This window comes from Patiria miniata, unplaced genomic scaffold, assembly GCF_015706575.1.
Source record: "Patiria miniata isolate m_02_andy unplaced genomic scaffold, ASM1570657v1 HiC_scaffold_5, whole genome shotgun sequence".
Classification (NCBI taxonomy): Eukaryota; Metazoa; Echinodermata; class Asteroidea; order Valvatida; family Asterinidae; genus Patiria; species Patiria miniata.
The window spans coordinates 3,877,224-4,165,581 of NW_024037072.1; the positions used below are offsets into that span (position 1 = coordinate 3,877,224).

The 288,358-nt window shown below is 41.5% G+C and overlaps 6 protein-coding genes across 8 annotated transcripts; 4 read left to right on the plus strand and 2 right to left on the minus strand.

The window, feature by feature from the left end:
• The first annotated feature begins 893 nt into the window (after positions 1-893).
• Positions 894-8,892, plus strand: LOC119741471. Its single transcript, XM_038217229.1, has 17 exons — positions 894-1,241; positions 1,385-1,632; positions 2,085-2,281; positions 2,652-2,791; positions 2,989-3,248; positions 3,456-3,658; positions 3,873-3,979; positions 4,122-4,478; positions 4,638-5,003; positions 5,184-5,549; positions 5,731-6,102; positions 6,327-6,576; positions 6,766-6,995; positions 7,159-7,571; positions 7,745-7,850; positions 7,971-8,238; positions 8,438-8,892. Exons 1-17 carry the CDS (start codon positions 1,113-1,115, stop codon positions 8,587-8,589), a joined length of 4,164 nt encoding a protein of 1,387 aa, XP_038073157.1. The 5' UTR covers positions 894-1,112; the 3' UTR covers positions 8,590-8,892.
• A 23,757-nt stretch (positions 8,893-32,649) lies between these two features.
• On the plus strand, positions 32,650-42,082 carry LOC119741592 (E3 ubiquitin-protein ligase MYLIP-like). Its single transcript, XM_038217407.1, has 8 exons — positions 32,650-32,895; positions 35,143-35,333; positions 36,141-36,302; positions 37,030-37,248; positions 38,667-38,850; positions 39,549-39,731; positions 40,379-40,582; positions 41,361-42,082. The coding sequence occupies exons 1-8, from the start codon at positions 32,809-32,811 to the stop codon at positions 41,601-41,603; spliced, it is 1,473 nt and encodes a 490-aa protein (XP_038073335.1). The 5' UTR covers positions 32,650-32,808; the 3' UTR covers positions 41,604-42,082.
• Positions 42,083-48,322: 6,240 nt separating this feature from the next.
• Positions 48,323-239,648, minus strand: LOC119740867. The gene is made up of 157 exons (XM_038216324.1): positions 239,290-239,648; positions 233,012-233,267; positions 231,460-231,738; positions 231,037-231,315; positions 228,691-228,942; positions 227,414-227,671; positions 225,451-225,699; positions 224,296-224,409; positions 223,253-223,426; positions 221,866-222,078; positions 221,386-221,652; positions 220,417-220,671; positions 219,766-220,050; positions 218,790-219,041; positions 217,787-218,071; positions 216,372-216,469; positions 214,916-215,078; positions 213,933-214,229; positions 211,882-212,148; positions 210,828-211,094; positions 210,150-210,413; positions 208,733-209,020; positions 207,270-207,533; positions 205,582-205,682; positions 204,354-204,543; positions 202,663-202,971; positions 201,437-201,715; positions 200,312-200,569; positions 199,216-199,318; positions 197,180-197,364; positions 196,189-196,443; positions 194,986-195,089; positions 193,930-194,104; positions 192,697-192,815; positions 191,076-191,202; positions 190,061-190,357; positions 188,663-188,929; positions 188,033-188,314; positions 186,294-186,542; positions 184,186-184,470; positions 182,545-182,799; positions 181,258-181,539; positions 180,670-180,930; positions 179,670-179,966; positions 178,968-179,258; positions 176,704-176,991; positions 176,135-176,386; positions 174,625-174,924; positions 173,746-174,003; positions 172,736-173,020; positions 171,662-171,898; positions 171,221-171,386; positions 169,477-169,601; positions 168,378-168,650; positions 167,573-167,857; positions 165,519-165,770; positions 164,231-164,515; positions 162,315-162,572; positions 160,920-161,195; positions 159,632-159,880; positions 158,210-158,509; positions 156,603-156,866; positions 155,827-156,108; positions 154,955-155,203; positions 154,460-154,744; positions 154,055-154,300; positions 152,142-152,275; positions 151,231-151,387; positions 150,642-150,917; positions 149,329-149,601; positions 148,720-148,986; positions 147,527-147,693; positions 146,412-146,529; positions 144,716-144,976; positions 143,763-144,038; positions 142,211-142,453; positions 140,173-140,427; positions 139,236-139,496; positions 137,813-138,082; positions 136,966-137,220; positions 136,014-136,148; positions 134,902-135,057; positions 133,419-133,679; positions 132,249-132,518; positions 131,555-131,821; positions 129,378-129,665; positions 128,446-128,703; positions 126,735-127,019; positions 125,338-125,613; positions 123,567-123,833; positions 122,693-122,962; positions 121,022-121,306; positions 119,743-119,879; positions 118,808-118,943; positions 117,616-117,873; positions 115,061-115,177; positions 112,854-113,003; positions 111,899-112,077; positions 110,970-111,072; positions 110,476-110,612; positions 108,349-108,369; positions 106,523-106,652; positions 104,919-105,203; positions 104,198-104,470; positions 102,616-102,746; positions 101,548-101,701; positions 100,129-100,346; positions 98,858-98,918; positions 97,923-98,192; positions 96,565-96,807; positions 96,015-96,317; positions 95,197-95,358; positions 94,338-94,448; positions 93,437-93,715; positions 92,116-92,379; positions 90,838-91,128; positions 88,521-88,781; positions 87,695-87,873; positions 87,116-87,230; positions 85,919-86,194; positions 83,477-83,758; positions 82,510-82,773; positions 79,948-80,244; positions 78,646-78,888; positions 77,759-77,862; positions 77,301-77,478; positions 76,065-76,361; positions 75,074-75,340; positions 74,068-74,346; positions 72,546-72,809; positions 70,429-70,689; positions 70,207-70,294; positions 69,784-69,962; positions 68,640-68,927; positions 67,500-67,781; positions 65,724-65,873; positions 65,007-65,135; positions 64,291-64,443; positions 63,623-63,769; positions 62,642-62,950; positions 61,761-62,030; positions 60,663-60,793; positions 59,451-59,631; positions 57,934-58,086; positions 56,770-57,019; positions 55,942-56,012; positions 55,691-55,784; positions 55,257-55,403; positions 54,471-54,552; positions 53,856-53,946; positions 53,014-53,084; positions 52,043-52,177; positions 51,492-51,614; positions 50,735-50,883; positions 49,982-50,120; positions 49,475-49,547; positions 48,323-48,959 (listed from the first exon to the last, which is right to left on the minus strand). The coding sequence occupies exons 1-157, from the start codon at positions 239,344-239,346 to the stop codon at positions 48,889-48,891; spliced, it is 33,936 nt and encodes an 11,311-aa protein (XP_038072252.1). The 5' UTR covers positions 239,347-239,648; the 3' UTR covers positions 48,323-48,888.
• Positions 239,649-244,771: 5,123 nt separating this feature from the next.
• Positions 244,772-249,098, plus strand: LOC119740242 (zinc finger protein 93-like). Of its 2 annotated transcripts, none has more exons than XM_038215488.1 (2): positions 244,772-245,000; positions 246,846-249,098. In XM_038215488.1, the coding sequence occupies exon 2, from the start codon at positions 246,889-246,891 to the stop codon at positions 248,440-248,442; it is 1,554 nt and encodes a 517-aa protein (XP_038071416.1). In that variant the 5' UTR covers positions 244,772-245,000; positions 246,846-246,888; the 3' UTR covers positions 248,443-249,098. The 2 variants fall into 2 exon arrangements, with proteins under 2 accessions (XP_038071416.1, XP_038071415.1); XM_038215487.1 differs by having other exon boundaries at positions 246,853-249,098.
• Positions 249,099-252,161: 3,063 nt separating this feature from the next.
• LOC119740243 (zinc finger protein 652-like) lies at positions 252,162-261,468 on the plus strand. Its single transcript, XM_038215489.1, has 4 exons — positions 252,162-252,507; positions 255,575-255,786; positions 256,087-256,501; positions 257,210-261,468. The coding sequence occupies exons 2-4, from the start codon at positions 255,596-255,598 to the stop codon at positions 259,514-259,516; spliced, it is 2,913 nt and encodes a 970-aa protein (XP_038071417.1). The 5' UTR covers positions 252,162-252,507; positions 255,575-255,595; the 3' UTR covers positions 259,517-261,468.
• Positions 261,469-273,409: 11,941 nt separating this feature from the next.
• On the minus strand, positions 273,410-284,876 carry LOC119740245 (zinc finger protein 773-like). Of its 2 annotated transcripts, none has more exons than XM_038215490.1 (4): positions 284,777-284,876; positions 281,167-281,314; positions 276,219-276,452; positions 273,410-274,934 (listed from the first exon to the last, which is right to left on the minus strand). In XM_038215490.1, exons 2-4 carry the CDS (start codon positions 281,286-281,288, stop codon positions 273,548-273,550), a joined length of 1,743 nt encoding a protein of 580 aa, XP_038071418.1. In that variant the 5' UTR covers positions 281,289-281,314; positions 284,777-284,876; the 3' UTR covers positions 273,410-273,547. The 2 variants fall into 2 exon arrangements, with proteins under 2 accessions (XP_038071418.1, XP_038071419.1); XM_038215491.1 differs by having other exon boundaries at positions 284,773-284,876.
• Positions 284,877-288,358: the final 3,482 nt, after the last annotated feature.

Below are 288,358 nucleotides of genomic sequence, written 5' to 3' on the forward strand. Positions count from 1 at the left end.
ATAAACAATAATACAGGTTGGACGACATCTTCATTGCATTACGTCAGTCGTAAAGCAATGAAGACGTCGTCCAACCTGGGCTACCCCCTTCCAAATATCTTAAATGTAATTGTTGATAAGCATTGCTAAATCTCAATATATATCCATTGACAGGTTTTTTTTTTACCCTTTTATTCATTTATTCCTTCATTCAAATATTCCTTTACTCGTCTGTTCATTCGTTCATTTCGTCATTTTTTTAACAGTTGTCTTTCTCCTTCATCAATGAAACTCCCGCTCACATTTCATACCCGATATTGCATGATTTACGTCTAGATTCTGCCTAGCCTCACATGCTTTTACCTGCCTAACGCTAGGGGCGCCCATCCCAATAGGCCAATTTGATGACGTCATCGTGTTTTATAGGTCACTGTACAAAAAGATAGCAGTGTCCGATCTTGCCCTCATGTATACGATCATTGATCATGGTATGGTACGTGACTGCACGCGGCTGCAAGGATTTTTGTGAATGGGTGTTTGGTAGTTCCGGGCCCACTTGTCTGGACAGCTTGTGGTTGGCTGCTTGCTGAGTTCTGTCTATGCATTATGCAGCAGACTTCCAGTTCGTCATGGCGTCCAGCTGATACGATTGGTTGTTCGCCCCACAGTCGCGCCAACTTCCGTCGCGTCATCACCTTCCTCGTCTCCCAGTTGGTTCCTCGAAACTAATTCGATATTCATGAGCCCACTCGTCAGTTACTATGGAATGCGGCTGCACGAGACCTAGACAACGAACCAGACGACCAGAAAATTCAAGTGGAAAGAAAAGTGATATGTTTTGTCGGGCTCAAACACCTACGTAAATAATAAACAGTCTTCCGGTGGTTATGATCATAACTTTTACTGGGCAGGTGGTCTGGAGTGGTCACTGGCAAAGGGTATATAAGGCTTCGGTGGTGACAGGTAAGGGCAGAACAAGCGTAGACACCAAACAGTGCAAACTGAAGTGACAGTGAGACTAAAACACTCAAGAATATAAAACACTCTCCATATCGCTGTGACAACTTGACAACGTGCAGCATTTTTTGGAAAGTAAAAAGAATTGTCATTTGCAGCGGTTCAAAGCCACCACCATGAGGCGTGTTTTGCTTCTTGTCGTCTGCTTAGCAAGCTCGTTCATCGAGCCTGCAGTCAGCAGGAATGTTGGACATTACAAAGGAGGCTCCATCACATGGAAAGCAGACGAGGACAACCCGAGCAACGTAAGTAATTCAAATTTTGGTGCACGAAACTGATCAAGTTTGCTGACTTGATGACTACCAGTACCACAGTATAAAGTTTACCCTCGATGATTGAACACGGCAGTACAAATGCTCACTGCGGTATTTTTGTTTTCTCCATCCAGGTGGTCGTATTTTACCGTCTCAACTTCAGACACCATTACGAGAACGGCTACCTCCACACGCAATGCACCGACCAGGCTGTCCAGGACAGGTCGGTGCTGAACACCGAGGGATCGTTCCGAGTTGACGGCCGGTGGATCTCTTGGGCCAAGTACATATGCACGGACTATGACGATGAAATGGACTGGTCGGCTGGATACTTCATCATGCCGTACACGCTGGAGCCGGGTCAAACTAGAGTCGATGTCAAGTAAGAAAAAATCTTTAAGTTTGTCCTGAATTTCATTTGGTCAAAACTTGTATCCGTTGTTTTTCGTCTTCAACACTGATTGCATTCTAGCAGTTGAATTATTTCGTGCTAAGTCATCAGATATAATCAGTGTTGCAGTCGAATCCACCACAAGTCCTCACAAGTCCTCACAAGTCCTCACAAGTACTCCAGTCTAGAGGCAAGTCACAAGCTCTATTCAAATGACTGTGACAAACATATTTCCAAGTTATTGTTCTCCCCGTATTACTTTAATTATATTTAGTGACCCGAATTGTGAAAGGACTTGTGATTTACTTTTGACTGGCCTCGTGATGTGCTCGTCCACCACACTGAGTATAATAGCAGATTTGATTGAAGTTTCAAGAACAAATTTTCAATCTTTGCCAAGATTTCACAAATAAATTATCCCCTTCCCACCAACCTTCCCGTAGCTTCGAGGAATGCTGCTGGCCGACCACAGTGGGCAACAACGGTAACGATCAGGGTAACGGTCGAGGATGGAACATGGTGTCAACGGTGGACATCTCGCGGCGTCCTGACACGGGCTTGCCGAACAGCCCACCCGTAGCCGGTAGCTTCCCGGTCTACAGGCTGTACAGGGGATGCAAGTACACACGCTACATCAGAGGTAATTAGACTGATGTTGAAATGATTTCCATTGTCCGATTCCGAATGTTGGTGGTTTAATCAGAATTCTGTATATGCAGTAAATGGATATTTCATTTCATGTTGGCCTATCAAGAGGACTGTTGCCAAATATCGAATTGTATTTAATTGGTGGACCAACTGATACCTCTTGGTTAAAAATTTTTTTGTATGAGCAGTATTTGCGATGCATCTAGAAATGTATGAAGTGGTAAGCCAATCCCAAAATAGGCCAATCCTGTACAGAATATTATGATTTTACCTGTATGAGATGTTTTCATGAATCCCTGACCGAATCAAGAATATGGGTACCATTTAGTTAAGAGTACTTCTACTTTTGTCCTCAACGGTAGCTTGGGACGCCGATGGTGATGACCTGCGTTGTCGATGGACCGACCCGAACAGAAATGAGTGCAATGCCAACAACGGAGACATCTGTGGAGAACTTTTTGTCAATTCTGAAAGGACAAAGAAAGGCGCCATCTTGGAAGAGGTATGTACAACATCAATTCTTATCCATGTTTCGTTATATATGATTCTTAATGGAATTTCAATTATGGATTTAGTTTAATGTGCGGGTTATTGATGATACAAACAAATGCATGTATTTGCAACTGTGAATACTAACAACAGCATCAGTGGTAGATCAAGTGACTGAATCTTTTTGATAAATTTCCTCCAACTTTGTAGGACACCTGTAAGATTACGTTCAACCGCCGTAACCCAGCCGGCACCTACGCTGTGGCTGTGATGGTCGAGGATTACGCTCCTTCGGACCCCACCACCCCACTGAGCCGAATTCCCGTCCAGTTTCTGATCGAGGTCCATAACAGAGACGGCAAGTGTAGAAAGCCCGAACTACTCGGGGAAGACGGGACTTGTACCACCATCCCCGCCGGCAGGGAGACGCGAATCCCCCTCAGAGCTCGTAGCTCCTCTCCGGACTATGCGTGAGTTTATCCAGTCTTGTTGGCAACTAAAGAATGACTGAGATTTGACCCTGGCTTCTCCAAATATATATCACTTTTTTAATGAAATTTACCTATAAGTCATTGTAGGATCAACTAACCCATGGTTTGGCAAAAGACATGTTTTGGTATTTTTTTTTTTAAACTGTTTCCTCCACTTCTCAACTTTGTGTTTGTTTTCCACTGCAGTATCACTTCCTTCGAAACCATCAAGCCATCCGGCGTACATGCCTCCCCTCTGCGCAGAGTGGACGGGTCTAATGATGAATATACAGTGACCCTATCCTGGATCCCAACCAGGGATCAGATCGGACGTCACGTGATCTGTTACGAGGCCGAGGAAGACCATAAGTTCTCTAGTGACATGTTCTGCATTTATGTCAATGTAGTAGGTGAGAAGAAACACCAATTTTTGTCATTTTATCTGCTTTATTTCTCCATGCACTCCCGGTTCACCTCTAACCATTGAAACAAATGACACTAAATCATATCGGTCTCGAGTCTCTGGAAAACAAAGTAACGATATCCTGTAGAAGACGTATTTCCTTCCTTTTTAAGGTAAACCCTGTTAAAAACTTCCTGTTTTTGCTGAATCCATTTTTCCAGATGCAGCCGACTTTGGTCCGCAGTTGGCAGTTGATCCATATGAGTCTACACCGGCCCCCGGAGCCAGACTAAGAGGGGAAACCGTCACCATTGCATACAGCAGAGAGGTACCAATTATGTTTCCAATTATCATTGTTTCTAAAACTTGAGTTTAAACTTCAAAATGACTATAATAAAAACTGTTGTTTTTTAATGTGACTTTCGGCAACTTTTAGGACTGCATTTTAATGACAAGTTTTTTTTTAACAGATCCGGAAATCCTCAAGATCTGCTTTTATCTCCATCCTTGACGCCAGCAACAATCCCATCTACCAAATCGACTCTTCCTCATCTGAGATCACAGTCAGTGGAAAGACTATGTCTTTCTCCCTACCTTACGATCTTCCACTTCAGAGAGGGGTGGCTTACAAAGTCCGCGTGGATGAAGGGGCTGTGAAGAGTGCTATGGACTGCGAGGCGGCTCCTCAAGGCGACGAGTGGATGTTTGTCTTCGAGTCGTTCTGTGACGGTGACAACTCACCTCTCGATGTCTCTCCTGTCGATTCTGTGCCCGCTCCAGGAACTGAGATGTTTGGAAATGTTGTCAGTATCACATACAACAAAAAGGTAAGATATACCTTCTTTGCATAAGTATCTTCAAGTTAGAGGCTTTTGTCATCATCTTTGATTAAGACGTTGTTTGAGAAGAAGTTTAAGTTAGGTAATATCTTCAGCGGCTTGATAAACACTATATAATTGACCTTTATCTATTAATTATCTCTACAGATCCAAAAACCATCAACTAGCGCTTACATCACTGTCGTCGATCGCAGAAACACACCCATTTTTAGGATCGACACTTCCACAGCTGATGCAACAGTCAGCGGCAGGACCCTGAGTTTTTCGGTTCCCCTGACTCTTCCACTGGAATATCAGGGGTGGTACAGGATCCGGATCGATGAGGGTGCCGTGGTGAGTGCTCGGGCATGTGAGCAAGGCCTGCCGCCTATGGCGGAGTGGGACTTCGTCTTCGTCACGTTCTGTAGCGATGAGGAAGTGTATGAACCCCTGACTGTTTTGCCCAGCCAATCAGTGCCATCTCCAGGAGAGAACTTTGCTGGACAAACAATGATGATCAGATACAATAAAGAGGTACGTCCGAATGTTATGACATATTATTATTATTAGAATTTTTATTGATCATGCTTTTAATTTTTAAATTTTGGATAGTGATATTTACGCCTTTATGATTGATAAAGAGATGACTAAGATATGATTATTTTTATACGTCCATTTTTTTTAAACAATTGATATGCCGTTTTCATAATACAGATTCAAAAAGCAGCTGACTCGGCCTACATCACGATCTTGGACGCCTTCTACCTTCCTATTCTTCAAGTCGACACGTCCACCCAGGACGTCACTGTCAGTGGAAACACTCTGAGCTTCGTCCTGTCCATGGATCTTCCACTGCAGTTCGGAGGGGGTTACACCATCCGCGTGGACGAAGGGGCCGCGCGAAGCGCCCAAGATTGCGACCTCATCCCCCCTCCTTCGGCCGAGTGGGAGTTTGGTTTCGTCACGTTCTGTGCAGATGGTGGAGATTACGAGCCACTTTCAGTCCTGCCCATGGAATCATCTCCTTTCCCAGGAGAAAAGTTTGCTGGAAGAGTGATGAAGATTGGCTACAACAAACAGGTACATTTAACTCAAAATTGAGAATTTCCTTTCTTAGTACCAATCAATAACATTTAAAGTATTTGCCATCAGTTGAAATTGCTATTGTATTCTTTATTTCCATTTTACCAACTTTTTTTTCTTTACAATTTACCAATGTATTTAAGCATAGACTGAAACTTTTATACTTTTCCTTTAACAGATCAAGAAGCCCTTTAGACCAGCCTACATCTCCCTCTTCGACTCCGCCGACTCGCTCCTCTTCCAAATCGACGCCACATCTCCCGCTGTTTCAATCGTCGACGGCACCTCCCTCGGCTTCACCCTTCCCTTGGACCTACCCCTCGCATTCCAGGGAGTCTATAAGCTCCGTGTGGACGGCTGGGCGGCCGTCAGCGTTCTGGGCTGTGACGTCTCAAGACCGGACAGCGCAGAGTGGCGTTTCACCTTTCTGACCTTCTGCGAAGATGGAGGTGATAGCTTTGAGCCGTTGGCTGTCCTGCCCATGGAATCACTCCCGAGGCCCGGTGGAAATATCACTGGATATGAACTCAAGATACAGTACAACAAACCGGTAAGTTCTATTTGCAGTTTCTAACCCGACACTGCCATTTGTTAAAACGCCACTTTGAAATGTCAAGATGACTATTCCATTTAAATATCCTTTTAAAATTCCCGTTTCCTCAAGTACTACTTGTTATTAATTCACCATGGAAATTGTTTGGTATCAATAAAGAATGTATCGTGAAGAATATTTGCTTGACTTGAACTCGTTATCTTATTTGATCACATCAACAGATTCAGAAGCCTACGTCACCTGCCCACGTCAGGATCTTGAACTCAGAGGACTCGGCCGTTTACGAGGTGGATACCACTTCAGATGAAGTCACAATCGAGGGCAGCGCACTGAAGTTCTCACTTCCAGCCGCCGCGGCTGTCTTCTTTGGATCTGACTACAGGGTCATGGTCGACCAGGGTGCGGCAAGAAGCGCCATAGAGTGCGATACTACACTGTCTGACACGGCCGACTGGCGCTTCAAGTGGACTGGTAAGTTGGGGTTAAAATTTAGTCAAATTGGTACAGTTTGGTAAAACTTGATCTCTTGGTATATATGCCGTTAAAGAAACCGCAGTGGTTATGTTTTCATTTGAATTTGATTTTGTATTAGATGCACAATGCGAAACTGTCCTTATTTGTATGATTCTTATTTTTTGTCCTATTTTTTTCTTCGTACAGGTCGTAGATTGCCAGGGGAAATCATTGACAAGCCGGTGGTGAGCACCTCACCGCATGGTAACGCAGATTGCAGGGAAAACTTCATGCAGACCTTCGTGTCCAAACGCTTGGTGGGTGAGATTGATCCAGCATCCATGTACCTGAATGACAAGAGCTGTACTGGGAGACATTACAACAAAACTCACTACGTCATCGGGACGTCATACGATGCCTGTCAAACAGAGCCTGAGGTAATTAATGTTAATAACTTGATTCTGGCAAGAAGAACGATTAGCTGAAGTGGTTGGGAATTCATTTGCAAGCATACAAGATTCATCCGGCTAGAGACTCTATTTACTTTATCCCTTAGTTGAGTTTTAAACAGTTTTCATTGTTTCTTTGTCTTTTTAATAGGTGACAGGGAATGGCAGGAAAATGGCCTTTAGAAATGTCGTCTTCATCCCACCTCAGCCTTACACTCCCGGCAGCGAGATCACGCGAGATCACTTCATCGAGATCCACCTGACCTGTCACGTGCCCACCGACAGGGTCAGCTACTTGTCCTTTGACCCCAACGTCACCACTATCGTGTACTACGAGGAAGGTTACGGCAACTTCAACTTCTCCCTCAAGATGTACGAGGATGAGAGTTACAGACGGGCCTACCGGCCCAGGGAATTCCCCGTAGGGGTCCAGCTCAACCAAGCCATGCTCTTCGAGGGCCGTGTGACTTGCAACGGGGACTGTGACCTCATGATTGACACCTGCTGGGCCACGCCTACATCCAACCCCTTCGATCTCACCCGGTTCCCGTTTATTACCAATGGGTATGTATTAAAGCTTATATCAAAATATAATGTATTGGGCTGGACATTTTAAAACATTACAGCCATTTCAAATTGTATAGTCTTGATGACTTGTTTTTAGAGAAAGGGAATTTTTCTGTCGTAATAGTTTCGACAATGGTATTCATAAATGTCATATTTGTTTTTAACTTCAGATGCCCAATTGACGACACAGTTGTGCTGCTTGATTCCCCCTCAAGTCAAAAGGAACGATTTGCAATTAACTCCTTTGCATTCTTGGGCGACAACATCCACGGAACGGTAAGTAATAAGACTAGTTTAATACAAATCACATATCATTTTTCTGAAAGACCTTCGTGATCAGTGTCTCATTTTATCGAAAACCAAAATTTAACTATACGAAAAATTTTCACATTTCAGGTATACGTGCACTGTGACATGAGGATCTGTGACGTCAATGACCCCAACTCCAGATGCACCATGGGATGTGACTCTGAGGACCAATCACCTACCGAGGCGCCATCTGAAGATAACAATGAGCTCCGCCCAGAGGCACCTAGCCGAGGTGACGTACCGCACGGTGAGCTAGTGTTTGGACGCGGTAAACGTGACGTCAGCAGAGTAGGCTCCTCGTCAGCCGCTTATCCTAGCACCGGTGGCCAGCTGAGATTGGGTGGTGAACAAACTGGTAAGTAGTGGATTTTACAGTGCAGTTAAATATCAAAGTTTTTAAGTGAAAGTGTTGAATTACACACACTTGATGCTTTTCCAAGAAGTAAAATGTCAGTTTCTTGTTTTATTCAATCTTTGCCAAGCTCACTTCACCAAGTAACTCCACCAAGCTATTGGATTGTAACCATTATATTTTTTTGTCTTTTTGCCGACAGATGTCAAGTCAAACCAAAGTTTGGCCGTCAATCCAGACGTTGTGGAGATCGCAATGTTAGGAGCCATTATGTTGCTGTTGCTCGTTCTTGTGGCCATGCAGTGCAGACGGACAACTCGGGCGACAGGAAAAGCGTCTATGTCAGCGGTGTAATCATTACGCCCTATGTGGTCAGTGAAGGCCGGTTGTATCTCCATTTTATTTCAATGTTTCTGATTCAAATATGTATAAAAAGTACATTTGTGAGTATTAATCAGAAATGTTGCGTTCAGTACCTGCAATATAATTTGTTCCAAATGTCTTGCATCGTTACCAAAACAGTATTTTGTAATAATATTTTTGTAATCTTACTCTGTGCACGTATACGGCAATGTTGAAACTCGATACAATTCTTTCATATTTTCCTGTGCATTTTTATCGTGTCAGGGGCCGGTGGCAGTATCGACAACAATTTGGGGAAATGCAATTGTAATTTTCAGACTCCACATCTTCTGGTTTAAGGTTTTACGCATGCTAGATTCAGTGAGATTTTAATGTCAATGTTGCAATATTTAAGTTTTTTTTCTTTTCATGCTTCAGGAATTTTATAAATTGTTCAGACGTTATAAATTTAGAGTTATAAAATGTATAGTTCTTTCAACTGTTTTCACCGTTACTTCATTGTGATTTCAACGGGGTAAAGATATCAGTATTATGCTACAGCAGAAGTATTATGCTATCAAACTTAATGCAACAAATTTAACCTGTCTTTTGATTGCTATTTCGGCGGGAATATCTGTCAAATTTGTTAATTTTTTGTGAAGAAAACAATCGTTCAAAGACAAACTGAGCTTCTTGGAAAAGCAATAACAATAATTTGATACTGATTTAAAATAATTTGCTCCACATAAATTGTTTTGTCAAGTCGATCGGTGTTATGGCGATACGGTTTAGAAAATGACGTGCGACAATATTAATATCCATTGGCAGAAGTAAGATCGTTTGTTACCGAAAAGCTTTGATGTACTTTCAACTGCTGAAAAAACCAAAGCGAAAATTAACATTTTAAGCTAGATATGTAAATATTGGAATGTCGACAATTGTGGTGCAAGCATTATTGTACTTTGTGTAATCGTTGAGACCAAAGTTTAATTGAGTTCGGTGTAAGATAGCATCGAGCGATCATTTAGTATTTCACACCTTGACCAATGCTGCACTTAATATAATGACACTTAATTTGTGCAACTTTCAAGGTTTTTTTCTGTATAGTTGAAGTATAATACCAAATATTAGCATTAATGGTGATTTATTTTAATGATAATATAAGCAGTGCCAAACAATGCAATTAGTATTTGTTCAAGATTTGTACATACAAAAATGTGTATTCTCGCTATTCTGTGTATTATATAAAAAAAAACTTGCCGTTTGTACAGCTGATTACATAATTATTGAGCTTTTTCATCTTAAATAAAAATGAATGGAAAAAAAGAATGTACAACTATGAAAACTGTTTTTTTGTTTTAGCGTCTAAATGTGGCAATATCGTTGGAACTAAATATTAATAAATATATGATTGATTGCCTTTTAAGGGAACAAACCTGAAAAAAGTACGAACATTTCACATTCACATTCCAAACTAAAACCACTACACTGCGCCGTGAAAATCGGCATATATTTCCCAAAATACATGATAATGGTCAACTTTGAAGAGCGCCCCGTTTGGAAGATGAGTACCCCACCCCCGCTTTTTGATTTAACGGAGGCCAAGTGTCCGGAGAAAAAAAAAATCATGTTCCACACAAGCTCGGCGGTAATGATTTTTCTATGCATCGGGAGCCCAAAATAATAGGGTCGAACGCCAATGAGAACCAAAGAAATAAAAGGGATGCCTATCTGTTTAATCCTAATCAACGGATTTAATTAACAATAGCTTAAATATGCGCGAACTAGTTCTCGCACGTTTAACCCCTAAAACAAATATGCGTATATAGGTTTGTCCGTTAAACTTGAATAGCGCCCTCAATTAACATAATTACAAAATTGTAATATTATTTTGCAATATTTGCAGGTTGATTTTCCTTAGGGGTCTGAATTTTCAGGCTATGGACTATTTTGAAAATAATGAAGCCATTTTGTGGTAAGATGTAGTTGATATACATTATGTCTTTACTGACCAAGCAGCTCAGCATAATAGTCACGACACACAAGTAAAGGTGGTATGAGAGGCAACATGCTCTGATGTATTTGGCCGGATAAACATCTGGTGGGCCCTGTGCCTTTTAATAGCTTTTCAAAAATGAGTTCAAGTTCCTCATAGTTACTCAAAATGCAAATTCTGACGGTAAACATAAGATTTCATTCTTGATTTCGTTGTAGCTTCCAATGGCATTAAATGGACAGCTACAAAAAAAAAAACCTTTAAGTAAAACGTGCATAACTTCTAATAGCATGGATCAATTTCAGTATTATTTTGTTTAGATTAGTCGAAGTACATGCTATTTGCGGTTTAAGAAATGCTTCATTTGGTTTTCAAGTTTGAATACTTTTTAAGAAAAAAAAACATACATTAATATGGGTCACGTTCTTTTGACTCACACATACATCGGGAAACGGAGTTAATATATCCTGTTAACTGTTAAGACTGTTCTTTAAAAGTAGTCACGTTTTTGAAAATAATGAGGATGACGCTGCTAATGCTTGTGTATATATACACTTATAAAGCATTAAGTTTTGGCGGCATAGGCCTTTGGTTTCGGTTTTGACGTGATGGTACCTAATGGTTAAAAAAAACATAAAAGAATTAAAGCTTGGGCATTTGAAATTCGACAAAAACTTGATGTTGTGTTTGTTTATCCATGAAAGCCTTCTTGAGTTCCCTCCTCTTCCTCAGATCCAATTTGTTTGACCTTCTTTCTATACTGCACCACACAGCAGATAAGAGTGAACAAAAGTAAGAGCAGCAGGCCCCCTCCAAGCCCACAACCGATGTACAGCCATAACAGGTTCACTGCTAGTTGGCAGTTGACACCGATGTGCATAAACTCTGCGTTCTGAGGGCAGCTATAAAGTATATAAAAAAAATAATATTAAAAACAAAATACTTGTTTTAACATGCGAAGAGTTTGTTTCCAAAACACGATTTATCCATTTAAAACATAATGAAAAAAAGTTGTAAAGATATCAAAACTTATAGAACATGACAGTTTTGCGGCTGAATTCTTAAGTTGTGTTAAACTTATTATACTAGCTGATGTCAAAACTGACTTTGGGCCGGGATTCTAAAAGGTGTAACAAAATGCCGTTTATCGAATTTTGGAAACAAACGGAAAAATTGCTTAAATAACCACGATATTAATATAGTCATCAACTGCTTTTTTCTCATAGCTTAATGAAGATATGAAATAAGCTAACTTGTTTTATGCTACAATACCATTGCGAAATTTGGGGTCTTCAACTTCATTCCAAATGCTTATTTAGAATAACCAATAAATTTCCGCACACAAAAATCTCATGACCAAAAAATTGAAAACGACATTTGAATTAGTGTATATTTTGAACGTTATTTGTTTAAACGTATTGTATTTGATACAAGTTACAATAGGAAAATCACAACACATATGTTTTCCTTTCCCAATTTTGATAGACCTTCACATTTATTGTGAATATGTTAATATTGCAAGCCGAGTCACTCCTCTCTCTTCAAAAAACAAACTTCTCCTTTTACTTGTGATTTATTGTTTGCAACAAAACGTCTGTGTTCCTATGCATTAACAATGCACTGCCATTCACTTCCGCCACAATTATGAACCATGCGCATGCGTGCATAAATTAGATGGTGTTATACAAAAAAAATGTTATTCGTTTTATATTAATGTACCTGCAAGACATAATTCCATCAGAATCTTGAGTGCACGTGCCGCCGTTGCAGTAATCTGCTTCGACTTTGCAACTTGCTCGGCAAACAAAATAGCAGGAGTTGCCCTCTCCCACTTCATCTATTACTAATCCCGTTCCACATGTTGGTGGCTCCGTGTCACACATGTTGGTTTCATCTGCAAAAATATTGTTAATCATTGCTTGGTGATTATTGCTGGACTTCAAGGGCTAGAGAATGTCCGATGATCGACCGACCGATCAATTGAGTCACTGAGCATACCGGTGTAGCGTGAATATCCGTGAAATAGGGATTCATTTGTAGTATTGCACATGCGTAAGTACGATAATATGCTGGTTTTAGGATCATATGGAAGAGTGATCTGTCGCGTGCGGGGGATTAACCAATAATAGGGAAAAGGGGTCCGATTTTCATAGGAGTCGGATTTTCATGTGACACCGGTAATGTCTTAATTGGCTCTTTGGGGATACCGCTCCACTAGGGGAAAAGCCTAGACCCGTTTGTCTACAAACAAATTCAGAGAAAGGGTGCAAAGGTTATCATCGGCTTCGGCCTTTACTTTTTTTGGGGGGGGGGGGAGGACACAATACAAACAACTTTGAAGATGTACTGTCAGAGCGTGCTCTTCCACAAATTGTTTTTTTCATTCTCCTTACGGAAATTCAAATTGTATGTTTTGTTTTTCCACATTCAGGGGCGGAGTTATATCAGGAAACGGGGGAGGGGATGAACGGGGTTTAAGTGAAAGCGTGCCGATGGCCCGCTTGGCGATGTTGCGATGCATTCTCCTGCATTCTAAGGCAATCTGAGAATAAACTTAGCATTCCAATATTTTTGGACTCATTTTCATCATTAGTCAGCGTCTGAACGGCAGGGTTGCAGTCCCCCCCCCCCCTCCCCCGATCCGCCACTATCTACACTAAGCTGTTGACTGGTTCTCGATCCCTACATTACCAAAGCTGATAGTGTGGCGGAAACCAATGTACCCCTTCGAGAACCGAATGATTATCGGGCCGAATTTTTAAGGAAATTTTATAAAGTGACCACTGTCTTAACTTACCGAGAGCCCTTTTTTACGGTTTTTGCTTGGCTCTTCTATTTCCCTTTTTTTTGAGGGGGGGGTCGAAAACTGAAACAGCACGTACACAGTACATGAACTTTTTAAGACATATTATATTTGGTGAGTGGTCCCGATGTATTCTCTGACCTTGAGGTGCTTGACATGTACTGCACTCCGGCGCTACAGGGAGACCTCCCAGTTGCCCCGCCTCCACAGCCTGCGCAACAGTCGCACGATACAGATCCAAAGCCGATATTCCGCGCTGAGAGGGCGACATTTTTGCATAGTCGTAGATTGCTTGGTGCTGAAAGATGACACTTCCATTTCTGTTAAGAATTAAAATTGAAACGAAATTGTTTTTGAAGTTGGGATTTGATTGGTCGAAGTTTTGTAATTTATCATTTCTTCCTGCCACGCCCACATAGCCCTTAACCAATGAATCTGGTTTTGTGGTCAGTACGAACTCGTCCATAAGTTCTTCTGACACAGTATTTTTGGAAATGACGCGTTTGTATGAATTAAAAATCATTGCAACTATACAGATGTTCCGTATAATCACCAAACATTACTTCGAATCGACGAATAGAACCTCGGGAAACCAATTTACGAAGTCTCAAATCTGTCACACACACAATAGTTTATAGGATTGTACAACTCACCTCAGATCTGTAACCTCGACCTTCTTAAAACCTGCCAAACGTTTGTACTCCATTTCGACCTGTAATACAAAAGTAGAAGCTCTAAAATAAGATACAGACAGTGGCGTAGCCACGGGGGGCGTGGGGGCGACATGAAACCTTGTCGCCCCCAGTCGTCCCCCCCCCCCACTGAGATTTTGAGCCTCTAAAAAAATTATCATTGATCTACATGACGCCCCCCTATGAAATGTCCCCCCCCCCCCCAGCGCCCCCCCCCCCCCCCCCCCCCTGAAAAATTCCTGGCTACGCCACTGGATACAGATAACGGGAATCAATATTAATGCGATCTTAAACAGTTTGAAAAACAATTGAAAGTTGAACAAAGAAAAAGGCTTGAGCGGTGTTTAAACCTGCGACCTCGGGGTTACCGTTCCAGCGCTCTACCAACTGAGCTGTCCTAAGTTTTCCATTTGTCAATGTCAGGGGCGCTATAGTCAGAAGACACTTTGTAAAATCAACGCGACACTATACTGTTATGACATGCTTGATTTTACAAAATACACAAATTTTCGCCTCATATAAGGTTTGATGAAAAAAGGAGATATACTGGTGAGTTCCTCTGATTCATTGTCTTGACATGAAATAAGGCAACCATAATGTTTTAAAATGTTCTTAAATTTAGGAAATGTTCTAATGTTTTTTTTTCAGTGCCATGCTTACTCCAGCTATGAATATTTTCCGAAGCTCTACACAAGCCGTTGACTCTTTATCCACAGCGGGTTCACATTTTTGTCCGTCAATTTCATCCGTAATGACTTCTATTTCGATTGATACTTTCTTCTCAAAATCTAGGAACAACAAATATAGGTTTGTATTGTTTCGGTTCGCGGTAGCACCATGTGTTAATATACTGTCGCTCAGTAGTTACTTGTCTTTGCTCTCAACGTTTCGACTAGCCTGCTCTAGTCATCGTCAGGAGACTGATCAGAACTACAACTACTCAGCGAAAGTTGATAGTATGCAAGACAAGTTCTTTTCAAAACTATATAAATATCTATATAGGCCTACTGAGCGACAGTATAGTTGGGTGTAATTACCACAAACCGAAACGATATTGATACTCCACCATGCAAAGCCAACCCCAAAAACAGTCTATCAGATCGGCAAAATGGGATAGGAATTTACAAATCGTGTTTTTTAGAAAGGCTACAAGACCATGCAGCCGTGTTTTGGGATTACAAAGAGATATTTCCATATCTTGATTATTACTTTGATTATTGGGCAAATTTAAATGTAAACTTTACCAGGATTCAGCCTTACCGATATGCTGCGATGCAGAGTGTTATTTAAACATATTCTTTATTTCCAGTGCATATGGGGGGGGGGGGGGGGGCAATGGTTGTACCCCTTCCTTTGACTTACCATTGAGCAAGGACCCTTTTGGAGGAGCTGGGTATTCGTCGTCGGGTAGAGTGGGAACGGGCTCTGAAAAGAACATAGAACGGAGAGCAGAAAAGTTAGCAACAAAAAAGGTCAGCAGGCATAACTGATATCAATGTAGTATACAGCAATCTTAGTTCAGGAAATGGGAAGAAACTGCCACGCCCGCAAATAACGTGACATTGTTACAGCGCAAACTTCGTCGGTAGTAGGCCTATTCGCTGAGCTGAAATGCGCATGACCTTTGTATGGCCCGTCTTCAGATTTCATCAAAAAGATTGATATGAGAAAGCTATTTTGGCATATATAGTCAATATCTTATATTTTGAGGTTTGCACAAGATTTGATTTAAAGGCATTATAGGATCATTTGCTTTACGTGCCAAGTTGTGTTCATTTGCACTAATAACATCACTCAAAATCAAATCCAAAGGATAACGCTCTCAACCTAACCGAAGTTTAAGCTCAGTGGATATTACATACTTCGAGAGAACATTGAACAAAAAAAAACACATGCACGCCTTCGGACCACAGAACACAATTTCGTCAATAGCACCCTTCATTTCTAAAATTAGTTCATTGGCTGATCTTTAGAAATCACCTTGATTTCTTGTAAATGACAGTAAGTATAGATTAGGGTATTGATTAAATGGAATTACATTTATTGAAATGGAAAATGAATTACAGTTCACTATATGTAATTCCATTCGATAATAACACCCTGTTCTGTGTTTCCTTTTATTTATTTCATTGTCCAGAGGCCCATTGTTAATATAAAGCACTGTGTTTGTAGTGTTTTTGGGTAGTCACAAAAAAGGCCTGTTACTTTCTCATGAATGGCTGAATGTCAGTGAAATTTGTACTAAATGTGGTCAATACCCAGACCAAATGTTGGCCGAAGAGAAAAAAAAATCTGGTTACTTTTGTTACAAACGGTTATACAACTAAAAATGTAGTAACCTACTGATAACGTATTACCAACCGATAATGTCACACAAATTGACCGATATTGTATCACTAACCGTAACAAAAATTGACTGATACTCAGAAGTGGGTTGTAAATGTTATTACACTATCGGTCAAATTTGGTTACATAATCGGTTAGGACGGATAAGGTAACATTAGGGACTGATAAAGTACATTTTACTTCACCATCAGTCAATTTTGTTGCATTATCAGTTAGTGATACAGTATTATGTTTTGTGACATTATCGGTGTCTGATATAGGCCTACGTTATCAGTTGGTTACTTTTATCAGTTGTAACAACCTTTAATTCCCGTTGTTGTGGGACACAAGAATATATTAAGGTGACATATTTTTACTCACCGTGAAGGACTGACTAGCTATTTTTATAAAGCAAAGTAATATTCATTTTCCAAATAAAAATACATTCATTGACCAGACATTCCTTTGTGTATTTGACCATCTGGGGTTTTACAGTTTCCAAGTTCATACCTCCGCAGTTTATTCCCGTCCACTCATCAGTGCATTTACAAGAGCAGGCATTCCTGTCCATTTTGCCCCCATTCTCGCACGGATCACCGCTGGGACAAACTGTATCACGAAAAATACAAAGTATAGGTTTTTATATTTCATATACATATTTACATCTATAATTTAGGTGAACATTGACGAGGAAGTCAGCTGTAAAATCGCCAAAGCCAGTGGCGCGTTTGGACGGCTACGATCCAACGTATGTGAACGAAGGGGCATCAACCTAAGCACTAAGGTCTACAGCAGTGTCTACAGCAGACATGCGGGATGGCTTAACCACTCCTACACAGTCTGCCTCCGCAAACTGATGAGGATGAGATGGCAGGACAAGATTCCTGACACAGAGGTTCTCTCTCACGCCGGCATGCCCAATATCCACACCCTCCTATGACACGTTTAGGCATGTGGATGACCAGAGGCTCCCACAGCTATATGGGGAACTGGCAGAGGGCAGCCGTGCCGTCAAACGACCCACGTTCCGCTTCAAGGACAATCTGAAAACCGCCTTGAAGAGCCTTGAAATAGCCGTCGAAACTTGGGAAAACCTGGCAGCATGCAGACCGGCCATCTTGGCGCAGCCTGACAAAGAGAGGAGCAGAGCTCGCCGAGCAGGGTCGCAGAGCTGTAGCTGAAAACAAGCGCGCAGCAAGAAAAGCCAGAGCAGCCAGCTCGTCAGCCCATCCATCCGCTGCGGCACAATAACGCAAGATGTGGCAGAGACTTTCGCACCCGGACACACTCTAGCAACAGTTGAAGTTGTGGTCATGCATCATCATGGACGAACATCAACATCATATATTTTATTTATATCTAATATATCCCATTCTGTAGAATCACGAACGCATCGGTTTTGAAACTCTGGTTCCACGCCTGTGGCATAGCTGTAAATACGACCATATCACGTTGGACCTACTTTTCATGGGCAACATTTTGGTTTGGAAAGAAGTTTTGAAGTTCATTTCACACATCATGTTCGCCGAGAGGTATTTGTGTTGTTAAAGATACTTCCCGCTGTTGTCGATCTCCTAATAGTGGAATCCGGCGGCCATGGCTTTACTGCAGTGGTGTCACGTTCACGCGCAAACTGCACGTGTATAAAGACAGGCGAGAGTGCATTGTGGTGTTGCCTTATTCACGAGTCGCGTTGGTCATGTTGAATTGAAAGTGAGGTAAAATCTTCATTTTTGGAACTTGGGCAGAGAAATGAAAGCAAGAACATTACTAAATAATTCAAGTCTGCTTAAAATGAATAATTAAATTTGTTTAATTAAACATTCCCTAATGGTTTAAGCCAGATTTTAAAAAAAAATTGAAAGTAAAATAAGGCTGCACAAATAGTCTGGCGCCATCCCATTCAACAAATAACAATTGATGAAATACATTCAGGGAACACGACCAAAATGGCACGACCCATTGGTAGGAGCGCGGATCTGTGTGTGTGCCGGATTTGTCTATATGTCCCACAGAGCCAATTTCAGGAAAACTGTTTCTTCAACCCTGACTAAAATGAACTGATTACCACAGAAATCATTTAAAAATACTTTTTGAGGCTTGATATTTAAATTTTAAGTTTTCTCTCATTACACATTATTGTTAAGACAAACACCAAACTGCATGGCCAGTGCCTTAAATTTAGTTGCAGCGAGGTAAGGATTACAACACCCAGAAGGCAGAAGTACGCACCTGTGCAAAGAAGACCAGTATACAGGTTAAGGCATTCGCAGCCACACGTTGCCTCGTTTTGATACTGTCCTCCATTCTGACATTCCATACAATCTGGCAAGGTAAAAGTAAAAACAAAGTCAGTAAATTCAGCAATTTCCTATTAAAAATGTTGCTTACATAAATCACATTGAATAAAAACATCATCGCGATTTCACATCCATGTCAGCTGTTCGGGGCCACACATGAAGTATTTCTCTCTTGTTTTCACAGATTTTATTCAGGTAAAGGCACACGATGCTTCTTTTGTATTTAAACAGGCATCGGAAATGATAAAAAGAAATATACTCACGCATTATACAACCCAAGGAAACGGAATCCTCGAAACATTAAAGCAACTGTGTTTATTTTTAGGTTTGAAATCATTACACCTGCAGCTGGTATATGAATGGTAAATATACCCACTCTATAATTATACACGTGAAGGTGTGATAGAGGTACATTGAAGAATACATCTCATCTAACCAAACTCATCTCTCCAGATTCAGTTTCTTTCCACTCATTACGCTCTAACGATAAAGGCCTATACAGCAAACTGTGAACGACATGCCAGGGTTCTGGACAGGGTTTGCAGCATTCCATGCAAGGCAAGCACACAAGCAGGTATTGTGAAAAAGTTTGCTTCGTTCAGGATGATCTTTAGAATCAAATGCGTCAAAAATGCGCAACATTTATGTAGGCTACCTGCACAAAAAGGTGGAAGGAATCCCTCTAAGCAAACACAGGCACAAGTCTGTGTGTTTTGATCCGTCTCTTCATTAAAGCCCAAGTCCATCATTTACAGCTATTCAACTTAAAGTAACTGGCGTAATTATTGTTGAAAAACATACTTGGTTGGAAGATAGTAAGGGGACTAAACTCCCTGTGAAATTATTCTTTCTAGCAAGCTGTCTTTTTGCTGAAATCAACGAAAGAAGGCCTTTCCAACGGTGCGTCTTAAGAAGCACCGTTAAAAATTTCTGTTTAGTAGTTCGTTTTTTATTCGGCGAAGCGCGCGCAAGCGTTACGTTGGCACGATGTACTGTATTTCGTCGGATCAGTGCGCGACATCGCGTAGCTGCAATCGGCTAGTGAGAACGTGTCTCAGACGCTGAATTCAGGCCCAATTCAAAACAAGATTCAGCAATATTTGATTTGAAATCAAGATCCTAGAATGTTGTTTTTTCTCGAAATAAACAGCTGAAGCTGAGCTGAAACTTCATCAGGTTAGTTGTTCAGCACCCTGCTTTAGATTTTGAGCACTTTTGTTGCTTCAAACGAACAAAATGCACAAATTACAAATGATGGCCTATATCTTTAAGACAGGGCAAGCAATCTGACGAGAGATTATAAAGATACAACACTGTTGACGAAGTCAAATGAAAAAAAAAGAAACCGCCAAGTGCCACCTGCCTATATTTTGTTATGTCACCCGTACCACCATTCGGCAGTCAGTGGCTGCCATCCAAAGCTTGTAGAAAATTCCGTTGCTTTTTACCAACCCCTTAATCACACAATTTTGAATGTGGTGAGTTATATACTGTCTCAAAACGACACAAAACGAATACCTTTTTCAGGGAGTTGCAAACGTCCAAAGTCTTACAAGTATCTATTATTCCTTTGATGTAAAACATAAAAATGGAACTTTCCTGAGGAGGAGAAAATATTTTGTAAAACACACGGGTTTACAGCTTCAATCATTGCATGGTATTACCACGTGAATTTTACCTGAGCAGGTCGGTCCAGTGAACGGACTCGGGCACTCGCAGGTGCAAGTAGCCTCGTCCAATGTTCCACCGTTTTCACATCTTGCTCGACAAACTAAAAAAAAACAGAACACTAATTCACTTAGTAATAACAAAATTTATCAGTCTCCTGATGACGAACAGAGCACACTGTCGAAACGTCGAGTTAAACAGCTCGTTCTTCTCAGAACCATAAAAGTCAATAGAGATATTTTTCACGTGGTATTAAAGAAAACCTACCATTCTTTGTTCATGTCCATCATGCAAACCTATTCAAGTTCCATTTAAAAGTGATCAAGATTTGCCCTTTTAAAACCTGTAATTACTAAAAACCACAATTACAGATATGAAGTGGCGCACACGTAAGAGGACTTGGGAAAACAAGCACCATTGACAACGAACATGTTCAAACTTCATAAGGAAATGAAAACCACACTCCAAGAGAGAGAGAGATCTCAATTCAAACTATACAAATGTGAAATCAAAACAGGATATCAGACTCTTTAAACAAAAAAAACTTCATTGGGCCTAAACTACTTCACACCGAAACTTACTGCTTCTGATGCTCTTCACAATAGTTTCAAGTCGTTTTCAATCGTATTAAAAAAAACCTAAACCCGCTGGTTTGTTCCAAAAAATATCACTGGTGCAGCTACAACTCATCGGCGCAGCCAAGGGATAGGCGAGGGCTTTTTACCAACCCCTTAATCACACAATTTTGAAAGTGGTGAGTTATATACTGTCTCAAAACGACACAAAACGAATACCTTTTTCAGGGAGTTGCAAACGTCCAAAGTCTTACAAGTATCTATTATTCCTTTGATGTAAAACATAAAAATTGAACTTTCCTGAGGAGGAAAAAATATATTTTGTAAAACACACGGGTTTACAGCTTCAATCATTGCATGGTATTACCACGTGGATTTTACCTGAACAGGTCGGTCCAGTGAAAGGACTGGGGCACTCGCAGGTGCAAGTAGCCTCGTCCAATGTTCCACCGTTTTCACAGCTTGCTTGACAAACTAAAAAAAAAAAACAGAACATCAATTCACTTAGTAATAACAAAATTTATCAGTCTCCTGATGACGAACAGAGCACACTGTCCGAAATGTCGAGTTAAACAACTCGTTCTTCTCAGAACCATAAAAGTCAATAGAGATATTATTCACAGGGTATTAAAGAAAACCTACCATTCTTTGTTCATGTCCATCATGCAAACCTATTCAAGTTCCATTTAAAACTGATCAAGATTTGCCTTTTTAAAACCTGTAATTACTAAAAACACACATTTACAGATATGAAGTGGCGCACACGTAAGAGGACTCGGGAAAACAAGCACCATTGACAACGAACATGTTCAAACTTCATAAGGAAATGAAAACCACACTCCAAGAGAGAGAGAGAGAGAGAGATCTCAATTCAAACTATACAAATGTGAAATCAAAACAGGATATCAGACTCTTTAAACAACAAAAACTTCATTGGGCCTAAACTACTTCACACCGAAACTTACTGCTTCTGATGCTCTTCACAATAGTTTCAAGTCGTTTTCAATCGTATTAAAAAAAATCTAAACCCGCTGGTTTGTTCCAAAAAATATCACTGGTGCAGCTACAACTCATCGGCGCAGCCAAGGGATAGGCGTGGGCCATAAAAATATCATTACCCCCCCCCCCCCCAACCTGGTTGCCTTCCCCCTCTGGAAATTTGTAAGTCGTATAAGTGACCACGATTAATGTTTAACAGAAATTGGGCGCCCCCACTTTAACATTCAGTCCCTCCCCCACTCGCCTTCCCCCTATTGTGTGAGCTACAACTTGTCCATTTTGTTTGGCATTTAATTTACTTTCCTTACCTTCACAGAGGTCTCCTTCGAATAAGCCTGGACACTCGCAGATACAGTCTTCATTCTGATTGCCACCATTCACACATTCCTGGCAACCTGTGAGGATCATTAATGAAACAATACACCATTGGTTCCGTGCATAGGGGGACGTAACAGTCTTTAGAAACAGTTTCCTCTTCAGCAGTCAAGAAATTTCAATCAGTCACTCATTTTTTTTTCTTAAAAAAACTGATTTTGTTCGTATGTTTTCCTAAACAATTTACTTAGATTTTGTGTTTTTTTTGTGCAGCCTAATTTGAAAATCCAGAATAAATTTGTAAATAAGGAATAATAAAAAAAAGATCCAAGATAAAAACTCTCGTTAATGAAACTCGTTACTCTATAAACCACAAGGATGCTTGAGTTAAAAACAAAATAAAATAAAAATGTATCATGTAAACACTTGTTGAGTGTACATCCATCAAAATATTGTCACAATAATATGCATATCATCGTGTGCTTAGACGGAAAGTCTTACTAATTCCCTGACTGTATGTACCCAGTGAGAGCTTAAAGGAATTACAGCCTCACCAGAGCGCCACAATGGCTTGGAGGAAGAGCGAAACGAAAGCCAGCAAACACATACTCACCAGAGCAGATAGGAGGTTCGAAGCCTTCACTTGGACATTCACATCGGCAGTTTTCAATGTCTTGGAAAGATCCTCCATTCATACAACCCTTGCAATCTGTATTTTGATAATCGTAAATTAATAATTGGTACCATTGTATTCAGTCTGACACTGAGTCAAAACGGGTTCACTGAGGAGCAACGATGTTTGTCTAGAATTTCAATCAAATTATGTTGGATATATTTTGAAGGTTTGAATGGTCAAGATGTAGCAACACGATTAACTCTTATACCGCCCCCGCATTCTATGGTTTTATTGTTTCATGAAGAAGTAAAATAATATACAATGTAGGCCTAATACATTTTAATACAAATGCAAAGGGTTTAAGTTTGCACCACCTAAAAAAATCTTTTGTAAGTTTGTGAGGTTCTGAAAAGAACCGAGGAAACTCAACGTTTCGGAAAGTATGCTCTGTCCGTTGTCAGAATTATATTGGTAAAATACAGATTAAAATTGCATACCCATTTTAACACCATTATCGACCCAAATTTGTTACGTTTTTCCTGCGTCGTTTCGAACAAACCCATCATTGCATCATTAAATCTTGAATAAAATCACACAAGATATTTGCAGAGTTGCTGTGAATTCGCTCCTGAAAATGAAAACATCAATAAACCTAGTAGTTTAATGTTTGTGTTATCTAGCCGCATATATTATTCAGCATTTGGTTGTTACGTATTTAAATACAATGGAAAACAACTCGGGTTAGCCTTACCGTTACAAACTGCTCCTTTGAAACCAAGATTACATTTACACGGGTACGCTGTGCAATCACAGTTAGGGCCTGGTGAATATGGAACGCACTCATCCCCATCAACAGCTACAAATTAATACATAAAAACATAATTGATATACAAGGTGACCCACAAAAATGAAGGGATACTATGAACAAACTATAAACTTAATGGCCATAATTATGGTTTTGTCATAAACTAGGGGCTGTTAGATTTCCATTGATATCTTGCACACATACGTAAGGCATGCACCACAGTTTCCGTATTGTGCTAAACTTGGGCGACGAGTTGCATGACGTGGGGAAGTTGAACAAGTTGTTCACAAAACGTCAATGTCAAAACTTTCTTACAGATAAATTTGGGGGTTTCCTCCACAACGTTCTTTTTATGTGGGATGCCTATAGCACTAATTATATTCTATGTTTCAGCAGACAGCAGAAGTCCTAAATCGATACTTGTAGGCATCACCCAAACAGTTAGGTCCACTTCGACCCTCCGTACAAACACAGTCCTGTTTGTTCTCGTCACAGTTGCACGAAGCGACAGGGTTTCCTGGACAACTCTCTCCATCAACTATTGGGAGCAGAAAAAAATATTTAAGCAAATTAAAGATATCAACAATGGACAAAAGCGTCAAGTGGGATATTCAAACGAGATGACACTGACCAAAAAAATCTACAGAAAAAAAACGGAAAGAAGAGTGCGTTAAAGACTTCATGTACTCCCCCCCCCCCCCACCCCTTTTTGGTTAGAATATGTTGGGGTGGGGTGGGTGTAATGGGCTGGGTTGCGTGGGGTTTGTACGGGGTGATTGGGTTGGGTTGCGTTTGTTTCTGCATTCATCGGGGGACGTTGAACACAGAGGGTCCACAATTCCCGAAAGTTCACAACTGACGATCGAGTACAAAACATTTGGAAGGTCTTTCTAAAAAGTTAAACGTACAACAAAAAGAGGTAAAATAGGGGGTCCACGATTGAAGGTAAATACACAGTTGGGTTGGGTATAATTGTAGCTTGGCTTGGCTTGGCTTGGCTTGGCTTGGCCTGGCCTGGCCTGGCCTGGGCTGGCATGACTTGGGTTGGTTTAATTTGGGTTGTTTTTTTGGTTGGCTTTTGGTGCATGATTCTTTCGAAACCTCTTCTCAAGACAGTGCAAAAGTTGCATGATAATACTGACCTGTTACAGTGATGGTGAAATCGCACGACTCACTGTTACCGGCTTTATCAGTTGCCGTGCAAGTCACCGTAGCAGTATTTGCGAATTCCGATCCCTGCTGGGGTTCACATAATGTGTTTAGTGTTCCATCGACGGCATCATTTGCCGTTGAAACCCAGGTTACACTGGCTGTGGGTTTGCCCTCGGCCACATTCACACTTCGGTCGCTCGGACAAGTGATCATTGGGGCTTCATTATCTAGATGTAAAAAAAAGTTAGCAAATTCAGCAGTTTCCTATTACATGTACATGTACAACTTTTGCTTACTATAAATAACATTTGATAGAAAACAAGATTTCACATTCATGCCGGCTGTTCGTGTAGTATTTCACATTTTTTTCACACATATTACTCAGTTAGGCCTAAGTTACACGACGCTTCTTTTGTATTCAAACAGGCACGGAATGAAGGTTGGTATTGAGAAAAACAATACTCACGCTGCTCCTATAAAACACAAGGAAACGGAATCATTGAAACATTAAAGCAAGTGTGATCATTAAGATGTTTGAAGTTATTACACCTGCAGCAGGATATAAATGGTAAATATACTCACTCTATAATTATACACGTGAAGGTGTGATAAATATTAAAGTATACACCTCGTCTAACCAAAATCATCTCTCTTGATTGATTTTCTTTTCTACTCATTGCGACATAGTCCTATACAGCAAACTGTGAACGACATGTCAGGGTTCTGGACAGGGTCTGCATGGGTAGTTCCTTGCAAGGCAAGCTGGTATTGTGAACAACAAAAGTTTGCTTCGTTAGAGATGATCTTGAGAATCAAATAATGCGTAAACAAATCGTAGTACTAGGCCTATACTCTGTACCTTCACACAATGGTGGGAGGAATCCTTCCAAGCAAACACAGGCACAAGTCTGTGCGTTTTGATCTGTTCCTTCGTTAAGACAGGGCAAGCAATCTGACGAGAGATTATAAAGATTCAACTGCTGACGAAGTCAAATGAATTTTGTTTTCATGAAACCGCAAAGTGCCAACTGCATATATTTTTTGATGTCGCCGTACCACCATTCAGCGGTCAGTGGCTGCCATCTAAAGCTTGTGTAAAATTCCATTGTAAAATTCCATTTCCTCGATGGCAAATACCAATGGAGTCAAACTATTTTTTGTTACGAGTGCCATTTGATGACTTAATTATTAGGTAACTCAAATCGACCATGGGGCCCGGAAAAGGAGAAAGGTGTGGAGCAAGGGCGTCAATCGCTTCTCAAAAGTGTGGGAGGGGGTACATACCTTGATCAGAACTAATGCAAGCGCGAAGCGCAGCCCTAACGGTGTGGTTAATTCGGGTCCCCAAAAGAGTTGGTTCCAAAAATTACGGCGTGGGGTTCGGGGCCCCCAGGCCTTAAGGGTCCCGAAAATTGTTTGGTTTCTAGATGCTCTGTGGTGCGATCTGAGGTAATTTCTGACCACTTTAACCAAATCTTTTTCAGGAAAAGATGGTAGCGTACGCAGTGCCTGCCTTTATTTCGAGGTCACTTTAAAAAAAAAAAATTTTTTTTTTTTTTTTTTTTAATAATATAATTGTTTTGGTTCGACCTGACACAATACCAGTTTAAAACGAGATTACAGTGTTACATTGACATTCAGGATTACGAATGCATAGTGTCGTACAGTACATGATATACGTGCATAATTCTGGGTATATGCTTTTGTCCAGCCCAGTATTAGTGTAGGGCAATTTAACTACTCGATCTTCATTCATCAAATAGGCTATATTTAAGTATTATTGTCCGAACTTTTTGTTGACATATCCACTCGAATGTAGGATGTACCCCGTGCTATTTTAGATTATTTGTTTCCATAAGCTTTTATCTAGAATTAATAGAAATATCAAAGTGATTAAAACATCGAACGAAAACAAGAAGTCCGTCTTTATTTTAGTCATTAGTTATTTAAATTATTACTTTACAATAGTCGAATTGCTTTCCGGCCGACGGGAATTGGAGAGTGGATTTAGTGGGTTTTTATGTCTTAGAAACGACGCAAAACGAAAACCTGTCTCCAAAGGTTTTCAGACGCCCGAAATCAAAAAGTAGTTTTCACTCCCTTGATACAAGACAAAAAAATTGAAATTATCTGAGGAGGAAATGTTTTTGTGAAATACACACATTTACAGTTTCAAATCTTGCACGGTATTTTCAAGTTGAATTTACCTTTACAGATCCTTCCTGTGAACGGAATTGGGCATTTGCAGCTGCAAGTACATTCGTCAAATGCTCCATCATTTTCACATCTTGTTTCCGAATCTTCCGGACACTCTACAGAAAACACCAAATTCACTTGGTAATAACAAACTTGACAACGATTTGCCATTTCGAAACCTGTAATCGTTTCGTTAAACACCCACATTTAAAAAAGAATATGAAGTGGCGCACACACGTTAAGATGACTCAGCAAAAACAAGAAAACTGTCAAACTTCTGAAGGAAATGAAAACCTTGCACACTCCCATAGAGAGACAACATAAGTCAAATTGCTAATTGTAATAAACGAAAACGGGGTATCAAAAAAGGTCATCGATTAACTGACCGTGATGCTGATGCTCATTATAATAGTTTTAAGTCGTTTTCAATAATATTTATAAAAAAAACCCTCATGTCTTTGCTAAAACTTTCATCCACGTATCTACACCTGGCGGCCTAATCAAGGGGGAAAGCGTGTGCCATAAAAAAAATAGTCAATTCCTCCATCCCCCATCCTGCCGGATCGCCTCCCCATACCCTGAAAATTTGACAATCGTATATGAGTGACCATGATTAAATAGTTTAACAGAAGTTAGGTGCCCCAACCTCAAGAAACCGCCCTTAATTTTGAGAACCCTGGCTACACCGCTGTTTCACTTGTCCATACAGTAATGCATTGATTGAACCTTCCTTACCATCACAGTGGTCTCCGAAGTATAAACCTCGACACTCGCACTTACAGTTGTCCTCATCTTGAATTTCACCATTCACACATTCCTGGCAATCTGTGAGGATCATTAATGAAACAATGCAGTGTCGGTTAAGTGCAATTGGGACGCGACAGTCTTGACAGCTGCCTTTAGCAGGCAAGACATTTCCGGCGAACACTCTAAGGTCAAAATTTTCAGATTGAAATTAGGGCCCAATAAACTTCTTTAAGGGGCTCGCCTTGCAGGTAGACGCAATAGCAAAAATACTTTTTTTCCCCGGGTTTAAAGCTGATTTCTTGTCTGCTCTTGTCTTCATGACCCGTTGAGACACCTTGAGATGGTCTTGTGCCACAGAACATACTTTGGACAGCCTCTTCTTGAAGTTCGACACACAGTCGAGCAGATTGGTCTCATCCTCCTCAGTGCCAAAAACCTCTCATTGATGAGTTTCAAAGGCCCCCTCCCCTCACCTCACCTCATGACCGTAGACCAACCCCAACTAAAACCAGTTGATTTGTTCGTTGAATCCCAATTAGCAAACAACAGAAAGGGGAATTTTTTGGTACCAATCTTCTTGGAAATCCTCGCAGTACGCATTAATCATATTCCTGAATCCCGAGAGCTCCTTGACACTCCGGGTGTGACATGCAAGTTAGACCCCTGATAGTCTCCACTTCTTTGTGTAAACTTTTTCTGTTGGAAAGTCTAGAAAGTTGGAAGTCTGCAACCAGTAGAGTGTCCTAACAGATAGGTTTGACTATTTTCCAGAAATTGTTGTACTCAATGTTTCCGTAAACTTCTTACAGTTACGCAAGGCCGCAATTAGCTACCAAAAATGAACCTACAGATATACTTATAGGAAAGCCCCCGCCTGTTATAGGGTCACTTGACACACGTAAGGGAACAAAATATGTGTGGGCGATGTCCAACACAATTTTGTAATACATTTTGTAATTCTTGTACATATTTTGTAAGGGGTGTACATGTGTACATAACAACAGAAAATCTAATTGGCATAAGAATATCTGAAACATTTACCACTCTTCATGTAATTTCATTATGTGAGAGGCCATTCCAGTGCTGGTTAAACTTTGCATGCCCTCCTTGAATCGCGCCTTTTGATCATTCTGATTTGGATACGTACCTCGTGCTATTACAACACACGTCATTGCGATGAAGCCCAACAAAACGAGGAACCCCTTTGGTAAAGTCATGTTTCACAATGTAGACCAAGCAAAAGCCTCCTTCAGAAAAAAAGAGAAAATATTTGTACTTAGTTAAAGTTTGGCTTGAAAAGCAATCGTTCAGCCTGCAAGAAGCACATTCGCAGACAAGAGAAAATTACACAGAACTTAGCTGAAATGTGATTTCGTTTTGTTTGATCGTTGACCTCAAAAAACAAAAAGATGAAACTTGTTGCTCCACTCAAATAGGAAACAGAGTTATTCGAACAGCTGTCAATCTAAAACCGGAGACGCACCACTCAAAAAGCCAACAAAACACGGACAAACTAACGTAGGAACAATATGACAATGGTGAAAAACGTCGGCACCATGTATCAATGCGTCGTCGCCTATCGCAAAGATTCAAAGTACAAATTGGCATTAGCTAACGGTGGTTGGAAAATTGCAATATGGCTGAAGATTGGTTTTACATACAGTATTACTGCACTTGACCTTTTGTTTTCACATCAGCAACACACATACTGGAATTTGTATCCATATGGAGTTATTTCTTTGTTCTCGTGATCTGATACAGGGTACACTGTGGTGTATAGGGAACAAAAGATTGTACATATACGTCTCCACAGGGTAATTTCTATAGTTGAATACCTCCACAAGGTTATCACGAAATAGATATAATTATGGATTTTACTAAAAAAAACTAGGAATTTCCAAGGTGTGTTGATGTGTCGCAAATTGAAGTGTTTTATGTAAGGTTAAAATACAAGCATTTTGAAACTAGATTTTCTAACTCAAAATTTGAGTAGGCCTACACACCCTCTCATCGCACATGGCCATGGGCAACCTCGTTCTAAGGTGTCGAGGAGTACGCTCACTACCTGCTCACTCAATCTGGTAATGGATCACAAGTTTGCTTATCCAAAACGTTTGGATACTTGCAAAAAAGGTATAGTCTAGTTCCTAACTGTGTTTTACATCGATTTTTTTGTTTGTTTGAATGTGTGTCTGGGGTAGAAACAGAATAAATTGATCTTTTAAAGTTAAAATATTATAATCATATCCATCCTAGCCAATAATGTAGTATCTCATTTCATATTAATATGAGCGAATTGGAAAAGAAAGAATATTTTTTGAAAAGGTGTGGACGTAATAGTAACAATGAATTTGAAAACACGTAAAATACAGTGTGAGTAAAAAAAACCCCGGGAACCGGGACTATTGTGTAAGTGAAGTTTTGCGTGTAGTTCTTTCAAAATGTAGGATATGAAAGCCCAATTCATAAGCTCTCTTTTAGGCCAAAAAAAAAGCTCGCGCGTCGATTTTAACCATGCACGTCAATCGTTTTTTTCTTCCAAAATGTTCCGCGGTAGCTCCAACAGCGCCCTCTATTGCCGCACCTCCTCAATTCTTTTACCAAAGAGCACCAAGGAATGGGATATTGCACCATGGCAAATGATCGAGAGCACCAAGGCAAATTATGGAGGACACCAATGTACATGAGGACACCAAAAAAGCATAATAGTACCCCACCTTGTCTGTACAATCCAAGCTTGAAGAAGAAGAAAAAAAGCCGCGTTGCCGCGTCAATTCCGGAACTGTGGTCTGACCAGAGACCGAATATTTTTTTTTTTTTGGCCTAGTACAAGAATCATTCAAATCACTCATGTACTTTTCAAGTTACTGAATTTTAAACTGTTTTGAAGTTCTGTCCACGGATCACCAAAAGGTAAGTGCATGTTCTTTTAGCAAAACGAACACAATTCACATACGGATACATGTGTGTGAATTGTTTTATTTATGCGCACACTCGTAACAATTTGTGAAGTTGTTCATGAAAAAAATGTAAATGGAGGCAAGATTTGTGCAGTAATGTTATAGTCACGTGGTATAGGCTATACAGCGCGCTATAATACTGTGCGAAAAAAAAACACTTCATGGGAGACTTAAGGGGCTTATTAAAGCAGAAAAAATGCATTGTCAGAAAACTTCCAATCTGCTTTTCTGCTTTTCGGATAGCCAGCAAAAGCAGGAACATCAGAAAAGCAGAAAAAAGGCGAAAAAATGTTTTTTTTTTACAAAAATGTTTAATCGGCTTTTCAATTTTGGCAGAAAAGTAGAAAAGTAAATAAAAACTCGTTGTACCAAACGTAAAATCTGCTTTTCTGCTAAATGACAACATTTGGTCCTCCTAGTGTGTACGCTGCATTATTAGCAAAGGCCAAAAAAAAAGTCTCCGGTTTCTGGTATGGAGCTTGCCCCAAAAGTGGTGCGGTGACGCGGCTTTTTTTTTGGGGGGGGGGGTTGGTTACTTTTTTTTCCCATCAAATGTCGGCTGATGACTGCAAAATTAATGGTGCCAGACTAAATTTAGTGCAAAATATATGGGAGTCCAGAGATGCCACATAAAGCTTATACTCGATCGTAACCCCCTCTAAAAACACGTTAAAATTGTGCAGCAGCAGGATTCCAGTCAAACCAGTGAGTTTGGCGGTTTTGAGACATCATCTTACATTGAAAGAAAAAACTTTTTCATTTCACCGACGCGCATGGCTACGGCGACGCGCACGCTTACCAGAAACCGGAGACTTTTTTTGGGCCAAAGATAACACTTTGTTTTAGACACGGCTTGAATATGGGTGTGCCCATTCTTGTTGCCAGGTTGTTGAGCAGCTCGCGCCCACCACTATACCTGCTTACTAGTCTATTGGAAATAAAGTAGGCATCGAGGACGAGGTTGGGGCATGTAAATAACTGGATTCGTCTTTTTGGGAACGCGAGTACACTATATACTTTTTTCCTTTCATCAACACCTTTGAAACAACTTAAGTAAATAATCAAAGTATGACATTTTCGGGGACTAGATCGAACGAAAAAAATCGCTCATTCAAAGTTGGAATCATTGGAGCCGTCAGGACGGTTGGCACAAATTAATGCAACCTGAAAGGCCAAAGTGAAGAAAAAATTCAAAAGAGTGTTAGCTATGCCCAAAATGGAAATTGTAGGTGTTTTTTATTGCAATAAGTGGTTAAACATACAAAATGAAAATGTCTCAAAACAAAACAATCGGAAGGGGCTGATTATTCATACTAATAGAAAGAAACCGCATGACAAAGATGCCCATAATGAGTTATAAATGACTTCACGTATCAGCCGAGACGGCAAAATATCAAGCTAAACTCGTTACCCACTCTTGGGCGCCGCGAGGGGGGGGGGGGGGGCAAGGGGGGCACTTACCCCCTCTGGAAAAAAGGAGGAGAGAAAAAAACGGGGGAAAAGGAAAGAAAAAGAGGCGCGGAGTCATATTGCTATTAATTTTATGGGTTGTGGGGAAGGTAAATGTTCCCCCCCCCCCTTCCGAAAAATTATCAATGGAGAAAATACGCTGGAAAAGTACGGGGATTCCGGGGGAAATGTGCTTTGCCCCGCGAAAAAAATCCTGGCGACGCCCATGGACCCACTTCGAGATCCCGGCAAGAAAACAGCCTGTCTTATCAACTCCAGTCTTCACTCTTTTAGTTATGCAACAACAAAAATGAACAACTCGAAATGTCTTTGGCCTTGACAAACTGCTTCGCGCATAATGCTCGCTATTGTGTTGGTTGTTACGAGCGGCTATCCCCTGGGAACAAGGACACGGAGGAATTTATGGGCAGTATCGGGCATGTCCCCTGACTGCAATCATTAAGTTCGCACGCTTTACTAATATAGGATCTGACTAAGATTAGATATGATGTACAAAAAGGTACAAATGAGGACTGTGGAAAACTCGTAAAACAACGGCAGTTCCAGCTGTTTCCTGATAACAAATGACATTTTATTAGTCGTCTGCATTGTTGGGTATAGCGATGAGTAACCATGTGGTGTTTCATAAGCGAGTCTCCGTACATTGTCAGGGAGTATCACCTACCGAAACATTCTCATGGACAAATTTTGATGGACAAGGTAAAAACATTTGTAACGTGCAGCTGATGCATGAACTAAACTTTGCAATGTTGCAACTGAGATTGTAGGCCTATTTCTTTCATGTTTGTTATTATACACACGGTCTACATGGTCTATGGAGTATCATGAAAATAAAGAATGTTAGATAAATGTAAAGTATTTCGGTAATCCTTACTTTTAGGACACCTCTATTTATGTTTTTGTTTTTGCTCATAAAAAAAGTCCTGTTTGGAAAAAAATTGTAACCTGACGCCACTTTCATCTCAATGAAGGTCAGTCATTGCGAAAATGATGATAAGAAATGAATCTGGGACTGAGAAACATTTCCAATTTTGTTACGAAATACTTCAAAAATTTCTTGACTCTCCATAGACTTTGTACACAACCGCTGAAGTGGCGTCAGGTTGCAACATTTTTTCCAACTGTTGCATCCCGAGGCCACTTTTTTCATCATGTAGGCCTATTGTCTCAATGAACGTCAGTCATTGCAAAAATTAGCCTTTAGTCAAGGCGCGCGTGACTCCCCTGATGCAAGACGCCCCAGATTCTGGCACAAAAAAAGACCAGTGCGAAAGGCGAAGCCACGAGCGCCTTTACCATCTCGTGGAGCCATAGCCCCATAAATGTGGCCTATTTACTGGACTGCCTCCGTAAACATAGGCCACACATCCACTAGCCCCATAAATGTGGCCTATTTACTGGACTGCCTCCGTAAACATAGGCCACACATCCACATGTACAAAAATCGTGTCGACGGAGCCAAATTTTGATTTTCACATTTAGGCTTACTTTTTACGTTTTTTTTGCTTTAGAAGCATTCTCACCCTCTATATAGGCTAATCAGAAAGTGCTGCCTTTTTCAGATGTCCATTTTTCGTGAAATTTCCAGATACATTTGCACACGTTTGCGTATCAAAATTTCAACATGAAATTTCACAAAAATTAAACATCTGAAAAAGGTAGCACTTTCTGATTAGCCTATATAGAGGGTGAGAATGCTTCTAAAGCAAAAAAAATCTAAAAAGTAAGCCTAAATGTGAAAATCAAAATTTGGCAAAGTGCGACACGTTTTTTGTACATGTGGATGTGTGGCCTATGTTTACGGAGGCAGTCCAGTAAATAGGCCACATTTATGGGGCTAGTGGAGGGGAGCTAATCATTATTCATTTTTTCAAGTAATATGAATCATGCATACATGCATGATTCATATTACTTGAATGCGGATATATATGAACCAATCACCACGAACAAGCCATTTTTGAGGTAATGACACGTACGCACGCCCTCAAACGTGCGCACCACACGCGTTCTAAAATAACAAGACGTGCACGCATTCACAACATGTCATGCATTATGCATGAAAATGTGTCTACCAAATCGGTAGAGAAATATAAAGAAAAACATAAGCACTCTAAACGAGATGGTAAAGGCCCTCGCGGCTTCGCCACTCGTGCTAGTCTTTTTACATACCAGCATCCGGGGTGCGCCACATGTCCGGGTAAGCGTGTGGGACTTGACTAAAGGCTATGCAAACATGTGAATGATCTAGGACTGAGAAAGTTTTCCGATTTTGTTAGGAAAGACCTTTGAAAATGCACTTGACTCTCCATGGACTTTGTTTGTACACAACCAAAGAAGTGGCGACTGGATACTACATTGTTTCCTGTTAAAAGTAACGTGTTTATTTATCATGGAGTATCGTTCACTGTGTAGCAGAGAGGATGCTGTTTCTATATCAGTGTTCTGATCTTGCTTGTAAAATCTCCATCCCGTTGTAATCTGCCACTCTGCACCCCCTGACTTGGCCACTGGGTGGGACTGTCTGGGAGGGGCATGCTATTGGTTTTGAACGATGTAAAATTGTCTCAATGGCTCAAATTTTAAAAAGGGGGCTGGGGGGAGGGGAGGGGTGTACAAGAGAAGAGGGGGCGCAACTGGATGATTAAGTCGAGCACCAATGTTCAGTCAATATCCCAAGATTCCAAATTCTATAATACACAGTCTTCCAGTGAGCAATGTCGTTATTATTTGTGAAACAAATCAACATGCTTTTTATTATTTTGTATAGCAAAAGCACATTTTGGTATCGAAATACATGACATTTTATAGATCAAAAAAGATTAATCCGCCTTGTGTGAGTTGTGTTACAATTCAATTCAAAGGTAATCGCTGACATCCCCCAACTCCATCCTCCCCCCCCCCCAAAAAAAAAATTAGATAATGGACTCATTTCTACTGACCCCACAGGTATGTGATGATGTGGGGTTGATTGAGAGGGAGTATTTCGGTCTTCGTTACCGTTCTAAGAATGGTGAGTTACTCTGGCTGAACCTGCGCAATCCTCTCAACCTACAGCTCAATACTAAGCCACCGCATCGACTCAGTCTTCAGGTCAAGTTCTTTGTCTCGCCTCAGGAGCTCCAACAGACAATCAGCAGGTACACATTGCCAATAAATTGGGATTCAAAGTCTAGTTTTCTTCAGGGAATATAATATAAATGCTTGGCTGGTTTTAAACAAGTTCGTTTAAAACTGGCTCACGGCCGTTATCCACGTCCAGGCCCTGAGCCGGTTTTCAACATACTTGTTTAATCCGCTCCATTCACAAGTACCCCCTCACCGGCAAAGAAAGTACAGGTTGGGGTGACCGACCGACGCCATCTTGCCTGACTGCAATTTTTCGGCAACGCGCGGCCGCACCACTGCGTGTACATGGTACAAATCCACTGCATCACACAAGCTGAACGGTGCGCGTCAACCAGCTAAATGTCCCACCCATGGGATGCCGTTGCTAGGTAAAAGGGCACCCTCTTTCGTTGGCGCACGGAGCCCATACCGGCCAGGCATACATTTATTCCTACTCATAAATACCTTTCGGTCAAAAATTCAAAACAAGCCAAAAATTCAAACATTTTCGAAGATTTTGTCCAACAATTTGACTTTGTGTTTTGTGAAACACCCCTCTGGCCATGTCTATGGTATGTGCCTCGTGTGGGTAGTGCTAAAAAAATCTCTTTATATGGTCATTCATGCGAGCGTGGCATGTACTGCTGAAAGCATTATGGCTCAATTGGACTCAAAAGTATCAGCAAAAGTGTCAAGAAATTGGAAGAATCCACATAGATAATCCGCCATGTTGGGGAAAAAAAGGGCCTCGTTTTCCCTTTTTTCAAAAATCCCGGATGAGAAACTACATGTATTTGTTTCTTTACTCGGTCTAATAATTCTGACCTTTCTGGTTTCAGGCATGTGTACTATATGACACTGAAGAATCGACTGCTACAGAGTCATTACAAAGTAGATGATTCTGAGAGGCTTGAGCTGTGTGTCCTAATGGCACAGGCAGAGTTAGGCAACGATGACGTCATCATGGATTCACAGTATCAGTGCATCTTGCCTGAACTGAGGTGAGATCAATAAATTAAAAAATTGATCATGATGGATTATTGAGAATTAGGCCAAAAATACGACGTCTTCACAGATTCACAGTATCATCGCATATTACCTAAGGATGCGACTTTGCGTTTTATATTGTAAACGTTTAGCAAATGTTTTAAAAACCGTTTAAATGTTGAAACGTTGAGCCATATTTAAAGCCTACCCATTATGTCTGCAGACCGACGTGATTGACATGATTATATGATTACGTGAACTGATGTGAGCTTCGGATGTACACGTTTTCAATTTTGGGTTTTATCTGTCACCGGCATCATTTCATAGGTGATGCCTTCTGGCAAAATGAGAAGGAACTCGGCACAGGCCGTAACAGAAAATGAAAAAAAAAAAGTGGGTTTTTTTCCCCAACAATTTTCAGATTTATTGATATTTGTAATCTTTGATATGTCTACTAAACATGTTTTAAAGAAATAGTATGAAAATCATGGAGCGAGAGTGTTTTTCAGGATAATCATTGAGAGTAAAGACTAGTTTGTAGGCAACAAGAATGTTTTGCATTGCAGATATTGATGTTTCTTGCATTGATTAAGTAACAGCCAGTCTGGCAGCTATGAACCTTTTGGTGATAGAGAGATTGTTTTGGACAATTGAATTAATTCCCCAAGTTACAATTTTGGTGACTTCAGTTGTTAAAACCTTTGTTTCATTACCATGACCATTGACCTCCCCCGATCACAGCGAGCACAAACTCCTCCAAGTCAAGGAGACCCACAAGAATGCTGAGACGGAGCTGACCAAGTCGCAATCGGAGATTCAGTTCATCAATAAGATCAGCAAGTTGCCAGGGTACGGCGTGGAGTACTTTGCCGCCGAGACCATGGACCGGACCAAGGTGGTGATTGGGGTTCACAGCGGAGGGCTGCAGATACTCAGCCAAGAGAGAGAAATCATCAACAAGTAAAGCCTTGTCTTATTTTTTACTCTTTCCTTTTGTGAGATATTTTCATGTGGTTTTCACTCTTAAATCAGTGTAAGTCTGTCTCTGGCAATTCTGGTATTTTTGTGTAGGCAATATTTTCCCTTGTGATACAAGGGCGGACCCAGGGGGGGCCAAAGGGGGCCATGGCCCCCCCCCCAAAACGAAACCAATTTTTTTTTTTTTTTATGTGACATCGCAATAAAGGCAGGCAATGAGTACACCACCATCTTTTCCTCAAAAAACATTGGTTAAAGTGATCAGAAATTGCCTCAGATCGCACCACAGAGCATCTAGAATCCAAAAAAATTTCGGGGCCCTTAAGCGGGCCCCGAACCCCACGCCGTAATTTTGTGGACCCACTTTTTTGGGGGACCAAATTTTTTTTTGCCCCCCCCCCAAATTGTGTTCTGGATCCGCCCTTGTTGTGATATTGCTTATGTTGCAAAATCTTGTGGAGGGGGATTTAAGAACCCCAAAAAGTAACTTCAATATTCTGTTTTGCCCTTTCACCGATGTGTTTTTATTAAACTGTATAGTCAGTGTTGTCCCAAGTGATTGTGAGAAAAAAAATTACTATTGAATTTAAATCACTGCCGACGCAAAAATCCATCATATGAATAGTTTGGTTGCAGTACTTTATTACCGAAGTAAAGTCACACCAGCATCAACAACGCTTTGCAAACAGCGGCTTCAACTGATTAAACACGCAACCAGGTACGTCGTGCCACTCTCATTGCTCTTGGACAAAAAGAATCAACCTACAGAACTGTACCGTAGAGGTGCCGCACTTATGCAAACCTACCAACAACAACTTACTGATGCTCTGAGGATGGCTGGTATTGGCTGAACCAGCTACACCAAACCACTCAAAATGCCGAACAATGGAAAAGAACAATTAACGCGTTATTATTGTAGTCACTGAGCAACGCCCTTGCGCTGCACGCGCACAGACGTCACCATGATGATGACCCGCAGCTATATCAGTTTCCAACCAGCCAGCAAGCTCGGTGGTCAAGTGGTAAGACGTCTGCACTAGTAAGCAGGAGGTTGTTGGTTTGAGTCCCACCCGAGTGATTTTTCTCACAATCACTCGGGACAACACTGAGTATACAGTGTTAATAAAAATACGTTGGTGAAGGGCAAAACCCAAAATTGAATTTAAATCACCCCGACACATATAGTATTATAAAGTGATTAGTGAAACTCTTGTTATGTTTGTTTTGGTACGTCTGTACAAATTAAATATTGAGAAATTAAAATGTCTGTTGTCTTTTGCTTTGCCAAGCTTGCGCTTACTTTTGAAAGAAATTCTTTTAAAGAGCTGCACCGTGAAGGAACATTTGTGAAATGCATCTCTCATCAGTGTTATCTGTTTTGTGTTTTCATTTTCCTCTAGTATCAAGTTTGAGGATATCAGCAAAGTCTCCTATCATCAGAACCGTTTCTCCGTTCACTTCTACTCTCCCTCAGAGGAGGTGAATGAGGATGACGTTGTGTCCATCCACAAGTTCCGTCTGACTTCCAGGAAGAGCGCCCAGGCCCTCTTCAGAGCCTTCACAGAGTCTCATACATTTTTCCGAGTGAGTCTGAGAAGTTTTCTCCTCTTTAAACTCCACATTCTGTGGTTAATAGTAACCCTAATACCAAACCATGTTGCCAGCAATCGCCCCAAATCCAGCAAAATCCACCGTAGGAAACCAATTTACTGTTGTTGAACAAAGTTCCAAGGAACACTGAGCCCTGTATTATTCACCTAATGTACGTTTGTGAGTGCAATAGTAAGAATAATTTCATGAGGTGACCGATGGAAGTTTTCTTTCCATGAGGTGAAGCAAATACATTATATCTCCAGAAGTTTAGGGGCTATGGAGCTCTATTAATTATATACCAAATGAAAGCTTACATTGTGGGCTTTCCAGCCATGTATATAACTCAACTTCACTGTTTTGCGACATAATACCCTTTTTTTGTGGAACCGGTCACATATTACGTTGAATGAATACATTGGCAGAAGTTAGATTTGAACCTAGGACCTCTCGTACACTCTGTCTCAGTGCCCCACCAACTGAGCTATCGACCCTTAAATTGTGCCAAAGTATCTTATGATTTCCTTTATAGAATGGGACAGTGGGTGCATTTATCTCATTCTTCTGCAGTTCATTAGTCAATATAAGATTGAACAATGAAATTGACTGCTGCAGAACTTGCGACCTCCAAAACAGTACTGACTCGGTGTTCAGTAGTAAGATGGTCTATACGTTCTTGTTCTGTTTGACAGTGTGAGAACGTTGAGCGTGTGGTACGTCAGCAACATTCCCACACTGGTTGGGGCTCACTCCTAGCTCTCTTCCGACCTCACACCAATTATGGCAAGATCTATCGGTTTGACATCACCAAGACACGCCGACAGACGTACGACAACGCCTGGCACTACCTCCATCATGATAGCAGTCCACCGCCGGTAGGTCCAAATGCAAACAGATTTCTTTCTCTATGATTAATTAGAATGTTTTTCAATACTATCTTTCGTCTTTGTCACTTGATCCCATTGGTCATCTTTGAAATCTCGAATGACCACTGAAGATTGAATGTGCTTTTATCTCCAAACCAATGAAAATGGGGTTTGCCTATCATTGACACAATGTAGAAGCATTGTTCAATCTGTGAAGTTCAACCAAAAAGGGACGTAAGCTTTTGGATGCAAGAATTTAGTATTTGATTACTCGGAACTGCGTTCCACCGAATGTTCGATTATTCAAAACACTCTGATCACGTTTTACACAGAAAATCATTTGTAGCTAGCAATGACACTTTTAATGCATTTGATAAAGAACCCTATTGTGATGATACTACATATATTTTAGCTAGAATGCTCTCAAGAACGTCATTGTTTCAGTTGTTCATACCAGATTTGTGGCATAGTCAGTTTGATATACAACTGTAATTGGATTTATGATGTGAATACTTTATTGGCAGTAACAAAATCCGGAATTCCTGGTATGAGTATGCACGCAACCAGAAGCCAAAGTGTTATTAAATGTGTCAGTTTTTATTCTTAAAGTATTGTGAGGAACCTTCAATTTTCATGAGAGATTTGATTTCTCACAGCAACGCTTCTCAGTGGAGCTGGATACTCATCTTGCCAACCACCAGCCTTACTCCACCCAGACCCTGCGCAGTACCCACTCTCAGGAGATCATGCTGAGCCGCCAACCCTCAAGAGCCAGCGAGCTCAGATTGCTGCCGATCAAATCCCACAGGGAGGTGAACCATTCAAACGATACAACACCAGAGGGGACACTCAGAAGAAAGGTAGGTCCTCGTTTATATTCCCTGATTTTGAGACCAATCAATGCATCTCCCCTTCCTCTACAATCTCTGCTCTGTTTCCCTCATTTTTCTTATCTGTTTGTTCTTATCTGCTTGTTCTTTTCTTTTTGTTTGTTCTCAGTGGCGTAGCCAGGAATTTTTCAGTGGGGGGGCGCTGGGGGGGGGGGGGGGCGCTGGGGGGGGGGGGGGGCTGGAACATTTCATGGGGGGCATCATGTAGATCAATGATAATTGTTTTAGAAACTCAAAATCTCAGTGGGGGGGGGAACTGGGGGGGGGGGGGGCGACAAGGTTTCATGGGGGGCTGTCGCTCAAACCCCCCCCCCCCCCCCTCCTAATTTTGTCAGCTGAATTTTTTTTAGATCTGGGTGTTATGAAATTTCCATTTTGTTTAATACGTGCACTTCACAGCGCATCTGAATGCCAAAGTCTTTTCCTTTCGTACAAGAACATGGGGATTTTTATTTTTTCTTCTTTGCGTGATTAAAGCAGGAATTCATAAGGTGAATAGGTCTGGGATCAAAGAATTAATGAGGTTTGTGTTGGTATGGCCTGAAACATCAAAATGAAACATTAATTCTGTGATTTGTGAATTCAAGAATCTGAGATTCATAGTTATATCAGAGTTGAATTCAGGTCATCTTAAGTCAGTCAGTCTTAAGACTTGTGATTGAAGTGTGATTTGACTGGCGATGGCTTTGCTACATGATCAGTAGTTTATTTATTATATCTATATTTTTATGACCCTCCTTTTCTGCAGGGAAGTAACGATGGTCCCAGCCGACCTGATACCACTGAGGCTGAGCTGGTCAACTCACTCCAGGATGAACTCGCCAACATTCGCGACTCCCACATGTGCCAGGTCTGTCTGGAACGTGACATGGCCACTGTCTTCTGCCCGTGTGGTCACATGATCTGCTGCGAGCGTTGTTCCCCCGAATGCTTCCGCTGTCCGGTCTGTCGCGCCGACGTGGCTTACGTACAAAGAGTCTTCTTTTCCTAAGTCTCCAATTTTTGTATCCTTTTATTTTTCCCTGCCATTTTTGTTTCAGGGCCGCATTGTGTTACGTGAGTTGGTATGCAACGTGAATCTATGCAAACTGTAGAGCAGTGTTTTAGGAAATAAAGATTGTAGTATATATTTGATGCAGAGCATTCAGAGAGTCGGCCTATACTGCTTCTGTAATGAGTCATTAAAGTCAATGTATTTCTACACCACCTGAAAAGATTTTGGATCCAAATTGCATCCAGTGAATTTGGTTATTATTTTCTTGTGAGGGCAAATTATTTGAGTGTGTTGGTCAAAATTGCAAGCCATGTATTTCTGAGAATGTATATTTCATTTTTTTTTGTAAAGTTGCTATTTGCAGAATGATCAAATTTCATGAAATGTCATGGGGAATTTTGATATGAAAATTGTTCGAAATTCTTTGAAATTTCATGAAACTAATTCCAACACTCATTACATTCATGGCACTCTTATTAATAAAACCCACTGAGGGTGAGTATTTTTCAAATTTTAGCTTCAGCTAATTTGAGAAGTACTCTTGTTCAAACCAATTTTCTTTGAGAGATCGCACCTCTCTTCACCCAAAAACTAGGTTTGAGATACCCAAAATTTTTCCATTAATAAAAAAAAAATGTATTTGATAAAAAATATTTCCAGTTATATTTCCACAAAAAAAGTCATGATGCTAAGACCAAATATGATATCCGGTAAATCGGTTTATTATAATAGTAAGATTTGTAAATTTAATTGTAATTTAATACTTGCAGCATTTGCATACAGTATCCAAGTCTGTCGACAGTTGCTGATGTTTTGCAGTTAATCTTTGTGAAGTAAATCTGCTCCGCTATTTAATAATAAGTAAATTAAATTTATGTTGATATTTACATTCATACTTCATTATTTGTTTATTTTCCTCTAATAGAGTGCCGAAGTGTGACGTCAGCTATCATTGTTCTGGTTCACTCTAAAGGGTGAGTAAAAAAAATGAAACCCAAATGTTGGGACCATTATTTTAGGGAAGTTCTGCATGTAGCATTATCAAAATGTAGGATATGAAAGCCCAATTCTTAAGCTTTCTTTTAGTACAAGAATCATTCAAATCACTCATGTACTTTTCAAGTTACAGAATTTTAAACACAACCACCGTTTTAAGGTTCTGTCCAGGAATCACAAAAAAGATCAGTGTTCTTTCAACAAAACGAAGAGAAATCGCATAGCGATGTGTGTGTGAATTGTTTTCGTTTTGCTGAAAGAACACACACCTTTTTTGGTGATCCGTGGACAGAACCTTCAAACGGTGGTTGTGTTTAAAATTCCGTAACTTGAAAAGTACATAAGTGATTTGGATGATTTTTGTACTAAAAGAAAGCTGATGAATTGGGCTTTTATATCCTTGATTTTGAAAGTGCTACATGCAGAACTTCAATAAAACAGTAGTCCCGACATTTGGGTTTCGTTTTTTTTTTACTCACCCTGTAGTTCACGCAATTATGTCTTAACACACTTAAGCTGTGCGCGCGAAACAGAATACGCCGCGCACTTCGGTACTCTATTGTCTCACGAATATTTACCATTTTATGCTTAGATGAGTTAGAAGTACCTGAAATTCCAGGTACTCTTTATTACGTATTAAAATTGTACTTAATTTGTGTACATTTGTTTTGCACCAATACACCAAGCCAGTCACCAAGTGTGCCATGTTATATCATGGGGTCTGCAAAGATGCTAACAATATGTGGCCAGGCGTTGTGATAATGGCAGAAAACAAAGCATTTCACAACCGCTTTGTTTACAAAAATGTGGTCTTCGGCATTTCGAATAACCGTCACATCCCCTCAAACTTCCTTGGCCATTTCTACCTTCTTTTTTTTTTTTTAATATATATTACCACGAAGTATTGCAAGTGATTAAGCAAACGTTTCTTTTATTGGACCTTATTCATTTTTAATAAAGAGGCTGAAATGAATATTCATAAGATGTATTTATCTTTTTTTTTTTGCATGAGAATCAAAATGTATATATTGTTTATCAGATGTCCTGATTGGTTTGTACCTGAAGAAAATTTTCCTTAAAAAAAAGGAGGGAAAAGAAAAAATGGAAGTGAGTGAAGTTGAATTTAAACAGGTGAATTGTGAAATACAGAATAGTTCTTCTGCCATTAGTATCCCCGAATAAGTGTGATATTAGGTTCAAAACTCTGTTTAGACATTTGTAGGGAACTGAACATTGCATGTTTGATGAAATTTCAATATACGTCTTTAGAAAGAAAAGTTGTTTACGGAGGTTTATAAGTAAGTCAGGAATTATCAATTTTTTTTTAAAGCTAGCCGCTATAATTGAATTTTTTTACAGCTTTAACTATTCACAGTGAATTTCACTGATATTGTGCATGCTTACTTTTAATAATAATACAGTATTCTTATTTCACTATACTACTTTATTCATTCGTTTTTATATTTGTCATATGTCATATTTTAAGGTACAAGTCGAGTTTTGGTTTTATTCATTTAATCGAATTCTTTTGTTACATTTTGTCAACATAATTCATGTCAAGCAATGTACATAAAGTGTATTGCATGCCTCTGTATTTGTATGGATGTTATGTGATTAGTTCTACACCATCAAACCCGATTGGTGTCTGTGTGCATAAATTATGTAAATTAAGTGGAATTAAGACATTGGTTAACGAATAGGAAGGTGGCATTTGTAATGAATTATTCATCACTAAGTGTTCTTTAAATCTTTGTGCATTTGGCCCAGTTAAAGTGGATGTGTCCACTGTAGTGCGAAAAATGTCATCTTTGAGCAAGTTTGGGCGAGGACAGTTAGTCGACTTGTGGTTTATTTGGGATCTAACTTACGCCTGCGCACTAATATCAACATGTCAACGTCTCTAGTCAAACGCTGGCCAAAATGTCAGCAGAAAAGTTGTGGGTCCTGGCTCCCTGCTGTGCATTATGATGCATGCAGCTATTGGTAACCAGTGGTGCAACCATATCCTGTGCTCTGGTTCCCAATAGTTGACTAGCGTAGTCCTACCATACTGTTCTGTGTTCAAGCAAAGTTAATCAAACTAAACTATGGTTGACCATAATTCTCGCTCGAACTTGCTCATTGCTGAACAGTCAGAAGTGCAAAGCATCATGGGATTGCAAAGAACAGGGGCCAATTTCACGGCGCTGCTAAGCACAAACATTTGCTTAGCACAGAAAAAGTCTAGCTTATAAATGCAGGTTATCAGCCAAAACTCCATGTGATGTATATTGCTCGTGATTAGTATTCAGCTGTTGTTTGCTTAGCATGAAAATCACATGAAGTTTTGGCTGGTAACCTGCTTTTATAAGCCAAGTTTTTTTTGTGCTAAGCAAAGTTTTGTGCTTAGTAGCGCCATGAAATTGGGCCCTGGACATAAGACAATGTTGCATGTTCACATTACTAGAGACTCCAAAATGTGTTCATTGAGTGTGTTCATGTAAATACCACAACGCTTTGCACTACCATGATTCAGTGTACATGTATAAGCTTGTAGCATTCAGCATGTTGAATTTGGACACTCAGTAGTGTCATGGTGTACCATATAGACTTAGCACAGTTGCCTACGGAAGCCATTTTGTCTCCAGTTTTGGGGATCCTTTTGGGGGATTTCCAGTGGCATGAGATCATGGAAAGATTTATTCACGGAACGATTTTGGGGTATAAATGCACATCGATTACACTAGCTTTGCCAAATTGACTATCACTCTGCACAGGTATCGTATTTAAGCAGCATAGTTTGGTAGTTTCTAGTTTGTAATATTTTTGTAACTATTATACATGTATATTATTGTGCATAACAAAGGTTTTAGACTCAATATCATTATTTATATATTTTTATGTGCATGAACTGGTATTCATGAATATCATAATCAGCATTTGATTAGGGAAAACAATATGGCACAATGTGCTCCATGTTATATTTACTTTTGTAATGGTTTGAGTATTCATTAATATTTTTACAGTACATGTAGTTTCAGATGACAAATAAGTACACCATTACTGCCTGGTAAGTCGAATATTAAAACAATGTGTTTGATTTAGAGAAATGATACATCATCCCCAACACACAAACAGCTATCTTAAGCATGGATTAAAATGATTTGCAGATGCAAGTTTTATGTACATATACAGTTTTGAAATCTCGACCTTGGGTATTTTCAGGAGAAATTCCTTTTACTAAGTCAAATCTTGGTTAAAAATCTTGTCAAACCGTGTTGGACATAGATGCAGCTTGCACAATTTTGGAAAGGGTTACAAGACATCCGGGGGGGGGGGGGGGGGAATGCATATCTTAGATTTATTTTCAGGAATCAAAGGTGGTGTTTAAAATCAGGGTTAATTCTCTAAGAATGTAAAACTAAAGTAAAATGTTGATCTGAATTGCCATGGTTTACCTCGTAAATGCCCTGTGTATAACTGCACCAAAAATGTGAAAGTTAAAAAAGTATCTTTAAACGAAAACAAAATCGTCAGTTTTTGCAGTTGAGATATTTGATGTTGTGACTAGTACTGGTAGACAAACAGTGACTGCTAGCATTGAGTGGTGTCATAAAAATAAAGCCTCCCAAGTATACAGCGGCGGCAGAACGGTTTTTAAACTGGGAAGGGGGATCACTAAAAAGCAGAGCTGTAATGACTCGAGTTAATGACTCAACTCGAGTCCGACTCGACTGGAGTCCCCAAGGGCAAATGACTCGATTCGACTCGACTCGAGTCACTGCGAGCAAACGACTCGATTCGACTCGACTCCCTCATCAGAATGACTCGACTCGACTTGAGGAAGGCTAATAAGACTCGAGTCCCAAAAATAAAAGCAAAACTTTGCGAAAAATATTTGCAATGACTTACGTCTGTGCTGGTTTTTGTTCACGTCACGTTAGGCGATCAGCTGGCATCCCCTTTTTATTTTCATAAAGAGTCAAATGTGGTGTCACCACATGTAGTAGCCCGAATGTAAAAAAAAAGACTTTCTCTCTTTTGTACATTTATTGTATAGTGTTCAAAAATTTGTGGCTCGAATTGACTCGATCTAACTACTTGACTCGACTTGACTCGACTCGACTCGACTACACACTGTGACTCGATTCGACCTTCCAAACCTAATGACTCGACTCAACTCGAGTAACTTCTTTAAAATGTTTAAAACGTCGTCCTGCAAGAATAGGTTTAATCTTAACCGTGTCAAAAAAATTGCAAGGGATAAACCTTGTACTTTCGTGAAGTCGAGTCAGAAAAGTGTGTGTTTAAATTAAAAAAATAGAAATTGGCCAAAAGAAGTTACAAACTGTCAGGAGTAAACACAATAAGGGCAAAATAATGCAAACACAACACGTAAATAAATACACAAACCTCATCTGGTTATGTTTACTAATAACAATATTTATTTCCGATTACATAGTTAAAGTAATATAAATATGCGACCCCACCCAACAAAATGAATCTTTAAGGTGCCAGAAGTACGTTCGAGTCGTAAGCCCTTTCACAAATCACACTTAGTGGAAAGGAAATCAATCATGCTTTTCATTGTTTTAACTCTTAATATCCAAATCTATCAGGATATCTAGTGATTTATAAAAAGAAATCGAAGATCTTCATATGCTTTTTATCCCCCTGGCTTTTGAAGCCAAGAAAGGGGGATCTTGCGACAGTGTATTCCTTCTGTGTGTCCGTGTGTTCCGTTTTGGTTAGGTTAATTGTTTAGTGCTGTCATATGAAAATTCGGACTTCTGCGCTCAACCAAACTTGGTGACAATAATCTTTGGGCAGGGGGACAAAAGATAACTTGAGACATTTGAGGTCAAATGTCATCTAGGGGTCAAATGAGGTCATTGTTGATTTTGGTTAGGTCCACTGAAAAGTGTGCTTCCTAACTGACTGTATAAATACTGCCAGCATGCCAGGGGGATGGCGCAAGTTTTACTTGCAGTGTTTTTCTAATATGAAAAACTAGTGGACAAAAATGTCCACAAGACTCATTTTGTCAGGTCTGGTCACATTTTGCATTTTTATATATAAAAGTAATCCTTAATATAACAAAAGGTTGCATATATTTTTAAAACCCACTTCCAACTTGTAAATAAGAAAACTGAATATTTTTTTTATAATAGCCAGGCAGACTTCAAAGACAAAATGGAATACGGGCAGGATTTTCAATTTTCAAAAATATGATGGGAATAGGTCAAATGCTTATATACCAGAAAAATTGAAAACAGAAATGTCACGGCATCCCCTATCTGTGTCTTGACATGTTTCATATGGCGTAGTCCATAAAGTTCGATTAACAAGAATGGAGTTAACCCCAAAACCTCCCCGTGAAATATAGCTTAATATTTTAAATGATATTCTACAAACATAAGCAGCTTTTAGATATAACAACTAGATTCCACTAATAACATTTTAATTACAATGTATATTTGAAAATATAAGTTCAAAATGTTGCCTTTATGTTTACATATTACAGCTACAGATGTTAATGGAAATTAAAACAATGCATCATTGAGTATTATTTCCCAACATAATCAGGCATATTACATGCAAAGATGTTAAAATCAGTCTTGCTGAAGCAGTATTCCCAAAACCTAGCTAAATATATTGTATACACCATAAACATTTACTTAAACTTAATATTTCAAGATGAAACAGTTACAAAAGCCACTTAAAAAGTAGTTGTCGACATTTTTTCTAAAGCAATAACTGCATTTATTTCAGAGACATTTGTCATTTTGATGACGTTGAAGAGTTGCTTCGTAGATCAATACAAACATATAAAAATATACTTCCATGTAAAAGTAATACAAAAGTTTAAAAGTTATAAAAAGTAGAATCTATACTATAGATTATGTATCATGAGTTGAAAAAGAAAATTTCAGTTTTTACGAGTTGTTCACTTTTTCATTTTATGCCACAATTCTTTCTTTTTTTTAACATATTGTAGATAATAATTCTAATTCTTTACAAATTTCAGTATTTCCTTTGCATTATATATTTCTAAATAACTGATGGCTTACTCTCTTAAGTTGTTTTCAGGAATCATTCTACTATACTATTTAGCATTTTTTTCTTAATTTCAACGTGTAACAAACTTAAAGGCCATTTATAATTCTGAGTTTCTTATCAAACACCAAATATAAAAAAAACATGTTAAAATACAAATGTATTCTCAAAACTAGTCTACTAAGTGGTATAGGTTCTGGCAGTTATATTGCCTGATTGGGTTGTTGTTGCCAGGGCAACCTGTCGCTGTCTAGTAGTCAAAGTCCTCATCGTTGACCATCATGTCATCATCGTCGTCACGGCGACCGTTCCTCTTCATCACTGCACAAATATTGAAAGTGAATAAAAAATACAATTATAGGTTAACCTTTTTGTTTCAAAGTAGGGCTTAAAATTAAAAGTTAAATGTATTTGTAAAAAAGCCGGGAAATAAATTCACATGCTGTCTTGGAAGTAAAGGGACAGGGCAATTTCACCTGTCCGTTAATACATCTTTTCAGTTGTACCTAAACTGTCCCTCCCCCCTCCCCCCCCCCCCCCAAAAAAAATTGTGGGGGAGTAACCCACGACGGTGGCAGTGAAGATGAAGGGTGGAGCCCACTCATTCTCTGGGGGCGATGACTGAAGATAAAAAATCGTGCTTGTTTCTGATTGAACATGGCGACGATTTTGTCAATTTTAAAAAAGGTCTTCATAAAAAATGGATGAAACATCTGATAGACACATTTTCTTTTACACCGAAAATGTCTTTCTCTTAGGTTCAAAAATGTTGATTCAGCCTAAAGTCTGAACTTGAAAATCTAACGCCTGTTGAACAAGAAATCCTCTGTACTCACTGGAGTTGGAGGCATGCTGGTTGGGGTTCTGTATCGCCTTCAGCAGAACCTTATGGATGAAGATGTACTGATCCTATGCACAAGAAAAACAAGAAGAATACAAAGACTTTGTTTTATGTGACATTTGTATTGGTGTTTTTGCCTGCCAGCGATTAACTTGAGTCAACAGAGGGCGCTTGGAATAGTTTCAAACTATTTACTTTGATTCTTGCTCTCTTTCTAATCTCTTTTCTAATCAAAGATGCAAATTCCTTATTTTTTTATAAATACTGCATACTCCGTTTTGTCTGAGTGCTTGTCAGAAAAAATATTCATCAACTACTCGGGTTGGATTCGAACCCATGAAGTGCAGACGTCTAACCACGTGACCACCCAGCTGTTTGTAAGATGGAATTCGTGTCGGAGGTCATTTGCGAAGGGCGAAACTCAAGATAAAAAGTTCTTGCATCTCCCCGACACAAATTCCATCTTACATACAGTTCTTTTTTTGGTGTAGATGGAGCCTACCTCAGTCTGAACCATGTTGCATCGGTTCTCCCTCATGTTAGCCACGGTGCCGTACACGTCCAAGAACTGATCGCCTTGGTCCAGACTACGCAGCAAGATGTCAAGGGTCGAGAAGGTGCCTGAGCGACCCACACCGGCGCTGAGGAAGACAGAAAGAAAGAAAGGGGAACTTTATACAGGTTGCTTGGTCATCAACTGAGTTGTCTGTACAGGCTCCAAGCACAAGTACTCTCAATGGTTTTAAAGAAAGGAAGAGTTTGAGGTGACCACTGGAAGAGACACTTAAACTGACGATGCCCGACACTTATCCAAGGAATCAAATTAGTTGTGCGTATTTCAAACCAGTAATACAAGCGGTGCGTCACGTCTACTTGCTCGGTCGTAGCTCATCTTTCAGTTACAGATTCATATTTATAGTGGATATCTTGGAAATCACAAAGAAATTTGCAAAATCATTGCCGAGCGTTCAGGAAGAATCATGTCTGGGATAAGATTTTGAGTTCTTACGGAGTAGACTTCCAACTGTACGAAAATACTTTTGGTGTCCGCAGATTTATCAGCGAAGTAGCTTCTGTTTGCCCTATCAAAGAGTCCATTAACTTGTTTGCGTTGGTCGATATAAAACAGGTGCTACACTTCCAGACTGCTCTTTTGCCACCTCATTTGGGAGCGGTGGCGAACTTTAGGTGCCGTATGCATCAATTGAATTGTCACAAGATGGTCTCGTTGCCGATACTTGACAGAGTATCTTACCTGCAATGGACCACCACAGGGCCGTTGGATGTCGCCTGCATCTCCTGGAAGGTACGGACAAAGAACAGCATGGGATCCGGAGTGGAGGGAATGCCGTGATCGCCCCAGGAGCGGAAGTGGTAATGATGCAGCACTCGAGTCTCGCCATTCTGCAAAGAACGATACATTATATAGTAATGATTTGGCAGTAAAAACGGTAAAGATAAGCAGTTACTTGTAAGGTTGTGTTTATCTTGAGAGGATGACTACTAGTGCCCAAACTGCGTGGGTGGGTTAGGGCAGGATGATCAGGTTGGGTTGGGGTGGAGTAGCGGAGGGAGGAAAGGGTGATAATGCAGGGTGGATGAGAGGTGGGGTGGGAGGTGAGGTGCAGTGGGGTTGGGTGTGGTGGGGTGCGGTGGGGTAGGATGGGGTGGGGTGGGGTGCGGTGGGGTGGGGTGGGGTGGGATGGGTTGGGTGCCGTGGGATGGGGTGGGGTGCGGTGGGGTAGGATGGGGTGGGGTGGGGGAGGGGGAGGAAGGGCAGGGCAGTGCAGCGTGATAATGTAGGATAAAGAGGGCAGGGTGGGGTTGTGGGAGGGGTGGAGTGAGGAGGAGTGGGGTTGGTTGAGGTAGGGTAGGGATAAAATGGCAGGATAGGTTTGTAATGCAGGGCATGGGAGGGCAGAATGGGCTAAGGAGGGTTGAGGTAGGGGAGCTGGGGTAGGGGTATAAGAGTTAAGGGCAGTGCAGAGGGGCGTTAGATTACTTAAACCAACCTTCTCAATTTCCAGTGTGCGGATAGTCCAGGATGGTTTAGTGACGGTTGCGATGTGAGTGACTGTCACATTGTTGAAAGTCAGTTGGTTGTCATCCTCTGGCCAGTACTGCTCCGACTTCACCTGAATAATGAAGAGAGTATCAGGTCAAACAAAGAAGTTCATACGAATATACTCCTTCAGAACTATACTAAATGAACTATCAAACTGTAATACATATTTGTGAACTCTGAACGGTCATATGATCTTTACTCATACAGGTTCCAGATAAAACCATAACTGACAACTGACTTTTCCCGATTACAATTTTTTTCAAACACTACTCTCTTGTTCATTTCCATTAGGCATTTGTTACTACCTTTCTTGCAATGTGTTCTTTCATTCACTACAGTTTGGTAGAACCTCTTTTTGCTCGTTCAGTTTTGTCTACATGTTGTTCACAGATTTTTGTTCATTGTTTAAGTTTTGTTCACATTTTTTTTTATTGTAAACAGTATTGTTCACTACTTTTGTTGTTGTTACATTTAAAAAAAATTTTCTCGATGTCTTACCCTGGCGTTCTCCACCAGATTGGTTACCATGACGACAGCCGTGGTCTTCTGTTCCCACACCATCAGCCAGAAGTCGTTGACGGTGTTAGGCAGCGGGCCCTGAGTGGCGATGTACTCCTTGTCTTTGTTCAATCCCTGCAACAAGCAATGTAGAACATAATGAAAAGTTTGGGGCCCAAACGCGCAAAAGATCAATGTGTGTGAGACAGCTCCACAGCTTGCCCAAGTGACCTTGCGATTTGCATAGCACATGCAACACGCTGGCCACGTGCACTCACACAAGTGACCCCTGCAAGAAATCCAGTCATTGGGGGAAACCTTGACGAAAAAATGATCAGTGGTTTCTTAACCAATGAAATCGAGTCTTATATGAATGGAAAGAGAACTTCATCCTCTTTACAAAACCGCTACCCCCAGTGAGCTCTTACATTGGGTTCTTCAGATATGTTGAGATAAACAACCAAAGGTCTGTCACAAATGGTCATTTTTTGTTCCGCTCCATAGGCAATTGCCTCATACCCCACATTTTCAATACATTTTCATAATTTTCATAATCTGCAACCTCCAGGTTTGTGTGACCGTCCGTTCTGAAGATACAAGGAATTTAGTGTAAAAATCTTTGTGGTCATTTCCCCACGTTAAAGCTTGCGTGGACATTTCTGATTGAGCAGATGTGCGCTACTTTTCATTTTGTATAGACAATTGTTATCAAAGCAAAGGTCAGGGGTCATCGCTCTTTGTCATCGAAGGGCACTTATGCATGCAGTACACACTGAGTCTCTTCGAATGGACGAGGAACAAGGAAGTCTTTTTGTCAATTCTAAACTTTCATTTTTCAAGTATTTGAGACTACCCAAAGCTAACGTATCAAGAATATTTGAAGACTTTATCTCCAAAACGTGATATGAATGGAAAAAAGCGAAAATGTACTTGGGTCTTTAGGGGTAAACTTCCGAAACTAATGAACTTACACTCAGGAAGCTGGCATTGATGTAGTCGGAACCATCCATGGAATCCATCAGAACAACGCGAGCTTTGTCATCTGAAAAAAAAATGGCAATTTAGTCAATATTTAGTCATCTGCTACTTCAGCATGAGTTGCATTCTTGTAGACATCCACCATAAAGCTTGCAGGTTGCATAGTTCCCCAAAACATGATAGTAAGCCTACTCTAAGTGAGGCAGTGTTTGGGTAGCAACTTTTCTTTTTTAATATCCACAATCTCTCGTTGTGTCCAAGAAGAGACAACATTACATTCCTCTCTTGATGAAAACAGTAATGACTTGTTTGTCTGAACTGACACCCTCTAATTAGACTGACTTCATACTTAGTTCGAAAACAAATGTACAAGGTGTCTGATTGAGCTAAATTTAAGCATAAATTGATGGATTTGAGCAGTGGCGTCGCCAAGGGGGGGCCAGGGGGGGCACGTGCCCCCCCTGGAAAACCTAGTGCCCCCCCGAGTGCCCCCCCCCCATCAAATGCTGGTGCCCCCCTATCCTCTGCAAAATTCTGCGCGTTGTTAAAATCATTACCTCAAAAATAGCAATTTCTTGAGATATCTTCAGATCGAATTTAGCATCAAATGTAGCACCATTTTGCATCTAGCCCCTCCTCCGTATGCGAAAATTTTCCAAAGGGGAGGGGGGCAACCCCTCCCCTTAGACCCCTCCCCCAGGACGGCGATCCGTATCCACCTAAGTGCCCCCCATCAAATGCTGGTGCCCCCCCTGTGCCCCCCCCCCCCCCAGACTGAAAAGTCTGGTGACGCCACTGGATTTGAGGCCCACTTTGCCAAGACATTGTTACATACTTGGCAGGATGTTGCGGTAGCGGTTCTTGGCCATGTTCTCGGGGAACTTGGATATCTTGCGGCTCTCGTTGGCTCCCTTGTTCTGCAGAGACTGTGGAAGAAAATAGGGCAAGTAGAGGAATATTAGAGATCAGAGAAAGAAGCAAAGTAGACAATAAATGATAATCAGTCCAGCCAAATTACAATCTCCATAAAGACAACCATTTCTTAACTTAGTTTTAACAAACCAAAACACGTGCCTTGAATACCACTTAAGAAAGAGGACAAACCCTTACCCAAAGCAAATGGTAGATAACAATTTCTTTTCTGTTGACCAAGACCAACCTATGCTTACCAATGTGGCAAATATATAAAATATATATATAATAAATATATGAAAATATCTAAACAACCTAACCCAATACCGATAAAGCATCATAAATTCAAAACAAAATCTTTCAGCTGAAAGGATTCATGAACAGCAGAAATATGCCCCTACAAAAAGTGAAGTCAGTTTATGACATCTATTCTGATTAAAATTGTCCCTAAAAACAAAAGATACAATTAGTTGTCTACAATATCCACTCAGTAAATTATTGAACTGCAAAGCATTGGAAACACTTCAATAAAACTTACCTCGTACTCCTGACTGAACAGTTTGTTGTTGTTGGCCGACAAGTGGGCAACATGCTGAGCAAAGCGGTTCACTGGAATAGGCCTGCCATTTATTAAAAAAAGGAGAACACAATTTTCATAAATTACGTTAATTTTACAGGATTCAAACTTTTCAACTTGGGAGGAGAATTTGAAAATGCATGAAAGAAACTAGAGTGTCCTGCTATAGAGGATACTGGATAATTCTGGTGTGCTGGATCGAAAACCTACATTCGTTGGTTCGAATCCAGTCCGAGGATCATGTGGTTTTCTGTCCCTAATAGCTGGACACTTTGGTGCAATTTGCTTCTCTCTTCCATATGATGGTTCGATCCCAGCCAGGGGATACATTCAGCTCGTGTCCCTTAGATAGATCCTTTGCCACAACTACTTCTCTTCACCATTTGCAAGGTTCGAACCCAGGCGGTGGTTTATGGCACTTCTGTCTCGAATCTGAACACATTGCTGTAATTGTTTCTCTACATGATATGTATGCTCAAAAGCAAGTCAGGGGTTCATGTCCCTCAGCATTCAGACTTTGCTGCAATGACATCTCTCTCCTATATGTGGGTTCCAATCCCCACAATGTCACTATTATTTTTGTTCACTTCAAATACAGAGAGCACAAAATGATTTCCATTCTACATACAGTTCCCATTTAGGGTCATCTACCATCAGATCCCCTTCCATTTCAAAGACGACAGACTCCGCCCCTAGTTTTTCCCCCTCCTACAGTGCATGGGTTTTTGGCTTTCTCCGCCTACTAACCTGCTAGTAGTACTCTGCATGACAATACTTGACTCGTATGGATTCTCCTTAGCTGCCGGGGGTGGTCTGGGTGGTCTCGGTGGCTGATGCACGGGTACAAGGACATCCTTGTCTTCATACATGGAACTGTGCGAAGGATCGCCACAGCTGGAAAAAGACAGAAAATGAACAAAATTGGGAAATTTGGACAGAGATCGTGGTAAAAAAAATTTCTGTGCCTTATGATCAAATATTTTTGCTAATATATCAAGGAAACTGTGCTTACCCCATAAGCGCAGAATTAGTTAAAGTATTTAGTTGTACTGCATAGAAATAGAATCAGTAGAATTCTGTCAATAGATCAAATCACATAATTTTCATATTTCAGATGATAAATTTTTGTTAAAAAAAAGAAAAAAATATCTAAATACAAAAACACAATAAGAGTTATTTACCATCCTCTCCACACGCAGCAGAAGATGATGAGGACGAGAATGATGATGATTACCACGGCAACCAGGGGGTAGATAAACCACATCACATCAAAGCCTGCAATCAGACAAAAGAGATCGTACATTTTAAGTTTTTTCCCAATGAAATACCCCAGTTAACATTTCTCTCAATGCCTCTAGATACTCTTGCACTCTGCCAGTTGTCTGAAAAGGTCAGGCTAACATTAGTATTTGTTTTTCATTATAAAACGTACCGGTAGATATTGGATCAGACCACAGGGTATCGGTGTAAGTCCCGTCAGCACCGTAGGCACGCACAGCAAACCTGCCAAAAAAAAAGACCAATAGTTGGGGAATATATGAGTTTCTTTTTCACAAATGCCACGAGAAATGTTGCTGTAACAATAGTTGAAGCAATTTCAAAACTTAACGAAACTCTTGATCATACTTTTAAAGACTTTGCAAAAGGGAACAGCAAACTTGTAAGGAACGGTAAAAATATATTGCATAATACATTATGTTTGTTGTGGAATATGCGGAAGTGGGCTTTTCATGCATAAAACAAGACTCAAGAGAGTTTGTCTTTTGACATGTTTACTTTTGCGCAGAGAAAATTAACTTGGACTTGTATTTGCAGGACTTTCCACAATGCAACCAAGTTGGAAAACTATTTCTTCACTTGGCACTCTTTGATTTTTGTGGGTTTTGTTTTTTGTTTATTTTGTTTGAAGCAACAAAATTGCTCAAAATCTTAAGAGTGCATAACAGCTAACTTGTTGAAGTTTCAGCTCAGTGGATACCAAACATTTTTAGAAAACAGAGAAAACGTATGCACAATTTTGGGGATCTTGTAACTGGATTCCGTTGCTAACTCACAAAAACTGTACACTTTCTTAAACAATCTTGAATTATTGTTTTCGTCCGAATGATAAACATTTCAGGCGGAATAATTTCACAGGGTATTTGCTATTTGGTACCAGTCCTATATTCTACTTTGAGCGAGGATTTTCTCGTTCAATTGGTACATTTATGGGTAATTAAAAAATGTTTCTAAGTGTGTTTAACAAGTCTGTTATTCTTACGCATATGTAGAGTATGGTTTGAGGGGTCCATTGCAGTAGACGTTCGCTGAGGCATCACAGTTCCCGTCATTACCCACGATAAAGTCCATGAATACGGCAGTGGCCTGTCGTCGCTTACGGCCGGACACATTGATGAAGGGATTGTAGGACTCTTGGGATGCCCGGTAGGGTAGCCAGCGGGTCAGGCTCTGGACCGAGGCCCAGGTACGCTCTGGAGGTTGAGTGTCCGTGATGGTGCCCGTAACGCTGGCTACAAGTGAAATCAAAGATCATTGTCAGTATTTTCTACAAAGTGCTCCACACTTTCCACGTTGTGATCCTTAATGTGGAAATTAGTCTTTATTAGATGTGTGAGTGTGAAAAAAGAAACAATTCAATTCGGGACAAAAATGAAGTGACGGTACAAGTTCTTTGTGTAGTTCTAAAATTGATGATGTATGAACCCACAAAACAAAGAAATTGAACGGAACAGCATTTGAACCTGCAATACCCGGAACACAGAGCCGGTGCTCTACCAACTGAGCTATCCAGCCACATGTTGGGGGTTTCCACAGTTGTCAATGTCTTCAAATCCAATCCTGGCCAGCTTGGATTGGATTGTTTTTGTTAAGTTTTGTTTACTTTTGTGGATTGCTTGTTGTACCTTGTAATTTGGCCGAATAAATAATACTAATAATAATAAATCAATGTGAATCACCAGTCAAATAACATGTGCTATGTTTATGAGATTTTGGTGGCGGTTTTGACAATGTTGAGATCCTTTGGTGTTTATTTTGTCCTCAAAATAATTCAGTTATTTGCAAACATCATTCATTTTGTTATGATTTCAATGATTCTAAAATATTCAGTCTTGACTTCTGGCAGCCCCCTTGGATTTCTTGACAATGAACCAATTTCTTTCATTTATTAGAACACTAATTTTTTTTTGAAAGCGGCACCCATCCCTACATTTGTGTGTAATAGTTCTTTGCTTTACCCCTTAGGCTCCAGCATTCTCCTATTTCTAGGGCACTTTTGGGGGTTCAGCCGACGGCCTATCACGGCTCAAGTACTGCAAGATGACCAATGACCAAGGCATGCCTTTGTCACCGTTAACTTGAACAGCTTGAGATTTGACTTAAACAGCTTGGAACTTCAATAACCAAAGGATCCGAGTTTCCATACCTCCACTGGTTAGTTCAGCTACCAGGACGGCGTACTCTAAGATGGGCCCGTACTCCTGACTGAACATCTGGTTGGATAGTGAGATGCTGACGGTTCGGCCGGTTGCCGAGCCATTGCCTGAGATGCCAATCTTGTGCTCTGTTGCTGGGGGCGCTGTATTTCAACAAAGAAACAAAAGGTTCCAATGTCGTTTCCGGTAGTAACAAATCATTTTGTAAAATGCAAAATCAACTTTTGAAAGTCAAACAGTCATTGAAGAGGTCTGTTTTAATTGCTCCCAAAACATCTCTTGCATCAACTACTTAGAGTGTTTGGTTTAGTTGAACTAGATTGTGACATTATTAAAACTTGCCAATGGACCAAGAAAGTTATTTAGACATTTTTCACTGGGGGTTTCTGAGGAAAAACAATTGAGAATCTAAAAATTGTGGAAGGGAGAATGGACCTATCTGGCACTAAGTGGAGCTTTTCACAGTAACACGATTTTGCCGTCCTTTCAGTGAATTACTGATGGACCACAAGAGGCAGTGAGAAGCCTACAAAACGATTGTCCAGACATTTTCTTGATATGGTAAATTTGAAAAGATAGAAAAGAAGATAGAGACTAATTCAGCGACCTAAATGAGAAGCCATTTTTGCTGGGCAACCAGACTCGCACTTATATACTACACATGCATTCCAGGCTCCTCAGGCAAAAAAAGTCTTCGGTTTTTGGTCTGCGCACCCATCGCCCTGGCCATGTGTGTCGGCAAAATAAAAAAAGAAATTTCAATGTAAGATGGTGTCTCATAACCTCCAAACTCACCGGTTTCACTAATATCCTGCTGCCGCACAATTTTTACGTGTTTTTAGATGGGGTTATGAGCGAGTATAAGCTTTGTGTGGCCTCTCTGGGCTGCCAGACTGAGGGAGCGATGGTCATGTATCAGGAACCTGTAAACTTTTTTGAATCAGCGCAATATGTAAGGGAGCAGACTAATGACCAGCCTGGCATCTTATGCACGATGTTGATGTCGCCGTATGGTCTAACATTGCTACCGTTTTCTCTGATTTTTTTCTCTTGACTATCTAAATTTCCTGAAGAATGTTCGTGTCAGTCGAGATTGTAAGTGGCTGCAGAATTCTCAAGCATTATGGCCTTAATACTGAGGTCAAGGGGATTGAAGCAACATTAGTCAACATTTGAGGAAAAACAAAGTGGGGGGGGGGGGAACCAAAAAGCCCGCGTCGCCAAACCACTTTTGGGGCAAGCTCCGTAACAGAAACTGGAGACTTTTTTTTTTTTAGCCTCAGACCAATAGGGCTACCAAGATGTGTGAGGGCCTTGTCTTTAAGAATGCATTCGGCACAAGCATGGTTCAACCTAAAAAAACGGCTCCTAATTTTGGTCGCCGAATTAGTCTACCAAAAAATCAGTCACTACGTGGCACTGTTCAGTCTCTTTGCTGACGGTAACACAACTTTGGTGAGAAGAAAAAAGGGAGACGTCACACTTTCCAGCTCTGATATCGACTTACCAGTTTCAGGGAAGTCCAAGGTCTCTTGGTACACTACCACCTCGCTGGTCCCGACGTTGTTGTTGACGGCGATGCTGAACGTATACCTGTAGCCGACATTCAGTCCAGTCAGATTGTAGGCCTGAAGCTCGTTCAGGTCGCTAGAGGCGGACAGGATGATGCTACGGGATGAACTACCACTCTGAAACACGACCGGAATCACAAGGGTTAAACATTTCAATTTTTATACCGCTCTCTGGCGCTTCTGGACCTCTGATTTATTTTAGAATGTGAGATACATGTGAGATCAAATTTTGGTGCATTTTTTTATTAAATTGCTATTTTTCTAGCTTTAGAACGAGAAATTCAACCAAAAAAAAGCAAAACCATGTTTAAAAAGGGAAACATAAATTTATATATGTTGACTGATTCACAGATTTACAGAAAATAATTCAGTGGGTATTTTTGTGAACTGCACAAAAACAACCCACCAAAAAGCTTGTTTTTGGTGGTTGCAGAAGTCCAATATTTAAAACAAAAAGTGTTTTTCCCCCAACGGCCGTATCCTCTCTGAGTGATCCCCGTTTGCTATTTCCCAGGTTTGCAGCATGACTAATGTTGCTAGCATCGTGACTTTGGGCAGGATCCCTGGCTGCATGGCATGAATAAGTTTATAGCTTCTGACTAGCGCCCCTTGAACAAAGACATTGACAAAATGTGAAACCACTAACAAAGGGCTAGGTAGCTTAGTTGGTAGAGCACCGGAACGGCAATCTGGAGGTCGCGGGTTCAAACCCCGTTCCAGTCAATTTCTTTGTTTCAATTTAAAATTGATATAAAAAAAAAGCAGGAGAAAAAATGTGATTTTTTTTTTACAGAGCACACGGAGGGCAACATTACCCATTAGCACTTGTATGGAGTACTGAATTGTGACGTCATTTAGAACCAGAAAGTGTAGTGCAAACGACTGGAGTACGCACATGTGTTGGCGCACGCTGCATCGCGCACGCTGATGTCTTTCACGCATTTGTGCGCGTGACGTATTCACTTCGATACTCCATTACATTGTACTACACTGTATTCCTTCGTGAATCCACAGAACCATAGCGTGCCGGGGAGGTTTTGGGCAGTATAAGGAGTAGCAGGCAAGGGGGTTAGCGGACGGAGCAGGCAATACTAGGCTACTCCACAGACAGAGAAAGGAATCAATCAATTCAACGTAACCGGACTTACGTTCGACATGCCAGTGACGGTCAGATTATACGAGACCAGAATGCCGTGAGGGAAGGTCGGCGGATACCAGGTAGCGTAACCCGTCCTTGGACTGGTCTTGAAGACGGCAAAGTCTCGCGGTGGACCAGGATCTGTGTGAGAGGACAATTAATGGATGGTTACTTGCCTGATGTTAGTGTGTACAGGGGTCAACTCCAGCTACGCTATCCATGCATGCCTTATCATTGGAAATAAGTCTGGTCACTTATTACTTGACAGCAGTTTTAGAACTGCAGGTAGGCAGGGAACCAAGCTTGCCAGCGTTTGTTTTTGTTACTCACAGGAGCTAATGAGAGGGAAGTTTTCATACTTACAAAATTACAGATAATAATTATAATAATAACAATCATAATAGGCCGATATATGTTATAGGTACTCAAAGTTGATCCTGTACAAATGTGAGTACAAGTGGGTAGGCCTACACCGCGTTATAAGGGTTTTTATCGGCAAATTAGGGCTGAGTTATGGGGACTTTCTCCAGTCCCCACAGCGTTTTCAGTCCCCACAAATACCTCGTACAGACAAGTGTATGTCCCCACATTACTACGGAAGAAGAATTTGTGTGTGTGCAAAAAGATTAGGCAGTTATGACGAACCAAAGTTGTGAGATTTGCAACCGCTTGTTTTTTGTTTTTCTTAACCAAGAAGCTTTTGCCAAGAAGCTTTCAGGCGAAATAAATATTTTGGAAACCTTGGCTTTACTCCAGCTTTGGCACTGTCTCTGGTTTCTGGATAATTTGAGAACCTTTAATACAAAAACAAAATGGAAATACTCAAAACTCTTGCCATATGTCATTGGACTTAGTTTTGCTGAAGCAGAAGATGGACCAATATCGAGCCGGAATCTCCAAGTTAGAAGTCTCAAAATCTCCAGAAGCCAAGGCTGGCAACACAGCCGAAGTTTCAAAAACGTCAATACTTTATGCATAGCCGCGTCCAAATAACTTGGCTACGGCTTGTAATTACACATGCATTTATGGCTAGTGGCTGCAGCCGCTTCCCATAGACTCATGTGTTACTGAAAGCCATGTAGTTAATGTAAATTAAACCATGTCTTACCAGTGGCTAAGGTTCTGAACCGCCGGCTGACTGGGACACTGTCCTGCCCATCTCTGACCGTGGTGACAGATACCTCATAATTCTCGTAGGGTATGAGGTTGCTGAGCGTGTGCGTGGGTGCCGTCACAACGAACGTGGCCACCTGGGAGGAGCCAGGCAGCTGCCAGACTACTCGGAAGGTGTCATCATCGACGGAACCGGCGTCCCATTGGATGGTGAGGGAATTCGGTGTTGTGTCACTCTCACGCAGGTTGCTTGGGGGAGTCGGCCCTGAAATGAGATAGTCACTGGTTAGACACATGGGCTCGGCATACAAGGACCCCCCCCCCCCAATGGTTTCACAACATTGTTGGTTTTGCTTAAGCAAGCTTGATGCCAGTGTTGTAGTTGAGTCCATCACATGTCCGTCATGAGTAAATCACAAGGCAATTAACAAGTCTGGTCACCGTATCAGAAGATGAACAATAACCAAAGAACCCTGTTTTTCAGTTCGTTCAAATAGCTTGTGGCTTGTCTGTGGACCATGGGGGAGTGTGGCCTAGAGGTTAGGGTTCGTAACTCATGATCACAGGGTCAGGGGCTGGCCATATATTGTGTCCTTGAGCAAGCCCCTTCACCCCCACTTGCCTCTCTCCACCCGGGAGTGTAAAAGTAGGTACAGGCATTGGCTAGGGAGTAACCTGGGATGGACTGGGGAATAGAAAATTCTCAGTCATTTCATGCCAAGGAAACCGGAGATAAACGCCGGGCCTGATGGGCCATATCAGCTCCTGACAAACTTTACTACTTTATGTGTCTTCGGACTGGAAGACTTTTGACTGATTTGTGAGAGGACTGCGCATGACTTGCTAGCGGACTTGAAACAAACAAACAAGACCTACGTGTCCGATAGGTGCTGGTGGTCAAAGTGCTTTCTCTCTCGGACAGCTCCGGCCCAGTCTGCGTGTTGATGACCTTGCGACTAATGGCCTTGATGGTGAACGTGTAGTCGGTGTTGGGGCTTAGTCCTGTGATTGGCAGCCGAGGGGCGGCGTCACGGGCGATGTTCAAGGGCGGGATAGCCACTGGGTTGCTGGGTACCGGCGTGTAGTCGATGACATACATGGTGACCTCACCAGGCGGTTTGGACCAGACGAGGGTGACGGAATTCGCTCCGATGTCAGGTGGCAAGAAGGACGGCGCTGACGGGTCTGAGAGATGAAAGAAAAAAGACATCAAGTAAAAGTTATGACGAAGAGTTCAGACAGAAGAACAAATTAAGACGTTAATGATCTTAGACTGCATCCCTCATCACCTAATCATTTGAAATTTTAAAAATTTGTATTGGTACCCAGAAATAAATTATAATTAAAATAGGATGGACAAGAAAGACACAATGGTTAAGCGGTTCGGAGAGACAAGCAAAGATGTAAAATGTTGACACCAAGTTGAACAATTGGCTTATACAATTCTGAACACCGTAAAATTATGAACTGTATACAAAACCCCGGTTCCACATAATATTCATAGAGTCAAAACTGTAGATCCCAGCTACCAATATCATATCCAGGCCTTGATCTACAATGTGTCACTTCACGACTGCAGAGTTTTAGGCGGATTGAGGAAAGTTTCATGTTAAAAAAAAATTCTTGGGGTTCAGGTTAACATCACTAACGAGGCTTTGCCTTTTTCTCAGTATTTTACCTTTTAACATGTCGATAAATGTGACCTTTAAACAGCAACTACTTCTCAATGGAACGTCGGATCGAAGTGCACCAAACAGTATTGTAGGGAGAATTTTATTCTCTTTCCTAAAACCCACAAACCCATTTTGACCTCTGCCCAGTTCAAATCTGATCAGTTCTGTCTCTTTGTGTACATACTTGTGACAAACATGGTCTCTGATGGCGCACTGAGGGATTCATCAGGGACCTGCGATGGATTAACAAGGGTCCACACCCTGACGGTGTAGACACGTCCCTGCACCAGGCCTGGCCCTAGGCTCACTGTGGAACTGATGGCCGGGTAGTCTGAGAAAAACAAAAACAAGGTGAAATGTACGATGGAAATTTACCGGTAACACAAAGTCATGCAAAGTTTTAAAAACTCACAAAAAAAACTTTGTTTTGGAAAAGGGATGGCACTATCGCACTCAGTGACACTTCTTCTCTGGTGACTTGTATGGCTTAGTATGGGTTGTAAGCATGACTGAGTCTTTGCCGGTTATGTCCGAGTGAAATGTAGAGTGGGCGGACATAAGAGATTAAGTGACTATGATAGGTTGGGTAATCAAATGTGATTAAAGGTGCGAGCAGAGGATTATGTTTGCAAATCCTCTTGTTAGCAACTTTTGGGGGTAGGGGTTAATGTTTAAATACAGAAAACGATATACTACTCTTTCACTGAAATTTCCTCCCCCCCCAAAAAAAATTTCAAAAACAGAAAACATCATTTTTTAAGAAAAGTAAATTTCATTATTTAAAACACACTTTGTTGCCAAAACAAAGATAAAGCAACTACATTTTACAATGTAGCAAGGTCTGGTTCTCACCTCTAGGGAAGAGCCGCGAGTCGTCGGGGATGAGGTCAACACGGTAGCCTGTGATTGGTTGATTGATGATGGCAGGTGCTTGCCATGTGACCCGAGCGTTGGTCGTACCGACGCCGATCAGAGTGACCTGGACATTGCGCGGTGACAGAGGGCCTGCAGTATGGACCAATCATATTAGTGATTGAAAAAACTGATTACTTACAGACCAATCAGAGAAGTGATTGAAAATGTATTATCAATGGACCAATCATAGTACAGATTAAAAAAATTGATTATCCATGAACCAATCAGAGAAGTGATAAAAACAAAATTGATTATAAATGGACCAATAACAGGAGTGACTGAAAAAAACTGATCATCAATTGACCAATTAGATAAGTCATTGGAAAAAAAGAAGAGAACAGATTTTCAATGGACAAATCAAAGAAGTCGTTAAATAAAACTGATTGTCAATGGATTAATCAGAGTAGTCACTGAATAAAACTGATTATCAAAAAAAGTGATTATTTATAAAGAAAAAAAAATTACAACACAATATGTGTAGATAACATCAGTCAAAGATTCTCAATGCAATAATCTTCAGACACATTTGAGACAGAGAAATAGAAAATCTAACAACATCAATTTATGTTTCAAATGTTATTTCAGAGACATATGAAAACTTTTGGGAGGGAAATATCCGAAAGATCCCAATCTAGCACATTGCAGACTCTTACGTGTAACAACATATAGACTCTCTGGTGCACTGCTTTCCTGATCACTTCTTGTGACGACATCAATAGTGTACAGCTCACCAGGCTCCAGGCCAGAAAACGTTGTCGCTTGCAGAGCCCCACTGCCTGCAGCTGTACAAGATAAAAACAAACACAAATCCAGAAATTGAGTACGTGTTCTACATAACCCCCGAGGACCGACACACAAAGGGAGAACAACAGATTCTTTTAGTCCTCGGGCGTTGGGTCTTTTGTTGGAAACGGTCCTCTGTGGTAGGTTTGTCTATGGGAGAGTGTTATATTACAGAACAAAGAGAAACACAAAGCATTGTCCTCGGGAGTATAGTAAAACATGACTATGTGTCTCTACTCAAGGCACAAAAGTTGTTCTTTGTAAGTGAATAGAAAAATAGCACATGCCAAGCCTAGCAGAGCTGGTCCCTGAGTACACAATTCTATTCAATGGATTCCGAATGGACTCCGCATGTGACATACACAATGGGCTGAAATTAGTGTTACGGGTAGTCCTATACGACAGCACTGCCCGGCTTACAGGTGACAATAAGTCAGTGAGTATTACACTATTTTGTGACAAGAAATCTCTTTGGTGAGGTTGTGGGGTTGTGGAAAGAAACGGGGGCGGGGGGGGGGGGGGGGGGGGGTGGTGGTTGCTGGCAACGTTACTATGTTCAGGGGGTTGCATTTGGCCTTCACACTTACTGACTCTTTGCTGTATGGGCGGGCCATTACTACTCCCTGGGGTCAGGGTCACGTCATAGCCATCCTTGATACCGACCGGGCTGCTCCAAAACAGAGTCACTGAGGTGGAGGTGGTGTTGAATATATTGACAACAGATACCTTGCTGGGCACTGACAATGAAAAAGAGTACATAACTAGCAATGAGAGTTGATATCCTTTCATATATATTAATTATAATTGCATTGTGACTTATAGTTCTGACACAGACTCCCCCCCCCCAATTTTTTTTTTGATATGGCCAACTTTTGTTAAAAAATATGTGGCTTTGAAGAGAATCCGGCAAAGGTCCTGACTTGATGTTTGTGTCTGTGTGCTCTGACTGTCATCCACAGTCCGCAACGCACTTCAACCATGAAATGGCTGAAAGAGCAGTTTGACTTGAAACTTCAACGAATTCCTCAAGGTGCGATACCAACCCTGATGTTCCAACCCAGAAAGACCAAATTGCACGCAGCTGCATAAGCAGAAAAATGTGTTTATGCTAAGCACAGACACTAGTAGTCCATGAAATATCCGCTTGCACACAAGCGTCTACAATAATTGCGCAGATTCGACAATTCATTATGCAAAACAAGACTGCGTCTTGACCTCCAGATTCTGACCATTCAGCGGGCGCCTTTTAATAGGTCTCCACTAACCTGTTGTTGTATTACAAACAACATGGCAGCCAAATTGACCAATCAACAGCCTAGTCCACATTTCTGATTGAAAGGACCTCACTAAAGCAGAGATGCCACAGGGTCTACTTGAAAAAAACGGAACTGGGTCTGCTTGAAAAAAAACCGGAACAGCTGCTTGAAAAAAATGGACCTTTTTTATGTGTGAAAAAGCCACTCCGTGTCCTACACAAAGTCCTCGTTGTCATCTTTTTCTTGTAGCCAAGCCAAGTTCTGTTTATTTTTCAATTTTGCTTCTATGGCCTTTAAGCTGTTAATTCGTTCAATCACTTTGACTTTTTCCATATTCCTAATATTTATTCTGCCTACCCGAATTTCCAACGTAATATTCAACACGAAACATGCACGATTCCACAACACTGCTGTCGGTGTACAAGATCCTTGCATACGCGATGCGCTCAATGATAACACATGGTTGGTACCCGCATTTTTTGTATTCACATATATCACTGTGATCGGCAACCACCGATAGCTGAAATGATAGACTTGATTTCCAGGCTGAATGCTACGTGTGCTTAGCACACAACACGCCCGCACGCGGTGAAGCACGCGCGAGGCGCCGTTGTACATGTATACTGCATGCAAGTACGTTGGCCGCTTGTATCGCATGCAGGCTCGGCAACAACATACACAAAGACTGTTTTTTAAGACTACTTCAATGAACAACGTTGTGCCATGCATGCGCCTAAATGTACTAAATCGAGGTAAAAATCAACGCATTTCCACAGTTTTTCTTCTCCTTTTCTGGTTAATTTGACGGCCAGAAAAACCGGAATTTTGTGAGATTTTTTGTAAAAACTGGAATTCCGGTTAAAACCGGAAAAGTGGCATCTCTGCTAAAGTCGACTCCGATTGGCTGGCGCGCAGGGGTTGCATATAAATGTGCATGCTGGGATACATCGGACGTTCGTATAGTGTGGCTCTGCACACGTGAATACCTGATTCTCAGACTAAGAAACTGTTTGCTTAATAAAAACAGGTTACCAACCAAAATGTCATACAATGTACACTGCATGTGACTGGTACCCGGCTGAGTTTCTGCTCAGTGGTAAAACTTACACAGTCGTCGCACCGTGACGCTGATGGCATCCGAGGTGATCACACCTCTCAGGGTGGTGCGCAGCGTGATGGTATACTCCTGACCCGGGTCCAGCCCGTACAACGTCAGGGATCGGGTGTAATCTCTGGGGATACTGCGAGGCGACACGATGGTCCCCGGTCGCTGGGTGTAAGGGGTGTAACTGATCTGGTAGTGGTCAAAGCTGCCGCCGGTGAGAGCTTCCCATTGGAGGACCATTTGGGTCTCGGTGTAGGAGGTCACTTGTAGGGTCAGTGGGGTCACTAGGGTTCAAAGGTCATAGAAACATTTACTGTTACATTTTATCCTTTATGTTAACTAGTAACTGAAACGAAGTACTGGACTGCCCAGTTGGTACAGCACCAGTACGGTAATCTAGAGGTCGTGGGTTCAAAGCCCTGCCCTCCAGTATTGTAATTACAAAATGCACCTAGTCAGTTTCTGGCTGCCATACACTAGACACCCGTGCTGTTGGTTTCTGCACAATTACACGAGAATAAGTTACGCATACGATGCACCATAAATATGGGGGAGTGCATGCACGTACGTGTTCCGTACGTGGAATTCCTGTGACTGATCGCGCACAAGGGCATCAATCATTTCTCAAAAGTGGGGGGGGGGGGGGGGGGTCGACATACCTTGATCAGAATAAATGCGAGCACGGAACGCCAAGCCCTATAAATGGCATGGGGTTCAGGGCCCGCTTAAGAGCCCTGAAAAATGTTGGAATCTAGATGTTCTGTGGGGCGATCCAAGGCAATTTCTGACTACTTTAACCAATTTTTTTGGGAGCAAAAGATCACCATGTAAACATCACTTTTCGAGTTTGGAGTAATTGAATCAGCTATTCTGAGCTATAGAATCATATATAGGCTACAATATTTATTCTGGTACGGAAAAAGTGGGGGGAGGGGGGGGGGACAAACGATATGACGCCCATAGCCGCACAGCACTAAGAGCATTGAGCCTATATTATTTTTTAATGATTCTAAAGCATACACCAAAGCATGCACAAGATCTAGGTGAGCTATTGACACATGTATATGCAAAAATTAGTTTAATTATTACTTTTATTATTATGCTTGAGGGCTTATAGCCAAAGCAACTCAGTTCATACTCACCGTTCCTGAGAGTTGTAGGCGCGCTTGTTGTCTGCGTCTGACCGACACTGATCCCCGCGATGGCTACCAGCATGAACGTGTACTGCGTATTGGAACGCAGGTTGGTAATGGTTCGTCGCAGCGGCCGCTCGGAGGCCACTATCTCAATGGGCGTGGCTGGCGTGCCGATGGCAGGGTCATAGGTCAACCGATACAGGTGTGCCACGCTAGAGGGCGCCGCTGCCCACTCAACTGTGATGGAGTCCTGCCGAGCGTTGCTGACGCTGAAATCGAGGGGTGTCGTGGGACCTGAAGTAACAAAACGGGAAAACAGAGTTGCAAAACAGTGGCAATGATAATTTGTCATTCTATACATTTATGGTCCCTAGTGTGACATTTTTCTTGTCCCTGTTACTTTTGGACTTTGCAAGATGCCATTCAAGTACATTAAGAATGACTTCAAATGAAATTGTATTTCTTGGGTAGGTAGTTTGCTATTCAAAATCACTCTTGGAGGATGACTGCATTAAGGAGTGCTTCAGAATTATAAAGTCATAGATGTCAGATGTAACAGGGACAGGGAATAAAACGTGGACCCCAAATTTATAAAATATGGCCCGCTTACTGTAGATTGTAACTTGTGATTAATTTCTTCTGTGAATGGGTTTGATTTGATATTTCTATCAAATGAGGCTCTACTTGAAACACATTTGATTTTTTTCTTTACAGATCTGAGCCTCGTGCCCTGCACAAAGTAAACTAGTGACTAAATGTGATTTCAAGAGCCAGATTAGAATTAGAGTGTTAAACAGAAACACTTTTTAAAACATTTCAACAATTAGCAACAATTTCAACAATTAAAAGTGAAAAATTCCATGTGCAAACAGAGACAACAGATTGAAGACACAGATCGTTCGCTGTGAAGTTTGCAGGAATCGATTTTTGCAAATTTCGCAGTATTGCTTGTTCTGACATTGGTTCTCATTCATGCAAAGTATGAATGAGCCTTAACACTGTATTTTAATATTTTCATTTTCATTTTATTTTACCAGGGTATCCCCATCAGCTGAAAAAATTTGAAAAAAAAGAGATGCTTAGATTTTTTTTGCAATGAAGACACCGGTAACATGGTTCCCATCAGATCACATGGCACAACAAAACTTACGTGTTCGCTGGTTCCTAGATTGTTCCCCGTATTCCGTTCCGTCGGGATCCACAGAGAAGATGTACTCCTCCCCAGGGATCAGATTTTGGAATGTGAACACCGGGTTGGGAGTGGTGATGTCGAACATTGGAAAAACTTGCTCGTCTGAGCCGTCCAATCGGGTGCGTCGCAGTTGGTACCTGCAATCAGGCGAAAAAGGTTGGAATGAAAACAGTGCTGTGTTTTCTACACTATGGTACAGTTTTGTTTTGAGTTTGCACTTGTATTGCATTGTATTTATTCCCTGAAGAATGCATGAAACCATACAGTTGTGATGGAATAATTACAACATCTGTGTCGATAAAAGAAACAATTTCACACTCATTTTTTTCTTCCAGGGATAGTTGCATTTTAGTGAGATTTGGAGCGATTCGTTTTACTCACGTGGTAATTGTACTGATTGTGAACCAGTTGATAGTGACGCTCGTTTCATCAAATGACTCGATCCGGAGGTCACCTGGGTCTGCATCAGCTGTCAGGGTAAAGGTCAAAGGGCAAAGGTTACCGGGTTGAAATCTAAGTTGAAATCCATACACTGTAAGTCAATTTCAGCAATGATGAGATATAAAAGGATAACATGCAACACATTATTCCGATGTTGCCTACCGGTATTTCGCTGCAGGTAGACTGGCAGGCTCTCCAACTCGCCAACGTAGGAGTAGAGCTTGATGTAGTAGGTGGTGGCGGCCTCCAGTCCGGTCAATCGCACCTGTCTGGCTATGCCGGTGTCATGGGGGGTAGCCAGGGCACCCTGGGGGACATGACACAGCCGGAATCCTTCAAAGCTCCCGCTGAGCTCATTCCAGGATAAGGTCATGGCGTTTTTGGTCACCTCGGAGGCGATCAGGCCCGTTGGAGTATTGGGTCCTGTGATTTGATTTTTTCAAAAAAAATGTGATGGTCCACTTGCTGAGTACAATTTCAATTACTGGGAATTTATTTTTTGCAGCAGATTGTGCAAGTACACCAGGAGCTAATTCCTTTTATAGTACGGCAGATAGGTGATGGGAATGTTCATTTGATGATAAAAGCATGGCATTTAGCACACATAGTATCTAATGAAAAAAATATTTGGCAATAGGGCCATCGCAGATTTGTCCTTTGCAAAAAATATAGGTAGAATAACAAGCAATGGCAGCCATTTTGACAATTTTGAAAATTGCTTGTTATTCTACCTATAGTTTTTGCAAAGGACAAATCTGCGATGGCCCTATAGCCAAATTTATTTTCTTAAGACATACTCTGACTGTGTGCCAAATGCCATGCTTGTATCATCAAAGTGAATAATCCCCCCCCCCCAAATATTTCCCCTATCTGCCCCACTACATGTGCTAAGAGTAGAGACTAGCTGAATCTTGGCTGGCAACAGATTTTGCCATTAATGGCGTCATATTCCCTAAGTATTTAAGCAAAGGTATTTAATTAGGTTTTGGTAGTGGTCTAAAAACGAATAAGCTTTTGTAACAGTTGAGTAGCATTTTTATTTAAAAAAATACCATTGTGTATTTCCTTAACCAAACACTGGTCGGTGGAAGAAGTAACAGCTGTAACGTTGGAAAAGAAAGGTTTAGTCTTAAAGGGAATATACAACTATAATTTGCTTTTGCTGTTATTTTCAGAAATTGATGGATGTGGGGGGATTTGTAGCAAATATTGTTACAATTAGCTGTTTAAAGTTTTGTCTTCATAGACGATGGACAAACCAAGAAAAAAAAATCATGTTCTTGTAGACTGGTTCCCTGGGAACCAGTCTAGCTGGCTTGTACCTGTTCACAGATGTGCATCAATTGTAGACAAAATGTGGACTAACTAAACTGGAGGCAGTATTTGAAAAAAGCCAGTTTTTCCAACGATGGTCGGCTGACCATCATTTGAAATTGATACCAAAATTCCACCTTTCTTGAAAATGTCAGCACACCTGGTGCCATGATTTCACAAGATGCTTTAAACTGTCATTCACTAACAGCCCAGTAAGGTATTCAATGATGATTTGGTAGTTTTGTTTTTGGACGTTTGCATATGTTGTAAATTGCCTTTAATGTGAGATTTTTTTTTAAAGTAGGGCTCGATCGGAAGAGATAGGTTTGGGTTAGGATCATAGTTGGGAGTAGTCTTGATCCAAGATTGGACTTGGAATTATGTTCCCCGGATCCAGACAGTTTAAATCCTGGTGAGATGCTGGTGAGTTATACGGGTGCAACTGCAAGTCTTCTTGATAATTATAATAAAAACAACAATTTGGGAGGCTTATCCTCCTCTCAGCTGAGCTGAGAAACTGAATTGCGAAGGACGCGGCTACAACGTGGTCCAGCCGCTGGCATGTAAAGGTGTCTCTGGCAGCCAGCCACATCGACCCATATATGACCACAGAGCACAGCCTCAGATCGAAAGTGTTTGATTTTTCTGGAGGGAGGAAAACCGGAGGGCCCGGAGAAAAACCCTTGTGGCACAGGAGAGAACCAACGCACAACTCTACTCACTTTTGGCAAGTATGGTCCGCGGCCGGGATTCGAACCAGGGCAACAGTAGTGAGAGGCGAGCACTTCATGTACAAGCCACCCGTGCCAAACATTTGTATTTTCTTGGACCGACCGTCCCCACTTCAAAGCCAACATGGGGACCATAGAAATAAAAAGGGACGCCCTTAGGGGAACAAACTCCAGACCCAGACTTGAACCAGGACTAAGTCGGAAGGTGTGTGATCAATGTTAGGCTGCATTTACTTGTGGTCTTGAGGAAAACCCTCTGCATTGGATCCGAGCCGCCCTGCTGGGCTAATGTAACCGTGTGCATGGTCCCCGGCTGAAGACCTGTCAATCTGATCCTCCGTGGGTCCGTCTTGGCTATCAGCGTCGTTCCCGGTGTGGTACCCAAGGGTTCGTAGGTCAGGAGGTAGTTGGTAAAGTCACCCGTTCCTGGCTGCCAGGAGATCTCTACCGCGTCGGATAGGAGGTCGATGATGCCCACACCAAGAGGCGTCGGGTCCGCTGTGCAAAGAAAGATAATAAAGTTCACAAACTCTGGTCATGATTTCTTTAATTATTTTCCCACACATAAACCAAACTGGAAGACAATTTGTAATGAAAATTGACGACCCTTTTCTGTGTTCCATAACCTTGTTTTGAAAAAAAAAGGTGATTAGCATCATGAAATGGAGACTGAGAGAAAAGCTAATCTTAAAGAATGTAAGTAAGGTACCTTTGCAAAATAAGTGCATATCACATATGACCACCGAGGAAACACCAGCAAGTCAATGATTAGACATTTTTTGCAAGATGAGGCTTTCTGATAAACTGATGGCTGATATTCCTTTCTCTCCATAGATGCAAGATATCAATAATCTTCTGTCACATTAACAAAAGCATCAGGACGGAAGCAGATGTTCATTTCAAGTCGGAGCAGGAACCTAACCCTCAGCAGTTAACAAAATTTCAAAACGTTCTTGTTATTGACTCACTGATCAAGCCTTTTGACGCCATTACCGCTGCATGCTTATGCTCAGGTGAGTTGCTCCAATGCTATTAAAGATTTAACTGCTTACAGGTAAGGAAAATTGCTTGCAAACACACATGGTACTGTTGTAGTCGAGTGCTCACAAGTCAAGTTCTTACAAACCGAGCGCTCACAAGCCAAGTCCTAACAAATCAAGTCCTCACAAGTCGAGTCATCACAAGTCGAGTTCCAACAAATCAAGTCCTCACAAATCAAGTCCTCACAAGTAAAGTGCTCACAAATCATGCCCCAACAAATCAAGTCCTCACAAGTCAAGTCCTCACAAATCAAGTCCTCACAAGTCAAGTCCTCACAAATCAAGTCCTCACAAATCAAGTCCTCACAAGTAAAGTCCTCACAAATCAAGCCCCAACAAATCAAGCCCCAACAAATCAGCCCCAACAAATCAAGTCCTCACAAATCAAGTCCTCCCAAATTAAGTCCTCACAAGTCAAGTCCTCACAAGTCACAAGTCTGCGCAATTCAAGTCACAAGCCATTCAAAAGCCTCCCTGTGTTATTGTTCACCCCCTGTTTCTTGTGACTGGACTTGTGAAAGGACTAATTGAGGGACTTGTGATGGACGTGTGGTGAACTGACTACAACACTTCTCCGAACGCTCATGAAACTGTGTGCTAATGAAATGTCTTCTCTCGGCTCTCATGAACAAGCCATGCAGCACTTGTTACAGTTTCTGCATAGATTCCATATCTAAATCAATGCAGTACAGTTAGCAAGACACTGAAACACTAACCTGATTGGAACTGAGTGACTGCTTCTGCTGTCATTACTCCGTCAGCATTAGTATGCACCAGGACCACTTCGTACGCCGTACTCGGTTGAAGTTCACGCAGAGGGTACCTGGCGCAGCCGTCGCGGCCACCGCACGTTCTGTCAGTGACCGGTACACCGCCGCCATTCACCGAAGGCTCGCGGATCCAGAGACAGAAATCGCCGTCGTAGGGAGCGAACGAGGCAACCACAGACGTAGCTTTGATGTTGGTTAGAGTTGGACTGAGTGGAGGCGGTAAACCTAGAATTAAACAATTAAAACAAAACATTTAAACAGACTGATGTGGGTTGGTAGGTGGATCAAACTCAAAATCCGGTAGTTAAATTTAGCGGTAAGTCAAGTTTAGCCGGAGTGTGTGTGGGTTTGTTTTTGCATTCAATAGAGGACGTGGAACTATATGGTCCACAATTCCCGAAGGTCCACCACTGACAATTGAAAAGCAATGCCTTGTCCTCGGATATAATGATAAGATACCACCCATGTGTTCTTGACAACGATACTGTGGTCACATCTGAATCTCTTGTCAAGAGCTTTCTTCTTAGTCCGTGACAATAACAACATTGAAATTTGCTGACAATAGACATTGCGATAGCTCTTGAATCCCATTAATTATTCTCCCAAACGAGGAGTCAAATGGGTACCAGTAAGGGCAGACAGGGTACTGTGTTTAATTTGATTTTGTTTTGCCAAAAATGGCAGCAATGACCTGTATACTCCCTAGGGAACTGAGACGTGCTATGAGATGGCCTTCTGAGCCTGACAAACAGAGGTGATACAATGGAGGACGACTGCATTAAGGAGTGCATCAGAATGATCAAATCACAGATATCAGATGTAACTGGACTGAGAAACAAGTGGACCCCAAATTTATACAATGACCCACATGAAAAAAAAACAGGAATAATCTAAAAATCCCAAACTGACTCAAACTTCATACTTAAAAAATCTAACTTCATTTTGTACTTACGAGTGTGGACAGTTGCAACATCTTCAGCCAGTGTCTGGTCCCCTGACTTTGCCCTGATGGTTATGGTGTAATCTGTATCGGGCGTCAGACCCGTGAGGATCAGGAATGGGTCTGAGGTGGTGGACTGGATGGTCGGGTTGGCTGTGTTACCTTCCTGAGGGGTGTACGACACCTCAACGGAGATTGTACCCGGTGGTCGCTCACCCCACGTCAGCTCTATGACGGTGTCTGTCACTGAGCCAGTCAGTAGCTCAAAACCAGCTACGACTGAGGGGAAGTAGAAAATTTAAAAAAAAATTATAAATGTTGTAGTGGGAACTGTGATGTGCTAAGTGTCCATTGTTATAGTAAAGTTCATCAAAGTCTTTACAAGTCATCTGAAGTCAATTACGGGTCAATCACACGTCAATCACAAGTCAAATCACAGGTCAATCTCAAGTCCATCACAAGTCCATCACAAGTCCATCACAAGTCCATCACAAGTCCATCACAAGTCAATCACAAGTTCATCACAAGTCCATCACAAGTCCATCACAAATCAATCACAAGTCAATCACAAGTCAATCACAAGTCAATCACAACTCAATCACCAAATCAATCACAAGTCAATCACAACATCAATCACAAGTCAATCGCAAAGTCAATCAAAAGACAAGTTGACAAATGCATTATTTTGTTATCGTTCATCCGCTGTTACTTGTAACGGATCTGTGATTAACTTACAACCGACTTGTAAAAGACTGGAATCCAACATCATAAGTTTCCCAAATCCAAAATCTCCGTCAGTATATTAGATATATAGCCCAAAAAAACAAAACAAGGCCAAACTAAAAGGACACTCTCTAGCTCTGACGACCTCTGACAAAATGGTAATGATGAAGGTACCATTTCAGTGGAAAAATTGAAATCTTATCAAAAACTGCTGCTTGTCTTAAATACTTAAAAGAAGAAAAAAATTAACATCAGTATTTTGTTTAAATTAAAAACTAACCAGTTGTTTGCATATGAGTCACACTGGCTCCATATTCTCGGGCCTGCGATGGGCCCCGCACGGTCCGCAGGGTGAAGACGTAGCTGGTTCCGGGCATGAGTTCGGTCAAGTCAATGTTGGCAAAATTCTTGGGGATGTGAACCGGTGAAGACGGACTACCGATGGAGTTGGGCGTGTAGGTCAACTCGTAGGCGTCAAAGTTGTCCCTGTCCGGTAGATCCCAGTGAAGTCGCATGGATTGTTGGGTGACGTCGGTCGCTCGGAGGTTGGAGGGATTAGGAATGCTGACATCCATGTCTGTTTGCAAAAAAAAAAAAAAAAAATGAAAAAAAAAATGATTACAGAATCAAAGTAAATTGTCACCAAAAAAATGCATAAGTAATGCAATTTGAGTCACTAATAATGTAGGAGGTATTTTTTCAACACTTTTGCTGAGTTAAAATGTCTATGTGTGTTTATCTTTTTTTGCAAAATGCTTTTTTTCAGGGTAACATCGCTTTTCTGGAGCTGTATTAAGAGTGGAATTTAACATAACAAAACATTGGTGCGAAATTACCTAGAATTCAAATGAGACTGGAAATAATTGAGAATTTGCAAGGAGAACATTTGCTACGACGTCACAAATTCAATAACAGGTTCATCCTGAATGTAAACTGGCCCTACATCATATAGAAAAAAAACAGCTTCGTTCTAACAAAAAGAGTTGCATATTTTTGCTCTTCGGAAATTGGTAGGTTCAAAATTGTATTTCATGTTTAAGTTACAACTTCATTCTAATTTTTTTGTGGAGGGCACGTCACAGTTATAAATTGATCTTGGCTCAATCTTATTGAGATGCTAAGCAAAAATAAACCTCAAGACTCAATCCTCAATTTCAAGACTCAAACTTCGAGATTCACACCTCACGTTTGCAACTACAATTCTCAAGACTCAAACCTCACCACTCAAACACCAAGATTCAAACTACAAACCTCACAACTCAAACCTCACAACTCAAACCTCACTGAGACTCAAACTCCCAACCTTACACCTCAAACCTCAAGGCTCAAAGCTCAAACCTCACCACTCAAACCTCAAACCTCACGACTCAAACCTCAAGACTCAAACTCAACCTCAAGACTGAAACTTCCAACCTTACACCTCAAACCTCAAGGCTCAAAGCTCAAACCTCGAACCTCAAACCTCACCACTCAAACCTCAAACCTCACGACTCAAACCTCAAGACTCAAACCTCACCGGTTCTGACAGTAATTGTCTCCTTCTCACTGATGATTCTATTGTCCCCGGTGCCGGCCACTGTAGCCACACTGATGATGTATGGAGTATCAGGCGTGAGACCGGTGAGACTGTGGGATTGGACACTACCACCAAGAGTAACTGTCCCTGCTTGGCCGTTGGAGTTTGTGTAGCATAACTAATTGGGAGAAATAGGAAAAAAATGTAACCAACTTATTCTTTACCAAATGAAATCAAAGTTAAGTAAGAGTTTTGCATTCAGTTTTTTTATCGACACGTGGTATCTTTGTGGAACTTGGAGGATTCTTCAAAACAGATGTCTCAAAAATAACAAGTGGCATAAGACTTTGGTCAACTAGTTCCTAATCTTGAGTTCATTTATCTGACAGGTATGCATCACGAATAGACCAATTCGGCATGGACCCTGGAAAAAACCGCTTTCTTGCATGTCAGCCTACCTCATAACCAGTGACTTCTGGCAGTTGTACGGGCTCCCATGTGACAGTGATTTGCCTGTCCGTTTTGGTGGCGACAGACGGTGGGGTGGCCAACTTCAATGGTCCTGCAGAAAAAAAGTAACAATCATATCATTCATGTGGGAATTTCAAGTTTATTTTACTCTGTAGCACAGATGTGACTTCTGATTATCCACAAATTGTATGAGTTTTTTTTTGTTTTAAGGCTCAAATTTTAGTTGCTGTTTTTGCAAAGAGACAAATTACAATGTAGGTGTCATGTGAAATGACATTTGTCTCTCTGTAAAAACTGTGACAATCATGACGTTCATGAAAATCCTCAGCATTTATTGACATCCTGAACAAGTTGTTGGTGGTGAAAACGCAGTGCATACTGTATTGCATGTAACGAAGTATGAGTTCTCACTTCTAGGTTGGTTCGAACCCTCCCTCCCCCCTTAAATTTCTGGACTATAAAATGGACGGACTGGGAAGAAAAAACGTCTCTGCTCTTACTTTCAAACAAAATGTCTACCTCCATTGTGTACATTTTTGGATGCGAACGGATAATTGAATGGCATCCATCAACCAGCATGCGAGAACCAGGGAAATACTGGTTCCCTTTGCTTGCCCTTGTTGCTAGGCAACAGGACGCTCTCTTCAGTTTGCACACCAATGACAGACCATAGATTCTGCTTTTTTCCCCTGCTCTTAGAAAGCATGTTGCTATGGAGCGGCTGAATCCATTTTCTATAGACCCATTTGTTACTGCTAGCCGTAGCCGGCTGAGTCTTATTTAGCATACCCTGAAACAGGCATTTTGTCAAGGGCTACGGCTATTCACACTAGTAAAATGAAATCATAGCCACAAAAACCTGATACCATCTTACTTGTTCTTTGTTGTTTCTGGTCGGTGCGACTCAGATAGTGCAGCGTGACGGTGTACAGCATGCCTGGGCTCAGTCCCGTTATGGTGTAGTCGCGGGTACCAGTCGTCTGTGGCACTACTGCCGAGCCGCTTCCTGGCGACCATTCCACAGTGTAAGCGGCGGTCCCAGAATCTTGTTCCCAGAACAGGACAATCTGGGATGTTGTGATGTCACCAAATGAAATGACGCCGGGCGAAGTTAGATCTACGGAACAAATTAAAACAACGTTTTTAAACCTATCGTGGGAATAATATTTTTTTCCCCTTTTATTTGAAAAAAAAAAGAAAAAAAGCAATGGCAGCAAAATCACATTCAGAAATTAGCGCCACAAGACCATCTATATTTTGATGGCCAGCTGCCAAATACATTGTTACCATTTTAAATACATCACAGAAAGCACAAAGGATAAGGTTGAACAAAGACACTGACAGAAGTGAGATCTGAACTGATAACCACTGAAGCACCTGACCCTTGCTCTACCAACTGAGCTATCCTGCCCTGTGTTGGCAGTATGTCTTTGCTTATGGGGCACTTTTCAGAAGCCATCAACTTATATGTACCCTGTGTCCAGGTATCACACCAGCAACATTAGCAATGTTGCAGTCATACTTGTGATGAGTCAGTTTATTTTGGCTCAACCTTTTAAAGGGAATATACAACATTTGCAAACATCGAAAAAAAAAAAACTACCAAGTTTTTGCGAAATACCTTAATAGGATGTTGGTAAATGACAGCCTGAAGCATCCTGTAAAATTATGGCACCTGGTATACTGTCATTTTCAAGAAAAGTGGTATTTTTGTATCAATTTCCAACGCTGATCGGCCGATCAGCGTTGGAAACAACTGGCTTTTTTTCAAATACTGGCCCCAATTGACCATTGCCCTTGTTTGCAATCGATTACAAACCTATGAACGGGTACGAGCCAGCTAGACTGGTTCCCTGACCTTACAATTCCCCAATGTATGTAAACTGCTCTGTTTCTTCTTATATGGAGTCAGGGAACCAGACTACAGGAAAATGATCGTTTTTCTTGGTTTTTATAGCATTTTCGAACCCAAAACCTCCAAAAAGTCAGTGCAACTATATTTGCTTTATATTTCCAACCCCCCAATTCCATCCATTTCTGAAAATTACAGCAAAAGCAAATGATGTATATTCCCTTTAAGCACATTCTTTTAACACAGGGAGACCATTCCTAAAGTTTGACTTTGGATTTTTACTCCAATTTTTTTTAGATTCTTGATTTTCAGCTTTGAACTCACTTGTCGTGAAGGGGAACGTAATCCCGCTGCTCGACTGGTCCCCGCTACCCGTGCGTAGTGTGACCATGTATGTGGTACCTGGCATCAATCCGGTGAGGCTGATTACCGGGCAAGCGTCCATAGGCACTTCAATCTCCACCTGAAGCGGGGTACCGGCTCCCGCGCCGCTGGCCGCGTTATTCACGACCGCGAAGAACTTGTCAATCAGGCCTCTGAAGTTGCTAAGATTGATGCCGAAGTCTGCACCGTGTGGTTTTGGAACAACCGTTACAGCATTCCGATCAATGTTAACCGGTTCTGAAAGGTAATACAAACACCAGTGTAATATTAGTCATCTTGTACAACAGTTGAATATGGATTGTATTCCACAAAGACCAGGAATTTCCAATTTCAATTTTGCAACCAAAGCAACGTGAGTTACGGTGAGCAATGTGTATAAGGCTATAATCATACAACCTTTACTTTTATAAGCAATAAAGTTTGGACAAACTGATTCTTCAAGTATAGAAAATACCAGAAGCCACAATTTAAAGAAAACACCATAAATTCTGAACAAAACTCACAAAGAAAGAAATTATTTATTTATCTATTAATAGAAGTAGTAGTAGTAGTACATGTAGTAGTGGGGGTAGTTGAAGTACAATGTATATATTAATTTGTTTATTCATTTAATTTACCTAGTACAAGTGTAATTGATTTTTATTTTTTGATTTGTTTGTCTAATAATTATCTAATTTACCAACTTTGTTCTTGACTTAATGTAACTTTATTTAACTTTTTTTTGTGTATAGTTAAAACTTCTTTTTATATTTATTGCTTGTTGTTTTCACGTATGCCATTCAGTTTGGAGAACCCCTAGACAGAAACAACGTTTCTTTTGGGCAATCCTTCGGGAGCTGAATGGTATTTTGTTTTTGTTTGTTTGTTTATGTATCTAAAGCTTTTGTTGTTTTGTGTTGTAACTTTAGTCATTTGTTTACATGTATTTGTTGATATTTTCCCGAGAAATAAAATAGTATAGTATAGTATAGTAAATTAACATGATATAAGCAACAACGTACATTGCTACCCCGTGAAAACCAGATTGCAGTCACAATCTCAAAAGTCCATCATAAGTCAATCATAAGTTATCCAGATGTCAAGTCACAAAATATTCCTTTGCCACTGTTCATCACTTCCTACCTGTGACCTATTCTTGACTAGATTTCCCTGTGACTGGACTTGTGATTAACTTAATTACTACAGCGGCTGATTTCCCGAAACCTTACGCAATGGCGCAACTACCTTTGCGCCATACGTCACAATTTATTGCTTATAAAACTGCACAACATTTCACACTTCGCAACATTTCACTTATGACAATTTCATGAAAGTCTGAAAGTGCATAAGTCCGGGACTTGGAGTAAAGGGTGGCGTAGCAACTGAAAATGACCTATTTCACCAGCAAATCGTGATCGTCGCGGAGCCTGTTGTTGCACAACTTATCAAGATCGATACAAGACACCCACAGCTTTGTGTTTGAAGTGAACAAATTGCTATTTTACTGGTGACGTGGTTTTTAGAGCTTGCTGCACGATTCTGAAGAAAGTCCGACAAATAATTTTTGAAATGACGGGCTGAGGAAATCTAATGACTGTTTCGTGAACGAACAAATTAATACACAAACAGCCGCCGTAAATGCTGTTATCATCCTCGTCCAAGATGTTTCAATTATTTAACACGTGGCGCAGCTACGCCAAGTTTTGTGAAATCGATCGTAAGTTTATTGCGCAGCTGCGCAACAAATTTATTGCGTAAGTCTTACGCATGTCGCAAACTCCGCACTCTTTTTTTATGAAATCGGCTGCAGAACTGTAGCTAAGTCAATCGCAAGTCTCACAAGTCCGCCACAAGATGTCCAGTTGCAACTCAAGTCACAAGCCATGTAAAATGAAACGTAAAGTTACTTGTCACTGGACTGGTGAATGGACTTGAGATTTACTTGTGACCGGACTTGTGATGGCCTCCACTACAAACACTGCATCACAAATATACTGAAAAGCTTGAGTGAAGAACATAATTTATATTATTTTCTAATTGATATTATTTTTCAAAAAATGTGAAAACATTATTAGTGGGGTGCTGTGGTTCAATGGTTACAGTGTTCGACTCGTGTGCAGTGGTACATGGGTTCGAATCCTGACCGTGGGAACATGGTGCTTGTGCTCCATCCTTCGAATGGGATGTAAAGCCGTAGGTCCCGTGTGTTGTGTAATGCACGTTAAAGAACCCAGTAACACTTGTCGCTAAGAGAAGGGGTTTGCCCCGGTGTTTCTGGCAGTGGTTGCAATATGCGCCGCAGCACCCTGTAAACCCATATACGGTGCTACATAATGGGTCTCATATTTCTCATAAACTTTATTTACCTTCAAATATACATAATTTCCAGCAACTTGAGTACCTAATTGTTGGTAGATATGTGTGCTATATAAGACTCCGATATTATTATTATTATTATTGAAGAAATTACCTAAGAGGTTCCCCCATAATTTCGACCCAGATCTCATAAGAATTGCTACATACTTAGACGGTAGGAGGTGCGTCCATATGGCGTGATGACACCAGCTGCGTCTACCGTGTTGACAATCAGTCGGTAATTCTGTCCGGGCGTCAGGCCGTCCAGACGTTTGCTTGGGCTATCACTCACAGGCACAAAGGTGGAGGAGTCTTGCACCCCGTCGTCGGGGTTGTAGATGAACTGGTACTGCATGATGGGATTGGTGGTCGCTACCCAGCGGACAGTGATGGTGGTGTCTGGAACCAACTCGACGGTGATCACAACCGAATCTGTGTTGGGATTGGAGAGAGTTTGTAATAAGTCACAGACTATCGCAGATTGTAACAAATTAGAACCGACTATTTCGAACCATAATAACATACAATTTCAGCCCAATAGGTGCTAATAACTGAAAATATTTTATTTCACAGAGAAGGTTTCGAACAAAAGCAGCAAAGATTAAGTTGATTAGGATTGCTAAGTTGTTCAAAAAGTACGGGAAAAAATCTTCACAAGATTTTTCACATGTATTTTTTTTATGTGAGGATATTCACTTTCAGTTAACACAATTTTGGGGGCAAAAGTGGGATTGAATTTGTTTAAAAACCACTGAACAGCACCACTGTTTTGGGTCGTGTATGCAATCAAATTGCTGTGTTTTGAATGACCAGAAATTGTATGTCCTCTACTCCTGGCGTATCGCCATGGCAACTGATTGGGACTCCTCTTTCCTTGCACTTTTTCTTACTACTATAAAATATTTGAGAATGTTGCACCCATGATATTGTCCATCTATCAAATGTTGACCCGTACAAACCCACACCACCCTGCCCGTGTGTTACTTCCTATGCCGCCCCAAACCGCCCCAAACTGCCCAGTCATTGCATAGTTTTGTGATTTCATCAGCTAGGGAATAATATTACAATTCATTAAACATGCTTCTGGGTTCATTACTACAAATCATTCATTCATTTTAAGAATCAATGAGCCAACCTGTAGTTTCAGACACAGACATCGGTGCGCTTATGGTCTGATCTTGGCCCAGTCCAGCCAGGGTACGGATAGTGATGACGTAGTTCGTCGCTGGTGTGAGATTCTCCAGCGTTGCGGACAGGACGGTGGGTGGCTGAGGGACCGGCTGGCCAACCGGCTGACCGTTGGCCGTGGTCAGTGTGACCTGATAGCCGCTGACGTAGCCGACGGCTTCCTCCCAGAAGACCGTGATGATGGACTGGCTGGCCTCGGCGATGCGGAGGTTCCTTGGAGGTGCGGCCACTGATATACAAGACACGCATAAAGTCAAGATGATGATCATGAAGTACGAAAAAGAAACAAAGGGGAAACACACAGGACACTAGTCTAGGACGACCTGCGTATTAACCAACATTGGCACAGTATTCTGAAAGAAAACTATAGTTTTCTAAAAAAAAAAGAGTCCCTTTTTTTCAGTAAGGTAATCTTATCCTTCTGTGTCCTTTTCTTCTATTTTTAGACGTAGTGGCTTTCCGCGTACACACTATAATGCACTTTAGATCATTAGCATGCAAAAGGCACATTATAAATTTTTTAATTATTAGTATTATTAAGTCACAAAAATTAAGCGTTCACATCAGAAAACGGCTTTGTATTTCCGTTCACCTACATGGGTCACATCTCAACACATTGACAAATTACATGACACCAACAGTTGAGTCCATCACAAGTCCATCAAAAGTCCAGTCACAAGTAACAGGCGATGAAAAATAACAACGGAATGCCTTTCTCACAGATAGTATACAAATAATGAATGTTTGTGAGTGCAATGGTAAGAATAATTTCATGAGGTGACAGATGAAATGTTCCATTCCACTCGGCTTCGCCTCGTGGAATGGAACATTTCATCTGTCACCTCATGAAATTATTCTTTCCATTGCACGAACGTGAAACATTCATTATTTGTTTTATAAAACACCTGAATAAATCCTTGTCATCTGATTGGTTGACTTTTAATAGCCAATTTATTCAGGTTAAAAAACTGTTTAAAAGTTTGGCACGTTCATCATATTTTATTAATGCAAACTGTTCAACAGGTTGAGAACAATCATATTCAATTTATCTCGATTTAAAACAGTGCCACTACCAGCAGCAGTGACACCGTGCAATGGAAGTTCTATTAACCGTGCAACAGAATTTCCATTGAACTGTGCGCTGCGCGCCACGCGCACGCTGGTACGAATAAATTCAATGGCATGTGATCAATGATCCACCAATCAGATCACGGGGATTCATTCAGGTGTTGTATAATATTAAATAGCTCCTAACTTGATAACTTGATGGACTTCTGGTAGCCTTGACTACAACACAATCCCTCCCCTCTACAGGCAATACCAAACTTAATTCACTACTTTCACATAAACACTCAACCAAAAAAGAAAGTCCCCCCTTCCAATACTTTTTTGTCTAACTCAAAAACTACTGGGCACAAATTACGTCTTATCAGAACAGAAATTCCTCAGCAATCCAGCCATACTCTTGATTTAGCCCAAAACGGTAATAAATGTGTACGAATTTATGCAATTTATGACAAATGATACCGAAAACAGTTGCACTTTTGTATACGTGCATGTTGTGGTTCACACTCACCTTGCAAGTGTACAAAGGTGCAACTTTTTTTTGGTACCACTTGTCATAAATTGCATCATTTTGTACACATTATCACTGTTTTCGGCCAAACAAAGTGTGTGGCTGGAATGCTGAGGAACTTCTGCAGTGATCAGTCGTAATTTGAGCAAGATGTGCCCAGTTGTTTTTGAGTTAGACAAAAAGTATTAAGGGGGGGAATTTCTTTTTTGGTTGAGTGTATTACAGATCACGCTTACAAGTGTTCATGCATGTATAAACATACAATCCATAGCTCAATCTTCAAGCAAATGCTCCTTTCAATATAACATGGTCTTCTGTGTGTCTTTAGCAAATCGAAAACCGAAGAAACATGTTACAGTTCTAGTGGCTCCAGAAAAGGTGAACTCCGAAAAAAAACTAGAAATGGGACCCTGGCATTAAGAAAAAGTTTGTTTTGTTTCCATAAATAGAAGATAAGACAAGGGCGGATCCAGAACACAATTTTTTTTGGGGGGGGGCCAAAAAAATTTTGGTCCCCCAAAACAGTGGGTCCAAAAAATTACGGCGTAGGGTTTGGGGCCCTTAAGCGGGCCCCGAAAAAAAATTTGGATTCTAGATGCTCTGTGGTGCGATCTGAGGCAATTTCTGACCACTTAAACCAATGTTTTTTTGAGGAAAAGATGGTGGTGTACTCATTGCCTGCCTTTATTGTGATGTCACATAAAAAAAAAAAATTGGTTTCGTTTTGGGGGGGGGGGGGGGGGGGCGCCATGGCCCCCTTTGGCCCCCCCTGGATCCGCCCTTGAGATAAGACAGCACCGGTTTCTGGCTTACCAGTCCTGAAGGCCCGACTTCGACTTTCCAAACCACCCACGTTGGTCACTTCCACGTACAGCACATAGCTGGTCCCCGGCTGCAAGGCGTTGAACGTGTGTTGTAGGTTGCTATTACTGATGGGGAAAAAGGCATTCTGTAGCCGTGACGTACTACCGGGCAGACCGATGCTTAACTGGTAGGCTGTCGCAGACGAGTACCGAGTCCTGCCCCACTCAAAGGTTACCGATTGCTCTGTGTTGTCTATGATGAGGATTTCTGCAGCGTCAAAGTCGTCTGTTAAGTGAAGAGTAAATGAAAAGGTTTTGAAAATCTTCTTACACTGCCTCAAATGTCATAAACGTTAAACTGGACAAAATTTAAGCCAATACGTTTGCTGATTGACTGTAGTGGACATCATGTTAAGCCATACATCGGCTCACCGTATGCTGGATATTTTTTCTTAATAAAATGGCACAAACTCCTAATCAGACGAAATGTAAAAGAAAAACAGCATTGCACCAAGCACACTTTTTCTAGAACAATTTGTGCTGAATCCATTAATATAAGACAAGAGTCAGAACAACAATACCTGAAGCAACTACAGTGAAATACTTGGTTACTTGGTTGGTTCTTCTCCTGAGGACTTCCACAAGGGAGTATAACTAGGAGGCCAGAAACACCGGGGCAAACCCCTTCTCTTAGCGATAAGTGTTACTGGGTTCTTTTACGTTCGTAAACACACGGGACCTCCGGCTTAATGTCCCATCCGAAAAACGAAGCAATAATGGTTAAGTGCCTTGCTTAAGGGCACAAGTGTCCGGGCCCGGGCTCGAACCCACGCCACTGTTGCCTCTGAAACACCAGAGCATGAGTCCGGTGCTCTTGTAACCGCTTGGCCATGACACTTGATAAATCTTGATAAGTCAAACCTCAAGGGACGAGGTTCAAAATTTGACTTAAACAGAGTTTTGAGTTTATGAGCAGGGTTGTATATCATTGTTATACTACTGAAGGCAATGGATTCTTTGTTTGACTAAACAGTTGTTTTGAGTTATCATCAGAGTTTGACTAATCAAAATTTCACTGTATCACCCAAATGAAGGAGGCACACATTTTCTGACAGAAATATGATTTTGTGGGGGGCAATCTTTTCTGACAAAATAGACTTCACGCAGACGTAACTTTCTTTCAGTGGTAACTAGCGATGCCACTAACCTGTTGTCGCCATAACAGTTGTCGGCGAACTTCTTTCCTCCGAATCGTCCTCTCCCACAAAGGTGACGATGTGGAAAGTGTATTCAGTGTTCGGCTGCAGCCCGGTGATGGTTGCCTGTTGGATATAAAATATACATACAAGATAGCGTACAGCGCCCTCTGTTGAAATCTGGTTAATAATGACAGTCCAAAAATGAATCATCTCTGTCTACTAACTCTTTGCGTTGAAATGCAATGATGTATGACATCGGCAAACAAACTTTAAATTTGGCATTCGTGGTCACCCTAACAATTACCGGTTTACGGCTTCTGACTAGCACCCCTTGAACAGAGACACTGATAATGACAAATGGGGAACCGCCAACATAGGGCTGGATAGCTCAGTTGGCAGAGCACCGGAACGGAAATCCGGCGGGTTCAAACCCAGTACCAGCCAATTTCTTTGATATTATTATTAAGCATCTAATAAGTAATAAATAGAAAAATAAAAATGTATACTTGTGGGAGGGGCCCTGCCCCCCCCCCTCCCCAAATAGGCATCTTCCCCACCCCCGGATCCACTGACCGGTGTGTACTTACCATTGGCTCAGTGACGACCACTGGTTCCTGGATGCTGTCCCTTGGCTCATAGGTTACGAGGTATCCATCAGCCACGCTTGGGTAGGAAGCGTTGCCTGGTAGGACTGGGTCCCAGCTCAGATTGACGGACTCGATGGTGGTGGATGACTGCACGGAGCTTGGGTCCACCGCCTCGGGCTCTGTGGATAAAAAAACGGAGGATGTCAAGCTCAAAATGCAATACCAAGGTGTTGTCTTAAAAATCACAACATTCCCGCTCTTTCTGTAATTAGGCAATTAGGCCATGCCAAATTAGGCCATAGCCAAATTATTCGGACAGGGCCTTATAGACTTTGATCATGAAGGACAGGAGAAGGTGGCCTGGGCACCAGTTTAGAATAAGAGCATTTTATCTTCACCGGTATGCGTGCTCGTCTATCACTATGCATGCTCTATTGTCACAAAAACTGAATATGCAGTGTTTATGAATTACATCGGTGACGAGCAAACCCTGACATTGAATCTACATCGCAGTTGGATCAAACTCATATCCATGCTAGCCCACCATATTTGGACTAGTCTGGTCGACTATATACAGGACAGGCCTACAATGTTTGGTCGCATCACTGGTTACCCATAGCCTTGGTACATCATACTGCACAACAGGGAGCCAGGACCACGTTTCGTTATGACATTTTCACCACTGTTTGACTGGAGGCATCCGCAGGTAGCAATTGGTGGACAAGCGTAAGTTACGTCACACTGACCACTAGTTTCACACTCGGCTCTTGAAGTTCTTCAACCCAAATCTTTCCAGCCACTCCAATAACCCCAAATCTTGACTTACTGGTATATTGCTTGATGGATGTGCTGACCACCGGACTTATTCCCATGGCAGTCAGGGTAAATGTGTACTCCACTCCGGGCGTCAGGTTCATCTGTGTGACAGGTGTTGGGTTTGAGCTCAGGGGAATGGTGGCTATCGCTGAATTCAGCGAGTCCACAATCACCAAAGTGTAACCCGTGGCCCCGGCTGCTTGTGTTATGCTCACGGTGATGCGTCGAGTTTCAACCAATGTGACAAACAAGGTGCCAGGATCAGCCGCGCCTGTGGACAGATTGAGAGCACAAATAGGTGTCAGTTATATTACTTCACTGAAAATCACATTTGATTTCAAACCATATTTATACAAGTCAGGTGTGTTTACAAACACAAATGCCCCGCAACCGTGACTGTTTCCATGACATAACACCACTCTTTTAACATCAACTTACATGTACCTTGGTCACATGGAATGTTCATTGACAGCATTAGTGTCTTCTGTAGGTTTTATATGAATTAATCCCTAATCCGTATGATCTCAGAATAAATACTAGATTTCTATTGTTTTAGTCACTGTGACCTTGACCCTTGACATTTTGGCCCCAAATGCAAAAGGCTTCTTAGGATTGCCAAGGACAATCCACAAACCAAATTTGAAGTTCATATGTAAAGTATTTCTCAAGTTATCGTGCTGACAAATTTCTATTGTTTCAGCCACTGTGACCTTGACCCTTGGCCTTTCGGCCCCAAATGCAAAAGGCTTCTTAGGATTACCAAGGACAATCCACAAACCAAATTTGAAGTTCATATGTTAAGTATTTCTCAAGTTATCGCGCTGACAAGATTTGTCCGGACACACACACCCACCCACCCACCCACCCACCCACCCACGGAAGGACAAGGCGGAAACAGTATGCCCCTTCGGCTTTGCTGCGGGGCATAAAAAAGAGGTTAAAAACAAACAACAGGAGAGGCAAGAAACAAGGGCACTGAGGTATTGGTTTAGAAATGTAAGGCGCAGCTTTCTCGACACCCATCGTTTTCATCTGTGCTCACGATGCCATGAACCAATACAATTCAAGTTCAGGTTTACTGGCTGAGCTAAGAATGTATCTGCTTAGCAAAAAAACAAGATAACAGCTAAAAATTCATGTGATGCACATTTGCTTGTTCACTGGTCCTCCGCTTATTTTGGCTCAAAGAAATTTAAAAAGTAGTAATTCTATTCAGCAGCTCCATAAATGGGGATGAGAACATGAAACACAACTTTGTGAGTTTGTTCCTCCATTTAATAGGGAACGTTGAACAATAGAGGACAATAGGGTCCCAAATTCCCGAAGGTCCCCAATTTGGATTCGTGTACAAAACATATGGGAGGTCTTCCTAAAAAGTTAGTACAAACAAAAGAGGGACAATAGGGGGTCCCAGATTGCAGGCAAATACACACTTGTATGTGCGTGTTTATGGTGTAAATCGAGGATACACACGTGCAACATCATCGATGAATCGAGGACAGAAACCAAATCGAGGACTCCTCGGTTGGAAAACGTGTACAAAACCAATGAGAGCTGTTGCGAAAAAAGTTCAAGTTCAAACAAAGGAAAAGGGAAGAGGAACAAAACAAAATACCATAAACAAACGTGCGTGATCTGATACACCGTGTCCTCTGGAGACATGCACACAATAGGGAACAAAAGATTGTATATGTCTCCACAGGGCAATTTCTATAGATGAATATGTCTCCACAAGGTTTTCACGAAATAGATGTGTGGATTTTACTCAAAAAACTAGGAATTTCCAAGCTATGTTGATGGATGTTGAAAAGGGATATTAAGTTCGAATTTCAGCTAAGGAAATTAATTCTGGTTAAAATAAGAGCATTTTGAAACTACACTTTCAAACTCGAAAAACTTCAGTACAAGAGAACAAAGAAATTTCACCTAAATAGTGGCTGTATGCTGGATTTGTCACTACAAGTACCTATTGTCATTTTTATCTTCAAGCAAACTTGAATCCTCGATCCTGTTTGGTCGATCCATGGCAACAACAGTATACTATTATCCAATATGCCTGGATCCATACTGCAGTATTGCGCTATTCTAAGATGCGTCTGCCATTCATGCTGCATGCATGAGTGTTAGCATGACCACTGAAAAGTTCATGTTTAGCATGTGTGTTCCATCCTTACTGTGCATCAAGTTTGCTGGAGGATAAATTCATTGCGTCTTTTGGGATATGGGACACAGACGTACAACATTATGCTGCGTTCCACTCGTGCTCGAGGGATAACTAACAGAATCACAATTGACAACAGACTAGCTCAAGTACGGGAGTAGCCTACCAGTCATGAAGGTCCTTGAAACAACCTCACTCTCTTGGGTCAAGTCATCGTACTGACTGAACGAAGTGATGCTGACATCGTAGTTTGTATTAGGAATCAGGCCGCGGAGCACCAGCTCTCTCGGGTCATTGCGAGAGACGGTGGTCGGGCTTGGCGTGCGTCCACCTTCCCCGGACTGACCGGCGTAGCGAATGTAATAGCCGTTGTAGTTACCGGCAGCTGGTGGGTCCCAGTTCAGGGTGATGGTAGAGAAGGTCTGGTTGGGAGAGTCTAAAATAGGAGGCTCGGGATCTGAGGAGAAACAGTCGCATCAGTTAAGCTATGGTATCATAACCAGTTAAAATCCATCATGAACTGTGAAAATTCAGAGTAAAAATCTTTTTTTGGCTCTTTACTTAGCTCTAAGCGATGCTCAATTTGATCTAGATCCGGTTTTCTAAAAATTATGTGGCATGTTTGGCAAGAACAGCCGCTAGGATTTCTTTCTGCCTACTTCCAGTCGACCCTGCTGATGGAGGAAACCTCGGAGAGACATTCCAGGGAAAACCCCTGGAAAAAAAGATGAGCACTGAACAAAATTGCAAATCTCAATTTTATCTTGTTGGTATTTATGCAGTGTATGTGTTTCATGGCATCAGATTTGCTGTTCTCCTGCTTTTAGTATGAGCTATGATTTAGTATGAAAAAAGGGAGAGTTGGAAGAGATCACCGGGAAAGACAATCGAAAGCATTGTCGATGAAACCCGACGCTAACGAGAAGATGTTTTGGCTTTGTGCGCGTGCAGAATGAAAGTGCGCGCACCCAGTGACACAAGTAAAATCACAAGTCAATTAACAAGTCCCGTTGTAAGAAAATAGGGTATAAACAAAAGCAAATGAATGCCTTCGTGACAGGTTCATTTGAATGGCTTGCGAATTGACTTGGGACCTGACGACTTGTGATCGACTTACGACAGACTTGGGATTGAGTCATGAAGGTTGAAAGACATCATAAATGATGATTTCAGGGGTAAGACTGGTGGAAAATGAAAAATTCCATGAAATAATCGGTGGAGGCTTTGAGGGTCGCTGCGACCCCAAAGCAAAGTAGGGTCTACAATATATGTCTGTATTTGCCTAAAGGGCACCCCTTAAAATACCCATTTCGCAGTTTCGATATAAACTTTTATAGGGAAAAAACACCTTTACGGTAAATCCTTAGGATTTCTACATTCAAAAGGGATTGTTGAAAAAAAATCCTGACACGACATATCTCACCCCTGTGATTTTTAAACTTACATGTCACAACTTTGGTTTCGTCGGACAGCACAGCGATATTGGACGCAGTCAGGGTGTGTAGAGCCAGTGAGTACAGTGAACCGGGAGTCAGGGAGGTCAGAGCAGTTTGTTGGACCCCGCCCCGGGCAAAGGTCAGGGGTGACTGCTGGTCACCGTCGGCCGGCGTGTAGGACAGCTGGTATTGGTCAAAGGTCCCTTCTTCAGACGTCCACTGGACGTTGATGGTTGTGGTGGTGTGGGACTGGACGGTCAGTCGCGCAGCCCCTGGGGATGGCGTTTAAAACAACGATATTAAAAACAATTTTTATGACGATTTTATGAACCTTCTCTAGTTCTGAATGCTCTCTGTGGGACTGACAATTAACCTAGCGTGGTAGAATCGCGTCAACGCAGCTTGTGAATGATTTTCCAATTACCCGGACGCGGAACGCAAATGGCGATAGGTCAATTCAGGCCATGCAACTGCATTCTTATTCACTGTACTGTCCACAATGTGGGGTAAAGTGATGTTCCTTTGCTGGCAACATAATTACTTTTGGTTTAGTGGGGGGGGGGAGTAAAATTGAACGAACCAAATCCTACTGGTTTTTTCAAGGCAAGCTATGAAGAAAGAATCATGTGCATACTTCTGTGCACACAGGATCATTTGCATTTTTCCCAAAAGTAACCTAGCGAATTATTATTAAAAAAAAAACGTACTTGGATTAAAGATCTTACTGGTACTAAACACCCCCTGAAAATCTTCTGTCTGGCTTGCCCTCATTTACAAGAAATCAAGAAATGTAAGTGATTTTCAACAATCAGTCAAGTGTCTGATTTTCTAGAAATAAAGAGTTTATATAGACAAAATCGTGGTTTGTGATATAAAAGGTTGTGCATGTTTTTTTTTTTTCACTGTTTTTTTTTTGGACAGGTGTAGTATCCACTGAGCTGAAACTTCAACAGGTCAGGTTTTGAACATTCTTCTTTGGATTTTGAGTGGTGTTATTATTGGAAACAAACAAAATGCATGAAAAGCAAATGATCCCATATGCCTTTAAGAGTTCTATTTCAGTGAAAATGAGCCCACCAATCCATTCAAAAAGCTCACACAAATTTCCAATTGATCCCATGGAGGTAAGCTTCATCATCCGTGTCAAAACGTGAATAAAATTCCATTTTTTTTACAAAAATTTGGTCACAAACATCATTCCCCAATTGCAATACCTCACTCACACTTTTGTACGCAGAATTTTCTTTGCTGAGCACAAAATTTTCAAGTTTTACAAACAACAAGCAACCACTTCACTTTTTTTCAGTATGACGTCTCATTTGAACTTACTGGTAGTGAAGGTCCTTCGCAGCTCGGTGCTCGATTCGGTAGCAGCCATGCCGCCAACTTTACTCCTCAAGACCACCGTGTGCTCTGTATCGGGCGTGAGGTCGTCTAAGGTGACGCTGGTAAGGTCAGCCCTGACAGAGGTCATGAACTCTGTCGGCGACCCCTCAGCCGTGTACGAGATGCTGTAGTCGTCCACGTTACCCTGGGCGGAAAGCCAGGTGAGGGTTGCCGTGGTGGCCGTCACGCTGTTCACCATCAGGTTGAATGGAGCTAGAGGTTCTGATGTAAAAATCAAAATATCAGATTGATAATTAATTTTGAGAAAAAAAATTAGGCGTCGGCCTAATTTACAATAATGCTACAGTGGTGTACTCGCGATACATCACAAGTACATTGCGAATAAATCAGAAGTCAATAAACGAGACCATCGAGGGAAATCGCAAGTCAATTAAAAAAAAAGCCTCGGTCACAGTTCGACAGGGAATGAAGTATGACGAAGGAATGCCTTTGTTGCAGTATATTTGATTAGCTTGTGAGCTGACTTGGGACCAGATGACATTTGATAGATTTGTGATGACTTGTACAACACTGCATTTCTATGCATGGCAGCACAATTTAGTGGCATAAGGGTGGGGAAACAGGGGTGGGGAAACGGGTACATGAATAACAAATAACATATAAATTTCAAAGAAGAAAACCCAAGAGAAGGAAATGGGAAGTACAGGGTACACCATGTGGTCGGGCTGTTACCGCGTCATGGGGAAGTTTTTCCTTGTTAGGGTAATTAGGACTGAGTTGTGGGGACTTTCTGCTGTCCCCACAGCGTCTTCGGTCCCCATGGTGCCATGGGACATCTCGTGTGTAGTCCCCACAACTATGGAGTAAGGATGTGTGTACTTACTTGTGTATTGCGGCTTTACCGCAGACTCATTTGCGGCACCACTCAGGCGAACTTGAAGGTTGTACAATGTGCCAGAGTTTAGACCCTCAAATCTAGCCGCAGTCGGGTTACCTGATATTTAAGAAAAAAGTATCGTTCAATTACCCGAAGCCTGTCTCGCTGTAAGAATTATAAACTTAAAGATTTGAGTCATGAAGAATATTTTTTTGTAATTTGTCGATGACTTGTATCTTTTCTAAAAAGACAACCCCGTCACAATCAAATGTTTGTAGCTCGACAGCACTTCAAAACTCAGAACGCTTTAAAAATGTTCAGTGCCTTGCTGTTGAACTCCTTGCCAGATTCAACTTTCCCCTAAACTTTTTTTTTTTACCTGGTCCACCTACAATGTTGCCAGATTCATTTTTTAACAGCATATTTCTTTTTTCCTGAAGCCCCCCCCCCCAAGTGCCTTTGAGCATTGTACATGATAATTTTCAATAAAAAAAAACCTCTGTTCTATCTAGATAACCAGCCGTTCTAATTGAGAACACAGTTCCCACTGTGTCTTTCCAAAGCAATCTCCAGGCAAGTTCATATCTTGGGCAAATGAAAGTGAAGCAAATTCAACGCCTTGAAGCATTCAACGCCTTGAAGCATTCACAGCGCAACTCGCCAGTTGAAATAAATTGAACAGTTGCCCATTTGTAACCCCAAAAAATGCCATGACGTCACAACTTTGATTTTGCGTTCTTGCAAGGGCAAACCAGACTTCACAAAGCACGTGCTGTATGCACAACTGGGAATGTTACCTTTTGAAGGTATCAAGTTTACAAAGAAGTGCCATGAAACGAAACTGAGTTTGGAGAAACCTCCTCACCTATTGGGATGTTGAAGCTCCGGATGAGAATATCAGTCTCCGTGTGGATAGTAGCCACATAACCAGTGACCCCGTCAGGCACGTCAACTAGCGGTCCCCAGACCATACTGATGGAGGAGATCGTCACCTCGGTGACTTCTAGTGTCAATTCTGGTAAGGTTTCTATAACAACAGAAGAAAAAAACAGCATTTAACAACGAAATGAAGCAAGCAGCAACAAATCAAACAGAACAAGCTGCATCGTAATCAAGTTATTAAATGTTGTCGGCAATCCATCCCAAGTCATCTAGTCTTAAGTGACAAATGTACTTCTTTGCAATTGTTCATAAACATTGAGTTTATTAAGGGAATAAATGTGTGCTCGGCCAGTTTTAAACAAGTCCATTTAAGGCCGGCTGGGGGAACAGACGCTGATAACAGCCCGAGCCGAAGGTTACCATATGCGACCAGGCCCCCTGACAGTCTTAAACGGACTTGTATAATACCAACCAGGCAAATATTTATTCCCATTCATAAATACCTTCTTCGGTCAAAGAGCAAAACAAGTAAAAAAGAATAGAACTTTCCAACGATTTAGTCCAACCGTTTTACTTCATGTTTTTTAAACACCCCTCTAAAAACTTTGTCTATCTAAATTGAGTACAGTGTAGTTACAATATATTTTGAGACCCATCACTGCCTAAGGGGCATTATATAATCCACGGCTCATGTTCAGTTTCAGGTTATGCTGCATGATTTTAGTCCTCTGAGTTTACAGCCGCAGCTGCAGACTAACCCAAGATTTTTTAAAACGTGCCCAGAATTGGTCAAAGCCTCACCTGTGGTTTCAGTAATGGTGCGTGGTTGGCTCTCTGTCTCGTAAGCTGTAGCCCGGCCACTGAGCGCCCTGACGCTGATGTTGTAGGTCTGACCCACGGCCAGTCCCATCACCACATAGTTGTCCACCTCTCCAAATACCCTGGCTACCTCCGTCACGGTGCCGTCTGGTGACGTGTAGGAGATCAGGAACCCGTCGTAGACACCCACAGTGACGGGCGGAGTCCATTGGATGGGGATGCTGGTGGCTGTGGTGGATAGGTCAACAGTGTCCACGACGGATAAGGCTGGGATGCGATCAGGCTCTATGGGATGAAAGGAGAAAATATGTAGAACTTATTTCCATAGTAAGTTTTTCAATTATTCAATTGTTAACTTTAATTGTGAGCAAAGTGGAGATAATTTCGGTTAAAATGGATACTAACTGTGCGGTGGTGAGCAGAAATCTTGAGGGCAATCATGTCTCTAGGCACCTCGCGTGAGCATTTGGCCAAATTTTGTCAAGATGGATTTTTGGGCCAAAAATTTGTTTTGATAGTGTCAAATCCTTACCAGTGCGTGCCAGGACGGTGCCTTCCTCCGCTGGTGTACTGACAGTCTTGACCGTCAGGGTGTACAGGGTACCAGGCCGAAGCCCGTCGACTGTGCCGTCCTCGTCACTGAAGTAGTTGTCCACCTGCCCATCCACCAGGACCTGGTAGAGGACGTTGCTGGGGTTGTTGGTGGCACCCCAGATGAGGTCTAGTGACGTCGTGGTCCTGTCCTCGACTAGGACCTGCAGTGGCGTCAGGGAATCTGTGGATTGATAAAGTGATAATGATAAGAATCTATTAATTACTGATAATAAGAATCAATACAATACAAAATCAATGATCAATAATAAAACATGAAATAAAAAAAGAGACTAACTACTTGATGACTGGATTACACAAATCAAACAAAATTAGACGGCCTTCCGTTTCGATCCTAGCAGAATCCAAAACATTCTGCCGTCTAGTTTTTTTTAATTTTAATCAAACAATCTGAATCTATCAATATTGATGATTTGACTGTATCATCAAATTAGGTTTTGCCCTTCACCAACGTATAAACACTGTATACTCAGTGTGTTACCTCCGGAGTGAAAGTCAGAAAAAAATCACTCGGGTGGGACTCAAACCCACGACCTCCTGCTTTCTAGTGCAGATGTCTTACCACTCGACCACCGAGCTAACGGGATCGGTTGGCTGGTTCGAATCTGATGTACATAGGTGCGGTACCACAACTATTCATGGAATTTTGGAAGATGGAATTTTTACGTCGGGGTGGTGTAAATCAAATTAGGTTTTGCCCTTCAACAATGTATCAATTATCAATTATAATTAATTATAATAGGAAAGTCATTATAGTAAGGGAATAAATATGTGCTTGGCTGGTATAAAACACGTACAGTCGAGCGCCACTGACGAACATGATGTGGGTCCATAAAAAAGTTGTCTTTATTGGTTGTTTGTTATATTGGTTGGTCGTTATAGTGATCATGCATTACAATAGAATAGAATATTCTGGGAGTAAAGGGGGATGTTCGTTATAGCGGTGTTCATTATAGCAACGGTTTAAGTATGTTTTGAAACTGGCATTGGGCCTGGATTCGGATAACGGCCCAAGCCAAAGGCGAGGGTCATTCATAAATACCATTCGGGGTCAAAATGTCAAAACAATTAGTCAAAATTCACACGTTTCCAACGATTTGGTTAAACAATTTTACTTCACGTTTTGTGAAACAACCCTCTGGCCATGTCTACGGTATGTGCCTTGCGGGCGTAGTGCTAAAAATCTCCTCATATTGGAATTGGCACGCGTGTGCATACTGCGGCGGTGTTTTACCAAGGAGCGCCCCCTACTGGCCCTGCGCATTGCCCAATACCCACCTGTCGACGCGGTTGATGTTGCGGCCACACTGCGGAGTTGCTCCGCCCCGACCGTCGCAAACACCTCCACGGTGTACTCCGTAGCAGGGACCAGGTTGTCTATGACCACCATGTTGGCATCGGGTGGGAGGGTGACTGTGACGGGGTTGATCACAGGAGGGGAGACTACGACGAGGTAGTTGTCGTGGTTGGAGGTGGGGCCCACCCAGGTGGCCCTCAGGCTAGTCAGGGTCGCGTCCGTCAGGCTCAGCATTTGAGGGGCCTCAGGACCTGTGGCGATACAAGAAGCAATTCAACTAAATCAATGGAAACATTTACTATTCAATAATTAAAGATTACAGAATTTGTAATTAAAAGCCGTATCCTCTCTGAGTGATCCCTGTTTGTTATTTCCCAGGCTTGCAGCTTTGCTAATGTTGCTAGCATCGTGACTTTGGGCATGATCCCTGGCTACATTAAATATATGGGTAAATGGCTTCTGATTAGAGTTCCCGGAACAAAGATATCGGCCAAATGGGGAGCCGCCAACATAGGGCTGGATAGCTCAGTTGGTAGAGCACCGGAACGGCAATCCAAAAGTTGCAGTTTCCAACCCTGCTCCAGTCAATTGTTCAAATTGTAATATGATAAAACAGAAGCACGACCAAGATCAATGACAATTTGCTACCTGTTTACTTCACTAAATTTAACAGTTGAAAGCTCTGATGAATTCAATATAAAAAAAAAGGATTCTTTTCACCTGCGTACATTTAGTTCATGTTTAATTTTAAAAAATAATAATGCAAAGCTGAATAATACGATCCAAGTTTTCGAGTCACAAACAAAGAAACTAGTAAAACATAAGTTGGCAAAAATTAAAAACAAAGTTAAAATTGCAGAATATGTTCTTCCTCAAAATGACGCCATTAACGGAACAAATTTTGTTCATAACTTACGGGTTGTTTGGGAGTCCCTGCCCGTTATCAATGGATCTGTGCCGACGACAGTCAGATCGATCTACAGACAAAACAGAAACCAGTCATAATAAAATGAAAAACGGAAAGTAGGGACGTACAGAAATCATGCTCTGTGCATGCTATCGTCCACTAAAAACCACAGACAAAATATGTTGCGCTGTTGTAATTTCTGTGCTTTCAGAATATGTAAGCCTGGTTCGAATCCCGCCTGGGCCAACATGTGCATTGGATTTTCAGTCCCTGCCTGATTTTGTTGGTTTTCCTTAGAATATTTATCTAAGGTTGTTTTCCCCCACCTCTAAAACCGAAAGTTTTTTTTTAGTGTCTTATCACCATAGGGTTCTGCAGTGCATTAGGCCCTTTGAGAAATCGTTGGTTTTATAACTAAAAAAATGGAAAATAAAAATTAACCAAAACGACAAATGCGGTCCATGCATAAACTGAAAATGAGTAGAAAACTGTGTAGCTTCTTTGTATTCGAACAAAATCTCAATTGAATGTTTAGAATCAGTACAAATGGGATCCCTATCAAGGGTGGATCCAGAACACAATTTTTTTTGGGGGGGAGGGAATAGATATTTGGTCCCAACAAAGTGGGTCCAAAAATTTACGGCGTGGGGTTCGGGAACCTTATGGGCCCTGGAATTGTTTTGGATTCTAGCTGCTCTGTGGTGCAATCCGAGGCCATTTCTGACCACTTTAACCAATTTTTTTTTTAGGAAAAGATGGTGGTGTATGCAGTGGCTGTTTTTTTGTGACACCACTTTAAGAAAAACAAAAATTGGGTTCGTTTTTTTTTTGGAGGGGGAGGGGCTTGGCTCCCCCCCAGATCTGCCATTGATCCCCATAATGTAGTGGCTTTGCTCTTTGAATGATTACAGACGTTGATGTTCATAGACCATATCCGTTAATCCCGCCCATAATGGTTTGCCCAATCACAGCAATGAACCACACAGCCAACGTGTCCGACAACGATCCAACTTGCATGCACTTATGCATGACGTGCGCAGCTCAAAATACAGTGTTGCATTGGGAAAGTGCACGCACTCAAATTTCATGTGCACACTGGACAAAGCTTGTGGTGAAATTGATTCTTTAACAGCTGATTCTTTAACCATGGAAATAAATGTAGTTAATGCAACCAAATTTAAATATGCAAATATTGTCAGGTCAAAAACTCATTGCACTTGAACTGTACACAGAGATGGATAGACAGTTGGACAGACTAACCAACAGGCAATGCCACTCACCCAGTACTCGGTTCCAGGGAGGAGACTTCGAAAGGTGTGCCTGGGTGGTGCAACAGGTGGGTAGAGGGCAGGGATGGGCGTTCCCACTTGCCCGTCAATGATTGGCTTGGCTAGGAGACGGTACTGCTGGACCGCTGGGTCCATGACCACGCCCCAGGCGACGGATATGGTGGTGGAGGTGAAGTCATAGACGGTCACGTTGCCTTGCGGGAGGGTCACTAGTGGGTAAACAGACGGGTAAAGAGTCAAAGGCTATGAAACTGGAAACCAACTGGACATTAAACATTTATGTTTAACTGAACTCGTCGTGCTGGACCCAAAAGCCCGGCTCAGTTTAGGACACTAGGGAGGTTTTGCAAGCGAACGGATACGCTTACACTTACGTTTAGGCCAAAAGTCTCCAGTTTCTGGTATGCTCGCGCGTCACCGTAGCCATGCGCGTCGGCAAAATGAAAAAGTTTTTTCTTCAATGAAAGATGATGTCTCAAAAACGCCAAACTCACTGGTTTGACTGGAATCCTGCTGCTGCACAATTTTAGCGTGTTTTTAGATGGGGTTATCGTCGAGAATAAGCTTTATGTGGCCTCTCTGGACTCCCATATGTTTGCACTAAGTTTAATCGAGGACCATTTGCAGTTATCAGCCGACATTTGAAGCAAAAAAATCAGGTAAAAAAAAAAAAAAGCCGCGTCGCCGCACCACTTTTTGGGCAAGCTCCATACCAGAAACCGGAGACTTTTTTTTTTTGGCCTTAGCTATCCGTATCCGTTTTTTACTTACGTGTAGCGAGCAAGATATGCATGTCATCTGCACGTATGACGTCATACGCCACTCACTATCCGCTAAACGTGCAGACGACACGCATATCTCGCTCGCTACACGTAAGTAAAAAACGGATACGGATAGCTAAGCGTAAGTGTAAGCGTATCCGTTCGCTTGCGAAACCTCCCTAGTATTTATACTATGTGACTTAGTCAGTCAGTCAGTCTGACATTAGTCAGTCGGGGAGTCGGGGAACCAGTCAATCAGTCAGTCAGCCACCAAGTCGGTCAGATGACAATTGTTTGGCTCTTTGAGTCCAGCCAAAATATACCTTTCTTTCAGAAAGTTAGACAGCAAAAAAAGTATTTAAGGTAATAATATTTAAGAAATAGACTAATACATGATTTGGAAAAATGGTTTATCTTGATTGCCTGCTTTTTGTAACAGTTTTAAATGTAAAATCACTGAGGTTATACAAACAAATGATCTAACAAATGCTTACAATTTCTGCAAAGAAATTAAGCAACGTGCATACTTTCCTTAATCTAAGTACCGAATCATTTTTACTGGCTTGACCACTAAAACAATTATAAATCAGGAAATTGTTGATCACTTTAGCCATAATAAATGTGGCAATTCTTAGAGCCAGACACTTACATGTTGTTGCCTGTACTTCTTCAGGGACACTTCTGAGCTGACTGGCGCTGTTCGGATCAATGACGGTCACTATTCCTATTGTGTATGTGGTTGCGGGATCCAGACCGTCTACTGTCAGCTGATTGGCTGCATCCTTTGGCACTGTGCCAAAGATCTATGAGCAGAAAATGTGACACAAACACGTCTCATACAGTTAGTCATTTTCAGCAAGGCAGACTAGTAATTTTCAAAAAGAATTCATGGTACAACTTTAAACATTGTCACTCTCCGAAATGACTTCCAAAGTAAACATTTATTATTAAGCCAATGAAAGTCGTTTTTTAAACAGCTGTTTGTGTGTGAATTTGTTCGTTCACGAAACAGTCGTTGGATCACCTCAGCCTGCCATTTTGAAAAATTAGTTTGTACGACTTTCTTCAAAAATGTTATGAGTAAAATAGAAATTCATTTATACTTCAAACATAAAGTTGTGAGTGTCTTGCATCAACCTTGACAAGTTGTGCAGTAACAGGCTCCACGACAGTCCCGATTTGCTGGTAAAATATTTCATTTTCAGTCGCTACGCCACAACTTACGCCACCTAAAATGATTGCACAAGTTACGGCAAGTCGGAAGTCGCAGACTTACGCACTGATTTTCGTAAAATGTGTCATTAGTGAAATGTTGCGCAGCGTGAAATGTCGTGCAACTTACGCAATAAATTGTGGCGCAAGCGGAGTTGCGCCATTGCGTAAGGTTTCGTGAAATCGGCTGAAGGTCCTAGTTTCAGAAATGAGGACACAGTGATTCTAAAAAAAAAAGCAGCATTGGGGAAAACAAGTGGAATCAAAGAGGCTAACTGGGAAAGAATAGAACAACAATCACTCAACAAAAAAAAGAGGGCTACGCTTCAATCTTTCTCACACATGGGGCCAGGCCATTAAGGATACTCCTAGCCGTCTATCGCGTGACCAGTCTACTGGGTCATCAGTTGCCTTGTTACGAAACCTAGCAATTTGTCTGTTCACGTAAGTCCAGTACTTAGATTTATTTCGTTATTTTACCAGCTTGTGTTGTTTTTTGGCATACCTGTGTAGCCCCATCTTGAGTCTTGTAGTAAACCACAAACTCGTCAAAGACACCTGTAGGAGAGGACCACGAGATATCCACCGAGATGGCTTTCCTGTTGAGTGCTACCAAAGACGTCGGCGGCTCAGGTCCTGCAAACAGAGAGTGATCAATTGGTTTTATTTTAATTTAGTACATTGGAGGACAAGACCTAGTAAAATCTTATACGGCTCCATCACTGAGCTCACGTGACGGCCTACATCCGGGTACTGGAGAGTCAGTGTCGCCATTGCAGTAGGCAAAGATCGTACAGTGATGGATGGCAAAAGCTTTGATGGACAGCAACAAAGTAGAGCCAACAACAAGTGCTCCAAGTCCGCACTATTATGAAAACCGTTCACGGCACATTATGCCCATTTGATATGCATGTATGCTGTACAAGATACAGTCCAATCTGCTTTATCCACTGTATGTTTATGTCCCTGAGCTGTATGTGCCGGCAAGAAATACTTGGCTTGCATCGTCTCTGCATCCGCTTACTCTGCAGCCGATGAGATGTCGCACCAGCCAGTTCCAGCATGGTTTCTTGCCCAGTGTCGTACAGCTATGAAATAAGCCTCTGTAGTGATGACGTCACACTTTGTTTACGTGTGTCTGCTTTCCTATGGTGCTCAGTGGACCATGGGCCCCCACTGGTAAACATGTAAACAAAGTGTGACATCATCAGTACAGAGGCTTATTGGTGACATATGTGCAGCAGGCAGTGTGCATACTTTTAAGTCAATGGCCAGCAAGTACCTTACGTCCCCTTAATTTTTTTCTAGTGTTGCTCGTTATTGTCCAGTTTTTTGTCAATCACACGTGCTCATGTTTTCTCGGTTTTAAATTTTTTTTTTATTGTTGTCTTTTGATTTTGTTTTCTTCGTCGACACTTCAGGTGTGTGGGGGTTGCTGTAAAGCAACTTCCACTGCTTGCAATTTTTCCACTCTACCTGGTTCGTTTTGTTCAATAATAATAAAAATAAGAGTTCGCGGTTATTTTACGTAAAAATAAGTCAAGTTAACAACGCAAGCTGTGGTTGCTAACCAAACGCTTGCCTACTGTAATGGTAACCGATCACAGAGAAACCAAATAGACGGTGGTACTTTGACGTCATACGATTGGCTCCTATCTGATGCCCTGATTATAGACAAAAATGTGATGGGATCCAATGAAAATAATCTTTAGATCCTGTTTTCAATTTTTATTTTTTCCAAGTGGATAGTGTGACCTAGTGATTAGGGTATGTTGCTCGTGATCAGAAGCTCAGGGCTTTGAATCCTGCTAATGGCCATTATTTGTGTCCTTGGGCAAGCCAGTTTACCCCCTCTTGCCTCCGTCCCAAAAGATGATAAATGGGTACCGACAGTAGCTGGGGAGCAACCCGTGATGGACTAGCATTCCATGCAGGGGGAAATAGAAAGACTCTCAGTTGTTTCATGCAAAGGAAATCGAAGAGAAATGTTTGCCTAATGAGCAGTGGGTGAAAGTTTCAATATTTTTTTACTAAAATTAAACGTGGATTCCAGGCTTAGTGACAGACCACAGAAGATGACAACTTACTTGTTTTCTGAGTGATAGAAGACATCTCCTGTGTTTGGCTTGCCGAGAAGATGGTCGACAGCTGTAGGGTGTACTCGGTGGCCGGCAGGAGATTGGACACAGTCGCTGTGGTTTCCTGAGCACCCAGCAGGATTGGGTTACTGCCTGTCACAGGGGCTGGGGTGATGCGCAACGAGTACAGCACCACCCCGGGGGTGGTGGACAGACCCCAGATCACAGAGATGCTGGTGGTAGTGACTGCTGATACCTCAATGGCCAATGGTGCAATGCTCCCTGGAAGGAAAGGAATTGAGTTTAAGACTGACTATCGATACCACAAACTGTGAGTGTGGAATGCTCTCTGAAGTTCCAAACGGGAACCTATAAAGATTAACACTATCGATACCTCAAAATCTCTCACAATCTGAGTATCGGATTCTGCTGAAGAACAAATTGAGATAAACATTACTGTTAACTGCAACATTTGAGGTTGGTATGCTCTTTGGGTTCCAGAGAAGAACTGATTAAGACTGAAGTTGCAAAATTTTCTTGGCAATTGCGAGGCATAATGTGGGTTTGTTACTACCCAGATGTTTGAAATATAGTCAATGAACAATCAAAAGCTATTTATCTCGGCAATCTTTGGACTTATCGTTAAATTCTCACGGTTTGTTTGTAAATATTTAGAAAAAAAGAGAGGTACGAATTTCTTGGAACAAAATATACGACTTGAACGTCTTACTTGTCGTGACAGATGCCGTGACGGCATCACTCTTTGTGGCCGAGTCACCGGTACCCGAGCGGGCTACCAGTTCCAAGTCGTACGTGGTGTCCGGCATAAGGCCTTCCAGCTTGTGACTTCTGACAGATTTATCTAGGATCACTTCCGACCGAGGGTCAATGCTACCCTGCTCGGCGAAGCTCAGGATGTAGTCGTCGTAATCGCCAAAGTTCGGGGCTCCCCAGGTAACCGTGACGTCAAGCGTGTTGACGGTCTCGGCTGCAAAGAACCTTGGCGACAGTGGAACTAGTAATGAAATAAAATGAGATCAAGACACATGAGTGTAAACATCAATGACCTTACGTTGCCTCGGAGGATATTTTTTTGGTGATTTTAAATTACTTCCAATGAATCCACAAAAGGTTTACTCGAGCCTATCTCAGTCAGATACAAAACCTTGGCCCTCTAACTCCGCCTCAGTCCGTCATTGAGGAAAAGCCTGCTCTGAAGGCACGTCACCAGAAAGTGACGGTGAAGGATTTGCAACCATTTTTCCTTTTGGTGACTTCCGAAGTTTCCAAATCATTCTTTGCAGAGATGTATTACTAAAGAACTACAATCCTGGCCAAATCTCGCTGGGCCCCCAACCCCCCGGCCCCCAGTCAATGTTGTCTCTCAATGCGCGGTTGTGCTCCATCAGCTGGAGAGAACAACATTGACCGGGGGGAGCGGGGGAGTGGGTGACCGTGGCAGGCTCAGGAAGTGTCCCAACCATTTTGGCCGGGATTGTAGCTTGACACAAGCAACACAGCAGGGTACTTATTACCATCTCTTTCATCCATGAAATTCTAATAATTTTTGGAATTTGGCGGATTCTTTTTCTTTCTTTTTTAGTTTTTTTTTGTTTTTTTGGTGAGGAAAGGAGGAGGGGGGTTTGCAAACCTGACATAAGTAAGATTTGAGGCTTTGCATGGTGGAAATACTAAATAATGAAAGGTTTGCGGAAACACCATTTGTGAATAATTTCTCAACTAAGAGAATGGTTCTGAAAAGAACCATAGGTATAAACTCAACGTTCCGGTCAGTATGTTCTGACCGTCTTCAGGAGAGTGTCAGAGCATACTGACCGGAACGTCGAGTTTATACCTCTGGTTCTTTTCAGAACCATTCCCTTAGTTGAGAAATTATTCGCACATGGTGTTTCCGCAAACCTTTCATTATTTAAATCTGACATAATGGTGCAAAACAGAGAGGCAAACCAGTAAAGACAAGGATTGAAAACATCAAAGACTGGACTGGACTGAGTTTCAATTGTGCACTTAGAACGAATGAGGATAGAGAGCTATAGACTAATTCGGCAACAGACATTTTTTGCGGTGGCCCCAGGATCGCGTGAGTCATGCTAAGGTAGTACGCACGCACTCCGTGCTCCTTCGAGCGATATGGTTTCCAAGATACAGGCACGCCCAGTCTTTTAGAACGTGTGCAGCATGCTATGAGCGTGATACTACCGCAAAAATGGCTCCTGATTTTGTTCGGCGAATCCTAGAAAACCAAAAACATGCTTCACAAATTACCCTGAAGCTGTGACACTAATTAACACCAAAAAAAACTGAAGATATTACCTGTCCGTTCAGTGATGGAGTTCAGAAGAATGAAGGATTGGTTTTGATACTGCACGTTGAGTTCGATCAGGTACTCTTTGCCTGGGACCAATCCGCCGACAGTGTGAGTTGTGTCAGTTACTGGAATTGTCTAAATTGAGGAAAAAGAACCACGCAAATGATTCATCGCATGAACAAATATGCTAGCTGAGGAAAAGACTAAGAATGCAGAAGGCAAAGGAGAACAGATGAGCAAGTTTAAAAACTCGTCATTGGGTAGAAATAATCAGTCTGTGCAACAAACATGAAAAGATGCCGCTTTTGAAGATAACAAACTTTGTATTGAAGATAAAAAAACTTCAAAATGTTTGTATGAAGTGCACTATGACGTCCAACATTTCCCTTTTAAGCATAAATAAAAGGAAACAATGTTAAAGGTTGCCGAGTAAGACTGCGCAGAAACAATTCCAGTCACAAAGGCAAGGGCTGCAACTGCCATGATTTGCAGAAGCCAAAATGTTTGATTTCTTTTATTCAGGCAATGATGAATGAAGCTTGCAAAAACGCTGGCTTTTCTATACTCAACGACAAATGTGCAACAACACAAGGGACTAACCCATAACCAACCTAGGGGGAAAAAGTGACCAATCAAAGCCAAAATCAACAAATGGTTTGAAAAACTACCCCAAAAAAGAAAGGGGAAAAAAAAGAAATAATCCCATACAAAGTATAATTCATCTGCATAAAGAAAGAGATAAATAATTTTCCCCATGATGAAAAAAAAAGACTAAATACAATGACAAAAAGACAAATAAACAAGAGAAATTTACAAAAAAAAATCACATTCAGTACCAAAAAAACAAAACAAGGTGACAATGATTTGAAAAGCTACAAACAAATTACTTCCCAGCAACAAACAATCCATCCCTACTAAGAAAAGACTTTCCGAATCAACAACAAAAACCACCACAATAAGGCAAAAAAAACCCGGAGCCCCTCAGAGTCGAGAAAAATTGTCAGAGAGAAAAGACAACTAAAGGATTTGAAGACCAATAAGCCTCTGTACTGATGATGTCAAGCTTTGCTTACATGTGTTCTTTCTTATGGGGGCCTTGTGGCGATAGCGATGAAGTAAATAAAGCGTGACATCATCAGTACAGAGGTTTATTCTAAACACAAAACTATGCTACCAAAGCAAGAAAATGACAACAAATATTTTTTCCCAATTGCGAAAAAACAACTGCACCAAACTGACACGGATTCATTTAGAAGCAAAACATGGTGGATCAGCTCCCTGAAGCAAGATCAAACCGATTCGAAAGGGATCCTCAGAAATGAAAGAAACATAAACCTCACCCCTCACACACTCTTGTTTTACTATACTCCCGAGGACAATGATTTGTGTTTTCCTTTGTCCCTGTAATATAACACTCTCCCATAGACTAAGCACACAAACCTACTACAGAGGACCGTTTTGAACAAAAGACCCAACTCCCGAGGACTGAAATGATCTGTTGTTCTCCCTTTGTGTGTCTGTCCTCGGGGGTTATGTAGAACAAGTACACCCCCGTTTGGAGAGCCGAATAAAGCAACTGCACATCAAAATACAGCAAATTGACTCAATACAGTAATAAGACAAGTGCATGAGATGTGCCATTGAAAAGCTCAACATAGCAAAGATACATGCTGAAAGATGGTGTGCAAGTTGACCCTATGAAACAAGCAGGATTTTGCAAGAGTGGGGTTTCCCTGGGTACAACATGGCCAAAAAAAAGGGTCCAAGGCATGAACTTTCCGAAGCCACATTTGACCATCACCATGGTAACACTGAGATTATATAGTCTTACTATGTTTGCTGGTCCGTCGCCCTGTTGAACAGAAACAAGTTAAAACAAAAAACATTTTATGCTACAACCACAAAACTCTGACTACACTGGCATAGCTTGGCAACCAAATGCAGCACTAGCTAAAATTTCTCAGAAAGCATGCAAGGTTCAAGAATTCATTATTAATCTAAAAGTCGTTTTATATAGGGTGAACCTATAACAAGGAACCCAAATGGTGCTCCCTATTTTTTAAAGAAGTTCTGCATGTAGCACTTTCCAGATCTAGGATATGAAAGGCGAATTACTAAGCTTTCTCAGTGAAAGAATCATTCAAATTGCTCCTGTACTTTTCAGTTATGGAATTTTGAACACAAACACCGTTTTTTAACCTTGTCATCCGATCACAATATAGGTAAGTGAAATTTCAGCAAAATGAAAACTATTCACATATCAAAAAGCACATCAGAACGCTCTCATAACCATGATAACTGGCACTTATCATAACATTTATTTAAAAACCTGATGCTTCCAATGTTAAAATAACATGCTGTATAATGTCAAGAGTTTATAATCTTACCCTGCCTTCTACTTGGCTACCCCGGAGACTTAGGGGATTATTCTGATATTATTTTCAGGATACGAGTGGTTTCATTTTCACTGAAATATCATCTTAAATGTGATCCGTGGACAAGGCTTTGTGTTCAAAATTCCAAAAGCACATGAGCGATCTGAATGATTCTTTCACTAAAACAAAGCTTCTTAATTGGGCTTTCATATCCTAGATTTGGAAAGCGCTACATGCAGAACTTCTTTGCAAAATAGGGGGCACCATTAATAGGTTTCCTTTTTTATTAGGCTCACCCTGTATTCATTCATTCATTTTTTATTTTACCAATTGATAAAAACAACACGAAATATAACAACAGAGAAAAAACACAGTACACTAAAAATGCAAAAAAAAAAAAAAAAACAACTTGGAAGGAACACAGGTAATACAAGAAAGACAAAATAACAGGACAAATTCAACCTAAGCCTGCATGGGCAAGGGCTGACAAAAGCAAAGAAAATCACTGTAGTCCTTAGACTTGCCAGCCCTCATGCTGGCAAAGGACACATAAAACATTAATATTAAACAAAAATATATCTATATATATATAATACGTACATTGGATATAAAACATTAAATTAGAGAGGACACAAAAGGATATATTGCACAACATAAATTATAATACCCCCAAAAATGAAACACGGCACAGCCATATTACCAGTACAACCAATTAGAAATTATTAGACGCAATTTTTTTATATTAAAAAAATATATATATAGACAGAACAGAACATGTCCAAAATAACAAGACCGTATTAACCCAGAGCAATCAGACCCACTAGCAGCATGAACAAATGAATAACTTGAACACCCCCCCCCAAAAAAAAGGACTCAAAAGCTAAACTACATTTTGTGGTATCAAATTTGGCAGAAAATAATGGTTTGAAAAAAAATATTGGAATTTAAGTGAATGCCTACTTGAAACCTCAAGAATTAAATCTCCCGCTGAGGCTGAAAACCTTTCAAGAAAAAAAAGTTTTCACTGAAGAAATTATAGGCTTTCAAGCAGACCCAGGTGAACAAAAGTAGGAGAACAGTAGATTTGTAACAATAACAAAAAAAAATCAGGACAAAATAGGATTTTGGAGGACTAAATCAGGAGTAGTTTTCGTTGATACTCATCCATGTCCACAGCATCATAAGCCTCATTTGGCATGTTCTGTACTCACCACACTTGTGCTCCATCCTGAACTAAGCTCTTGGAAGTACAGTTGCAGTACTCCTGCGCCCAAGCCCTTCATTGTGTGATTAACATATAACAGTGTGTAACACCGTTGTGGAAAATATTCAATGAGATTTTATTTTTTCCGGAGTTGTGGGTCAAAAAAGTAAACAGAATTAGGAAAAAGTAGGAATTTCAAGAAAAATGTTGGAAAAGTAGGAGCAAGGTAAAAACAAAAACTCAAAAAAGGAACAGTAGCAATACTTGAAAGCCTGAACTTATCTCAAGAATTAACTACTGTGATGTCTAAACTATCAACTGCACTACACAGAGCAAGAAACAAATTTAGATAAAAAGAAAAAAAACTCAGATTTCTTACGGAAGGAGCAGAGCTGCCGTCGATGGGGTTGAGCTCCAGGATGTAGGTTCTGACCGACCCAGGAGCAGGGCCCCATAGCAGGGTCAGGCTGGTTGTCGTCTTGTCTCGGACAAGGATTTCAGATCCCGGGATTGTAGCTGTTTTAAATACATTTAAAAAAAACAAGGACAAACTGTATTTCCACAAAATCATAACTAGCTGGCACAATTTTAAGCTCACATTATTCCAATGGAATTGTTTTAATGAAGACAGCTTAAATATTACAAAATTCTTTCTACAAGCTCCACTTATGTTTCTAAGTACGGATTATTTTTGGAGGCAATTTGATATTTTTTTTTCAATGTTAGAGTTGGTTTCTTTTCTGGATTGATATATTGATTATTTTATTTAATTTCATATCATTTATATTTATTTTGTTTTGGTTTTGGGAAGAGGCTGGAATAGATAACTGTCACCACATGTTTCAAAAAATTACTGGGAAATAAAATATTTACCTGTGGTGGCCGATGTTGTACAAGCTGCCCCATACTCTCGACCGTCCCCTTGCCCGGTGATTGTCTCCAGGGTGATGCTGTATTCAGTGACTGGGTTAAGATTCTGGGAAGGAGGTTGAAAGAGCAACAAGCCGTTTATTATTTTCCTTTTGTCAACTTTTTGAGTGTAGCATTAATTGTGCAAAAAAAGAGGGCCCTCTTTGACCAACTTCGTCATCCCAGGGGACTGGACACACCGCGAGACCATGACTTTCAAGCCGACATTTTGTCATCCCTAGAGGGCGCCTTTTTACAAAAGATATCAAGATAAAGCGCAAACAGTTGCGACAGATATTAATTCAGATATGCCTTTCCCCCCTGCAAAAAATGGATATATAATTTGCACTGCTGCTTTTATCGAGATGTGTGCTTTTGTTACTAAAGGAATATAATAATAATGTGGCGTTTATATAGCACTTTATACCAAAGATCTCAAAGCACTTCACAATTATTACCCCTGATCATCAGGCCATGAGACCAGTTTTTGCAGCAGCTCGAGATCAGTGCATTCTAGTCTGTACCTTCACAGGTACCCATTTATACTCCTGGGTGGAGAGAGGCAATTGCGGTAAAGTGTCTTGCTCAAGAACACAAGCATCATAATCACCGTCAGGGTTCGAACCATGGCACCCGAGTCCAACACCGTAACCGCAGGCCCACGGCGCTACCCATATGCATAGATAGACCTCTTGAGCAATCACTGTTACTGATTACAATGTTACTGTTACGAAAAACCAACAAAAACACCTCAACATTGGTTGCTGAATGCAAAAGGCTGTATTGTATTTCCAAAACTTTCGTCTTTCAATTTCTTTTAATGCGGCTGCCATGTCAACTCCCAGTCTGATACTGTAACAGTTGACGTCAGAACACAGGATTTATATTCGTACCTCTAGTCTGTAGGTTCTCAACGTCGGTCCCAGTTCCACGGATACCAGCTCAATTCCCTCCGTGGCGTAGGAGAGCCGGAAACCAGAAAACTGGCCGCCGTTGGGCATGGCCCAGGTGACGACTACGTGCAATGGCCCGACCTCTGTGAGAGCTTCTATGATGCATGACTGTTCAGGCACTGGAAGAAATTTGAATTAAATTATGTTTTAAAAATATTTGTCTCATAGTATATGTGACCTGCTCTGCAAAAATGAGCCTGTTGTAGCAAACCTGATCTGCAAAAAAAACCAGAAAAACACTAAAAATCGTAATTTCGTCAGTCTTATTCAAACAATATTTAAATTTCTTTGCAAGACATTTAAGCTTAAACTATCAAACAACCAAAATTAAACAAACCAAAAATATCCAAAATTTGATTAAATTGTCACTGTGTGCATTTCAAAATGGTAAAAGCTTGAATTCAAATTATGCGATATGAGGCTCATTATTGCAGAGCGGGTAACATATACAGGGTGAGTCAAAAAGAATGTGACCTGGATTCATGATTTTATTTTTTTAAAGCAATTAAATTTGATACACCAATGAAGTATGTCTTAAAAGAGCATGTTCTTCAAGTCATTTGAAGAAAAAAAAAAGAATTGCTGAAAGTCGAATATTTGTCAAAACGTCACAAATTTGCTTTTCTAATGACAGGCGTGAGTAAACAAAGCCTCATCAATTTCCACAACAGCGAAATCTTCAGGTGAAGAGTCCATTACTTTACAATTTGTGAATTATAAATCGCTCATACGGTTTTGTGATTATACCTTGGTAGAATTTTATAATATTGTAGTCACTCATTGGCCAGGGTTGGCCATGTTTCATCATAAAGAAACTTAACTATAAACCTAAACAATAAACAAGTTGTTTTGACTTGGGTTTTCTTTGTTCTGACTCAAGAACAATAATACTTACATGTTCTCTGGATGAGGGTCTCTTTGTTCAAACTGTCATCGTTGACATTACTGAATAGGGGACGCACATCGATGGTGTACTCTTCGCCGGGTACCAGTCCCTCAAACCTATGGTTAGTCACTGAAGTGGTCCCGGAACCAACTCCGCTGGCTGAATACGGAAGCAAAAGATGGTTTACCCTAACTAAATGAAGACATAATGTGACAAAAGTGAATCTAATTCAATCTACTTCTTGATATCTGTAGAAAAGCACATCCACGATTAGTTACCATGATTAGCTAGAAGAATATCAAGTCCCTTTTTTCCGCGATATTGTGTGTATGTTTTTACCAAAACTCTCTTTATTTTTGCGAGCGGTTGTTTATCGTAACGTCCCTTGGAAAGTGAATAGCAGTAGTTATTGTCTTATGTAGCCATGATATATGTTTTGAACAGCGCCCCCATTGGAAGATCCCCCCCCCCCCACTATTTGAGGGTGGGTATCCCGTGAAAAAAACCTGTCTACCTTTCAGCAAGGATGAAATTTGTGAGCGCCCCTCCATTGTAACCTCAAGCCCCTCCCACACACACCCCAGGATAAGAACCCTGGCTACGCCCCTGTATTGATCTAAAAAGCGGCAGGCAAGATATAAATGGCATCGTACTGTTGAATTCTGTACCTTGCCCCCACATGGTGAATTTACACTCACGGGTGGCTCAAATTGACCAATGATTTACCATGAGTAAAATGACCTTCAAGAACCCTCTGTTGATATTGATTTAGAGCATGGCAGGCAAAATATGAACGGCATTACACTATTGGATTTATGGACCTCGTCCCAACCCTTGAATAAATCACATAAAGACAAATATGCATTCGTCTTTTTAAGGCGGCTGATATGGGCTTGAGTGTGAATGGAGGTGCCGGAGGGTGCTCTAACCTTACATACTCTCTGTGGACCTGTGAACAAAAGAGGTCCACAGGATGCAGGAATTGTGAACGTTTTGTGGACTTGCACATGTCCACACTAGGTTCCCCCCTCTCTGAAAAACAGGATTGGAGGTATTTGGGGGTGGGGGTTATTCGTCGCAAAATGAAGGGCAACACTCAGGTAGGATGGAACGCCGTATTATCGCGGTACTTATCACGTTTCTCGTTCGGAATAGAGTTTGCCCACTAACCTTCCAGAATTGCCCTGTCTTATGTGTGGTATAACTCTTCCTTTTTAAATTAATATAAACAAATCTGACGGGTAGTGTGGTTTATTCCGTGTACGATGCCTGTGAAAATAGACATGCGCGGCGTGTGCGAACGGAGGTGGACTCCCTATTATCGCGGTATGCGGGAAGTGGTTTTTATAATGATCCCAACTTTTTTGTTCATAGTTTATGTTTGACCAAAACACCCCCTGAATAAAGTCTGATATTTTCCCTGTAACGTTCAAGTTGATTAAAGACAAAATGTCTGCAGGATGATGTTTTAAGACCCTGCCCTTCCCCCGAAAGGAGAACACCAATCCCTGAGGCAAGTCTACTCGGCGATTGAGGGCGCCATTCACTTTACACGGTGTGCCGTTTTATTTTCGCTAACGCGCGGTGCTTATTTTGATCCCGTAAAAGTTGTTACGATTTCGCGCTGCAAATATCGTCGTTCGACTTCATTTTACATTTGCAGCTGAAGAATGGGAACCAGACAATGGATTTTTCATGGACAGAGCGCAATTAAAGATTTATGTTAAAATATAAACGGTACCTTTTAGCAGACACGGTGAGGGAAAATTTTGCAAGTTTTGGAAAACGTTAATATTTATTAAAATCGTTAAAAGTCCCGAAAGACACAACATTTTTTAATCGTCCTTTTTATACAACTCGGTAGAAAATCCTTGATGACTGGTGAACTGGATAAAAATCGCCACTTGAAGGAGTTTTGACACTGTAAAAAGAGAAATTTCCCATGCCGCGATAATAGGGATGCCGCGATAATAGGGAGTCCGACTATACATCATGGTAACAAATTTGGGTTCAAAGAGTGTTCACAGTGCGAGTTAAATGAGTTTCTTTCTTAACTACATAAAAACAAAGGAATGTCCACAGTAGGTATGGAAGGTAGGTATGTGTGCGGTTGGGTGAGTTCGGTTTGGTTGGATGGGGTGGGTTGGGTGGGGTTGGGTAGGGGAAGGGTGAGGGATTGGGTTGTTGGGGTTTTAATCTTGTCGTGAGTTTGTTACCTGGGATTGGGCTGATAGTCCACAGATAAGAAACAGCACCGGGAACTGCAGACCATACTACCTCAATGTGGGTTGTGCTGAGAGTCAGTACCACAATGTCTAACTGCCCAACAGCATCTGTGTCAAAGAAAGGAGGGAATAAAAGGTATGGAGTCTCTTTAAAATGTAATCTCTTTAAAATATCTCATCCTCCATTGAGAGCGACTGTTCTTATGACTGAACTTGTGATTGACATGTGAATGACTTGTGATCGACTTGCAATTGACTGGTTGTCGACTTGTGAGTGAGTTGTGAATGAATTGTGATTTACTTGCGCTTAGGCTTCAGTCAAGCACACGTGTCTAGCCGGACGCGTGGCGCCCCAGTTTCTGGCACGAAAAAAAAAACAGTTTCGTGGAGCTCATCATTATTCATTTTTTCAAGTAATATGAATCATACATGTATGCGGATATATATGAACCAATCACCACAAGCCATTTTTTAGGTGATGACACGTGCGCGCCCTCAAGCGCCCGCACCCTACGCGTTCTAAAAAAAACAAGACGCGCACACATTCACAACATGCCATGCATTATGCATGAAAACTTGTCTACCAAATCAGTGGACAAAAATAATGAAAAACATAGGCGCTCTCCACGAGATGGTAAAGGCTCGTGCTAGTCTTTTTACATGCCGGCATCCGGGGGTGCGTCACGTGTCCGGATAAGAGCGTGGGACTTGACTAAAGGCTAACTTGCGATTGACTCATGATCAACTTGAGATTGACTAATGAGCAACTTGAGATCAACTTGTGGTCAACTGCAGATTGACAAGTGATTAGACGAGTGATCAACTTGTGATTGACTAATGAACAATTGAGATCAACTTGTGGTCAACTGCAGATTGACAAGTGATTAGACGAGTGATCAACTTGAGATTGACTAATGAATAACTTGAGATCAACTTGTGGTCAACTGCAGATTGACAAGTGATTAGACGAGTGATCAACTTGTGATTGACTTGTGGTCAACTGCAGATTGACAAGTGATTAGACGAGTGATCAACTTGTGATTGACTTGTGGTCAACTGCAGATTGACAAGTGATTAGACGAGTGATCAACTTGTGATTGACTAATGAACAATTGAGATCAACTTGTGGTCAACTGCAGATTGACAAGTGATTAGACGAGTGATCAACTTGTTATCAACTTGTGGTCAACTGCAGATTGACAAGTGATTAGACGAGTGATCAACTTGTGATTGACTAATGAACAATTGAGATCAACTTGTGGTCAACTGCAGATTGACAAGTGATTAGACGAGTGATCAACTTGAGATTGACTAATGAACAACTTGAGATCAACTTGTGGTCAACTGCAGATTGACAAGTGATTAGACGAGTGATCAACTTGTGATTGACTAATGAACAATTGAGATCAACTTGTGGTCAACTGCAGATTGACAAGTGATTAGACGAGTGATCAACTTGTGATTGACTTGTGGTCAACTGCAGATTGACAAGTGATTAGACGAGTGATCAACTTGTGATTGACTAATGAACAATTGAGATCAACTTGTGGTCAACTGCAGATTGACAAGTGATTAGACGAGTGATCAACTTGTTATCAACTTGTGGTCAACTGCAGATTGACAAGTGATTAGACGAGTGATCAACTTGTGATTGACTTGTGGTCAACTGCAGATTGACAAGTGATTAGACGAGTGATCAACTTGTGATTGACTTGTGGTCAACTGCAGATTGACAAGTGATTAGACGAGTGATCAACTTGTGATTGACTAATGAACAATTGAGATCAACTTGTGGTCAACTGCAGATTGACAAGTGATTAGACGAGTGATCAACTTGAGATTGACTAATGAACAACTTGAGATCAACTTGTGGTCAACTGCAGATTGACAAGTGATTAGACGAGTGATCAACTTGTGATTGACTAATGAACAATTGAGATCAACTTGTGGTCAACTGCAGATTGACAAGTGATTAGACGAGTGATCAACTTGTGATTGACTTGTGGTCAACTGCAGATTGACAAGTGATTAGACGAGTGATCAACTTGTGATTGACTAATGAACAATTGAGATCAACTTGTGGTCAACTGCAGATTGACAAGTGATTAGACGAGTGATCAACTTGTTATCAACTTGTGGTCAACTGCAGATTGACAAGTGATTAGACGAGTGATCAACTTGTGATTGACTTGTGGTCAACTGCAGATTGACAAGTGATTAGACGAGTGATCAACTTGTGATTGACTAATGAACAATTGAGATCAACTTGTGGTCAACTGCAGATTGACAAGTGATTAAATGAGTGATCAACTTGTGATTGACTTGTGGTCAACTGCAGATTGACAAGTGATTAGACGAGTGATCAACTTGTGATTGACTTGTGGTCAACTGCAGATTGACAAGTGATTAGACGAGTGATCAACTTGTGATTGGCTTGTGGTGTGACCTGTGATCAATGTTAACCCAAAATTGTGACAGATTTGTTACCTGACTTGTGACTGACTTGTGATCAACTTTATGACTTCTTATTTTCAATAAGTTCTTACCAGTGTTGAAATCGCCAGTGCTAGGATCGCTCTCTACCCCGCCGGACAGTGTGACCAGCTCGAAGTGGTAGACAGTGCTGGGGTACAGGAACTTGACCTCATATTGCAGACTACTACTGGGCAGTTCCCGAACAATCAGCTGTCCGTTCTGCTCATACGACAGCCTGTAACCGTCGTAGTTACCAGCAGGTGCAGTCCATAAGACCTTGATGCTGGTTGGGTAAGGCCTGTTGAACAAGACTCCAGGTGGGTTGGGCTCTGGAGTGAAAAAAAGAACAGAGCGTGAAAATTTACCTCAAAAACCTGCGAGAGCAAAAAGAAACGCTCATTTATTGATTGTGCATTTTGGTTTTGGGCGCATCTGCTTCGATTACGCACCTGAATAGAATACAAACGCAGATATGCAAATAGCCGTACAAAAGCCGTACCAAATGTCGCGTTTTCCATAGGCTTGTGCACAAGCATGGATGCGCCCAGCAGGCATCACCTTGTACATTGTGTACGCGAGTGGAAATTGCTGCGTGACAATGTTACACTGCCCAAAACGAATGGCAGGGAATATCGTTGGCACAGTGCTTGTAAGCATGGGAGCACGTGAAATTGAATTACCTGCGCTTTGTTCGGGCTCTGTGCAGTCAATAGGGGCCAATTACAGGCATGTGTGTTTGCGCTCAGCAAATCCTCCTCGCGTAATCTTTCAATTGGCAACTTTTCAAACTGCATCATTTTTCGTAAACCGTTGTCAATTTTGGACGATTTACAGTCTTTGGTGGCAAACGGGGTATCAAAATGCAGCTGACAAAATTCACCAAAGGTCTACATAAATGACGTAACCATAAGGCGATCAGATTCAAAATTATGACCCCTCCAATGAGTGTGGACTTTCTTTTTTGTGACATAACCGTAGTTCCGGACAATTTGTTTTGGACGTGGCCTTTGTGGTAAATTGTCAACCAAAGGCCTACTGACTCCGTATCGGAAGAGCAGATGGCACTATAGAAAATCACACAAATATGAAGTTGTGCGACACTCAATATTGAATATGGGTCATAGTCTGCTATTCATTCTCTCTTGGAGGATGACTGCATGAAGGAGTGCATAAGAATTATACAATCATAGATGTCAGATGCAACAGGGACAGGAAAAAAAGTGGACCCCAAGTTTATAAAATGACCCATATATATCAACCTACTTGTTCTGAAGTTGCTTTCTGTGGTCCGGTCATCGCCCCCAGTGATTGTAACTCGGAGGGTGACGTTGTACAGAGTACCAGGGATGAGGTTGGTAAACAGCAACACCGGCTCCTCGTCGACCAGTTTGGTAGCAGCCTGCAAATCGCACCGCATTCCAAGAAACATAAATATTTGACAACTGTCCATAAAGTTGTGACGAATGTCTAATTGTGACAATTGTCCATAAAGTTGTGACAACGGTTCCAGAAGTTCAGATAATTGAAATTGTGATAATTGGCCCCAAGGTAGCGAAGACCTTCCATTAGATCAACTGGGATTCAAATGAAATAAACAAGTTGTGGCAACAGTCAACAAAGTTGCAAAAACATATTCGTAAAATTGTGTCAACTCAAAAGGGAATATACAAAATTTGCAAACATCAAAAAACAAAACTAACAAATTATTACGAAATACCTTATTGGACTGTTAGTGAATGACAGTCTAAAGCATCCTGTAAAATAATGGCACCAGTGTTGGAAAAAAAACTGGTTTTTTTTCATATACTGCCCCCAATTTACTAAATTTAGTTAGTCTGCATTTTGTTTACAATCGATTACGAACCTATCAACGGGTACAAGCCAGCTAGACTGGTTCCCTGACCTTACAATTCCCCGACGTCTATAAATTGCTCTGTTTCATCTTACGTGGGGTCAGGCACCCAGACTACAGGAACACGATTGTTTTTCTTGGTTTTTCCAGCATCTACGAACACTAACCCCCCAAATCCATCCATTTCTGAAAATTGCAGCAAAAGCAAAAGTTGCATATTCCCTTTAGGCAAACTGGCACGATATGTCAACGTAATATGCAACTGTTCCTTATTTTAAACAACAACTCGAAAACACTGCTCTAACACTGTGATGAGTTATTTTCACCAGAATACTTGCAAACTCACCCTCATATTGTTGGTATCTCCAGGATCCAGGGTGACCAAGTAACTCACAGCGTTAGGGTGCCCAGTCTCACCCCACAAGACCTCCACAGACGTCTCCTCAATGTTGCGGAACGACAACTGCTCTGGAGCCAGTGCAGCTAAAAAAAAATACTAATGTCAGACACTTGGAGCAAAGTGGTCATAAAGTATAGTTTGAGATTGATCTATTTGAACCTAGGCTAGCTGAACTAGTCTGCCTTGAGTTCAGCCTACCGAGGTCGGTCACATCGCTGGTTATAATAACCATGCACATTAAAATGCACAGCAGGGATTAAAGAATATGAACTTTCATGTGACGCTTTGAACACTGGTTGACTAGAGAGGTTCGCATGTTGCCATTCGTGCTAAGCACAGATATTTTCCCAGCTGACAGAAATGCTTTCTCAGAAAAGAGGTCACCAGCCTTAACTCCAAACCTGATGTATAGACTAATACGGTGAACAAAACCTGAAGCCATAATTTGACGTGGAACCATGTTCATGCTCAGCTTGGGTTACCACATTGTGTGCACGCCTCATCTTTAAGAATGCATGAGAATTGCGCGTGAAAGTGGTTTACCTGAAAAATGGCTTCTAATTTTGTTTGCCGAAATAGTCTACATTAATATTAATTGCCTGTGACAGGTTCTCTGCTGATTTTTACTTGAGACTCACAGTGAGTGACTCAAGGCACAGGACTCACAGTCAGTGACTCAGGATGCAGGACTCAGCATGAGTGATGCAATACTCAGGACTCAAAGTGAGCGACTCAAGACCCAGGACTCAAAGTGAGCGACTCAAGACCCAGGACTCAAAGCGAACAACTCAAGACCCAGGACTCAAAGTGAGTGACTCAAGACTCAGGACTAAAAATGAGCGACTCGGGACTCAAAGTGAGTGACTCATGGGTCAGGACTTAAAGTGAGTGACTCAAGACTCAGGACCCAAAATAAGTGACTCAAGACTCATGGACTCAAATGATATGACCTAAGACTTAGGAGTCTAAGTTAGTGACTCAAGCCTCAGGAGTTAATTTGAGTGACTCAAGACTCGTATGAGTGGTTCAAGACTCAGAAATAAAAGTGTGACTCAAGACTCAAAAAAAAAGTGTGTGACTCAAGACTCAGAATTAAAAGAGTGTTACTACCATGCCCAGATATAACAGTGAGTGACTCAAGACTTAGAACCGAAAGTGAGTGACTCAAGACGCAAGACTCAAAGTGAGTCAATGAATACCCTAATTTTTTGGCAGCGTCACTTACTCGTGGTTCCCGTTCCCTGGACGGGCTCGCTCTTCTCTGTGATACCGTCGATACTAACAACGGCAACAACATCAATGAAATATTGGGTGCCTGGGTTGAGGCCAGAGACCGTGAATGCCAACGGACTACTCGGCAAGACCCTCCCATGGTAGACGCTAGGAGCATCAGCACCCCTCTTGGAGTAGATCTCGTAGTAGGTGACGTCGCTTCCTGATCTACTCCACATGACACCCAGTGATAGTGTCGTCGGGCTGAGGACATTCACGCTGTTGGCTGGGTATGGGCCTATAAATGAGTGGGAAAAAACATGAGTCTTAACATTTGCTATGGATGCTGTGCATGAACAGTACAGATGGTGCTTCGAGAGACCTAACTCCCTCTCTGCAACTGTTACAAAATAACAAAGAGGGACTGAATCCTCTTAAAACCTTTGGACCAGTCTGTCAGATATGCCAATCCTGCACTGGAGGATGCCAAAGCTGTTAGGAAAAGACACCAACATAGATCGATATTTTAAGGCTGAACAAAGAAATTGACTGGAGTGGGGTTTGAACCTAGACCTCCAGACTGTCGTTCCAGCGCTCTACCAACTGAGCTGTCCAGCCCTTTGTTGGCGGCTCCCCATTTCGTCAATGTCTTTGTTCAAGGGGCGCTAGTCAGTAGCCATATAAGCCTGTATATGCCATGTAGCCAGGGATCACGCCCTAAGTCACGATGCTGGCAAGTAGCAACATAAGCATTGTTGCTGCGTACCTGGGAAAGTTGCAAACAAGGATCACTCAGAGAGGATTAATGGCCCTAGTCAGTTTCCCTTTGCGGATTCTTTGAAAATAAAATCACAATAGGTCTCTCTCCAATGACGTCATTTCCTACAGACCAGCCACGTGCATCGGCATTTTGAGCGTCAACTTGCTTAATGAACATTTTCCACACTGCGCAATGCGTTCTATTCAAGAAAACATTTATTTCCACACTATTAGTCAGTTACATTGAATAGTATACACATACTGAGTGGCTCAGAGTGGAATGGGAGGAATATTATCGCAAGGTAAAATCTGGACTTTCTTCGCCTTGTGAAATGAAAAGTCCAGATTTTACCAAGTGATAATAGTCCTCCAATTTCACAATTTAAACCACTCAATATTTGTTTTATATAACTGACATATAGATCCTTGTCATTTGATTAACAGTTAAAATGAATTTCTATTTCAATACAAAATTGGTGGGAAAATGCATTTCTCCCTTCCAAACCACCTCTTCACAAAATGTTTGAACCCAACTATGTAGCTACTGGCTCTTGGGCACAATACGTGCTACGCAAAAGGCTCAACGCGCACACCAGCATGCATTTGCACACAAATACCGTGACATGGCACAACGATGATCCTGACTGTTGAATAGCAAATCCCATTCACCATGGACGAATGGGACTTTTTGAGCCACAGCATAAATCCCTGTACTGCCCCAAACCACCCTGCCTGCTACTCCCTGTACTGTCTAAAACTGCCCAAGCACTGCATGGTTTTATGGATGCATTAGGGAATGAATACAATGTAATACAACGTAATACAATGTAATACAATGTAATACAATGTAATACAATGTAATACAATGTAATACAATGTATTACAGGTGCTAATGAGTTAAATGTGTGTGGGATATGAAGCTTACTGGTCAGATGCCTAGTCGATCGTTGTATTTCAGATCCAACCAACAGGACGCCGACGTCATACAGGGTGGCTGATTGCAGACCGGTCAGTTCCACGCGCAGGTCCGGGTCGGTAGGGAAGATGGACGCTTGGGCTGCTTCCACACCGTCCTGATCCGTAGCGGTCACTTGGTAGGAGGTGAAGGCCGTGTTGTCGTTGGCACGGCCAACGGTCAGTGTGATGGACGTCGGTGTGGAGTCGAGGATGATGATCTCTCCGATGGTAGCTTGGGCTGTGGTCAAGGGAAAATAGCCATTCAGGACTTAAGCAAATATTCAATAGAAAACCTTTTTACTGGTCGGTTTCAATTCGTGAAAACGAAAATGTATGGAGTGTGCGTGCATGCAGTGCTGGGTGTCAGTTCGTGAAAACAAAAATAGCGCGGTTCTGGAAAGTACGTGCACGTGCCGGGTACTCACACATATATGAGTGTCAGTTCGTGGTGTCGGTGACAACATTTGCGAAGAATAATTTTCTGCCTAGCAGCTCCATGCAATTTAGCTCCTGTGGCCCCCCCCCCCCTCCCAGAATTGGCAAAGAAAATCTGTGTAGTATATTTAACCCTACTGAGTAAAAGGAGAGCCTCTAGCCACTAGTGCCTCCTGAAAACTAGACCCTGTCATGCCACTGTCAATAACAGGGGAATCTCTCCACAGAGAGACCTACTTTTCATCCACTGAGCATATAAGGGTCCGCTGTCTGCACTAGTACGCAGGAGGTCGTGGGTTCGAGTTCCACCCTAGTACTCTGTAAATTTTGACTCATAATCACTCGGGACAACACAGAGTATACAGTGTTTTTTAAAACAAAAATCCAATATTGAATGGACTACAAACCTGTTCTTGCAGTCACTTGGACCGGCTCACTCTCCCCGGCAGCGATAGAGTTTGACGTCAGCAGGAAGGTGTACTCAGTGTATGGGTTCAGTTCCGTCACCGTGTAGGACGTGCTGTCTGGATCCAGGATGATCGGTAGAGAGACGATGGATGGATCGTAGGATAGGAAGAAGGCTTCTGGGTCTCCGAGGAGTGGTAGGATCCACTGAAGCTCAATGGAGGATGTCGTGATCACGCCGGATTGAAGTTGGAATGGAGGGTATAACTCTGAGGGAAAAAAATATGCATTAAGGTCAAAAGTTAGTGTGGTAAATCGTGCTTCATGCATAAATGACGAATCAGCTTGAAATAATGTTGTGCATCGGGTTTGGTTGGGTTGACCAGGCCATAACAACTCAAAATATCATAGATATAAACCGAATCTGAACCGAAACCAAACCAAAATCAATCTGAATGTCCAAAATCCGTCCCGACCCGACCCGACAAAAAACTGACCCAACACAAAAAAACCTGAACATGTGGATTGGGCAAATCGTCCCATAATTATTTCACAAACACTCCTGTCCGCTTTTAGGCCTTTTCACAAATCTCACACTATAAAATTCGACAAAAATTGTCAACTTTTTTGTGCCCACATAATTATCTGCAAGCATCAAGTGCTAAAATCAAACTCACAAGCAGAGTTTTCTAGTTCTTCTGCAACTTAAAACATTATTCATAAATACCTCAGACAGTTTAGCTATTCCTATTGGTCGAGAGCCCGTCACGTGGCCGGTATTAAACGGATGATAAAGACATGGCTAGCTGGTCTTAAACACTTTTCCAGTGTCACAATAAAATGTGGACTCCTAAAAATCCAGTGCCTCTTACCGTTTCATTGGTTGAACGTTCACAATCCTCACGTAGGCATGCGCAACACTACAAGCGAGTCAGAATTTTATAGTTCTAAATTCAAAACGCAACGCCCCAGGTGCGTTCTGCGTGACATCGCGCAGAACATGTTACGCGCGCGTCAATCTCCATAAAAGGGTTGTTTACATCTTACTCGCCAGCTGAACACTCCATTATTTTGCTAGAGGGATGTTTCAAAAAGCATGAAGTGAACTTGTTGAACAAAATCGGGATTTTTTGAACGAATTATTTGAATTTTTTTTACGGATAAGGTATTTATGAATGGGAATAAATATGTGCTCGGTCGGTATTTATCACTCGTTTAATACCGCTTAGAGTCTGGGTGCTGATAATTACCCTCGCCTCCGGCTCGGGTAATTATCAGCACCCAGACTCTAAGCGGTATTAAACGAGTGATAAAAACCTCCGGAGCACACATTTATTCCCTTATTATCGTGAACAAAATATGCCCTAAAGATGCATGTCATTGGATCTAGTCACATTTGCCCTGCTGTTCATCTCTGCTAGACAGGATTCTAATCCAACCAACCTGATATGTGGTTTACAGTTCCACCCTTATTGCGTGGGTTTCCCCAAGAATATTACCCAGCAAGTTTTCCTTCCACTTCTTGAAAATGAACTGAGCTCAGTTTCTTGACTGTACTTACTGTGATTAAAGAATCGTCACTAAGTATAGCAGAAAATTGTGTGCTGATGAATGGCTGATTTCAAGGTAGCAAAGGGTTTTTCTAATAACAACACTTATGTTATGTCTTTGCCAGCACTTTATCAGAACACTGACTGTAAGTGCAGAGTTTCAAGGTTAACAGACCCTGGGTGATCTCAAACTGTAACTTTCGGATAAAACAACAAATCGTACTTGTGGTTTTTGTCGCGGTATCCAGCTCCATGTTCGTATTGTCTGTCAGTCTGAGGGAGAGCGTGAAGGTGTACGTCGTTCCGGGAGAGAGGTTGGTGATAGTGACGGTCTCGTTGGCTCTGGGTACAAACTGCACATCCTGCTGAGGGGGTCCAGGTGCCGGACTGGTCGAAATGATATACCCACTGAAGTCGTCCCTCGGAGGCTGGGACCAGACTAACGTCACTTCGGTCGCCCGGCAGGATTGAACTTGCAGCATTCCTGCTCCTAAGAAACCTGAGAGAAAGAAAAAAATTCAAAAAAAAAAATAGTTTAAGAACCTCATTCTGACACAGGTACCCATTTTACTCACAGATGGGGAGAAATTAAGGTATGTCCTGCTAAGAAACATAAGCAACGAGATCGCTTAGTTAGAGTTACTAGTGCAACAGTTGTAAAATTAGTGTGTCTGAGTAAAGGCATAAATTACTGGCCATACATACAACAACTGATCATGTTGGAACACATACTGACTATTCTCAGACACGGCCAACTTGTAACGTTTTGTGTTGAACTTTCACAATGCTGGCTTAACTTTTTTTTTGATTTGGGGTTCACTTTTTTTAAAGTTTAGGTTGGTGTTTTCATTTGTCATAAACCATGATTAATCAGTTTGCGTCAGAGGACGTGATAAAATGCACTGGCTGTTTTTATACACAGGCACGGCTGACAGGTTAAGACGTCAAGACTGCCTAGACTCGCCTCCAGGTGACGTCTAAACACGCTAATCCCTTGTGCCTTGTGTACAAACACACAAAGTTCGTGAAGGAGGTGGACCGTGTGTTGATCTTGATTGGCCGTTGTGCACAGCCCATTGTTTGACAATTTACACTCCAGTGCAAACCCCCTGGAGTATTGAAACATATGAGATTTCGGCAGGAAATATCATACAAATACTGTTGAAATTACTCTTTGAATCAGTATTTGTGACGTTCGGCTGTACATCAGAAGTTGGCTGAAAGATGTTGCCATTTGCGAAAATTGAAACACGAAGTGGTTAAATCAACATACAGTGGTTCTGGTTATAAGAAACCAAATTTTATAAGTCCATGACTTCTTATTCACGTGCAGTAATTTTAGCACCACCACCCAAAAAAACTGCAGAACTTTTGTTGACGTTTGTGACAAAGTAGCGTTCACCACGGAAATGCTGTAAAACAATTTCGAGGTTGAGATGGTGTGATTTTGTTTTGCTCAAGTTGGAAAAGGATTTTTGCAGATATGGTAAGATAAAACTCTCTTAAAATGGGCCACTTGCTAGCATTGGCTAGATGCTTTACATTTTACTCTCCAAACTGTGTTTTGAAAAAACCTCTTTATTCATAAACAAATACATATGAAAGTTTCCCAATAACTACCTGTGGGCACAGTCCGTTCTGTCGGTTCACCGGTAACCGCAGACTGCCCGGTCCCTGCAGTGTTAGTCACGCTGACTACGTACTGCGTCGCCGGTAGCAGATCCGGGATGGTGAACTGACGGATACCAGCAGTGACTGGACCTGGGAACAGATGCTGGACCAGCGTGGGGGACGCGTCACCGGGTCTGGCTAGGTAAATGTCTGATGACAGGTGGGGCTTGGAAGTCCAGGTCAAGCCCAGAGATGTGGGACTTTGACTGATCATCAGAGTTGGTGCGGTTGGAACTTTGGACGAAACAGAAACAGATCATTTCTAAAGGGTCCATATAGTGAATTTTTCTGAAGAACTTGTTTTGTAGAACTTTGTACATGTAAGTCCTTTTAATTGTATGGAAACTGTGACATCCCTTTTTGATTAATTGTATTGTACTGAAAAAGTGCGCATCTTTAAACATTTTAAATTGTTCATGCTTTTCCAGATAAATGGGGCGCTGTTGCTGTGATGTCATTTCAGGAAGACACTGCTCAATTTGGGGGGTTTTCTGTTCAAATTGTGAACCTAAACATTTGCTCATTGAAAACATCGGTGAGAAACTTTCCTCTGAGACTTACTGCCATGTACTGAAACAACAAAGAATCACCAAAGAACAAAAAATTGACGACAGCAAAACTATGCAAAATTCTGGCAACTTTTGGTGCTGAAATAACTGCAACGTTGAAGCTTATCACTGAAATGACATCACAGTTTTGCTCATGAATATGGAAATTCACATTAGCATAACAATCAAAAAGGTATCGAAACACCTTTGAAAAATGGCAAGATAATAATTAAAATATGGTTAAAATGGGACACAAAGGTGCATTTTCAAGAACTGCATTAAAAATTACATTGCATGGCTATTTATACAACGCTTTTAACAAAGTTCAAAGCACTTGACATTTTTTGTTACCCGTGAAGATTGGGCCCATATAACATTCTTATACAATCTCAGCCCCATTGGGAGTATATAGTGCAATGCAGCCACTTTTTTTCTCCAGGCAAAAAGAGTTACTTCAACCACAATAACCACCTCTGCCTACACAGCTAACCATTTTACTCCTGGGTAAAAACAAGAAAATAGTGATAAAGTGTCTTGCCCAAGGACACAAGTACCACAACCTCAGGCTGGACTTGAACCCACAACCTGCATACTGCAGGAGTACCCACAGATCTTAAACTAATAGCTCCGCATTACGAGGCCACAGCATTTTACACACCAAACGTTATAACTGTCATATCTCCGAACTGCTTGACATTTTGATCACACAAAGTTTTCTCACAGAGAATACTGAACTCAGCATCTTGATTAAAAAATAGTGTCTCCATTCAACTTCAAGCTGCAGAATGGATCATCCGAAAGAAATTCTTGATTTTGCTTTAACTTAAAACAACTTTTTGGCACTTTTTTTGATCACACAAAGTTTTCTCACAGAGAATACTGAACTCAGCATCTTGATTAAAAAATAGTGTCTCTATTCAAAATCAAGCTGCAGAATGGATCATCCGAAAGAAATTCTTGAATTTGCTTTAACTTCAAACAATTTTTTGGCACTTTTTGCTTAAAGATTTTCTTAGAATAATGGCTCACTTCTGTCTCCTGGTAACAAAACAATACCAAATATAAACGGAGATATAAACTGATATCCATGCCTCGAAAACCTGAATCCTTACCTGTGTAGGCGGTTGTCGTGCTGACTGGCTCCCCATTATTTACAATGCGCAACAAGGCGGTGTACTTCGTAGCCGGCGTCAGGCCAGAGAAGGTGTGTTCGCGAGGTGATGTACTGAGGAATGCCATCTGACTGAAACCGACCGGACGCGGGGTAATGTCTAGGTAATACAACGAAGCGCCCTGACAGATGCCCCATTCCACTGAGAGGGTTACCGTGGTGACTGATACGATGAGGATGTCGCATTCTCCGATATCACCTGGTGAAAATTGAAAAGACACCAAAATCATCTTACAATCAGTAACCAGTTGGAATAAAGACCCTTTACTTTTATTAAAAGCCTCATTCAAGTTTTTGCCAGATTTCGGTATTTTTTGTTCTTACCTGTTGCTGTCATCCTAAATCCGAAGTTTGACCCCAAAAATAGACAGTTGCAAACTGCTCACTTATCAACAAACCCCCCCACAACGTCAATATATAAAGTACAGTATGAGATTTGTATGTTTATAAAATAAGCTTTTTTTGCCATCTGGACGCAAATGCAGTTGAGAAGCGTAAGCAGTGAGACAAATGGGTAATGGGAATGTGTGTTCTGAAGAATTCAGGAATGTTCGGTATAATTGTGCAATGCAATTTTACATAAAATTAGGGATTTTTTCACAGTTTGCCCCCCCCCCCCCAAAAAAAAATCAGAATTTTAAATATGCTGTTCATTCTGCATTTCTTTATGTGCAATTTTTTGTAACTGCTGCAGTTTGAAAATAAAATGCACTGAATACAGTAAATATAAAATCGCAAAATACAACCTCCACAAGTGTAAATTGTGCTCATTGATAATATTTTTGACTTGAAGAAAAATGAGCTTTGAAATTTGAACTCTATTGCATAAATAAACCACCTTTTTTTTGGTGACAGGCTAGAAACTGTACTTACTTGTGGCCGATAGGAGTTCTCGTGGCTCACTCTCCGACAGACTCCCGACCATACCACTCTCTGTAGTCACACCGATTGTGTAACTGGTAGCCGGCTGTAAGTCCTCTACAGTGAACTGGGTCTGGGTGCGGGGAACCGAGCCGGCTAGCTTTCGTGTGGCTCCTGGGGTGTCTTCGTCCTTGACATAGATACGGTAGACGTTGAATTCGCCAGACGCCGGCTGCCAGACTACTTGGATCGAGAGGGAGTCGATGTTGATGGGGGTGACTGTGCCAGGCTGGTTAGGCTCTGTAAATAAGGGGAAACAACAGGGTTGTAATCTACTGGGAATTTGGAGGGGAAAAAAATGAGGAAATACCTAACCCCACAAGACTTTGTACAGTGTCTTTCAATTTGTAATGCCATTCATGCAGGGGTGCGAGTAACCACTGATAAGAATAGCTGAAAACAGCTGAGAAAGGTGTAGAAAAGGCTGAACTTTAGAAATCTCCTATGCTTTTGTACACAGCAAGTGAAGGAAAAAAGCTGACATCCAAAACAAAAAAAAAGCTGAAACCAACTTTAAAGCTGAGATTTCACACCCCTGTTCATGAGAAGCAGAAAAACAAGGAAATCAGCGGATCCCAGGAAAAGTTGCGTGCATGGTTAATCTGAAGTCAATTACAAATAGGGGGTGTGCATTTATGGGTAGTATGGGACTCCGGTACCCGATTGAGAAAAAACACTGGTACCCGGCTACCGGTTAAAGAAACCAACCAAAAATTTTAAATCTCAGAAATTGCTGTACAGATTTTATAATAATTGTGCTTACATAGCGCTTTCCATCATATCAACAATCTCAAAGCACTTTACAATTAATTCCTGTTCATCAGGCCATGGGACCACGCGGCAGCCGATATCAGCGCTCAATCGGTCCTCGACCCTCACAGGTACCCATTTATACTCCTGGGTGGAGAGGAGCAATTGTAGTTAAGTGTCTTGCCCAAGGGCACAAACACCATGTTCCTGGTAAGGTTCGAACCCAAGCACCTTCGTACATGAGTCAAACACCATAACCACTGGACCATGGCGTTCTCTTTATTTTCCATAAAAGTCTGCAAGATAATACTACCACATTGGTGAGTCGATACAGCACGATACAAGTGTGTACAGTGAGATCAATGGGCCTGCATGTAGCTCCAAGTTGCATTTTTCGCAAGTGTTACAAACGATATGGAAACCTTTCTTTTTCATTGTCTGAGAAGTTATTGAGTAACATGTCAAGTTGGTTACGGGTACCCGATCCCATAATCTGGAACCGGTTCCTGGGGTTCACCCTAATCACAAATCAATCACAAGTCAAATCGCAAGTCAACAGGTCAATCATAAGTAAATCACAAGTCAATTTCAAGTCAAATCTTAGGTCAAATCACAAGTCAACTCAAGTCACAAGTCTTCACAACAAGGTTATGAACAATGATAAGGAATGGCTTTGTGACAGATAATTTGAAGTCAACAAGTCAAATCACAAGTCAACTCACAAGTCAACTCACAATGACAGAGAGTGGCTTTGTGGTGGATTTTTTCAATAGGTTGTCACTTTACTGGAAGTAACTGGTAAAATCTTGTGACATTTGGAAGCATTTTGAAATGTATTATTTGGAAGTTGTTTTTTTAACAAATTATCTGAAAGTTTCATTTTACTGGGGAAACAAGGTGTATGCTACGTGTGTGACATCAGGCTCATTTTCCATTGAATGGCCCTCCAACAAAGTTTGCACAATGAAAATTGTCTGAGAAAAGTTTCGCCAATGAAGACATTGTCCTAAGCCGTTTGTTCTTAGGTTGTGCAAAATGGCAACAACTGACCTCAGGATGCTGATGGGATATCAGGAAATTGTTAAAGGCCTGATGATTAGCCGTAAAATGATGTACACCCTTCACTTAACAGAATAAAGGCTTTATGGATCAAACTGTGATTATTCACGTATGCAACTGCTCATTAAAAAAAAATGGAACATTTTAAGCTTTAACAGACTATATACAGTGTTTTTTAATTTTTAATGGCATAAGTGTGAAGTGAAAAAATGAGGTAATCCGCTGATCCAAGGAAAAGTTGCGTGTCTCAATATTACTGCTGTTCATCTACAGACAAGGAAACAACATCTGTGCTAAGAACTCTAGACAACAAATCTTACTTGTTCGCTGTGTCACAGATCTGATGACCAACGGGTTCGTCCCGGTGAAGAACACATTGACCTGGTACTCCACGCCGGGATTCAAGCTCTGGAAGTTGTACTCGAATGGTCCGTCAGCGCCAACGAAATAAGACTGCAGGGGGCTTGATGCGGACGGCTGTTTGATCTCGACGCGGTAGGTTACCGGCAAGTTCGACATGGTCCAACTGACTGAGATACTCGTGGTCGTCACGTCGGTGACGTTGATATCTCCTGGCAGGCCGTCATCTGGGTGCAATGAAATAAATATAGGGCTGAATGTATATGCTGAGGAGTCAGTTTGGCTTCTTAACTTTCTTAAACTTCCATCTCTGTGGACCGGGTTCGACTCCGAACCAAGCCGATATGTAAATTGCGATTTTTCAGTCCCTACCTGATGCCAATGGTTTTCCCTTAATTATTTTTGGGGGGATTTCCTCCAACATCTACAACTGAACATTTCTTCATCGTTTCTTCTCCTTCTAGGTTTCTTCAGGATTCTTAATTAAACTGCTCTTTTCACTTTGAAGAATGCTTCGTATTCATTACCAGCAAATCAAAAAAAAAATTGAAAAAGGAACTGTTATGATGAAGATATTGACAATGACAATAATGACACAAAGATAATGACAACGACGACAATGATAGTGGGAGTGGTTACAGCCTAACATCTTACCCAAGCGCAGGTAACGTGTGACCTTCCCGCTCTGTACCAAACTAGCACCAGCTCCAGCATAGGAGGAGACGCTGATAGTGTACTCCACAGACGGATCCAGAGACATCAGTTCCTGAGAGTTGTCTCCGTCGACTGCAGTAGCGGGTAGACCGTTGGGTAAGTAGCAGACCAGATACTGGTGTGGTGGGTCCACCTCGCCCCAGCCTAGTGTCACGCTGGTACCGTTGGTTCCGCGGCCCAAGAAGTAGAGTCCGTTGGGTTGCGGAGGTTCTGTATGGGGAATTGAAATTTTAAAAATTGTTTACGGATGCTTTCAAAAAAACTAAGGCAGCCTCTGGTGGCATTGGATAATAGATTCACAAGTGGGGAAAAAATTGTAGTTTCCACGTTTTGGAGTTTTTGTCATGTCATATTATAAAATCTGTTTTTGAACTGTGGAAATAAGTAATGGCTACAGATGAAGGTCGAGATGGACTGAATTTTGTGAGCTGTAAATTTGTGCGCTAACCATGAATCAGATGGGAACCAGTCGCAGGCTATGCATATTGCATGACAGTTTGGCTGGTAGGCTGTGTTTTTTTCGCTAAGCAAATAATTTCAGAGCTCAGCATATTTCCACTACAAAATGCCTGAGAAATGTGGGCCATGTGTGTTCTATCCCATCACAGCAATAGTTCAATGCAGAATTCGTAACGGCCCATGTGCTCCAAGCTGCTTATCAGAAAAAAACGCTTAGTAAACCTAAGGTGCTCGGAATCAAATCAACTGGCACCAGCCATAATCATTGTACAACAAGTGGTTTTGTCTGGTTTGTGGCCCATTATTTGCTAAGCGAGGAATTTATTCTGTGATTACCTCAAAAAAAATTCTAAGCAAATTTAGGTTCTCAGTCAAAACTCAGCTTAAAAAACAAAAACAATCTACGTACATCACATGTCATTTCAGATGAGTGAAACTTTTGCCATGCCCAGCAAATTTATAAGCCAACTCAGTCAGGCACGCTGTCAATTCTGTGCTGGAGGCCCCTTCAATGGCGAAAAGCATTATGCCAGCTGTTGTTGGGATAATCCGCTACGGGGCATTAGCTTTGCACAATGCTTTCGCCATTAAAGGCGGACTGTGCATGCAAGTGTAACAGTGATTACGTGTTCGGATTCTTCTAATACTTACTAGTGTACTGGGTCAAGGTGGTGCCGGTGAGACCTACAGGTCGCACTGTGATCTCGTACTCGGTGGCCGGAACCAGACTGTTCCCGATCACGATGGAATTGGTGGTCTTTGGAACATTCTGGTTAAACACCGGAACGCTGGACTGGGCAAGGCTGGCCAAAATGAAGTAATTGAGGAAATCGCCAGTGAACTCTCCCCACAGGATACGGATGGAGTTTTCGGTCACCTCGTCCACGTAGACTTGACCCGGATCAAGTGGAACTGAGAGGAAAGACAAGTACAGTGGGTTTAGCTTTTGCTGGTCCCAGAGGGCTAGCGTAAGGTTCTAGTTGACTGACTGACTCACTGATTGTCACTTCTGATGTCAAAGAATACAACAAATTTGAAAAGAAATTTCACCGAGTATGAACTATGGTTGACATTGCTTAAATCTTCATCGAACTCAAACTATTTAGGACCAGGGCCCAATTTCTTGGCTCTGCTTACAGTTAGCGACAAAATACCTGCTTACTATAGTAGACAATTCTGTGCTTACAGTAAGCGTATTTCACATGTTAGAAAGGAATTTTGGCTTCTGCGCATGCGTGCATCCCGTAACTAAGGATTCTGTGCTTACAGGGTTAGCACATAATTTTTCTGCTAGCGCGGTTAGCACAAAATGGTGATCGTAAGCGTGGAATTCTGTGGTTAGCAGAGCCATGATATTGGGCCCACGGCGCTGCTTAACAGTTAGCAGAAAAGTTGTGTTTAGCATAGCAGAAAAATGTGCTAACCTTAAGCACTATTTCACGGCGTGTGTGTGCTAAGGGTCACGCGTGCATGGAGATTTCTATTGTTACGTCACTAAGTTAAGCAAATTTGTCCTCTGAAGTAAGCGTGCCTTTTGCTGTGCTTATGCTTACGGTCTCCATGAAATAGACGGAGGCTCTGTTAGAAGAAAATCGTGTGCTTACCAGCGCCGTGAAATTGGGCCCATGGGTCTTATCGTTATTTATCAATAGCGGCACATTTTACAGCATGCAGTTCAACAAGGGATCGCTCACATTTTATTATTTCTTGGGTTGGCATAAGAAGGGTCAAGAATTAACCAAGCTTTTGTCACTGGTCCTGGCTCAAACTTGCTCAACCATTTCCATGATTCATACCAAATTACTACAGAATATGGGCAAGTTCGCGCAAGGACTATAGTTAACCATTGGTCGACTAACGCTCGCCCAAACTCTGTCTAGTCGACGATGGTTAACTACGCTAGTCGACTATTTGGAACCAACCTACTGGGGTTGGTTGCTTGGCTGGTAACCATAGCCGCGCGCATTCATAACGTACAGCAGGGAGCCAGGATCCAGGCGTTTTGCAATGACATTTTGACCAGCATTTGACTAGAGACGTTCGCACTTTGCTATTAGTGCGCAGGCGTAAGGTACGTCACAAATCAACCACTAGTCGACTAATGGTCCTTGCCCGAACTTGGCCCAAGACTCACGAGTCGTGATGGTCCGGGTGACCGCCTGGGAGGTAGTCAGGCGCCCTGACAGCAGAACAATGGAAATTACGTAGGTGCAGCCGGGCTCAAGACCGGTGATGACCACTTGCGGGCAGGCGTCAGGCTGCAGTGTGATTTCTACAGGCTGTGCATTTCCTAAAGGGAAAGAAAAAAGAAGGAAACAAAAAATGTGTCGGTTGTTTCTGTCAATGCTTTAAGTGGACTACATGTATACAGGGTGGTGCAAAAAGAAGGAAACCCCCTTTTGACAGCAATTTCCACCTACTTGTTGAGCATATTTCAAAAATTCAATTTAATGGTATTGAAATATTGATCTTTAAACACAAGTGACAAAAAAATGATCGCTAATGCATATTTTGTCTCTGAGATATGGTAGTTTACAAATTTCATGTGCCAAACCTTTTTGTCCACGGAAGACTTTATTCCATTTGCTTGACTGAGCTCCGGAGCTTGATTTGAAGACAAAACGCACTACACTAGACTTACATGCGGACAACAGTGATTTTGGTGACTTGTATTGAAATTAGCATAATAACACTATTCTTGTGATTTTTTTGAAAGATTTTGTTCACCACGTATGGTTGAAGAGCTATACTTCACTACATTATACAAAAACAGTTCAAATAAGTTAAGAAAGTAGGTTAAAATTCCTGTCAAAAGTGGGTTTCCTTCTTTTGCACCACCCTGTATATAAAGTAAATCAACATCGGTTACATAAACTATCAAATTGAGCAAGATCTCCCTTTCTGTCTGGTTTAAAATATATTTAAAGAAAACAAAATTGTGTTACCTTTTCAGAAATACCCCCATCAAAACACACCACTGACTCAGTGGAAAGAATACAGAAATTCTGGTTTTCTATAGTTTTTTGGGTCAAAAATCCTTAAGTTAACAACTACCAGAGATTGGCAAAATATAGGGAAACGGCAGAAGATTAAAGATCAAAGACATGGCAAAATGGGCTGGGTTTAAAACGGCTGTTTAGAGCTACGGCTGTGCAATTTGTCAGCAATTTTCCCACGTAGTTTTAATTATCAAAGACCTAGTCAAAGCCCCAGACGTGAGTTTTCGGACGCAGCCACAGTTTTTACCTGCACCGGCTCCGGATGTAGAAGGTGTGACTGTGGCTACGAGGTTGTTGAAGGTTCCCGGAGAGAATGGCGTCAAGTTGATAACGACTCCACTCGGAGTCACAATCGGTGTCTGTATAGTTGGAGCCACAGGAGCTGGAGAAAGAATGGAAGGAGAATATCGCTAAGCACAGAAACTTACTAAGCTAAAAAAAACTCTTGCCTAACAAAGACACATCACTAGCCAAAAAACATACTATTCATATTGCTTGTAACTGACTCCCGCTGATTTTTTTGCTAAAGACATAAATTTGCTAAGCACCATTTTCTGCCTGGCAGCTCTACAAAATTGGGCTCAGCAGCCAATTTCAGAAATCTTTACGCAATGTCGTAGCTCCGCTTGCGCTGCAATTTATTGTGTTCTTTGCGCAACACTTTGTGCTGCACAACATTTCAGTCATGACACATTTCACGAAAGTTTCAAAATGCATAAGTCAACGACTTACGTCACAAACTATGGCGCAACTTGTGCAATCATTTTACCTATTTTACCAGCAGATCGTGATCATTGTGGAGTCTGTCACTGCACAACATATGAAGGTTGATACAAGACACCCACAGCTATGTGTTTGCAGTAAATGAATTGCTATTTCAGTGGCCCCTACGATTCCGAAGAAAGCCGGACAAAACCTTTTTCTTAACGGCGGGCTGAGGTGATTCAACGACTGTTTTGTGATTGAACAAAATCACACACGAACAGCCCTCATAAAAGCTGTTCAAGATGTTTAGATTATTTCAAGCGTTGGGCAGCTAGGCAAAATTTCGTGAAATCGAAAAATATTCACTGCGCAGCTGCACGACAGATTTGTTGAGCAAGTCCTACGCATGGCGTAAGTTACGCACTGTTTCGTTAAATCCCCTGCAGGTGCTTCATGAGACATTACATTGACAGATTCCGGGGCTAGATACTTACGCAATATGTACGTGGCAGTAGCGATGAGCTGCCTGTTGACATCGTTGTTCAAAACCTGGTACAATCGGACCACATACTTCTGTCCTGGAGTAAGGTTTAACAGTTGAATACTCTTGGCTACGATCGACCCTAGGGTGCCATCAGGCGGAGTGTAAGTCACTTCGTAGTGGTCAAAATCAGCGCCGGTGTTGTGGGCATTCCAGGTGACCCGGACGGTGCGATCGTTCAACTTGGAGAACTGGAGTATGTCATCATCTGCAAATGAAACAAGGCGAACGCAGATTATTACCCGAGAAGAGAATTAGCATCAAGTGGAAATTTCAATCATTTTTAGTAGTCATCAGTGGTGTATCCAAAGGAAGGGTGGCGGGGAGGGGGCAAGGGGACACCCCCCCCCCCCCCCCCCAGTTTGCCAACTTTTTGTTTGTTCGTTTTTGCTTGTTCGTATTTTTTTAAGGAAAGCGCCAGCATCTCACAGTTGCTACAAGTGTAAACCAGGCCCGTCGCTGAGGGGGGGGGGGGGGGGGGACCCCCAGCGGCAAAAACCAAAGCATAAAAATTACTTTTACGCTTATGGTTTTGCTCCAGGTAGCGGGGCCAGGTACCATGGAGACACTGGACGGCAACATCCTAAGTAAGTCAACCCAGGGCTGGAGTTTAGGGGCATATCACAATATCAAACAAAGGGAGTGCCTATTCCGAGAGATTTCTCTTTTGCGGCTCAACAAATTTTTTGGTCAAGCTACAAACAATGTCGGGTATCTGGAGTTGCTTTGTTTATACTTGATGCATAATTTGAGAATCTTTTGCATGTGAAATTCTGAAACAATTGTAACGAGCACCATACTTGTTCTGATGATCTTTTCGGCAGGTTGGCTTCTGACTCCGTCTCCTACAATCGTGTAGACGCGGACGGTGTAGTCGGTGTCCGGGTTCAGTTCGTCGATCATGGACCGGATGTCCGTCCTCGGCAAGGTCTCGTGCAGCTCCTCGGGCTGGGAACCGGTGAAGAAGTACACCTTGTACTCGTCAAAGGCACCGGTTGCCGAGCCCCACTCGAAGGCGATCATGGTCTGGGTGGTGCTGACTTCGGTGATGCTCGGTGGAGCGTTGGGCTCTGTTGATGAGAAAGAGGAGGAGATGCGTTGAATTGGTCATTAGTGGATGTTGTGGATATGGAAAGATTGTGAACTCTTGGAAATGTTTTGAATGGCTTGTGAAGACTGTAGTTGATATGGTCGTGGTTGATGTGTGTGGATTGGGTGCTGTGGATGAGAAGAAATGGTTGAATTTCATTAGAGGCTATTGGTGATGCACTGAATTGGTCCTTTGTGGATGTTATGGTTGCGGTTGATGTGTGTGGATTGGGCTTTGTTGGTAAAAAGAAATGGTTGAATTGGTTGTGTTTGTGGAGGAAAGTGGCTTCAATGATATGACAAGAACACAGTGAAACAACTTGTGGATAATGCAGATCCCTTAGTGGATGCTGTTGAGAATCCACAGGGTACCAATGTCATGATAGGATGCCAAATACAAAAATTAACTCGGTTAGCACATAAAATATATGCTCAGCAAAAATGGGTAACCGGCCGAAACGTCGTATGATTGCAGTTGCCTGTGACTGGTTCTCAGCCGACTTTGGCTTATCACATAAATTTACTAAGCAATATTTTGGCTCATTAGCTTCATAAAATAGTTATGAGGGAGCTGTATAGACGTCATGTTGGGAGTTAATGTGTATCTAAGGTTAAGCCCGTCGCATATCTTTCCAATTTTAACGGTTCACCGGATCTTCGGGCCATTGGACGTACAGATTGGAGAGATGTGCGCTAAAAAATCAGACCACTCTGACCGTACACTGGCCAGCACTCCGATTTCACCGTTCCGATATTTATGTTAACATATCAAATTTATGATGCAAGTCACATGATTTAAAATTGACAGCTGCCATTTTGTTATCGTGCGACTGGTCATCGTGTGACTGATCATCAAGTGACCGATTATAGAACAAAAATCGGGCACGTGTGTGGGTGACATTGCAGTCCCTGAAACAGTGGGAAAAAACAGGAACCGATACAATCGGAAAGGTGTGCGGCAGGGTTTACCGACATAAGTTTGTCGCTACAATTCAACAATTACTGTTTTTACAAATTTAATTTTTAGATTGAAGTGAAGGCACTAAAGCTGCTTTACCGAATAGGATATTTCTATTGATTGTACCAGAACGTGATGTTGCACAGCTCAAAATTATGGGCAAGATATTAACTTACTGGTATACTGTTGGACCTCGGTGATCGGTAAGTTACTGCCGATGATTTGAAGCGTAATCCTGTACAACGTTCCCGGGGTCAGGTTCATGATGACGGTCGTGGTGGCGCCCCCTACGGGTATCTGCTGAACTTGTAGCTGTCCGCCATTCACTGGGACCGCGCTGACGTAGTAGATGCTTCCCGTGGGGCTGGCTCCCCACGTGATGGTGATATTGGTGGTTGTGCAGTCGTCAATGGTGATTTCGCCTGGCGGTGCAGTGGCTATGATAGACAATAATAATAATAATAATAACGGCAATTTATAACGCGCCGGTATCCGCCATAAATGACGCTCATGGTGCAATACAAAAATCAAATCAAATCAGAAATAACAAAGCAATTAAATTTAACTCAACAAGAATATTCTGAGTGATCTGAAACAAATAGGTCTTCAGGGCCACTTTAAATTCAGAAAGCGATGAGATATTGCGAATGGCGCGGGGGTAGTTTGTTTCATAGATGAGGACCTGCGTAAGAAAATGATCGATCACCCCAAGGAAATAATTGTCCTGTTTTCAAGACAATATTTGGCAAGGATTTAGTTGGATTGGGTTCAGGAGATAACACAGAAGGTATACACAGATGCGCCAGAAGATGGGATTCGTCCCACAAATGAAAGGATTCCTCCATGGTTACAGAAACTTTCTCGAGAGAATAAACTCTAAACTTTTTGGTGGAACTACAAAATTCCAATTTGCCAATTTATCTCGGGTTATGATATTCCCACAATCTTTTTCACAATTCATAGAGTAAAAAAATTGGAGAAAAACAACCCAGGAAACTGCAAGTTGTGTTTTAAAAATAATACAGGAAAGTTGTTGGCTGTAAGGGGAAAAAAAAGTCCAAAACGAAGCAGCGATTTGAGAACAGGCATCATAAAAGCCTGATCTAACCGTACCTGTGAATGCTGACAGCGTCCGCGGTTCGCTCTTCCGAATTCCGCTCACTGTGACCACAGATATAGTATACTCCGTGGCTGGATCCAGACCGGTCAGACTGGCATCGTATTGTGTGGCCTGAGTCAGGGTACCATCCAGGGGACTGTAGGTGACTTCGATGTTGTCATATATCGTCCCCTCCGGCGGGCACCATGAGAAGTCCAACTGATGGGCAGTGCTCAGGTCCAACATGATGTCGCAGGTTGGTAAGGGTACTAAGACAAAGAGCCCCCAGTAAAAAAAATCAACATTATCAGGAACGGCAGAGACATCATAGACAGATCCGGTAAGCTCTGTAGGGGAACTGCAACTGTGTTTTTTTACGCAATCAAGCACGCATTAAGTAGTGTTGAAAATGTTCCAAGCAAGCGTGCTTGTTGCTCGAACTGTGTTTGAAATAGGACGCAGCCGACGCGCGTTATGCAAGTTGATGCTCAAAATGCCGATGCACGTGGCTGGTCTGTAGGAAATGACGTCATTTGAGAGAGACCTATGAGGTCTGAGCAACCACCAACGAAGTCAAGGCACTTGTGGTAAAACACAAGTCCATCACAGGTAAATTTCAAGTCAGATCAGGGTTGAAGGTTTGCATGGTGACGGTAGCAATAAGATTTAAGATTTACGGTAGCACCATGTGACAAATCTCTTTTATCGAGTTTGTGAGGTTCTGAATAGTACGGGGGGGGGGGGGGAACTCAACCGTTTTGGACAGCATGCTCTGCTTTTCGTCAGGAGAATGAACTGACAAGTAATCGTATTAGTCATCCAGTCCCAAGTCAACTCACAAGCTATCCAAATGGACAGTGACAAAGCACTGTGAGTGCTCATCCACTGTCACTGTCATGCATTGACTCATGATAATTTACTTCTGATCAAACAAGTACATGTTTCAGATTGGAGGCTTTGCACGGTGGAGTATCTCCATACGTTAATAACTTCCGCTTAGAAGATATTTAGTTCTGAAAAGAACTTGTCTTTGGTCTCAACGTTTCGACTAGCCTGCTCTAGTCATCGTCAGGATAACTGGAGCAGGCTAGTCGAAACGTTGAGACCCAAGACACGTTCTTTTAGAACTTAAAGCAGGACTGTTCTTATCAGAACAAAAAGTACTTAGCGAAAGTTAATAATAAGCAGGACAAGTTCTTTTCAGAACTAAATATCTTCTAAGCAGTAGTTATTACCACATGGTGTTACCGCAAACCGAAACGATACCGATACTCCACCATGCAAAGCCTCGAATCTTCAACATGTACTTGCTGTCATCCATCACAACTTGACAAGTACCCCACTGCCAAACACGTCTGTGACTGTGCAATTGAATGTCAAACACAACACTTGGACATGCGTGCACTTCGCTTCCCGATGCACTGTAGCATACACGAGTCCTGTTTATTACGTCACGATTTACTGTGTTTTGTTTGCTGCCCGCAACGACGACTTTTACACAGTTGCACGTTCGGGTCGAAACTGGACCTGAAAAACAGCTCTCAAAGGTACCCTTTGTACGCATTTCATGACAGAAACAATAGTCGTTTTTATTTCATCACACCTTAGGCTACATATACCCGAAAAATGACGGAAATGTCTTCGAGCATTCCACAACCTCTTTAATAATGTGAGAAAATGTGCAATTCTTTTGTCCACAATGGAAGTCCACAAGACTGTATCTAGTGGGGCACTTTCCTTGAGCATGTTGAGAGTTCAGATAAGAAAGGCACCGAATCAGGGATGACATTTTCAATTTTAACAAGGTCAAAAAACTGGACAAAAGGTCTGAAAGATTTAATTCTATATTCAGAAAGATTAACAGTCTGAATAACTATAACGCCTGTCAATGAAAGAGTTTTAAGAGAGGCTACAGCTTGACCGGTTTTCAAGGTGCAAATCGTTTTAAATACTCTCTTTCACAGAGTTAGATAAAAGGGAACATTTCAATCTATTAATACTTGATTTATTTTTTTACTAAGAAGAGATTACTTTTTTGGGGCTATTATTCACCTGTGTTGGTAGTGAGGGTCGACACTTGAGGCCCACTGTACCACAGGCTGATCGTGATTTCAGCTCCAGGCATGAGATCAGTGACTCTTCCAGAGTCAAGTCCGTTGGTGGGCATTGTACCTGGAGTGGGGGTTGCGGTCAAGGAGTAAGAGGAAGTCATGGCGCCAGGTCTAGCAACCCAGGCCACGTCCACCGACGTGGTGTCAACGTTGGTCACATACAGCACATTCTGTCCAGTTGCCTCTGTTGGTTCAAGAGGCGACAACAATAATATTCACTGAGTTGTAAACAGGAGACGGCAAGCTTGAATGCTACTCTAAGGCAATGATAGTTGTTCAACTAAAATGGATAGGTAACCAGTACGAGGTCAATAAAAAAAGGAAAATGAAACAAACAAAAAACGAAAAGAGCTTGAAAATGAAAGAGACCGTAAATTTTAATATAATTGGAGAAAGAGAATTTGAAACCAAAAACACAGCATGAAAAATGTGACGCTGCACAAAATGATTGCAATACACCGTAAATACTAGCATCCTGGCACCACAAAAGAGTATGTCAACACCGAACGTACAATAAATTCTTGTACCGCGCAAAACTAGCATGGCGATCACGATGGTGCAGCGCATGCACAGTGACCCTAGACTCGCACGCCAGTAATTGTAACCAATTTGCTTTTAAACTATCGTTCGCTGTACACATGTGAATGTTGTGGGTCCATGCAGAAAAATTTAATCAAACGCACTTTATAGGAGTCTAGCACGCTGACAACACATAGCACGTAACAAATTTTCTAAGCAGCTCAAGGGCGACAATCAAACAATGAATGTGGATTTTTTTATTGGCTGAGCAATACCATGCAGGCTGTAGCCCCCTCCCCTCCCTCTTTTTTAAATAATATTTCTTTTTGCCTCCAAACATACAATGCAGTGGAACACTGCTATAACGAACATCGCAGGATCCACAGAAATTGTTCATAATAGCAATCATTCGATATAGCAAGTTTAAGCTGCCAGTGCTCCGGTACTCATTTTTCAATAAATAGCGCCCTTCAGAACTTCACCCTGCATGCCCTGGTACTTCTAGTTACTGAAAGATGACTTTGAACATATGCCGACTATTGGATAATGTCATTACACAGATTGTGAGCTTACTACCGGTACCTACAGCAATGGGTGGCTTTCCCCTTCTATTCCTTGGGGAAATAATAGCCACTTTACGCTCTTCTGTTGACATTTTTCAACAGCAATATTCGGTACATTTTGTACACAAAAATCAAGAGCCAAGGAAGATGTTCGGTATAGCCGAATGTTCGGTATAGCGGTGTTCGGTATGGCGACGTTCCACTGTACAAGGATTTATTATTCTGGCCTTCGAAGGGACAGAATGCCAAGTTTTGTTTGTTTTCAAAAACATAAAAAGAGAGAAATTCCAGCTAAAGCAGGAAAACTAGCAGCCAAGCCTACTGTAAATTTTACTTTCTACAAATGTTGCCACGAACATTTAGCGAGGTCAAATCGCTGAACATTTGCACGAAGTACGAGGCAATCTTTACCTGTAGTCGTGGTCAGCTGCGTGCTGACACTCCTCGTCTCGTCGTAAACGGCCCACAGTCTGACTCGGTAGGCGGTACCGGACGTCAGGCCTGTCACCACGTATTCCCTGGTCAGCCAGTGTAGATTCACCTCGTTTAGGCTGATGTAAGGGTTAACGTCCAGACCAAAGCTCAGCTCAAAGCCGTTGTACAGTCCGGTGGCCGGCGGATCCCAGGTGACTTTGAAGGTGGTGTTGCTCTCCTCCGTAACCGCAGCATTCTGAACTGTCGCAGGATCTGGGTGTTACAAGAAAAATACCAACAAAAACGCTACAAAATTATCATCGCTGAGTTAAAGATAAATTTTTGATTGACTTCTTTTTTTTTTTTCCAAATCTATACAACACAAGAGCTTAATTAAGTCAGATGTTTGATACATTGTTAAAAGGCATATATCATACCCAGAAACATCTTATGAAGAAAATTAACCTATGCACAAATATTACATATTGAAATCTGTGGAGACAATTTACTGGCAGACGAAAAGATTGCCTTGTTGTGACTGCCTTGTGATTGCCTTGTGATGGCCTTGTGACTGCATTGAGATTGCCTTGTGATTGCCTTGTGATTGCCTTGTGATTAACTTGTGATTGCCTTGTGATGCCTTGTGATTAAACTTGTGATGCCTTGTGATGCCTTGTTACTGCCTTGTGATTGCCTTGTGGTTGACTTGTGATTGCCTTGTGATTGCCTTGTGATGGCCTTGTGATTGCCTTGTGTCTGCCTTGAGATTGCCTTGTGATTGCCTTGTGAATGTCATGTGATTGCCTTGTGATTAACCTGTGATTGCCTTGTGATGCCTTGTGACTGCCTTGTGATTGCCTTGTCATTGCCTTGTGACTGCCTTGTTATTGACTTGTATTGGTCTTGTGATTGCATACAACTCTGAAATTCAAATTCTTCAGAGGACTTACTGGTTCGTCTGATGACAGAATCCAGGAAGGTCTCTGTGCTGCCTTGGACTTGGTACAGCTTGATACGATACAAGGTACCGGGCACTAAACCAGCAATCGTATGCGTCCGATCGTTTTGCACGGGTACCACTTGCATCCCTGTCATGGTCTGTCCCTCTGGGGCCCAGGTCAGACGGTATCCAGTAATGCTGCCAGTAACCGGATACCAGCTAACGTAGATGTACTCTGAGTCGGCGATCACGTTATCAAATCTTGCAGTTGCTGGAATATAAATTTAATAAAGAAAAGCATGAGAGAAAAAGTAAACTAGAATGTGTACAACGGCTTTAATGTAAAGAGATTTTTAGCATTAGTGGTCATTAATTCTCACTGAAATTGAAATTGCGCTCTGTGTGCACTTCAACAAATTCTATTTTTTTTTATCCCTGTTAATAAATTTTCAACTTCCTTGTTTAATTCCAACCACAAAACCTCATCTTCCCCTTTTTTGGACATCTGCAAACCTCTGAAATGAAGATGGTTTTGTTTTCGGACACAAACAGATCCGCTTTGCGAGCAGACTGGCTCCGGTCCGTACATTATCGCTACTGACTGCAGGGCAGGAACCAGCATACCCCGCGAGAATGGAATGACTGTCTGGCAACCAATAACTCAAAATTGCAAAGTAACAATTGAATAACTAAACCAGGGGGCCATTTTTTTTTTCAGAGAAGGTCTCACTCAAATGTGAAGAACTTTTGTATAGCTAGAAAAATAGACCTTATACATAGCAGCCATCGTGGAGGGCCTCTTTTGATATGTTAATTTGGTAACAATGAACGCACAAAAGGTTCACTCCCGCAAATCCCAACAAAACAAAGGCATTGCCCTCTTAGTAATAATTCATTAACTAAACAAGGGTTAATTTTTTGGGTCAATGTCTCATTCAAAAGTGAGTAACTTTTGCTAGAAAAATAGCGATTTTGGAAAAGGAATCTAGTTTGACTTATTGACAGATTAACAGGCTGATCCGCTCCCTAAGATCTAGTGGCAAACATCTTCTGAAACTGGCCACAACATCAACATCATATGGTGATGGAGCATTCTCTGCAGCTGCTTCCAAACTTTGGAATGAGCTTGCATTGTCTATTAGATGTGCCTTAGATGATTTTAAGAAATTATTTAAGACTCATCTTTTTAACTGTAATTGGACACAAGTCTGCCTTTTATTCATGTTTTAGTTTTCATTTTAAGTGCTACATGTATTTTTTTTTTGTCCATGCATTTACTGTAAATAACAGTGATTGGGGATTTTAACGTAAAACTGAAGTTTTTACAGTATTTTAATGGTATTTCATCGATGTGCGATACTGCCATATTTTAAAAGATTACAGTAATTTACAGTTTGTTTTAATGATACATTATTCTGACAACAGCTGGCCCGGCCTAACTTTTCAACCAAGTTGGGTGAAAATTGGGATTAATTTTTGTTTCTTGTTCTATTGTTAAGCACTTTGAGGAATCTTCCATTCATACTGCGATATATTCACGCTGTTTTATTATTATTATTATTAGGCTAATTATTTTTCGGCATAAAAGTCCAAAATGGCAGAAGTTTTTTTTTTTTTTTTCCCTTAAACCTCCGACTAAGAAAGTCTAGTATTCTCTATTCACTTCAATTTTCCATTTTCCAACTTTCGTTTGATCAACATCTTACTTGTATTCCCAGAGACAGTAGATGGGTCGCTGACCGTTGCTGTGGGGCCTGTTCCACTCACAGATCGGACGGACACAGTGTATGCCGTGTTTGCCGACAAACCGTCCACAATAAAATCCTGACAAGACACAAAAAATCAGACAAAATGAACAAGAACACACATTGGAGTTTTGACTGAATCATAAAGAACGGGAAAAAAAAAAAAAGTTTCCGGTTTTTTTTCGCAAGTATATTTTGGACATGGACATCACAACCCTACACAACAAAGACTTTATCTAACTTTCTTTTACAAGCAAACCTCTCATTTCTTTTATTCATAAAATGAGAGTAAATTGCCAGATATCGTTTCTTAATTACTTTACAAGAGAAAATGTCCTTGATTACTGAGAACATCTCAACTAAACTAAGGCCAAAAAAAAAAGTCTTCGGTTTCTGGTATGGAGCTTGCCCAAAAAGTGGTGCGGCGACGCGTTTTTTTTTTTTTTTTTTTACCTGTTTTTTTTTTGGCTTCAAATGTCGGCTGATGACTGCAAATGGTGCCCGACTAAACTTAGTGCAAATATATGGGAATCCAGAGAGGCCACATAAAGCTTATTCTCGATCATAACCCCAGCTAAAAATACGTTAAAACTGTGCAGCAGTGGGATTCCAGTCAAACCAGTGAGTTTGGCGGTTTGAGACATCATCTTTTATTGAAAAAAAAAACGTTTTCATTTTGCCGACGCGCATGGCTACGGCGACGCGCGCGCATACCAGAAACGGGAGACTTTTTGGGGGGGCCTAACAGATAAAAACCCAAAATCTGTAAATTATCCTCATAACGTGCAACTTGGTGTCATGAAGCACGGTTCATAACATATTTCTTTTGTTTTATTCTAGGACTTTTCATGGACTCAATATACAGGAGAATTATTGCATACAGAACATAAACATTGCCTTGCAAATGGACTGATGACTTGAAGGGTGGGGATAAAAAAAAAAAGGCACACGGACGGATTTTTATTTTTTAGATTTTTCAAGGGCTTTGTATGCAAAAAGGAAAATGCAAGCACTTTCAAATAATTTTTGTTCACAGTCTGTAAAAATGCCAGGATTTCCAGTGAGGGTTTGCTTACCTGCACATTAGCTGGTACTGTTCCTTTATCGGTTTCCACGCCATTGGGAGCAGTGACGCTAACCCTGTAGGACTGCAGTTCAAACGGAGCAGGCTGCCATGTGACATGGAGACTGGCTTGGGTGGTGTCGCTGGACACGATCGTAACTGGGCCTGGCAACTCCGGTTCTAGAAAGTAGACAAGGGCAGATGTGTCAACATTGCCTACTTCTAGCATTCAAAGTCATTAAATGTTATCCATAAATACTTCAGACGGTTAACCCATTCCTATTGGTCGAGAGCCCGTCACATGGCTGGTTTAAAATGGTTGATAAAAACCATCTGGCTGGTCTTAGACACTTTTCCAGTGTCGCATGAAATTTGGACGCCTCCGGTAGACGAAATTCGGTGCCTTTTAGTTACTGTTTTGTTGGTTGAATGTTCACAATGCTCACGTCGACATCCGCAATTCTATCAGTGAGTCAGTATTTCACAGTCCTAAATTTACACTAGTTACACAGGCACAGCTGCATTTTACACCACATCGCGCAGTACGCGCGACGGGTGCGCCAATCTCCATATAAGGAGTTGTTTACGACACGGAAATGCCATAATATAATTAGAAGTAAAATGGTTGAACAAAATTGTTGGAAATTTATAATTTGTGACTTGTTTTGACTTTTGGACTGAAAAGTTTTGATTTTTTTTTTTACCGAAAAGGTATTTATGAATGGGAATAAATATGGGCTTGTCCGGTATTAAACACTATGTTTAAGACTGGTTGGAGTCTGGATGCTGATCCAGACTGCAACCGGTCTTAAACAGAGTGTTTAAAACCGGCCAAGCACATATTCATTCCCTTACTAAGTCACCTTTCAATGAATAACTTTTGTCCATTTTTTGTGTGTCCATTTCTTAGGTAAGCCTATCATGATGTAACAGCTACATTACGCAACAGACACAAGGTGGACAGAAAATGTGCTTCTTCAAGAATGTAGTTCACAATGTCAAAATATTATTGGATTTTTAAAATCTTTTTTTATAATGATAAATTTTAAGAAAAAAAAAAGGTTTTCACGTCGGAAAGCGCCTGATTTTAGCATGGGCTTTCACAAATGTGCTACAGGCTAAAAGAAACCCCAGGAGTACAACATCCTCGGATACGGACATAGAATTGCAATTTGCTTTAGATGAACGGCCATTATAAGAACTTACTTGTTCGTTGCACGACACGTCGTTCCTCCGGTCCCGGTTCCGTGTCCACCACAATACTGTACTGCCTTCCAGGAACCAGACTGGTTAGTCTGACTCGGACGGAGGTAGAAACCCCAGCGGGTACCGAGGTAGCAAAGACCTTGTCGCCGTTAGAGTTGACGGTAGAGACTCGGAAGCTCACGTCTTGGCCCGGAGTTGCATCCCAAAGGAGCTCCAGGGATGTGGTCTGGACATCGCTGACCAGGATGTCACTTGAAGGAATGGGATCTGGGAAAATGAGACCAATCAAATACACTGTGTCTTGGGTTCCAATCAACTTCAAGCAAGCTGGAACGTCAAGGAACTTGACATTATGACACATCTGGACATCTTGTAACATCTTATGACATATTGTGAGGTCTTATGACATCTTGCGACATCTTATGACATCTTGTAACGTCTTATGGCATCTTGTGACGTCTTATGACATCTTGCGACGTCTTATGACATCTTGTAACGTCTTATGACATCTTGTGACGTCTTATGATATCATGCGACGTCTTATGCCATCTTGTGATGTCTTATGACATCTTGCGACGTCTTATCATATTAATTTCAATCTCTTCTTACCAGTTGTGACTGTTATCTGATCAGGGTCACTGACTAGTCTGTCTGCTCCTGTGCCAACGATGGTCGCCAGCTCCACCACATAGTCCGAGTCAGGATCCAGACCCGTGATCTTGTAGTTATTGACCGTACCGACCTCTTCAACAAAGGTGCGGACATTGTCAGAGTCTCGGTAAGCTATCTCAAATCTGTCATAGCCGCCGTTTGGTGGCTGGCCGCTGATGACAACTGACAGGGTGTTGTTCATGATAGAGATAACTTGAGGACTCTCAGGCCCTGCACAATGGAGAAAAACAATCATACAGTTTAACAGTTTTTGTCGGTGTTCTGTAAAGTTTTGAAACATTCTTTGGAAATTTGGAAATAATTATGAAAGGGAAAGAAACAGATAAGAATAGATTTCTAATTAATTGTACACAAGGATAAACGACTTCCCTAAATTTTTGGTTAGATGCGTGATACGGCACTTGCACATCGTGCGTGCCTGCACGAGACTCGGCGCGCGACAACAGTCCTTTAGTGGTCAAATTTCTGTCAGGATGCCAGCTGTCGGCGATCGTGGCGCACGCGCATTGTTCTACATGTTCTATGCGTTGTTTTATGCGCAGACGCGGCATATCACGCATGTCTTTACATTTTGTACACAAGCTCAGATGAGTCGTTCATCCTCGTGCAGGGGATCCGTGGTTGTATCCCTTGAGCTTAAAAAATGCATTCTGGAGCAATGTAAATCCTACACTGTGCAGCATCTTAACAGCACATTCTATGCACCTTAAAAAGAACTGGAACTAAATAACTATCAAAGCAGTCAAACGCTGAATCTTTGAAATAATGTAAAAAAAAAAAACAGGCATGGAGTTTTGGAGGATTTAGAGTACTCAGTGTTACAGAATACACAAAAACAACCAGTTAGGTTTGTTTCCATAAATTTTGACTAACTCTCTGGTGTTTTTCTAATCACTCCAAAATCTTAAAATTCCGTCCCCGTCTCTCCTCAGTTGGGGACCTGAGAGAGAATTGCACTGAAGCACTGATCAAATTAACCGATCAAAATACAGAAACAAAACAAGGACAGGCTTATAACTAAAAAGTTTTCCAGAATTATCATGATCACTTTAACCCTAACTCCCTAGGGGGTGTGCGAAATCGTATTGAAATTGGAGGATTCAGGACTGTTAGGGAATCGCCATTTCTTCCTTGTCTTATGGTCAAAGCTGGGATCTGATGCAAGTGCTAAATCACTGTTCTAGACACCGAAGAAAATGTAAAATGTACAACGAATGTTAACATTATCCATGTCTGACAACGAGACTTACTTGTGAACTGCAAGATGGCATTCCTGGCCCCGCCTCCACCAGTCAGTATGGCCTGCTTGGAGACCTCATACTGTGTTCCGGATGTCAGGCCAGTGAACGTGTGCTCTAGTTTGTCATCTGGACTGTACTGCATCGGTCCCAGACTGCCGGATACGTCGGGCAGTTTGATATCGACGAGGTAGGATAGGAGATCAGGATGGACGGTCTGACCCCAGCGGATCTTGATGGTGGTCTCAGTGACTTCCACGATGTAGATCTGGTCTTCGCCAATCTGGACTGTTTTTCGAGGAAAGAGGTTTGGAAGGTTACATGATATATGATTTTGTAGGTACTGAGACCCTATCACATCTGGGAGAAAGGATTAAATGATAAAACCCTGACAACCCAATTGGGAGATTAACACTCCTGTTGAAAAGCTTTCTGTGGTGTCGATTCCTCCCCAAAATGACGTCACAAGCACTTTGTGCAAAAGCAACATCTGCAACTTCGTCTGAGTTTCGTGGGAGCAGTTCTCCAATTGTTCTCGCATCATTCCCACGAAGCTTATTGGTCGGAAAGTGATGTCATTTTACTCAGTCTAGTACCGTACCTGTCGTTCCCGTTCCGCTGGCTGGTGCACCCAGGACTGTGTTAGACCCAGTCCCCACGGTAGACGTCACGATGAAGTCATAGGTGACTCCCGAGTCTAGACCGGTCACCTTCAACTCCCGAGTGTTACTGTCTGTGGATCCAGCAGAACTCTCAACCTGGTTAGACAGAGGCAATGAACATCACAATGAGCTGTTTAGAAATTCACTGTTGTGTACTAGTGTGTACTACTAAGCATAAGGGCCAATTTTCAATTCAGTTGGACAACAAGTTAATCACCAGTCCAGTCATAAGCCAATCACAAGTCCAGTCATAAGCCAATCACAAGCCAATCACAAGTCCAATCGCAAGTTCAGTCACAAGTCCAATCACAAGTTCAGTCACAAGTCCACTCACAAGCCAATCACAAGTTCAGTCACAAGTCCAGTCACAAGCCAATCACAAGTCCAGTCACAAGCCAATCACAAGTCCAGTCACAAGCCAAATCACAAGTCCAGGCACAAGCCAATTACAAGTCTAGTCACAAGCCAATCACAAGTCCAGTCACAAGCCAATCACAAGTCCAGTCACAAGCCAATCACAAGTCCAGTCACAAGCCCATCACAAGTTCAGTCACAAGCCCATCACAAGTCCAGTCACAAGCCAATCACAAGTCCAGTCACAAGCCAATCACAAGTCCAATCGCAAGTCCATCACAAGTCCAGTCACAACTCCAGTCACAAGCCAATCACAAGTCCAGTCACAAGCCGATCGCAAGCCAATCACAAACCAGTCACAAGTCCAGTCACAAGCCCATCCCAAGTCAATTCCTACCCAATCATAAGTCTAGTCGCAAGTCCACCACAAATCAATCAACAAGTCCAGATTCATCTATACTCTCAGATTTGTTTTTGAATTCTGTGAAATGTGTACCTGTCTTCCTTGAACTCTGTAGGACACATCATAGCCGCTGACCAATCCGATGGCAGGTTGCCACTCGATGATCAAGGAGACTGGAGTGACTTCACTGTTGGGTTTGACTCTCACATTGCTGGCTGAGTTAGGTCCTAGAGGGGTGGACGGGAAAATATGATCCCATGCGTTAGATCTAAAGGCTCGAACAGAAAGTTTTTGTGATGACAACAAGGAATATGTAGGCTCACAATTAGTTCTTGGACAATAGTCTCCTCGTGAGCATGCTGACTGAAATACTGAGTTCACACAGGCTCTTCTCAGAACTCTTAAAGGAAGAATAGATCATTTGTCATTTGTGCATTTGTTTCGTTTGAAGCCACAAAAGTGCTCGAAATCTAAACAACTAACCTGATGAAGACTTAGCTCTGTGAATGCTGTATATTCCGAGAAAACAATATTCTTGGAACTTGATTTCAATTCAAAAGTTGCCGAGTCATGTTTTGAATATCCCCAAATCAGCATCCTGAACACGTTCTCATTCAGCCGATTGCAGCTTCAAGATGTCACACACTGAACCGACGGATAACAGCAAACATGCTCACGTGTGTGTTGTGTCAACGCTTGCGCACGCACACCCATTTACAGATAAGCATATAACAAGTCAACTACTAACGGAAATTTCCAGAAATGCATCACTTTACTCATCTTTGGAATTTTTTTTTTGCTTTCTTCAAAATGACAGCTTGCCACAAGGATTTATTTCGCAGGGAGTTTAATGCCATTACTATCTCTAAATCAAGTAAGCTTTTTATCAAAATTTTGGTCAGTTACTTTTTGGATAGCTGGAGATAGTCTACTCTACCTTTAAAAGAATTTTGTTGTCAAGCGGTGTTACCACAAACTTCCTGTTCTTGTTGACCATGTATCATTGAAGTTGGGCAATTTTGACCATATTAAAAAATTTGGATTGATGGCTAAATAATCTACTGCACCTAATCTAAAATGTGACCGGCTCCACAAAAAAAGGGTATTATGTCGCAAAAAAAGTGAAACTGAGTTATATACATGGTTGGAAAGCCCATAATTTAAGCTTTCATTAGGTATAATGGAGATATGACGTATTTGCATATTAATTACTTCCTTGGAGTTCAAATTACACAACTGAGAAAACAGGCTTTGAAATAGCTGGCTCTGTGGTAGAACAACAGAACGATGCACACAAAATGGTTGTTTTCCCACTTTGATCATAAACATCAACATTTCTGTGAATAGAACCTGAAACTGTAGGTATTAATGATGTCATTCATGACCCAAAATGAAAATCACTTTTGACGAAATTTTCACCTTCTCAATGTTGAGCGGGCCATCACACAATACTGCTCAGCGCGACTTAATACCCTTTTTGTGGAGCTGGTCACAAATGTACATTATTTCACTTACGAATTGACAGGATTCTTAAGAAGTTTATATTAAATTAAAGAACAAGCTCCAAAAACCTCAACTGAAATATTCTTCACCACTAGATGCATCTCTACTTAAAAATTTAATTGAACATATTTCTCCCTTTTCTCCAATACTGACAATGGGAAATCAAAACTGGAATTTTGAATGGGGGGAAAATATACTAAATTCTGCACTCTTTTCGGTCTTTTAAAATATTGCTTTCATTATGTAAAATGCAACAACTGACAAACATTGAGGACGTTTGTGCAAGGATAAACAAGATCCTAAATCATAAATTTGAAACTTATTTTATCTGCCACTGATCAGCATTTCTTTATTGAAAATATTAACAAATTAGCAAATTCACATTGATAATTTTTTTTTTTTCAGATTGTCACAAACAAAAAGAATAGACCCAACTTTTTTTTTAACTTAAATTACTTCACAAAGAGTTAACTGTTTTGAAATGAAACAGCATCTGTACTCACGTGTTCGCTGGGATATGGATGAAGTCGTGCTGCCACCCACCACAAACACAATGATGGTGTATTCTGTGCCGGCTGTCAGGCCCGTCACCAAAGCGGTACGCTGGCTCTGACTGACACTGTCTACCACGCCTTGGGGCGAGACGGACGCACCGTAGATGACATCAGGGCCTGCCACGGCACCCCAGGCTATGCTGATGGTGGTGGTCGTGAAGTCCAGAACGCCAATTTCCAGCGGGGCAAATGCAACTGCGAAGGATAAAGGCAATCACGGAAATGGGTAACAAGGCGGTACTCCAATTTGTTCATTTGTTATGGGAATGTCTAAAAACTAGGAACACTCCTATCCTTTAAGAGCCAAAGCCATGGAAATAGCAACGTCTGTAAATTCCCCAATGACATGCATACCAGTGCTTGCTGGAGTCGTAGCCGCTTCACTCTTGATAGCAGTAGCGCCTCTCCCTGCTACCGTGGTCACAAACACGTTGTACGTCGTGCCGGGCAGGAGACTCTCCAACGTGTACGCAGTGACGTCGCTTTCGACGAACTCCACGTTGGTCCTGGGGCCGCTGTCCCGGCTGTACTCAATCTCAAAGAGATCTGATACGCCAGAAGGACGCTCCCAGGTTACGGTGACCGACGTGGGCGTGGCTAAGGGGTCATTGACGGCCAGGTTGGCTGGGGGTAGGGGCTCTGTGGAGTGGGGGAGACAAGAAAAGTGGGAAGAAAAACCAAAAAAATAAATTTCATGTCCCTTTGACCACTAGTGTTTTCAAATACATGTGCTCCTCAAACTAAGAACACCTACAAAATGTGCAACACCTCATTAATGGCAATCACCAGATTGGTTAGTAAAATATTCAGACAGAGTCTCTTAAATTATTAAATTGAAAAAACACTTACTTGTTCTCTTAACCAGGGAACTCTGCTCAGCTTGGTCCACTATCAGGGTGATGGTATACTCGGTGCCGGGACTGAGGTTGTTGAAGGTCGTCAAGCGATCCGCACCCCTCGGCACGACCTGATCGACGAAGGAACCGGGGCGGATCCGCAGGACGTAATTCAGGAAGGAGCCGCTGACTTCACCCCAGCTGACAGTCAGGGAGGTGTTGTCAAATGCCAGGCAGATGATGTCGCCCGCGGTCAGCGTCGCTGGGGGGTAAAGTTACGAGTTGTATTTTGTTACATTTCTTTTGGGTTTTTGAAGGCGGTCCTTAGCTTGAATTTCTGGAGGTCCTTAGATTTCTGCTGTGCAACCAAACTGGGAGACGCAAAGTACGTGCAAATCTCACTTTAGAGCCAGTATACATAGTGCAGTGGAAATGCCACATTGCTGCAACTTAGCATAATTTGAACACATTTCAACATCATACATGTTGCTGCCAAAGACGTCGAATTCCCTTTGCATTCGCCTACACATGAAGCATAAACATAAGATGTCACATCAGACATCGCAACCTCAAATATCGACCAAATCTATGGTACTCCAAACAAAAAGATAAAGGTTTTCAAATTTGAGTGACACTCTTAATGGCAACCTAGCTATGTTCCTCCTTTAAGTCAATGAAATTGCTGAGGTTTATTTTGAAGGAAACAGATAGGTTCAAGTTCTCCCTCATCTTTTACGGAAATCTCTTACTGCCTTTTTGTCCGGGAATAGACACAGCTGCCAGAGACAATTTTTGTTGGTAAGTTTCTTTGTTCATTCAAACGGAGCCCCTTGCCTAACAAGCAACCCTCGTGAAAATAATTTAGTTTTCAAAAAAAAATCTAACCTGTGGAGAAAGCGCGAGTCAAAGGTTCACTCTCAGTGACCAAAGTATCCTGGCCGGAGATACTCTTAACCGAGAACGAGTACTGAGTACTTGGCAGGAGGTTCTCCACGCGGACCTCGCGGGGCGACGTGGCCTCGATGACGATGGGCGGCTGTGGGGTTCCGTCGGCCGGGGAGTACGTCACCTCATAGAGGGACACCTCGCTGGCACTGGCTTGCCATACGACGCTGATGCTGGTGGCCGTGGTCTGGGTGGCTGCTAGGGCTTGTGGTGCAGCGGGTACTGTGCCAAGGGAAAAATGGTTGGTAAACTGAAACTTTGGGGAAATATTTTATGTCTCGCATGTACTTTGGAGCTTGTTACTTTTATAATTTGAAATTAAAGAATGTTGACATATACCTACTTGATATTGTATTCTCATTTTTGTGACTTTAATTTGTAAATATTTTTGGTCCTTTTTCTGTAGGGTTGCTGTTCTGAGCAGGCGAAATGAATGCTGGGTCCCAGGTTATACAATGGAAAAATGCGTTGATTCCAAATTGGGTTTTTAAGTACTGATTACAAATTGGGTCTTAAGTTTAATTCCAAATTGGGTCTTAAGTAATGATGCCACATTAGCTCTTATGCGTTGGTTCCAAATCGGGTCTTAAGTATTAATTTTAAAATCTAATCTTATGTATTGATTCCAAAATGGGTCTTAAGTAATGATTACACATTAGCTCTTATGTGTTGATTCCAAATCGGGTCTTAAGTATTGATTCCAAAATGGGTCTTACGTGTTCGTCCTGACTTCTCAAAGTTGGCCACCAAGTTGTCGGGCTGGACTTGAACTGTGAACATGTATGCTCGTCCAGGGAACAGGTTGTTGAGTACCAGTGAAGCGGTGTTACCACCAGACGTTGCGACCACCCTAGGATTGGAGCCGACAGGAGGGGTAACGAAGACAGAGTAGGCTGTGGCACTGGGGACTTCATTCCAGAGGAGGGTGATGGAGTTGGTAGAGACGTCCCGACAGATGATCATGTTGTCTTCAATTTGAGCTGAAAATAAGGTAAAACAGAATTGCCATCACGAGCCCTAAAACAACTCCAGGTGCTCTGTAGGAATAGTACTTAACAGTTTGGGGAGCTAATCATCCTTACTCGCAGCTGAGAAGCTGAATATGGCTACAACATGGTTGAGCTGAAGGGATATAAAAGGCACCTTAGGCCACGGAGCACAGCCATAGATCAAAAGTGTTGGTTTTTTTTTTGCAGATGGAGGAAAACCAGAGAACCCAGAGAAAAACCATCGTGGCACTGGAGAGAATCAACAAACCACCTTACTCACAAATGTTCCGAGCTGGGAATCGGGCCCAGTCCACATTGGTAGTAAGTGAGCGATTTACCCACCAGCCACCAATGCCACCAAAATATAATGCTGAATCCAACAGAATCGAAGAATGTTAAAGAACACACTTCTCGAATCCAACAGCTTAAAAAACAACAAGTCTTTTGCTCCTTCTCTTATTGGATTTTGTTCACATTCTTATTCAATATGATATGGTTATTGTAAATTTGAGTGGATCATAAGCCCTGCCCTCCATTGGTTTGTGTATATTTTTTTTTTCAGTGCCTGTGACCAAGTTTGACAGAGCTACTTCGGTCACCCGACTAAAAGTCATGATCTAATGGCCAATGTACACTATGTCATTTATAGAAAGGAAAGGTCCATTTGTCTTGCCTTCTATCTCTGTGACAAAATGTGATCTTTAGGCATGTTTCAAATTCCACCAACCAGGACCATCTTGTGGATTAGGATTTCAGCTCCGACCACAATCTGCAGCTTTCTTAAGATTCCTTTTCAGGCTTTTCTTCAGAATTTCTTGTTTATTAATTTAATATTATTGCAACAGACAGTTTGTATAGCACTTCTGTTGTTTTGCTCACTAGCCGCTGCCAGAGGGCTCTGACGGCCTTTGTTTGCAGAGCGCTGACCTAGTTCCTTTGTTACAAGAAGCGCGCGCTCCAGAGAGGAGTTCTATAAATAGAATACTAAAAGGTTTGGCCACTCCAGGGAGGGCTAAAGTTGCTACAATGTAATAAGTTTTGTCTAGCTGCGCTTCTCTATGCTGGTTGTTGCTCTGAATAGCGGTGCGGTGAGTTGACCTCAGAGTTCTTTTTGCTGAATAAATTTGAGTTTCTTCTGGACTTCGAAATCACGTGTATGTGTCCCTTTTTTCTGCGTTCTGCTAGACTTGGAGTACAAGAGCCCTACAATTCAGACTACATCAGTGATCAATGTTATGTCATGATCCTAAATAGTGATAAAATATTGCATAAATAATTAAAAAAAAATTCTAAAATGTATCCAAAGTCCGTGGAACAGATGGTAAAACACTCACCAGTGGTGTATGTTTCTCTCTGCACGGTACTTCCCTCCTGCTCCTCAAAGTTCTGGGTGCTATCCGACAGCAGGACGGTACCGACCGCCACTGTGTAGGCAGTCTCTGGATCCAAACCGCTGAAGGCCAGCTGGGTAGGCTCAGAGGGGAACACAGGGTCGGCCTGGACCACGTTACCCGTGGGGTCCGTGATGGACACGCGGTAGAAGTCGAAGGAGTCGGCAAAGGCCGGCACCCAGGAGATGGTGAGAGAGGTCGGGGTCGACACGACGAGGCTGATAGCGCCGGGGGAACTTGGGTCTGGAAAGAAATGAAGGGAAAGATGATCAATAAATGTTGAACATGATTGAAGGGGCTTATGTCGACTTTTTGATGACGAATTTGATGAAGTAAAATGGCATTCAGTTCACACACAAAAATGAAGGAACTCAATCACATTGTCAAAATGTTTAGATATGTTTAGCTCCTTATCCTTCTTATTGAAGCTAATGCTTAGATTAAATGGGTGAAGTAAAAATTTAGTTGTGACCCTCCAGCACAATATCAGTCACAAATACAGCCTATAATACAACCTATACAATAACCTATAATTCACAGAATATTGATGAAAATTGGGAACCGACAATACCTACGACTCCGCAACATTCTGTCCGACTCCCAAATTCTATACATCATTGGAAAGCTCACGAGTCCGAAAATCTCAGTTTTTAAAAATTCGTTTCAAGTGACTGGCTTTGTGCTAACGAGTCACATTTGTCTTCTTCTTGGGCTGCAGTTTCCTTCTTTTGGCATGGAGTGTCAAATTTCATGGGTCGATGCAGCTTAGCATAGAAATATGCCGAGTACAGATTTTTGTCTTTAGAAGCAAAACGAAGGTGACCAGCAGAAATATTGTGTGGATCTGCTTGTCACTGGTTCTGAGTTTATTTTGCTCAAGCATTTCATTTGCTCAGCAATATTCTCTGCCAAGAATCTCCATGTAATTGCGCTCTGGGGTTCTGGACAAATTGTTGTTAATTCTAAAAACAAAATCTAAAAATCTGACAGAAGACATTCATAAATTGAGAGACGAAAGGCTAGATAGCTCAGTTAATAATGTTTTTTCCCATGTTTTAATCTATTCTTAATTCAAAATAAGAATAAACACTGCAGTGGAATGTGAACCTGGAACCACCAATTCATCATACCTCTCTTTGGCTTATATATGGATATCCCTTTAACCATTAGCATTTGTAATACATTGTATTACATTGTGTTTATTCACTGAAAAATCAATAAAGCCATAAAGCGCTAGGATGGTTTTGAGCGCTACAGGAACAAATAATATTTTAAGACCTATGACTGTACAGGACTACTAAGTAAAAGCTCCTTTTTTTTAATCTAAACAAATTCCAGGAACTACAAGCAATTTATTTTACGTACTTGTTCGAACGGTCGTTTCAAATTGTTGCCCTGCGATAAAGTTGATGAGGGGCACGATGACGATGTTGTAGCGCGTGGCGGGTTGCAGTGGAGTGAATTCCTTTTCCAGTATGTTGTCATTGACGGTGGGGAACCCTGGGGCGTCGATGGTGATTGTGTAGAGTTGGGCGCCGGAAATGGCGCCCCATATGACGACGACGGAGTACGCGGTGACGCTCTTGACAAAAATCTCCCTCTCCATCAGAGAATCTGGGAAGGATAAAAAAAGTGGTCAAAATTACACATGTTGGAGAACTTATACATGTATTCAGGCTTGTGTGTATACAGAAAATTTGAACAAAATATCACTGTACAGTCATATTCACCATAGTAATAAAGGAAGCATTGTGATAGGAGCAGTAGATAAAATACCACCATGCCTCGGCCAATTATTGGGTCTATACAGGGTGAGTCAAAACAAACGAAACCCAAATGTCGGGACCATTGTTTTGGTGAAGTTCTGCATGTAGCACTTTCAAAATCTAGTATGTAAACACTCAAATCACAGGCTTTCTTTTAGTACAAGAATCGTTCAAATCACTCATGCACTTTTCAAGTCACGGAATTTTAAACACAACCACCGTTTTAAAGTTCTGTCCACAAATCACAAAAAAAGTGCGTGTTCTATCAGCAAAACGAAAACAATTCACACACATCCTTATGTGATTTGTGGATAGAACATTAAAAAAGTGTTTGCGTTTAAAATTCAGTAACTTGGAAAGTACATAGTTGATTTGAATGATTCTTGCACTAAAAGAAAGCTTATGAATTGAGCTTTCATATCCTAAATTTTGAAAGTGCTACATACAGAACTTCACTAAAACAATGGCCCCGACAGTTGTTTTTTTTTTTTTTACTCACCCTGTATTATAAATTCTTCTGGGCTTACACTCTGTCTTGCACTGAGAAGAAATGTACTCAACTGTAATGACTTGTCACTATAACTCACCGTTGAATACATTTTTTCAAACAACATGCTCTCAAGTTATGCAAGGATGTATCGGGTAATGTTTCCTATTGAATTTCTAATAATGTATGAACGATCTGGAGGAAAAAAGCTTGTCTCTTCCATTTTTTAACGAAGTTCAGATGGCAAAACGCACCAATGAATAACTACTTGTTGATTACTGACAAGAACATCTGTTATTTGGGTGGTTTGTTTGGGAAGTTGCTTGTTGAGTAAATGTGACATGAGAAGAAAAAATTCTTCTTAAGAATCACTGAAAAGTGGACGGTAATAGTTTGGTACCTGTAATCCCCGACACGGAAATCGGTGGACTCCTCTCGCCTCCTGCCACCACCACCAGTCTAAATGTGTAGTTTCGGCCCGAGTCCAGCCCAGTGATGGTGTGGGTCGTGGCACCGGAGGCCAGACTAATGGTAGGTAGATCGACTGGTGGTCCGGCGTCGAACGAGGTCACGGTGAGGTCATACGAGGTCAAGACACCACCGCCCGAGGCCCATCGGAGGGAGACAGACGCTGGCGATGTCATTGTTACAAACAGGTTGGTGGCTGGGAGTGGTACTGACATTGAACAGGGAAAATTATAAAATACAATTTATTCTCCATATTTACTAATAAATACGAATCTGAAAAAAGGGGGAAAAAAGCTTGAATTTGTTGAAATGCGGTTGACCGTCTGTTCCTGGTTTCCTGCCGGCCATTTTGACTCATATTGTTTTTATTCGTCAGCATGAGTACATTCATTATCGTATTTAAAGTATAGAGAATATTTTTTAGCGAAGTTTTACATCAATTTTACAAGAAGTTTCTAATTGTTTATAATTTTATAAATTTGACTTGTAATTACTTATATAAGATTTGATTTTGTAATTACTTATAGCGTTTTTTCATAGAGAGCTGTCCAACCATATGTAATTGCCATTTTAAGTATGAAGTATTTTGAACTTAATTGAATTGAATTGTAACCAATGAAGCCATGAGTAAACTAGTTCCAAATCAGTTGTTTGTTTTTAAGGAAAAGAAGTCAGGAATTTCAGACGAAATTGCTGGCCTGGATTTCCTAATGGAGGCTTTTGAAAATTATTACACAGTTGGAGAAGATTGGGGAAACGGGAAGGAAATTCGGCACGCGGTTCAAACAACATAAAACCGAAATAGAAAAGCTAACATCTGGAACCATGACGAGGGCTAGAAACACATCAACAGAAGGGAAAGAGACAAAAGCGGCCATAACAGAACACGCTAGAGACAACAATGATGTGATGAATTAGGCAGACAGTGAAATCTTGCACAGTGAGGGCGACAAATTTAGACGTTGGTTACGGGAAAGTCTATGGATAAGGAGACGACGATCAACTCTAAACAGAGATGAGGGAGGGTACGAACTGTCACACATATGGCACCCCCTCATACCCCAAGTACCACCCTGGGGAGGACACAAGCAGCCAGACCACCATCTAGTGGCCGCAACAGGCAACAGCGCCACCAGCCGACTGGTGGTGCTTCGTTCTGAGGACGACTAGTGAAACTAGTCGAAACGTAAACGAAACTACGTAAGTAATTGGCTGTGTTTATAGACAATTTATTTATAAAGTTGAAATTTCACCAGCCTGATGAACTTCTTTCATAATAATATCTACCATTCATTCACAGCCCTTTTGTAATAAATGTTTCACTTACTTGTTCTCTGTACGGCAGAGTTCATCTGATTCGTATCAGCAATCAACGTAACAGTGATGGTGTACTCCTCTCCTGACGTCAGACCACCGTAGGAAGCCCTACGTCCGACCGTGTCAACGATGGGCTGGGTAGAAGGCACGGGTTGTATGTCCAGGGAGGTACTCCGATACCCTGGTAAGTGATCGCCGCCGCCCCACGTGATCTCAATGGAGGTGCGAGAATACGACAGGATGATGACTTCGGCCGGGTTGGCGATACCTGAAAACATTGCCATGGTAATTCGGAGGTTTTAAAGAGTGTCTCAAAAAGTTGACAGTGGTTGGCATCGATGGTGGTTGTCGGTGCTCAAAACATGCAAATCTGATTTAAGCTTTCTGAGAAATCCCCTGAAGAATTCATGCGACACTTCTAATGTGGTATGCTCGGTGCTTCTGTGTAGGAACCTCCGGTTAGGCAGGTTCATACAAACTTGGAACAGTTAGTGTGGGGCATGCTGGATACACAACTAGATTTTCTCAGAAAAAACTGCTCACATTCGGCAATTGAAAAGAAAAAAGTTGAAATTGCAATAAAACAGTCATTTTCTGACGATTTTCAACATTTGTCCAAACAAAACATGGCTTTGCTCAGTAAAATTGTGTACTGATGGTGCACTCTATGTTACTGGAGGAATTTATCACTCTGAATGTGATAGCTCAAAATAGACGGTGTAAGCTCACTTTGTAAGAGCAGTTTTTGTGTCTTATTTCACACTCTGAGAAAGGAGCAGGACAGTTCGATCAAGGACCAATGGTTAACTAGTGGCTGGTTTGTGACATACCTAGCGCATGCGCGCTGAAGTTGAAGTGCGAATGACTCTAGTCAAACTACTGTCATCAGACCATGTGAGAATGGCGGTCGCACATTTGCTAAAGAATTTTTCAAGACTTGATGTTTCTGTTTATTTACACAAATAATACTGTTTGTGTAGTGTAGGCCACCTTACATAATCAACAATCGTAAAGTAGCACGGAAAACTATGCAATGAAAATTATATTTAGTACTCACACTTTCATTTATTTTTTCATCATTTTTGTTGACAGCTGGTCCCCTCTGCACTATGCTGGATTGCTGTGACAAATTGCTACTGAAAACCAGCAATAAATTGTGGCACATCCACCCGTGGTAGGCTAGTCCTTAACAGTTGGCAATCCTAGTCAAACCATCCTGGACCAGCGTGTGCTCGATCAGAGTTAGTCGAACTACGGTTAACTGTGGTCCTTGGTAGAACTTGCCTAATATTGTAAGTTGTATCTACTGTGAGCCTATGCAACTGATCAGAATGCCCCTCCGGCACAAAACCGGTCACTTGGACCAATTTCTGAAAACTGGGATTTGGGGCTCATTGGACAGGACATCGAATAAGCTTTCCAATGACGTAGGCCTATAGAATATGGGAAGTAGGACAGAATCTGACTTATAGGTATTTTCATTTACCAATTGCTTGGCCTCAGAAAGTTTACAACAAAAACAAGAAATCAATAAATTTGTCGTTAAAGTTTCCCAAATGAACTCCGTATATTTACAAATTAACGTCACTAAAAGTGAAACATTTTCATTATTCTAGCATCCAATGCCTAAATCTGAATATCGATAATTTTCGCCTGTACAACATATTGTAGGCTGTATTTCAAAATACGGCCGTGTGACTTTCAACCGGTTTTGTGCTGAAGGGTCACATTTTATGTAGGACAAAAGAGACTAATGAGAGAAAACCTTGATGACCATCAAGTCTTTTTATCAAAATATCAATCTGAAGCATGATCAATTCTAACGCTAATGACAAACAGGGATATTTGTCCATGTTTTATTTTGAAGAATCTTGTCGTAACTAACAAAGTGGACCGAGTTTAATGAAAAACAAGTTTTCTTCTCACCAGTTGAGGCCATAGTCTCGGTGAAATCACTCGTCTCCTCGCAGCCGTCACCCGCAGACACAGTCTCAACAGAGATCCGATACGTGGTGTTGGGGAAGAGTCCCTCGATCGTGGCACTGCTTGCTAATAAACCGATCTCCGTGGCTAGGATTCTGGGACCATCGTCGAGACTGTACCAGATCCTGAAGCCGGAAAACTCGGGCGCGCCGCTAGGTTCGCCGACGTTGACAGTGATGCTGGTGGCTGTGTCGCCGATTTTGGAGACGAAGCTGGGTTTGAGAGGCTCTGTACAATTTTGGAGAAAACTACCAAACCTCAACAATTGTTTCCTTGATATAACACACGTTACTGGTATGAAATGTAGTATTTGTTTTGATTTGATGTGATTTTGATATGATCTATTTCCAAATATAACAATCTTAATTTACAACGACGATTTTAGTGGAATATAAAAAAATCCAGTGATAAACGGTGAGGGTGTCCGCAAGCTGAAACTTGGTATGAACACGTACATTTTGTCAACTTCTCAAGTTCCTTTAAGGTTGGCACAAAGGCTTCTCAAGAGCAGAAAAAAATGTGGTAACTTTCAGCATATTTCTCAGCCTAAAGATCCGGTACATACTTGGTGCGAAAGAGAACGTGAACGCAAAGACATCGTAAGAAGTACGCAACAGACACATTTCAACTTGGATGAATTTTGGGCAAATTTCGCCTTGAATGTTTCATGGCGTCCTGTTCACTATATCTTTGCATTCTCATCCATGTAAATGATGAGCCGGTTTTAACTCATTAAACACTTGTACTACATTTTAGAACACTGTATTTATTTGCTGATGAATCCATAAAATCATTTAGCGGTTTGGGGCGGTACAGAGAGTAACAGGCAGAGCAGGTTTGGGGGCAGTACAGAGAACAACGGGTCAAGCTAAAGCCCGGTTCATACTTCAGGCGAATGCGAATGCGAATGCGAATGCGAATCGAATTTGACATCATAAAACATTCGCCTGCAAACTTCACCCAAATCAAAATATGTTCAACTTTTACGAATTCACAGCGCAAATACTTGCCATGACGTCACAAGTTCACGTTCTCTTTCGCTGTCGCGCCAAGTATGAACCGGGCTGTATGAATGCTTGCACCTGTGCGGAGATTTTCTCCCCTGCAGCGCTAGTTTAAACAAATTTGTATGTCTAATTAATATTCATTGCAATGGTTACTACCTACAGTCACCATGACACAAACAGTGGTTGTGCTGTGACTTCATTCTAGCCCTAATCAAGAATCTTACTTGTTCTGAGTGACGTCGTTCCCATCAATCCAGCCACCGAGACGGACACGGTGTACTTCCGTCCAGGGAAGAGATTGCTGAAGTCCTGCAGTCTGGGCTGATCCTGTGGCACGGACCGAGAAATCGGGGAACCAGTACTCGGGGTCAGGACTACGATGTAAGGGTCAGTGGTACCGCCCACCTCACCCCAGGTGACCTGGAGACTCGTGGTTGTCACGCTTCTAACGATGACCTCGGCTGGTACAGCAGGTACTGCAAAGTTTCCACACATAAAAAAGAGTCATAAATGTTTATTTATCTATCATCCATTCCACCGGGAAATGATGGATAATAGTCGTACATGCACTTTGTACACTGATACATCAGGTCGTGGCGCGGCAACTTTACAAGATTTGTGACTCAGTGGAGCAACCGAGGATAGGTACAACCTTCCTTCGACTTGACCTAAGTGAACCGAAAGTGACTTCGTCTGACACAGTGAGTCTGAGCCCCCACATACAATTTCAAGTTAGGCCAAAAAAAAAAAATATTCGGTCTCTGGTCAGACCAAAGTTCCGGAATAGACGCGGCCACACAGCTTCTTTTTTTTTTTTTTTTTCAAGCTTGGATTGTACAGACAAGGTGGGGTACTATTTTGCTTTTTTGGTGTCCTCATGTACATTGGTGTCCTCCATAATTTGCCATGGTGCTTTCCATCATTTGCCTTGGTGCAATTTCCCATTCCTTGGTGCTCTTTGGTAAAAAAAAATTGAGGAGGTGCGGAAATAGAGGGCGCTGTTGGAGCTACCGCGGAACATTTTGGAAAAAAAAAAGATCGACGCGCATGGTTAAAATCAACGCGCGCGCTGACCAGAGACCGACTTATTTTTTTTTTTGGCCTTAAAGACCCATGATAAAACTACTTTTACAAAGCAATGAAATTGGAATTTTTTTCCCTTATTGTTGATCTACATATCATTTCGATTCTCAGGCTGTAAGCAGAACAACACATCAAAATGTAGTTTTATTCTATTTTCCATCTCATTCAGACTAAAAACAAATTTCCTTAACTCTTATTCAGTTACTTATGTGTCACTTTACTTAAAAAAGAAAAAGAGTAGATTAGGCCAAAAAAAAAAAGTCTCCGGTTTCTGGTATGCGCGCGCGTCGCCGTAGCCATGCGCGTCGGCAAAATGAAAAAGTTTTTTTCAATGAAAGATGATGTCTCAAAACCGCCAAACTCACTGGTTTGACCGGAATCCTGCTGCTGCACAATTTTAACGTGTTTTTAGATTGGGTTATGGTCGAGAATAAGCTTTATGTGGCCTCTCTGGACTCCCATATATTTGCACTAAGTTTAGTCGGGCACCATTTGCAGTCATCAGCCGACATCTGAAGCAAAAATATCAGGTAAAAAAAAAAAAAAAGCCGCGTCGCCGCACCACTTTTTGGGCGAGCTCCATACCAGACACCGGAGACTTTTTTTTTTTGGCCTTATGGCTATGCCCGAATCTCTCATCCAGAGCTATTGTCCAGTTCTCCAACAATTATGCACCTATCAATTGTTTCCAATGCCCATCCCAATCGTCCAAAATTAACAACGGTTTATGAAAATGATGCAGATCGTAAAGTTGCAAATTTAAAGATTACAAGAAGAGAAATTGCCAAGAACAAACACACATGCCAATAATTGGCCCCTATCAACTACACAGTGCCCTAACAAATTAAAGTGAGGGTAATTCAATTTCGCGTGCTCCAATGCAAACAAGAACTGTGCGATCGATATTTCCTGCCATTCATTTCAGGCAGTGTAACATTGTCACGCAGCAATTTCCATTTGTGTACTCTTTAAATTTGCAACTTTTCAAATTACATCATATTTAATAAACCGTTGTCAATGTTGGACGATTTACAGTCTTTGGTAGCAAATGGGGTATCAAAATGTAGCCAACAACATTCCCCTAAGGTCTATAAAACATGACGTTACAATAAGACAATCAGATTCAAAATAATGACCCCTCCAATGAGTGTGGACTTTCTTTTTTGGGGGGGGTGTTTAGATAAATGTCACTTACTGGTGGTGAATATCGCCCTCTCTCTGGTGCTCTCTGTCCTGAGCGGTGTATCGGTTACGCTGACCACCCTGAAGGCATAGGCCGTCTCAGGAAGCAGGTTGGAGATGGTGACGTCACGCGCATCCAGCCGACCGCTTGAGAACGGGGAGGCGGGCGTGCCGTCGTCAGGAAGGTAGAAGATTTCGTAGTGGGTGAAATCACCGCCGGTGGGCTCGGCCCAGGTCAGGCGCAGAGTTGTGGACGTGGGGGACGACAACAGGGCTAGGCTGCTTGGCGGTAGTGGATCTATGGTCATATTGGATACCAGAAATTTGTTAAGTCCCTGTTGTGTGTAAGAAAAATGAACTGTATCTCTCAAGACAAATTAGCTTGGAATGTTCCTGAATCTGTCAAAATCTTTCACTCTGTAGGATTCCAATGACATAATTCTATCCTTAAACTGTAAAGAGCATTTTGCTCATAACTTTCTGAATCTTCCCATCATACACCGATGCACAGACACCCCGTCAAGCCCAGTGTGTAAAATAATAACTGCGGTTGCCCGTACCATAGGTATCCCTTCAAGATCCCAAAAAACATCCAGATGGATTTTGAAAGATCCGGCATGGTTTGGGTCAAAATTCAGAAATCGGTATAAAATTTGGTTGCTCTTTTAGATTTGATTATGTGATATTGAAAAACAGTGAAAAAGAAAAGAAAACTTCAACACGTATCAAATATTGGCAAAGGTCCGGTATAAATGTTTCATTTTAATCGCAAGTAATTCTACTGACGCATCAGAGATTTCCTAAGCACTCCGACTCACTTGTTCGCTGTTGCTTGCTGAGGTATTCCGTTCCGTAGCCGACATCGACGGTGTACAGCCGGCCCGGTTCCAGATTTGGGAACGTGAAGAAGAACAGATCGTCGCGTGTTTTGCTAGCCACGGGTACGATTTGAGTCGCAGTGGAGGGTCTGGCTTCGCCATCCAGGTAGACGTAGAGAAGGTAGAAGTTGTTTCCAGTAATGTGCTTCCAGACAATCGCAATGGAGTCCGTCGTGTAATCTTGAATGATGACTTCGTTGTCTGGCACTGGAGCTGTTGCAGAAACATATTGCAATCATATTTATAGTCGATGAGGAGGGTCATCGTGAGATGTGGTGAGACAAACTGTGCTAGTAAGAGAGTAGTTTGGGTGTCCAAATGCATTCTTGAGCCAAAACTAGCATCGTTAACGTCAAAACTATCACCTAAGAGAGTGTCTACATTTCTCCATGCACCTATTAAAATCAGCCAGACATACTGTACAAGAATGCTCTTAAGAATGCTCTTGAAGGCTTCTGAAGCAAGTTTTGAACCTTTTAGTGCCAAATGGTCTTGAGAAATTTCAGCAAAATTTGGTTGGTTACCAATCACGGGCTGGATCGGGTGTTTTGCCAATACTTGGTGTTTTCCACAGCTTACCAAAAACCCAACTAAACAAAGTTGTTGTTTCCACTGAGCCAAATAGGGCTCGCTCAATGACGGCCATCTCTGTAGGAGAACTGCAACGGCGTATTTTACGCAATCAAGCACACATTGTGGAGTGTTGAAAATGCTCCAAACACGCACGCTTGTTGCTCGAAATACGATGCAGCCGATGCGCGTTATGCAAGTTGACGCTCAAAATGACAATGCACGTGAATGATCTGTAGGAAATGACCAAATGAGACCAAATGACTCAAATCGCTCAAATGACGTCATTTCTTACTGACCAGCCACATGCATCGGCAATTTGAGCGTCAACTTGCGTAACGTGCATCGGCTGTGTCGTATTTCGAACACATTTCGAGCAACAAGCCCGCATGTTTGGAACATTTTCAACGCTGCGCAATGCAGTAAAATCTTTGAGAGAAACCTGTATAATCTCCTACACCTTTCTTACTTGTTTGGGTGGTTTGTATGCATGGGTTGTCGCTAGCACAGAACCCATCTCCTGCAAGGTTGTGGGCCAGGGCTTGTATACTGACAACGTAACAAGTGTCAGGCGTAAGGCCATCGATAGTGAACCTGTGGTCAGATTGAAACGAGAATTACTGGTTGTAATCAGGGAGGCTGTTTAAAGTCACGGTTACATACGTAATGCTCCACCTTCAGTCCCCAGAACTAATTTTGACGCCCGTTTACAGTTCTAAAACCAAATGCAAAAACTGACTGTGATGGAGTCAGGGCCCGAATTTCATGAAAAAAAGCACTAGACAGCAGGTCTAGTAACTGAAGAATCTTACTGGACCTGAACTATTTTGACAAGAACTAGTTTACAACATTTTGCACTATGTGACAGGAATACAACAAAATGCTATTTACGAGTCACCCATTGTGTGTGTGCACTTGGCTAGTTCCCCCAGAAAATTTGTCTAATTCTCAATTAGCAAACACTGTCTTTTGCTTCGTAAAAGTCTGGGAACTAGACCGTACTAATTCCCATGCAGTACAGGGATTCTGCTTATCTGCCCGCAGTGAGCCTGGATGTTTAATAGGGAGAAACAGCAGTAATATAAATACAACGTATTGCTGCCAATCTAAGTTGTGGTGGCGCGACACCGCGACATCGTACCAACGGAGCATCAACGTACATGTACTGTATGCACGTATGTATGTCTGCAACTGGCATGACTGGCACGTTGGCCAGGCAGCTTCCTTTTGTTTCGGCGCGGCACAGGAAGTTTTGGGGTCGGTAATTTTAATCAATCAAGTAATGAACTCAAAGCACGCTATTAATCAGACCTCAACCTCAACTGCTAGTATAAATGGGTGTCATTTTGTTTATATAGTGCAAGAAAAAAAACACTAGACAGCCGGACTAGTGCAGTCACACACAGCACTAGACCGATGCTGAAATCACTAGACACGGTCCACGGTCCAGTGGATATTTCGAGCTCTGTGGAGTGCAGAATAGGTACAACACATGAACTAGGGTTAAGAGCACAAGACGGGGGTTGTCCACAAAAACAGGCCGTATGGGTCTGTGCCCTTTCGGTTGAAAATTAGTCGTGTGTACTTTGCACCACATGGCCGTGAAGCGGTTATTTCGTTTGGTCTTTTGGGGTACCTGGAACAAAGAGCAATGGGCAGGCCTCAACCTTACGGGAAAAAAGTGGCAGCCCACTTTGGCTTTAGTGTACATGTGAACGTACATGTGTCGTGATAAAATAGGCATGTTGGCCGACTGGGCCACGAAAAGTGTATATTTTGAAGGGGCCAACACAGCAGGACATACGGCCAATGGCCGCGGCGGCCGTGGTTAATGCCTGAGTAGGGACACTGAGGCCCTGCAAATCAGTTGCAGAAAACTCAGTACCTAACCAGTGAAACTGAGAGTATGACACTTCAAAAGAAAAAAAGGAGAACAACTGTAAGTAAGTGAAGGTCTACGATACTAAAATCAAATTACAGGTTCTGTCTAACACAACAGAGTGGGTTCGAGTCCCACCCGAGTGATTTTTTTTTTTCCAACTTTCACTCGGGAGGTAACACACTGAGCATACAGTGTTTAAACGTCGGTGCAGGGCAAAACCTAATCTGATTTATATCACCCCGACGCAAAAATTCAATCTTCTAATTCTTTGGAATGGTCACACATTTACTGTTTATGCACGGATGCCGTAGGTCTGACCAAAATCACTCACTGAGTTTCTGTATAGTCGAGCAGAGGGCTGGCTACAAACTCCCGTCCCGTGGGATCGTAGTATCGGACTCGGTAGAAGTTGAGACTGCCGACGGCTGGATTCCAGCTGAGACTGACGGTGGTTGGGCCTGGGGTCAGACTGATGATGGTTCCTGGATTCGGCGGATCTGCAGCAGATAGATAGAAAGAACTTCCAATATTGTGTATTGGGGGGGGGTGACCAAGTGGTAAGGGTTTGCAGCTCATGATTAGAGGGTCAGGGTGTTCGAATCCAGCAGCCGGCCATATGTCGTGTCCTTGGGCAAGTCACTTCACCCTCACTTACTTATTAGCAAGTTGTGATCGTTACAATCATATAAATCTGCCACGAGGGATTGAAATGATTCAACATCACAGCGCCAAAACTGTCTAAAAGAATTCAAGCTATATTTTTAAGCCTTACTCGTTTTGGCCGATCCGTTGAAGCTGATCCCCCCGGCCCCAGTCACAGTAATGGTGTAAACCGTAGTGGGAGTCAGGTTCTCATACAGGTGAGTGGAAGCGTCGCCGATGAACTGTTGGGAGGTACCATCCGCACTGGCAATGTTGAGGACGGTCGAGTCGGAGTCGCTGAGCCACAGTATCTTGAGTGTTGTCGAGGTGACTTCCTGAAAGTATAGGACTCTTGGCTGGGCTGGACCTAAGGGACAAGAGAGATCCAGATCTTAACCTGTTAACACCGGTACTACATTGTATTACATTGTACTACATTGTATTACATTGTATTACATTTTATTACATTGTATTACATATTATTCCCTGATGAATCCGTAAAACCATTAAAGGCAAAAGGATCATTTGCTTCCCGTTGCAAACAGTCTAGATCGATTCCTCATTGTCCAAAACATATGTATACCGAAATTCGTGGAGGCAGGATAAGATAAACTTGGATTAGGTGACATTTTAGGTTTGTGCACAAGTCTGTGGGAATGTCGCCCTATTAGAGCATTCAGCGACATTATAATTCTCACTAATATTATGGGGGAAAAAGTAGGAACATGGGAATTGTTACTGATCATGTGTTGTTAAACTTATTCAGAGACCTAAGCAACCTTTTTAAGGTTGGGTGCTTGTCATTTGAAGCAAAATACCAATGGGCCAAGAACTACTCCAGAGCAACGACACTCCAGGTTTTTGGGGGCTATTAACCAGGGACACATTTCATGGAACGGAAATTAGCAGAATATTTTCCTTAGCAAATTCGCATGCTAAGCAGGAATGAGTAGAGGACCAGTCCATCAAATCGTATTTAGCAAATCCTTTTCTGTTCTTAGCTAAATTCTGTACTTAGCAGTCATAAGTCCATCACAAGTCCTCCAGTCCCAATGCAACTCACAAGCTATTCAAATAAGCTTTGACAAAGGCAGTTCTTTTGTCATTATTCACCCAGTATTTGGACTTGTGATGGACGCGCCTACATCAATACTTTTTCCTCTTAATAGATGTCTAACTATTTACTCCGTTATAAGAAACGTACTGGTGGTGTGCTGAATGCTCCCGGGTTCACTGGTAACCCGACAGTCCTTGGAGCCCGACACAGTCTCCACCTCAAACAGGTACTGGGTACTCGGTTGTAGGCCCGTCAACGTCGCAACGCCGGTGTTCTGGTTGATTGTCGCCCCCAGTTGGCGAATCTGCCGGCCGACCTCGGTGTAATAGATGTCAAACGCGCCGAAGACGCCCGTTGGTCGGACGAAGAACAGTCTCACCAATGTCGGTGTGGAAAGGGAGGAGATGAACGGGTTGCCGGGGCGGACGGGAACTTTAAAACAAACAAAATTCAGGAATGACAACAAGAAATAGGGCGTGTCGTTAGTCTTTAGGTTTTTTCGTTGCAACGTTCGTTTGGGCTACTGCTACACGTCTAGAGCTCTCAAGCTGAATATACAGCTATGCATGTGCATGGCGTGCACGCACAAATTAACCCTCCGTCTCGTCTGTGTCACACGGTCCGCCATGATTGGGACGATGCGAGAGGATCGACCCACACGTCCATATTCCTTTAAGGTAACCTTCTGTGGCGTATGGATAACACTTCAAATCCCTGCACAATTATATTGTGTTTGGCAAGCTCAGGGCAAGCAGGTGGATTTGGTCACGCTTCACTGCTCTCCACAGTGCTGTTTTTTTGTGTGCAGTGACTCTCTGTGTGACACAGTTACTTTGACACTTCATATCCCTTCACCTAAAACTGACCTGCAGGGTTTTGAAGGGTTTTACATATTGCTGTGAATATTGACTTCCCACTAGGAGCATTAAACATTACGTTATTAACGTTACTTTTTCTGTCACTTTTCCAGTCCAAGTTCATGCGCTAGATACAAACAGCCATCATATTTGTTTTGTGTAATATATGCAATAATTACCTGATGCCGGGAAGGTGACTTTAACTTTAGTGTATATTAGAGTTCTTAACTTTCCTCAGACTTCACTCTGAGTTAATTGAAATACAATTTTTTTGAAAGCTAATTTTTGGACAATACTTACTTGTCCGTTGACATTTGGTCATTTCAATGTCTTGTGTGGCGTCAACACGCACTGTGATGTCATACTGTTGCCCGGGTTCCAGTCCGCTGAACACTGCAGTCCGTGCATTACCGTCAATCACATCTGGGAGGGTACCGGTTGGATAGATGGACGGCGCGTAGCCAATGAAGCCAGGCTCACTGCTTCCGTCTCCCCATGTGATCTTGATGGACATCTGGGTTACCTCGAGACAGACAATTTCACCCGCGGCCGGCGACACTGACGAAATAAATGACAAAACGTCAATTCATTTTTGGGTTTTGCCATTCGCTGGCCTACTTACATGTGCACCGTACACTCAGTGCTGTCCAAGAACATGCGATAACAAAGTTTCAAACCTACTTGGGTGGGACTCGAACCAATAACCTCCTGCTTACTAGTGCAGATGTCTTACCACTCCACCACAGAGCCTGCCATGATCATTTGGTCGACTAAATGTAGCAGTAGGGACCCCAATCAATCAATAGAGAGGTCAATTTATACATTTTACTATGGAATCGAGTACCACAGCACGTACTGGAAGCTTCACATTCACGTTCCAGTTCTCAGAAATGAATTTAAGTAAGTTTTATTTCACAGAATCCATGTAGGTGAACTTCTTTGAAACATTGAAAAATAGTTGTGTTATGGAGTTTATTGATTATGTGACCTCTTATAAAGACTTCTCAATGAATCTTTAACATCTTTAAGTACATGAGAAAAGAAAAGGTTTTTCCTCCCTTTTCTTATAATCACTTGTTTTGGTATTGGGTACTGCAAGCCAGCAATTGTACATGTACATGAGTCGCCGACAACTCAAGAAACAATGCTTTTAACTTCTTAATGAAACAATTCTCCTACCTGTTCTGGCCACTCGGGTGCAGTCATCGCTAGTCTGTGAGATTTCACCGGTTCCAGACACCACGGCTACCGAGAGCGTATACATAGTATCTGGCAACAGGTTGCGGAAGGTGTACGTGGTGTCGGTCGGGGGTAGGAAGACTGGTTCGGAAGGGAGTCCACCGTCCTCGGTAATCGTCAACTTGAAGAGATCGAAGACGACCGGTCGACCCTGGTGATCAGGCGGGGATACGAAGACGAACTCGATGGTGGTCAGCGCCGGAGTAACGGTGGTGACACACAATGATGTGTAGGATGGTTCTGGAGGCAAAAACAAAAAGGAAATTCACAGCAGGATAATTGTTCTGTTTGATGTGGAGTCCCAAAAAAAAAAGATATTCGTAACTTTCTCCTTTTTACTTTTCATTAGTGAATAATTCATCATAATTAAACCATTTTCAGACCGACATTCCAAAGTTACGGCAAAACACACTCCGGTTTCCGACAAGCTTATACATTCCATTGTATGGACTCTTCGAGTCATTCAGTCAATGTTTCGACATTGTCGCTCCTAACTGTTTCAAAAATCAAACTTATCATGTACTTAATTTGTATCTTTCAATCGTTTAGTGCAGCATGATTCTGGAATGTCAGTCTGTATCGGGTCCAAATCTAAGGGGTGATTAGATCAATTTTCTCCCCTCCAAAACCTAAAAATAACAACAAATGCTTGGTTGTTTTTTTTTAGTTCTTTCCAAGTTTTCCCATTGTTTTGGCTGATCGTTAGGTACTTTTCCATAACATTGTAATGAGTACAAATTGGTGCCTCCTATATCTATTTCCAAAAACCAATAAACCCAATCTCTCCAAAGCAGCTGTGAAACAAAGGCTGCAACATTTTGGTCATGAGGGAGACAAGCTGGACAAACTGATTATGTTTGGTAAAGTGGAGGGGAAGGCAGAAACTCCGATGGACAGATGGAATTGCTACTTTTCTTACAAAGAAGTCAATATACAGCTCCTACACCAAAGCTCAAATCGCCACGAATGGAGAAACTTCATCAAGGGTGTCATGAATACTCAATTATGAGTAGAACGACGGTGATTAATTATTTCTAATTGGAGCAATACCTTGGACTTTACCATGTGTGGGCACGTGTGGTCTAGCGGTAGAGCACAGGCCCATGATCGTTGGATTGTGGGTTCGAGCCCCGCCGTGACCATGCGTGTTGTGCCCTTGAGTAAGGCGCTTTACCTCAATTACTCCTCTCAACCCATGTGCTAAATGGCTACCGGCATTATCCAATGCTGGGAAGGTAACAGACTCGCTGTGGAGGAGGTGTGGCGATCCCCCCACAGCAGCAGCATTACATTGAGTCTGGCCCAATCGCTTTCGAAAGAGAGTTGGCACTCCGTTCCTGTGAACACAGGTTTGGCCCCCTTGGACGCGGCCTTAGTTTTGTTGAAATAAGTAGTTCAATGTCAACATTTGTTCCTTGTTTTGTTTTGTAATAAACAGAGAGCAACTCACTTGTTCTGACCACCTTACTGCCAGTCGGCAAGTTATCGTTGCTGGTCGACACCATGATGGTGTACTCCTTGCCCGGCACCAGGCCAGCGAAGGTCTGTACGCTAGGTCTGCCGGAAGCAGCTACCTGAGAGGGGGCGTCGTCGCTAATTTGTAGGTTGTACCGGGCGTATTCGCCGGCCACCTCCCCCCAGGTGAACTCGATGTCGGTCTCCGTCACGCTGCGGATGATGACCTCGGCTGGACCGGCGCTGGCTGTGATTGGATTGGGAAGAGGTAAAGGGAGTGGCAAATGTGGTAAATGTGGCAAAAGATGTGGCAAAAGTCAGAAAGGTAGGTAGAAAACATACTGTAATATTTATTTGTTGACATAAATATTAAGATAAATTTGCAAGATTTTGGCAAATGTGACTCAAGTCAATGAACCTCACAAAATGAATCTGCAGGAGTTTTTTTCACTTGTGAGTTTTTCATATGAAAAAAAAATACTTCGTGTTTAATTCTGATATTTCCCCTATTTGGAAAAGCCGTCTAAGTGGGTATTTGGAGTCGTATTTGTAAACAGCTCTTACCTGTGGTGAAAGTATTAGAGACATCGGTGCTCGTTTCGCTGTTGTCCGCACTGCCGGATATCGCCTTGATCGTCACCACATACTCGCTGTCCGGCAGTAGGTTCTCAAACTTGACCTGCAGGGGGCTGCCAACTCGGACGACGAGAGGCGATGGCGTGGTCCCCTCGTGGGGGAAGTGAGCGACTAGGAAGAGATCCACGTCTTCGACACCAGAGCCCTCGTTCCAGGCCACGTCCAGGGACGTGGAGGAGCGGTCGACCAATCGGAGATTGACAGGAGGGTTGGGACCTGGCAATTGACCCATCACAAAATGTATGAGAAAGAACGAAAATGATTACTACAAGTAAAGTAAGTAAAGTCTGTCCCGAGCCAATGTGGCTCATCAGGCCGGTGTTTATCTCCGGTTTCCTTGGCATGAAACGACTGAGAATATTTCTACTCCCCCTGAATGGGATGCCAGTCCATCGCAGGTTACTCCCCAGCTAATGCCGGTACCCATTTATACTCCTGAGTGGAGAGGGGCAAGTGGGGGTGAAGTGCCTTGCCCAAGGACACAATATATGGCCAGCGGCTGGATTCGAACCCCGGACCCTCTGATCATGAGTCACGAATCCTAACCACTAGGCCACACACTCCCCCCTACTACAAAGAGCTACAAAGAGCACTATAAAAGTTGACTGAAATATTGTTCATTGTTAAATTATGATGTATGAGAAAGAACGAAAATTATTACAACAAAGAGCACTATAAAAGTTGACTGAAATATTGTTCATTGTTAAAATATGATGTATGAGAAAGAACGAAAATTATTACAACAAAGAGCACTATAAAAGTTGACTGAAATATTGTTCATTATTAAAATATGATGTATGAGAAAGAACGAAAATTATTACAACAAAGAGCACTATAAAAGTTGACTGAAATATTGTTCATTGTTAAAATATGATGTATGAGAAAGAACAAAAATGATTACTACAAAGAGCACTATAAAAGTTGACTGAAATATTGCTCATTGTCAAAATATGATGTGCGTGTTGATCAGGCATGAAACTTGGAAGATACACTTAATGGCATAAAGAGGGAAGCATGTGCGTCGTGAGGGGGGGCAAGGGGGTACTTGCCCCCCCCCCCCCAGAAAAGTAAAAAAAAAAAAAATATGAGGAAAAAAAGAAAAGAAAAAGAGGCGCAAAGTCATATTGCTGTTAATCTTATGGGTGGGGGGATGGCAAATGTGCCTGCCCACCCTCAAAAAATGATAAATCGAGAATATGATGGAAAAGTACAGGGATTTGGGGGGGGGGGATGGGAGGGAATGTACTTTGCCCCCTTTAGAAAAAATCCTGGCGACGCCCATGGGGGGAAGTTTAAAATAAGGATATCAGATGATCCGATAAACTTGAATGCCTTCAGGATGATACACTAATGTTTTCGTTGAAGATGCCTTATTTCAAATTAAAATTTAACTTTTATTTTTTCCATCATTCACTCCTTCTTCTGTGTATTTACGAGGCAAAGTATCTGTTGTTGGTGCTCCAGACACAACATCATCTTTACCCCCTACTTATTGCATTCATAAAATGCTCCCAAGTCCACATTAGCTTCCTTGAGAGAATACAACAATCTTCAGCATTACAAGGATCAAGACATGACAATGTTCTTGCTTTTCATGAACTATTACCATAAGGCCCCCCCAAAAAAGTCTCCGGTTTCTGGTGTTGCCGTAGCCATGCACGTCGGCAAAATAAAAACTTTTTTTTTTCAATGTAAGATGATGTCTTAAAACCGCCAAACTCACTGGTTTGACTAGAATCCTGCTGCTACACAATTTAACGTGTTTTTAGATGGGGTTACGATCATTATAAGCTTTATGTAGCCTCTCTGGGCTCCAATACATTTTGCACTTAATAGTCGGGGACCATTTGCAGTCATCAGCCGACATTTGAAGGAAAAAAAAGTAAAAAAAAAAAAAAAAACCACGTCGCCGCACCGCTTTTGGGGCAAGCTCCATACCAGAAACCGAAGATTTTCTTTCTTTAAGGAAGTTAATTTTGTGGGCAGTTGTAATAGAGTCACATTTGACAACAGTTCAATCACAAGTCATCCAGTCTCAAGTGACGAGACAAGCTTTCTAATTTACCTCTTACAAAGGCATTCTGTGATCACTGTACATCCCCTGTTACTTTTAAACTGACTTGTGATTTGACTTTAAGATTGACGTGAGATTGACTGAATGACAACACTGATTATGTACGAGGCAAACTCACGAGTGCGTTGCTGTCCGGTCAGAATACTCGGGTCAACGATACTGCCTGGTGTGATCTCAATGCGGATATCATACAACCTGCCGGGTACCAGATTAAGGGCCGAGTACGAGGCAGTGGACTGCGTAGCGCCTCGTGGAATGAAGATGTTGGTAAACATCGGCCGAGTTTCGCTGGCCGGCCAGACGAAGACGAAGTAGCCGCTTACACTGTCATTTGGAATCTCGGCCCAGAGGATGGTCATGGCGGTGGTGCTGACATTCTGGACGATGATTTGACCGCTTGGTACTTGAGCTGGAGTTTTAAAAAAATGACATTACTGACACATTTGAGGACAAATTAATAGCAGTTTTTAGATGAAATGCAAACATTGCACTGTGATTTTTAGTAGACGTACCAGCTTGCCATCTCCAGCTTTTGAGAAAGTTATGCTGGTTTGTTGTATGCAAAGAGTTAAAGACACAGTCTCTGCCGCCCTAAAATGGGCCAACTTTCGTGGAGCTATTAAGCAGAAATTATTTCAAAGCAAACTTTGGTGCTTAAAAGCAGTTATAAGCCGAGAACTAATAAGCAGTTAAGAGATTTTCCTCGGCAAATATATTCTATGCCTGGCAATTTTTTGTGTTCTTAATCAGCCTTTCTAATAAATTTTTGCAAAAGTGTCCCCAAAAACTTTGTTTAGGCGACACAAAACCGACTACTAACCGGTGTGGAAAGATCGAGAGACTCTGTCATCATTCCGCTGTTGGTCAAACATCGGATCAGCGCTGGACTGGAGAACAGCAACCACTTCGATCTCGTAGTCCGAGTCGGGGTTCAGCATCTCGAAGCGATAACGCCTGTCCTCGTCGCGATTGACGCGACCGGCCAGCGATTCCTCTCCTTGTTCGTTAGTGATGAAGACCTCGTAGTAGCTGAAATCGCCCACGGGCGCATTCCAGGAGACTTCGATGGAGGTGGTGGTCGCGGGGATAGAGTTGATGCCGGAGGGGTTGGCTGGGTCTAAATATATATTTAAATAAAAAGGCACAAGTTAAACTTGTGCGATCACCCGGGCATGCTGGCAGTATTTATACAGTAAATTTGGCAGCACACTTTTCAGTTGACCTTACCAATATCAACAATGACCTCATTTGACCCCTAGATGAGCTTTGACCTCAAATGTATCAAGTCATCTGAAGTCCCACTACCAAAAAATCATTGTCACCAAGTTTGGTCGAGATTGAAGTCTGACTGTTCATTTGACAGCACTGAACAGTTAACCTATTAACCAAAATGGAACACATGTACACACACACACAGAACTGAATTTCTACATACGCCCGAGGACAATGCTTTGTCCCTGTAAAAATATATCACACTCTCCCATAGACTTAGCACATAACTTTACGATCGAGGACCATTTTCAACAAAAGACCCAATGCTCAAGGACTGAAAGGATCTTTTGTTCTCCCTTTGTGTGTCCCCCTCAATCGTAAAGCCACCCATGAACACGTTACAACACAAAGACGGACGGACTTTGTGTGTGTGTGCGAAAGGCACAAAGGATTAGCACGTTTAGACCCGGAGGCGAGTCGAGGCAATCTTGACGTCTTAACCCGTCAGCCGTGCCTGTGTATAAAAACAGCCAGTGCGTGTTATCACGGCCTCTGACGCAAACTGGTTAAAGGTACCAACAAATAATTTGTTAAAGAGAGGGACCTACTTGTTCGAATATGACGGATGTGTGTTGGTTGGGAAGTGCCTGTATAGGTTAGCTCCACCCGGTATTCCGTGGCCGGTGCTAAGGAGCCAAACTCGGCCGAAGCGATCTCTAGACTCGGGTGGGAGTTGATCAGGGCTCCGGTGCTGGTCTGGAACAGGTTCAGCTGATAGTCTGGTGCCATGCCGGGGATCCCACCCCATACCAAGGAGACACTGTTGGAGGTCTGGGATCGGACCAAGATGGTTCCCACATCCACAGTCACTAAAAGATTGAATGAAGTCTTTGCAATTCAATGAAAAAGAAACTTGACATTTGGAGGCATTTTGCATTAGAAAATGTTAACTTTAATATTTTTCTGAGTTTCGGCACTTGAGATTGTGAGTAAAGTTATAAGCTTGCTTGGGTGTTTTTCTTTCTCAAAACCTCAGACATTATTGAATAAACAATGAAGAAATTCAGTCAACAAAGAAATTCAGTCATTGAAAGAACAATTCTAAAATATTTGCTAGAACTCTTTTTTTTATTATTCTTTGACCATAAATAGAATAACGATTTGTTCAAGAATTCGAAACCACTTTTTTCACAAACCTGTTGATGCATTGACATTAGCTGGTGCGCTGATCTCTTGCAAGGCACCGGTTCCCGACACCATCACCACATAGAACTCATAGGGGGTGGCGGGCAGGAGACCGGTCACCCTCAGCTGTGTGACCATTTTAGGGGTGGAACCAGCTGGGGTGGATACCAGGGATCCGACCTCCTTGTAAGATACTTGGTAGCCACTGAAAACGCCGGTACCAGCGGTCCACGTGAGTGTTACCGACACAGCGTCAGAGGATTGAGCGGAGAGTAAGGCTGGTGCGTTGGGAACTGAAAAAGGTCAAGAAACGAGCCATCGTGAAAAACAATTCTGAATTTTTACGTTTTTTGATATTTGTTTTAAGTAAGATTTGAGGCTTTGCATGGTGGAGATACTAAATAATGAAAGGTTTGCGGAAACACCATGTGCGAATAGTTTCTCAACTAAGAGAATGGTTCTGAAAAGAACCAGAGGTATAAACTCGACGTTCCGGTCAGTATGCTCTGACCGTCTTCAGGAGAGTGTTTAAATATTTGTTTTAATAGTTTCTTGCACTATTACTTGACCTAATATACTCTTTGATCTGATATAAAAAGGTCATGCTTGGTGTACTCAAAACTATGCACACTTGACATAAAACCAAAGGCACCCTTTTGAGATGAGAATGAAAAAAAAAATATGCACAAAATTTTGGTAGGATAAATTCATGCAGAAACTTTTACACAAATAAGAAACACTTTTACTATTTGAATAAATCTACAAACTGATCTCTTGAGAAGAAGCTGTGAGTGTCTTATATCCATAAGCTGTGCAATAACATGCTCCACGACGATCACGAGTTGGTGGTAAAATATGTCATTTTCAGTTGCTACGCCACAACTTACGCCACCTAAAATGAATGCGCAAGTTACGCCATAATTAAATGCGCGAGTCGCAGACTTACGCACTATGAGACTTTTGGGAAATGGGTCATATAAAGTGAAATGTTGCACGGCATAAAATGTTGCGCAGCTTACGCATTAAATTGTGGTGCAAGCGGAGTTGCGTGCGCCATTGCGTAAAGTTTTGCGAAATCGTCTGCTGTGTGCATGACAGTAAGTGTGCATGACAGTAAGTGACTGCAATAGGCAACCAGTTCAATTCACAAGAAGACTGTAAGCAGGTACCCTCTGAGACCTACAAAACAGAGATGTCTTACTTAAACCTCAATCTAGTAAACAAAATTAAATTCACAAGTTGAAGGGCTAATGAAAACACATCTCTATCATCTCAAATCTATTTTCCTTTCTGCGTACTTGTCCTCTGCAGCATCGAAGTCATAATGCCGGTGTCGGTCAGCACGACTAAGCTGATGTTGTACAGCTCCCCAGGAACAAGGTTCGAGAAAGTAGCCAATCGCTGATTGGGATCTATGGCCATGCCTGCACTGGGTTCATCGATGCTGACTGCGTAGTTGGTGAAACCGGGGACACTGTCGGCCGCGCCCCAGGAGGCCCTGATGGAGGTCGTGTCGACTGACAGGATCACGATGACTCCTGGATCTGGGGCAGCTGTTCAGAAGAAAGTGCAGATGCAGAGAAACTGATTATTAAAGTCCCATGTTTAATATAGCGTTTGTAGGATGTTCCAGCAGTAACTGCTTCAAATCCAGCTCCCGCCAATTTTTAGGGTCACTGATTTTCTGTTTCTAAAATGCTCATTTTCCACTCTAATAGAATTTATACAAATTTGGTGTCTACTTTTTTCCTGTTTCTGTTGCATCTGACATCTATTTTTTCTTAATAAAATTGATGCACTCCTTCGTGCAGTCGTCCTCCAAGAGTGATTATGAATTGAGAACTACCTTCCCAACAAATTTTTTAAAAAATAGTTTGAAGTCATTCTCAACGATACTTGTGTGGCAAATTACGTCCCAGGTGACGGGGACAGAAAAAAATGTCACACTTTGGATCTTAACTTCATATAATGACCCTCTGCATACCTATGCAGCACTAAAACTGAACAAGGTGATCTGTGTCCTACTTAATTGTTGTGTGTAATGGAGGTTCAACTGGTAAACGTAAGTTGCCAATGGCTGTTCACGATGCTTGAAATTGAGAAAGTTTCAGAAAATCGTTTAAGTTCCATCGTTTGTATCTCTCGCAGGGTTTGCCCAAACAGCTGAAAATTTTGAAATGATTTGATTTAAAAAAAGAAAATTATGAACGGGAATAAATGTGTGCTTGGCCCGTTTTAAACAAGTTAACCGGCTAGGAACATGGACGCAGATAAAGGCCGGAGCCGAAAGTGATGGCCATTATCGGTGACCAGGCCCCTAGCCAGATTTAAACGTACTTGTTTAATACCGGCCAAGCACAGATTTATTCCCATTCATAAATACCTTTCAGTCAAAAAGTCAAAACAAGTCAAGAATGACAAATTTCCAATGATTTTGTTCAAACAAGTTTAATTTGTGAAACACCTCCTACAGCAATGTTTATGGCATGTGCCTCGCATGCGAGTAGCACTAAAAATCCCCTTATATGGAGATTGCGCAATGTGGCGCAGAACACAGCAGTGTGGGTGTAGTGTGAATTAAGAACCCTATGAAATACGGACTCATTGGTTAGTATTGCAGATGCCTTTAGTGAAGATAATTAGGAGAGCGACTGTAGAATACTGTGCAAACTCCTTGAAAGGATGTCCCGCACAGGTCAGGTGTGAGGGTTCAAGCAATAGAATGGTAACAGAGACCAGATTTCATTGGAGTCCAAATTTCATGTGACACCAGAAAAAAAGTGTTTAAAACCAGTCTTTTTTTAATCAAAACTTCCAACATGACGGGCTCTCAACCAATAGGAAAGGGTAAACTGTCTTAGGTGTTTATGAATAGTGAATTACTAAAAACGAAAACAAATAAAACTGGAGTATGCTAAAGATCAAGCCCTTGCACTTACTGGTGCTAGTTGTAAGGGTGGCCGGTACGCTGATTGTTCTCAACAGGCCAGTTCCGGAGCTTGCGAATACATCAATATTGTACTCAACAGCCGGGAGCAGATTTTCTAGGGTAAAGCTGTCCACCTCCCTGGTGACGTAGATTTCATTCAGGACGGGACCGTCGCCGATGTTGTACGTGATCTTGTAGGAGTCAAACTCTGAGTCTACTGCTGGCTCGTTCCACGTGAATGTGATGGAGGTTGTCGTCTCAACAACTCTAAAGACGCCTGCTGGTGGGGCTGGCACTACAAAAATAAAAAAAAAATAAACAATGTAACATTGAAAATATTCGCTAACACTATCTGCCAGACATTTCTAAGGGTCAAGACACACGAGACAATTTCCGCAGGCAACTTGGAGGCAACCAAATGCGCTGCAAGTTGAAGGAACCCTCATAAGATGGACATAAGATGGAATTTGCGTCGGGGTGATGTATATTCAATATTGGGTTTTGTCCTTCACCGACACATTTTCTTTTATAAACACTGTATACTCAGTGTTGTTCCAAGTGATTGTGAGAAAGCAAATCACTTGGGACAACACCGAGTATACAGTGTTTATAAAAAAAAGTGTCGATGAAGGGCAAAAACCGAAAATTGAATTTATATCACCCCGAAGCAATTTCCATTTCATGAATAGTTTGGTTGCAGTACCTGCTGCTATATCAGATTCCAACCAACCAGCCGACCCCAGCAAGCTGGGTGGTCGAGTGGTAAGACGTCTGCACTAGTCAGCAGGAGGTCGTGGGTTCGAGTCCCACCTGAGTAGATTTTCTTCTCGCGATCACTCCGGACAACACGGAGTATATAGTTTTTATTTTTTCAAATGAGTCAGTGAAGGGCATAACCCAATATTGTTGAATAAAGTCCATTTTTTTTCCAACAGTTTATGGAAAATACCTCGGAACAATCTTTGAGATTGTGTGGAACAAGTTGTCAGTAGACTGTCTCGTGTGAAACGGCCCTTATAGTGGGGGAGGTTTTAAAATATAGGGGGAATCAGGGGACAACTTTTTGGGCACTTATTCAATAGTTGAATCCAGGCATGTGATCACTGTGCGCGTAATTTTTATTCCTAGGAGGGTTAGGGGCAATGTCATGAATAATTCATGTTTATCCATGAGAACGGACAATGACGTCAACAGCATTGTTGTTAGTTACTCAACTAGTTACAATACATTAAAGCATTTTAAAGAACGGTTGTCGTCGAGCTACCACACAGTAGCCTAGTGGATAGCGAGATGAGCTATGGATACAAAGATCCCTGGTTCGAATCCACGTCGTCGCTGCTCATTTTCATCAGCTATTTTTCTTCTCCAAAATTATCACTGAGATAATTTTAAATTAAGGGGAAAATAGAACGAGAACCTAAGTCTTGCAATGATTCAAAGGAAAAACTGAATTATTCATGACATTGCCCCTAACCCTCCTAGGAAAAAAAAATACGCTCACTGTGCACTCACGAGGCCCCCTTCAATGGAGAAAACCATCTGAACAATAGCTAGCGCAATGCTTTCGCCATTGAAGGGGGCCTTCGTTATAGAACAGACAGCGTGTCCGGATTGGCCTATACGGACAGGACTGGACACGATCTGATACTAGGTGACATTACTTGGGAGGGTGCTTTTGTGGTATAGGGGAAGGGATTATGGGGAGATACTTCAGCTAAGTTGCAAAGGGAGAAATACAATTTAAAAAAAAAATCAAAAATGCCCGATTCCTCTGCCAAAGATATCTAAAAGTGTGGGGGAGATTTCCAAAAAAAAAACTTGTGGTGGACACGACTGGCCACTTTTTGACATCGGGTGACACAAGGCCGGGGGATGCTAGTTGTGGCATAGGGGAGGGGGGTGGCCAAGGGAGGGGTGGGGAGGGGTGGGGAGGGAGGGGAGTAGTTTCACTAAGGCTTGGGGGCCCTCAGCCACCTCAGTTACCCTCTCCCCATGATACACCATTGAAAATCAATCTTATTGGAAATTTGAAAATTGAAAATCAAAATCTTATTCCTAGAAGAGCATGATTTAAACAAACAGTCATAAAATGTACTAAATCCTTGGTGAAAGACTTACAGGTCCGGACGCTGCCCGTATTTGACAGACTGCCAGCCGAGACAGTGACGTTGTAGAGACTTCCCGGCCTTAGACCAGTGAAGCTGCCGATGCGTACAGCGTTGGGACCCACCACGCCCACGTTGGCACCGGCGGAAGGCACGATTTGATAGACGTAGTTCTGAGTGTTGCCGGTCACCTCTCCCCAGGTGAACTCAATGGAGGTCGTCGTGACCTCACGGAAGATGACCTCGACTGGAGCAGCGACAGCTGTAACATTGGTTTCAAATGCAAGATTTCAACGATTTATCAATTTATTCATTTCCTATTATTCTAACTAGGGAAACCCCGTCAGTTTTTAATGAACTGTACTCTCTCTGGAAACCCTTGATATGAACGTGGGAAAAGTCACCAAACTGGAACAGTTTCAAAACTTTAGAAAATAAAAATATGTGGCAAACTCAAATATTTGAATATCGTTTTCTTATGAAGTTAGCTATGTTTCACACCTTATAATTCAAAACTCAATTTTAAAGTCCTAACTGTTTTAAAGAAAACTTTTATTTCAAATATTTACATGATAAGCTTCAAACCATACAACCAACACTCACAAAAAAATTTAATGTGACCAAAAATACAGAGTAAAATTTTACAATAACAAATTGTACCTTGGGCTGTTTGTTCCACTGAAATTAGCAGTGTTTCGCTTTATTTTCAGTGTTTCAAGTATTTTCAGTGCAAATTTATAATGTCATGCCCAATCAAGCTCCAGGTTGTCATGATCGCAGCAGTGTGCTTTTGGGTTTTTATTTTGCTTTGGATAGAAATGAATGTTATGGAAGCTCAATCAAAACTGAACTAAGAATAATGAAATAACAACTGATGTGAATATTTCTATACCAAAGGTCTCAAAGTGCTTCACAATTATTACCCCTGTTCATCAGGCTATGAGACCATTTATTTCGGCAGCAGCTCGAGATCAGCGCAATCTGGATTCTACCTTCACAGGTACCCATTTATACTCCTGGGTGGAGAGAGGCGATTGTGGTAAAGTGTCTTGCCCAAGAACACAAGCACCATGGTCCCAGTCAGGGTTTGAACCGACATGAGTTGGACACTGCAACCACTGGACCAGGTGCTCCATATTGACCCGTTAGCACTTGTAAATGCGTTGTACTACACTGTATTGACTTTTTGCTGAAGCCATAAAACTATAAGATCTTGGGTCGGTTTGGGGGCTAGGGCTATGCACTGGAACCGGGTACCCGAGTACCCGACCGTTAATGTCAGGAACCGGTTCCAGATTATGGAATCGGCCACCCGTAACCAACTTCGCAAATTACTTCGTAACTTCTCAGTCAATGAAAAAAGAAAGGTTTCGAATGTCAGTGGGAACATTTTCAAAATGAAAAAAACAGGATACATTTCACATTTTATGATGCTTGCAAAAGTTGCAGTTTTCGCCACATAGCTAAAAAGCTCACTGTATACACTCTATCTAGGCGTATTGCTGCACCGATGTGTCAGTATTATCGTGCGGACCTTTATGAACAATCGGAACAGCAACATCTCAAATTTGAATTTCTGGCGTGGGTTTCTTTCACAGGTACCCGGGTACCCGTATTTTTTTTCAGTAGGGTACCCCGTTCCTGTACTACCCGTAAATGCACACCCCTATTGGGGGCGGTGTAAGGCGTGTCAACAGCCAGTGCACTTTGGGGTAGTAGGGAGTAATGCATTTAATAAAAAAGCCACATTACCTGTGGACACGGAGGCTGAGCTGGGCACGCTGGTGGTTCTATCTAACGCTTCCCCGGCCACAGCCCTGACTGACACGGTGTAGACCGATCCAGGCAGAAGCTTTCGCAGGGTAAATCTGGGCGTCTGGCCGGCCCCAACGGTGACCGGGTTAGTGGAGCTACCGTCCTGCGGCAGGTAGTCCAGGAGGTAGAAATCCACCACACCGCTGGACGGCTGCCAGCCGACGGTGAGAGTAGTCGAGGTGGTTGCTAACCTGAACGGGATGCCCGGCTGGGCGGCACCTGAGGGTGGGGCATTGTGGGAATGTGTTTATGCGGTGTATGCATTGCTCATCGAGGGCACTACAGGGAGCCCCAAAACAAGAAAAAGTTGTGCAAGCAGATATCCTTTAATTTCTCAAAACCTACTTAACATGAGGTTTCTATATGTATGTAAGGCGGTGTGAACACACAGTGGTCTCCCCTACTGGAGCTGTCGCAAGAAGTGACAAAGCACCATGTAACCTTCATGCAGAGAGTTTGTTTCATTTTTATATTATAAAATTGTTGTGAAAACTGAAACGTGGAAAAATCCGAGAAAATTTAAAGTTTTCTTGTAAATAAAACAAACTGAGTTTCGAGCCGACTTACGGGTGCGTTGGTTTACAGACAGAGTCAGCGTGGGAGTGACCACTACCTCGATGGTGTACAACTCTCCGGGGGTCAAGCCCGGGAGGTTTCTGGTTGCAAACACTCTGTTGGCGTCGACGCTCTGTACTTGTAGGGCACCCCGGCCGGAGCTGGTCGGATAGACGTAGACCTGGTAGATGGAGCCGGCGGCCAGGTTCTCACGCCAGACGACGGTGATCTCGCTGGTGGTGTAGCTGCTGACAAAGATCTCGTCCAAGTTGATGTCAGCTACATGGAGGAGAAATTAAATATCATTTTGCTACAGAAATGTAAGGTAAATACTGGTAAATATTTTATGACTGCCGAGGGTTGTAGTTTGCAGTCAAGACATCACAAGTGAATCACAGTCAAGTCATTCACTTCGTAGGTCATCACAAGTCAATCAGAGGTCATCAAAAGTCAATCGCAGGTCATCACAAGTCAATCTGAGGTCATCACAAGTCAATCAGAGGTCATAACAAGTTATTCGCAGGTCATCACAAGTCATTCGCAGGTCATCACAAGTCAATCTGAGGTCATTACAAGTCATGCGCAGGTCATCACCAGTCATTTGCAAGTCATCACAAGTCAATCAGAGGTCATCACAAGTCAATCACAAGTCAATCAGAGGTCATCACAAGTCATGCCCAGGTCGTCACAAGTCAATCAGAGGTCATAACAAGTAAATCACAAGTCAATCAGAGGTCATCACAAGTCATTCGCAGGTCATAACATGTCATTCGCAGGTCATCACTAGTCAATCACATGTCATTACATGGCATCACAAATCACTCGCAGGTCATCACAAGTCATTTGCAGGTCATCATGTCAATCAGAGGTCATCAAAAGTCATTTGCAGGTCATCACAGGTCATCACGGTCAATTATGGGTAGTCAGAAGTCAATCACAAGTAAATTGCAACTCAATCACCGGTCATCGCAAGTCGTCACCGCTTACTGCTTGTGCACAAGTCGATCACAGGTCATCACAAAAAAAATCACATACCAGTTCTAAGTCATATACTAATCAAATGAACTATCATTTTGTCATTGATTATATGTGATTTTACTTGTGATTGATGGGCGAATGAAGTGTGATTCAATTTGTGATGGACCAGACTGACACATCTCTGTATTTTCGAGTAAATGTATTTTCAGAACAGAAACCTTTTAAAAAAAAAGCCACATCCCTTTTCCAGACCCCCAAATGTATTTTTGATGAAGATGTTTTTGCCCTTTTTAGGGAACGTCTTTAATTATAAACCTTGAAACATGAAGCTTGCCTTGTTTTTCTTTTTATTCTCCACTTGCCTTTAAAATCTCATGACACTCCCATTTGTTTTTCCTTTCGAAAACGGCCTGTTTAAGGATGACTTTGTACCTGTTTGGATGATCTTTTCAGAGGCCGTGTCCCCATACTGAGGTGGGAAGGAACTGACTCCGCTGTTGACAGAGTCTAGCCTGGACCTGACCAGGACCCGGTACTCTGCCAGGGGCATCAGCTGCGAGAAGTCGATGGAGGTGGTGTTGGGACTGACTTCCTGCCGAAACGTCGGGTTGCCTGGACCGAAGATATCGACAGTGTATCCGTCGAGGGGGGTGTCAGCCGGCTGCCATTGGACGGTGAATGAGGTCGGGGTGACGTCACTGGCAGTGATGACACCGGGCGAGTCGGGATCTGGAACGTTGCCAAAAAAACAAATATGGTGATGTATTAGGACAAATAATATCGTTTCGGTTTGCGGTAACACCATGTGGTAATAACTACTGCTTAGAAGATATTAGTTCTGAAAAGAACTTGTCCTGCTTGTTATCAACTTTGCTAAGTAGTTTTTTTTTGTTCTGTTAAGAACAGTCCTGCTGTAAGTTCTAAACGAACTTGTCTTTGGTCTCAACGTTTCAACTAGCCTGCTCTAGTCATCGTCAGGAGACTGAAGATAGTTGGAGATGCTACTCCTTAAGTAGGATTCGTTAGGATTGGGAGTGCTTGCTGGGCATGCCCTGCTCGCTCGGGTGTGTCAGTTGGTTGTGAGCCATGGGCATTGTGTTGAGGGATGCCCGCTGAGCGTCCTGCTCGCTCGACTGTGTCAGTTGGCTGTTGTCATCTAAAGTTTTTCCAAAGACCAAAATTTCAATTTTCGACTCGTAAGCCGAAACGAACCACACTTATCATGACATTCAAGAACAAGACAAGCAATTAAAATAAATTGTAATTAAAATAACAGTAATAATAATGGAAAGTCAAAACATTTGCCTCATCGCTCCGGACATAAAAATCAGTGAATAATGACACAATTGTGGTCACAGTAAAACACAACAGATTAATTCTGGCAAACAATAATATACCGAAGGGCCAAGCCACCAATCAATTTGTCCATGGTAAACTAAACTCTTACTTGTGCGGATATGTCTGGTGAACGATGCGAATGGAGTAATTGCGTTTATAGTAATTTGATATATCTCAGACGGCTGGAGCTCTGTAAACTCAAACTGGGTTGGTTCCTCACTGCCGCGTCCAAATACCTAGCAAATACAGGGACAGGAAAGAAAGTTTGGAGTCAGTGTGGATTCTGTCGCCTTGTGACCCTGTGGTGGCCGTAAAAAAGGGGGGAAATTGTGCAACAAACACAGCAAATTACTGCTAACTCTCCCCCCCCCCCCACCCCTTGGCAGCTAAACCCCACCTTGATCAAAACCTGAATTCACCCCTTTGACCCATAAACATTTTAAAAAGAGAGAGAATGACACACACGTGAACGCCATTTAACAACTGTTGACTGCTGTGATGTGGGATATGACGTTTTCGCCTCGGGTGCTATGCACCATGAGGGTGTTCAAAACATCATATCCCACATCAAAGCAGTCAACAATAGTTTGGTTATACCTCTGTCTTGGATTCTTTGGATTTTGATGTAAGAATCACGAAAATCAACAGCAGTAAACACAACAATCATGACAAATGAACGTCAACTCACATGCATGTCGCGTGCTCAAAACAGCTGCTAGTTCACTGCTCCCACACGTGAAAACATGGTGAAAATAGCTCGGGTACCAATGATACAAGCGTTTCACACCATACGTACCCTACCGTACATGATATCCCACAAAGAGTGTGCCATGACTTTTTATAAACTTAACACGTGATCGTTTTGGCCCAATGAAAACACAGTATTCAAGACAGAGGTATAACAATGCTACTTTGTGCTATGACCCTGCACAACAGGTGTTTACACGTTTAAATGAAAATACGTTACATGTACTTTGTGCCAGTTGGGATCAAACCAGTGTGCGTGCAAAGTGTGGCCTATGCACTACATAGTGTTTTAGGAGGCAAAGATCCATCAACCGTTCCTGAACAAAGTCCATAATGTTTAACAGTTCAAAAATGGGATATCCATGCATGCAACTGGGAAATTAGAAAGAAAAAACTCCAAACCGCACAAAACTTTGTGCAGTATGTTTTAATTTGTAATGGCATTCATGAGAAGTGAAAAACGAGGAAATATGAAGATCAGAAATGTAACAAAAGCAGAAACTCTAACTAAACTTCAGTTTTAAAGAGGCAAGAGCTATCATTTTAGAAACATTCTCTGAACAGGAACAAAAACACTGTGATTTGTGATTTTTGAGTCAAGAATTTTAAATACTATAAATTAAATAAAATTCTGCCTAATTAAGCTCATCAGCTAATCGATTCACTGCCCGATGATTATATGTCAAATACGACAAATATTCACTTAAGGTTGAACTACAGACAAAAAATTGACTTTAGAGCGCTAATTGAACCTCTGACCTCCGCGCCGCCATATTTAACCTGCAACCTCTGGTAGGCATTGTGGAGGTCGCAGGTGCGAATCCCCCTCAAGTCAATTTTTGTTTCTTAAACTTCACACTGATATAAAGTGCACCTACTCCATGTTCCCTTTAAATTGGTAGATTTGACACGTCGCAAATGTCTCTTTTTAAAAGGATTTCAAAGGAATGAGGGCATCAAGGAAAATGTACCCTGACTCTTACCTCAGTGTCAAAGCCTGTGATTGAGCCTGTGTATTCCGATGCGCCGACAGGGGCCCAGACTACACTCACAGATGTTGAGGTTAATCTACGCACCAAAAGTTGACCAGACGGTACAGTTGCTGAAATGACAAAAGCAATTGTTTAATTTTCATTCACAAATAGACAGTTTGCCCATTCCTATTGGTTGAGAGCCCATCACGTGGCCGGTTTTAAATAAGGGGTTAAATGTGGGCTTGGGAGGTGTTAAATACAATGTTTAAGACTGGCTGGATTCTGTGATTGAATTGTGACAGGATGACTTGTGATTGAATTGTGACAGGATGACTTGTGATTGAATTGTGACAGAACGACTTGCAATTGAATTGTGACAGGATGACTTGTGATTGAATTGTGACAGGATGACTTGTGATTGAATTGTGACAGAACGACTTGCAATTGAATTGTGACAGGATGACTTGTGATTGAATTGTGACAGGATGACTTGTGATTGAATTGTGACAGGACGACTTGCAATTGAATTGTGACAGGATGTCTTGTGATTGAATTGTGACTGGATGACTAGTGATTGAATTGTGACAGAACGACTTGCAATTGAATTGTGACAGGATGAGTTGTGATTGAATTGTGACAGGATGACTTGTGATTGAATTGTGACAGGGTGACTTGTGATTGAATTGTGACAGGATGACTTGTGATTGAATTGTGACAGGATGACTTGTGATTGAATTGTGACAGAATGACTTGCAATTGAATTGTGACAGGATGACTTGCAATTGAATTGCGACAGGATGACTTGTGATTGAATTGCGACAGGATGACTTGTGATTGAATTGTGACAGAATGACTTGCAATTGAATTGTGACAGAATGACTTGCAATTGAATTGCGACAGGATGACTTGTGATTGAATTGTGACAGGATGACTTGCAATTGAATTGTGACAGAACGACTTGCAATTGAATTGTGACAGGATGACTTGTGATTGAATTGTGACAGGATGACTTGTGATTGAATTGTGACAGAACGACTTGCAATTGAATTGTGACAGGATGACTTGTGATTGAATTGTGACAGGATGACTTGTGATTGAATTGTGACAGGATGACTTGTGATTGAATTGTGACAGGATGACTTGTGATTGAATTGTGACAGGATGACTTGTGATTGAATTGTGACTGATTTATGACGTCTAGTGATGGCTTGGTTTGCGATTTATACTGCCACTTCTCCTTACATGTTGACTGGGTGTAAGAAGCCGGTTCGCTGATGCGCTCTGAGTTGCCGACCCCACTCACTGTGACGACCTCAATGGTGTAGGCCGTGTTGGAAAACAACTGGGTCAGGTCAAAGTTCGTCTGGCTGATGATATCGGATGTGACCTTCAAGGTGCCCTCGGCAAAGTAGGAGACCTGATGAATGATAAAAAAAAAAAAAAAAAAAAATTTTAAAAACGATTCTATTTTGACAAGTTTGTGTCAATTCATTATTAAGCCTCTTCCTATAAAGATAGAGTATATCATTTGCAGCTTTCCAAAAAGTAACTGATAAATTATTGTTGAAAAGCATACTTGGTTTAGAGATAGTTATGGCACTCTAACTCCCTGTGAAATTATGCTGTCATTTTGAATAAAAAAAATAAAAGGAAGTCATTTCCAAAGATGTGTCTAAAGACGCATATACGGAATTTTCCATTTGTAGTTCGTTTTTAATTCGGGGAAGCGGTGAATGGGTGCGCGCTGGCGTAGACACGCCGCACATGCCGCGCTGGCTATTTTTTGTCGGTTCAGTGTGCGGCATCGCGCAGCTGCAATTGGCTGAGAGAGAACGTGTCCCGGACACCGATTTCGGGCTCAATTCAAAACATGACTCGGCAACTTTTGAATTGAAATCAAGATCCTAGAATATTTTTTCTCGGAATATACAGCATTCACTGAGCGAAAACTTCATCAGGCTAGTTGTAAAGCACCCTTCTTTAGATTTTGAGCCCTTGTGTTGCTTCAAACGAAAACAAAATTGCACAAATGATAAACTCCAACCTGTAAATCGATAAAAATCCACTCTAAGGTTTTGATGGATTTTGCTGGACTGAGGAGGGTAACGCACAGCCAATATTATTGAGCATGATACCTAATGCCTCTTGTGTATAAATATAACACAATTTGCATTTCCTACACATTACAAAACGCATACAAAGTGAGACTTCCTAAGGGAAACACTAAAAAAAAACTGACCCTGATTTATTTCTTGTTGCTATGGAGGGTTACCATGACAACCAACATTGAGGGCTTACCCTATATCCAGTGACATCACCATTAGGTCGGGTCCAGCGTACGGAGAGAGAGACAGGCATGGCAGAACCCAAGGGAGTGTTTGGATTCACCGGTGGATTTGGGACTGAAAAAGGCAAAAATGTAACAAATTAACAGCAGAGATGAAGCTGGCATATGAGAGAACAAAATCGAACAATAGATGGAACAAAAATGTGTGTCCAAAATGTGAGCCACGCTGCAGTTACACATGTACATGTACTCACATAATGTACAATAATGCCCAATTTTTAGACACCGCCTCTTGTAAATTTTACGACGAGAAAAATGTTCAGTGTTTTCGTAAAAATGAAAGAGCTTGAATTACGGTTAGAGTAACAACCTCATCAACAAAGAAGTTCACTTCTTACTTGAGAAAGTCGGCGAAAAAGTTTGAAAGACAAGGGCACCATTCATGACACCGTACCATTCAATCAGGTCCATGATTCATAAACTAACTCTACTAATGCATGTGGGAAAAATCTGGCATCATCGTCTTTTTCTTCCAACAACTGCTAGTGAAATGTATCACTTAGGCCTATGCTCTCTTCACCATCTTCAAGGTAATTATTGTGATCTTTAAAGCATTGCATTTTGTACAACTAAATCTTAAACCTCTGAAAATCGTACAAAATGTTGGATTTGATCCATTGCATCGTTCATGTGGCTACCCGTAACCGGCCGGCTATGTGCTATCAGGCGGCGCGGTGTATGGTGGTACCGTTGCATATCATTGTGTGCTGTGCACGCACACACCACACACTGTATTACCGCGGGACGCAGTGATTTTTCCCTGCCACAGGTCAATGTTTAACCTTTTATCCAGCCGGAAAAGGGTTCTGATCAGTGTTTGCCTAGGTGTTTCTAACGTAGAAACACACCATTTACGACTAAAGAGAATAAAACTACGTCTATAAATTGCTTTGTTTCGTCTGAATTAGGGTCAGGGAACCAGGCAACAAGTACCAGAAAACTTTAAACAGGTCAGTGTAGCAATATTTGCTATAAAATACTAACCCCGAAATCCATCCACTTCTGAAAATTACAGCAAAAGCAAATGTTGTATATCACCTTTAAACACTTAAACAGACTGGTAACCAAACAGCTTCTGTAGGATCATGCAAAATAACTACAGGACTATAGACTAAGACTTCTATAAAATCAAATCAATTAATTCTGTGACTTACAGGTTCGATCTGTGACTTCCCCAGACACGTCAGGCACCCCGACTGCCACTACACGGATGGTGTACTCTCTCCCCGGTGTCAGACCAGAGAAGACAGCCAATCTGTTTTCCAAGTTGATGGAAGGAATTCCTTCGTTAGGTGTGATGCTGACAGTGTGTTGTTGGAAGCCGCCGAGGCCGGACGCGTCGCCCCAGAAGACCGTGATGGTGGTGGTGGTTGTATCTTGGACGGCGAGCTGTGCAGCAGCTAGTTGACCTGTTGATAAATTCACATTAATTTATTAGTCTGTGTGCCGGGCCAAAACTGCCCTGCTTGTTTTTTTTTCTTCGTAACGTCTAAACTCCATGTACACTCTATGGTTTAGGGATTCCTCAGCAGTTAAACACAATGTGATACAATGTAGTAACCGCTAGGCCATGGAGTGTCATGGCCTAGCGGTTAAGAACACCGGACTCAAGCTCTGGTGTTTCAGAGGCCACAGTGGCGTGGGTTCGAGACCGCCGGGTGGGCACTTGTGCCCTTGAGCAAGGCACTTAACCATTATTGCTTCGTCCTTCGGATGGGACGTAAAGCCGTAGGACCTGTGTGTTGTGTAATCCAATGCACACTTAATGTTAAGAGAAGGGGTTTGCCCCGGTGTTTCTGGCCTCCTGTATAAACTCCCACACGGAGTATTTAGGAGATGAACCAACCAAGAACCAAATACAGAGCTATCTCCTAAGGCGGTAAAACGCAAGACACTTTTTTAAAAGAAACGCCGACAGTTATTTTTGAGATCATCTGTCGGGCAGAGTTGTCATCAAGTTATCACAAGTCAATCTCAAATGAAGTGACGAGCTATGCAAGGCCCTGCCTGTGTTATCGTTTGTCCCCCCCCCCCCCCCCCCCTTTACTTCTGACCTGACTTGTGATTTGACTTGTAAGTTGACATTTTGATTGGCTCGATTACAAGTCTGCAGCAGCATTATTATTGTTTTTTCCTGCCCGATACCTGTTTCTGCGGTAGCAGTTGTCGGACTGCTGTACGTCTCCTCGCCCTCGGGTCCACTCACGGTCACCACAGTGAAGTTGTAAGTGGTCTGCGGTTCGAGTCTCTTCACGGTAAACTGACGGGGCTGGTCCTTCTCTACAAACCCTGATATGACTTCAGGGCCTCCTGCAGCAGTGTACGATATCCTGGTGTGTGTGTGTAAAGGGGGAGGCGGAGATAATGAGCAATGAGTGAACAAACAGTGTGATCTGAACCCAGAACCAATAGATTGCAATTCCATAGTTCCGAGGTATCAAAAAACTCTTCAAGTTTAATATGATCTTTTTTCTTTCTGCATTGGTGAATCTCTTCTTTTCCTTTTATTTTTAGTCCTCAACACCTCGTTTCGTAGTCGTTTACTTAAAGTGAGGCCAAGTCCCAATCTTTTGTCTAGAACTATATATGGGAACAAGCTGACAAGCTGGTGTAGGATGAGCAATGAGTGAACAAATGGTGTGGATCTGAACCCAGAACCAGTCAACTGCAATTCCAAAGGTCCGAGGTAAAAAAAAAAATCTTCAAGTTTAATATAATTTATAGAACTATATATGGGAACAAGCCGACAAGCTGGTGTAGTAAGTTTGCAAACCCGTTTTTGGACACGGCTTTCATTTTCAGCCTTGTGAGGGACGACTTCCGTTCCAAAAAAAAATAAAATTTGTATAAAACTGACTCCATGGGCCTAGCTTGTTCATCCTCTGCATGAATGCTGTTAACTCGAACATGAATTTGAAAACATTTCAAATCTGCAACTTTTGCAGTCAGGATTTCGCGGTTGTTTGTGTGTGATTTTGCTTGGTCACAAAACAGGCATTGAATATTGAATTATAAGATGGGATGAATCTTGAATTGAATTTTGAAAACAGTTTTGCCCGACTTTTATTCGGAATAGTGCGGCAACTCCAAAAATTCTGTCACAAGTAAAATCGCACTTCATTTACCTCAAACACACGGCTATGAGTGTCTTGTATCAACCTTGATAAGTTGTGCAATGGCAAGCTCCACAACGATTACGATTTGCTGGTACAATAGTTCATTTGGAGTCGCTTCGGTAATACGCCACCTAAAATGATTGTGCAAGTTACGCCATTATTTGTGGCGCAAGTCGTGGACTTAATACGCACTATGAAACTTTTGTGAAATGTGTCATAATTGAAACGTTGCGCACTGTGAAATGTTTCGCAACTTACCCAATAAATTTATGGCGCAAAGGGAGTCATGCCATTGCGTAAAGTTTCATGAAATCGGCTGCTGCACCTAACATTCACATTCAGGTATGAACTGGCCTTACGGTGGATTTATCGGAATCTGTCAACAAGTGACGAATCACTGCATACTCCAGCCCTACATTCACATTGATGCTTGGTATTTTTACTACGAAGGGAACACTTGTGCATGGAACAATTTCATTTTTACATAGTCAAGTTGCACACTTAAAGATATAGTCCATCATTTGTAATTTGTGCATTTTGTTCGTTTGAAGCAACAAAAGTGCTCAAAATCTAAAGTAGGGTAATAACAACTAACCTGATGAAGTTTCAGCTCAGCTTCAGCTGTATATTCCGAGAAAAACAGCATTCTAGGATCTCAATTTCAAATCAAAAGTTGCTGAATCATGTTTTGAATTGGGCCTGAATTCAACGTCTGAAACACGTTCTCACTGAGTCAGTTGCAGCTACGCGATGTCGAGCACCGATCCGACAAATTATAGCAACCACGTGTGCGTTGTGCCAACGCTTGCGCGCGCTTCGCCGAAATAAAAAACAAACTACTAACGGAAATTTCAAACGGTGCTTCTTAAGACGCACCGTTGGAAAGGCCTTCTTTCGTTGATTTCTTCAAAATGACAGCTTGCCAGAAAGAATAATTTCACAGGGAGTTTAGTCCCCTTACTATCTTTCAACCAAGTATGTTTTTTAACAATAATTACGCCAATTAGTTTTTGGATAGCTGCAAATGATGGACTCTGGCTTTAAATGTGTAAATTAGGGCTTTACCTGTATCTGTCAAAGATAGGATCGTTCTGGAAACCATCCCAAACAATGTCTGCTGTCAGAGCTGTTGTACTGTCCACTGAGACCGAGGGGACTGCTTCGGGTACTGTGTGACAATAGTACAATAGAACAGTTATAAACGTGTGCCGTAAAACTGGAAAGGGCCAAGTCGAATGATGATGGTCCGAGCCAGAGTTGACAAACTTCAAATGTTGCTGTTCGTCCATTTTACATTATAAACCAATTCAGGCCATCTCTATGGGGAATGCAACGCGCAGTGATTAAACGGCGGTTTTAAAACCATTGTTCGTCCATTTTACATTATAAACCAATTCAGGCCATCTCTATGGGGAATGCAACGCGCAGTGATTAAACGGCGGTTTTAAAACCATCCACCTGACAGGCTCTCGACCAAAGTACCAAAGTGCGACGTCATTTTGAACGGGAAGTGTAGTGTAAACGAATGGAGTACGCACGTGTGTTGGTTGACAGGCTGAATGTCTTTTACACACATAATTGTGCGCATGATGTATTCACTTCGGTACTCTATACAGGGTGAGTAAAAAAACACGAAACCCAAATGTTGGGACCATTGCTTTAGTGAAGTTCTGCAGGTAGCACTTTTAAAAATCTAGGATATGAAAGCTCAATGCATCAGCTTTCTGTTAGTACAAGAATCATTAAAATCACTCATGTACTTTTCAAGTTACGGAATTTTAAACACAACCACCGTTTTAGAGTTCTGTCCACGGATCACAAAACAGGTGTGCGTTCTTTCAGCAAAATGAAAACAATTCTCACACATACCTATGTGATTTGCTTTCGTCTTGCTGAAAGAACACTTTCATTTTGTGATCCGTGGACAGAACTTTAAAACCGTTGTTGTGTTTAAAATATCGTAACTTGAAAACTACATGAGTGATTTGAATGATTCTTGTACTAAAAGAAAGCTCACGAATACAGCTTTTATATGTTAGATTTTGAAAGTGCTACATGCAGAACTTCACTAAAACAGTGGTTCCGACATTTGGGTTTCATTTTCTTTTACTCACCCTGTAGAATGGTAAAATGAATATTCATAAGTTAAGTCCTATCTTACGTGTTCTCTGGGCAATGCTAGTCTGCTGACTCTGGCTGCCACCCTCCAAGAAGTAGATGAGTAGTATGGTGTATTTCCGCCCAGGAGTCAGGTTAGTGAAGGTGTAGAAGGGGTCGTCATTGTTGACGTTCCTGTCGAATACCGGCTCAGTGTCAATACGAAGGAGGTAGGGCAGCACCACGCCGGACAAGAGCCCCCAGGTGACTCGGATCTCATTCGTGTTTACTTCCTTGACGACCAGGACACCAGGGGAGGTGGCTGGATGTAAATTTAAAAAAATAAAAAAATTGTTTGTTTTTTAAATGACAAATATTCAAGGGTGCCTAGAAATATTAATTTTGATAATGGTAAAATAGTGTGAAGTGTTCTTAAGAAAGCTGATGGAACTGGGCAGGCGATGAATATATAACAGTTACAGATTTTTAAAAAAGTGATATCTTCTCTTTTCTATTTCTTGTTTTTTATTTTATCGCAATTGGAGAGTTTAATAAGTTTACAACTAAAGTTTCTAATTGAGGGGGTCGTTTTTGGTGATGCCATTAATGTGATCATATATGTAATACCAAGAAAAAGGGCCGTTTTTCAGATAAAAGATTTTGTCTTTTTGTTTGTCACATTGTGAAGATACTAGAGATGGGAAATTTGAGGACAATATAACCCCTCAACAAGCTTTTTTTTTAACCTCATTTTTACCTTTGGATATGTTCTATGCCTATTTCTGTTGGATTTGGCAAGCTGATTTCGGCCATTAAACATGTGGCCTTGGGATTTTAAAAGCATTACCGAGACTGTATAGGTCTCTCTCAAATGACGTCATTTCCTACACACCAGCCACGTGCATCGGCATTTTGAGCGTCAACTTGCATAATGCGCATATTTCAAGCACATTTCGACTAACAAGAGCATGTGTTTGGAACATTTTCAACACTGCGCAATGCATGCTTGATCGCGTAAAATACGCATCTGCAGTTCTCTTACAGAGACGCCGTCATTGAGAGACCTATTCTAACTCTGAAGGGAGAAAATCTGAGATTTTGTGTTACACGAGTCAATGAGAACTCATTCTTTAAAATGTAAGGTTCAATTTATTTCAGATGACATTGATCTAGATGACAATCAACCCACTTGTTCGTGCACACAAGTCCTCCGGTGCACTGGACAAACGGTATAAATTGGTCGACACCGTGGTCACGGTAAACTTGTAGAGAGTGTCGGGCGTCAGACCCTCTACGGTTGCCGTGGTGACCCCCTTTGCAACCTGGAACGTTGCTGGCTGTTGTCCGTCGGCAGGATAATAGTCGACCTCGTAGTACTCAAAATTTTGGTTCACGGGAGGGTTCCAACCAAACGTTACCGCGCTTACATCTCTGGATAAGGTTTGGAGATTCCGCACTGGCTCAGAACCTGAAACACAAGACATTTATCAACGATAATGTGCTGCTCCTACTGACAGTTTCCCAGCTAACCAAATTCCCCGACTTTTTTTCCCCCGACGTTTCCCTTTCCAAAAATAACCTTAGACCTTTCACTTTTAACGAGTTTGCTGGGAAGTCGAGAGGTCGTTAGAGGTGCATGTAGCTCAGACTCTTGTTATTGTATTTCACTAATTGATTATTCAGCAATTTCAATTTTACAAATCTACATTTCTAACTGAGACCAGCAATGCGCCAACATGCAACTCCAGCCCCCTTCACCAGAGATAAAACTCAGACTAAAACTAGAACGACTGAATATTTTTCAGTAACAATATCATTCACATTAAAAACAATTTCACCTGAGCAAAAAAAATTAAAAATCCAAAAACTTAATAAACAGTGACAAGATTATTAAATGAGATTATTTTTCGGTTATGATACCATCCCCGCCCCCCCTACAAAAACAAAAATTTCAATCTTATTCAAAAACAATATTTTTTTTAAAGATTAGTAATTTCCCACAAACTTGAAGTCCTTAGAAATTTGTTTAGGCCAGCCAGCACAAAATCGGTTGAAAGTCACACTGTTTTGTACAGACACAAATTGTCAATAATTATTCAGATTTAGGCATTAGAAGTTTGAATATATTTAAATAATTTAATATATTTCACTTCCAAGTCAGTAAATCTGTAAATTTCCTGAGGAACTCATTTGGGAAACCTTGAACAACAAATTTCTTGTTTCTATTTTGAAGTTTTTGAGACCTAACAAATTGGGATTGAAAGCAGCTTTCAGATTTTGTCTGATTCCCATATTTTACACACCGTTGGAAAGATGATATCAAAGGCATTTCCAATCAGTCAAGAATTTCCAAAATTTTCCCAAAAAAATTGATCCAAGTGAACCATGAACCATGGCGTAGGTCATCCAACGTACTTGTTTTGTATCGCCCATCAAAGTCTCCACCTGGCACTTGGTTGAAGGAAACTCGGATGTAGTAAGCCTGGCCGGGACTGAGCGGAACGTCCTGTTGTTGGACCTCGACTGAGTCGAAAGTGTTATAGAAGACCGGCGTGTTCTGATCGTCCATGATGATCTGGTCGTAGTTGGAACGTGGCGGTTGCTCCCATATGTAGGTCAGATACACCTTGAATTCAATGTTTTCAAAGTTAGCGGGGAGCCAGGCAAATCCGAGGGTTGTTGGTGTGTGCTTGTAACGGTAGAGGGTCAGACCCTGCATGGAACCTGCAAACAAACATAAGAACAAAGAAAGTGACTGTTTTGGGAAACAATTTTAATAGAATCAATTTTTTTAAGGCAACCTCCAAAAATGAACAAACAGTATTTTTTTTTTTATAGTTGAACAAAGAAATTGACTGGCACAGGGTTTGAACCTGCGAACTCCAGCAGGTTCAAACCCTGCTCCATTCATTTTTTTTTGGGGGGGGGGGTTTAACTTCGAAATATATTATGATGCAAGTCAGTTTCCCTTTTGGTTGACTTATTATCAAACTCCAAAGGTTTTTTAAAAGGACGGTACTGATCGTAAGACTTTTGACAAAGAACTACCTGAGTGAGAATTGAAAAAAAAATTCTGACCAAAAAAAACCTTATCATTTTACTCAAGTTCCTTTATGCTTCCCCATAAAATTTTCTGTTATATGGGGCGTGATAGATGTATTTTGAGTTTACACTAATGACAATTCTTCCACTCTTGTAGTCATTGGTTCTGATTTTGGATGCTGGGACTGGTACTGCCTTATGGAACTAGCATTCACCAGGAGAAATTCCTGGACAAAATATGACAAATTTACCGAAATAGACCTGATTTGTATATCAAGGCCTAGCTGCGTGAGGTCGCTGTTCTCGCTTCGTGTACATGTGAGTGTATAGCGTGAACGCGTCGTAAGTTCCTTGTCAACAGTTTAAAAAATTTTAAGCCATAAAAATGAATTAAATGAGACTATAATACCGAGACAATGTGTGTGAAGTTATAAATGGAATACGCATGGATTAGATATTAATTAGCCTGGAGTACTGCAGCTGAAATGTTGAAGTAGGTAACAGTCCACAGCGAGCTTGTTCTCCTTTCAAACTGCATCATACGTCCGCCATTTTGTTTTGTTTTACAAACTTTTCAAGAGGAGAACCGACAACTCTTTGCTGAAAATCAGATGACCATTTACTGTATGTTGAATAAATACACATAACAGTCGCCGTATTTTGCTATAAAACACCTATGCGTCACACTGACGACCCGTTTTGTGAAATGAACTGCAGGACGTGTCGCAGCTGCGATGCATCGTAAGGAAACAGCGCGTCACAGCGTTGCGATGCATCATAAGTTACGATGAGTTTCATGAAATCGGGTGTAGAGCTCACAATTAATTGGTCCATGCAAAGGGCTTGTACGTGCCATGTGCCAAACTGGCATGCATGAGAACTTTAATAAACGTCATCTCTAAAGACAGAATCTCATTTCTACGCATGTGCCAATGTTGTCCAATCAAAAGCTATACATGCAAGATAGCTACCAGTCCCATATTTCACAGGAGCGGAAACCAGTCCATTGCGATATTATTTCTCATACCACCTTGCCTTTGCCAAGCGAGGGCGGTCTAACTCACCGGTGTTTTCAGTTGCACTCGTGGGTAGACTCGTCTGCTTGGGGAAAGTACCGCTTGCATCAATCACCGCTTTGACGGAGATGTCAACATCGATCATTGCCGGTAGATCGTTCAACCAGAGTTTGTTGGCGGGTCCGGGTGGGAGTTTCCCAGCAAAGATGCTCACGCCATCTGTGTTCACATACCACACCTATGACAAAACACACACAAAAAGTTGCATCAGTTATTCCTAATAAACATTCTGATAGGTTAAGAGCCCGTCATGTGGGTGGTAAGCCAAGTTCAAAACCGCCCACGAGACGCTGCACTCTGTTCCACTTGCACAGCGTGGTGCTTGAGACCACTGATATGATCTCCCTATAATGAGACATTGATCAAACCACATGCGCAACACACCATGGAAGTGGACTGAACATGAAATTATCAGAATTTTTTGTCCGTTTTATTTTTTAACTGGTTAAACTTTGATTTACCCCAAAAGACATTGAGATGGGGACTTTTTTTACTGAGGTAGTGAAATAGTCTGTAATTAATAGGAACTGACCAAATAATTATCACGACTGCCACGATCATCGTGTGAGACTTGTCACAGAATCAGCATCATCAACTAAGAGATCCTAAGACATGCAGCAAAATGTTTCTTTAAAATTCCCAAAGCCGTTCAAAACCTTTGGACAAAAGTCCCATTCCAAATTTTTTTTTCAAGAAAAAAAAATGCCGTAGTTTCTTTCAGTCTCAAATTATGGCAATTCTCAACTTTACAATAACTACGTGTAATCTCAACAAAGGAGACAGACCCAGTACAAGCTTCGACTTATTTTCATCTCCCATACTACTTCTTCTAAGTTTTATTGTATTTTGCACTGGCTTTCTAATAATAATAATAACAGGCATTTATATATCGCTTTTAAACGTCAAAGCGCTTTACATTCATTATCCCCCTGTTCAATGGGCAAACACTCCTGAAACCTTCACAACTCCCTGGGGAGCAAACACAGGCGTTAGACAGCCATTTCGGCACTCTTGGCTGTAATCAACCTCTCACAGTAACCAACACTGCCCTCACAGGTACCCATCTACTACTGGGTGGAGAGAAGCAATGCGCGACAAAGCGCCTTGCTCAAGGGCACAGGCACCGTAACGTATTTATATATAACAAGCACCATATAATAGTATGAAAAAAAATTGAAACTTGAAATGTGGAATGAGGGGTAAAAACAACAATTACCTCGAAGTAATCAAATTCTCCATCTGGGTTGCTCCACTCCACAAGAATCTTGAAAGGGTCACCATCATCTCCGAAAGAAATCGCAGGAACAGGAGCAGGATCTGTGAATTTGGAAATGGGGAAATTTTTCTATGTGTTTTTATTCATAAGATGGAATTTGTGTTGAGGCGTTGTAAATTCAATATATTTGGTTTTTCCCCTTCACCGACGTGTGTGGATTAGTCAATTTGGATGCCATGTTTTTGTAAAACAACAACGGGCACGGGCATCTAATAAAACCTAGACATGACAGTGGCTCTCAAACTTGTTAGCAAAACACTCATTATGGGAGCGACGTGAACGCGCAAGAAGGCGTTCGCATTACGCGCTTTATTTAAATGTGATGATCATTCGAAGCCACAGGACATTCATGGATCACGTAAAATTTTGTTACGAGTTGTTACCGGCCATGGGACACAGCCTATTTTAGCTAACACAATTCACAACGTAAAAGAACAATAGGTGGCGTGTCTTGGGTTTATTAGATGTCTATGGCAACCAGTTACCGAAGATCTGATATAGAAGCTGCACACTGAACAGTTTGAATTGAGGTCAAGACACAGTCTTGTTTTGCTTAACCCTAAAGGGGCCGGGGGGGGGGGGGGCGGAATCCGCCCCCCCGCCTCCTCAACATTTTCCGCGATAGCTTCTAAAAAAAAAAAATTCGCGACCCGAGCTGTTATGACTTTTTAGCCTCGAGCTTTGCGCATCTTTTGATACCAAAAACATATCGGACCACGGGTTGGCACGTAGCGAAAAATTTTCCGGCGCTACGAGCCGTGAAAACTGAATTTTCGCATATACGTCGTGTACACCGAGCAGAATTGCCATTCATACATATGAATAATTAATTAGCCATAATTCCAAAACCCTTTGACCTATAGTCATGAAATTTCTTGGGCATGTTTAAGAAGAGTTGCTCTATGCATGTGCTGAGTTTCAAAATTTTTCGTCACTCGATGGCCGAGATCTTAGGGGGGGAATCCGCCCCCCCCCCCCCGGCTGAGAGATGGTAAAAATAACCCGGCCCCTTTAGGGTTAATAAATTGCCAAACCTGCTCGCATATCACAGACCCTTGCTGTGCAAGGGGGTATTCCATAGACTAGGGCATGCCAGGCAATGTACTCAAAGTAAGTAGAGTCTCTGAGTGCGTTCGATTACTTCCCCCGCACTTACTCGTGCAAGCGCGACAGCGTTCGATTTACCTCTCACGTTACTTTTCACGCTTACTCGAGCCTGGCCCAAGTAACCGACTCGCCGAGCCGGTTAGCTGGGTAAGTATCCCATAAGGCCATGCAATAAACATGGCTGCCAACGTGACGTCCGGCGGGCGCCTCAGGCCGTGTGCTTCCAGAGCTACAGCTACGTCTATTATCAGCCCGTCCCCGCGTATTTTCAATGGGCGCGGACCTAGACCTAGCTCTAGACAGTTGATTGGGATGCAGCCTCAGTGTCATGTCAAAGTTCAACTTTCCAGCTCTTTCATGAAACCGTTCGTTTCTTTAGCTCCACTGCGCATGTCTGTCATCACGCAAGGAGCAGGCGCGTAAGCTGATGGAAGTAATCGAACGCACTCAACATGTGAATTATATTCAACCATAACGGAATGTTGTCACAGTAAATTTAGTACAAAACAATTGACATTCACCTGTTCGGATCTGAGTGCTAAATGGCACAAGACTATCTCCCGCACCGGTCAGTGGAGTGATGGTGATTTGGTACACCGTGGCCGGTTCCAGATTTTCCAGCGTGAATTCCTGATTGGGCGTTTCTTCGACGAGTTGCTCGGCACCCGCGGAGACTAGAGTCTTGACGATGCGGTACCTGGCCGCGCCGTTATTGCGCAACCAGATGAAGGTCGCGTTGCGGTAGGATAGCGTGCGAATCAGGATGGTGTTGGGAGGGATGGCAGCTGTACAACAAATATACAAAACAAAATCAATAATAATAATAATGTTGGGTATTTATAAAGCGCACGTATGTGCTCACGGCGCTACATCATTATTACCCCTGCTCACTGGGCCCATGAAACATTCCAAATACCATCTCAGCTCCCTGGGGAGTATACAGCTCGGTGCTGCCTGTTAGGCACAAGGAAGCTAATTCAATCACAATAACCATCTCTGCCCTCACACGTACCTATTTACTACTGGGTGGAGAGAAGCAATGAGTGACAAAGTGTCTTGCCCAAGGGCACACACACTATGACCCCGGGCTGGACTCGAACCCACACCCTGCAGCTTTACCCACAGACCACGAATCCAGTGCCCTAACCACGAGGCCACAGCACTCCACAATTAGGCATTAGGCCAAGGGGAAAAAAATAAAGCACTCTTCTCACCCCTGCCTGTTTCCTATTTTCCTATCCGCTTCCTCTTTTGTTTTTTTATAAATCATACATTTGCAATATATTTTGTCTTTTATGTGTTTCCAGCAAACGTGTTCTCTCCTGAAGACAGTCAGAGCATACTGACCGGAACGTCGAGTTCATACCTCTGGTTCTTTTCAGAACCATTCTCTTAGTTGAGAAATTATTCGCAAATGGTGTTTCTGCAAACCTTTCATTATTTAGCAAACTTTAAATTATGTTTGTACATTGAAAGTTTAGAATTTTGAAAAAAGGGTGACAGCTCCTTTGGACACAAAAGTATCTCGGGAGAGTAACAAAAAGGGGTCCCGCCTCCTATGTTTTCCAATAGCCCAGAAAAGAAACATCTTTTCATCAAATTGGCCTTACTGTGTCTTTTATCTCAGCAATTACAGATAATCCTTATTCATAAAAATGAGGTTTCTCCAAATTGTGATTGTGGAGGTGGGAGTTAGAATATTTTGGTAGTGTTTTTTTTCTTCGTCCTATTTTTTTTAGACATATTAGAGGGAAATATTATCACACTCTCCTTGACTTTCAAGATAAAACACCATTGACGGCTCCTTTGAGAAGTGTATTATTTTAATGCTGATAACAGGGGTTAACAAAGCCCCACAAGATGCCAAAATTTGGTAAAAAAAACAACTAAACAGGAACTGACTTGGAAGAAATACGTGCACCAATAACCAATTGTCCCCATTATGAAACATTCTCAACTGTAATTCCATCTTCAGGATACCTACCTGTAGTTCCCGTTACAGACGCAGGTTCGCTGTACTCCAGATTGCTACCTGACCCAGCGGACGCAAACACACGGATGTCGTAGGTGGTGATTGGGTCCAGACCGGTGATGAGGAACGACCGGGCGTCGGGGTTGACCCTGCCGGCTTGCTCCTCGACTCTGGAGCCTTGTCGCTCGTAGGTGATGACGAAGGAGGAAGTAGAATCGGCTTCTTGCCACGTGATGGGGAGAGCCACTGGACTGACGTCTGAGAAGGGACTGATAGCGAGACTAAGTGGAGGGTTGGGCTCTGAAGGAGGAATGATTAAGTTTCAAGTTAGTTTGGTTTTATCCACTCAACTTCACAGTAAATTTTCAAAATAATTAAAGACATTTGGGATGTTGTAAGAGAGGGCTTGAAGCGACGGCCCTAAGTGGGTACCAACAGTAGAGTGGACACATTTGTCAATTAAAGTTTCAAAGTAACCCAAGGGAGTAACTAAATCAGAAGAATATGTAAAGGAGGTTGAGAACAATTTGAAATTTTGAAATTGTTTAAACTATTAATACAAGGCATTTCTGACTATTGGTGTTTACCAAAAGGTTTCGTTTAGAATAATTACAAACACAACTGACACAGAAGGACTAACACAGACGTGGACACCGGACATCAATAACAAACTGCAGCTTTGCTTAGACTAATCTGCCCCCCAAAAACAGCTGACTTTAGCAAAATATCATTTGATAACGAAGTAATAGGGCGCCTGAAGACAGCAAGTATAGACCTCAAGAAAAACAGACAGAAATATTTTGAAACACAACGATCACCTTAAGTATTGGCCAAGGAGAGGATGCTTTAAAACGTTAAAATATTGGAAGATAAGAAAAGGCTGTAATATTTGAAGGAAGGTTGTTACAGATTTTTGGTCTCTGGAACAAAACGTTGAGCAAAAGAAGTCGGAAGCTAGGGAATCTGAATTTTATTTGTAACATTGTAACTCGATGTTCTTCAATGCGATTGGTTTGTCACTTCCCGAGAAGTAACAAAAAACCCATGCCTCATCATTTTTCTTCCACGGACTTAGCACAATGAAGGAATCACTGATTACTGCCTAACAATGATTAGAAACGGAAGGCACGCGCAATGCGCATAAATAATGCAACTCTGGCATTGCGAAGGCATGACGAGACGAATGAAGTTTACAAATGGAAGAATTTCTTTATCATTTTATTGGGTTATATTTCTCAAGATTTGAGTGTTAATCGACTAAATTGTGGAAAAAAAAGATTGCCGGTTGTAAAGCTGGGGGTAAAATTGCATTGCATTCCACCTACATGGCAAGTTTGGACGAATTCACAACACTAAGTTTTGAGATATGTTGCCGCAATTTTTTTCTCCACAGGGGCTTTGACAATAATAATCACTGAGGCAGACTCACTGGTTCTCTGCTCAGCAGTGTACACGACATCAGTGTCTCCGTCCACGGTAACCTCGATCTCGTACAGCTGGCCGGGCCGCAGGTTGGAGAACGTCGCATGGCGTGCGGTGGCATCCACCGTCTTGGACTCGCCACTGGTAGACGGACTGATGGCGACAGCATAACCCTGGAAGTTGGTTACCAGTGACGAGCCGTCGCCCCAGTAGATCTGGATCTCAGCGTTGGAGTAGCTTCGGACTACAATCTCCTGCGAGCCAGCTTGCACTGTGTGTCAATTTAAATATGGGACATTCTGTAAATTTTAGTGTTAATGTCAAAATTACCACCTGGCAATTTGGCCTATTTATATTATCTCAAATATCACATTTAGGATAAACAAAGCAAGAACACTGACAAAATGAGAGACTGTTAGTCAGTTGGTAGAGCATGGAAATGGCGGTCTGGATGTCAGACGTGCAGATAGTGCTCCAGTAGAAAAAAAGTTAAACTATTTGACAAAAAGACAAGTGGACAAATGCGCCTGATCATTTGTGAATAAAAAAGAACAAGGAAGTTGGCAATAGGAATGGATGTAGGACAGGATAGCTCAGTCGGTAGAACACAGGTGCAGTATTCCGAAGGTGGCAGGTTCAAATCCCGCGCAGGTTGCAGGTTGAAAAGGGCATCCTAATCACTTACATGTGGTGACTGAGACTTCGGCCGGCTCTGATTCCTGTCCACCGATGAACGAGCTGACTTTAATGGAGTACGCCTTGCCGGGCTGCAGAGCGTAGATCCTGTGCTGCGTAGGCTGTCCCGCCAGGATGGTCGACAGCGACTGCGGTATGCCGTCCGGCGGGGAGTAGGTGACTGTGAACCGATCGAAGTTCCCTTCTGGCTCCGCCCAGGAAATGTTCACGGCGGTCTGTGTTACCTCGTCGATCACGACGGCCGGTCTGCTGGGAGCTGCGAGAAGGATAACCATGGAAACAATGACATTATCGCACCCTAAAATATTCCTCAATCCTGCTATTGCTGACACAGTACAGGGATCAAATGCAACCTTCTTGGCATACTGGTTCTTGGTACTTTTATGGAGCATCGAACCCCATATAAATTTTTCTGGCTTGCCTCTAGGCCCTATACCTTCTTCCAACCTCGCACATCTTCCAAGAACTGGATTTTAAAGGACCTGGGAGTGTAAGACGCTAATGATTTGCCTTAGAGTTGGTGAACTTGGGAATGTTTTGTGTCATGCCTTGAGCCTTTGCACTGATATAACAGTGCAAATGAGATCTGGTTGATTTAATAATGTCATAGATCTCCACAAAAGATCTGGGTATTTACATCTAGCCATTGATAGCCAATGATATTTCTGGATGTTCAAGAAGTATACTCCTATCATTGTTGTTTAGCAGATGCTCAATTGAAGTCTGAAGTATGGCTAACCACGTTTCTTGACAAAACTGCTTGATACTTTTGAAGAATGAGAAATTATGATAAAAACTCAGTGGCATAAGGAACAAACAAAAAAGTCTCCGGTTTCTGGTATGGAGTGTGCCTCAAAAGTGGTGCTGCGACATGTTTGTTTTTTTTCTTCAAAATGTCAGCTGGGGATATTACAGATGACGCTTCGATGCCCTTAAACCTCTCAAAAATATCCTTCAGGGCTTTGAGCAGAGGGAGTGTTTCCAAACCCCCTGCCTCCACCCTTGTCGATGTTTCTTGTTACCATTCTCTCTGATCTAAGTACCTGTCACGAAGGAGAGGAAACGTTGCTGGCCGGGCAGATCTGTTGACTCTAATACCAGGTTATAGGCCGTTCCGGGTGTCAGTCCGTCGATTCTGCGTCGCCCGACCGCATCCCCGTCGATCGTGATGAGTCTCTCCGCGCTGTTCTGTGTCTGGGTGAGCCGGAGCTGGTACCTGTTGACCTGCGTGCTGGTCACTTTGCCAAATTCGACGTCGATGAAGGTGTCGGCCAGTTGGGTGTAGATAAACTGTAGCGGAGTCAGGGGTGCTGTAGCAACAATTTATACCATGCCAAAAATTAAAACAATTCAGTTGAGAAGGTGGGATATTAAACCTTATAGAGCTTATCTGAGTCCTTTGTGACAATTAAGGCTTGTCTTGTGTGAATGCGTGGGTAGGCATTACATTCACTGCGTGGACTTCCAAACAAAAGAGGTCCACATAAAACAGGTAGAGGCGACGTTGTGTGGACTTGGGCAAGTCCACACAGTGTTTCCCCATTTCTGGAAAACAGGTGTAGAGGCATTTTTGGGTTAGGTTTATCCATGACAAAATGAAGAGAAACATGAAAGGGGATCATAGAAACAAAAATGGGTTGAAAGAGTTTTCACAGTTTGAGAAAAATGATTTTTTTTTTCACTGGTTTTTCTTTACTACACGAAACCAAGGGAATGTCCACACTTGGTATGTAATGTAAACATGCGTGTGTGTGTGAGCGCAAATTTGTATCCTTTTGGAGACATTTCCACAAACAAAAGATTGTATAGGTCTCCACAGGGCAATTTCTATAGATGAATAGGTCTCCACAAGGTTTTCACGAAAAAGATATATGGATTTTACTCAAAAACTAGGAATTTCCAAGGTAGGTTGATCTGTCGCAAATGGAAGAGTTTTAGAAAAGGGATATTTAGTCCAAATTTCAGCCCAGGAAATTAATTCTGGTTAAAATCAGAGCATTTTGAAACTTCACTTTCAAACTCGAAAACTTTACTACACGAGAACAAAGAAATGTCTCCACAAAGATACAAATTTGAGAATGTGTGTGTTCACGAGTTGTTAACGAGTTGTTCAGGCTAAAGCCAGCGAGGTAAGGCCTCGTTATCTTTACTCAGTGACTCTGTCCGTCCGTCCGTCAGTCAGTCAAAACATTTTGGCCCGAAATGCGTAAAAGATAAATGTGTGCCAAAGAACTCCAGTGCTTGCACACCCAACCTTAGAATGTGCATACCACAACACACACTGCCCGCAACCCACATGTGCAACATGGGCTTAGGTTACGTGACCCATACTGAGTGACCTCTACAAGAAATCCAGTTATTGGACGAAAACTTTGACGAAAAGTTATCACTGGTTTTGTAACCATTCAAAACGAGCCTTATATGAATGGAAAGGAAATTTCATCCTCTTTACAAAACTGATACCACCACTGAGCTTCAACCTTGGGTTTTCGAGATATGTTGAGATAAACAACCAGTGGTCGCTCAAAAAAGGTCATTTTTTTGTTCCCCTGCATAGACAATTATCATGAAGCCCATGTCCTTAATCTGCAACCCCCAGATCTGTGCGATGTTCTGTTCAGAAAATACAGGGGTTTTAGTGACAAAAAAATGGGCTCTGTTTCGAGCTGTTTTCCTGGTTGAAGCTTGTGTGGATATTTTAGTCGAGCAGATGAGCGCTACTTTTCATTATGCAATCAGTCAGTCGGTCGGTCAGAGAGCAAAAGATTGTCCCTTTGGGTTCAGTAAAAAAAAAAGCCTTAAATTTGCATTAAATAATCATAATGAATTTACACAAATGTCTGTATAATTTTACACAAGCAGGGTCATCAGAAAAATCTCAGTGTTACAACAAAAAAGACCAAAACTAGACTTTAAAATCAAACTGTTTAGATACACCATTATTAAACTGATGAAGCTGACAAGTTATCTTTAGTATGAATAACCTATGCAAAAACCTATAAATATAGTTTAGTTTGGATTCAGTGTTGAAACTAGAAATTGATCCATTGAATCTGTCGACAGATATTTGTTCGATAAGAAGGGACGATTTTACCTGTTTTTTCCAGGAGCAAGACTTTCTCGCTTCTGGATTCGAAGTTGTTAGCGTCCCCAGACACGGTCTGCAGCGATACTTCATAGAATGTGTCGGGCTCGAGGTTGGTGATGAAATAATTCATGACGGTGGGTCCGCTGGGAACGGTCACCGGCGGTCGACTCACACGGTGACTTGCCGGGAACCAGTTGATCAGGTAGGACTGGAATGAGGAGGTGTCGGCAGGCAGAGTCCAGGCGATGACGATGGAGGTTGAGCTGACCGCCTGGGCGGTGATGAAAGCTGGACTCAGTGGAGCTAAAACATCAAAATCAGAGTCATTGATTTTTTTTTTTCTTCAAATGCAAAATTCAAAAACAAACAGGGAGGTTTTCAAGTTTCTAACCTTGATACGAAATACTTGTGTTCCTTTTTGTGGCCTATTATCAAAATGAGCATAAGCAGTCACAAAGTGTGATTTTTCAACCAAGTGGGAAAAAGCTGAACCTCTATCCTTGAGTACCCTTCTTCCTTCTCCAAGTTTGTTAGTTACGATCCGCAATATCTTAACTAAATTTTTTTTTTAAATTGACCTTAAGCTCATTTTGTGGTGACACGTAACTTAAATCTGTTTTGCACATTAAAGGATACAGTTAAAGGAAGAATGAAATACGTAATAAAATTGTGCAGTGTCTGTGGTTGGTGTGCAATACTGCTTTAAATCACTAGCCTCCAGATGTGATAGACTTCTTTACATTCAATACACCACCTAGCTGGGGAGGTTTGTTTCACTGGAGAAAGTCAACATTTCTACACTATTTTGTTACTTAGTAACACCTGTGTAATGTAGCTAACAGATGCTATCGACCTGACAAATTCACCAAAATGAAAGCATTTGTCAACTGAAAACAGAGACACAGCCAAAAATTCATGCAAGATCAAGCCGTTGGTTCGCATGACCGGCCAATGATTGCGGCAAGAGACAGGATACCAGACCAACTTACCTGTTCTAACCATGGCAGTCTGGGGCGCTTGATTGCCCACACCTGCCACACTAAGTGTGATTGTGTAGGGAACGCCAGGCTGGAGACCAGTGAAGGTGTATTCATCCATACCAGTCACAACCGCTTGGCGTTGGCTCGCTGGCGTACCGTCTGTCAACGTTAGCTGTTTTGGGGGAAAAGACATTGCTCAAATAATAATGTGGCAGACAATTTGTGATTACCAAGTGCTTACATTTATAGAAATAGGAAAAAAAAGTTGGTGAACGACAGCTTCACAGGCGCTGCTACTTGGCCATGAACTCCGTGCATAAATTACCCCCTAAACGTTTACAAATAGAGAGTTAGGCAGGACTGTGAAAAGGTAACAGACACCATTCGCAAACATTAAAAAATGGAACTGTCAAAAGTATCATGAAGTATCTTACTTTATTGTAATAATTATGGATCCTGTGAAATCATTCTGATTGGTATGCTGTCATTTTTGAGAAAAGAGGAACCCTATGCTTTGTGTCAATAAAAAACTGAAGATATGATGCATTTTCACAGTTTCCCCAAAAGTATACCCACTGAGCTGAAATTTCTACATATTAGTTACTTAACCAGTTCACGCCGGGGATTATTTTGACAAGAACAAAACGAGGCGCTGGATTACTTTTCACCCGACTACATGCCAGGCGGGTTGAAGCCATCACCCTCGGGCAGCACACTCATATTTCCGGCCTCGCTCGCTGCGAGCGAGTCGCTGACAGATATTTCCGGCCTCGCTCTGTGTGTGGTTATCCGTTCCGAACTGATTAATAACCTTCGTCGGATTTGTTGTATTGTTGACAATGTATGTGAACATGTCATGGAATATGCATCAAAGTAAATACAAATTAACCTTGAACATTCAAATTCTGAAGTAGCTAACAGTCCACCACAAGCTTAGGCCGTGTCCGAAACGGGCTTCCAGATCTACGGCTATGTCTATTGTCAGCGCGTCCCTGCGCAGTTTCAATGGGCACAGACCTAGCCCTAGCTCTAGACAGCTGATTCGGATGCAGCCTTATCGTCCTTTATTTTCCTTTAAAACAAAATCACACGGCTGCCATTTTGTTCTACATTTTAAACACTTTTTGAGAGAAGATCCAGTGACTGTTTGCCCATATCAGATGACTGTGTACTGTGCATGCATTAAATACATAAAAGTCACCGTACTGTGCTATAAATATACCTACAACTGAAATGGGTCAGGGCTGTGATACTCTGCAGTGATATGATACGTTGCAGTGCTGCGTTGCATCGTTAGTTAAGACGATTTTTATGAAATCGGGCGCTGGTCTTACTGGTAGCAAGGCTACTAGAACAACCACACATTGGTTTTGCCTTACAACACTCTAGGCTCCAAATACTGCAAAACGGTACTCAAACAATATCATGAATAAATAAAAAAAAAATGACTAAATGGATAACATACTGTGTATGCTGTTGCTGAGTCGTTAGTTGGAGTCCAGTAAATAGTTACAGTGGTAGTGGTGGACCCGTGGTTGATGATTTCACCAGCAAAACTTTCCTCTAGAAAAGTGAAGAAAGAAAAAAAAAAATCGAAATTAAAACAGTCAAGCATCTGAATATTATGGAGTTCTGCACATTTCCAAATAACTGATATATTTAAAGTATGACGCTTGAAGTGACCTAATGAGCAAACAATATTTTTAAAAATATGTGGCTTGCTAAAAAAAAATACCATAGGGATAAAGTTCATATTATTGACTAGTATCTGTGAAAATGGCACAAAATTTGCACGACATATTTTCACAAGTTATGTCTCATTTTAATACAAACAACACAAAATTCGACTGTCCACCAAAGATCATTTACCGTTCAAACAATGAAACAAGGGCGTTTTCCTGCCTACGCACGAGTAAACAAAATAAAATTGTGCACAGGAAAACAGATAGAAATCACCACTGTTGTTTCAGAAAAACAAATTCTTCATATTCAAACCACAAAATCTGACGGTAAAAATAATGTTTCATGTTTCAGTCTTGACCAAAAATTATGAACAATCTTATTTGAATATGAGTGCCTGTGTGTAATCTTTGGTTCTCGCTCAGCTCAATAGCTTCAAATGGCATTCCATGGACAGCTGTAAAAATGGATTCTTTTAGTACAATATGCATAACGTCTCCTAGCATGGATCAATTTCTGTAATTTGTTTTTATTTCTCTAAATGAGTGGAAGAACCTGCTCGTTTAATATATGCTTTGTTGGTGTGTCAAGTTTAATTGCTTTTTAAGGGGGAAAAAATCATTAATCCAGGTCATACTTTCTTTTTGGAGTAAAAAAAAAAACCAAATGGCAGAACGAAGTTTTGAATAATGTTTTGCCTGTTGCACTTCCAAAATGTTGGATATGAAAGCCTAGTCATTAAGCTTTCTTGTAGTACAAGAATCATTCATATCGCTCGTGTACTTTTCAAGATACGGAATTTTGAAAACAAACACCGTTTTTAAAGTTCTGTCCACAGATCAAAAAAATGTTAAGTGCTCTTTCAGCAATACGAAAACAATTCTCATAGGGATGCATGTGAATTGTTTTCTTTTTGCTGAAAGAACACTGACCTTTTTTGTGATCCGTGGACAGAAATTTAAAACGGTATTTGTTGAAAAGTACATGAGTGATTTGAATGATTCTTGTACTAAAAGAAAGCTCATTGATTGGGCTTTCATATCCTAGATTTTGGAAGTGCTACATGCAAACCTTCATTCAAAAATTGGTCCTGCAATTTGGCTTTCGTGTTTTTTACTCACCCTGTAAATCTCTTCAAATGTTAAATTCAATGCAGAGATGGCATGGTTTCTAAAGTTCTGACCAAAAAAGATACTCTACCTGTGGTGGTTGTGGTGGCTACGGGATCACTCAGGAAAACCTGCACAGCCGTGCCGGTGGTCGTGTACACAGAGAGCTCGTAGGTGGTTTGCGCCGAGATGTAAAACGTCGCCCGTCTCTCCTCGTACCGGCCTTTGCGTATCATCTGAAACTCCGAGCCGCCCTCGGAGACAGCGGTGACGCGGTAGCCTTGGTAATCACCGGGCTCGGTTGGAGCTTCCCAGGTCACGATGATGTGGACGCTGATGACGTCAACTACTGTAATGGAAGCTGGTGGTGGTGGAACTATAGTGGTAAAAAAAATCCAATCAATAGAAACTTCAAAATTGGGTTTTCCCCCTTCCTGACATATTTTTACTAACACTGTATATGTTCTCCTGTGTGATTGTGAGAAAAATTCACATTTGGGTTTCCTTTTTTTGTTACTCACCCTGTATTAAAGAGCCTGAACACCATTTCTTGAAAGGTCATAATAATTTGCGAGTAACCTATACCCTTAGGGGTTTACATTTGAAAAGCATCTGGTACGCTGACTTGCTCAAAATGCTTTGCACATTTTAAATTTGAATTCTCCTGAGTAAAGACGCTGTTGCTAATCACATGATTAGGGGCAAGCTCTTGCATAGTTACGTAAGAGACGCTCAGCACCAATACATTGTGTCACAATGGGTGAGAATGGCACAAAGACATTAGACCATGCCGGAGCTGGGGGTTGCTAGTGTAAGGGTTGCCCCGAATCACGTGATATAGTAACAGTCTCTTTGGTCGGGAGAATGCAAACTCGGGAGAAGTGCTTATTCAAAGCATCACAGTTATAAAAAAAAACTTGAGTGCCACTTTGCACACTCATGTGACCACGTAGAAAATTGTCTCCTAACTGGCTTTCAATAATCAGTTATACATCTCAACCTAGAGTCCCAACAGAGAGTTCATATTAAAAAAAGCTTTATTAGAGAGACTAATATCGTAGCAAGAGACATTTTTCCCCAAAAAATAATATTACCAGTCCAAGCAGCGAGAGATCCAATCGGTGTGGCAGTCCCTGAGATTAAAGCCTGCACGCTGATGTCGTACCGGAACCCAGATCTCAGATTTTCCAAGGCGAGGGACGTCGATCCGAGCACGGCGCTGGGAGATTGCTGGTTGCCATCCTCCGGTGAGAAGATGACGCTGTAGGTATCGGCTCCCACTTGGGCATCCCACTGTATCGTCAAGACGTTTTGAGTCCTGGAGAGCAAGCGCACTGCTGAGGACACTGTGAAGAGGACACACAAACGTTTGTGATAATTGTTATAAAAGAAAGTCTCATCAATCAATTAGATTTTTTTTTTTCAGTAGGGCAAATGCTACGAATACATGAACTGCTCATTAGAGCCCAGCATAGATTTTTGGTCAAGTTCTCAGAATTTGATCGAAGGTTGATCGCAAGTTAGTCACGTGTCAATCACAAGTCAAGCACCAGTCAATCTTAAGTCTGTCAGTCTCAAGACAAGTCACAAGCTATTCTAATGAATTGCTTGTTTAAATATAACTGTATTGCACTTACATTATCCAACTTTGTATTGGTTTATTGGAGAGTGCTAAATATACGTCAACTGAATCGAATTGAATGAACTACAACAAATGTATATTGTGAACTCCAACAAAGGCATTCTTTGGTTATTGCTCCTCCTGGTCGTTTCTTGAGACTGTACTTGACTGGTCATATTTTTCTTGTAAAGGACTTGTAATTTGATATATATGTCCTGGATTGGAATAGTGATGCAGTTGTGATGGACTTGCGATGGACTCGTCAACGCGTCTGCCACCAGTTCACAAGAGTCAAAACTCTAAAAATTGGACGAATGGACTTTGAAATACATGTTTAAAGGACTCGATGAATGTATATTGTGAACTATTCTAAAATGCTCACAGGTGAGTAATACAGCTATGGCCTTGATTCAGTTCTCCTACATGGTCACAAATCTTGTTCAACTTACGAGTTCGCACTGTCCGGGTCGCCGAATCACTGCTTCGGAACACACCGTCCAGTTCCTTGACAACCGACGCGACTGATACGATGTAGTCCGTCTCCGGCTCCAGATGTTCGAAGGTGAATGTTTTCTCGTCATCGGCCGCGACCGTGCCCGCTAACACTGGCGTGGTTTCACTGGTTTTCCGAATGCTGAGCTCATAGAGGGTGACAAAGCCAGCAGCAGGCGACCATGTCACAGTGATAGAGCGTGACACTGGCGTCACAGTCAGTAATGCTGGGACATCCACCACTAGTTGATGAAACAGAAATTCAAAAAACTTTTCTCAGTGTGAATGTTAAATGCTGTAGGTCCAGAGCCTTTCCTTAATAACGAGGCAAATTCTACAACTTTGACTTTTCAAGCGGACAGGTCCAACAAAAAACATGAAAAACCTGTTCTTGAAGCTAAAATATCAACGGTTCAAATCAGCCTAACGATAATAACAAAATTAATCTTTTGAGTGATTCCATTTTCCTCTGTGTGGAACAATAATCGTAAAAGAAATTTGGGGTAGATTTTTGCTATAAACTGATAAAATTTGTCCATCAACAATACCTCAACAAAAAATGAAAAAAATTTCAAAGGCGGGTTTTCATAATGAATGCCACATCTTACGAGTTCGTATCTGTGCCGTCGTTGTGACTGGCGGATTGCGCCCCACCGTCGTGAGGGTGATATCGTAGAGAGTGCCGGGCAACAAGCCAGTGAACTCATGGTAACGCTCCAGGGCCGTCAAGGGAACCTGCTGGACCTCAGAGTCCAGTCTCAGGGTCAGGGTGTAACCCGAGGAGCCGGACACGGCGCCGAATTTGAGGGCTATAGATGTGGTTGTCACGAGGTGTGGGTAGATGCGGCCTCGATCACCCGCAACTGAGGAGAATTAAAAAACAGGAAAGTTAATTAGGCAAAGAAATGTGTTGTGTTTCCTATTACACTGACAACAAAATTGGACAGGTGAGTTGGTACGAAAAAATTGTAAATTATATATAGCCAGACAAAAATTGGATGGGATGACAGTTGATTAATATTTTTGTGTTGTTTCGTTTTGGCTTGTTTTGTTTTTGCATGCATGCATGCGTAACAGTCAACATATGAATTATCTGTTCATTCTGCATTTAGGCTGTAAGGCATGGAGAGGGCCACACTGCCGACCAACTTGCAAAAAAAATTCAGATGAAAAAATTGAAATGCAAGACGATGTCCGCAAAAAAGGAAGGAGGGTGCCACAAAAGTTTTTGTTTCATTTTATTTGAAAAAGAACTTTAGGTTCCGAATGATTTTCTAGGTTTCGTGGGGTAACTGGAAATACAGGTTCTATTTTTTTTTCTTAGCCTAAAAGGAATGTTGGAAAATCAAATTGTTAAAAGATTTTTTTATTTGAGTACCTTTTACCTCTAGATTAAATACCTGTCGGTAACTCTAAAGTCTATAATATCTATTATTAATACATTTGTACACGTCAAGTTGAGAGGTGAATTTCACATGAAAGTGTGTTATGAATAATATATTACTATGACTATAGGTTGAATAAGTTGAATATTGAAGTTGTTCTGTGAATCGGACAAAAAAAATAAAGAAACTAACGTGTGCTTCCTTGTCCAACTGTGGTTCCGCTTCGAAGATCTCCGCTGATGGTCGTCGCTTCGATACTGTAGCTCAGGCCGGGGGTCAAACCATCAAGGACAAAGGTCAAGTCGTTCTGGATGACCGGCGAGGGCTTGTAACCATCGTTCGGAGAGTAGACCAGTTCCACGTTGTCGTAATCACTACCCTCGTTGTCGACGACTACAACGAGTGTGGTCTCTGGCGGGAAACCACTGGTGACGCTGACAATAGTGGGCCTGGCGGGAACTGAAATAAACAGTCAGTGAAATTGCAAATTAGAGTAAACTTCTCAGTCCCCGATTCATGTTGTTTCAACATTTTTGCAATGATGAAAGAAGTGGCATCACCATGCAACATTCGTTCCGAGTTCTGGATCCTCTGCGGTTTGGAGACTGCTTTCGGTTCCAGTTCCAGTTCCCAAACTGAACAGCCCTAATGACTACAGCTGAATGAACTTACGTGTCTGTTGTTTGATTTGATCAAGCACAGTTGCACCGTTCAAGAGTTGAATCGTATACACGACTCCAGGAGTCAGCCCAGAAATCACTTCGTTAGTTGTGTCAGTAACGATGGGCGTTCCCCCAGGTGAGTAGTTCAGAGTCTGCCCAACGACAAACCCGGTGACTGTGATCAGGTTTTCCGTAAAACTCACAATCTGGAGTTGGGTGAGTACTGTGGACAAAAAGAACATCCTGAACATTAAAATATAATGCTCAGAAAAACACAATTGAACTTGGATTGATTGAATTCATATTCAGGTGAAAATAACATCTTTCTTTTTTTAATTTTGTTTTGGTTCACACTTCTCCAATTACATTTAAAAAAGCACAAATTCTTTTACAAATGCATACTTATATGATATATTTCATCATTTAATATATTTTATCAATCTACATCTTTTAAATCTAAAATTTGGATTGATGTTTAGGGTCAGAAACTGAATTACCAGAGTTCACTACTTGAAATAGATTTTTTTTTTTCAATGCTATAAACATTAGAAATGAAATAATTTCTGTACAGATTTTGGATTGGTTTTTTTTTTTATTCAAATGCTGTAGCACTTTTTTTCCTGTCCCTGTTGCATCTGACATCTATGATTGTATAATTCTGGGTGCACTCCTTAACGCAGTCATCCTCCAAGAGTGATTACGAATAGCAGACTACCTACCCAACAACTTAAACAAACGTTTGATGTCATTCTTAATTATTCTTGAATGGCAAATTACAAAGTTTAGAGGTGAACAGGGCTAGACAGGAAAAAAATGCCACACTTTGGACACTAAATGCATAGATCGCCCACATCGCGAAGCAGGAAGCACGTTTGTCCAACACAGTTTTATGGTTAGACTGGAATATGCAATGTCCTGCAATGGAAAATGGACACTTTTGAAATGAAAAATCAGTGAACCTAGATGTTTCAATCCACTCCATCTAACATTTTTGTCTGGTTATTTTGGTGTTTTTTTGTTGATTTTTTACTTCAGAATAAGCCACACTTTCTCTCTTCTCTGGAAATTGCTGCCAATAAGCTAGTTCGGTATTTCAGCGATGTTATCCCGAATGACCTCGGGTCATTGAAATACCGAACTTGCTTATTGTACATGGGCCCGGGGCCAATTCTATGGAGCTGCTAAGCACCTAAGTTTGCTAAGCATGGAAATTATATGCTAAGCAATATCGGGTTACCAGCCAAACTGTCCTGCAATACCTATTGCTTCTGACTAGTCCTCTGCCCATTCATGCTTAGCACATCAATAGGCTATAAGCCAAAAAAATCAGCTTAGCGGTTCCACGAAATTGGGCCCTGAACAACAAAGAGAAAATCGCGAATGAAGAATGGACATACCTGTGGTGTACTGTGTAGAAACAGGCTGGCTCTGTACAGTCACACACTCATCGCTAGCACTCGACAGGAGTGCCCTGACCTCAACCGTGTACTGGGTTTCAGGAGTCAGGCCGGATATCTCATACTGGGTGGTTGAGCTGGGGACTTGAACTGACACGGCACCGTCACTATTCCCTGCGTAAAACGTAAAGGGTGGGTGAAAGTAAAAAGTCAAATAACTTGAATCAAACGGCACCAAATTCTGCAGGGTAGACAGAACTGATGCAGATTTTGCAAAAGTCTGACTAATGCGGTATTAATTCACCTTTAAGTTGCACTTAGCTTTTGGGATTGTGATAACTATTCATGATAAGGACTAATCTGTACTCAAGATAAGGACTAATCTGTTTGAGATTAGGACTAATCTGTTCAAGATTAGGATTAATCTGCTGAAGATTAGGACTAATCCGTTCAAGATTAGGACTTATCCGTTCAAGATTAGGACTAATCTGTTCAAGATAACGACTAGCCTGTTTCAAGGACTAATTTGTTCAAGATAAGGACTAATCTGTTCAAGATTAGGACTAATCCGTTCAAGATTAGGACTTATCTGTTCAAGATAAGGACTCATCTGTTCAAGATTAGCAATCTGTTCAAGTTTGGGACTTAAGATTAGGACTTTGGATCAGGCTGACCTGTCTTGTAGGTGGTGATGAAATAATCAGGACCTAAGGTTTGAGACTCATGATTTAGGACAAAGGGCATTTTAGGACTCAAGATTTTAACTTTGATGTAGCACCTGTTTAACAAAGTAGGTGATAATGTAATCAAGGCATATGTTTTAGGACTCAAGATTTCAACTTTGAGTTAGCACCAGTTTGTAATAGTAGGTGATTACAACTTTGAAGTAGTACCTAATTTGCACATGAAACCGTAATTAAGACCTATGTTTTAGGACTCAAGTACGCAACGTTGAGGTAGAGCTTGTTTGAAATAGCAGGTGATAACGTAAACAAGACCCATGCTTAGGACTCAGGATTTAGGACTTTTGAACTAAGACTTACCTGTTGGGTAGTAGGTGATAACATAATCAGATGCTCCTGATGAAGCACCCCATGAGAAGGAGATGTCCTTAGAAGTTACATAATTGGGGGTTATAGTTCCTGGTGTAATGGGGGCTGAAATACAAACATAAAATGCATACCTCGTGACATTTTGACAAAGCAATAGAATGAGAAGTATAAGAAACCATCAGGGAGGTATGTGCTTAAAAAATCGACTCTTTTTCTAGAATTTCTGGAAAGTGCAAGTTGCACTGCATTATGGATAAGTCTGTGCATTGCGGAACATAAAACCCACATTCAAATGGTGCAAACTGCCAAGAAAGTGCAACATACAATGACATATTGCTTCACATATTGCTAAGGTGCTATATTATTATTATTATCCCTTCTCATCGGGCCTTTAAATAAATTTCTCCTCATCAGTCCCATTTAGGGAGATTCTTCAGAAATTAAAACTTCATAATTTTAGGGGGGGGGCAAAACGTTTTTATGTGATGTATTACAAATGACTATTGTTCACTAAAGAGTTGCTAGTACATGTAAGTAAAGACACAAATTTCCTAAGATGTTTCCTAAGTTGGTCTTTCTGTGCATAAATTAGCATAAATTTGATTACAAAGAGTCACAAATGTGACCAATCAAAATGCCACACACATGACCACAGAACAATTCCCATATTGTAAGACTAAAGCAGAGGGTGTACATTGTTTATGCATTCTGTAAATCACAATAGACTAGTCTTACTCCAAAATTAGTATGGGCGTGTGTGTCCTAAGAACTTTGGAGAAGAAAGATAATTTCCGATATTGGCCCAATAAAACTTTTACGTCTGATGTCACACAGGTGACCAAAATTTGATGAGCCCTCCTAAATATTTTGACACAAATTGTGAAAGTAGAAACTATACTCTGAGGTAGGGAGTGAAAAGTACTATAAACCTGATGAAGCTTCAAAAATCAGGCGAGTCAAATTTTATGTCACACAGTGACCAAAGAATGGCCCTTTAGAGAACACGGCTTAAACAGTTTGCCGTTTGCACAAACTAAAATGTCATGTCTGACTCTTTCCTTTCAAATGAAACAACTGCCGAACGGAGGGGCAGAATAAAGACAGAATGAAAGAGGGTTTTGGAAAGGCTTTCAATCAAAAACTCACGTGACGTAAATGTTTTCATGGTTGTTACACTCGGTGTCGACGCCGCTACCACCCTGATTGTGTATGACCGAACGCCGCTCTGAATTGGCAATGTTAGGGATCGTGCCGTCACAGTCCTCACATCCTGTGTCTGACCGTTCAGTAACAAGGTGACAGTGTAGGACGTAGCACCATCTACGGGGTTCCATGTGAAGGTGACAGAAGTGGATCCAATGGCTTTGATGTTGACTAAGCCCGGAGTACCAGCATCTGAAAGACAGATTGTGACTCAATATTCAATCTTTCTGAATGACTTTTTTTTATAAAGATCGGGGCGAAAATAACCGATGAATAAATAGGGCAAACTTCTTACCCACAATCAAAAAATTTTTAAATTTTTTTTAAAAATGTTCTGACTTGCTCACTTACAGGTTCATTTGCATTCATCCCAAAAGTCAGCTGGTGAATTATTATCAAAAAGCTTTTTAGGATTAAAGATGTGGCTGGTACTAAACAGCCAGCTGGCTTGCTGTCATTTAAGAAATCAAGAAATGTAGAATTGTCCTATAAAGAGTCTTATTGATGAAACCGTATACTTAATGAGGTTGCAGACCAGTATTAGACCTCAGTGATAATTACATGCACTTCCAAAATTTGTTAAAAATACTCATAACTCTCCAAGGTGTTTGAGACACACATCAAACTAAGGCTTATTTCGTCATCTTTCATTTTCCGTTCCATTTTTGGGGGTTGACTTTTGGGAGAAAATTCCATCCAAAGATGATCTCCCCTAAGAGCAGGCCTGGAGGGCATCGCCATTTTGAAAACGGACGCCTACACTCCATTGTCATCCACATTTCACACTAATACAAGCTTGCAGTCCTCTGCATGGCTTCCACCCTTCTGTTTTAACAAATCCTCAAGTTCACGGCCCTCAAAAATGGAGGAGAATTTACTGCAGAATTTGAGGGCAAACAAATCATGATTTGGCCAGCGTAGGCAATTTCAGGCCTATTTACTAGGGTGTGCATGGTTTATCACTGTTTTTCCGAAAAGTGTATCATCCACTGAGCCGGAACTTCAGTTTAGGTTGGTGTTGTGGTGATGCTATTATTGGAAAAGAACAAAATGCATAACAAGAGAAAGATCCTACATGCCTTTAACTGTAATTAAGCATTTGGTGCTTGCGTGGTTAGCACAGAATTTTGTGCTGGCTCTGTAAAGCCGTATCCCAATGACTTGGCTACGGCTTGAAATAACACACATGTCTATGGGAAGTAGCTGCAGCCACTATCGTAGGTGCGCCTATGGTAGCGCATCCCAATGACTTGGCTACGGCTTGAAATAACACACATGTCTATGCGAAGTAGCTGCAGCCACTATCGTTGGTGCGCCTATGGTAGCGCATCCCAATGACTTGGCTACGGCTTGAAATAGCACACATGTCTATGGGAAGTGGCTGCAGCCACTATCGTAGGTGCGCCTATGGTAGCGCATCCCAATGACTTGGCTACGGCTTGAAATAGCACACATGTCTATGGGAAGTGGCTGCAGCCACTATCGTAGGTGCGCCTATGGTAGCGCATCCCAATGACTTGGCTACGGCTTGAAATAGCACACATGTCTATGGGAAGTGGCTGCAGCCACTATCGTAGGTGCGCCTATGGTAGCACATCCCAATGACTTGGCTACGGCTTGAAATAACACACATGTCTATGGGAAGTAGCTGCAGCCACTATCGTAGGTGTGCCTATGGTAGCGCATCCCAATGACTTGGCTACGGTTTGAAATAGCACACATGTCTATGTGAAGTGGCTGTAGCCGCTACCATAGGCGCGCGTGTAATTTCAAGTCGTAGCCAAGTAACCGGGACACGGCCTTGGCACAGAATGGAGACTGCCAGCGCAGATTTCTGTGGTTAGCAGAGCCAAGGAATGGGCCCTGGTCCAGCAAGAACCAGGAGGATAGAAACTGCCCAACTCACTTGTTGTAGCCGTTTGGACATTGGTGTCGCCATCCAAGTTGAAGAAGGCACCTCGCTTGCTTCTGACAGTGATCTGGTAGGTTGTGCCTGGCTCCAGGCACATGAGGGTGTACTGAGTATCGGTGACAGTGACGTCCTCGGTACCTCCAGGGGTGTAGGAGATAGCGTAAGAGTCGACTTGACCCCCAGGTTTTTGCCATGAGATGTCTATGGTGGTCTCCGTCATGGTAATTTCAAAGAATTCCACATCATCAGGCACTGGATTGTATTTGGATGTGAAAGAAAAAAGACGCTGCCATTTTTGGAGTTGGTAAGAGAAAGATTTTGGTTTCCGAAAAACAGGGGTATTCTTCTTTTTTCTTTTTTTTTTGCAGAGTGTTAGTTTAACACTTAAATTACTAAATTTCCTCAGTCCCTAATGTGCTAACATGCTTAAACATAACATTTAAAAAATGGAATATATATCACAACACTTGCTTTCGAGGTGTAAATTTAAATCATAACTGCATGATGAAAACGCATAAATTTAATGCACACTCCAAAACGGATATTTTCTTTTCAAAATTGTTTTATATGGGAGAGGTATATATTCTTATATGCCACTAATGCCAGGTGCAATTACTGCGTAAGTTTGAGGTCGCAAACAAAATAAGGGTTAGGCAAAAAAAACAAAAAAAAACAGTTCTGCTTCCGATTATATGGCATTTAAAAATAAGGTAGGTAGGTAGGGAATATATTTTTGGGGGGCAAATTTTTGTGTGTATGGAGGCGTCTGCGTGTAATAAAGGGTAAAAGGTAGTAATTGATGCTTTTGGGGTTTTCCCTCATTTTTCCCCCAAAACAATTAGGGTAGGGGCTGTCAAAATAGGGTAGGTAGGGTAACCGGAAGCAGAACTATTATTTTTGGGGGCCTTGCTGCTACATTCTTCTGTTTTTTTGCTGAAGATGTTTGTACACATACTATATGAAATCAGACAGTTTGCAATTCACAATGTCTTAAAACATCGGTAATGTACAAACATTACAAACCTCTATGTCTGTTCGATGAACGGAACTTAGGCTTTTTCGCATTATGTTTTTATCAGTTTATTTTGTTTTCAAACGCAATGACAACGGCGCCTGACGCTCAAGCATAGACCCTATGGGTTTAGAATGAAATAAGTCAAAGATACTTTGCGCAACACGTGCAAGTTGCGCAGTACATGTCCTTCCAATAGGGTTCTGAAAAGCGCCACCTACTGGTTGCGCGCAGAGTCTATAGGTAAACAGCTACTCACATGTCTGCACAACTTGGGAGGTGATCAGATCCCCTCGGATCCCGCTGGCAGAGGCGTACAAGTCAAAGGTATACTCTGTGCCGGGAGTCAACCCCCCAAGAAAAACCTGCCGGGTGGCGACCCCCGTGATGGGAGACAGTGGAGATCCCCCGTTAGGACTGTACTCCAGCTCATACTGCTGGATATCGTTGCCCACGCTCTCCCACGTCAAGCCCAGGAATGTGGCCCGGCGAACCTCTACATCCAAGGAAGCTGCAAGAGATGGACACAAAAAAATATGGTGACAAGTGCCCATAACTCTTTCATTTACTTACATGTTATCCTTCGGTAAGATATATGGCGTGCCTCAAAAGCAAATGTAGCAGTCAAACAATATTTATTTTTTTTCTGTGGAAACTAAATCTTTTCTTTTCGTAAAAGAATTACCATGAGACCATAGAGCGTTTCTTTACCCTTGCCAGGATTTCTGTTGTGTGTGATTTGGACCTCTTGTTGAAAAGTGGCGGCAAAGCTTGTAAGATCTGTTTGAGCCGTTTTCTTATCATGTCCACACCACCTTCTTGGTTTGTGAATGGCTTTCGTTAGGTACCAGATAATCTGAAAAGTGGCCCAACTTGGAATTCAAGTCCTTTCATTTTAGCTGTATCTCTGAAATGGGGTGTCCAAGCGAGATGGGATAAAACCCACTGTGTAGAGCATTTAGTACACCTTCAGACTCGATACATAAGTTTTCCAAAAAGAGAGTGCTGGTATTTTTAAAATTTATGGATTGACTGCTACATTTCTATTGACACACTGGGAAACTGGGGACCCCTCAAACCTAATTTGTCTGTTCAGTTTGCCTTTTTTTTTGGGGGGGGGGGGGCTTCATTCTCTGCTTGATGTGTAACTTGCATGCCTCTTTGATAATATTCTTGATTTATACTCCCCTCGTACAAACTCACAGCCCCAACTACTTACTGGCAAGCCTCATTGCAAACTGGCGCAGATACTTTCAGCACGTATGGCTGCACTTGTTTGCACTGTCATTGTATAAGTCATTCACAAATAGGCAACTTTCTAAAATAGTGCTCACATATATACTCATATCGAATCTGTCTGTGTCCTATTTTCATTCATGCTAGCTTGCCTTCTTGCTTACTGCATACTCACCCACAAGCTCAAAACAATTACAGATTTTCCTTGTGCCTTAAGCTTGTCTTACCTCGGTAGGGTAAAACTTTGCTCGTTTAAACCTTGTCTATTTTATTTATTGATGCGTTTACTTAGGGACTGCCTTCAAATAACAGTATCTCCCACAAATTACATAACCTGGGTTTGTTTCCCTCAGTGTTACCCAACCAATGTTCAACAGACATTCTTCAGAGTTCTGTAACCCTCCTATACAAACACACATTCTGCGCCAAGTTGTCCTTTCAGTCAAAATCAATCAAGTGACTGTTTTCAACAGTTCAGAGCTTCCAGCCTATATAAAAGCAGGATTGACTGGCTGTGACTGTTTATGTAACTTGATACAGCTATGCGTTGACTGTAAGTGATTGATAAGCCAGCTGTGCCCAGCACTGGCCTGTTTTGATCAGTTGGCTGAATTTGACTAGTCACAGTGCTTGTGTGAAATATGATCTGACTGCTGGTGACTAGTCTGTGTAAAAGGCATGGCAGGGGAAGAGGATTAATTTTTTTGATTTCCGTTGCTGTTCAGATAGCAGAAGGGATTTTTTCGAGGGTTGAATGTACTAGTGACTCAGACTTGGACCAGAGTCCCAATTTTGTAACTCTGGTTTATGGAGCTACTATGCTTAGCACATAAATCTGCTAAGCACAGAAAACTGTTGCTTAGCAAAAACAGGTTACCAGCTTAAAAAAAAACATACAATGTATATCATCAATGACTGGTTTTCAGCAAATTTGTGCTTAGCACATAATTTTGCTAAGCAGGATTTTCTGCTTAGCAGCTCAATATGAAATTTGGCCCCAGATTCAAATCTTTGGGACAGACTTGGACTCGGCTGAATTTGTGACTTCAAAATGTCCCAAAGTCATTGCGTTGAGATGCTCAAAAGTGCCAAGAGTGAAAAATGCCACACGTTTAAGATGCCAAGTCAGTCATTCTTCAAATCAGGAACAGAAATCAAGTGGGAAAGCATTTTCAGATGCCAGCTAGGTAAACTTTTGGGACATGTTTACCAAGTCCCCAATGCGTTTTTCTTCATCTCTCCCTTGCCCCCCCCCCCTCACTCCCACAGTAGAGTCTAGTGTCAACCCCATAATTGAGGTTTTCTGGATGCTCATTTGGTCTTAAGAGGATGGAATTTGTGGGAAATGCTTGAAATCTGGGGGCAGTACTTAGAGTAAACGCATTGGAGATGCTGCTGCTCTCTTCCAGGTCACCCCCGATGCCAGCCACCGACCTCACGGTCACGTCGTACGGGGAGTTGGGATTCAGTCCGGTCAGCGTCACGGTATTCGCCACGGTTTGTACACTATTAGAAGTCTGGGTGTTCCTCTCCACGTAGGTGACCTTGTAGTAGTCCACGTTGTTCTGTTGTTGGGAGGGAGTGACGGTGATGGTGAGGCTGGAGCCCTGTCGGTTGGAGAAGCTGAAGGCGCTGGGTGGACGTGGAGCTGGAAATTATAAAAATAAAAAAAAACACCTAAAACAGAATTTCAATTGTGAGGATAATCATTGGCCATTTCACATGAAGTAAAAAACCAGGCTTTTATTGACATAACAGTAATAATGAAAGAAACTAAATGTGATGCACCAACCATTTCGAAACTGTGACACGCCCTCCACACTGACAATCTGATTGGTTGAAGACAGAATGCGCAGCTCATACTGGTAGAGTGTTCCCGGTGTTAGATTATCAAACGTGAGGATCCTATTGCTACCAACTACAGCTTTGGTTGTGATCACCGGCGAGTTGTTGTTGATGGGGTCCTCGATTTGAACCAGGACAGCTGAGTTTCCGTCCGGAATGGCTAGGTTGGGTAACTCGATGGCCATCATACCCGGGGTGTTGGTGCCGATCCGAGTGAGCACATTAGCTGCAAGGTACAAGTGGGAATGTTATGAATACGAATACTTGGGGGCATTAGGACGGGATTTGAAATTGGTGAAACATGTCCAGGGCGGGTCCACGGAAAGGGGTGTGGGACTGCCCCCGCAAGGGCGGATCCAGGGGGGGGGGCCAAAGGGGGCCATGGCCCCCCAAAAAACGAAACCAATTTTTTTTTTTTTTTATGTGACATCGCAATAAAGGCAGGCAATGAGTACACCACCATCTTTTCCTCAAAAAAACATTGGTTAAAGTGGTCAGAAATTGCCTCAGATCGCACCACAGAGCATCTAGAATCCAAAAAAAAATTTTTGACCCACTTTTTGGGGGGGACCAACATTTTTTTGGGCCCCCCAAAAAATTGTGTTCTAGATCCGCCCTTGCGTGGGAGGGGGGTCCTAACCACCCTAGCCACTATAAACCCTCCCCCTCCCCCAACTCCGATTGAACAATGCTCATTACTAACTTAAAAAATCCCAAATTTCTTTTAAGTTTTCATCCGAATAATGCCCCCACTCCCCAGCCCCCCCCCCCCCCTGACAAATTTTGGACTTAAATTAACCGCCCTTGTTGGGAAAATCCTGGATCCACGTCACTGCATGTTGACGCTAATATTTGTCACTGCTCTTAAGACATTTCTTACAAGTTTATCATCAGTCTAAAAAAAAAACTCTTCAGACTTCATCCAAAATTTAAATGCAGGTATAAATAACGTTGTTTTGTTTTTGTTTTTTTTTCATTTTAGATCTGATAAACTCAAAAGCACATTAACAATGTGGGAGAATAAGGAAAGTTGTAGAATTAACATTAATGACACAAATGTTTCCTTCTGAATGGAAATAATGAAAAACTCCAGCACTATTAAAAATATATTTTTTATTTCTGGTAATGAAACCAAAAGATTCCTCAAAAGCGCCCTAGGCACTGTAGCTCGCAAGCCTGAAGAAACCTGTAGAGAGGAGACAACGAGAAGAAATTCCAGTTTTAGAGGTGGGAGGAATCGAATACCCCAGAAGAATATTCTGGGGAAAACCCACGGAATCAGGTAGGGCCTGAAAACCCAATGCACATATTGGCCGAGGCGGGATTGGAACCCCGGTCATAGCGGTGGAAGGCGAGGAAAGTACCGCCACGCCAACCTGACTCCCTAAAATATGACGAGGGATGCGAAAGCATGCTGTTGACTAGCATTCACAAATTCACAGTACTACAGTTTTCCGACTATTAAATGTAAAAAAAAAAAAAGATAAGATTATCTTTACCTAATGTTAATTCAGTGTACTCGACAGACGAGGCATCAGTGAGTCTGATCCTGTAATTGGTGAGCGGCTTCAGGTGGTAAACGATAAACTCGCTGATGGGATTCGGACCAATATCAAATGGGGAGTCTTCGGTCTGGGTACCAGTGTCAACCTCTGTGACTTCAACCGTCTGCACCGTTACAGGGTTTGCCCACTGCAGCTTGTAGCTGAAAGGGGTTACCGTCTCATTGGCTGTTCCCAGCTGTCCTTCCGCTGGCTGCAAAAACAAATTCAAAATTTAAAAGTTTGAAAAGTAAAAGCTAGGTTTCTGGGGATTGTGGGTAACTTATCATGTGAAGACTTACGCAAGCGCACGGGAAGTTCGTACTGAAGATGGTTTTGATGAAACAGAGTATCTACGATATATATTTTTGATTAACATGTCATAATTACACGGACATAATTACTTTTTCTAAACCAAGCATCTTTGTTTGTAATTCTGGACACAAGGAATATGTAAGCAAAATTTCAGCTTCCTTCATCAGGTAAAAGTATAAACAAAATTTGTTGAATTTTTTTTAGCTATGGCAGCAAAGTTCATACCCTAGACATCAGTCTTAATGCAAAGAAAACATCATCCAACCTGGGCTAGTCTTGATGTAGCCCCATAAATGTGGCCAATGTACTGGACTACCTCCGTAAATAAAGGCCACACTTCCACCCTGTACAAAAACATGTCGAACTTTGTCAAATTTTGATTTTCACATTTAGGCTTAGTTTGTAGTTTATTTTTGCTTTAGAAGTAGCTTGAGTAACTCCAGCTGACATGCTCCATATTCATTCACATGTGAATGAATATGGAGCATGTCAGCTGGAGTTACTCAAGCTACTTTAGAAGCATACTCACCCTCTTTATAAGCTAACCAGAAAGTGCGGCTTCTTTCAGATGTCTATTTTTCGTGAAATTTCCAGATTCGTTTGCACACGTTTGCGTATCACAATTTCAACATGAAATTTCACGAAAATAAGCATCTGAAAAAGGCAGCACTTTCTGATCAGTAATTAAGCACTTTCTGATCAAACTAAGCCTAAACGTGAAAATCAAAATTTGACAAAGTTCGACATGTTTCTGTACATGAAGTGTGGCCTTTATTTACATGGAGGTAGTCCAGTAAATTGGCCACATTTATGAGGCTAGTCTTAATGATGGTCAATCATTGCAAATATTTGAATAAATACAATGAAATAAGATATGAACAATCATGACAATCAATTGTCAACGTTTTCCCATTCTTGTCAGAAAATACATTTCGGAAAGAATGTTGTATCAAGATGCCACTTTTTTAGTCATATAGGGCCTACTATAAGTAGTACTAACTCTACGAAGGTCAGTCATCGCCCCCGGCGATGGGCCAGCCCTACTTCATGTACTTTATGACTTGCACTCGACTCATTAGCCCCACTGGCCTCTGTATTGCTGCGCAGTATACGTTATACTTATAGGCCACACGTTTGGTTTCCCAATCTAGTACGGAGGAGTTTAGTCCGAAATTTGCACATGAGGACTCCAGAAAGATGTCTAAATTTCTCTCAAAATTATAAGAAAGATTACTTTATCTACCAGGAGGACAAAAGATAAGTTATCATAGAATACAACCGTATGCCATGGTATACATGTATAAAAAAAAATGCCAAAAAAAGTGCGCCAGGCTTTGGACTAGAGTAGTATCATCACTGTTGGAAAACCAGGCGTGTGGCCGAACGTACAGCGCAGCAATACCGAGGCCACACCAAAGAATTGTCGTCTGGATACCACATTCGCATTTTCTACCCAAAGACTTACCACAACCTTTGTAAAACATTTCTAGTTATGAAACATCATTCAAGCAATTTTCAATGTTTTTGCTTGCTTTTTTTCGTTTCTTCAAATTAGCGCCACCACTTTCCTAACCACACCTCGCCAAGAGAGGGGGCTATTTCAATGAAAAGAAATTGGCCGACCGAGCACTTTGATTGGATGATAAGTTTTAAAGAGGGCGGCTTTATGCATAATTAATGCTAATTTGGGGATTGTTGTAAACTTTCGAAGAAAGACTCCAATGTTCGCTGAAGTTTTTTTTTTTTTTTTACACAAAGGCTAATTTTCCACAATGATTCTTTGGGAAAGTCCCCCGACATTCCCCAAGTATATGGGGAATGTCGGGGGACTTTCCCAAAGAATCATTGTGGAAAATTAGACTTTGTGTAAAAAAAAAAAAACTTCGGCGAACATTGGAGTCTTTCTTCGAAAGTAAGAGGAAAACAAAATGTCAAGTCGCCGTGTAGGCTAACATGGGGCATATGCATCCCGTTTATTTGCTGCCATAACTCTTTTTTTTTGCGTTTCAAGTTGCTATGCTTTTCTTTCTTATTTTTCCCCCATATAATATAAAATGAAAAAACAAATATGAAAAGCAGGTCAAAAGTTTGAAATTAAAAAAAATAGGAATGTTGGGTTACTGCCAGAGACCTGATTGAAAAACATGATGGCATTTCGAAAGCACGACTAGCTTATACTATAGCGTGGGGTTAGGTAGGATTAAATAGTGCCTACATGGCTGTATTATTAATGCTTGGTATGTGCATGAAGCGAACGATCTTTTCAACTCAGGAATTTCCCATGAATGGAGTCAAACATATGCAAATTTTTGCATCAAAGGCCGAGGCGTAGTGAGGCCAGGCGATTCGGTCCACTGCAGAAATACTTTTATAACCATAATTTATTGACGGAGTAAAGATATGACGTGTATACACTGTGTTAGTCGCCAAAGGCGTTTTTTTCTACCCGATAAATACAGTATTCCCTTCAATTATTATTCCCTTAACAGCTAGGCCTACCTAGAAGGGGAAAAACACTGCATACAAAAATGCAAAATTAATGACATGACCAAAACCTGTCAAGAGTTGCTCGTGTGTCTTTTTAAATGTAAGAAAAACGAGTGCGAGTGTGCATGAGCTCTGCTGGCCGTATTGTATGAAAGTCTTGCATGAAATTTATCAAAATGATCCCTGCCAGAGCTTTAAAATGCGACGCCCAAAAATGCGACGCCGATGGAACACCATACTTTAGGTGTCTACCTAGATTTATAGCGATTTGTGATAAATACCACGTGACTATAACATTGCTGCACATTATTGTGCCTTCATTTTCATAAACATCTTTCCGAATTGTCAAAAAGAAAGTGACATAATGAGAAAAAAAAAATTATTAAATAATGTATTGCTTGCTCCGTGTAATAAAAGTAACGTAGGGATAAGTACACTATTGTATAGTATCTGGGGAAGATGGCACGCAATTTGCATATTTTCACGAGTTATGTCTGTTTTAACACAAGCATCACACAATTCAGCTGTCCACCAATGATCATTAAACAAGGGTGTTTTCCTGCTTTCATGAATGAACGAAACTGTGCACAGGAAAACAGACAAAAATCACCATCATTTTCAAAAATAAAAAGTCCCCATATTCAAAACACAAAATGTGACAGTAGAAAAATAATGTTTCAGTCTTGACAAAAATTATGAAAATCTCATTTGTATCTGAATGCCTGTGTGTAATCTCTGGTTCCCACTCAACTCACTAGCTTCCAATGACATTAATTCCACGGACAGCTATAAAAATGGATTTTTTTTAAAGTAAAATGTGCATAACTCATAGCATGCATCAATTTCAGTAATTCCTTTTTCAAATGAGCGGAAGAACATACTTGTTAAATATATGTTTCGTTGGTGTGTTAAATTTAATTGCATCTTTAGGGGAAAAAATCATTAATGCGAGTCACGTTGTTTTCGACTCAAATTTTCGGTCAAATTTCAACTTGTTTTTGAACCCCCCCCCCCAAAAAAAAACCGTTTTGCTTGGGGACATTATAAATCATAGTCTTTAGATAAAAAGACTTACTATAGGTCCAAACCAATAGAGGCCTAAAACCTAATTAAGTATTCTTAATGAACAAAAAGTAAGTAGCAATCGTCTACGGTGTGCGACGAACCTTGTACCACAAGACTACTGCACTTATTTTACCAGTCCGTTTGAGAATCCAATTTTGAGAGTATAAAATATCCTGCCGATTCCAGATTTGCGGAGATTAATAAACAACTTTGAAATAATTCCACTCCATGCTCTCAGAATCTGGTCGCCCTTCACCCCCGTGCGAAGGGGTGGGAAGGTTTTAACGCGAGCAAAAAGTCCCTTCTTCTGATGACCTCAAAAAAGTTGACCTTGACGACTGTTCACTGTGCGGGATTAATCAGCCAGCTTCCAAGGATCGGTCAATCCTCGTACACAATGGGACGCTTGACCGCTGAATGCCCCAATATCAATTCCGTTTGAGTTTGCTCGGATAAAGCTTTCCAAGTTTTACATGTGAATAGTTGGTATTAAAATAACTTTTACTTCCAAGGATATGTAAATAAACGACAAATAACGCTGGTTTTAATTGCTCATGTTCCTTGCGGGCTTTGGATAGCACTTTTTGAGTGTGCACATCAGTCATTGAAGAGTAAAGAAAAGGAAGAAGTATGTTGTCAAACGGTTCTATAACGCCATCATAGCGTTCTGAATTGATTTAACTGCAAAAGTGATTCTCTACTTCATTTTAGTTCATTTCAAAGATTCTCCTTTAGTTTCCTTCCAATTTTGTTTGAATTTCTAGAAGCTAGTGTTTTTTTTTCACAGTGGCGGTGTTTCGGCCCTTTCAACCTTTATTAAAATATAGCTCAAACATCGTACACACTGTTTAACCAGAGAAAAAAATAATAAAATATCTCATTTGCTGCTAGTTTATTGGTCGGTATTTATAATAGAATTAAATACGGACATACAATTTCACAACCAGTTGTGTTTTATTTTGTTGTGACTTTGCAAGAGTACACATAAATGCGGTAAATCAAGCAGTACATAACTTCCACCTCATGGACGATAATGCAAATTAAATTTCGAGCGATGTCTAAAAAGTCCAAAAGTGGGGAAAATGTCATTGAAAAAAATAATCAAAAGAAGTTTATTAGTTTGATTAATAAGTTCTGCACTTCCACAGTAATAGCTTCGGGAGAAGAAACCAATCAAAATTGCCACGCCGAAACGAAACCATGGACTGTTCAGGGCGTCACCCTTTACGCAGAAAAATAGTGTTACAACATTGCAACGTGAATATAAATTTCACGATTTTGTTATTTTCCTATTATAGAAAAAAAAAGACGGCAAATTACACCCCCCCCCCAAAAAAAATGATACCCATGATTTATTTCAGAAATAACAAGTACAGACAATTGCTGGAGACGAATCAATTAGGCCTACCAAAAAAATGTTTACACTTTTGCTTTCATGGGACACGACTCATGAAACACAAATGTTGCATGAACAAATATCAAATTTCATCTGTTAACATTTTTCGATGTACAAACTGAAAACGGCGCGAACCAAACTGATTTTGGCCATTTATAAATTGTTTCAAAACATGCATCACAATTAACCATACTCAACTCGACCAAGAAAACACAGAAACATATACGAATACGTTTCGCTTCAATATTTTGTCTGAAAGTTCTCAAAAATTACACATGTAATTTTGAAAGCACAATTCGCCAGGTTGCTCTCCTTGTACTGTTTTCGGGTTTCATCCCGAAAAATAGATTTTGATTTTAAATTCCTTTTTTTTTTAAGACAAAAAGTTATTCACTTTTGAATGAAAAGTCTAAAAAAAAAAGAAATCGATTAATTGTGGAATATTTACTTAACAAGTTTCGATTTATTTGCGGCCACCTATTATTATTATCACGCTTATCTTTTTGGGGGCATTATGGTCACAAAATTAGGAAAATATAGCGTATGTAAAGAGAGTTGAAAACGTTGAACAAAAAGCCCTTTCCGTTTGAATGAAACATACAAATTTAAAATTCATTATATGAGAGGAAAAAACGAAGAGTTATGTTGAAGACCACGGGCAGAATAACTTTGGGGAATGATAATAAATTATACCGTGAACATTTGAAAGGACTAATTGTCATCTTCTTACAGGCTTCATTATCATGATCATGCAGACGAACATGATTTTCGTTTTCCATTTCCTCCCCTCAAGTTTTAATAACTGTCTGACATTACTCACATTCGGTTTCAGATTTGTGTTACATTATAATGAGAGCATATAAAGTGCTGTGTCTTGCGTTATCGCCAACAATGCGGACACCCATACTAAAAATCATTTTTCCGCATTGAACGTATTTTTGTTTTTACAAATCGTTCAGTCTCAATAACTTACCTTGAACAGAAGTGTTGCGAGTATCAAGCAGAAACACGCCAAGTTTCTGTCCCCCATGGCTGAGGCCGGCAGTGGCCCTAACCTGGCCACAAAATGCCTCAAAAACTCCCAGGAATATTCGGATGAATCTCTTCTCCCGACTAAATCAAAATCATGCGAACTGTTTCCAGGGTACAGAGTTGGCAAATATCGTTATTTTTTGGCGAGAAAACGGTCATAAAGTAACTGCTTGGAGTTTAGACAAAAATCAGTTTTGGAAAGTTGTTCCGTTTCCTGATGGTTGAAAACGCCCAATGACGAAGCACAGTAATTTCATAACTGCGTTTTCGTCAGTATTGGTTTTACAAATGGAGAGGCAAGTTCAGCATGGGTGTACACTGCATGCCTTCATCCAAAAAAAAATGGGCGCAGCCTTGAACACGCATATTATAATCGTCCCATTGGCTGGTTCGCTCTCTTGCTTTTTTACCCCCGAACAAAAGCTTCTTACAAATTCGCGGGACAAACACATTCTCCCAAAAAGGGCTGGACTATTTTTATGGTAAACCATTCTTTTATGAAATACTGCCCGTGATTTTATACCAGTGAGCCATGGTACTGGTTGTGTATTGCTGACGCTTGGAATAATACACACAGGGACCTGTTGTTGCGGCGATAGCCTCGTATAAGTATAGGCCTTCGACAGCGCGCATTCACTGATAAGATGAAATAGAAACCTTGCTAATTACGAAACAGGGACATACAAACAATCAAAACAACAAGGAATTGGGCAATAGAGTATAGTTTTCAAATCTACAGAACATTAAAAGTGCATGTTCATCCATGATAAACATAATGACCCACAGTCCAGAATGACAGCAACGGGGCATGACATGACAAAGGAACTTCAAGCTTTGGCTCACAAGAATCCTAAATTTTGATTAGGTTTACGGCCGGATGAAGTGGAACTAAACAAAGTAAACACGTTGTTTAAAAAATGTAAAAAAGGGGGCAGTGCTTTAACTGGGCAGCAATATTCAATGTGGTATCCGCACAGCAGCGACAATAAATGTTCACTGTGGCGTGAAAGTTCTACTGGAAATATTTAACTGCTCTCTTTGGATTTGTGTTTATCAGTTATGACTCAGTGGGCGGGATCGATGTAAAAGAAAACAAGACCTGCTGGTTCAGGAGCACTAGAACATCGCACGACATGATACGCAAATGCAAATGGATGACTTTGCGTTTATTTTCACGATCGACCCAAAATCAGCGGCGTAAATCGGGGCCGGCGAGTGGGGGGGGGGGGGGGGGGGGGGGGGGGGGGAGGGGGGACACCACATTACACTAGGGGCGATTTTCAGAATATAGATGTTTATCAATTATGTATACTCGCACTTACATCAAAACGGCGCATTTTAATATCTTTTGTACTTTCCTTTTCCACTGTTCAGTGCTATGTTGAATACATTTTGGTTGTTGGCATGTTCGATAAAATAATACTCGCAATCCGTATTTTTCACGGAAAGGTGTTGGGGGGGGGGGGGAGGGGATGATTCAATAGCCCATCCCCCGGTTAAAAAGTGTGGGGGATATATACCCCCGGGCCCCATCCCCCGGAATATACGCCCCTGCACAAGATGCACTCTAACTTTCAATGATAATAACTTTTATAATTTTTATCATTTTGAAATAATAAAAAAATTAATAGAATTGCATACTGTGTCTGCCTTAGCCTATATTTTATTTGTCCTTTTACTGCACAAAAATATTTCTGTCAACATTTCATGCTGAATAGCAGGCTTACTGTTGATATCCTCTCCAGAGATGTGGACAAGCTGGACGACTTAAGGTCGGGTGAGAATGACGAAAAAATGATGAAATGATGGAACTCTGCCCTCCCCGGGAGGATTTTTTTCACAAATTGTTTTGTTCAGAAATTATTTCAATAAATGGTTAGAGAGTTCCGACATCAATCCCCCCCCCCAAAAAAAAAAAACGCTCAAAAGCCATTTCAATGCGCCGTGAAACTGGGTATATAATTTGCAGTATGCATAATAATGGTCAGTTTTGAAGAGCGCCCCATTGGGAAGGTGGTTACCCCAAGGAGGCCAAGTGTCCGGAGAAAAAAAACATGTCTACATTTCGGTGCTGATGTGCGGTTGCCCCCCTGACATCCAAAGCTGGATACCCAACTGCCAAAAACGCATCAAGTATAGCCTTCACCAGCATGCGCAAAACACTGCTCCGCAAGATAAAAGACTCCTGGCTCAGTAGCACTAGCAGTCAGGAACGAGCATCATAAAAGCTAAAGCGTTTTTATGATGCTCTTAAAAGATGTTTACTGTTTTTTGTAACCTCTCCCTCCTCAGCGCAGAGGGAGTCTGCTTAGCCTGGACAAGGCCATGATCTTGGATCGATGGGCTGAGCACTTCGAGTCAATGCCGCGTTCGTCAATAATCCGTTAACGATGAAGACACAACTCGCATGCCTCAAGTCGAAATATATGGAGGGCTTGACACTCCACCAACTGTGGAGGAAGTCAAAAATGTAATTAGCCAGTTGTCCTCCAGCGAAGCTGAGGGTCTGTCCCTGCCGAGGTGTATAAAGTATAGACGGAATAACGCTGAAACAGAAGCTGAAGGACCCCTTTTAAGCAATCCAGATTGGTTCCACATCAACTTAAAAATGCTTCCATAGTCCACCTCTATAAGGGCAATCGCCAGTCTTGTGACAACCACAGAGGAATCTTCTTCTTGTCAGTTGCCGGCAAGATACTGTCTCCTGTCTTGCTCAATCGTTTGATTTTACATCTGAGACCTTCTCCCAGAGAGCCAGTGTGACTTTCGAGCTGGCCGCGCCGAGGGAACAGTCGATATGATTTTCGCTGCAAGACAGGTCATTCAAGCCGTTCGCCAGTTTCATGATGACCAGTGGCGTAGCCATCGGGAGGGGGGGGGGGGGGGGGGCGACCGCCCCCCCCCCCATGAAAACCTTGTCGCCCCCCCCCCCAGTCACCCCCCCCCACTGAGATTTTGAGTTTCTAAAAAAATTATCATTGATCTACATGACGCCCTCCCCCCCCATGAAATGTTCCAGCCCCCCCCCCCCCAGCGCCCCCCCCCCCCTCCCCACTGAAAAATTCCTGGCTACGCCACTGATGATGACCCAATTAAAAGCCCGCGGGAAGGGGGGGGGGTGCTGTGGGTGCTGCAGCACCCCCAACTTTTTGGATTGGGGTGCTGGAATATGCTTCAGCACCCCCTACTCCTGCGGGCAAAAATGTGTTACAGCCAGCAGTGTTCTACGACGATGAAATTGCGCCGCTACGCTATACATTATGCTTGCTCTACATCTTTGTTTTGTTTCTTTCTAGTTTTGCTGCGGCTAAGCGCGGCGCTTCGAACGTCGTGCACGGACACTGTAAAATATCAAGAGGAGGTATTTTCTAAATCTTTAGGCAGTGCAGAATCGATATTTCTCTCAAGGTATCTAAAATCATGACATGATATTTCCGCCATTATGGAAGTTTGACCCGAAAGCAATAACCTCGGCCATGACAATGGTGTCAAAGTTGATTATGCTTGCCAGGATTTTTTTCATTCGATCTTTCAATAGGGGCAAATATTCATACCTTTCCCCCGAAGGTTTTTCTTTTCATTTAAAAGTTTCCTTCACGTTGCTAGCATTCTGTACTCAACATTAACAAATAGCAAGGTTCACACACATCCCCAACCTAGGAGTGGGACGGGCTTTCATTGAAACTAGTCATGCATTACGCCGATTCCAGTGTTACAGTTTCGTTTCAATAAAAAAGCTATTTATGTTTTACCCTCTGCAAGTTTTTCCTCATAAAAACTCAGTAGAATAAGACCGATAAATCCTTGCCTAGTCCCAAACTTGCCGTCTACCGATCATAAACAAAAAAGATGCATTTGGTCTTTTAGTCTTTTATATTTGCCATTCCCTGTAACAAACAAATAACACTGCAAATATATCGAGAGCTACATCGTTTGGTGAGTTAGAAATATTTGAATATATTTATGAACAGAAATTCATCCACTTCCAGTGGAACCATTTGTTTTAACTTGAACCAAAAAACATCCTTTCGGGTTTTATAAGTTTCAGTATACTTCAGTATATTTCATCACAGTGCATCCAAAACATCCAACATTTTGGACCTTAAAGCGGGCCCCTGGCCCTGTGGCCCCACGCCGTAAGGGCTCGGAAAATAAAACAAAACATGCACGAAGGTAATTATATAAATGTAAGAAAGCAGCCTTGCAACAATAATATTTACATGCGATGTCATGCATAATGATACAATTCTTTTTCTAGAATTAAATGGAACCAAATATGGACATAAACATACAGGGTTCTCCACTTTTCCGAACAGTTCAACGTTTTAAGAGCAACAGTATATTCTAAACAAAATAATGAAATAAATTGTCTTTGTAATCTCAAAACACTTTTGCTAAAAAAGTCAAATGAAAGTGGCCAGGAAGCGCCTCAGATTGCACCACAGAGCATCCATATTCCAAATTAAGCCACGACGTAAGGGCTTTGCGAAATTCCAGCACCCCCCTGGCAAAAGTTTGTTCCAGCGGCAGTGTGATGACCTGATGGCCCATGTATTGGGCTCGTCAGAAGCCTTCCCAGTCACAAACGGCGTCAGGCAAGGCTTCGAGTGCTTGCCCCTACACCATTCAGCATTGTGTTCATCGCAGTGCTTACAGATGCTTTCCAAGTAGCAATGACGGTATCCCCATCGACATCAGATACTGACGGTGTAACTGTTCAACCTCAGAAGGCTGTGAGCTGTAACGAAAGTAAAGAGAAGACCGTCATCATCCTTTTTGCCGATGATTATTAAGGTCGGGGCCCACAAGCAGCTGACTTAGTCAGCTTCACATACATGTACCTAGGTAGCATCCTGTCAAAAACAGTCAACATCGATAATGGGGTAGCAATAAGATATCCAAAGCCAGTTCTACCCTTGGTAAACTTCGTGTGAAGCCTTAGGTGTAGGACCACAGAGAATTCAGCCCAACTAAAAATTGTACAGCACTACAACTCTCCGTTATGGCTGTGAAACGTCACAGGTACAGCAGACATGGCAGACAAACTTTAAGGGCCAACATATCAAGCATTTACATGTTGCTGCAGAAGGCTCAGGATAGATAGACAGAACACATTGTCCACATGATGGGTGAAAAACCGTCCCGCCGAATTGATTACTGCGCTATGGTGAGCTGCATGTATGCTCCTTATTGGGGGGGGGGGGGGTGCAGAGTTTATTTTTCGTTAAATGAAACATACATATTGAGAATTCATTCGGAGAAAACAAATCGAATATGTTAAAGAGCACGGGTTAGGGAGCTTTTTTCTCTATTTTGTTTTAAAATGGTCTCACGCGAATTTAGACAAGTTTGATTAAACTGAAATTGCTCAAGTTATCGTCCAGACATTCTGCATGGCGCCCTCTATTGATCAAGTTACATTCGGCAAATACATTGCATGCAATGCAATGCATGCGCATGCAGCTAGCTAGCTAGCTGCGCAGGCTGCATAGCCAGGAAGCACGGTTTGGTTTCTACTATACTCGCTCCGATATTCGTTTTCCTCAACTCGCAGCAAACGTGACGGGAAGTGGATGGCTGATGAATGCTTGCTAGAAAGTAGAACTAGAAGGCTATAGGGCCGGCTGCCTTGAAATCAGCAATTACCGCCAGGTACTAACATCATGAGTAGACATTTGGGAAAGAAAGTATCCATACACCACTTCAGCGGTTGTCATTGACTGTGACAAATACAAAAGACGATGTAGGGTCAAGAATTTACACATGTATTTTGTGTATTTCCTAACATAGGCCTATATGAAGCAAGGCCAAGGTTGCAAGTTTGCAACATTCTTTCTAATTCTGTTGTCATGTGTGGAGGAATTCCTTCCTCCATCTGTTCATGATCATAATCTCAATGGTATAAATTATATAATTGTGTACAGTAGTTTTACTATTTAGCAAACATGACTTTTATAGCCCCATAAATGTGGCCAATTTACTTAACTACCTCCGTAAATAAGGGCCACACTTGGAACGTGTACCCAAAAAGTAGACCCGTGGATGTGGCGTCATTAACATCGCCACTCGTAATTGTGATAAAAAAACCTTCGACGTGTTCAAAATATTCAACCTGAAGCCCGCTGAGTGAAGGTCATTTGTCCCATTATATTAAGTACTTACACGTGAAGAATACAGTGAATATTCCAATCAACGCATCAGTCAGCATGCCCAATAAATTCCACTTTGGAAAGATTCCCATATCTGGCCATCATCTAATTCTGGCAATTCTATCTAGTTTTTCCCTTCAGTGACCTATCGCCTACCGGTATCAGCCATCAGAAAGTGATAATATGGCTTAAAAAGTCAAATTTAGCAGGAAAATTATTGAAGTATTTACTGAGAAAACAGAAATTTTCAGACCAGTCTCATAGTCATAGGGTTTGTGCACAGGGTGACAAGTGATGGCCAGATATGGGAATCTTTCCTCCACGTTTTTGGAGTGACAGTTATCATTATGGAGGCTGATCTGAACATTAGCAACTTTTCATGATCACCTGGGTCGCTGGTACCCGGACCAGCTGTACGGGCAAAATGATAGGGGCACATTGAGTACCTGTTAAGTGTACATGCTGCTCTGCAGAACGCATGCGCGCATACGATTAGACGGTTCACCTGATCGATTGACGGCTGTTTCATATGTCCTATCAAAATCAATGTGACGATCAACTAACCAGCTGATCGTCACATTTTTTTTTCTTGTTCAAATGAAACATACAAATTGAAAATTCATCCGGAGAAAAAAATCCAATATTTTCAAGAGCAGGGTTGAGCAATTTTCTCCCCTAATTTATGGAATCTGTGCATGACCCATAGGTGGCGCTTTTGGACCTCTTTTGAGACCTTCAGTGGAAGACAGAGACACACAGCATACACATATTGACAGCTTTACATCAGTTGGTGAAAACACATTTCATTAGCATACATGTGTTTTCATCGGTTGCTACTGGTAGATGTTATGTTACCATTTACCACTCCAGACTAAAAATATAAACATTAAGTTTTGTGAAAGTTCCTGCATGTCTGTGCCAACTTACACGTATAACCTTTTTGATTTTAGACTTGGTTGTATCGTGGCTTACTGAAAAGTTTCAAGGCACATGTTACATGGTTAGGCCAAAAAAAAAATTCTTCTGCTTCCAATTACATGGCATTCGAAAATAGGGTAGGTAGGTAGGGAATTTTTTTTTTTTTCCAATTTTTTTTGTGTACGATCATATGGAGGCGTCTGCGTGCAGTCAAGGGTAAAAGGTAAAAATTGATGGTTTTGGGTGTTTTTCTCATTTTTCCCATAAAAAATTAGGGTAGGGGCTGTCAGAATAGGGTAGGTAGAGAAACCGGAAGCAAAACTATTATTTTTTTTGGCCTTATGTGTACGTCGCTAGGCAAAGTTGAACCTGCAAAAAGTATGTGAAAATAAACACAGCCTTTTATTTTTGCTATTCTCTTTCATTTAAGTCTCCAGGTTCTCAGCTGTGATTGAATCAACCTGCTTATCGGGATGTCATTGATGACATCAGCATCAACAGTCATGAATATGGAAATGCATACCCCCACTGGAATGAGCAGTGCCACGCCCATTGCCGTCTCAGCAGATGGTTTGTCAGGAACCAGTGATGGACACGTGCTTGTGTTCCCAGACGATTACACAAACAGCAACATTATTCCCACGCCCAACGGCATCCCCATGACCAGCCCGCATGACTTGCTGGGAACCATTGGATTACCGGCATTGAGCCAGGCTGATATCACCCAGGGCACCAGTGTACTCTCGGGCAGCGCTGAGCAAAGCGGTAACTTTGTCCAGAAGTCGACCGCTTCCGTTGGAGTCCAAGTCAACTTATGTTGCTGTGCACATCGGGGCTGTAATCCGGAAGACATTAACTCAGTAGCCCAAGTTGATAACATTGATATTCTTAACAACGATGTTCACTTTCAAGAAAATCCTGAGCATGGGCTTTCAAATGATGGTGAGGCTAATGCAGGAAAAACAGACCAAGACAAAGACCTGCTCGCTATCGCGACCCCAAAACTGTTGCTCAAACACAGCTGTAAAGATATGAAGAGGAAAGACAAGAAGCGCCGGAAAGCAGACAAGCCTTCTGCATGCAGGAAGCCCAAACAGCAAAAGGTTCTGACTCGTAGGAGCACCAAATCAACCCTTGAGCGTCGCTACCTCTGTGAAGGATGCGGGATAAGATTTGTCCACAAGGCAACGTACGATCGTCATCTACAAGAGCTTCGGGGCAAGGCAGCCGAGAACAAATGCTCGCACTGCAGTGCCACGTTCACCTACTTGTGCAAACTGAAGCAGCATATCGCGGCTAAGCATCCCGACCTGATATCTGCTCCAGCCAGAGAGCGGCCCGTCATCTGCCACATCTGTGGCATCCAATTACAAACGAGCATCAGCATGACCAAACACATGCGTATCCACGATGGTGACAAGCCGTTTCTGTGCAAGTACTGCCCCAAGGCTTTCAGATGGCACACGGGGCTCGAGTATCACGAGCGAATCCACACTGGCGAACGGCCGTTCAAGTGTCCGAATTGTCCCAAGGGGTTCACAAACCCGTCGGATATGGCCCGGCACCAGACTGTCCACACGGGCAAGAAACCTCATCTGTGTCACCAGTGCGGGAAGGGATTCACTCAAAGTGGAACGCTCAATGCGCATATCAAAAGCAAACACAGTCAGCTGACTAATTCCCTCAATCCCAATCTGGCATCAAACCTAAGCATTATGAATACACCATGTACTGAGCCTATCACGATACCTACTAATCTGAAGCAGCCCGACATACATGTATGCCATTTCTGCGGGAAGAACTTCCCCCAGGATCACATGCTGGACGCCCATATCCGAAAATCGCACCAACAGCCGCTCCCGAACATGACACTGGAGGCCGGTTTGCGCTGCGGGACCCTGGAAGAAATGAAGCTACAATTGGCAACGTGTAGCGCTTTGAACCAAAACCAGGTTTTCAATATGTCATCATGCGTACCCACAGAAAGAGAAATTGCTGAGGTGGTTGTCAACATGCTTGCACAATGAGCCACGGAATTGGAGTCCAACCAAGTTAGCTTGTGATTCTTTCATACGTGCACATGTACAAGTTTTTTGACTGCATGGACTGTACCGTTGTTGTGAAACCACAGCATCAGCAAAAGGCAGTACTCAGTGTTTTTAGTTACAATGAAAACAAGCTATTTACAATAGGCATGTGTTGCATTGTGAGAAAATCATCCTTTTCCAAATTGTTTTCAGTGTAAACACTGTATTACAATCAGCATGAGCTGTGTTGCCCTACAACTTGTCAGGACATACCGAATGTGGAAATATTCAGATATGGAAAAATGGAAAAATTCCAAACTTTCTGAATACGGGAGAAACATGTACTGCCTCTTTGAAACAATTCAGCAAGTTGTTTGGGTGATTTCATTTAAAATCAGACGTTTATGTACATTTTTGTTCAGCCGTGATGAAGGTGGCATGAACACCAAAAGCTCAACAGTCATATCGCACATGCACTCGTATAAATATCTGCTTTTCTTTTCATCGTTACACGACTGGCAATGCTATACAGCAACATTTGTGATGCGATCAAGCTACACGAGTCGTTTGTCAACCCTGGTAAAAAATGTGTTTATTACAGATTTGAAAAGAGCACAATCTCAGCATTACTGCTGTGAAAACCACATGCTGATACCATCTTTAGTTCAAAAGTTATGGAAGTCGGAACACCAAGAGATGTGATGAAGTGATGTGATGAAGTGGCCCTATTTTGGCCTGTATCTCCAAATACAAATTCCCGACAAACAAACTCATTTAGCTTGGTCGCATCACATTTATGTTTAGTTGGGTAACTAACAGTTGGTATCATATCTTAGTAAGGGCCTGTCTCAAGTCATATCCGGGGCAATTTATAACCAACTTGATCTTTTGAATGCACTTTGATTTGATCCCCTCAAAGAAAGTTGTCCACAAACACGTACTGTCGCTGCTGACCCGATCCAAACTGAAACCGAACCGATCCAAGAAAAACCCCTGAATATGTGGCTTGGGCAACTGTGTCCGCTTTTTGTGCCCGAACTTAACCTGCGTGACGCCGCATCGTGTATGTGAAAATCGTCGTCTCTCAGTAAAGAATCGTACCGCACTGTACGATGAAGACTCGTACATTAACCTACTGCGGCCGGTGGGCCTACATGTATACATTATAGATTACTATACCTCATACATATTCATGATCGAGAGCAGAACTCTCACTGGTCACTTCACCATCACGTGCCAGATGCTATTCTTGCTGTTTACCAAACGCGCGCGTGAGGATTCACGCACAGGGAAAATACGCATGCGTAGTAGACTGTCGCATGGGTTACCCGTGCGACAGTCTACTACGCATGCACTTTACAGAGCAATCGAGGAACTGTCGCACGGGTGCAGTACGCACGCGCGGACATCGCCCAGGAGAGATGCATAGTTGCACGGTTCGCGTTAATGTTAATTTCCGGAGCTCAATGATGCCGTGCTGGAGAAGACTTACAAAAGAAAGTTATACACAAACAACTGTATTTACAACTAGTAGTAACTGTATTATATTGTAAACAAACTGAACTATAGTAATTGAAGTTGAGCAACCAAAACATTCTTTTGGTGAGCTGTACAAGTTTCCCCGAAGTTTGTTTTAGGTGCATATAAAAAAAAAAATTGGCAACTACCGTAAATATGTATGAGGTATAGTAAATCAAATATAACATGGTTTATTTCGGGTGGACAGTCGATATTAGCTCCCCTCGGTATTGGAAGTTGACAAACTAGTTCCCGAGGCAAGTTTGTCAACTTCCAATACCTCGGGGAGCGAATATCGACTGTCCACCCACAAACCATGTTATATTTGTATACTGCGTGATGGACGGCAAACCACATGCACATTGGCAAGGTGGGTTGACTTTGGTCATACTGGGCACAGTAATGTCTCTGCAATGATATTGTACCACATGAATTTCCGAAATATTGCCTTTTTTTCTGAGATTTTACAAGATAGCTTACCCGACCCGACCCGACCCAATAATCGCAAACACAAAACCGAAACTGACCCGACCCTACTAAAATGATGGGAAAAAACGACCTGAAGTTGGTTTCGGGTCGGGTCGGTTTCCGTTTCTGGTCGGGTTTGCCCAGAATGTCATGCTCCGTTGGCATTGTATTTGAACGTCGACCCTCCCAGGCCCCCAGCTCTCCCATTTTGACTGTTGAGGGGGTAGTTGTGTACGGATTCCAGAAGTGTTATTTACTGTAAGCAAAATATATCCATGAGGTGCCAAACAAGGCAACATAATGTCATATAGCTTAGAAAGTTGCAGGCCTGCCAACTCTCACGCATTGAGCGTGAGACTTACGCCCACACAGGATTTCTCACGCAAAAAAATAAAAAAAATAATTGACTCAAACTCGAAAATGATGTTTAAATGATATGTTTTGCTAAAAAAAAAGGTTAAAGTGGTCAAAAACTGCCTCAGATCGAACCACAGAGCGTCTAGAATACATCATTTTTCGGGACCCTAAGCGAACCCCATGCCGTTAGGGCTTTGCGCTTCGGGCTCGCATTCGTTCTGATCAAGCTCCATCGCCGAATTCTCACGCTCAGTTCTTAGTCTTACTCAAAGTTGGCAACCCTGAAGTTGGCAGCTATAAAATAATGACTATGGAAATTATTTTCTTTTCAATGATTTCATTTTGATACTCTTGGAATGTATTGGAGCTGCTGAAGTTATTAATATGGCTGACTGGTGATGGATTTTAGATTGTGGGCCAAATTTCATTAAATTTACCAAGCAAACAATTATTGATATACATGTATATTCAATTGCTTATAATTTGGTACTTAATATGAACTGTGAGTTTCTTCTTGTAAAAAGTACAGTTGTGCAGAAATTTTCATGAAATATCTTCACATAATGATCTGCAGACTGCATGGCTAAGTTAGATTAAGGAAGATTTTGTATGATATATTTATTTGCGTGCAGTGTTGAAATCAGTATAAAGCATATTGTTCACAGATATCTTATTTAAGTGATATTAAGAATATACAGAATATTTTCAAATTTCCTATGTACATTTTGTCTATTTTGTGAGCCACTTTGTAAATATGTAAATGAGCACTACACAATAAACATGTAACTTTTAAAAGGAATAAAGAATTGTGTAAGATAGAAAAGCAATTTTGCTCTAGATTTCCAGTGGGTATAATTTTTCTTTCATGAATTATTGGTTCCTTCCTTTTATTTGACTTGCTGTGTCTTCAGGGTGACTGTAAGGTCATGACTAAATTCTGCTAAATACTCTTCAAAAATCTGTCAGATTTATCAAAAACCTGCCAAATTCCCCAGAATTACTTGAAATACACTAAAAACACTTTAAATCACATGCAGATGTTGTAATATTGCCTTAATTAATCTTCAAATTACATTATAAACTATCTATAGCCACATAAAAGATTGTATGAAATTGCGTAAATTTCAGGCAAAACGCGGTTGCGTCACGACGAACTCCGGTTCCCAGTGAACCTCAGCACCTAGACCAGGCAACCTGTCCTATTTTGCAAGGGTTTGCTTGAAAAGATTGAAGCTTTTGTAACCAAATGTACCATTTTTTTTGCAAATTTGCTGTTTTTCTGTTAAGTAACCATTTTGCAGAATTCTGCCACAAATCCATTCTGTCAAATTTTCTGTCAAGCTCGTTTTTTAACAAAAAATCTGTCAAAGTTAGCCGAAAATCGGCTAAAACGGTCACAACATGTGTCATTTTGTAATATCCCAAAACAATGCAAGAACTTGTGGCGAGTCTATGCTTTAAAACCCCCGACCTTGTTCACTGGTAATCTGGTAGCCCTTTCCGCGGTGACGTGTACCGTTTAGCAATGCAGGAGTGATGACGGTTACCAGCCATACATGTCTGATGTGTACGTGTTCTAGTGGAAAACATGGGAATTCGAGAATAGGCGTGACGGATTTTTGCAGGCTCAAAACCTTCCAATCTGAGCACGAAACGGCCATTGCAAACGTCATGCAGTTTTCCTGATCATGTAGCTCCCGTTTTCCAGTGTAGTCTCGGTTGGTAAGTTTGCCATTCCAGAAAAACATGCATGCAGGACGAAAGGATAAGCGGTTGCGCCGAGTACAAGACGTTTCCATTTTGGGGGGTTTAATTTACACATAATTTAGTTTACTTTATTCCACCTCGTGGTACAACTACAATGCAAAAATATAATTCTTCAAAATAAATAAGGTATGGTAAAACAAATAAGATAAGAAACAATGTACTAGTAGTATTAATACCAAGAGATGCAGGGCCAGGGACCCACAAAAAGCAAGCTTGCAATTTATCACGACAGGTAGAATTAGAGGTTGACCCTTTAAACTTTCCCTGCAGCTTTTCCCTGTCATTGCCTGTTTGTCGGTCTTGCTCGCTTTGCCCTGTTATTGTTAACACATACAGTTCGTAACTTACAGTTGGTTTCTTCCGCGCCAGTGTGGCGTCACGTAATGAGTGGTGTCGTACGCCAGTTGGCGTATTTGCATAATTTAGATAGTGGATATTTTGCCGGAGGTAATGACGGCAAACTAACGTTTACTAAAGGTTTGCCGGCGGCAATCCATATCAACAGAGGGCGCTGTATTCTTTAAGATAGGGCTGAATTATAAGATGTATTAAATTCCCACTGAAAGTTGTGTAGCACGTTTGGTGTAGTGGTTAAGCAAAGGCTTTAGTGAGCGGGATGACTCGAGTTCGAATCCGATCGCCGCCACATTTTAAAGTTTTTTTTTCCCATCCCCAAATAAATAAGAATATTCTTCTTTTATTATTTTAATATGTCTCAAACATTTTATTGCAGAGTATTACATTTTCTTTTTCAGATTTGTGGCTCTTGGAGGATTTTTTTAAAAAGGGAAATAAAGTCCGAAATTATAAAATGGTCTGAATCCCATCTTGTGAATACGAGGTTACAACGATAATATTGGCATGGAGCCAGACTAAAATTTGTCAGCGGAAAATGTTTAAGTACAAAAAAACAGTAACTACGCATGTTCAGTGCATATCCGGCAAACTAACGTTTACTAAAGGTTTGCCGTCTCCGGCAAAATATCCACTGCCCATAATTTATGTCCGTGAATTCTGAAAGCGATGTTTGATTGTGCTGAATGAAATGTATGGTGTGGCTACCTAGTTCTACTGAGTGGAGCGTTGAACTACGGTACCCTCCGTACAAACGCTCCACCAATTTGGCATACTTTGGTGACATGTACACGGTATGCATTTTTGTGCATGCCCTCGCGAGGACAAAAGGCCCCCCAAAAAAACTGGTTAAGAGAATACAAATGAGAAAGACAGTAACCCTGGATAGATCCACACATTCATCATGTTCATGACATTCCATAAGACCCCTTAAATTGTTCCAAACAACCGGTGAATTATGTTACAGTCATGTCAGTGAAATGGACTTTGCAACTCGGCAGACACATGTAATTGTGAGCGGTAAGTTCAGACTATTTTGTTCTTTTTTCAAAATTACCGGTTGTTTGGAACAATTTAAGTGGTCTTATGGAATGTCATGAATGTGTGGATCTATCCAGGGTTTAATACTGTCTTTCTCATTTGTATTCTCTTTACCAGTTTTTTTGGGGGGCCTTTTGTCCTTGCGAGGGCATGCACAAAAATGCATACTGTGTACATTGTGTACATGTCACCAAAGTATGCCAAATCGGTGGAGCGTTTGTCATGTTTGTATGGAGGGTACCGTAGTTCAACGCTCCACTCAGTAGAGCTACCTATAGTTTGTGGACGTCATACTGTAGCTGCATATTATGGTCCACCCATATTGCCAGCTGTAATGTTGCATGCTGGATTTAGCAAGGGCAGAGTTAATTTTGACTTGAGTTGTGATGATCATACATGCACACGTATGCACACATGTATGTCTTCATATTGAATTCCTCCTCTCCACTCCGAATTAACATGAACTCTTTTAAATTCACAAAGGAAAATATTGTAGTTTACCAATTTAAACCCAGGGATTACTAGGTTGGCGTAAAGGGAGGGTCCCGTGCTTTGGGGGTGTGGTGCCCTAAAAATAAATTTAAAAATTGAAATGATGATTTGTTAGCATTACACAAGTTATGAACTTTCCCATGAGACATTGAGCAAAATAAAAAAAAAGAAGTCCATGTTAAATTATCAGTTTCTTCACATTCAGCTTTTGGAGTAGGAAAGGGGTGCCCCTTATTCAGCTTAGACTTGACTCAAGTCTGAGCACACTAGCTGTCATATCAACCCAGCCATGCAGCCCTGAATTCCATCATCAACGTCGTGCTAGAAGTGTAACAAGTGCCATTTTAATATGCGCACCACTTCAGTGTGTGTGCATGTACATATACTACACAGACCAAGCACAACACCTGACTCAGGCCATGTCCAAGTTCAGCCAGAGTGTGCAATAAGCACAATTACAAAGCTTTTTAAAAAAGGAATCATAGTCTCTAAATGCTTAAAGGGAATGTACATCATTGGATTTTGCTGTAATTTTCAGAACTGAACTATTTGAGGGGTTAGTATAATAGATCAAATATTGTTACACTGCCAAAATTGAAGTTTTGTGTTCAAAAATGCTGGAAAAACCAAGAAAAACAAAAATTTTCAAGTAGTCTGGTTCCCTGACTCCACAAAAATTGAAAGGTAAGGAAACCAGTCTAGCTGGCCTGCACCCGTTCATGAACATGTAACCAATAGCAAACAAAATTTGGACTGAAAAAAAAAGAGGTAAATTTGGAGCAGTAGTTGAAAAATAGTTAGGTTTTTCCAACAGTGGTCGGCCGACCACCGTTGGAAATTTATACAAAATACCACTTTTCTTGAAATGACTTCACACCGGGTGCCATAATTTTACAGGATGCTTTAGACTTTCATTTACCAACATCCTAGTAAGGTATTTCGTAAAATTTGGTAGTTTTGTTTTCCAATGTTTGCAAATGTTGTATATTCCCTTTAACAACCAAGAATAAGTTAAAGGACATCACATTCGTGAAAACTCAGTCGGAAAAAAAGTAGAAAAGTTGAACAATCACAGGGATACTGTCTTTATGCAGAGTGACAGTCTCATTTCAGTCACTTGTTTTTTCTATTGTAGTTCGTCAGAGTCAGTGTGGCCATGCCTCGGATTGGGAAGAGGGGTTTCAAGCCCATGTCGGCCAGAGGCTATGCATCGGCAGGCATCCAGCATCGCATATACATCAAGAAGGAAGACGTACCTCGCTGGAATGTCATCCGGGAGAAGTCCGGATACACCAAGAGCCCTGACTTCATCCACTGGCTGATTGAAATTGCTGAACAACATCTCAGGTAGGATCATCGCTTTGCCAGTGGCTTCCCAGATCCTTCAGAATCCACCAGAAGGTTCTGGGGGGTATTTGTAGGATTTAGGAAGAGAGAGCCCAGCTACAATAACTTGTATGTGAAGAATAATGGCTCTTGCAAGATAAAGGTAAAATATTTGGAAAGAATGTTGCATTACTTATAATCTCAGTGAAGGTCATTCTTTGCAAAAATGTTGAAAAGACATGAATCTGGGACTGAGAAACATTTCCAATTTTTGAATTTGACCAATGTATAAATTTTGCATAAAAATTATAATCCCTACAGAATCAACTCTTCAGATTATCAAGCTGAGGGCAATGCAGGAGAAGATTCCCACACCAGTGACGAGTCCGAAGAAAGTGACGATGACGACGACGATGACGACGATGGTGACATTGAGGATGACAATGACGATGACACAGAACAGCAAAGCAAGGAAGTCCCAAGGCACACCACAACAAAATCAACATCATCATCATCATCACGCCCCGACAGTCACGCCCAGGTGATCACCATCAAAGGGGAGGAGCTATCACGGAATGAGGGTGGGGAGGCGGTGAGAGGTCGCAGCAGGAAACTGGAGTCTCCAAAGGTAGCCATCAAGGATGTTGCTCCCATCATATGCTTTGATCTAGACGCACCCCGCCAGCTACGACCACGACTCAAGCTGAAGTTGAAACCACTCAAAATAGAGCCACCTGTAAGTAGTGTTTCATGTTGACTAACATTGTGGATATCCGTTAACCCCTAGCCAAATCTGCCAAAAGGCAAAGAGTGATTTGGGTTTATTTTGGGTCAGGACTATAGAGAGCCCAGGATCTATACATACAAATTTGGCTTGGTGGTTAATTTTGTTCACTTACAAAGACTGTGATGTTGGTTTGCTGCACAATTTTTTGGATTATGGACGATGGGATGAAAAATAGAAAAATAGGATGCATACTGTACAGGAAAAATTGCCTGGACGTAAGGATTATCCCATTTGTTACCCATCAGCCGAGAGGCTCGAGGGGTATTGTTTTTATTCCTAGGATAATCTGTGTTATCACACACCTTCAAGAAATGCATATAGACTTACGCATGAATAGTTCAATTGCGGTACCCGCTGCTACATGTACATCAGATTTTAACCAGCCAACCGATCCCGCAAGCTCGGTGGTTGAGTGGTAAGACGTCTGCACTAGAAATGAGGAGGTTGTTGGTTTGAGTCCCACCCGAGTGATTTTTTCCAATTTTCACTCTGGAGGTAAAACACACTGAGTATACAGTGTTTATAAGTCTGTGAAGGGCAATATTGATTTACATCACCCCGATGTAATCTATCTCATGAATAGCTTACTCATGTTGTGTGAAATTTGAACTAGTTTTGCAGATGCGTAATGCATATTCTGTGTGTTTTGTATTCAAGGTGGTGAAGCAGAAACGGGGTCGGAGGAAATCACAGACAAGGTCACCAAAGAAACCAACCATGAAGGAAAAGTCAGCTGGCTACTCCTGCAAGAAATGCTGTCGTATCTTTGCAGACCGCCAGGCCCTACGCAGTCATCAAGCGGTCCACGCTGTAGACAACCTGACATGTCGCGACTGCCAGATGACGTTCAACTCCAAGTCTGCCATGTGGGTTCACCGGAAAGTCCAACACAGCAACAAGACTTTAGCTTGCGAACATTGCGACATGACGTTCCCCCGCAAGTATCAGTTGAAGGAGCACATGCGGGGCCACAAGGGCATCAAACCCTTCGCCTGCCCGACGTGTAATAAGAAGTTCCGCACCACAGCCCATCTGACTTCTCACATGGACCTCCACAGCAACTTCCGGCGCTACTTGTGCGATCTCTGCGGGCTGACATTCCACCGGCGCGACCTGCTGTCGCGTCACATCATCAAACACTCTCAACCAAAGACCTACTCCTGTGAGGAGTGCGGTAAGGTGTTTGCCTACAAGGTGACGCTACAGGATCACCTAATCCGCCATCAGAACGTCAAGGCCGGTAAGACACCTTACAAGTGTCAAACCTGTTTTAAGGAGTTCTTCACCCCTAAATCCTATCAGCACCACATGGGGCGTCACCGGGGCGAGAAGGTGTTCTCCTGCAACCAGTGCGACAAGAAGTTCAAGCAGAAGTTCTACCTGGACCGCCACAAGATCATCCACCAGGAGGAGAAGCCGTACACGTGCAGCAACTGCGGCCGCGGCTTCACTCAGCACTCCAACATGGCCATTCACATGAGGACGCACACTGGTGAAAAGCCCTACCAGTGTGACCTGTGCGAGAAGGCTTTCGCTCACAACGTCAGCCTGAAGACGCACAAGAAGACCGCTCACGGCATCGACATGTGGCAGAACGACAAGACCAAACCCGTCGTGGCCCTGGGACGTCCCAAAGGAGAGCCCAAGAAGAAACCCCCAGCAAAGATCCGCTTGAAATCCCGGGCAGCTGCTGCTGAGATGCAGATACAGTCTGATCTCTACCAGGCGGCTGTGGAGTTTGCCCGTGAGAGACTAGCACCCCTTGCATTCCCTACAGTCCCACAGATTCCAGCGATTCATAGTTCCCCTGTGGAGCAGATACCAGCGGTTCATAGTCCATCAGAGAGCGAGGATGAAACGCCAAGTCCTGGCAGCTCAACCGATGCTCATAATACACCCCCTAATATCAAAACAGTCCTAGATCACCACCCAACACATAACCACCACGAGCACCAACAAGCCCACGAAAGACGCCCTTCCCATGACCATCAGCCAGTTCAAGACCGTCGTTCATCACATGACCACCGACCATCACATGACCACCATTCATCTCATGATCACCACTTGGCCAACGACGGCCACCACCAACTTCAAGATAGCCACGCAACATCAGAGCAAAAACCACTCCATGAGCAGCTTCTGACTTGCAGACGAGAACCCCCTCATGAGATGCATTCTCATGACAACCACCAAGATTTCAGCCATCCGCAGACCACCAACCCCGAAATTATAAAGCAAATTCTTCCCTTGACCCAACAATACCATGAGCGAAGCCAAGAACTGAATGAACATCTATCAAGAGGACCACAGCAGTTCCACAAACATGATCACCCTACACGTGAAGTGCGTGAACAACTAACCCCAATTCCACAGGCATACACCGAACCATCCCACGACGTTCGGGAACAGATGACCCCCATCCCACAGTCATATCAAGAACAGACCCACGAAGTTCGTGAACAGTTGACTCCCATTTCGCAAGCGTTCCCCGAGCACTCCTCCTTGGAGCAGCACCAAGCCAGCCGCTCCCAAACCCCAAATTCATCGATAACCAGCAGCATCGACCAACCCTACACCCACATCCTCCACAACCAAGCAATGCACTCCCCCGGCGAGCACCCGCTGAGATTGGACAAGCCCAGTTCCCCGTTTGGCCCACTTCTGCACTCCCCTAACGCCCACTCCGATTACTCTTCCAGACATGAGAAGGTTGAGCAGTGGCACCAGCGCAACTCGGAGGCCCTATCCTGGATGTCCAGGGGGGTATCCCACGCCCAGCTTATGCAAGGCTTGAGGGCGGTCACACCCACTATGATGCACCCGGTCTCCCAGGCCTTGGGTATGTTGAACCCACAAACCCAAGAGCATGTGAACCTCGTTGGGAGTTACGCCCATTCAGCTTACATCCAGAGGAGCAACTCATCTGGTTCTCAGCCTATGCAGCCACCATCCTGGCGAAGCTAAGTTTAATTCCACTATGTACTAAAAGTACCCAAAAAAATAGGCATCTGATGTCTTGCAACATAAGAAAAATAGCTTTGAGATATAGGTCTGGGTGTGCATGTCAAACATGATTTCCAATTGAAAAGTTGAGAGAATTCACCACCAACTTTCGGAAAATTTACCAAATTTTAGAATGGCATGCGCAAATGAAACATTCAGACTATGAATACCAGCCTTATATTTTAAAGGTGTCTTCCATTTAAAGCCTAAAAGGTATGTGCATTTAAACATTGCATTTTTTCCCTTTCACAATGCATTTTCTAAGTTGAAAGAAAGTTTTATTGCAGGCGTAGTGACGTTCAACGTGTGAGCTGGTTCAAGAGGAAGACAGTGTAAAAGAAACTATTGGCTGTTGAGCTGAAAGCAAAGCTTCAAGTTCGACCTTTGACCTATGGTGGAGAGGCTTCAATGTCAACGCTGCTCGTCTTTAAAGACGTTTTGACAGTGGTACATAAGATAGTTCGTATAGCAAGAAATACGAAATGTGTATAGCAAAGGAATGTAAAAAAAAAAACGAATTCAAACTTGTATTGTAACTGCCGTGAGACTCGTGATCAGAAAGTAGGCGTGGAGTGAAATGTATTAACTTGGACCATACCAAAGGTCCGTTTGTGCTAGTAAATTTTTAAAAATATTAATTATTAAAAACGTTTAGAGGGAATGTTTGTCTGAATCAAATTCAGATGGATTCCTGCTGATTGTAGTTAATGCTTGTTGATGGTTGCACTGAATGGTGAAATGTAACCTGCTCGCACACAAAAAACGAGAAATTGACACCAAAACTATTTGCGACAACGTGCAGCTCTTTTGAGAGTTACAATTTTCTTAAAACTCTTGAATGTTTTAAAATGTATCCAACTTTTCACACACCAGTTATTGTCATAGTAAGATACTTTTTTCATCTCGATCCGATTTTAAAATCTGTTAAAATGGGATATTTTTATGCTCTGTTTTTGGAGCAGGTTGCAAATGCATGTATTCGTCTTCAGAAGTGGTGACTTTTAGCCATATGTGTATGAAAAACAAAATTTGGAGACAAAATCTGTACATTGCATAAAATATACATGTACATGCTCGTACCAGGGATGTTACGCTTGTACATTTTTGTACCGACATGTATGTAGATTTTATCGAATTTTGATTGAGGGATAGAAACATGTTTGCAGATGTTTAGTCAAGATGGCTTCTGTGGATACGCGTTATGTGACGTCGCAGATTCTGTCATTTGACATCACAGCGATTAGGTCATTGGACATAGTGATTGAGTCACGTGACTTCACAGTGATTGAGTCACGTGACTTCATAGTGATTGAGTCATGTGACGTTACAGTGATTCTTTCATTGTAGCTCTGATCATATATAAGTGATGGCACAGAAGTAGGCAATAGCATTAACTAGAATTTAGCAAAACCTTTTCATTTATTTTTTTTATTCTTAAAATTTGGGTCTAACCCTAACCAACAGTTAACCAAAGTTTTATTCATGTTTGACATGAATTAAATATTATGTATTATGTGCATGTATGACTGTAGTGCACTCTAAACTTATATTCTTTGCTTGTAAAATATGCAAAAAAGACGATTAACGGAATGTTCCAGAAGTGTGATTTCCATTTTTCAAATTGTTGTAGTCACAAGATTAATTGTTGATGTGACGAAGTCGGCAACATTATTGAGGTTAAACTTGTCTTGGTGATTGGAGAACAAATCTAATGGTACAATGTAGTTCTGTGGATGTGTCTGACGTAAGTAAATAGAAATTCGGAGATTGTCGTACAATGTCTTGCTTGGGTCCTTGCTCTATGCTTGAAGACACAAGCCTGACATTCTTAAGGCACTTCAGTTAGATCAAGGGTACAACATGCTTGCCATAGGAAGTAACTGTGTTGGGATGGAACGTATGTAGAGATGTTAAAAAAAAACAGAACAATTTGCAAGTAAAACTTGTATTAGTTACACATATGTAGAAGTAATGTACATGTATGTATCCATTGTAATTTTATTGTAACTATATAAGATATTATAAATGTGTTTTTTGTACATGTCTTAGCAGTCCAACTGTGTACGCTGGTTCATGCCTCACGTGAGAATGAGGCAAATTTGATGCTGTAAACGATTCTAGTCTCATCGTGACTTTGGCCATTGCTCTAACAAATTTGCCCCGCTCTCTCTCTCGGGTACCGTGCTTTGTGTGTTTAACCATTGTCCATTGTATCCACCTGTTTTTAGTGAAGGTCAGACAAACTGGTTTAAATCTGTAAATTGCCTCCTTTGCATTTTATTCCAAGAGCTCTTAGCTTCTTGACATCAATTTTTCCCGGATGTAATCCAAAGTACAAGGGTAGTTTTTAAGTGAGTTTTTACAGAATATTTTATGATTTTCTTTTAAAAAAAATTCTTCCATGGCATATAATGCCATGGCATGGCATATAAAGGTGGCATGGGTGGCTTGTGCGTAAAGCGCTCGCCTCTCACCAAGGTGACCACGGTTCGAATCCTGGCCGTGGATCACATGTGAGTAGAGTTGTGCGTTGGTTCTCTCCTATGCCACGAGGGTTTTTCTCCGGGCCCTACGGTTTTCCTCCCTCCGGAAAAATCAAACACTTTCGATCTCAGGCTGTGCTCCGTGGTCATATATGGGTCGATGTGGCCGGCAGCCATAGGCGCCTTTACGTGCCAGCGGCCCGACCACGTTGTAGCTGCGTCCTTCGCAATTCAGCATACCAGCTGCGAGTAAGGATGATTAGCCTCCCAAATTATTATTATTATTATTATTATTATTAAACATTCGGTTTTTTACTGAAAACCTTTTAAGGTATATTGTGGATACACATTTCCAGTCAAACCAATAATGTCTGCCAATTTTTCCCCCCAGATTAATTTAGGGTTTTGTTAAAAGACTCAGCTTACACGTTTAAACCAGGTGTGTTTGACAATCGCATCCATCCAATAAACTTGCTGTACATGCTTGCCAAAATGGAAAAATTTCCATATAAGAAGTTCACTCAACACCCTGTGTACAAACCCTATGAGAGTGGACTGAAAAATTCTAAGTGTTTTCTAAGAAAATGCTTGTATTTTCTCACTGCTCAAATTGACTTTGATGACATGAAATTGCTATCTGGGGGCTTGTTAGTCAATACAGAGGAAAATTAGTGAACTTCTTATATGGAAATCTTTCCGCCAAAATGTTATGAATAGACAGTAAGACTGCCTGTATGTTGCCGCTGATGTATAACGATTGTATGCGGGCTTCGTGTTGCCAAGGAAACAGTGTATTTATCACAAGACTTGTAAGCCTGTTAGGAAGCAAGTTAGGAAGAGGTTAAAAATTTGTGAATGCAATTTGTTACGGTTCCCAAAAGGTTTTTAGATCACAAGTTTGCCCATCTTTGGATTTCCATATAAACTCCACGGTGTTTCCATTCATATTTACGCCCAGCACATTTCTACATTGGGTGAATGGTTTGGGGAAATTCACAAGTGCTAAATGAATACACATTCTCCACTCGCAATGCAATTTATTTATTTAGTTTTTTATTTTGTTTTGTTTGGGGGGACGGTGCTGTAACTGTTGCTCAAAAGTTTTTGCAACAAATTTGGAGTTCAGACAATATACAGAACACTGAACCACTTTATTATATTCTGATGACATAATCTACTTCCACTATTTTGGGAGCAAAATGTAAATCTTGTTTAATAACATTTCAATTCACTTTGCCACTTTTTTGCCATAAAATGGAAATTTTCATTTACCAGCCTTTTCTCTGTACTTTTTTTATCTTAAATATGTTCGCCAATCGTACCAAAGGAATTTTAAAATTTATATTCCTGCAATTATTACTCTGTGCATGAACATGTACAACATGTAAGTGTTTTTTAAAAGCAGTGTGTACAAAATGCCCCTCGGCAGTTCCTTCCTCCCCGCCTTCTAGTTTGTTCAGCCTGCCCCCTCCCACCAATCTCGTAGGTATCACCCGTCACAAATTATTTAAATGGTGTACAAGTTTAAATCATGGTATACAAGTTTAAGTACCTCATGAATTTAAACATTTAGGATCAATTAGTGTTTCTAAATCCATTGTAAGTCAAGGGGCATCATGAGGCTGCCATATTGGGCGATGAAATCATTTATGAAATCAATTGTATCAGACGTAAAGATGTATTAATTGTTGTACTGATTAGACAATAGACCTTATTCATGAAGGCGGAGTTTAATAGAGGGCAGTGGTTTTGTATCGCGTGGATAGGTATGAGTAAACCCTTTTGTGCATTCGTTGTTACTCGAGGAACAGCAGCTGATACACCCACGATATAAAGATATACATGTAGTCCATCATTTGTAATTTGTGCATTTTGTTCGTTTGAAGCAACAAAAGTGTTCAAAATCTAATGAAGGATACTGAACAACTAACCTGATGAAGTTTCAGCTCATCTTCAGCTGTATATTCCGAGAAAAACAGCATTCTAGGATCTCAATTTCAAATCAAAAGTGCTGAATCATGTTTTGAAATGGGCCTGAATTCAGCGTCCAAGACACGTTCTCACTGAGCCGATTGCAGCTATACGCAATGTCGCGCACTAATCCGACGAATTATAGCAACAGCCAATGCTTGCGCGCGCTTCGCCGAATAACAACGAACTACTAATTAAATTTTCCTACGGTGCGTCTTAAGACGCACCGTTGGAAAGGCCTTCTTTCGTTGGTTACTTCAAGATGACAGCTTGCCAGAAAGAATAATTTCACAGGGAGTTTAGTCCACTTACTATCTTTCAACCAAGTATTTATTTCAACAATAATTACGCCAGTTACTTTTCGGATTGCTGCAAATGATGGACTATAGCTTTAAGAAGTGGATATCACTTCGGATAGAAGAACTAAAAAACACCCGTTCTTATTTCCTCCATCATGTCCATGGGTACATGTACTTGTGGTACAGAACTATTCATGTATTTCTTAACCCATTAATGGGTCCCAGATGCTGGACTGCCAATGTATTCTTGGGTTCCCTTCCAGTGAAGAAAAATGTACAAAATTTACTTTTTATTTGGGAGGCTATTTGGGAACTGTTCTGCAACTTGATTCCTGGTTTAGAAGCATACGAATGTACTTACCTGCTTGCTGACAGAGAAACATCAAGTTGGACATTCCCAGATGTCTAGTTCCCATGTAATTTCCAGAGGAAAATCTAAGAAGTTAATTCCATCTTTTACTCCAAAATCCAGGGGACTTGACTTCAGTTGAAAACCTACTGGCTACGCCCAGTCAAAACCTGCACACTTTACTGTTGCACAGCACCCAACAGACTGAAGCACATGGCCATTTCAAAATTCCTTGCACATGGGCACAACAAAAAGCATTATGTAACTGGCTATAGCTGGACTGAAACATCCATTATTAGGGGTGTGAGGTGGTGGGTTTGAGGGGCAGGCTAAACCAAAAAGTAGAAGGCAGGGAGAAGGGAATTACTGAGGGAAATGTTTTGTTACATATAATCACACTTTTTTATTGCAATTTCTATTCCAATATAAGTGTATTTCAATTTTCCAAAACTTTATTCACCTACTTCACTGGTTGCCTTGCATGTTTTGGAGGTTAAACCTCGCATGCGTTTGGTTATCAGTGAAAAGAGTGTTTTTGTATGTTTATTTCTACGGTGCATTTAATGTTTCTTGGAATTCCAGCTTGGTTTTACCGGTTAAACCATGTAAACCATGCTTAACCAGTTTTGTAATCAAGTTACACTGGTTGAACCATATTGTACTTCCCTAAACCAGCTTTGAAGTTGGGTTCACTGGTTAAACCAGTAACAGCCTGCACTTGGGTAATGTTTATTTGTTAAACCATGTACACTGTGGCAAACTGAGCATTTTAGCACTTATTTTAGTACTTTAAGTACGTGTTGATGAGTACAAAGACTAAGAACATACCAAAGGTACTTTGTCTGCTGGAGTACAAGTACTAAAATTATCTCCATAGATTAAAAAAAGTGACTGCTTCCTAGAAAATAAGTTATTTAAGGATGATGTTTGCTCTGTATCTTTAGAAATAGAGCAGGCATCACAACAACATGTATCAGAACATCGATTGTTCGGATAAACTTCCATTTTGCAAGTTTTACTTAGCCGAGTCTATTTCAAAGGTAGCTTTGTCAACTTGGAGCTCATTTTGTTGGGTAAGCCCATCATTAAATGCATTTCTTCACAAATGCATTACTTCTTGAAAAACATTACTGTCACTTGAATGTTGGAGCACAAAAATGAAATTTTAACTGTTTTTGATACAACTCATGAAGTATTGATGATTATTCTGATTATTGGAGGTTTTTTTTGGTAAAAACCTGAAATATATTTTCAAAGTTTTAACTGCACCATAAAAGCTCTAATTTGCCCAAATTAGTTAATGCAAAAATGGTCAAATGAAATGGTCCGTGACCTTGAAAAAATTGAAAAGCCCCCCCCAAAAAAAAATCAAAATAATAATAAACACCTATCTGAAAGTCACTGCAGCCAATGAAATTTGCTACGAGAAGTTGTTGAAATTTTCCAAGTTATGAACATCTTTCTCTGATTTTTTGGAGTATGCTCATTTCATATTCCAAGTTATTTGTTTATTATACTTTTATTTTCATGTGTGTGATGTTTTACATTTGTTCACTTGTAACAGCTTGCTTGCCAATACAGTAGTTCTTAGCAAAATAAATCAAGTGCAATTTTGTAGACTAAGTTTCTTCTTCCCAAGGTGCTTAAAAAAAAAGTTTTCAATTTGTCATTTATTGACGGTAACTCTTTTTTTCTCAATTTGATTACAAGGTGTAAGGACACCAATACGCCAAAGGGAGCTGTTGTCTCTCAAATAATAGGATTATTGAAAAGCTGCCCTTCCATTTCGACTTTAATGAGTTCTAAACTCAGTCTTTTGTTGTCTTTTTCTAATCTTTGCCCTTGGGAATTGTGTCTACTTTAAACTGACGAAGAAAAGTGTTTCCCCCGAAAGTGACCTTATATATATCATAGGTCGGTGTTTGATAATGTAACACATACAGTCTACCAAACATTTTTAACCTAACGTAAACTGCCATAGAAGGTATTGTACTTCATTGTAGGAAAATTGTTATACACAAACTGTCGACTTTCTACTACACAGAAAAATACTGTAATAGACTGGGAAATACAGATACTGTACACAATATGTATTTGTGTCTTTAAACTCTGTTTTGTATTGATAGCTACAACTGTTGAGCCTATTATGAGGACCTTTAGATAATTTCTGGCCCAATTTGATATTAGACAAAAGTAAAAGTCAAATGAATGTAAGATTTACTTAATAATTGTTGGAAGAACTTTTATGCATAATTTTTAGCTCCAAGCAAGTGCCAAATAAGGGCTTCCAATATCAGAACAAATTCCTGACAGCTTTTCTTTGGGGAAAATACTTAAAACTGCCTTTCCCTGAAACCAAAATTTCAATGGAATATTAAGCAAAATTCATTGAGGTAAAATTATCGTGTGCATAGGAGTTGTCAAATGTCATAAGCATCCAATGTTTGTGCGTGTGTTTGCTTTAATGTGCCATTTGTGAAATCTTGGTTTTGTTAATGACTGTGGCTTTGTCACTGGCTGCGTCACTGGCTGCAACACTATCCACTAATGACTATGGCTTCTATGACAGTTTGATGTACATGCACACGCACATGCAGCCAAAAGGGACTCATGATCGAGCCATAAGCCCTACAGCCATGGCTTTTTTTGGGAAGAGCTGGACCCTCAACCGAACCAAAACCAAGATTTCAAAAATGCATGAGCAATACAGTTGGAATTCGAAGTCATGATGTTCTTAGAATGCATCACTGTCTAGGACTTGAAGTCTTCATTCTGATCTTGATTTTGTAAGGTTTAGTGCGCTCGATCAGTATAATAAAAAAATTTAAAATGTCAATTGAAGTAATGTAAACTTGAAAATTTATCCGATAACTGTATGCAAGAAAATGTAATTTCTGTAGCATACCCTATGCTTATAATTATGCACAGTATTGATTGTATACAGAATAATTCAAAAGCAATTTTTAATACCAAAGTTATGGATTTTACTTCCGTGAGTTGTGTATTGTGTGACCAGTCCCAACGAAAGGAGCATGAAGTCAGGAATTGCCATTTTGCAATACAGTGGGGCAAAACCAAACTTTGAAGGGGTGTTTTTGTTTGTTTATTTGTTTGTTTTTCACCTGAACCGCAGTCTGTAAGTCCTGGTCTCCTACCCTTCGCCAATTGTTTTTGTTCCATCAAAACTAAAATATATTTTCTTCTTTTTTATTTATTGTACAACCAGTACGAGCAACTCAGTACCACCATGGAGGAATCAAAAATAGAAAGCTCTTGTTTTGCAGTATCCAGAAATAGAAATATCTCAATTCTTCCAAAAGTCTGACTTTAAGCTCACTGTGCGGCGACGGGTCACATTTGTACGAAGAGAAGCTTTTACTTTGCCAGAGTGGATGCCACTGCATAACGTTCTTGTTTGTGTAGTCGTCTCAGATTTGTTGTTTTGTTCCCATAGGACTTTACTTTGTAAATTAAGTATGGAGAATTGCTAACAATTTCATACAGTAGTGAACAGCGTGGCCACTCATCAAATTTGAAAATCCCAAGATGACTTTTGAAAAATTCCCAAGATTTCCCCAAGATATCAGGATTATGTATCAAAATAGCAGAACAACTGACCAAATTGTTATATGAATGGCCTCACAAAGTGAGTCGGTTAACATTTTGCGCATGCGCAATCCATACTTTCGTTACATGTTCACAATCCGCAAAAAAAATCCTCAAGGCCTGGCGTATTAAATTCCCCATATCTTGGGAAAAATCCTAAGGTGTGGCCACGCTGGTTGTGAAATATGCCAAGCACAGAAAGTGTATGCTGAGCAAAAACGCTTACCAGCCAAAATATCATAACAATGTGTGTGGTTTGTGACTGGGTCACTGCAGAATGTTGCTTGGCACACAAACTTGCTAAGCAGTATTTTCAGATCTGCCAAATTTGAAGGAAAAAATGGATTTATGGTAAGCGGTCCAATATGTGCTTATTCTTTTTTTTTTTTAAGCAATTAAATGCCAAATACTATGCATGTTTATTTGACTGTATATGAAGGTCTGGAACCCTGTCCCTCCATGGCACATACTCAACCTGTTTTACTCATCAAAATCACATATTAGTTGGGTTCTGTCTGAATCAGGCATTTTTGTCCGTGCCACAAATAGTTACTGTTGCTGGGGAAAAAAGACGAAGCCAAATATACCCAATATGGAAAGAATCTAAATTTAACTTATATTTTGTTTTATTTCCCATTTTTGTTTTTTACTATATCGAGGTACACTTTTCTGTTTTTCTTTCTTATTAATAATAAAGATATTATATGATATATATGCATGAAGTACTAGCAGCTTATTAACAGTTATTATATCACCATTTTAATTAAAGCATGTTCCAAAAAAATTACGTATGTAATCTCATATTTATAATAAATTTCATTTTATTTAATGAATACTTCAAAAGAGCTTTATGTAGTAGAGTGAATAAAATGCCATAAATGTTGCGCCAAAGTCGGTTTTGTGTTTTACTCAAAAAGTGTTGTCTTAAAGAAACTTGTTTATTTCTTCAACTTTTTACCCCTGTTTTTTTTTTACTTACAAAAACAACTTTTTCCCCTTCAACCACTATAGCCAAGGGATTTCTGGCCACTATTAAATGTCAACTTTTTTAAAGACAATGTCAACTTTTTTAAAGACAATGTCAACTTTTTTAAAGACAAAGTCCTGCAAACAATGAACTTTATTTGTCTGTTATAAGCTATTTATTGAGCAATTTGAGATTCAATTGAATTTCATTCAATCGCAAGAATTAACTGAATTTCCAACTTGATGTCTTAAACAAGGAAATACAGAGAATCACGCAATGTTTTGCATATCAGCCAATTAAAGAAGCTCTCTTTTTCAACAAATTATTACAGAGAATACATTATTACTTTTTTTTTGTACCTTGTACGGTCGAACACAATTTGTGAGAATAAAAAATCGGCTTGATACAATACACAAAAGATTTTCATAATTTATCACGACCATGCTAAATTCAACAATATCCCACGGAGCTGAACTTCTGTTGGATATTGGAGATGTCATATTTGACCCTTGGGGGGGGGGGGGGATAGGAATAAATCTCTTGCAGCCCCCAAAAGTGTAATGTCTACAGTGCCGAATGCTTAAAATGGAGAACAATTTTGGAAGCGAAAGGAGAAAAGAAACTGGAAATCCTATTAAAGGTTTGAGTACATCATTTGCAGCTATCCAAAAAGTCACTGACAAAATTATTGTTTAAAAGCTTACTGAGTTTAAAGATAGTAATGGCAATAAGCTCCATGGGAAATTATTCTTTCTGGCATGCTGTCATTTTGAAGAAAACAATAAAAGAAGGCCATTTCCAAAGATGCGTCAAGTGACGGCTGAATGAGAACGTGTCCCGGATGCTGATTTCAGGCGCAATTCAAAACATGACTCTGCAACTTTTGAATTGAAATCGAAATCCTAGAATATTGTTTTATCAGAAAACATAGCATTCACTGAGTTCAAACTTCATCAGGTTAGTTGCACCCGTCTTTAGATTTTGAGCACTTTTGTTGCTTCAAACGAAACAAATGCACAAATGACAAATGAATTACCCATCCTTTAAAAAAAGGAAAACGATCACACTTAATAATTATTGATCAAAACTACTACCAAAATTGGATTTAGCAGGGTGCTAAGGAAACCCAAATAGAAAATTCTGGTTAATGTATTACAACAAAACTCCACATACATAAACACGTACATGTACCCGGAATAAACAAGTTAAAAAAAATTATGAGTTGTGCTTTTTATCAAATGAGCAATGCTTTAGTACAGAGGCAACAATATCCAAACCATCCAAAAGGCAAAAGAAAAGATGAGTTGTGCCTTATTATCACATAGAAAACGTTTGTAAATAAAAAAAACAGGTGATAAAACCCAAGCATTTTGTCACAAAACAATGGCAAAAAAATACATTCAACCTCTGTGTGCAATATACCATTTCCCAGAATGTAAAGATGACATAAAATGTAAGGTGTATATAAATTAGAAGTATGCGTATGAAAACTCTAGAACACGTCATATAGAACACTGTTATACAGTGTTCACCAGATATCTTAACTCAATAATATAATTAATGCCACAAATATTTCAGAAAGATATATGAGTAGTTTGTACAGCTTTTTTTCTTCTTGAACTGGCAAGAAGTTGGACATTACTGCAGAACAAAGGAGTTGAAAACAAGCACCATACACTACATATGCTTGGCAAGACTGAAATGCCACAATCTCAAAATTTTGGTTACAATCGCAGACATGGCATGAACTGCCTATTTGGGCATAGAAATCCAACTTGACCTCATGTGAGGTCAACACATCAGAAAGCTGTCGCACCCCACTAGCCCATCTCTGACTCTACTTTTAAATGATGGCAAGATACGTATAATGTACATGTTATTTGAACACATTGCAACGGCATCTGAACAATACCAATAAGAATTGGAAGTAATCTTTATTAAAGGAGAAGACAAAAATAAGATGTAATATTTTAATTTCTATTAAAAAACTATTTCAGATGCACGTAGATTAACAATGCTGTGAGCCAAATAATTTAGAGTATGCATAATGTACATTATTTTGGGAAACAAGAATTTAGTTCTGTTTTCATGCACGACAATTTTTAAAAATGCACCAACTTGATTTTGTAATATTTATGCGAATTTCAGTAATGAACCACAATGACAAGGCTTTGCCTACCCCGCTATGCGGGGGTGGTTCATCGGCTGTTGCCCACTTTGCTGGCAAGTTGCCCGCTTCGCAGGCGAGCGCTCTCAACATCTCATCAACACACCCACATATACACACTTACAATACAACTTTTGCACTCTATAGTATAGAGGTGATATACAGCCTGTCCCCCCCCCCCAAAAAAAATGCTGCAAGCAGAAACGGGCCCTTTGTCCTTGGAATATTGAAAAATATTTCATGATGCTTATATAATGTTAAACCTGGGATATTAAGCTTTCAAATGCTATTTGTTTTATCAATTTTGCTGTTGCCAAACCAGAGATATGGTCCGTTGAACACAAACACTCAAAAATCAATTCGTGCCACTTTCTACATTGTTAGGCCTAATAATGACATGACAAGACATGGCACCTGTTCAAATCCGACTTCAATTGAGGTTCGCAATTCCAGAAGATATGTTTTTATTATAATGATTTGGAGAGTGTGTTACAAATAATGAAAAGAACATTATAATATGACTAACAAAAGTGTTTCTTCACCGATTCATTACTAATTGTTTTTCTGCGCGATCATGCATGTCTATAATACTGGCAATACTGCTGTTTATAGTATCAACTTACGGAAAGTGGCACAAATTTATATTTGAGTGTTTGTGTTCAACGGACCATATCTCTGGTTTGGCAAAAGCAAAATCGATAAAACAAATAGCATTTGAAAGCTGAATATCCCAGGTTTAACATTATATTTATAAGCATCATGAAACATTTTTCAATATTCCAAGGACACAGAGCCCGTTTCTGCTTGCAGCATTTTCTTTGGGACAGGCTGTACGTGTAATTTAGCGGTGATTCCTATTTAAACATTTAAATAGTATTCTACCATAGTATATTATTAAGCACCTAGCTTGCCCAGGAAGTACATGTAAGTAATAATACTTGTAAGGTTCATGCAGATTTGAAGTTGTATTAATGAAAAAGAATCAGTTTAATATATAATGCATCAACTTAATATACCAAAGAATTTCTCATGTTGCAATATCCACATAAAACATCCTGAGGGAGGGGAAGAAGGGGAGGGGCAGGGGAGAGTGGGGGGGGGGGGGCATGTGCCCTCATTCTTGTAAGGAAGACGGTATGCTTTTAATGTACAAAAAAAAAGAATCACATCCCTGCCTTATAAGACATGACAAGGAATGCTGCACCAGCCCCTATCTACATTGTATTAAACACGGCTATTTAAATATCATCGTAGCCTCATTTAAATTCATAAAGACATCTTGTAGAAGATACCGACTTTGACTAGACCATCCATTGTAACTATGACAGTGGACAAGATCATACGTTGCACTTCAGACGAAAGACTAAGTCTCAAAACTTGACTCATGGATGAAGGACTTCAGCTGACAGCTTTACACAGCTCTGACTAAAATGACGTAAAAGCATGCGACTAGACAGTCATTCTATTCATCTGTTCAAGAATGCTTACTGTTTTCAGTTTTAAAAACATTTGCAATATGTCAAAAAAAGGTGCATGTTAGATGAGGCTACCCTGTTAAACAATATAAACAATATAAATTAAAATTAAGAAAATATGTTACATAGACAATAATGCTGACAATGGTGCTGAAGATAATTTTATTAGTTAAGGCCAAAAAAAAAAAATATTCGGTCTCTGGTCAGACCAAAGTTCCGGAATTGACGCGGCCACGCGGCTTTTTTTTTTCTTTTTTTTCTTCAAGCTTGGATTGTACAGACAAGGTGGGTACTATTTTGCTTTTTTGGTGTCCTCATGTACATTGGTGTCCTCCATAATTTGCCTTGGTGCTTTCGATCATTTGCCTTGGTGCAATTTCCCATTCATTGGTGCTCTTTGGTAAAAAAAAATTGAGGAGGTGCGGAAATAGAGGGCGCTGTTGGAGCTAGCGCGGAACATTTTGGAAAAAAAAAGATCGACGCGCATGATTAAAATCGACGCGCGCACTGACCAGAGACCGACTTATTTTTTGGGGGGGCCTAATAGTGATATCAATTAATGGACATGCAGTCAGGGTGGGGGGGCGAATGGAAGAAAGGAGGGTGGGCGGAGAATGGAAGAGAGGAGGGTGGATGGAGAATGGAAAAAAAGGAGGGGGCAAAGAATCTGCTTTCTCATTGAGTCAGCATGTTGACTACCACTTCTGCAATCTCCCGCTCAGTGGGAAGTCCAGGTACCTGACGCTGCAGGTTCTGAAGACCACCGCTGTTGCTAAACTTGATCTGCTCCAAGCTGTGGTTGGAAGGGCTTGGATCCTGCAAACCGCTCAGCATGAAGTTGGGTTGATGTTGGGACTGGAACGTTGGAGACAAGGTTTGCAAGACCGGTGAGGGTGATTTTTGGATATTACTGCCCCCGTTACTGGTAGTGACGCTGTTGGAAGTTGGTGCGCCGGTGGCTGGATGGTGCTTCTTGCAGTGAGATTTCAGTGTGTGGCTCTGGGTGAAACCCTTCCCACATTTCTCACACACGTGAGGTTTTTCGCCGGTGTGGACAGTCTGGTGCCGGGTCAGATCCGATTTGTTTGTGAACGCCTTGGAGCAGTGTGGACAGGGGTACGGCCTCTCTCCCGTGTGGACTCGTTCGTGGTACTCCAGCCCTGTGTTCCATTTGTAGGTCTTGGGACAGAATTTGCACTTGAAGGGTTTGTAGCCCGTGTGGATCCGCATGTGGCTTTTCAACGTATTGTATGATTGCACCTCAACACCGCATGTAGCGCAGCGTATTGGCCCGCCCTCGAGTTCCGGATGCTTTGCTATCAGGTGACGCTTCAACCGGCATGCATAGGGGAAGCTGGTACTGCAATGCGGGCACCGGTGATTGGACACCTCGTTCCGATGCTCCCACATGTGTGGGATGAGACTCCGCCTCCATTTAAAAGTAGCTCCGCAGATCTCGCATAGATATTCTTGTTTCTCCCGCGGTGCTGACTTTGTATCTTTCGGCAGTCTCTGTCTTGAGTACGCCGGAACTCGTCGTGTCCGACTGTTCTGTCTTCTTTTCCTGTGACTTTTCACAGTCTGAAGAATCTCCTTGACCAGCATTTCCTTGATGTGAGAGTTGGGCTTGTCTTCAGCCTCTTCCTGCAAACACTTTCTCTTCTTCTTGACCTTTGACACAAAGTCTTCTTTGGGATTTCTTGATCCTTCTTTCCGTGTCCCGTCTAATGCGCCGTCTCTGAGACTACAGCGACACAAAGCGACCTGCACACCGACGGACATTCCTTGCGGTTTGGTTTGGCAGTTGACATCCACGCCACTCTGACCGTGGTTGACGCCAACCGTTGATGACGGATCTCCGAGGTTAACACTACAAAGTTGGATTGCCTGACTAGCTCCATCTGCGGGATATGAACCCTGGACAGTTGAGGAAGCACTCAGTGAGTTGACGTAGGTGATACTCGATGCACTACTGACCAAGACGGGCACCGTTGATTGGTCAGATGAGCAGGGGCAGTTGTCATAGCTCCGCCTAGACATCATTCTCTGCTGCAACTGCAGCCTGCAAGTCGTGAATAAATATGGGCACACGTTAGTTTTTGAGAATGAATTATGCAAGTGACGAGGTAGATAGACAATGGGTGTATGAAACTCATGTGGGAAATATGGATGGTACAGTGTGGCCTATTAATGAGAGCCATGTCTGAACATATGTGATGCGATCAAGCTAAATGAGTCGTTTGTCGGGAATTTTTATTTGGAGATACAGGCCCAAACAGGGCCACTTCATCACATTACTTCATCACATCTCTTGGTGTTCTAACTTCCATAATATTTGAACTAAAGATGGTATCAGCATGCGGTTTTCACAGCATTAATGCTGAGTTTGTGCTCTTTTCAAATCTGTAATAAAAAAATTGTTGGCCATGGTCGACAAACGACTCATGTAGCTTGATCGCATCACATATTAGGTGCAAGCACACTGGTTCATCATGCATAAGAATAGTGTGGCTTTTGCGCAAGTGATATTCAAGTATGTAGACCCATAGTGAACTGCTTAAAGAGAAACAGGTGCATAAAGGGAATGATGCCCAAGTGTCTATAAATAACAGGTGTGCTTTGCACAGCCTTGATTCCATGGGCGCATGCGCGTTCCTTGACTAACCGCTGGCCGTGAAGAATACGTTAACGAAGCTGACCGGCTATTCAGAGCATACTGCGCACGTGTTTCGAAGAAAGGGCGTTCTATATGCATACACGCGTTATCTCCTGCGCATCATGTCACGTACGAACTTTGTTTTTTAAAACTGTGCGATGACTTAACGATATTGATTATGGATGCATTGTTTTTTCAAAAAAAAAATCCTGTATCTTGTGTTGTAAAGGGACGACAGAGGTACGTACATGTAATATAAACCCTAAGTGCCTCGGCCTTTTTGCTAGGATTTAACCTCAATCCTGCAAAATCCTCCAATTGGCCTCATGGAAAAACAACATATAGCCTCAATCCTGCAAATTCCTCCATTATTTCTTGAATATGGTCCGTGGAGGGGTGACCACTGCCTTAATCCTGCAATATGCTGCGGCAGTGACTGTCAATATGTTGAGGCTTGGCCAGTGACATCCTGAAGCAGTACGGAGGATTTCAAACATAATCCAGGCCTATATTCAAGCATGGCTGAGCAAAAAACAACACAAGGTCTGGCCCAAGACCTTGACAAAGTGCATCCTATAAAATCAGAAACGCCCTTTTGCCATATAACCTCAATCCTCCAAATTTCTTCACTTTGGCAAAGAGGAGATTGAAGGATGCAGGGCGGTTAGGGTTAAACACATTGTTTCTCACCTTTTGACTCTTTCGGAGACCACTAAGTGATGCAGGAAGTCGCTTGTCGTCTCGAACCCGCCCTCAATCTGCAACGCTCTCAGCTCATTGGTCAATCCTGGATGTAAGGTCAGACTCTCGGAGGTCGGCGGTTGCCTGTCTACCATTGCCTGGTAGTCCGCTAGTTGAGGGTAACCGGTGTAGACCAATTGAGGAGTGTTGCTGGCCGATGCAGGGATGTCACTTGTTTGCAAACTGAGAAACAAATTTCAAAACTGAATTCAAAAAGGTACACAGAAACGCCGCTATAACGAACACCACTCTAACGAACATTTGGTTATAACGAACGTCCCCACGGGCTACCGAAATAGTGAATTCTATTATAATGCACAATCACTATAACGAACAATCACTATAACGAGCAACCACTATAGCAAACGCTTTCTGTGGACCCCATCGTGTTCATTATAGCAGCGTTTCACTGTACATGCACTGTCATTACAAAGACATGGGTTAGAGACACCAGATACTACATTGAACAACAACCTTTCAAACTGTGTAATGTACAGTGAAACGCCGAGGAACAGAAAGCTTTGTGATGAAGTGATTCCCCAACTGATATTGATACAACTGTATTGTGGATGGATTTTAAATTGTGACATATCAAACTTTGACAAAAAAAAGGATAAAACTACAATAAGCCATTTCGGGGTTACAAAAATTTACTACTGTGCATGTGCACATCCCATGACAACGATTAGGGTCGGGGGATAAACAGTTCGCCACGCGCGTGCAAAATCATAGCGGGGTACCAACAAAATTAAAGAAAAGTTCTTATTTTGAAGTAGATGCAAAATGTTGATTGTTTTCAACGGCACCATGGTTTACGTTGTTTCGTGTGCTCCAACTTTTGTGCGAACAAAAATTTCCATCTTCTGTTTTACTAGAACAAATTTGCAAAATGTGGGTTTGATTACCACGTCCCCCACAGACTTGAGTGCATTTATCTGCTTTGTCATCTTCCGACACTAAATCGTTGAATCTGATGTGCGCACGTGCAGTAGTACATTTGTTTGTAACTCCGAAATGGCTTATTGTTTGTCCAAAGCCATGCACAAATACTCATCATGTTTGTGTCGGCTAGGGTAGGTAAGCTGTGTGTTATTTTAGTGATGACATTGCAGTCAGTATGGGGCGATATTGTGGGCAGGGCCGCAAGGAAGATTTTTATCAAGCTTTTGATAAATTACTGAAACACAACAATACTTCAAACCGTTTATATTTTGTGTATCTGTCCTTTTTTCCGAACCTTTTATTCGATTTCTACATGTACTTCTTAAATAAACCACAAAGGGAAAATGACTAGGTGCGGTTATATTTATTTTGAAATTGAACAAAGAAACTGAATAAAAAAGGGTTTGAACCTACGACCTCTGGATTGCAGTTCCGGTGCTCTACCAACTGAGCTATCAAGCCCGATGTAGGCGGTTCCCAATTTTGTCAGTGTCTTTGTTTCAAGGGTGCTAGTCAGAAGCCATAAACCTATACATGCTATCTAACCAGGGATCACGCCTAAATCAGGATGCTAGCAACATTAAGGCGATTAAAAAAAAAATAGTTTCTCGTCCGGGTTTTTTTTTTAAAAGGGAGGGAGCGGGGCTTTTTATTTTTTATTTTTTATTTTTTTCAAGATGACCGCCTTTTCAAAATTTCCCGCAACCGTTGGTGTTCCACTGTTCAAAGACACTTTTAAAGATGAAAGACAAGATGGACAAGAGAACTAAACACATACAGTGTCATTTAGAGTTGTATTGGTATTGGTATTTATTTTCCGATGAATTTGTAGACTTTTTCGGTGTGTTTCTACCAGTGTTGGAGGTCTCGAGGCCGGCCTCGGCCTCGAGGCCGGCCTCGAGGCCGATTTTCATGGCCTTGGCCTCGGCCTTGGCCTCGGAGGTGCAATGCCTCGGCCTTGGCCTCGGCCTCGGAGCCTTCCGGCCTCGGCGAATCGGTCAAGGCCGGCTCGAGGCCGCCCATTTTGATGTGTTTTCTATTCTAATTAATTTAAATTTTTACCGTATCAAACCCTCGAGAGTCTGCCGCAGTGGGTTCCGTGAAACGAACGCATATACAGTGTACGCACGAATGAACTGGAAATGGTTGCATTGAACGTACGGGTGTCGGACGCTTCGCCCCATTTCCACGTCGCCCCATGTCACTTCGCCCCTAACCACTTCGCCCCATCCCCACTTCGCCCCATCCCCACATCGCCCCATCTCCGCTTCGCCCCATCCCCACTTCGCCCCATTCCCACTTCGCCCCATCCCCACTTCGCCCCATCCCCACTTCGCCCCATGTAGTATGAAAAAGGTGAAGGCTAGGGGTGCAGACCAAATAAACTGCCAAAGACCCCAGATAATAAATGCTCCCAATTCTAGAAACTCAGGAAAAATACAAACTCTCTGATGAGGTGCTCGAGACACAGATGAGAGAAATGATGGCTCTATCCCATTCAGGGACGCCTCTCCTATTGGCGTGTGAATAAAATCGTCAGCCGCTGGATTCAAAAGAGTCCCGTAGGTATGGGTCAGTGAGTTAAAAGGAACTCACTGCCTTGAGGAAAATGTTCCGTCAAAATTTGTCTGATATGTGACACTTACAACTTCATTTAAATGAGATTGGTTCCTCCAAGAGTGAAATTAGGATGTCAAAGGTATTGTCGTTCTCAGATAAGTGGGAAACGGGTTGGTATAGCCGGGTTGGGAACACAGTTGGATCTTTTACTTCAAGCTTTTTTCTCGGTAGGGGAGAGCCTAGCTTGAGAGGTTGGTTATGAATTGTTTATTTGGTGATGAGCTAATTCTTTCCGTTGGTTAGCAATTAGTGAATCTATTGAAATTGTTTTTTTAAGCCAAAAAAAAATAGATGAGATTTTTTTTTTTACATGTAACGGCTGGGGCGAAGTGGGGATGGGGCGAAGTGGGGATGGGGCGAAGTGGGGATGGGGCGAAGTGGGAATGGGGCGAAGTGGGGATGGGGCGATGTGGGAATTGGGCGAAGTGGGGATGGGGCGAAGTGGTTAGGGGCGAAGTCACATGGGGCGACGTGGAAATGGGGCGAAGTGTCCGACATTCGAACGTACTCACGTACGTAGCCTCTTCGCCTAGCCTGCGCTTCAGCTTTCCATGTGCGTGCAAGCGTTATAACTGTTACCGCGTGCCAGACTACATAAGTCTGGCACCAATCCCATCTGCGTACAATAACATGTGGTAGTAGACTAGTCTGGTTGCAGTGTTGTACAAAAATTTTCTCGTTTCGCCTCTGTACCCCGACCTTTAAAAATGATTTGCGGCAAGGTGCGGCAAGCTTAATCATTTCTTTTTATAGGCCACTGTTTCAGTACAAGTCTGAACTTTATGGGTACGATCGAGTGTACTAGTCCGTACCATTTTTTTTCATAAAGATATGATAAAAACAGTTACGATTTATCAAGTAGATTTTATTTTTACACGGTGATTTAAATGAAAGTTCCGGCTCACACGGTAATGTTTGGCGCAAATGGTCGATATGGAAAGCGCGATTTCAGAATTCGTTTTTCCATCCAAATGAATATTAATGCAAAGTTCTGAATGAATGTTTTAATAATAGGAGTCAGTATTCCTCGTGGTACCAGAATACTTTTTTGTATTTTTAGAGCCATGTTGATACTTATTACATGTATAAGCACGGTTTGAAATTGACTAATTTTGCGTGGTTACAGATATACGGCCAAAACCTCTGGACTCCCTACCTCTTGCCATGATCTTAAAATTCTTCGAAGCCATTGGATTCAAATCGGATGATCCGAGAATTCATGGTCATTTTGATGAACTGAGTGATATCATGCACGCATGTTCCGTGTTGCCGTGTTGTTTGGAGCGGGATCGATTGGCCATTGCCAGACTTTGTCTGGTACCGCGGTATTAACAGTGATAATGCGTGGACACTTATCCCGTTGTGTGGAGCGGGATTGGAACTATGCTTTGCCCGTGCGTAACGGCGGGCCGTCTGGCATTGTCTGGTCGCATCGCGGTGTTTGCTCGGCGCGCACCTGGACAGTGCGAAGGTCGGGGGGGGGGGGTTGTAACTTTTTGGTTATCATGAGTGGTAAAAACCTGATTCAATAATCAAGTTGTTGTTTATTTAATGGGGATTCCTATGATATTAAGCATTTTGATAGGTTTTGAAAATAAGATTTATAAAACATGTTAAAAGTAAATAATGTAAATCTAACAGAATAGAAACTCAAAATTTGGCCATTTAAATTGTTGTATCTCCAAAGGGCAAACACCTATGAGCCTGATTCAAACGCCTTTGATTTTGTTGTGTAATTTGCTTTCAGTAATACAAAACTTGAGATTTCTTTAAAAAATAAAATTCGCCGGACTCCCTACAAGAAGAAACCTATTGCAAGCTGTAAATTTGTAAGCCAGGCACTCCAAAACTCAGTGAATTCAACTAAAAAGATGTTAAAACTCAAACATAATCTTAGCCTTGTTTTAGTGATTTATATTTTATTACGTGTTTTGATAGCTGGCCTCGGCCTCGGCCTTGGCCTCGGAGGTGGTGGCCTCGGCCTTGGCCTTGGCCTCGCGGTTGTGGCCTCGGCCTCGGCCTTGGCCTCGGAGGTTGTGGCCTCGGCCTTGGCCTCGGCCTCGGAGGTTGTGGCCTTGACTACAACACTGGTTTCTACTACATTTTTCAAAAATAAAAAATAATAAAAAAATCCAGGCGGCCTCCAAAAAGGAAGCGGGCGGGGACAAGAAACTTGTTTTTTTTTTACTTCGCCTTAGCGATGCTGCAAACCTGGGAAATAGTCATCCGGAGGTCGCAGGTTCAAACCCCGCTCCAGTCAATTTCTTTGTCCAACTTTAAAATTATTTCTAATTCTGTTATCATTCAATAACACAAGCCTTTTCATGAAACTTACTTATTGACTTTGTCTGCCTCTAAGAGATGCTGCAGCACAGCGTCATTGGGGACAGCCTCTCTGGTTGCTGGGTAACCAGGAAGAACTAGGTGGGATTGGTTGTTGCCTGGATGTGTTGCCATGGTAATGGGCAAATCTGTTGGTTCATCTGAAATCAACATAAAATGCATTTTGGTAAAAGTCAAACCTATGTTAGGATGCAACTACACGGAATGCTATGCAAAAGAATGAGAAGGTTGGAAAAACAATGCCAGATTTAAATTAGTGCTGAAAGTGAGCCCTCAGGTTTAGTTCAGGCTTGGTTCAGGTTCGCTTAGGAAATTTTTGTCCTTAGAACGTCAACATGTGTTGCTGCGGTAATATACATGTTGATCGTCTTTGTACATAATTAAAAAAAAAAAATAATTCGTCCCAAAAAATTAACAATATTGTTCTTTTCTTATTTTAAATTGACTCCAACATTTAATTACAGAGTATTACATCTTCTTTTTGTGATTTGTGGCTCCGGAGGATTTTTTTTAAAGGGAACTTAAGTCCAAAATTGTGAAATGGTCTTATTCCCATCTCGTGAATACGAAGTCACAACGACAAAGTCACTAAGCATGTTCAGTGCTGCCTTAGGCTTTAGCCAGCAAAATATTGTTTACTTAAATTTAGCCAGCTAAAATATTCATTGCCAAGTATTTCAATGAAATTCGGATCCTAAACTTCAAAATGATATAGGCCCTACATGTTTTATTTGTGGCATTCGGACCACTTTGAAATTTTGGCAGAGGTTTATGATTCTTAAGTTAGAATTGCCGATTTAAAGTAGATAGTGGATATATTGCCAGCGGTAATCCCGGCAAGCTAACGTTTACTGAAGGTTTGCCGAAAGCAATCCCTATCAACAGAGGGTGGAGTAATTGCAGAATACCCCGCCACTCGGAAATACACCCCTAAATTCTCTGGCTACGAGGTTGGAATCACTGGAAAAGAAACAAATCAAGTCCATTGCCAGCTACGCAGTAGTGAGTGGATGTCCCCTTGAGAACGAAGCAACACAAAATGAATGGGAGTTGCTGAAAAAATTCTAAGTCCAAACCAACTACCCTGTTGCCGGCTACGCGGATACGAAGTGGGAGTCCTTATAAAGTTATAATGCTTGAGAACGAAGCAACACAAAAGTAATGGGAGTTGCTGAAAAAAGTCTAAGTCCAAACCAACTACATGTACCCTGTTGGCGGCTACGCGGATGCGGAGTGGGAGTGCAGTGGAGCATGACGCATAGTACATACAAGTAGCGCTGAGAAGGTTTATTGAGGGCAATCAACCGTGACTCCGTAGCCGGCTACGAGGTGCATAGATCGAGTGGCGGGGTATTCTGCAAATGTGCCCAGAGGGTGCTGTACTCTCTATGATAGGGCTGAATTATAAGATATATTAAATTACTACCAATGGTTGTGTAGCACCTGTGGTCTAGTGGATAAGTAGCGGATCTCATGAGCAGGAAGACCAGGGTTCGATCCCCGCTGGAACATTTCTAAGGTTTTTTTCCCCCATCCCTCAAAAATAAGAATATTCTTCTTTTATCATTTTAACATGTCTCAAACATTTTATTAAAGAGTATTATATTTTCTTTTTCAGATTTGTGGCTCTGGAGGATTTTTCTTTAAAGGGAAATAAAGTCCGAAATTGTAAAATGGTCTGATTCCCATCTTGTACATGAAGCTACAACGAAAATGTTGGCATGGACCCAGACTAAAATTTGTCACCGGAAAATGTCCGAGTAAAAAAAAACCCAGTAACTGCACATATTCAGTGCATATCCGGCAAGCTAACATTTAAAGGGAATACATGTATACAACATTTGCAAACATCGAAAAAATGAAACTACCAAGTTTTTACGAAATACCTTACTAGGACGTTGGTAGACCGAAAATTTGGGACTCCCAATACTGTGTATGAGAGTCCCAAAACTTAAGGTATCCATATCGTGCAAAAGTTTGTGCTGCATAACAAAACCAGTGTGAATCAAATTTGCAAGCTTCTTACTCACTACAGTTTCTTCAATAATCCCCGAAACTTTTGCCTCGCAAAGTTGCTGTTGTGAGCATTGCATCACCAGAAATTCAGCTTTTAATTCTAATTTTGCAGAGAGATATCGAAATCCAAACGTGAGACATCACGTTGATGTGTACTGCAATGCATTGTGCAAAAAGACTCCTCAGCTATAACATTTTCATCGTGTAGATAAAACAGCGCCCTCTTGTTGATCTGAGTGAATGCAAAATGTTTCATTTTTTAACAGAGGGCGCTATGTTCATTTGGCCATCGATTAAAAAACAAGTAAGCTGCAAGGCTCTTCCTACACCTACCCAGAATACATTGGGAATCACACATACATTTCCAGAGCATGGAGATTGACGTGGATGGTTTTTGAACTGCCAAAAACTTGCCTTAAAATTGGATATCAGGTCTCAAATTTCGCAGGTGACATGCTTGCAACTATAGTATTTTGATGTATGTGTTGTGTGGGCATTAATTAGCCGCAGTGGCTATTGTTACGGCAGCCGTAATGCATTTCCCATTTTCTATCGTTACGGTAGACTGCAACCTGGCAACTTTTATAAAAAAACATGACAAGAAAATATAAAATTAGAAGGAAAAAAGTGAATTTGAACTTTATGAAATTCGGACTTTATTTCAAAAAAAATCCTCCAAAGCCTCAGGTTAGAAAAGGAAAAAAATTCGAGTGCAAAACCGAGATCCGAACCCGCAACCTCGCGGTGCAAAATCCTACCCTCTATCGGCTGAGCTGGCGCACTGCTCGATAAAACGTGTGGAAACAAATAATTATATACCTGCGTGCGTACCAAAAAAATATCGTAGAGGGCGCTAAACAACGAGTGCCGTAACGATAGCCACTTCGTTAATTAGCCAAATGGTGAGTAAAAAAACGTCAGTTGTAATTTTGCACGTTTTTATGCACTCACGGTCCCAGTCTGGGACGTTGGTAAATGACAGTCTAAAGCATCCTGTAAAATTGTGGCACCTGGTGTGAAGTCATTTTCAAGAAAATTGTATTTTCGTATACATTTCCAACGGTGGTTGGCCGACCACCATTGGAAAAACCTAACTATTTTTCAACTACTGCTCCAACTTTACACTTTTTTCAGTCCAAATTTTGTTTACTATTGGTTACATGTTCATGAACGGGTGCAGGCCAGCTAGGCCGGTTCCCTTACCTTATAAGTTTCCGGCATCTATAAATTGATCCATTTTATCTTTAGTGGAGTCAAGGAACCAGACTACTTGAACATTTTTGCTTTTCTTGGTTTTTCCAGCATTTTCGAACACAAAACTTCAAACATGTCAGTGTAACAATATTTGATCTATTATACTAACCCGTCAAATAGTTCATTTCTGAAAATTACAGCAAAAGCCAATGATGTACATTCCCTTTAAAGGTTTTCCGTCTCCGAATATCATGCATTAATAAGTCCGTAAACTGGGCAGACAAAAGGCTAAGTAATTTTGATATTATTAGGGCATGTATTAGTATATTTGGGTATGTTGACAACCAAAATTTATTATATGTAGAATTAAATAATCATATAAACCTACTCACAGGAAGACAGTCGGCAAATTAACTCAGTTTGCAGAGGTAGAAAAACGGGGAGTTGGCCGAGCTAATTTCGGGACAACCCCTCGCCTCATTCGCCTTGATAATGTTTTACGTAGGGTGACCGTAAGGTCAGAGCCAAATTCTGCTAAATGTACATCACAAATCTGTCAGATTTATCAAAAATCTGCCAAATTCCCCAGAATTACTCGAAATACACTATAAACTTAAAATCACATGCAGATCTATTGGTAGTATTGCCTTAATTTAAATTCACATTACACAATAAACAATCTAGTCACATATTGTGAAATTATTGGTAAATTTCGGGTAAAACGCAGATCCGGCCACAACGATCTCCGTAATTTCCCAGTGAACCTCGTCACCTAGACTAGCCAACCTGTGCCATTATGCAAGGGTTTGTTTAAAAGGATTGAAGTTTTTTTAAACAAACGTACCATTTTTTGTTCAAATTTGTTGTTTTTCTGTCAAATAACCATTGTTGCAGAATTCTGTCACAAATCTGCCAAAAAATCCATTCTGTCAAATTTTCTGTCAAACTCGTTTTTAAACAAAAATTCTGTCACAGTTAGCCGAAAATCGGCTAAAACGGTCACCCTAGTTTTGAGTTAACTTCGTCAATTGAGGGCGCCCTTCCAAAAAAACACAACACAATCCGATCCCACAATCGATTTGTATCCGTACCAAAGTAGACAAATTCTATAGACGTACCTGTGACAATGACGTACCCTTCCAAAAATTATGACAAATACTCACAACTCTCCAAGATGTTTGAGACACACATCAAATTGAAGCTTTTCTCATCAGCTTTCATTTTCTGTTCAATTTTTTGGGTGTTCCATCCAAAGATGATCACCTTTAGTTAGTTACAAGTAGTCCTGAAGCGCCCAGGTGGACTTCCTAATTGTACCGCCGGCACTGCTAAATGCAATGAAGAGGGCGCCCAACCTGGGTTATCCTGAAGCCCATCACGCTTTCGAAAAAGGATGCTTACGAATCATTGCAAAATAGAGACAGTTTAGGGCCCAATGTCATCCGAATTGCACGAGATCGCAGTCCTGTTCACGGCTTCCACCCTTCTTTTTGTTTTCTTTACAAACCCTCAAGTTCATCCCCACAAAATTATGTAGTTGGTGTTTTCATTGGAAAGAATGTTGCAACCTGACGCCACTTCAGCGGTTGTGTGCAAAGTGTATGGAGAGTCAAGAACATTCTTAACAAAATTGGAAATGTTTCTCAGTCCCAGATTCATGTCTTTTCATCATTTTTGCAATGACTGACCTTCAATGAGATAATATATGAAGAAAAAGAGTGGCGTCAGGTTGCAACATTCTTTCCTCCCCATTTTAAATTGGTCGTGGGTGTTTGGTTTAATTTTCGAATCTTTGGTGAGCGATCACTATACATGCGCGCTTTGGGAAAACATTAAATAAACCCTATTGTACAAAGAAACTTCCCTGGGATTTAGTCATGATTTAAGACACCTCTCTGTGTTTTGTAGTAAATCTTGATTTCCTCATATATGAGGAAAAAAACCAGGTACTCAAAATCTGGTCAACTCCAAACTGGTTTTTAGGTCCAAACAACTTTCATCGTTAAGAGCATTGACCAGTATTATAAAAAGAATATCTCAAAAGCATTTTAAAACAAAAGTACACACTCATCATTAGACAAAATAACTAAAAGTCACACATACAAATTATGTACAAGGCAAATATCTTTTAATATTCCTTAATCAAAATTAAATTAATCAAAGTTCCTCCCTTCTGGGAAAACAAAAATCCAACTGAAAAACATCACAACTGCCAAAAAAAAAAAAAATGGAACTTCAAAAAAAACCTTCTGATTCAGTATCAGACCACAGCACACTGTGTTTTCTTCAATGGCCCGGAAATTGAAAAGATTTTTTTTATAGATGCTAATAAGTGGAATAATGCATTTTGTAAATCCAAAGAACAAATCGTTCGATTTATGCAAAGACGAAATCTGTCAGTGATTCAGAATTCTACATTTGTATCTACTTTGAATTTGGTTTTCATAATTATCATTACCAAAAACAAAAACCCTAAACAAAATCTAGCAATACTTATCCCACCTGGTTTCTTTTTGATGGTTTGTACTCTTTTTAAAACAACGCTGCTCTAGAAAATATACACCTAGAATTAATAATACTTTTTATGGCACAATTTTAAAATGTACAAATATATATGTCACATAACATAATAAAAATGTTTGTGTTATATATTACAAATAGTAGTTCCATTGAAAATTACATACTTCATACAAATAAGACTACAGAAAAGGAAGCATTAGAATTCGTTTTTGTTTTTTTTCTTAAAAGACAAAATTGCAGTTTGGAAAAGAGTGAAGTTTATGATCCAATCTAAAACAAGTGTTAGGGAGGCGATATGTGTAGTTTATTTTGAAGAGAAAAAAAAAGTATATTAAAATGTTGAATGATCGTTAAGGCTTAGTATGATTTAAGAATAACCCTTTCCGTGCTTAATGAAGTAAACAAGAAATATTATTTGCAAGAGGTAAGCACCACAAAAAAAAAATATTAAGGGTAGTTCAAAAGCATAGAGTCTAATGAATTAAATATTTGGTTGCAATATTAAGTAAATGTTTGGTGTAATGCTTTCTCCTGCTTCAAATCAAATGAACAGCACATTTCGAATCAAATTTTCAAATATATCTCTAAAATCACTTATAAAATATTTTCACTGTTTAAAATTTTCAGCCATGTTTTCCTTAACAATTACAATTGTGTGTCACGGGTCCAGCTTCAATCAATCTTGGCCCAATTCAAGACAATTCGGTGTCATATCATCTGCAATTGTAATTTTTTTCCCTTTCAAAGCATTTCCTCAAACTTTGAGTCCTCGTTTCAATATACACGTACATCTTTCTGTTTATTATACCCTGTTGTTACAAGTTTGTACATCAGTTCATGTTAGACCATGAAACCAAATCTATTCACACAAAAATTTCCAACAAAATTTACAAAACTGTACATCGTATGTTTAAACAAAACAGTGATAAAAACTACTCCGTTTAGATCAACCCAACTATGACAAAGTCCAGTAGTTATATGTACATCAGAGACCTGGTTAGGTTTGGTTTGATAAAGCATAACCTTCTTAACTTAAGTTGAATTGGGCAGACAGGATTAACCAAGTGTAACTGAGTTATCATGAATATGAAGGAGTGGGACAATGCTTAACTCGGTTAGTCAACATGATGCTGATAAGAGTTTTTTGTGTGCAAGATTGGGAACGATTTTTCAATATTTTTTGTGTTGCTCTCCACAATCAATAATTAGCAGTTTTTGCAAGGACCATTAGTCGACTAGTGGTTGATTTGTGACGTACCTTATGCCTGCGCACTAATAGCAAAGTGCGAACGTCTCTGGTCGAACGCTGGTCAAAATGTCATTGCAAAACGTCTGGATCCTGGCTCTCTGCTAGCGTTATGAATGCGCGTGGCTATTGGTTACCAGCGATGCAACCAACCCCAGTAGGCTGGTTCCAAATAGTCGACTAGCGTAGTCAACTACCGTCGACTAGA

What these genes read in the sequence shown, in the direction of transcription:
- LOC119741592 (XM_038217407.1), top strand. Translation starts at nt 32,809, where the DNA reads ATGTGGTGTTTCATAAGCGAGTCTCCGTACATTGTCAGGGAGTATCAC. An exon ending in GAGAGAGAAATCATCAACAA is followed by an intron (nt 37,249 to 38,666) that starts GTAAAGCCTTGT and finishes ATTTTCCTCTAG; the next exon opens with TATCAAGTTTGAGGATATCA. An exon ending in AGGGGACACTCAGAAGAAAG is followed by an intron (nt 40,583 to 41,360) that starts GTAGGTCCTCGT and finishes CCTTTTCTGCAG; the next exon opens with GGAAGTAACGATGGTCCCAG.
- LOC119740245 (XM_038215490.1), bottom strand. Translation starts at nt 281,288, where the DNA reads ATGGCAACACATCCAGGCAACAACCAATCCCACCTAGTTCTTCCTGGT. An exon ending in GAGGCAGACAAAGTCAATAA is followed by an intron (nt 276,453 to 281,166) that starts GTAAGTTTCATG and finishes TTTGTTTCTCAG; the next exon opens with TTTGCAAACAAGTGACATCC. An exon ending in GTCTCCGAAAGAGTCAAAAG is followed by an intron (nt 274,935 to 276,218) that starts GTGAGAAACAAT and finishes CACGACTTGCAG; the next exon opens with GCTGCAGTTGCAGCAGAGAA.
- LOC119740243 (XM_038215489.1), top strand. Translation starts at nt 255,596, where the DNA reads ATGCCTCGGATTGGGAAGAGGGGTTTCAAGCCCATGTCGGCCAGAGGC. An exon ending in ATTGCTGAACAACATCTCAG is followed by an intron (nt 255,787 to 256,086) that starts GTAGGATCATCG and finishes TAATCCCTACAG; the next exon opens with AATCAACTCTTCAGATTATC. An exon ending in CACTCAAAATAGAGCCACCT is followed by an intron (nt 256,502 to 257,209) that starts GTAAGTAGTGTT and finishes TTTGTATTCAAG; the next exon opens with GTGGTGAAGCAGAAACGGGG.
- LOC119740867 (XM_038216324.1), bottom strand. Translation starts at nt 239,346, where the DNA reads ATGGGGGACAGAAACTTGGCGTGTTTCTGCTTGATACTCGCAACACTT. An exon ending in CGTGTCACAGTTTCGAAATG is followed by an intron (nt 231,316 to 231,459) that starts GTTGGTGCATCA and finishes TATAATTTCCAG; the next exon opens with CTCCACGTCCACCCAGCGCC. An exon ending in TTCTGTCATCAGACGAACCA is followed by an intron (nt 144,039 to 144,715) that starts GTAAGTCCTCTG and finishes TGTAACACCCAG; the next exon opens with ATCCTGCGACAGTTCAGAAT.
- LOC119741471 (XM_038217229.1), top strand. Translation starts at nt 1,113, where the DNA reads ATGAGGCGTGTTTTGCTTCTTGTCGTCTGCTTAGCAAGCTCGTTCATC. An exon ending in ACGAGGACAACCCGAGCAAC is followed by an intron (nt 1,242 to 1,384) that starts GTAAGTAATTCA and finishes TTCTCCATCCAG; the next exon opens with GTGGTCGTATTTTACCGTCT. An exon ending in GTACACACGCTACATCAGAG is followed by an intron (nt 2,282 to 2,651) that starts GTAATTAGACTG and finishes CCTCAACGGTAG; the next exon opens with CTTGGGACGCCGATGGTGAT.
- LOC119740242 (XM_038215488.1), top strand. Translation starts at nt 246,889, where the DNA reads ATGTCATTGATGACATCAGCATCAACAGTCATGAATATGGAAATGCAT.